This window comes from Brachyistius frenatus, unplaced genomic scaffold (assembly GCF_029030835.1).
Source record: "Brachyistius frenatus isolate BFR_SWC_R1_liver_20210118 unplaced genomic scaffold, ASM2903083v1 Contig_101, whole genome shotgun sequence".
NCBI lineage: Eukaryota > Metazoa > Chordata > Actinopteri > Embiotocidae > Brachyistius > Brachyistius frenatus.
The window spans coordinates 57,168-345,525 of record NW_027210700.1 but is presented as its reverse complement, the minus strand read 5'-3'; the positions used below and the strand labels follow the sequence as shown (position 1 = coordinate 345,525).

Genomic DNA, 288,358 nt, shown 5'->3' with positions numbered 1-288,358 from the left:
TGCAGGGGTGCTGGTGTTGTCCTGGTACCCTCCCGGGGTGGCGGACGACCACGGGGAGCCCACCGAGGACCTGGTTCCTGCTGTCATGGACGCTGCCCACAGGCACAGCATCAAGGTAACTGGTGAGACAACCGGTATGTTTTTCCCTTTCTGATGATTTCCTGAATGAATGAATGGTTTGTCCGTGTTAGCTGAGTGTTGACGCTGAGAAACGTAAAAGGATCTTTTGTGATAAATCAAATTGTTAGTTTCTCGATTCATCGACTGATTGTTTGGTTTGTAATAAATCAGAAAATAGTGAGTCCAAATCGACCAGCCAACAGTCCAAACTTCAAAACTATGAACAAAAATTTGAATTCTTAAAATGATAAAAAGGTAAAGCACTAAATATTCATATTGGAGACACTGGAACCATGAAATATTTGGCATTTTATATGAAAAATAATTATGACTTCTTTTTGTCCCCCATGAATATCTTAACTTATAAAGTAACTGAGGCTGTCCAACAAATGTAGTTGAGTCAAATGTACAATATTTCCCTCTAAACTGAAAGCTTCAAAAAGCTGAAGTGCTCAAGTACCTTAAATTTGTAGTGAAGTGAAGTGCTTGAGTATTTAGATCAGCGACCTCCAACCTTTTTTCTGTATGCATTTCTTTGTGTTTCTGTATCGACAATTACACAGATGTTCCCTGAAGGGCACGCAAGTCATTAGTGGCCAAACTGGTTCAAAAAGTGTCAAATAAAGCTTTATAATATTAGATTTAACAGGAAAATCCAGTGTTTCTCCCTAGACTGGGACGCCCTGTCCCTCCTGAAAGAAACAAATGTTTCACTCAAAACCTAGCATGCAGCTGGACCCTGTGTGAAACTGGAGGGCTTTTAATTTGAAAAGTCAGAGCATTCAGCCGAGAGTGGCGGTACTTTGATCGCTCCCATATCGCTCTGGCCCCGCCGGAGCCAAAACTATGATATTTTTTAGTTTTTATGAACACCTGTGTCTTTCCAGCTCAGTGTGAGAGTCTCTGCTGCCGAAGTTAGTCTATGTATGGGAAACACTTCATATTGTTCAAACCTTCCACGATCTACCAGGTCACGCTTCTCCTGGTAGTTCGTGAGCTTCGGGTCGGAGACTCCTGAATCAGATGGATAGCTGAATATGAGAGTTCAGTCTGATCAAACAGTGTCGAAAAGGCGTTTATCAAAGGTGTCCCTTCATATGGAGTGAGTTTAAGTTTCAAATTTCACCAAAGCTGAACCCAAAAGACGAGGGAGTCCACTGAAATGAAGTGATTTTACCATTTTAAATGCTGCTTTAAAACCACATTTTCTCCAGTTGAGAAAAAGTGCTCTGTATCCTTTGTACAAAATGCATCATGTCTTGCGGCTTCATTTAATTTTGGTCCACTGAGCTCACCGACAATCAAGAAATTGGTACCGTCACATCGGGTCCCGGTGGCAGCATCGACTTTAAACCTGACATTTACAGTAACATGAACAGAGACATAAAAATGTCCTGCAATCAGAGGCCTTTCCAGCAGAGCCAACAGCTGTTTTTAAAACCCTGAAGTGCTTCAGAGCAGACTTTCCTTTTCATTGCACAGCTCCATCTAACAAAGTCATGTCGACTTTAACGCTGAAGGGTTTCAGATACCATAAAGGCATAAGATGCTGAAGGTGCTTGAGACGGCAGCAGCAGAACAAGACTGTAGATTCAGCATTAACAGGACAGAAGAGCTCTTCCTCGCTCTGCTTTCATGCTCCTTATATGGAAGTCTTACTGAGAACTGGGTCTCTCTCTGCACGTCCCAGTCAGACTTACACAACAGTTTGTATCTCACAGCTGACCTGAGCACTGATGCTCCAGTGTTTCAGTGCACCAAAGCTGCCACAAAATACAGGCTGAAGTGTGTGTGTGTGTGTGTTTGAGCAGTTGTGTGTGTGTCTGTGTGTGCGTCTCCTCTGCAAATGTCATCTATGCGTACCTTTGGACGTGGCATGCCTTGTGTTGTACTGATCCCGACACGGGAGGAATCTGTCACGTCCTCTGTCACCGTATGAAAGGAAGATCACTGGGGTCACAGAAATCCGTTGAGACCGTCACATATTGCCGACATGAGGACACACACTGATCTATAATCCCCTCCAGTGCTCCAGCCTCGCTAATTAAGCATAGATTGACCCTGTTTGCCCAAATGAAACGCTGGTGTTGATGCTGACTGCAAATCACAAGAGTCAAATTAAAGCTGCACTAACAAATATTTGATATGAACAAATGGTCAGATGATATGTGTCATATTAAACTTGTGGCTTTGGGTCATAAAACCACAAAGAATTATTGCCCAACTCTGCAGCTTCTCCCAGCTTCACAAACTTTTCTCGTGTCTTTTAGCTCATTGTTTTGGTTTCTGGTTTTAGTTCACTCTCACCGCTTTCATCAACCTCGTTTCCAGAGACAACAAACAGCTGTTTTTAAACCAATCTGCCCAGAACCAGACAGACAAAGTTATCACCGTGCTTCAGCCAGCGTTTACCTGCTTCAGAGTCCAATATTTTACTCTGGAGGTGATGGAAACCAAAAACAGAGCTAAAAAGAGGCTGACTATTGGATTACATTCTGTAGGTGGCCATAGAAACCACCTAAAAATAAATGCTTAGGTTGCTCTATGTCAGCTACAAGTGTTTGCTAATATGTTAGCCTTGTTAATTTTGGCAAATAGTCACAAAAATGTTCAAAACAACTTTTGCATTTCCTTATTTTGTGATACGCAACCTGAAAATGCGCACAAAAAGCAGGTGAATACCCATACCCCTGCCCCACATCCCCATACCCCTGCCCCACATCCCCATACCCCTGCCCCACATCCCCATACCCCTGCCCCACCACCCCATACCCCTACCCCACCCCAACCACGGCTGCTCTTTAAAAGTGTGCGGGAGGCTGAAGGTCAGCGGATGTTAACTAAAGCTGAAGTTCCAGTTAGATACCGACGCATTAAAACTACAAATTACAACAACATAGATACAAACGTGGAAAACATTCCTACGGTGAGAAATTGAGAGACTCTTTTGCTTCTTTGTTCTTTGTTTTTTGCTCTGCATGTCTGTTTCCTCAGGGTAAAACTATCTGCAGCACTGCACATATATGCAAACATCCATAGAAAAACAGATTTGACCAACATTAGTTTGTCTTTCCTGCCTTGGGTTCCTCTCGTATGAAGCACTGGCCCAAATAGAGGATAAATATGGAAGTGCAATGTGCAGATAACTCAGATTTCTAATTAAATAAGATTTCTAATTATCTCTGGTTATTCACTTCCAGAGCCCCCAAGAAGCAGAGTAACCATGCACAGACTGTAAGATGAATTCTTTTCTTTCATAATTGCATCTGTACTTTTGAATTTGTCACCTCAGTTTATATAATTAGCTGAAAAAATGTAGCATACAACACCACGATGACATAACATCGCTTCAGGTTAGTGTTTGTCATCCTCTGAAGAGAAGCCAAACATTTGTGAGAACTGTTGGGGAGGATTGTTTGTTGCAGCAGCGTCTACACACCTGAGGCTGTGATGTAAATATTAGAGTCAGTCGGCATCACGCTACATGAGGGGATCTGAGCAAACAAAGCACTTCTCATCCCGGTTTATTCAACCAAACAGGAACAGATTGAACAGCGTCTTACCTCGCTGACCTTTCATGATTTCCAACCAGTCGAGACTGCTGACAAGCCCGTGCTCCAGCGGCAAACACCGCCGCGTTGCCATGGAAACTGTTTATGAAGACCTTGCAGCCTCTTTTGGAAGAAGGAGTGGGCGTTGAGCATTCGCTGTTTGTGGCTCGACAGCTCTGTCAATGCTTTACTGTTTGCCAGTGAGCCGCAGGAGACCCTTTTTCCCCTTGTGACTGCAGCAAACGAGTTATTTCTGGGTGACAGAAGGCATCCATCACTCAGCTTTTAGCTAAAAAACAAGCTCCTGCTAAAAAATGCAACTGTTCTCTGTAAAAAAAAAAAAAAATTATACCCCCTTTCTTGCTGATTTGCATGTTTTTTTTAGTACCTCAAATCTAGAAAAAGAGTCCAGATATTCTTTAAATCTTTACTCAGAAGCTGTAAACAAGATTTCAGAGACACTCTGGTCAGATGTCATCCTGAGTCGGCTGAATGTGTTGCAGATGAAATGACAGGACAGGAGATGCTGGTACAATACAGAGGATGTTTTCTCCTCCTCTCTGCTCCATTCTTCACAAACCTTCAGCATTTTGTTGGCTAAAGTTTGGTTCTGTCTGCTTGTGTGTCTCCCTCTATCTTTATAAAAACACATGCTGTGTTCCAAATGGTGTACTTGTGTACTATTTGAGTGCATCAGTGCGTTCACACTGTCAGTACAGAAACATGCAGTGAACTACAAGTACCAGGATGATGCACTCAAAACGGTCCAAAAAAGAAGTGTGAAACATTGGACACTTAGATAGATAGATAGATAGATAGATAGATAGATAGATAGATAGATAGATAGATAGATAGATAGATAGATAGATAGATAGATAGATAGATAGATAGATAGATAGATAGATCGATAGATCGATAGATCGATAGATAGACAGACAGACAGACAGACAGACAGACACTTTATTAATCCCGCAAAGGGACATTTTTTTCGCTACAGCAGCATTTATAGATACAGGTAATGCAATAAAAATAACAGAGTGAAAAATATCAAATATAAAAATTTCTAAATGCACAATATATACAATATAAGTAAAATAATATCAAATTAAACTAACTAAACAATAGTGCAAAGTTTTAAACAAACAAACAACAGTGCAACGGTGTTATTGTTGTGAGATTGATTTGGCCAGAGGTGATTTATTGTAGTCTTGTTGCAGTGGGCAGGAATGATCTCCTACTTTTCCTCCATTCCGAATCGCATACTATTTATTTTTACTTTTAGTACGTTCTGCAGCTACCCTTAAAAAATATGTACTGTTGCATGTTGTATGTTTACAATTGGGACATACTACTTCATCATAAAAACACGCCTTGTACTTTCTGGAGCGATCTGGAGCACAACATTTCTAATAAATAGAAAAAAGGCTGAAAAGGCTTCATAGAGGAAGGGGCGGGGCCACCGACATAAAGAACTTTCAAATTAAGGCGTGTGAGGAAGCTGCAGCTGTTCCTGAACACAAAGTGTTTCTTTTTCACTGCTGGACAGAAGAATCTGTGTGTTTATTGAGTGTGTTAAAAAGAGGACACAAGAACATGTTGATTTCTGGTTCAAATAAAATAAGGCTGTAGATATTTTGGCGAGTGATGTGTTCACGTGCTGAAGTTGTTTCTGGTCAGTGCAGAACGACAGTGTGCGATTTGAAACAACACGGCCCAAAATTCAGGTATTACACAAGTAAGACTCCAAACATGTGAGAGCACTAATTATTAGGGTACTAAGGGAAGTATGTCATTTGGGACACAGCAGCAGTTTATGTACCTCTTCTTCTCTCTACTGGAAGATTATATTTCTATCATTTGTCAAGCAAACATGCAAGTGTCATGCAAAAATCTAAACTCATTCAATCTGCATCACGGAGATGGCAATTGATTGTAAAAACAAAAACAGTTTAAAAACATGGAAAACAAATGTTAAATGGGATGAAAATGGATTCAATATGTTTGTTAGATGTAAACTCCACAGAGCCTCTTTGAGTCATACAGGGTCGATATAGTTCGTTCAGCCTCCAGGAAGCAGCCATATGTTCGCACTCTGAATCCGACACTGACAAAGGCTTCAGTCTCCTCCCACCCACTCGGCTTTTATTTATTACCCATCTAACCACCAGCAATTACAACCTTTAACTGAGGTCAAAATTTGCTCCAGTACTGTGTAATAAATGTAAACTGGCTTTCAGTGGTTTAGTTCAAGTATTAACGACTACTGGAGAACATTTGGGCCTCAACAGATTTGGTCCTGTTCCAGTCAAACAGCGGACTCAATGTTGACAATAAAGTCAACTGCAATGCTGCTATAAGGCCCAAGGCTCCAACACATGCATAGTACAGATCTCAAGAAGCAGCAGCTTCTGGGTGAGTCATAAGAGCCGTCCCTGAAGTACTCAGGGCTCTTTTGCGAAACATATTTTCTCTGCTGTTCAGCGGCATGCTGAAGAAAAAATATGTTTCACAAAAGAGCATAGTAAATTACAGGTTTATTTCATCTATAAATTCAAAAGAATTCCACTGCGAACATTCAAACATATCCTACATCAGTCATTAACACACACACACACACACACACACACACACACACACACACACACACACACACACACACACACACACACACACACACACACACACACACACACACACACACACACACCTAATTTCTTTGCAGGTGCTGGCCAACAATTATCAGCATAAAAGAATATATCTGCTATATGTGTTCCCAGTTTTCCTTTTATTCTGCATGAACATAATGACACATAATTTGTAGTTGTCAGTCATCTGTCTGCCTCAGGGCCATTTGCAGTTACATTGTTCCATACAACGGCTACTAATCATGCTTACACTGTCATGATTTGCATAATAAAAGGTGTCCATCTGGAACATGGGCATTTGAGTTGTTCCAAAATAGAAACATTTAAAAAGTTACAGTAGAAAGATTACTTCCAGAGACTGTCAGCCAGAGATAAAGGCTATGGAGCCAAAGTCCTGTCTCTGCCACCTTTTATGTCTTTATGACATGACCTTTTTGGGGGGGCATATTCAATACTTTCCACCCTCTGGTTTCACCTTACAACTATGCTGCGACATTCTGTGTCCTAAATTGAGATTTTGTCACAAAGCATTCATGATGCAGACTTCAAAGTCAAAGCATAGGTTTGTTACCTAAAACAGATTCCATCCTCAAAGGTCACAAACGGGGTAATTTTACTTTCCCTAAGCAGACAATCATCAGGATTTAATCTTGAACGGACTGATACATGTGAATTGGCTACATACAGTATTATGGGGTATTGCTCCAACAGAAAGATTTACACCAGTGTGCCAACACCCTGTGAGATAAAGAGAATAACGTTGTCTGGTAACAAAGATGCATGTCAACCTCTGGAAGACAGTGAACCGTTGGCTTTTATAGTCAACATGTGGGAGGAATGTGCCGGTGCAAAGACCCGAGCAACTCTGACAAGGAACAAATCAGTATTTCCAGTCAACTGATTCAAAGCATGTCCAAAACGGCAAGGCTTGTCTGGTGCAGCAGCAGTGAGTACGGACTGACAGTCGTCCCTGGAGGGAACTCACAACTTCCAGGACTCAAAGGATCTGCTGCTAAAGTGTTGTTGCCAGATACCTCCAGGGGTCCGTGCTTTGTCAGGTCGGAGCTGTTAGGCAGCATACAAAGGGCCAAGAGCACATTAGACAGCGTCGTCGTAATATTTAGGTTCTTCAGTATACGTTGCTGTTCTTCATTCAGAACATCCGAACTGGGATAAAACTACTGACATGAGTCCAAACTCTACTCAGACTCATCGGGTCTGTTTTACTGCTGCAGGTCTCAGGTCTGTACGTGTCAATCACTGCGTTCTGAGTCGCGTACTATTTCTTTTTACTTTTAGTACATGCTGCAGTTACCCTTAAAAAGTTTGTACTGTTGCATATAGTATGTTTACAATTGGGACATACTACTTCATCATAAAAATGCACCTTAAACTTTGACCCTCTTTGTCATATCTGTTGTGATCCGCAGCGCGACGTTTGAACTAAAAAAAAGAAAAAAGGGTGCGATTTGGAACGAGTAGGCTTCCTTTTAATGCCTCTTCTTCTTCTTCTTCTTCTTCTTCTTCTTCTTCTTCTTCTTCTTCTTCTTCTTCTTCTTCTCCTTCTACTTTTTGCCTACTACATTTACCATTCTATGTATTAGAACATACTAAACCTTTTTCTGGCATACTTGAATAATATGGTCGTTTGGATATTGGAGCGTACAGAATACGCCCACTGCGGCTGCTTGTTAATTGATTGATTGATTGATTGATTGCTTCTGGTGTTGGATCGGGTTAAATTCATGCACATCATTATCGGGTTGGTTTTCCACTGGTCTTTTTTTTGGAATGGCTCCAACATTTTAGACTTCTAATCTTTTAATATAACTTTTAAATGACTTGTCTGTCTCTGTCTTCTGTCAGTCCTTCAGACCTGCTCTTCACTGTTTTAAACACACACCAGTTATGGCTTGTTGTGATTCAGAGACGCAACAGCCAAATAATTAGCGAGGTCCACGGGCTACTAATTCTATGTTGCTTTCATACTGGCTGTCCATCCAAACAAATAACACAGGAATAATGAGCAGAATTCATTGCATAGCCCCTTATTTTCCAGGTGTTTGTGTATTCAGTCGGTGTTGTTCATTAACGTGCTTGCACACTTGTGTTTCTGCACAGGTGGCCTTTCACATACAGCCATACAAGGGACGGACGGACCAGAGCATGCATGACAGCATCAAATACATTATTGACAAGTAAGCTCTCTTGCTACGTGTCCACTTACCACTGTGCGTGATTTGTTTCCTTTCACTGAGCTCTGCATGTCTGTTTCTGCGGCCGCTGACGTTAGAAGTCTGCAGATCTGGTGAAACACGAAGCCCGACATGGGAAGATGAGGAACAGGCTGTTAAATATAGATGTTTCCCCTGTGATCCCGCTGTAATGGATCAGAAGGTAGATTTTGCTCTGGCTCTAGCCGGTTTGAAAGTGTGTCTAAGGAAATTGATTCTGTATCATTTCATCATACTCAGTTTTTCCCGTGACTCACGGACTGTACAAGATATGTTGGATATATATGTTTGTGCAGCGAATCGGAAATTGTTTCACATGATAAAATATTCAATGGTAGAAAAAAAAAGTAGCCCGTGATGTCACACTTTGACTGGGAACAAGAATAAAGAGTCTCAACGATGCTATGCTTATAATGATACACGACTGGAGGAAATTCAAAGCCCATGCTTTGTTTTGTGCCTTCAGCTGAATCCGATGTCTGGACTTTAAATTGCTGCCAGTATTTTCAGGAACCCACTGGGCTGACCATCTGTATGAAGTAAAACCAAAACTTGACAGTCAGAAAGAGGAGATGAGGCTTTGGATGAAACATGAATATCTTCTGAATGTCTGACAAATATGTGAATTCTGAGCTACATTTGGTATTTTAACATCATTACATTTGAAACGCTGGTATAATTATAAGTAAACAGACAAGACCACCAAGACAGTTGCTAACACAGACATCTCACCTGACTAACACACTGATCCTGGGTTATACTGATGTACACAGCAGTTCAAATACATAGAAAGGTTTTCCTTCACTAGCGTGTAGCTCATCATTGTTCTCACCGAGAATGGTAACGTTTGCAGAATCTACAACCTTCAACTGTCGTCTGTTTAACCAGACTGGCTCAGACCCTCAAGCTGCTTTGATTAATATTTATATGAACAATTATTCAAATTACCGTGTTTAATATGAAAATTGATTCACATAGTAATGAACCAAAAGTGAATTGTCTCTGCAGGTATGTGACGCTGCAGTTTCCCTCTGCGCAGTGAAGCATTTTTAACCTCACTGCCAAATGGTAGCAACAAAACAAAAATATCAACAACATTACAGGCACAACACGCTCAAGCTCTCTTAATCTATCTGTACTGTTCAGACTAACTGGACAGAAAAAGTCAACTTGAACATCAAGCAACTAAAATGTCTGATATTTTGCTCTGGGGCTGGTGAAGACCAAAACAAAGCGAGAAAGAGTGAATCTATTTATCACGTCAGCAGAAACACAATTTCAAATTAATTCTGATGTTTCTCCATGTCTGCTACATGTTTAAAATGTCAGCCAAATCAACTTGAGAGGGCTACGATATGTCATGTTTAGCTTGTTGGGGGTCCAAAGAAGCTAACAACAATAACAGAAACAGATCAGTGCAGCTATAATACAGTGTCTGATTAGATATTTCCATTTTCACGTATTATATTCAACCTTAAAGTGCTTCTATTACTTTGTGTTTAGACGAGATCAGCAAGTCTGAAGCCAAGAGAGATTTCAGTTTTCTGACTAATAAGTTACATGTTGTTTGTATGATTTTAATATTTCTAAATGTCCGACTTTAGTAACTCCTCGTAGTAAAGAACAAACAAAAAAACAACAACCCTGTAGCGGCACACAGCAAAGAAATATAGCAATCATTCATCATCAGCTAATCTTTTTTTAGAGTAATTATGCCAATTCAATAAACAGTTCCTGTGAGATTTCAAAATGTCTGTCTCTGGTTGTAGACAGTGTTGCACACCCTTTAAATTTGCATTAAAATGCTCAAAAAAATTAACGTCTGAAAAAACCCAATCATGACTTCCAATGTTTTCAACTTTAAGTGTATTTGTGTTCTCTCATGTTTCTCAGGTATGGAAAACACGGCGCCTTCTACAGATTCAGGTCGAGCACAGGGCGAGTCCTGCCCCTGTTTTATGTCTATGACTCGTACCTGACACCACCTGAGGCCTGGGCGGAGCTCCTGACAGCTAAAGGCTCCCACAGCCTCAGAGGCACACCTTACGACGGGGTGTTTGTCGCCCTCATTGTGGAGGAGCGCCACAAACATGACATCCTCGCCAGCGGCTTTGATGGCATTTACACTTACTTCGCCTCCAACGGCTTTTCCTTTGGTTCGTCCCACCAGAACTGGAAAGCCATCAAGGCTTTCTGTGATGCAAACAATCTGCTGTTTATCCCTAGCGTCGGTCCAGGTTACGTAGACACCGCCGTCCGACCATGGAACAACCACAACACTAGGAATCGGGTTAACGGACGATACTACGAGACGTCCCTGCAGGCTGCTCTGTCCGTCCGACCAGAAATCGTCACCATCACGTCCTTCAACCAATGGCACGAAGGCACGCAGATAGAAAGGGCCGTACCCAAGAAAACTGTGACCCGTTTGTATCTGGACTATCTGCCCAACCAGGCAGACCACTACTTGGAGATAACGCGTCAGTGGGCCGAGAACTTCAACAAGGAGAAGGACAAGTGGTTGATGTGAGCATCAGCATCACGACTGGACATTCGGTCGGCTGCCACTGTTGAAAGAAAGAATCTTAATGTTCATCCACTTACCTGTTTTTCTCCAGCTCCGAGACCTGATGAGATTTTCCCTAAATGTTCACTCTGCCCTCGCTGTTTTAAGTCACTAACATTTTTTTGTACAGGTTAATAATATCTCTGATATGTTGAAACTACAAGGTTGCGTTGGACAGCTGATCGTTGTTTCCTGATTGAGAATATATACAGTAACTCTGCTCTGTAGGGCCGTTTATTTCTTATTTTCTTATGATACAGACTGTCCCTTCCTGTATTTCCTTGATGACCAATTAAAATGTGTGTCTGTTTACTGTTGGAGAATCAGTGTTTAATGTCCAGCGTGAGAGGAACGCACGTAGCCTGAGACAGGTAACGGACGGATGTCATGTAACAGAAGTCATGAGATGAAGTACGATGGCTGTGAAGGTTCAGTACGCTGGAGAGGTGGCTGATGGCGTAAGTTGCTGGACGCAAGAGTCCGAGACTGAAAAGGCGAAGTGAATTTCTTGAAAGCAGTGTAATTTTGGTGTGTAAACCCAACAGTAGAGTTTTCCCATAGACTGTACATAAAAGTGGACGTATCTTCCAGGTCTGAAAAATGAGGCCAATGTGGAAGTGCCTTAAGCTGGATTACCACCGTGTGCTGCCAGACGTTGGCTCCAAAAAGCCCCCGGCTCTGTAGACTCCCATTCAACTAGTCTCAGTCTAAAATTATCAGGCAATAAAGTAGCTTCTTATTACATTTCTGGCCGTCCATCGGAAAATTATCCCTCATTAATTGTAAAATAAGCTTCAAAAAGCCATGTTTTGGGTGCGTGTCTGTTTGATTGACAGGCCTGTGGTGCCAGCAGGTCACAGCTATCGGTGGGCGGGACGTAATGTCAATGGCTTTCCAATTAAATTGAGTCAGATTCCCCCCCCCCAGCTCACCAAAATATGGTCACTTCCGGCTCCAAACCGCTCTGAACTAGCAAAATCCAAACTCGAGGCTTCATGACGGCCGTTCACAAACCAACGGGTGACGTCACTGTTGGTTGCCGCTCGGGTTTTCCACGTTTTTGTTATCTTAAACCACATGGTTTCTGAGGCATTGCCAGGCAAAGCCGTGACACTGGTGTGGTGTCCTCTAGTGGACTGGCAGGTGTATTACATGCTTTGGCGTGACATAATATGTCAATGTTGTGTCCGTACCTTGTTTCTGCTGCCATAAAGGAGCAAAGAAATCAGTTATTAGTTTAGAAGATAGGACTAAAATGAAAACTCCTGAATGCTGAAAATTGTCAGGTTGTTTTTTTTTTTTTTTATTAAGTTACACAGCCCAGTTATAGACTAATCAGTCTACGGACTCTCATGTAGTCTTTTTATTGAACACATTTTAGGTGGCAGGCTGAATCTTCTGCAAAATCACTATAACAGCCTCCTCTGCTCGGTCGGACTTTTTCTTAGGAATGATCCCATGAATTCTCAGATCCCAGCAACTCTACATGTTGATCACTGTGTTATTATTAGTTTTACAAAACGATGAGCACATTTATACCTTATTCACAAAAGAATGATGCCATTTATGTACATCTAGAAACTGTAAGGTTGGGGAGTTAAATGGTGGTCCTGACGAAGGGATGAGAGGAGAGATAAAATGTACGTTCAGCATGAGGAGACAAATAATGATACAAACAGGGATTAATGAGGATCCAAGTGGTGTCGTGGTAGAAACCCAGAGGCTGATACATAATGAGGGTTATCATTCCTCATGTGGTCGCTGTAATTAGAGAAAAGGGAGATCAGCAGCAGAGCTGGGTTTGGAGGGGAGGGTTTTGATAACTGAGACAAGTAGAAGAGAAAGAGTTCAGACACGTCGAGAAGGTCGGCTCAGAAAACTGCTGTTTTGTGCAGCACTTTGGTCACGAATGGAACCTTTTGTTTTGGGGTTGATTCCAACAGTGGATCCTTCACAAGCCAGGCACTTGTGTATTTTAGGACCTTTAATGCACATCTGAAAAGTCTGAAAAGAGAAGGAAATGTTGAGTTTGAATAAAGTGCTCAGAGCATGCTTGCTGTTAACACCCTGCTAACACCTTGGCATTTCAAGCTGTTCAAATCAGAATGTGCTTTAATGAATTCATAAACCCTTCCAGCAGCTTTCACAGTGCAGATTAGGCTGGCATACTCCTGTGTAATTTACCAGTGAAGCCTAAGTAAGTGCTTCCATGCCGGTCAGTTGGAAGTGGAGCACATCAAGCGTAGTGAACCAGCCAGTGTCCAAGTAGCCCAGCTTCAGCCCTCGTGTGAATGAGAAATCAGTGGAGCAAAGCTGATCCCTCAGGACACTGCAATGTCATGCTTTAATGGCTCGGTCTCTGTAAAGCCTCCTGCGCCCACGAAAATGACATGTTAACACCAGGCTGCTGGCGGCCTGCTGACAAATTTCAAGACTTTGAGCAGCAATTCTTACGAATTTACAGTTTTGGATTCATGAAATTTCTCCTTTGGGAGGCCTCAGAAACAGAATTAAGATCATCGAGAGGAGCAGTGCTACACAAATAGCCAGGATAATAATAATACTCCCATTAATACAAGACAACCTGCTATCACGGCACAGCGTGTCTCTGTTCACGTTGTACTAGAACGTTGTTTGTTTTTCCAACAAATATTGCTGTTAACTGCTGTAACAGACAGATTTTTAGCATCACGTTTGGGCACAAAGGCACGAGTGGGGAAAGCAACACCAGTTGGTCACTGCAATATCTTAACAAATATTGAGGAGGGCCACATGCCAAATTTAATACTTCTGTGATGCTCTGACTTTTCATCTCCCACAACCAACAAGTGTTTAGTTATTCAATTAACCCTACAAAAAAAAAAGTTTTTCCATGTTTTCCGCATAGGACACATGTGATTACATGTTTACCACATGTTGCAACACATGGTGACATGGGTAAAATATGTGAAAACATTTTCATATTGAAATCTACACGGGCTTCACACACTACAGCATGAAAAACCACGTTTCCATGTTGGTGTCTATATATGGTCACAAGTGATCACAGGTTTTTGCATGTGAAACTATGCTTTTTCTGTAAGGGAGGAAACATCCTCTGGATAAATTTACAACACATTTTGTACAATAATTCTGGATTATTTATATCCTACAAACTTTAATAAATCCCTTAATTTTTTTTTAATTTAGGCAAATCCAATCCAGGTTGTCATTACTTGCCAGTACGCTGTGTTCAGAAAACTTGACAGTTTGTTGCTGACTTGTGGCAAGAACCTGCAATAAAAATAAAACGGGCACTTTGTTTTTAGAACTGATATGCAAACATTAGTATGCTGACACGCTACACAAATGTGGGGCCATGTAAAACGTAACGTGGCAAACATGAGCATGAAAACATCATGTTGACATGAGCATTTTATTCAATGGCCTTCCTGTAGACTCTTAAAGTGTACGGCAACAGATATTTAGATGACTTCATCGTTTACCAAAGGGGAACAGCTGTTCACGTGGACCACAAAACATACATTACTTACACAAAACAGAAAGTAGTGTAGACAGAGTAGTTTGTCTCCTGAGCTGCCGTCCCCAGCGGAGAGCCTGAATTCTTCATCAGCTGGTTCAGTTTCTTCGTGTCGCTGGTTTTCACGCTGCTGCCTCAAAAGATGGCTGCCAAAAAAATGACATCAGACTGGTAGTTATGCAACATCTTGCTGCACACATTACAGGACCTCGGCTTCCTCAAGAAGACCAGTCTGCTCGGTCCCTTCCCGTTGACAGCCTCAGAGTTACATCTCCAGGTGAACACCGTGGTACCGGCAGCCCGGCACCACCTCCACCTCTTCTGCCAGGACAGAAGTGTTGTTCAACATAGTCCTGCTCCTCCTGAAGGCCACAACCATCTCCTTCGTCTGTGCTACTTTCAAGAGGAGGTGGCTGCTCACTAAACCGCACTGCACCACCACACCACACCACAATACACCAAACCGCACCACGGTCTCCATCCACCAATGACACACTACACAACTGCAGAGTCAGCAGAGAGTTCCTGCAGATGACAGGACGCTGGGAGAGACCAGACAAAACCAATAAAAGCATAAATATGCCAAAATTAACATTGTAGCTAAGATGGCGCCGTTTCGAAGTTTCAGGAAGTTTTCACTACCAGCGTAAAACGCGACATACAAGCTCTTGTTTTCCAACTTTAATGTGTAAAAACATCGGCACATGTCAAGATTACCTCGTCCTCAGAAGTGACTTTGACTTAGAAATCTTCTGAAGCACATGTGTTCACATTAAACAGGTGGAACATACACATGTATGAATAATCATGACTATGTTTTGACAATTAGGGAGGCACAGTGGTGCATTGGTTAGCATTGTCGCCTCACAGCAAATAGGTTCCGGGTTCAAATCCGGGTCTGGGCCTTTCTGTGCAGAGTTTGCATGTTCTCCCTGTGCCTTCCTGTGTTCTCTCTGGGTACTCCAGCTTCCTCCCACCATCCAAAAAACATGCACCTCAGGTGATTCCACAAATTGCCCTTAGGTGTGAATGGTCTTTGTTTCTGTCTAAGTGTTAGCCCTGTGATGGACTGGCGACCCGTCCAGGGTATAGCCCTGGCTTTCCACAATGTAAGCTGGGATAGGCTCCAGTCCCCCCGTGACCCTGCTCAGGATAAAGGGGGCATAGATAATGGATGGATGTTTTGACAACTGAACCTACTCTATTTTCCGACAGAGACTGTGGGATGTGATGGAACGCTCCAGAAAAAGTTGATGATGATTTTGTCAAACTAGGATACATGAGGTGTTTACAATCAATGCCATGTTCACAGTCTAAACATGCTGACAGTGTTTTGAGCAAATTAGGCAATTCTGGGAAAAAAAAAACCCAAACATGATGTAAGCTATTTTATACAGTACTATATGTTACAATCAGAAAACACATCAGGTTTCCAACACCAATAAAACATCTGCTGCAAGACAAGTCATTAATCAGAATAATTTAGAATATCCTCATCGCAGCGTGGCAATTCCAGACTGTCTGTGTGTGTGTGTGTGTGTGTGTGTGTGTGTGTGTGTGTGTGTGTGTGTGTGTGTGTGTGTGTGTGTGTGTGTGTGTGTGTGCGTGCGCGCGTGCAAGTGTGTGTGTGCGTACATACACGCATGGGCTTGTAATGGCATCTTTGTGAGGACCAGTTTCCATTTTAAATCATCACAATGATAACATGTATGCATTTAAAAAATGTGGCTCGTCCTAATTCTTTAAAACTCTCTTCAGAGGTTTTTCTGGTTTTCTATGGGAGTGTATCACCGCCATAAGTCAACTCCCAGAGTATTCAGGGTTTAGTTAGAATTAGGTTGGGGTAGGACTGGGGGGCAGGTTAGGATGCAAGTATCGATTACCAATTGGGCAAAGCAGGCAATTGGCCAACACAATTATTTTTTTACTGTCAATAATTCTGGCATCATCTAATAATTAGTGTATTTCTAAATGTATAGAATGTCAGAAAATAGTGAAAAGTACCTGAGAGAAGTCAATTTGGTTGTATTTGTCAAAAATCCACACATGTTGAATTTAATTTCCTAAAGAAAATGGAAAAACAAGCTAATATTCACAATTTAAGACCCTGGTAACAGATACTAGGCCTATTTATAATGTTTGCTCTTAAGACTTAATTAACTGATCATTTTAATTTGTTGGTGGGTTTCTGGGTCTCTGGGGAAAGAATGATAGTGCCACATAATATGCAGGTTAATGTTTACTTTACAAGGTCAGGAGGAATTATTGTAAGTCTCTTTGGATAAAAGCGTCAGCTAAATGAAATGTAATGTAATTAAATGCCAGTGCGGGTTCTCACAAGTGTGAATGCTTTTGCGCTTAATATGTTGAACAATTTGGGTTTCTTTTGCATTTCATCAATTTCATCAGGTTTTGTCCCGAAACCAAAGCGAAAATAATGTTTCCGCCCGGTTTCGAACCGGGGACCTTTCGCGTGTGAGGCGAACGTGATAACCACTACACTACGGAAACAGATGTTGCGTCATAACCACATGACCAGGAATCTGGCCGATGGGGCGGAAGTATGCTTCACTTTTCGTAGAGTTGGTTATAGTTTGGTCTGATGGCAAATTCGGTGACGCGTATCGAGTTCCATAAGCTTTTCTTTCTTTTACAGTTTCTTTAATAGTTAACTACATTTTGCTGCTAATACTTCCTTTCTTCAGCTTAAGTAGGATTTTTTTTTTTTTTGCATGCAAAGTCTCTGCTTGCTCACAGCTGAGAAGTGAGCAAACCTTCATCAAATTAGCTACTTAGCGTCGTTTCAATGACTGTTTCTCCAACATCTAAATAATGTTTGCATCATTACAGCAGCTCAACTTAATCATCATGCAGAAAAAAGGTCGTACTAAACAAATGAAGGGTTAGCCTAGCTTAGGCTGGTTGATGCTGTCAGTAACTTTAAATAAAACAACCAATACAACAGTATGATTAATAAAAATATCACAACTCAGACAAAAGTCTAGTGTGAGCAAATCTGCATGTGTTTACACAATCAAAGGGAAATGTAACATGTCAGATGAATTATTAGTGGAAGCAGAGTTTCACTGTTGTAGCTGGTTTAAATTGATATAGTTTAACCATCAGAGAAAACCACTCAGAGCACAATGAAGATGTTTTGTAGTTCTGTATTGAGTGGGAGGTTCTCAAAGGACCAATCTGCACTTTATAAGGCATTGTAGTTGTCAGTATATTCAATAAATAGCCTCTCATACATTCTGTAAAACCTTCCCTCATTTTCTTTTGTCTGCAGAGAAAACCACTCAGATGTAAGAGCCCCATCTGGTGGAGTTTACAGGCATCATGGAAACACTTTCATTTACCACCACCCATCAAACCTGTTTGTGATGATCATTTCCATAAAAATAAAGACTAGGGCTTTGTTCATTTTGTCCACGATATAGTTCACTACGTAGTGTAGAAGTGGCCGATCCTAATAATGGATCATGTTCACTACACAGTTCAGTATAGAGACAATCCGAACACTGCATAGGAAACAGCACATTGTCGTTTCAATGTTAACTTGAACATTGATGAGTTTTTGTCTTACAGATTTATATATCTAATGTCTCTACCCACCTTATAAATAATGTCCTTACATAGGGAGCTCAAACATGCTTAGAAGTCAATCAGACACTCCCAAAGCTTCTGTCTCAGCGCAGCAGATATGAAGTCCGTGTATCGCCAACAGAAATCCTTGTGGACAGCATATATTTACATTTACTCAGGTACTGTGCTGAAGTGTTGTTTCCACAGATCTTGCAGCAGTAGTTGATATTCAGTCTGTGGAGTTTAGAAAGTCGGTTTGAACCGGGCTTTTGCTCTTATGTACACTTTGACAATAATACTTTAATACCTTTACTTAAGAAGGACTTTAAATGGAGAACTTTAACTACGAAGTGATTATTCTCAAGGTGCAATGTTGGTGATTTTACTGTGAAGACCAGTGTAGGATTTAGTGACATCTACTGGTGAGGCTGCAGATTGCAACCAATTAAAAACTCTACTTCAACCTCCCTTTACAAGTGTGGAAGAGAATCTAAGGTTTACGCAAAACTCATTAAAGGTCCTCTGTGGAGCCGGTGATTGGTTTGTCCTTTCTGGGCTACTGTAGAAACACAGTGGTGTACCATGGTGGGAGAGGAGTGTTCAGGGCTCATTCTAACACAAACACAACCATTGTAAGTTCCAGGTGAGTACACAGAAACCACATTCACCAACAGACAAGATAAAGACAAACAGCACAGTGACAAAAGTACTCAGTTTATTATGATGATCAATGGTTGCCACGGTACAAAGTCATGAAAAGGGGTATGTAAAACATTACGACTTACAAATAAAAAGAAACGTGAGCGAATGTGTGATAAAAAATATAGGAAATTTAAAAAGAAGCTCCTTGGAAGTTATGTCTACTCATTTCTTCTGTTCCTTCCGTCTACAACAGGCCTTGTCTCTTCAGATCCTCGTAGGTCTTCTTGTTGACCACGTTTCCACTCGAGTCCTCGTACTCTTCCTGAGAAGCACACAAGTCAAGTGATGAGCAGAAGCATTACATTCAGAGAGCATCATGTCCTGGACCAGTTGTTGTGACTGTGTACTTGCCTCTGTGTCTGGCTGCCACCGCTCTAAAGCCTTCTGGGACTTCAGCTTTGCCCACACTGGAGTTAAAAAAAAAAGACAAATCACTTCTTAAAACCAACTTACACAATACATTAATTACAACAAAGTTACGTTGACAAGCAGCTAAACACTTACAAGAGACGGCATCCTCGATCTGTGTGACGTTGGCGAAGTGGGCAGTGTTGGGGATTCCCAGGCAACGCATACCGTGAGCATGCCTCCACTCCTGTCACAGAAACAGCAAAATACACTTCAGTTCAAGACTCCTAACATTTAACAGTGGAACCGTGAGGAAACAACAACATACTGCGAAATGTCTCTGGAAGGCTTTGGGTCCTCTGTAAGTGTAGTTTCCACAGATCTCACAGTTGTAGTTGATGTTGAGCCCGTGGAGCTTGTAGAGCCAGTACGGGATCGGCTGCAGGGAATAAAACAGGAGTCAGCAATCAAGACAGTCACAGTTCGGTGTTCAGTAAATACTGCATGTGCAGCACAAACAGGCAGAGCTGCAGGCTGAGGCTCAAAGAAACGTGAAGGGTGGGAATCAAGTTCAAGCATTGTGGATTCACTCAAAAGAAAAGAGGGGAAGTGTGCGGCACCTGAACACCGAGACATGAAACACCGACAGTGAAGCTGCGTGACTGTTTACAGAAGTTAAAGTTGTAGTTTTGTGTTAATTTGCTTTGTCTTGCAAAGCTGCTTATTTACTCATTAAATTATTAAGACTACAAAATATCTTGAGCAAGTGGGTGGTGCACTGTGTTGTTCCACCAACATAATGTTATTATTAAAGCTGATTTTGGACATTTGTGGAAGATAAGAATCACTATTTTTACATGAACAGATTTTTTTTTTTTTGCATTCATACATTATTCCGTTTTCTATTTTGAGTGCATAAGTGTGTTCAAACTGACAGGTATGGCAATATGCAGTAGACCAGCTGGATGATGGTGTACTCAATGTTAACAAAACTGAGTATGAAGTGCTGCACACTTCTCACCCTTAACGATCGCCGTCATGGCGACGAGGCGAAAGGAAGCTGCCGTTCATTTTTCACTCAGTGCCATCGACGCATTTATTGTGTGAAACAGAGCACATGAAAACACGTCCATGTTTAAGTAGAAGGAGCAAAGAGATCGAACGGACATGCTGGTGAGTGATGCGTTCAAGTGTACAACGGCAGGGTTGGACTTCAGACAAGACTACACTGTCACATCACACGACACAAGTAAGTATACTACGAGTTAGTAAGTAGGTGAATTTAGACACAGCAAAATAAACCTGTGTAGGTCAAGTATGTGATGTGTTCCTTTTAAACGATTGGTCCTGGTCAGATCACATTTTTGCCCTCACTGACAGTTTTACCATGAAAGCTAACAGAAGAGGAAGAACTATAAGAGACAGGTCCCGTCCTGACGGGACGCCGTCAGCTCAGAGGACCTCATGCACCGTGAAGTCATGTTAAATGTTGTGTTTGAGTTGTTTTGTACAGGAGGGATGATCAAGCCGTGGCCTCACCTTGCCGTCCCAGCCCAGCGGCAGGTTCTTGGGGTTGTAGATGATCTCGTTGTCTTCGTCTTCGCTCTCACTCTCACTGAGCTGCTCCTCCTCCTCCTCCTCGCGCTCTTCTCCGGTCCTGGCCTGCTTCCTCTGCACGTTCTCATGAGTCAGCTGCCTCTGCTCCTGTAAACACCCACGACATCCACAGCGGTCATTAAACTGCTCCTACAAGCTGGGAAACACTTAACAGCCTTCCCGTGTGACTCTAACAGCGGCGTTAACCTGATGATTTACAGACTCACCCCGAGGACCTCCACGTATTCATACACCTGAGCTTCCAGGAAGCCAATTTCCTTGTTCCGCTCTGTGTCTCTGCAGGAGTGACGGATGGACATCGTTATGAATGCTATAATGAACAGTATCATCTCACACGGTCGGCATTAGACGGCAAGTTTTACACCCACTTACTTTTTAGGGCCTTTAGCTTTGGGATTCTTGGCAAACAGTGACGGGTCCAGTGATTCCAGGGATTTGCCTTTAGTGCTGAAGAGTCTCTGAGCTCTCTCCTCCAGAGTCCTGTCCACACAGACACACCTTAGACCAGGAGTCTGAATCAATCACGTTACACACTGCGATACTGACTGGAGTTTCAACACTAGCCTCTAAACCTGCAGCTCCCAAACCGGGTGCCATGACACCCTGGGGTGCTTGAAAGACAGGCACACGTTGACATCATTTTGACTTTCTCTCGCTGCATATTACGAAGCACCATTTGTCTTCCATACATTTTTTAATTATGTTTTCAAACATGTCTGACTGGAGATAATGGGCACACGCGCTCAACATTGTTAAACGTGTCACTGACGGCTCACGGTCCCCCATTGTCTAAATGTGATTTCCAGGTATTATTTTAGTCGTATTTTCCAGGAGCCCGGCAGTCAGAAATAATACCTGTCTGAATGAGCAATGGAAAGATGTGTCGCTGTAAACACAGTTATAAAAAAAACTACGTGGCCGGGGTTTCTACTCCAAGTCAAATGTCAAATTCCCCAACTTTCACTGTTCATTCTATGACCTCAGATGGACAGTGATGATGCTGCCGTTGTGCTGAGCAGACAAGAAACGGTGACATTTCTGTTACAAACGGCTGCCACATGCCCCTCCGGTTGCGACAGTATTGTAAGAAATTATGTCTAAATACTGGTTGCAGAGGAAAAGAATATTATCGAATAATAAGCTACATTTTCAATTTCTTTCAGTGAGCACTAATGCTGCCAAACATACACACGGACAATAATTAACTAACTAACGTTACAGCTACCTACATACGTGGAAAATATTACATTTTGATAAATGGCAACAAAAATTTAAACATGCAAGCAAAACACTGATATTGAATGACTTGGCCCAAAAATGATAAAATTCCCTGACTTTCCCCGTCTGGAAAAGAGTTTGTTAGAATTCTCTGAAATTCGCTGACCTGGGAACCCTGTGTGGCTTCATCTGAGCTCTAAACACAGAAATCTGAGCGTACGGTAAAACCTCAAGTGAGTTAGAACAGCTGGAAGCGAGTTAAAGAGACATCCTGTGACATCAAAAGACAGAACATCCTTCTCTTTAGGAAGCAAAAATACTGAATACTTTAGGTGACATATTGGCATGAAAACAGGTGGATGGAAACACATCTGGTATGAATGGGTGCTTATAGACCAGAGGAACTTTGTCACAGTTGAACAATGAACTGTTGGAGGAAATTCCCCCTTTTGGTGTCCACGATGCAGAAGCTGAACCATCGTAGGTGTAAGGATCCGTTTTGGGCATTTTTAGCTCCCAGGGTAGAAACTACATTGACACAAGTGTGCGGTGTTTGTTTTACCACGACCACACACTGCTTTCCAACAGGGTAACTACGTCATTATATTATTCTCTTCAAAGCTACCAGTATTCGCTGACAAAAACATTTTACCGCGAAGAACAGAGGCGCTGCTGGTCGACCGCTGCCTCAATCGGTTTGTTTGTTATGTGACTTTGAAAAGGCTTCAACAAGTCAGTTCGGAGGCAAACTAACTGCAAACACTGGAAACAAAAGCCTGGAGGTGCTGTGGAAAAGCTAAGCTAAAGGTTATGGTTATTTTTTCTGCATGCTCACCCTCCACACTTCAATCCCAGAGCCATGAGAGCAGACTTCAATCTATCAAGACCCAGAGAGGCCAACTCCTGTGACAAAATAAGAGAGAAACAAATGAGTAGAAGCTTGAATGAGCAACTCTAATTTTAATATGAACTGTTAAACATTCAAGTATTTTTTTTTTTACCTCCCAAGAAGAGAAAGCAGAGAGGTCCAGATGAGCTCCGGCATGTGTCAAAGCACTACTCGTCTCTTTCTGCATTCAGATCAAAGAAAAAAAAAAGGTCAACGAAGATCAGTTCCCAGAACTCGAACCCTCCTCACACCAGTCGGTCCCATCAGAACTCACCGGCCAGCCCGGAAACGTCCCGTTCTCCCATTTCTTCTCAAAATCTAACAGCACTTTGCCGTAGAGCTCGTTCTGGTCCAGCAGAGGTTTGACCCGTTCTGTGTAGTCCTGCAGGTACTCCAGCAGCATCTCCAAATACCTGCGTAACAAGTGGCACAAACAATTGGATGCATCATTCATGTGCGAGTGAGGAGGAACATCATTTTGTTTCTGATAAATAATAAGCAGGAGGACCTACTTTTTGTATTCAGCATTCTTTCTGTCTTTGGGGATGTCGAAGAGCTGGTCAAACGAAGACAGGTACGTGATGTACTCCAGTTTCTGTAAACATGCAGAGGCACAGAGAGGCGTTAGAAACAGAAAGGTCCAGTTTGGAGTTTCATTCTACGTTCATGAGAATGAATTCAGTAGACGTTTAACCTCAGCTCCCTTTAAGTTGATGTACTTCAGATAGCAGTCGTGGAGGTCGAGGTAGCGGCCGTATCCCTCCTCATCGGTGAACTCCACCATGTCTGAGGAAAATAAACAGAGCTGTGAGTTTCTTTAGCAGTCGTCTATTAAAAACAGTCACTATTTCTGCAGGATCCAGATTAATACTAGTCACAAGTGCACAACATTTGTATTGATTGGTTTTCGTTCTGGTGGCAGGGTGAACAGACATGGGATTATTTCATGAGCTATTGTTATACGTAATTAAAAATAAATAAATGTGAATATTACTGAGTGTAATTAATACACTATGAGCATATAGAGGTGCTTGAAAGTTTGTGAACCCGTTCAGAATGTTCTATATTTCTGCATAAACATGACCCCAAAACATCATCCGATTTACACACAAGGCCTAAAAATACTTAAAAAAAAAAAAGAACATGATTAAACAAAAAAATATTGTACTTATTTACTTGTGTGCTGAGGAAAACAATGTGATATTATATATTACTTCACTGTGCTCTTCACTGAGGTTTCTCTGAATTTCTTCAAAGCTATCTGGGCTGTAGTTTCCAGTGGAAGCTGTGTTTTAATTCAATCACTGCACATCTGCTCTAACTTTGTGCAGAAAAGAAAATCTAATAATTCTGATCTGCAGGTTTCCTCTGGGGATCGTGGTTTTTTTCCTCAGTGTTTATACGGTGATTTTATGTCATACAGCTTTGTGATTACATTCAGCTGGATCGAATCATTCTTGCTGCAACAAGCTCCTTTGAACATTAATTCCAATATCTTGTAATCTGGATCAATCTAAAATGCATTTATTTTATTGACTACATTGTTGCAGCTCATCCTCTTCTCATATGAACACTCTCACTGGGAGACGGGATCTCGGTTTGGAGAAGCCGACCCTGACAGAGACAGACTCGCTCTGTTAAACTGCTGTTGTGAGACAGAAATGGAACCAAAGGTTTGAAGCAGATTTAGACTTACTCTGAGCCTCCTCACTGGGGTTGTCTCTGGCCTTCATCAGCTCCTCAAACTCTACAGACATGGGAATAGAAATCTACAGGAAACACATGACAGCGTTATTGTCAGATACTGTTTCAAAAGGTATATATGGCGTCTGATTTGACCGTTTACAACGAGGTGAAACACCTCATTTGGGTGCTTTCTGTGAAACTCTTTAATCTGCTTCAAGCGGTTGTAGAACTCTGCAAACTCGTTTGGTCCCGAGATGGCAGCAAGTTCATCCCTCCTCATTCTGTCAGAGAGATGGGCCGAGAAAATAAAGAAGTCATAAGAATACAGCTCATTCATCTAAGTTGATGGAAAAATACGGACAGAAGAAATCATTCAGAAAGCAAATATTTGTGCAAAAGCACAGAAAACAGACAGTTTTCAGGAATTCACGAGAGGTATCTTTGGCAACATCTGTAAGATCCATCCAGCACATCTGGATATAAGTGAAAGCAAGTACACAGTCAGTTCGACAGGTAGAAAAAGCGTACCCATCTTTGTCTTCATAGGAGTCTCTGAGATTTGCGCTCACTTCCATATACCTCTGTGAAAAGACAAACAGACTCTGTCCTTATTTCCTCTGTTGAACATGAACAATGGCAGAATAACAAAGCATTACGAGGCATATTTACCTCGTTACTATAATACAAACATTGAACAGCTCAGTTTTGCGGTGATATTTGATGGTGACACTCGTTACGTTATTGATCTCTAGTCTTCCACTTAGTTACTGCAACAATAGGACGGCTGCCTTGTACTCACAAGTTAACTGTAGGTTTTGTAAATTGTGAGTTAGTTAGTTAGTTAAGTCTTCATCTAACTGGTCAACACCAACATGAGCCAGCGACGGCGTTTGCAGCATATCTATATATATCTATATATATATCTATATATCTCTATATACCTATCTATATATCTATCTCTATATCTCTATCTATCTATATGTAGTATGTAAAATGTTACTTACATCCAACATGGCTCTTGTTCGATGATCTGAATTAATTTGTTCCCGCAGCTGAAACAACATTTTAAAACAAAGAAGTTAAAATCACAGATGTCCTTGTTTACAGTAAACGTTAGCTGATGCTAATGCTCGCCCACCGTGGACTTCTTGTGTAACATTTCTTTAGTTTTAGCATCCATCAGCCTCTCTTTCTCCTCGTGGTAGCGACGCTGTTGCTCCAAAATAGTCTCCATTGTTTTAGAAATGTGTTGTAAGTTTACTGCAGACAAAAGTACGGCTTTTAACAAGCTAGCATCAAACGAGTAGAAAGTGGTAGCCACCGCCGTTTCTGCGACGTTTATTTTCAATGGCGCATGTTGGTGCTAAGTAGCGTCCGTCACTGAACTCGACGTAAGAGAAACACCAACGAGTGACAAAGGTTCCGCAGTGGTCGACACAAAAATGGACAATGAACGACAACAATATTTCTAAAATGTGTTTTTAATTTGCTTACGAGACACATGCGTTACAGATAACGTCAAAATAACACAATTCGTTGGAAATAGTGGTTTTAATTTGTTATGAACTTATAGTCTCGTGACATTTTCAGGTCATTTTAACTGTATTCACTAGTCACAATGTTTAAGAGGAGTTGAACAGCAGCAGTCCGCTCAGCCAGACTTCATTAAGTCTTCATTTTCTCAGTGCAGCTGAACACTGACTTTCAATCATGAAGACTCAGGAAACTGATTCTGAAACCCTCGTGCCCAGTCTTCAAACAAGATGCATTTGCAGCATACTCGATTTGCTCTTTTTTTGTGTGCACTTCCTTTGTAGTCTGCACTCCCATCAAAGCCTGCCATAACGCTTCAGAAAGCACACAGCGCGCACTCGCGTGGGAGCGCGCACGGAGGGGCTTTGGTTTGTCAAGTTTGGGCTAAAAAGAAAGAGACCGGAAGTATCGACTCTCTTCCTAAAAACAAAAGACTTATTACACATTAATTGAAGAAAAAAACCGTGAGAAATAGCATGTATGACAATTCGTAACTCTGAGGCATACATATTTGATCGTTTTAGATATTTACTGTTGTGTTTTTATTTTCATGAGCGCCAAAGAATCAAACAGCAAAGACCGAGAAGTTAAAACTGATCAAATATATCAAAACAATATCAAACTTGATCGGTCAAAAGAGGTGAAATTCACGTTACAACAGCAGCATAACAAAACAATACAGCCAGATAAGTCATTAAATCAAAAGCTACGCTATATAGCCTCCATACATGGGTATACAAGTAGATTGGCCTCGTGGACAAATGGACGTTACAATACTTGGGTCATTTACCTGAGCTTTGCATTGTGCAAATATAAATATGCATAAGTAACCACGTGCCTGAGCCTTGCATTGTGCAGATAGCTGTGGAAATATAATTACGCATAAATAACCATGTAAAACTGAGAGATAAGTCATTAGAATTTATTTGTATTTGTATTTTTACTGAGTATTTATTCCCTGAATTTCCCTTTTTGAGTGGAGCGTTTGACTTATTTGCTGGTGTTAAAATGACTTAGCCTACTTTTATCTTGAAAAGCAAGCCGAGCACGTCAGAGCCGATCCAGTCAGGCTTTTATTTTGTGAGACAAAACAGGAAGCTGAGCTCGTAACTGTTGCCACCGTGACAGTCGCGGTTTGGCACATTCTCCGGCAGCCAGTCAAAGCAGCGGACGGAGAGCAGCGGGCCAGCAGTGTTGCGGATTTACGGACTAAACAGTGGACGTTACCACACGGTTCTCTCACCGCCTTGTTCAGTCTGCTCAGAAAGGTGAGTCGCTCGTGTTCATCTGGGAAAAACAACAACAACAACAACAACCACTCTACAAACAGAATGGAGGTTTATTACGTTATCTTCTGGAGGAGGGGGCGGCGGCGGTTGGGGGGGGGGGAGGAGGAGGGGGGAGAGGGGGGGGTGATGGAGGGGGGGGGGGGAGAGAGAGAGAGAGAGAGAGAGAGAGGGGGGGGGGGGGGGGGGGGGGGGTCCAGTCTGTCTTTTGTGCTGGAGCGGGTTTGGTTGTGGTCAGCGCGAGCTCCGGTACTGGAAAGGCCAAATGTTGTACAAGTGGTTCCGTTCAGCTTTGTCTCGATTCTTCCGATATGAAGGTATCTCATGACGAGGCTGTCTTGCCGTTAACTCTTCATACACAGCCGACCAGCCGGGGGACCGGGGGGACGGGGGTCCTCACGGGGGACCGGGGGACGGGGGACCGGGGGCTCGTGGGCTCCTCAACGTTAGCCCGACACGAGCTTTTTGGTGTTTGGTACCAAATAGAGAACCTCTCCCCGATGTTCATCGCAAATCTAATCATTTCTGACCCGACTGATATGTACATTCATAGACGGACTTCTTAGGGTTGCCGTGAAGGACCTTTAGCATCACGAGTAGCCTCGTATTAATTCGGTATGCACCCATTGCACCTAACTGCACTTAAAAAAACATGAAAACTTAAGTAATGGCCAGCCATAACCCTTTTCACTGAAATATGTTTGCCAAGCTAACAGTGCGAACCAGATGGAAAAGTGGAAATGACCTTAATTTAAAAAGCTGGATTGTTTACCACTACATACCTTCCAGTCAGTGAGAGGTTATAAGTAAAAAAATAAAAAATAACTCGTCAGCAGGAAAGCATGGCACAATTTAGCTTGCTGCCTTGTGTTTAAAGGGAATGTGTCATGTTGGTGTCCTCACACCAGAGAACGGAAAGTATGGGACTGTGGCTTCTCTCTTGGGTGTGATTTATCTGCAGGCGCGCTCAATAACAGTATTTGGAAAGCTTCACCAGGCTTGGTAGTTAATGGTTGAGGTGTTGTGACAGTTTCACACTTGAGGGGAAGAAAAACATCTGCCCAATCACTTGTGGCAAAGAGCCCAAGGTAATCTTCTCTTCTGTTTTTAACTTTTACTTTCAGTGTGTTTGTCTTCACCTGAAAACAGGAAACGCGTCATTTTGACATGATATTGGCTCACCAGAGGATTCAGTACATGTTACAACCTTTGAAATGATGCCCCTCTGTATCATCCTAACCCATATAATCCTCCCATTAGCTCTCATATCAGCTCACCACTAAATGCAGTTAATTGCATCAGATAGTCTGTGTGCTGTTGCTGTTTGTCAAATGTCAAAAGCTGGGTCAGTTTGCCAAAGCCGCTGTCTTGTTTATTGAACAGTCTGTCCTTACTTCTGTCCAATTTGATATTCATTTCAGCTAACAGCAAAAATGCCCTCACAGCTATTCGTCTGTATCATACATTTTTCATACCAGGCTGAGGAATGTAAATAGAGTCGTTCACCTTGAGCCTTACGCACACACACTCACACACACACACACACACACACACACACACACACACACACACACACACACACACACACACACACACACACACACACACACGCACACACTCACACACACACACACACACACACACACACACACACACACACACACACACACACACACACACACACAGAGTGATGGGGGATTTGGATTTAGCCAACACGACCTTGTAGGTGTCTTTTATTATTGAGACTCAAGGGTTGTGACCATCAGACGTTAGACTTGGCTGATTCTGAGAATGAGAGCTAAAATACGAGGTCTGTATTTAACACACTAAACTCTGCAGCTGCAAAAGTCCTTTGTGGGAGGATACAGCATAACCCTGCCGGAGGAACACGTGGGTCTGAACTCGGTTATTTATCATTGATCAATGTACTCATTATCTCAGTTTACTACTTTAAAAGAGAAAGAAAGCCAGACAAACATCCACATTCGAGCGGCTTAAACTACTGATTTAGCCGTTTTTGGCAAATACATTAAATGATTATCACCAATGTTGCCAATTATTTTTCCGTGGATCAAAACTCCTGCTTCCTTTTAAACAAGAGTAGAATGATAATATGGGTAATATTGGTCTTTTGCCTAAATCAGTGCTACTTGAGGAAGCATCATCACATTCATCCATATAAATACAGTGGTGTGAAAAAGTGTTTGCCTCCTTCCTGATTTCTTATTTTTTTGCATGTTTGTCACACTTAAATGTTTCAGATCATCAAACAAATTTAAATATTAGTCAAAGATAACAAGTAAACACAAAATGCAGTTTTTAAATGAAGGTTTTTATTATTAAGGGAGAAATTCTTTTTTTGATTGTAAAGTTTTGTTGTAAGGACTTTAATGTGTTAAGTGCCATGAAATAACCTATGTTGTGACTTGGCGCTATATAAATAAATAAAGTTGAATTGAAAAACAATCCAAACCCACATGGCCCTGTGTGAAAAAGTGTTTGTCCCCTAAACCTAATAACTGGTTGGGCCACCCTCAGCAGGAACAACTGTAATCAAGCGTTTGTGATAACTTACAATGAGTCTTTTCCAGCTGTGGAGGAATGTTGGCCCACTCATCTTTACAGAGTTGTTGTAATTCAGCCACATTGGAGGGTTTTCCAGCACCAACCTCCTTTTTAAAGTCATGCCACAGCATCTCAATAGGATTCAGGTCAGGACTTTGACGAGGCCACTCCAAAGTCTTCATTTTGTTTTTCTTCATCCAGTCAGAGGTGGACTTGCTGGTGTGTTTTGGATCATTGTCCTGCTGCAGAACCCAAGTTGGCTTCAGTTCGAGGTCACGAACAGATGGCCAGACGTTCTCCTTCAGGATGTTTTGGTAGACGGTAGAATTCATGGTTCCATTTATCACAGCAAGTCTTCCAGGTCCTGAAGCAGCAAAACAGCCCCAGACCATCACACTACCACCACCATGTTTTACTGTTGGTATGAGGTTCTTGTTCTGAAATGCGGTGTTACTTTTACGCCAGATGTAACGGGATACACACCTTCCAAAGATGTTTTCTGGCAAAAATGAGACGAGCCTTAATGTTCTTTTTGCTCAGCGGTGGTTTTGGTCTTGAAACTCTGCCATGCAGCCATTTCTGCCCAGTCTCTTTCTTATGGTGGAGTCATGAACACTGACCTGAACTGAGGCAAGTGAGGCCTGCAGTTCTTTGGATGTTGTCATGGGGTCTTTTGTGACCTCTCGGATGAGTCGTCGCTGCTCTCTTGGGGTAATTTTGGTCGGCTGGACACTCCTGGGAAGGTTCACCGCTGTTCCATGTTTTCTCCATTTGTGGATAATGGTTCTCACTGTGGTTCACTGGAGTCCCAAAGCTTTAGAAATGGCTTTATAACCTTTTCCAGACTGATAGATCTCAATTACTTTCTTTCTCATTTGTTCCTGAATGTCTTTGGATCTCAACATGATGTCTATCTTCTGAGGATCTTTTGGTCTACTTCACTTTGTCAGGCAGGTCCTATTGAAGTGATTTCTTGATAGAGAACAGGTGTGGCAGTAATCAGGCCTGGATGTGGCTCGAGAAATTGAACTCAGGTGTGATAAACCACAGTTAAGTTATGTTTTAACAGGAGGGGGCAAACACTTTTTCACACAGGGCCATGTGGGTTTGGATTTTTTTCTCCCTTAATAATAAAAACCTTCATTTTAAAAACTGCATTTTGTGTTTACTTGTGTTATCTTTGACTAATATTTAAATTTGTTTGACGATCTGAAACATTTAAGTGTGACAGACATGCAACAAAATTGGAACTCAGGAAGGGGCAAACACTTTTTCACACCGCTGTATATAGTGATTTATATTCAATTCAACTTTATTTATATAGCACCAAGTCACAACACAGGTTATTTCATGGCACATTAAAGTCCTCACAACAAGACTTTACAATATCATACAGAGAAACCCAACAATTCAACAATTCCCACATAAGCAAGGAGGGAAAAAAAACCCTCCTCTTTAAGTGAGAAAAACCTCCAACAGAGGGAAGAAAAACTCCCTCTGAACAGGAAGAAACCTCCGACAGAACCAGATCAGAGGTGGAGAACATCTGCCTCGACCGGTTGGAGTGAGAGGAGAGCAGAGAGAGAAAAGGACAGCATACATTATATAAAGATGCTGAGTAAATTATCCAATTGACATATATTGGAGAATGAAACATCTTGAGCTTATACACAGATTTCCATCCTGGTAATACAGTAAAGAACCATTTATCATGTACACAGATAATGTTTTTATTTAAGCTTTAACTGGTTAAATGTATATAAACGCAGTTGGCATAGCATAATTTGCAAATCATTTAATAGAATAGCTTTTACATTTTTTTTTATCTGAGGGCTCCATAGACTAGTACATTTCTTCTTCTTGATCACTCTTTGTACACCTCCAGTACCCAGTACACAATCTCTGTGTAAAATAACCCTCAGCCATAAAATAAAATAATAATTTGTTCAGTCGACTGAGGGGTCTCCAACAGATGATGCGACTCGTCGACTCTCAGGGGGCAGCCCTAACCTGGTGTCTATATTCAACAATCTTCTTCAGAAGCATTGAATGTATATTTCCATAAACAATGCATTAGTATTAGGGGTGTAACGGGGCACAAAATTATTAATTCGGTTTGTAGCACGTTTTGTGTACAGCCAAGGAAACAAAAGAATTGCACAAATTAAAATGTTTGTCATACACTTTCAAAAAAGTAACAATATTTTTTCCTGGAATAATTGTGTCAGTAAAGAAGACTCTGACCTGTTTATCCTCAAGTACAGCATAAAATAAATCAAGTGCCGATGTAACTTGAGTTAAACTTTATTAAAGGCAGCACTACCGTTTCAGTTTTAGTACTTCACAAAATAAAATGACAATTTATTTTCTGGAAGTGTAAGTGAGTAGAGATAAATATGTTTGGATCACAGATCTGACTGAACCAAGGAAGCATCATCCCAAAGCGAGTGTACCACACAAACTTAAACCCCTGATGAATCTACTTTCATGCATTTAACACATTTGACCGTCCCATCTTCTCATGTGAGGATTTGCTACTTTGTCATGTATATATTACAATACAATAAGATTTGTTACAACTGTATTGTCTGTTTAAACTGTCATTCATGTTGCATCCATGGGCATTTCTGTTCAAGAGATTCACACAGATTAAACATGCAGTTATTAATGTGACACTTTGCATAAATGTACAAAACACATAAAGCAGTCATAACAATCAAATCACCTTATATCCTCAGGAGTCTGATCTCAGTCATCAGCACACTGATTTAGTTTGGTTACAGGATCCACTAATGTATAAAGCTTTTCTTCAGGCTGTTGGATTCAAACCGAGCGACTCTATATTTCCTACTTAAGGGCAGAAATGGTCACTCTCCATTTAAAACATGCAGGGAGTCAGAATAAACCCTGGTGTTCACAAGTCTGAGCAAGCTGCTACGAGTTATTTAAAAGGGGTGTGCCACAGGTTGGCTAATAATCTCTGCACAGGTTTGAATTTGATTATATAGTTTAGTTCTCAGGTCATGATGCAGTGCAACATGAAACTCTGAATAACTGATTTAAAAAAGAGATAAACATATGGCTGTGAGTCGAAGAAATGTGCTGAGTTCTGTGCTGTGCTGAATAAATTCTGTATCAGAGGTTCATGAAGTGCGACATATATCCTGACACCCGGTTATTGACTATATTACATTGTGAATTGTCACTACAGGCAACAGCAACCGAACCTTTCGTTTTCCTGGACTGTGCAAGTGAAATTAGAGGGATTTGAACTGAAAATGAAAACAGGAAGCTGTGGCGCTGGGCCGACCACCGGTGTGACTTTGATCACTCAGTGACAGCTACTGTATGTGTGTGTAGGACTGGCCCTGCTGGAGCAGTCCACACAAAATATTGTATTTATGTTTTCCTACTTTATCTGCACCCGTTTCCTTTCAGTTCCGTGTGAGAGTGTCGACTGTGTTTTTGCCGTCATTGATGGTTGTGTTAGTTTCTCTCCTCTCCTCTGCTCACTGCAGGAATCACACACACACACACACACACACACACACACACACACACACACACACACACACACACACACACACACACACACACACACACACACACACACACACACACACACACACACACACACACACACACACACACACACACAGGCAGGTGAAGTGAAGATAACATGACTTGAATTGATGACAACCACAGTCATTATGTTGAGTGCAATAAAAGCCAAAACAATGAATATATTAATGGCGGGATGTCGACCAAATGAAGATGGTAATAATTTCAAACGAATTCAATTGAAAACCAGACAACTACATGAATACAGGAATTAAGCCTATTAGACTAGACGTTAGTGTTGAAATGATGTAAATAGAAACTTTGATGGGCAGGACAATCTTCAACAACATTTTGGCAAAGGATGTGCAGTTAAGGGAATTCATTGTTGGGGTTTTTTAGAGCGTGAAAAGTCAAGAGATGACAGGAAGTGAGAAGTGGTTAAACGGGAAGAGACAAAAATGTCCTCGGCTGGAGTCAAACCAGGGACGTCATTGTTCATGGTCGGCATCGTAACCCCTCAGCCTCCGGACTGCTGCTTCATCTATTGTTGAGGTCCTTTAGTAAGCCAAAATACTAAATCTCTCATTATAGCTAACACTACTTTGCTACTTTTCTCTGTAAAGGGAATATCTTTGGATATTATAATTCCTTACATAAAAGTTTTAGGACATCCTATCTGTGCTTTTAAACCTTAATCTGGAAAATAATCAACATATTATTCAATTATTAACATGCTAACATGTCCAGCTAGTTAATTTTAGAACATTTCAAAAAGAGTAGCATTAGGATTTACCCTCAATACACCAACCTGACTAGACCCATCCAGATGAAGAACCCTGCAGCAGAGTGTGTGTGTTTGTTTACACACCGTGTCCCTAACATGTGTGCAACTCCCCCGCAGTGTCAGCATGTCCAGTGAGGTGCAGCCGAGGCCGGACGACAGCCCCAACACCAGCGGGGGAAGCTCGGATGCCGAGCAGAGGGAGGCAGCTCCTCAGGAGCAGCCGGGCCCCGAGCAGCGGGACCAAACCCAGCCCAAGAAGAAGGAGGCCAAAATCTCCAGCAAGACCGCTGCCAAGCTCTCCACCAGCGCCAAGAGGTAGATCTGCTGCACTCAGTCTCTTTTACTGTCGGTCCTCTGCTGGGTGTGTTTGTCTCCAACATCCTGGATGGCTGTTTAGCTTCTCAAGTCGTCACCTAAACCTGTTCTGTGTCTTCCTCTTTGGTGCTACTACTGCTAATGCTGCTGTGCTGTTTTCTGACAAATTGATTGGAGGTGATTCCCAAACTCCTGACTTGAACTTGTCATGCAAAAATAACAGCAAACAATAGAAAGGGTAAAACAGCTGTTGCTTTTAGAAAAATCAGCTGACTGATTTGCCCAATCCTTACAGGGAAATGCAGAACACAAAGGGCTAAAGGAACATTTAATTCCTTGGAAAATTTCTGGACAGACAGACCATGAATGGAATCAAGTTATGTTACAGCAGCACAATCAACAATATGCTAAGAATTACAATAAAATTAAAAGTAGTATTGCAGATCAGCCGAACAGTATCAAATGAAGATATGGTCAATATACATAAAATGAATAAAAAGTGCAAAAATGGCTTTCAATAACATACAATAAACTGCACGTATTATAGAAACAGTATATATATAGATGGTAAGGTGTTAACCTGTTGCACAGAGGTGAACTGGTGAAAGGTGAGACTGATTTCCTGAAACAGAGTGGGCCTGAATGAGTGTTGGAAGATGAGCTCTTCTGTCTTTGTAGTGTGTCATGGAGGTGGTGGGATGAATTGTCCATGACAGGAGTTTGTTCAGTGACCTCCTCCTCCTCAGGGACTCTGAACGTCTCCAGGAAGTGACCAATGATTAGCGGCCTCGCAAATGAGTTTATTGATCCTGCTGGCATCTTTGGCACCGATGCTGCTCCTCCAGCAGAACTCATGACTGGTAGATGATACCCAGCATCTTTTTGCAAACATTGAAATATCAATCATCATAATATGCTATTCTCCTTGTACACAGCGTCTGTGTTTATCCTTCAGTCCAGTCTGTTGGTAAAGTGGACACCCAAGTACTTGTAGTGCATAACACTTTCAACCTCTTCATCCATGATGTTTATGGGCTCTTTTCCACCTAAACCCGGCCACCGTCTCCTGGTCTTGTTCATGTTTCGGAGCAGATAATTCCTGCTTCGCCACTCCCGCTCATCTCTAATTCACCCCACCACCACAGAGGCATCAGAGAACTTCTGCAGCTGGCATGATTGAGAGTTAGACTGGAAATCTCAGGTGTGCACAGTGAACAGAAATGGAGATGGGACAGTCCCCTGTGGAGCTGTATGTGTTGCTAACCACCACATCAGACACACAAACATGGGCCTGTGGGACACATAATCAGTGATCCAGGAGACAGTAGATGCACCGTGACACCCTGGGCAGCGGGTCACACAGTAGAAGTAGTTGGATCGGATAAAAAGCACTGGAAAAATCTTAAAACATGATTCTCGCAGTGCCATCACCTTCATTCAGTGGAGAACGATGCTGTTTCAGGGACATGTTCGTATAGTTCACACCCACATAAGGCTGATAAGACGCTAGTTCAACTGGTCTAAAGTCATTGGGGCCACATGGGGGTCCTTCTTAGGTTCCAGTACCAAGTAAGAGGTTTTCCATACCACCGTTCTCCCTTCCTGTATCAGACTCGGTTCCAGTTTGGTGGAAACTCGGCTTTGGACAACTTGCTACAGTTTGTGGATTTAGGCTGTCTCAATGCCTTCTGCCTCCCCATGTAATCCCCTTGATGTTGAGATGAGGAATCTGTGGGGGCCCAAACCATCTGCTGCTGGACTCCAGCTGTGGCTGACGATAGTTCGTTCTAACGCTGGCTCTATGTTTGGGCTTGTTGTCCTGCTGCAGAATGAATTTGGACCAATCAGACGCCTCCCTGATGGTGCTGTGTGATGGATAAGAATCTAAACATCTTTGCACAGTGCTCTGCGTTACTGCTCTGTTGTGTCTTTACCAACTGACTGCACCCATACACCCAATCAGATCGTAAAGGCTGCTGCAAGATGATGTGCACATTTGGGAGTAAACACATCATTCATCCAGAGAGAGGAGGGGGCTGCAAACTAAAGGGTTTCACTTTAATCTCACTCCGGGTGTTATTTCACAGCACCGATTCAGTTTATAAGCAGTTGTTGGCAGATTGGAGCTGGATATCTCAGTGTGATGACACGGAGCAACGGAACGTGTTATCTGATTGGACAATAAGATGGCCAAGCAGCATAGCCAGACCTGCTCATGTGTTGATGCTGATACCACAGCTGCTGAGAGAGCTTTTGTTATTCTCTACACTCTGTCACTTATTGGCAGGTATTGTGCTGATAGGACGTAGATGAACAAGCCTGCTGGAAGTGCTGGAAGCAACATCACCAAAAGAAAGGCAGATTATTCAACTGCTCTTGATTATACCATGATGGAGGCGCCTGATTGGTCCCCAATTTATTTTGTAGCATGACAATAACTCTACGCATACAGCCAGTCATCTGCAAAGAAAAGAGTGAGTCATCAAGGCAGTCAGCCGTGAGCTATGGTTCAGTGTTGCACTAAAATCTGTGAGCCATCAGATTGTGTGATCTATGCTGTTGGTTATGTGAGTGTCAGACTATCAGAGCAGGCCGCAGATTTCAGTGGAACAACGGCTCCCAGAGTTTCAGCAGTTTGATAGAATCTACATATTCTCGCTCTGTCAATGGTTAGTAATTGTTTATTTCAGTCAGATTGTGCTCACCCAGTAGTGCAAAGATAAAAGATGGCAATTGTTTATGCCTTTAGTTTACATAAACAGAAAGTTAAGTTTACAGAAACAAGAAAACAGCCACAGCAAAGCCATATATATCGATTACATTCAGATTGCTTTAAGGTAGTTTGTGTTGCTATTAGTTGCACTATAGATTCACATTGAAGTGTTCAAATAAGGTCAGTGTGCCTGGTTTGTTTGCTACACAAATCTGCCTTCGTTTGGTAGATGGTGATTAAACGAGTTGCATACAGCTATTCTACCAGGTCTGAACAACTGTTTCGACAAACAGCAAACTGAACATATTGACACTGTCAGTAAAGGTATACAGAACTGGACTATGTCAGAAATTCAGCCCTGAGCTTAACAGCTGGGACGGACTAACCCAGCATACTCTCGTCCACACACGGACTGCGTCAGTAAAAACCTTTGGATTTTGTCATAGTTCAAAGGCTTACTGGGATTTGGCCCCAATGGTCAGAACATCCCTGATATTTTACTACTGGCTAACTTTATACTTTTTTAGTAGATCATAAAAAATACTGACTCATCAGTCCATAAGAAATGTGAAGCTAATGTTCGTCTACTCGCCAAGTCTTCTCACCAGCGGAAACCGAGGTCACTGTTGACTCTAGTTCTGTTTCTGGTTTGCCAACAGTTTCCGCCATCACTGTGTTTACCTTTCTTCATAACAAGAAGTTAGAATACACGACTTACTTCTCATCTTGAACTGAGAGAAGACCAGATGCTACAGCGACTCATTATCCCATCTTGTGGTACAAAGTTTTATCAGAAGACAGGACGGGCCCGGGCTACTGCATGCTAACGTCAGTGGCTGTCTCCTACATGAACATTGCTTTTTGTTGACATTCTGTAGATAATTTTATTATTAATTTTATACTTAATGTCTCATGTTTTGGCCCTTTAGTGAAAGCCTTTGCATTAGCTGTTGTAAACATTCAGCACCAGGTATTTCCATGGAAGAAATTCTGGACACAAAGGAAGTAATAGATGTGTAACATGGCCCCCAGTAGAGAGTTTAAAATCAATATAGTGATGACTTTGTGTCGTAAAATATAAGGAGCTGGAGGGTGACCATATTCTCTGAATGTTGAAAGGCAGGTGTTATTTAGTTGCTTTTCAGAGCTAGCTCTTGTAATAAATCATCAGCTGTCACACACACAAACCAAAGCTAGTGTTTTCCATCATAAAAACTCTGCTCAGATGATATTGACTTATTTGCATTTGTCGAGGCATGCAGAATGTAATAGTTTAGTGCTTGTTCTCTCTCTCTCTCTCTCTCTCTCTCTCTCTCTCTCTCTCTCTCTCTCTCTCTCTCTCTCTCTCTCTCTCTCTCTCTCTCTCTCTCTCTCTCTCTCTCTCTCTCTCTCTCTCTCTCTCTCTCTCTCCTCTCTCTCTCTCTCTCTCTCTCTCTCTCTCTCTCTCTCTCTCTCTCTCTCTCTCTCTCTCTCTCTCTCTCTCTCTCTCTCTCTCTCTCTCTCTCTCTCTCTCTCTCTCTCTCTCTCTCTCTCTCTCTCTCTCTCTCTCTCTCTCTCTCTCTCTCTCTCTCTCTCTCTCTCTCTCTCTCTCTCTCTCTCTCTCTCGGGATTATCAAATGCAATGAGCTGCGCAACATTAGAGAAAGCATATGTTTGGTTAAAGAGGTCGTACACAAGAGTGAGGAAGCCGCAGTGAAATCAGAAGCACTTTTCCCTTCAGATTCCTCCGGTCTTGTTCATTGCACCACTCTCTCTAACAGGTCCCCAGCTTCAGTCCTCAAAATGTGCCACCTCAGGAAATACTGCAGATAAAATTACACAGCACGCACTCGAGCTGAGAAAGACTCTACAACCGTGGAGATTGTATTACAGGCTCCTTTGCAAATATGTCTTTTTTTCCCTCCTTCCCCAACTGAGTCGTGTGCAGTCATTTCCCCACTGAGGAGAGTTTAAAGAAAATCCTTGGATACTCTTGCCTTGCTATGTATCATCAGCCTGTGATGTACACACATGAAGTCTAGTAATTGACTTCTTTGTGCCGACATTTCTTCAGCTGGTCTTGAACTCTTCGGTTTCAGATCCTCACAACCTCACAAAGGGAGTCTGTATTCAGTTTGTTTTTATGTTCACAGGACCATTAGACCGAGTGAACCATTATACCACTACCATCCTCCCACCCACCCAAGGATGGCTTTTAACAGCCATGTTTTTCCATTTTGCTTGTATTTGATAGAAAGTAGAGACACAGACAAGAAATGAAGGGAGAAGCAGTTGCAACAAAGCTGCCAGGTTAGCTTTGTACAAGATGAAGCTGTGATCTTGTTATTTATCGGGTGTTTAGCTGCTGTCAAATCAGCCGAAGTTTGTACTCCTTATGTGATCTTTGTAACAGTTTTTACCTTTGAGACTTCTGCCTCAGTAATAACACACAGAAATTAGATATAATTTCTCTCAACAATAAATGTTAATGGAGCATGTCGGTAAGCCTGTTATTATCCATAACCCCAATGACTCCTCCATGCAGGTACAGTGGAGTCCAGAAGTCTAAGACCACTGCTCTGTTTTGCATTTGCTTTAAGTGTTTCATTATAAATGATCATAGCAGTTTAGCAATTTGAGGGACAGCCAAATCTCAGGAAAATGCCAACGAACTTCAGAATATTTGAGTATTTCTTTTTCTTTTTCTTTTCTTTCGCTCTCCTGACAGCAGCACTCGAGCTGCGTGGACTCAGACCAGACGTCCTATGTTCTCCCAGCAGGACGTGACAATGTTCCAACGAGCCGCTTGTCACGTCAGGAACATTTGACTTTCTCAGTCTTCAAGTTTCAAATAAATGTTCAGTGGGGTTGAGGTCAGGTGACTGTGAAGGAAAGTCCATGACAGTCAGCACTCGTCAGTCCTCTTTGGTCTTCAAGTAATTCTTTAAAGCGTTGAGGTGTGATTGGACTCACTATCCTGCTGCAGTAGAATCCTTCTGGACAAAGCTGTAGAGCCGAGGGTGAAGTGTGTCTCTGAAGGGTGGAGCGCTGCTTCTGCTAAATCAGGGGGAAGTTAGTGGGTGAGTTGGTGCAGGTGCAGCCAAACCCCCGTCAGACTTCAATGGTCCCACCATGTTTCACTGTTGGTTTGATCCACTGTTGCATCTCTCTCCTGTTTATTCTCTTACATATATACTCTTCTGTTACTGGCACAAATCTTTGACTGGGATTCATCAGGAAACAAGACGTCTTTCCATCGTTGACTGTGAAACGCCGGCATGTCGTAGCCCGTCTGTGTGTTTGTTCTTGGTCTTCTGATGGTTTGGTCACTTCTGTTCTGCCCGACTGTCTTTTTAATTCAACTGATCCAGTTCCCACAAAATGTTTTGGAGTGAAACCTTTAGTCTAGACATGATGTTACGCTGAGAAAGTTAATTTTTTTTCTTGAAATAAGAATTTGACATCTGACACTAAGGATATATGGCCGGCTAATAAAGGATAGTACATACCATAATTTAGCAAAACCTTTCTGCACGAATCAGAGGGAACGCAAAATTACAGAAATAATCTCTCCTTGATCTGCCAGTGGCTTTGAACAGCAGCAATTCACAAAGGGAAAAAGGTATTTTAGTAATGGAAGAACTTTGGATGACAATATTTTGGAAAGTCATGGAAACAGTAGTAAAATATGGAGGCTTCGTGACACACTCCAAATGTTGTTTAACATGAAATGAAGCAGAGGTGGTCGTCTCTGCACAGGAGAGAATAACAGCAGCCTTTGTTTCTGTGTGATTGTAAAGCAGCTCCTGTCCTCTGCATCCATGTACGCAAATCTGTCTAATGAACACTTAACCAGGAAGAAATCGGACCCTCCTACAGTCTGTCCACTAAACTCATTTCTTTTTATAATCCCTGTATGAAAATGTTCCCAACCGCTTCCTAAAAGTGTGAGGGTTGAAACAGGACCATGACCAGCAGTTAATGAATTCACCCTGATGTAACGGATATGATTCCTTTATCCAACATGGTCTTTTGACATTAATATCAATTCATACATGCATGCTTAAAGAAACTGCAAATATTCAGCCGTGCACCCCGTGTTGATCTTGCGTGACACGACTTATTCCCGTGCTCAATCACAGCGCTCAGGAGCTCATTAGAAAATCAATGAGGTTTTCAGTGTGTACACGTACAGATTGATTTTACAGGCAGGATTTATACAACTGTCTGAGAGAGTGTGATTATAACACAGATCCTCATCTCGTTTCAGGATCCAGAAGGAGCTAGCAGAGATAACCTTGGACCCGCCGCCAAATTGCAGGTAGGAGCCTGTTGATTGTGGGTTTTTAAAAAGGGCTGTTTGCTCTGACACCTTAGTCACTCTTTTGTGTGTGTGTGTGTGTGTGTGTGTGTGTGTGTGTGTGTGTGTGTGTGTGTGTGTGTGTGTGTGTGTGTGTGTGTGTGTGTGTGTGTGTGTGTGTGTGTGTGTGTGTGTGTGTGTGTGTGTGTGTGTGTGTGTGTGTGTGTGGACCGTGCCACCTCAGCGAGTCACACAAATAGGATAGGTAGATTATTGTGTGCATTTGCACGGCTGTCTGCTCTGACCGAGCCGTAATGAATGGACCGGACCTTGTAAGCAGTGTGAGTTATGAACCAGACTCGGGGTAAAAAGTAAAATAAATATCAGTGTGATTGACCTGATTGTCAGTGTTTACCATCAGGATCACTGCAGCAACAGTGTTGTGTTTGCTCATGCTCCCTATGGGTGGGTAAAGCACTGTGCTGCGGCTCGACTAGTTTGCGTGGTTCTTATTCTTACCAAGTTAGAGTGTGGTGAAAGGCTGGCGTGCCGTACCTACCTGCCAATCAAGATCTGAGTAAGAGCTTTCATTGTCAGCATTTGTTATTCTTCTCAAATTGATGATGTTTGGGAAAGCGGACATGTGACCTTAATGCTTCACACTGTGAGCCGAGCAGGCAGCATGGAAAGTCCAGGCATTTCCTGCAGGGCTGAGAAAGCAGGAAAATCCAGTGATGCATGAACGCTCGCAGGCTTGTAGACAGAGCAGCTGGGTTTAGTCACTGCAAATGTTTGTGCCCAACCCAAGAAGTAGAGAGGAGATGCAGCACCTGTATGAGAACCTGTCGGACGTGGGTGGTGGATTCTGCATTGCTTTTCTATAAACTGAGAAGTGTTGGACTTTTTCATGAATGAAAAGCTGCCGTGAGTCAGATGTCGTCATTTTTGAACACGTCCAAAAAGTTCAAAAAGTCCTCAATACATAGAAAAGAAAAAGAAATGGTAGCTTCAGCTCTACTGTTGCCTTTCCTGTACTGTCTCTCTGCAGGTATACTTGGGACTTGATGTAGTACCATCCCCTGATGGCAGTTGAAGTTCAACTGAAGTAACTTGACAGTAAAAACATGTTTGTGTGGTGAAGAAGGCCGAACCTCAACCACTTCAAAAAATACTGGGCTGCCCCGAATGGTTGACTACAAATTGGTTAACGGGAAAAGTCAAAATATTCACTGGTGGTTTACTTAAACTGCAGCTTGTCAGAGAACTTAAAGAAACATGTTACAGTTTCAGTGTTTCTCTTCGGGAAGGAGGCTTTGTGGGGAACCTGACATCGCTGCTTCTTGTGGGAACTGAATGACTCTCGTGTGAGAAGTAAAGTTAGCCTCTGTGAAGCGCATGCCAACAGGAGTGATTCAGTTTCTGTAATGAGCCACAGAGTGTGCAGCAAGGCCACGTTTCAGTAGAACAACTTTACAAATATCCAGCACCATGTTTATGGCCCACAGAAGGAAAAAAAGGCCCGGTTCATGCAATGTTATGATGGCGTCTCTGCATCTTTGTCACTGCAGAGTTGGTAAAAGCTCGTTACCAAACACACACACACACACACACACACACACACACACACACACACACACACACACACACACACACACACACACACACACACACACACACACACACACACACACACACACACACACACACACACACACACACACACACACACACACACAGTGTGACAGTGCAGGTCCTCTTCCACCCTACTGTAAATAATCTGTTGGGAGCCTCGACACAGACACCATCAGGCCAATATATGATATACTGGGTGGTAATAAATCAACTAAATATTCAGTCTACCAACTGGTTGTTCCAAGACATTCACAATCATTACGGCGTTTACCGTTAGCGGTGTCGTTAACAGGCAGCTCAGTTTGTGTGCTTGAAAAAGTTCAAATTTAAAAGCTCATTGCTAGTTTTGTGTTTGTCTGAACTGTAGCAGAGTTAACCGTGTTACTTATTACATTGTTTGTAACCCCTGGAACTTAAACGATTTTCTGATGCCCGAAACAGAAATTCAATAATTAAATGAATATCATAAACGTAAATTAAGGACTTTTAGTTGACTAAGAGAGTCTTCAGTCGGGAGCAGCCCTAACAAGCACAGACCCAACAGCAGCTGGACCGGAACCTAAACACATCATCTATACCACCAGCATTTATGACTTTCCCTTTTACTACAGACATAGAGAGCCATAGTCAGCAGGGAAATCAAATCACATGGAGCCTCTGTGGAAACAATTTTCCACTGAGTTTCTGACAATCTGTCGGGTTGGTGTCCTTCCAGCTCCACAGCCAGTTCTGGTTTCATGTTACCTTACACAAATATGATCCCACTGAGTCCGTGCAGCGTAGTGAGCACTGGTATTAGTATCACTGGATAACCTGAGCTACAATAACAGAATCAGTATCAGGGGAAAAACAAAAGATTCCCAACTTTAAACTGACGTTTACCAGCATTTAGACCAGAAACACATTTTAATTTGGATCTTGAGGTTTCAAGAACCAGTCAGGGTTCTGCTGTTCCTCACCTTTCCACCATTGCGATTTCCTACTGGACAGTATAAAATAGACCAGATAACAATTGCAGCCCGAAATGATCTTGAATTTATTTAAGAGTAAAGAACTGCATCCACTGTTTGTGTGGATTATAAATTCTGAAAATGTTTCAGTCTTGTAACGTAATTCATGACAAATGATTCATGTGCAGCACGTGCTGCACATTTTCAGTGCCATTTTGACTTTCACGAAAATGAAAACATCTCTATTGAAAAGGTTGTATTTGCAGACAGGCACATAAATAGAGCAAAAACTTCTCACCTGTCAGAATAGACCAATTCATCTACGGCGCTGCTCTCTGTGTAAATGAGCCGCCGCAGTGTGTTTCAGCAGGTGAGGGATGACAGAAATTGTGAAGGTACGATCTGTCACCGTCACAGTCTGTTTGTTGACTCTCCAATCTCAATGACAAGGCTAATCTGGCTGAAGCAAGCCATTATGTTTCTTGACAAAGGGCCAAACAGCAGAGGGGGAAAAGAGATTTCATGGGCAGACGTTGTATAAAAATGACATATTTTGGAGTAAAAGGAGGCTTCCTTGAAGAACGTCCGTGCTGAAAGGATCCCTCATGACGAATGGATTGAGCTCGACTGCAGTCGGGGCTCCTCAGTCATAAGTGAAAAATTTGGATCAGGTTGCTGGAGCGTATTTCAGCGGCAGTCGGAGATACAAGCCAGCGGAGGCGCGGCACTACTTGAAATGTAGATTTCTGTATTGACGGGTCCCTCGGGGTATTCGCCTCACTCCAACAGCTCTCAATTCCCCCACAAGGCTGTCACATCCCCGGTGTTTGATTTAGCCAACATGTTTCAGCACAACAATCCCGATCAGCCTGTTCTTTTGTGCCATAAACGAAGCACAACTGCACATTGTGAGCATTAAAAAACCTTAAAGCGTACTGTACCTCTTCACGCTCAGTGTCTGCTTGAACAAAAGCCTCCGTGTCTCCCCGGCCCTTTCTTTACCTACTAATTGATCTGACAGTGTTAAATAGGGCTGCGCTCGCTGAAAGACATCAGATGTGAGGGGTTATGAACGGACGCTGTGATGCAGCTCATTACCCAACAGGCCTCAGCTCTTTTTTTTCTCCCCCCGCCAGAATAAAGCGCGGCTCATGATCACAGCCGCTCCTGCAAACATCCTCTCTGGCTCATTTTCTACGTTCCCCTCCTTAGTTAACGGAAAGATACAGTAATCCCTCTGGAGAATAATGATTTAAAAAAACACCTTTAACTTTCACTAAGGCAGCAGGCCCTGTTTTAGAGATCATTTGGCTTCATTTGAAAAGGACTTAGCGGCTTTTTTTGGAGCCATATCAGGAAATATTTTTTTATCATTCTTTTTAATCATCTTTGTCATCCTTCCAGAGAGTAATTAATTGAATGTGACAAGCGCTCTGGAAGGGTATGTAAATAGCCCCCACACCAGACACATTGTATTAGCGTGGTGCTCGGTCGGCCTTCCTTGCTCTGTGTGTGTGTGTGTGTGTGTGTGTGTGTGTGTGTGTGTGTGTGTGTGTGTGTGTGTGTGTGTGTGTGTGTGTGTGTGTGTGTGTGTGTGTGTTTTCTGTAATTACCATATCCTTTCATGATAGTCCTGGCAGCATTTTGATAAGAATCCCCCCTTGGCTGAGGGGAAACAATGTGTGGATCCGGGGGGGGATTGGCCACGCTCTCTCTCACTATCATTCATGCTCTTTCTCTGTGTGTTTTAATCCCACTAAGAAGACTTTGTGTGTTCCAGAGGAATAACTTCTCAGTGAATATCTGTGAGGATCTTAACAAATGAAAGCAATAAGGCAGACAAGAGAATCAGCACCGAATGGGTTGAAGGAGAGTAATGTAAATTCATCCATGACTATCAGGCTGCAGATATGATTGACCCGAACGCAGCTCGGCTTTCTTTATCGTCTGCCGTAAAGCTGTTGTTCAGTGTTTCAAAAGAGGATGATCAATGCTGAGCTCAGCTTTACTGTGGCGATTGCACGTTTTCATCCAGCTGTAAAACTGTGGCAAAAACCATTTAAATTCAGGCCATTGAGATGAAGACAAATTAGCATACTCTGTTAGTATTGTACAATGTGTAATGATATTATCCGAAGTTGAAGAAGTACCCTTATCAGTATTACGTTACCATGGGGACAAATTGTGTGTTCAGCTGATATCAGGGCAGGCTTGTCCTCAATCAATACATTTTTTTTAAAGTTACAGAACATGGTCCCAAAACACTTTCCCACTACAGTAAACCGAATAAGACAACTACATTAAAATATCAATGTCCAGGAAGTGGTAAAACTACATAAACTACACACCAAATATACAGTAAAAAAAAAAAATCCTAAAGTAGATTTGTCCTTCATGCATCACCGCTGAAAAGAAATCCTAAACAGCAGTCCTACATCGGTATCATCCAGGGTTTCTCCTCAGATGTCGAATGCAGCCACAAGAGAAGATTTAAAGGTGTCAGTGAGACGAACAGTATGAATTACATCACCCTCACTTTGTCCACGGTAGTTTCACAGTGATTAACAGAGTAAAAATTAGTGGAGGTTGTTATTGACTCCTGAGCTTTGCTGCCAGTCCACTCGTCCAGCTGTTGTAAACCGATATAAAGGGAGCTTTCACTGGAGAGATGATGAATGCAAGAGCCAACAAAGTGTAGTGTTTACACCACGTCAGAGCCAACGGACAACAACCTTTGATCGAAGGGCACCCGAAGACATGATGTACCAAACAGCATCTCAGGGGAACATTGTAAATGTGAACTTTGTGGATTAATTGGCATTGTGAGTCATTCAACTGTTCAGCATCAACACTAACTCTACTTGTTTAAAGGAACTTTTCACCCACTATTCTCCTCATTAAGTGGAGATCTGATTGCATTTTTTTAAGGAGGCAGTGAGAACACATTCGTTTGTAGTGGTCAAATGAAAAACACTTTACAGCCAGCACTATTACTACCAGTCAAAAACACACAAGGACATGCAGTCCATGAAAAGATCCTTTCTAAATGTCATACCAGGGTTGCCACAGTCCATTTTCTCTCCCATGATACTGACTCAAATGCCCAAACTCAGGTTGCTGCATCCGTCCCTCCAGAGTGTCGGTATGACACCACAACAGGACATCAGATTGTGGAAGGTTATTTGAGGCCATAGCTATCCATGAATTATTAACTGTTAGTGGAGACGCTCTGCTCAAGGCTTTTACACATTTAAAAATACTTTGTTTAGAAAATGTATGAAAATGCATCAACTTCAGAACCGTATGCACCCAGTTTTCTGTAGGATTACTGGTGTTGTGTATGAAAGCAAACCTCACAAACAGCTGTGAGCAGCTGTGAGCAGAGTGAATGGTGGACTCGCTGTCCTTTGTGTGCCCACTGAACAGCTGAGGCAAAGGCAGCGCTCAGCTTCGGTACATGTGCTGCACAGCTTCATTGTTTTTCTTCTCTTTTCTGATCTACCAGATGTTGTAGCTGTTCAACAGGCTAATAGCTAAATGATGGCAGTAAAGAAACCTAAAATCACAAGTCATTAGACTTTAGATTAGCCATTCTCTTTTATTGAGATCTTTATAACATGTATTAAAATGGCTTCTAATTAATCTTGGTTTCTGGGTGTCTGAAAAAATTATGAAACAGTGGAGGTCAATAGGAGCCCAACAACAAATCTCTGCCCCAGGACCCCATGAAGATTAATCCGGCAATGGGCAGTAATTATCCCATTATTTTGTGGTTCACCACAGTGACTGTGAACTTGAAAACTTATTCGGATAAGAGACACAAAGATTAGTTTCATTCGTTATTTGAAGCTGTATTTTTTAAGAGAAAAGATGAATACTGATGCTATCACCGTCTAGTCTAGTGTTCTAGAAGGAATGGAGTATTTTGCCCTTTAGCTGCACGTATTATTTACTCACTCCTGCAAATACACGGTGGAGCTCCCCAGTTGAGCTGCTGACTGCCTCCTCTGGTGAATCTGACATAAGACCTCACAGCTAAAGTCAGTCTCTCATATGATTCTGGGGTTTCTTGGAATATCAAACATGGTGCAAAGCTCTCACCAAGGCAAACAGTGACTTTTGTTTGCTGCATCATTGCAGATGTGTTATTTCATAGGTTGGATGTCTTCAGTTTTGTAGACAAACCTTTGAATGAGTAAATGTGTCCAAACCTTCGACTGGTGTCATCTGTAGATTTGATCTTTTCCCGTTCTTGTCCAACAGCAGAAGGAGGCTGGTCAACATCTTTAAAAGATGCCTGGTCAGGTATTTGACAGAGCTGCAGATCCTTTGGCGTGTTGTGTTGCGGTCGAAGTGGTCTGGCCTGTAGCTCAGGTCTGCTGTCCGGCGCTGCAGCCTCACAGTAAGCTGCTGTAGCTGCAGTCGCGGTGCGGTCAGATTAATGGGAGGAGGTCCAGTTTGTTATTAGGAAACATCCTGCAGTGAAACAGCCGGCTAGTAGGCGCACCAGCTGTTCAGCCAGCAACTCACTTTTCAGGCTAAAAGCTGCCTCTGCTCACACGAGAGCCGACACCTGGAGGAGGAACGATACAGTCTGAACACATGCAGCAACAAACCATAGGTAGATCAAATCCTTATTTCAGGCCAGAAGGTGTCGGGGTCCTGCAGGCAACAGCGCTGAGGCTGCTGAGAAATAGCACGAGTGCAGTTACCGTGTGAGTTGACTGGTGATGGTGGATGATGGTAACAATAGAAGTATCCGACAGGAGCGGTCTGACATGATGACACACTGGAGCTGTATTACTCTGCTTTGTTGCCACAGATGGTTGTCAGTTTATAAGGTCAGACTTAAAGTAGTGGAAATCTTCCTGTCTTGCAGCTGAGTGTACAGAGGTGTCTTCCTCATCTAGGTCACGGATCCACATACATCTCTCTTGTTACTGTCGAGGACACTCTGCCTGCTCGTCATCCCCCTCGGCTGTGTAATATCAGAGAGCAGTCATGCTGTGGAGAGTTGGTGTTTCGTCCTGAAAACACAGTTGAGTTATGATGTGCTGCTGTCACAGCCTCTCACAAAATGTGCTATCTTTACACTTTAGATTTCATTTAGTCATGTTATTGCTTGTCTTTAACTGAAAGGTTTTAATCTACAAACACGATATGGCCAAAAGTATGTGGACACGTCTGTCTCTTGTGGCCACACCTTCAGAAATGGTGATCAAATGCAGACTTGCGATGTGTGCGACATGTAGAATCTCGGTGGATCTGGGCAGGAAAGATCGTTCGAGGAGGAAAAATGAGGTATAAAGTAAGAAGTGAAGCTGAGAGTGGCAGAAAGAGATGCACCCATCTGCTTCACGGAAGAATCAGAGGAGGAACTTGAAGATTTCCACGGCCCTCCTGCAGTGAACATACGCTGTGGAAATACTAATTATTCCCCATCTCTTTAGCCAACCCTCGCTTACTGCGGAGCACTTCTTATGTTCACACCTTTTCCACGTCTGCATCAGCTCGCTCCGCACCAGGAAAGAAGGAGATTTAGGCCTTTTCCTGGCCGCTCCTCTATTGTATTTGATCTATTTGGCCAAGTTGATTTAAATGTTTCTGTACAGTCTTTTTGAGCCTCGGACAGCGGTACACCTGCATGTGAGACATTTTATCTCTGCGTTTAGCCCCTCCCCCTCCAATGTTTTACATTTAATGTCAACATTAAAAAGGCAATAGTTGTGAGAAGGAGTCAATACAACCCCGTAGCAAACATGCATTAAAAAAGAGCCTTTTCCCAAATGTTGCTTCTATTTCCTCGAATGAAAAATTGAAAATACACACAAACTGGGAGGTGCCACGGCTTCCAAATGCTTTTTGTTGACAGCTGAGAATCTTTCTGTCCTTGACTGATAAACTTCAGTCAGTCTTGCAGATATGTTCAGCCTCTACTGCACAGATGATCTCTGATGATCAGGTCAGGGCTTCAGCTGACCAGCCCGCATGAGTTCAATGGTAAATTAGGAATCAAACGTAAATAAGTGTACATCATGCATCTGTAACCCAGGTAATGTTCAGTAGCCCAAATTACAGACGTTCCCTAAGCGTTTCACCGAGCGAGCTAGTGGTCTGAACGTCCTGGCGGTTGCACGTAGCAGAGCCCTTAGCCGCCACCACCCCACCCCCACCCCCAACCCCACTCTCTGAACCACGCACTCACCTACTGGAGACGCCGCAGCTAAGACAGGTGCAGGAAGCAGATCTGGAGCAAAGTACGGCATTTTGAGATTCCCAAGAGATATCGAGTGAATTTATCATTGGTTGTGTGCTTTGTGGGCTGGAGGTGTCATTGCTCTTATATATATACCGAACCCTTCTCTCACTGAACAAAAACAAATAACTGAAAAACACAAATGAGGTAATTACACTTCAAACAAAATATCAATAGCACTTACTACATTTTTGTAGAAAGTTAATTTAATGCTGGTCTTTGAAATACTGCAAAAATATGCTCATTTTCAAAATCTTTTTTGTGAATGTTGATTGAATAGTGATATAATGTTGACGTTTTTAAAATGCTTGCACCACATTTTAATAGCCTAATTGTAACATCTGCTACTACTAGTAGCAGCTAATAAAAAACATACAATTTACTGCTTTTTATAAAGACATCAAATTAATATTGAGCAGAATGGAGTTCAGCCTATTAGTCCGGCCCTCCACAACAGTCCCAGTTTCTCATGAGGCCCTTTGGGAAAATTAATTGCGCACCCATCTTCTAAAGGCTTCAGCTTGTGTTCCTTAAATTTCAGGTCGGCTTTGAATCATCGTCGTGTTTCTTAAAGACATCCTCTTTTCACTTTCACTTTTAATCACTGACTTCATGATACGGTCGTTCAGTATTTAGTGGAATCAACTCATCCCGTTACCCTCCGATGTCTCCTGTGTCACTGCCTCCCACACAACCCCAAAGCTAGATATCTGTAGTTTTACTATTCATTCAGTCACTGGGCCTGTTGAGAGTGCGTCCAACAGCTTCACTGGTGTTTTGATGATGTGGACTTTGCTCTACTTTATCAAGCGTGTTTTATTCAGCAGTTTTTGCTGAGGCATAGTCAGTCCTCTTGGCATGAGACGCAGCAGTAGAAGGTTGTGTGTGACATGTGACCCAACCAGCTGGTCTACAGTATAACTGCAATGTGTTTTGGAGTCTGTAATCAAACACAAAGGAGGGTGCCCTTGTGGTTTATGTGTGTGCGGCCTCAAGGGGAATATAGTGTGAGGTTGTCAGAGGTGCTGCAAACAGACGCTCTTTTTGTAACCTGTCTTTAAAACTCAATGTGCTTGAAACTCATCTGAGAAGACATTTCATGTCCAAACAATCATTAGAAACATGTTTACAAGCTGCGATAACTGATTCTACATCTTCTCCTCCTCGTCTGTTTCTGCTCCTCCATCCTTTCATTTCCTCCCTTCTCTTGTCTGCAGTTTTCTTCAGCTGACTAAGCCTGTCTCTGCAGTGCTGCGTGTGCGTGTATGTGTGTGCGTGTGTGAATGAGGTCATTCGTGTGCGTATATCAGCTATGCACATCGTGTCTCTGTGTTGGATGAATGATTAGCCTCTCATTAGATATGCTGTCCTGTTCTGTAGAGGAGACGACTGCAGTATCCTCCTACAGCGCTGTAGGAGCTCTGGCTCAGAGAAACACGTACAGTTACATATTCTGTCTGACACACACACACACACACACACACACACACACACACACACACACACACACACACACACACACACACACACACACACACACACACACACACACACACACACACACACAGTCATCTCATGGGAATGTATTTTTTGAGAGGAAGTTCAATCCCCACAATCACGTGTAAGATGATTTGTCCTAATAACATTAGTAATACAAGTACACGCATACACGCGCTATTCAAACATAACCACACTTGCACACAAATATTACATGTACCACTTCCTCCTCGGCGCCTAAAGAGGAAACTCCATTCATGTCAGATACACAGAAACACACTTTGACTTCCTGAGTGATACCCATTAGGACTAGACTGATTCACGGAGACATAGTTGGTCTTTTAAATGTGTCTTGCAGACGTGTCGTCCACCTCTGATCAGATGGTATCTCCCTGACTGCAGCTGCATATTCACAGTCTGCAGGATATGAAATGAGAGATGGAATAACAATTTAACAGTATAAGAATCATTTGGTTTCACTGTTATCAGTGGACAGATTCGGGAAGGTGTAAATCCTGTTTCTAATAAAACACAAACTGACTTTTTGTTTGAGTTTGAATAAAGATGATGATTTGTGGCACAAAAACACCCCAGATGTAATGCATCAGCATCAGTCTACTCTGGTTTAATCACGGCTCTATCGTGGGCAACCAAGCATATTAACAACCATCATGTTGCGTATTATTGCTTGAATAAAGTGCATCTTTACCTTTTTTATTTTCCTCTCTGATGCTCAATTTAAATATGTATTTACTGAGGGAAGTTGAGGGATCAGGTGTTGTTCTGAATTTTTCTAATTGTCCTCAAATCCCTCTTTACCCTCTCTGGAGCTCTCAGCCCATTTAATCCTTTTAAAGATATAAAGCCTTAAGAAGTGCAAATAGAAGTAGAGTTTCAGTTTTTTTTAAAAAAGGCTCAGGAATCCCCTAAAACAGGAGAGCACTGTGGTTTTTAGTCACTCCCACCAGAGGAAACAGAATTTGCTGGGAACTATTTTTAGTGGCCATTAATTCATATCTGAAAAGAAAAATCAGAATTTCCCCGTAGCTTTTTTTTTTGTGCCATTTATACTTATACCTGACTTTCTGCTTCATACATGACAAAGACCTCATAGTACTCAAAATAATTCTGTCAAAAGTCTGATTAAAGGTAAAACTGACACTGTGTCGCCGAACTAAATCCCCATTCTGACGAGATTAACATTACAGCTTTAATAAGATTTAAGTCTAAAGACGTCAGTTACAGTTAAACAGCTGACTGTTTGTGAGATTCTGTCAAATGTGTGAAAAGTCTGTGAGCTTCCACACACTCCAAACAAAGATGTAAAAATAACTCAGCAGGCTGCGATGAGAGCTCGTATCACTGCAGTACACTGGAAGTAAGTGAACTGTGGTTCCACACTGGCGTTGGGGAGGAAGAGGAATGTGATGCTTTAGAAGTGGATTTCAAGGTCAACCAAGTCGGTACAGTGATTGTAAGAAATGCTCATTTTGTGCAGGTGCATGCAAACTCAAAGATTTTCTTCCTCAAACTATCCCCCAGCAAACTTTACTGCACATCACATAACAACGTGTAGTTACCCAGTAAAAACTGAAGTGTTGTCTAAAAGCAGCTTCAAAGTAACAGTTTCATCATCACTTCAAACGATGCGACCTGTGCAGCAGAACGTGCTGGTTGTTGGTGTGGAAAGGCAACTTCTCTGCTTCAGCATGTGTGTGCTCACTGTTAGAGGTCAAGTACAGACTAATGCGTTAGTCATACCATCTTAAAAAAATGTAGTTCTTTTTTTTTTTTTTTTTTTTTTGCAGTGAAAAATGTGTTGACTTTTTATTTCATGAGAAAAGTTGGTGCTTTTTGAATGGGAGTCTATAGGAGCCAGAGGCTTTCTGGAGACAGGCTCTCTGCTGCTGCTCTTTAAGGCACATTGGCTTCACTTTTCAGACCCGAAGGTTACATCCATTTTCATCTGAAGTCTGTGGTTGCAAATAGACGCTGCTAGTGGGGAGTGCAGCAGGACTTTGCTGTTGTTCCGGTAAAATGTCAAGAAATAGTTCTCAGAGTTAGAAAGGTCAACTGAATCGCCTACAGGGGCAAAGTCTTTTTTTTTTTAACTTCAGCCAAATTTGACCTGTGAAGTCACACTTTTGAATAACGCTGGAACAGTATGGAGGTTTTCTTACTGCACTTAAAAAGCAACATTTTAACACAATCTACTGCAAATTGAACCATCAATTGATTCTCCTGTTAATTGATCTTATAGAACAGCAACCAAAATAATGAGTTGAAAAGTGAAGATGTGTTTGATAAATTAACAAATACAAGTAGTCAAGACTGGGAATAATTACCAGTCATCAGACCAACACAAACAACTGTTCTTCCCTCTAATGCAGCTGAAATGATGAGCTAACTGAATTTGTTTTTTCTCCAGAAGCCCTCGAACATATGCACAGAAGACAAACAATGACTCATCAATGACTAAAAATGCTCACGCTGACCTTTGAGGTCATGTTTTTCATGGAATAACTTTTTAGTGATCCAAGTGCTGACAGAAAAAGAACTGGCTTTGTTAACTACATACTTCTCTCAAAACAATATAGATAAAAACATTTTGATGGTCTTTTTCTTAACGATTTTCTGACATTTCACTGTTAAACTGTTAAATAACAAAAAGGAAGCTGTCAGAATAAATGTTAATGAAAAAAATGTTTGGCAGCCTTAAAACACGACACAACAGCAAAGTCCTGTTTACTTTCTCCCTTTCTTCAGGGTCCAAGTAGAGGAAAGCTTTGAGAGCGTTTGTGACTGACAAACACTAATAGAGCTGTCAGCCGTGTTAGTAGCAGGCAAAACTCAAGAGCCAAATATTTCTTAAAGACTCTCAGAATAGTTTCGCTGTACTAATTTCTGGTGTGACCGGGCCTTCGGGCTGGAAGAGGAAACTTTTGAGGACAGTGAGCAGTGAGTCAGTTAATGAAATAGAAGCAGTGCAGTGATTTGTGATGTCACATGTGGCTTTGCCTCCAGCTGCCACTAGAAGAGGTGTGAATGGGTGCAGCTATATAAACAGGAAGCAGGATGCTGCTGCAGAGCTCAGACAGTCTTCTCTCTACGTAAACATTTCGATTTCTAACAACCTCTGGAGCCTCGGCACTCGTCCTGCTGCCTCCGACAACAAACCCAGAATGGGAGTTAATGGGAGTAATTGAAGAGCCGCTGCTCTGATCTGCAGAGCAGCAGCTGAGTCATGTGTGGTTGTGGCTGGTTAGTAGCTGGAGTCTCCTGTCATCACAGAGATAACGTAGACAGCTGACAGCAACAATCCTGCACATGCTTTTATCTGCCTGTGTTGTTACAGCTTAACTCCTCCAACCAGTTGGGAGGGAGGGGAGATAAGGTGAAGCTGTGCTGCACTGACAACACTCATACCTGAGGCTGATACCGCCACACTGACAACTGTGTGGCCTCAGGAAAGACGGGGGGATAAACTGCCCAGTCTATGTTTTCTTTTCTTTTAGGTTAAAGGTCAGTTATTGATGCCTGAAACACAAATACATCCTCTGAAAACCTTGTTTTCTAATCTATCTCTGTAATTACTATTGTTTTTGTGAGATACTGTATATGTTTACTTGTGTGTCTGAGATGTGGCGTGGACAAGGTGGCTACAAGGTCACTTTACTTCCATAGATTGTTTCCTTATTCCTGTTTGATACTCTATTTTAACAGACAGAAGCTTTAAGTGCAGTTGAACTTTTCTCGACAGATTAATAACCGTATATCAAGGCAAGTAGAGTAAAGTAGAGAATTTCATCAATTGCTGATGTTGCTTCCATCTGAAAGACTATTGATTTGGTTAAAGTCAGATTCAGAATTACAAAAGCTTTTAAAATCCCCACAGGGAAATGATTTGGTCAAAGTTCCTCTCATAGAACGGAAGTTGTAAATATTCAGCAGAAAAAGATGACATGAGATAGTTTGTGAAAAATAAGGTGAGCTAAATGTCTAAAGCTATTTTCCTGTTTGTCAGACACGTATTCAACAATAAGGTGAACAGAAGTATCAGACTGGACTCGGATCAGGATTAAGACCAAAAAACTCAATTGTGAAGTTTCCTCCATAAAAACAACCTCATAGGTCGGTTTTACAGGCATGTAATTATGACACACAGTTACAGTTTGTTGTTAGTGACCTCTACTCGTTGTGTGGGGCAGCAGCTGTTGCTTCAGCAAACAGCTGAGACATATTATATTATTTGATTTGATTTGATTGGCTGTTGTAATTATGAGTAAACAAAGGTTGAGTCAGGTGACATAGTAAGAAGTGAGTGTAGGGAGGAGGTCGGGGTGGATGGATGGGTTGATGAACTCTGGACTCCACACGGGAGATCAATGTTTGTTTCAAACCAATCGTCAAGACGATTGGTTTTAACCATGACCTTTCCACTTTAACTGCATGTTTATTATTGTAACCATGACGACCAAAGTCCTCTTAAGTTGACGAAATGGCCAATTTTAACCCAAGCCATAAATTTCCCCAAAACTTAACCAAATATTTACAACAGCAATGTCACACAATAAAATATGTATTCATTCTTCAGCACTGATTTTTGAGCAGCTCGTCCTCTACACATACTTTACTACAGGTCCACTCGTATGGACAGTGGGACAAACCACCCATATGACAGTTCAGGGTGGAGGACTTGCTGTGTTTGCGACGTCCATAGTCTTCTCTGCTCTTGCTGCTTCCATGTCAACTTGTATATAAATGTCTGCTACCTTAATCAGGATGATTAGAAACTGTAGCTGACTGTCCAAGCTGCTGCCATGTTGTTGTCTTTCTGTTGAAAATTTGTTTACAATCCCAAACCGAAATTACTCGATTGACATCACACATTTATAATTATCTCAGACTTGATAAAACTTCCCCAGACTCAGGCAGCGATGCTTTCTCAAGCAAAGAATTACACATGACTAATAAATCGAATGTGTCAGCGGAGTTCTCTTTTACCAAACCAAAACACACAACTCTTTTTGACTTGTTTTCTATTCTGCGTCAGATCAGTTGGGATGCCCTGTCTCATGTTGTTTTCTACTTGCTTTTTCAACTCCGTTGAGCTGCGTGAATGAGCCTGAGAAGTCTGTCAAAAGAGATTTAAACGGTGAAACGGTTACCATTATATAGACAAAGACCTTGAAAATGAGAGCTTACAATGTAGCCTTTGAATTTAGATTAAATGTCTCTATTCAGTCGGAGGCAGTGGATGGTTTTGGGAGTAAAACCATGAATCTGTATTCTATAACTGGTTCTGTTGCTGTGCTCCCATGAAGCTGCCTCAGCTCCCGCTTGGTTCTCTGTTTATTTTCCATTTCTCATATTCAGCCGATCCTTCTCTAAACTGCAGTGCTGCTGAATCAATAGTGCAGTGAGAGCCAGGCTGCACCCACAGACTCCACTGTAACATGCACTTCACAGCCACCTTGAAATCAGTCCATAATGTGTTTCATTCAGCCGACAATGCCGTAGCAGGCGTGGGAATGATGTAGTTTTTTTTTTTTTTTTTTTATCATTCAGGGATTGTGCTCCAAATGATCTGTCCTCTGCATCTCAGGCAGCTCTGATCCTTCTCCGCTGCCTATCTGAAAGGTGTCTGGAGCTCTTATCCTCAACCAGCCAAGAGTATTTTCATTCACTGTCGCCTCAGCTGTCCTCGCTGCACACACGTCTGCCCTTGATAAGATTAATTAACCGCTCAGTGTAAAGATAGTTGGAGTTTCAAGGTAGTTTCACCTGATGTGATCTGATTGTAGGTCATCTGCACGCCAGATGCAGCACGATGGAGCCTGTGGGAGCCGTTCACGTTACCGGCCCTTCCGTTCGGATACCAGTCGCTGCGCTGGCAAGGCCCGAAACTACCATTAATCAAAGAGTGTGTTTCATGGGAAACTACAAGGGGAAGTGGCAGATCTCCTGTACCTTACAGGATCATCCTCCTCACACTAAATCTCTGCTTAATTGTCTCAATGCATGCCTCAGTTGATTTCCCAGCTGATGTGACTGCGCTAGCTGTTGAATTCTTAATGTGCCCTTTTGTCGTCCGCTTTCAACAGCTATCACCTTCAAGCTTCGCTCTTTAATGGGGAGTGTCTCCGCTTTTATTTTCAAGGGAGCTCAGCAGGGGAAAAAAGCACTAATGCTGTTTTAAGAAGAGCTAATGGATCTGCGTAAATCATCGCCGACTGGATCCTTCATTTCCCTCCTGAGTCGCTGCAGCGCCGTAAGGACAGACATGCGACCCTCCCCCTGCAGGGCCGAGGGCTCAGCTCGCTGCCGACGGCTCATGTGGGTAAACTGTGAAATCTTGGCACCGAGACAAATAGTTCTAATGCAGAGCGAGACTACGAGGAGATTCCAGGACTGTTTGCTCACAGACAGCCAGGCCGAGACCCGGCAGCCACCACACACACTGAGGATTAGCTTCCTGCCAGGGCTTTGATTTCATTCAGGTGACGAATCCCGAGTAGCTGGCGCTGAAGGGGGCGGAGGGGCAGGACATCTGGGGCCATCTGTCTGAGATGCTCAGAAAAACAGTGTTTTTATAAAATACAAAATGAGATACCCCGAACCGTGTACTCTACAAGACCTCTGAAGGGGCCCTGTGGTATCTGGCACCAAGACTTTAGCAGCAGATCCTTTAAGTCCTGTAAGTCACAAGTTGAAGGCCCGTGGATCAGACTTGTTGCAGCACATCACCCAACACACTGTCATCAGTTCACGGTCCCTCCTCAGATTTCTGACAGCTGGTACTCTCCACCGCTGACCGGGTGCACCTCACCGGTCTCGCTGTTACAGAGATGCTCCGACTCACCTGGCAGCGACGTTTTAGCTCTTTTTAAAGTCGCTCAGGTCTTTACACTCAAATCACAGATAATCAACAATATTCACTTCCTCTGTTAGTGCTCATAAAATTTGACGATACAATGCATAGCTGGTAACATAATTTGGATATTGCTTTGGCACAACATCCTCTTTTTCATTCTGGACTTCACAATCTTCAATATGTAACTGTATTTATACAAGTTAAAAGAATGCACCTCTATCAAATCTAAATTTAAACACCTTTCAGACATGCAGTGAATCGGTAAATGTAGTTAATTTAGTTAATAAAGCAATTTCTGTAACACTAAAAAAGCAGCACATGTCTGTGGTCACATTAACAGAAGAGCCACAGTGCCTTAAATTCACAGACATATTGTTTCTCCACCCACCAAAAACCATGACGTCTGTATCGCTTAATTAACATTTACTATCCTCAAATGAAATGAAATCACAATCTTGCGTGAATGAGCTAATTTCAGCGTAAAATTGTGGTCAGCATATTTTTTACCATCGATATCAGACTGAAAACATCTGTATCAATCTCCCTCTACAGCATGAATGTCCAGTAAAAAGCTTTGCATGCAGCTCATGAGCAAACAAAAACCATCTCGTCACTCTTAACTGCTCTTAAGCTCATCGATAATGAACTGATTCAAAGTGATGTTGGGATTCCCCCCAGTGAGACACCGGGGCTGTTGTCTCTCACCCTCGCAATGATCATTGATTAGGAATTTATGGGAAATACGTTTTAAAGTCCATCACTGATGCAGAGATTCAGCCGTCAGGGATCATTTCATATCAGAAAGCGGTTACTATGACACCCATACACAGATGAGGTGTGACACACTGTGAATGGAGTGTTCTGCTCTGATTTCTCTGTCTGTGTTGCTCCTCTAACAGGATGCATGTGTGCAGGTTGTGAGAGATCAGGAGGACAAAGGCAGTGAAACACACATAGACTGGATGTTTCTGGCTGTGAGTGATTGCAGTCTATGGGAGCCCTTCTCAATAGAGGAGTGACATAAAATCAATGTTGAGAGTGCAACCTAATCAATATTGCCATGATGACGATGGGGAGGGCACTGAGAGATAGTTTTATTTGGTTAGCCTGGAAGGTCACCCTGTGTTTCCTCTGATCTGCCCACAGCCTCTCTTCACAACACGCTCGGCGCCGTGCGTTTTCATAGCACTAATGTAACCGCGCTGCAGTTTTGACAGCATTGTTTGCTCACTGAAACTGCTCAACATGTTTCTCTTTCACAGTAACTTGGCAATTTCCCTCACTCATTCAATTTAGCCCCACAGGGAATGTGTTCATTTCTGTGAGAGTGGCCTGCCATTAACTCTGCATACGATAATGAGAGCAGCTAACCAGTAGTTCAGGACACACACTCACAATAGCAAGCTGAGTCGGCAGGTCTCTGTGACCTTGGTGTGTGTGTGTGTGTGTGTGTGTGTGTGTGTGTGTGTGTGTGTGCGTGCGTGCGTGTGTGTTTGTGCTTATAGAGGACCATGTAATGGCAGAACCAGGTTTTATAGATAGATCAGGGGGAGACTTGTATTTTATTGAAACTTTATTTTAAAGTGATGCGTACATGGCATCAGAGGTTTATTACACGGTCGTAACCGACATCTGAGTACAGTATAAAGCACAGTGACAAATATGGAGGTGAGTTGGGAGAGTTGACGAGTTTATAAATGATATCGTGACATGAAACCAGATATTATCTTAGATTTTGGAAATCATAATATAGTGATATACTGTAGTTGTAATTGTAAAGGCTCATCACAGTAAAGTGATGTGCTGAACAGACTCTTCTAGCTCTTCTGTTATTTGCATTTACCCACTAAGTCATTGTGGCCACATTACTGAAGATGAATCATCACAAATTTCTTTGTGTAAATATTTTGTGAAAGCACCAATAGTCATCCCGACAATATTGTTGTCAGGATGACAAATAGAAGAAAACTGATAGATTGTTTGTGTTGTGTGTGAACAGATCGCAGCACTGTGATGTGAAAGAGCTGCGAGACGCTGCAGCTTCATTAGAAAGTCTTCCGAGTTACATTGAAGGGCGACATCGACACCTGAGTTCCACACGTTTCAGTGAGCGCTGCTTCGTTGGTATATCGGCTGTCGCCACAGAGCAGAAAGACACGCTTCGTCAGATCTTTGAGGAAGTCGCAGGGAAACCAATCTGGCGAGTGGAGGAGTAACGACGGTGTAGTTGTGGGTGACATTTTTTTCATGCACCGAGTTCAAAAGCTACATTGTAAGCTCTCGTTTTCAAGGTTTGTATCTATTTAATTGGAACCGTTTCACTGTTTAAATCCATTTTGACGGACTTTCAGGCTCATTCACGCAGCTCAACTACGGGTCACTGCACCACGGTTCACTTTGTTTGCACTGAATGTTTTCACAGTAGAACTCAGTAGACAGTCTGACCAAATCACACTGAACAACACCTCAAATGTTACAGGAAACTCACCTGGTCAACAATGACCTTTCATCAGCTTACATGAACTGACTCCCACTTTAACTCTAATCCAATTTTTGGGGATAATAACAGGAAGAAAAGCAGATCAACGATATGAAGTGCAGTGTTTCCTCTTGGCAGACAGCCTCGGTGGGGCAGCATGGCTCGTCATCACCAGCAACATGCTAACATTATCATCCTCACTCTGTCCAGTAGATACAGGTGGGTGTGTTTTATAAATGCTGATATTCTGGTCTGGAGGTCGAGGTTTGTACTCTGTCAGCTTAACTTGAGGCTTTTACTGCATGTTTGTACGGCCACGTAACGAGCGTTCATCAACTTGAGTACCGTTTGTCTGCGTCCACCTTCTGCTCTGCTGGCTGGAGAGAGAAGCTCCGCCCCTCATGAAACACAGACAGCAGAGAAACAGACAAATTAGTGCGACTTTCAGTGACAGAGAAACGCATTGCGCAACTCTCAGACCAAGTTGAAATGAAACGGTCGCACAGGATCTAAATAGAGAAACCGTAGTTACAGGACGTCACTGCAGTTCTGAGTATATTTGAATTTCGGTTCTTTCGTCAGGGCGGGAGGTCCCGTTGGCATGGCGACAATGACAGGGGAAACACAGCTGACATTTTGCTTGTGGTTTAACACCATCAGTCCAGTTTGGAGCCCATCCTTTAAATCTTGTCTCTGTGCATATTTTTTGTTCGCACCACAGTTTGATTGACAGCTTTCACATCATCTTAAGTGAATTGAACTAAACTAGCAAACGCACCACATTTGATGTGAGCCACACCAAACAAGTTAGCACCCTCCACCAGACCTTTAAACCAAGATAACCAAAGTGTTGATCTCCCATCCTTGAAGTAGTGCTGCAGCAGTGTCGACATTGTGACTGGCTGTCTGTCTGTCTGTCCCGGCTGCACCAGCTGTCAGTCACTCTGATATGCTGTGACGGGTAGATGATGTCACCACACGTCAGATGTTTCAACAGCATTGCCTGCGTCTGGTGAGAGATGCATCAATGGAATTCAATGTCAATGTTCTCATGATTGCAGACACAGTTTGGGCCAAACGGTGCACATGTATATCAGGCTGATCTACAGGGAAGAAAATCACAATCATGTTTTTGAATTTGACAAAGCTAGTCGAGGTCCACTTGCTTGTTCTGGAGCTTTTGGCTATATTACATGGTCTTCATCAGCCTGATCCACGGCACTGTGTGCAAACCTTTTATGGACCTCAGCACGTTGAGGACTTGTGAGTGGAGATTGTTCTATTAGTTGATGTTTCCAAGATTGAAGTGCAGCAGACTTTTAACCTGAAGGGGACATTTTCAGCGTCATGTTTAGACCAACCTAATGAGATTACAAAGCTCAACCCGGTCCACACCGGTTCTCTGGCCTCTGTCCACTACATGTGGACATTTTTAAGGGGAAAAGCCACCAAACCTTCACTTGAATTTGTCACGAGGTGGAATACACGCAAGAAAACAGTTGCATCATTTCTTCTGTTGCTCTGGGAAGAGTAAAAAAATGACCCTAATGACGTCATGTTACATAGTGATGTCCTCAGGGTTATCTTTGGTTTGGCATGAGTGTACAAACTTAGCCTGAGTTGTGTACTAACAGATGGGGGCATTTTCTGGGCAAGCAGGGACAAAGAAAAGATGCCTTGAGTTATGAGAGGATGTCTGGAGCTCAACTAAAGCTTCTGCTGCTTCGTATCTCACTGAATTCTGTCTCAGTTTTATGAAAGTACAATAATATGTCACTGGATCCCTTTAACATCAGAGATACTGGTCGATGTTGTACTTTATGGACCACATGTATGGCATCATATTCAACAAAATACATCTCTATCATTTATGGTGAAAGAATAATCTTTTTGTTGGCCACATCTTGATGAAGCTGACAGCCATTGATTGGATAAGTTCATCCTCTGGACAAAAACTAACGTATCAGGTCGTCCTGCATTAAATGCACTTGAGCATCAGATATCATTTTGTCAGGATGTGATGCGTTTGTGTTCGATGGATTTCCTGTCATTCCTCGACTTCTCCAGCTTTATTTAAAGTGTACGGGCTCTGATCTGAGGCGCTGTCTCAGCATTTTCAGTTAAGGTGTTGATTGCTTGTAGCACAAAGCTTGAAAGGTGGAGGATTGAACTGGAGGCAGCGCAGACTTAATTCTAAACAGAAGCTGCAGCTCTCCACAGAGCTCGCTGGTGTGATGCTACTGCTGGATTTTGTTACCTTTCAACTAGATGAGAAGCTGCCGACTGCACACACACACACACACACACACACACACACACACACACACACACACACACACACACACACACACACACACACACACACACACACACACACACACACACACACACACACACCAGCAAATCTCCGTCCTCTCTCCAGTGTGGAATTTTGTGCCCTCAGATTTTTTTTTTTGAAGAGGATGAAAGAACTTTGACTTAAGACATTTTATAAAAGATGAAAGAGGCCTTTTAGATAAAAGAGTGTTTTTCTGGGAAAGAAATCTCACACTGGCACCGGTCTGATTTTCTGAACACCACAGCTGAGGCCACGAGGAATGACCAGAAACTCTCTTCAGGACCAACTTTCTTTCATAACCTTTTACTCTGGAAGATTTCATTAGAATCAGATTAAAGAAAAGTTTTCGCTGGTCAAAGCATTCTGTGGTACATCATTAGAATAAATCAAATCAAAGCTCCAATTGTGCTGATCCTTTCCACAGCGCTGATTCCCCTGATTTGTCACGATGGAAATCAGATTTTTCAGATTTAGCAGTTTCCCATCTTAGTCTTAATCACTTATCAGTCTTGTAGTTGAATCCCCCTGCATACAGACAGAAGTAGTGGTCAAGGTACAAGAAGCAGAATCTGGTGATCTGATCAGTGAATGTGATTTAAATTATTCTTTTTCATCTGCTGTCCAGTTTATCCTACAACTACATTCCCTACTATCTCTTTTGTAAGTTATGTTCGATGTTGAATGTAATGGTCAGGATGTTAATCCTTAAACTACAGGGGAGCCTTAACCTATGTGCACTCTGAACCGCTTAAAGAGTTAATAAAGTTGAATTTACTATTGGCAAACAGTATGATGTAACAGCCCTAAATCATCCCTGCTTCTGTTGCCAGAGAGTTTATCCAGTGAGGACTGTGGTTTCTGTCCCGGCAGCTTCCAACAGGTTACACTAACCCTGGAGCTCCCAAATATTGTCAGAAAGAAGAGGAAATTATAAAGTTAGCAACACTAATTAGCTGCTTACAATGGTGCCGGCAGGCCTGATCCTCGACATATTGCGCATGCATATTTTTTTGTTATGATTCTGTAGTTTTTCCACATCCTGTCTTGAAGATAAACTTGTGACAGCAGTCCTATTTTTCGGCTGCATCCACTCACAAACTAAAGTTAGCAACACGACACTGTAAAACAGGAATCAATCTGTATCTCCATTACTGAGTCGACGTATGTGGACGTATGTGGACCTTGATGTTAAAGGTAGCCTCCCGGTGATCGAGTGCTTCTAGTGCCTGCTATGAAATATAATCCTGCCTGCGCCACTGACAGCTTTTTCTCTAAGGCATTAAAGAAGCACCAAATATGCGTCTCTGAACATGTTTCTGCTCTGAGATGCCCGGCTGTCTGCAAAGTGCGAGTGTCCGTTCGCTCCAAAGCTGTGAAAGCCCATTTTGCATCAGCAGCATTTATCTGACGCTCCGCTCAAGAACAAGGCCAAACACACACGGATGAAAACCTCTGAGGACTTTTCACACTTCCAGCCTGCTTTCATCTCACACCGCGGTGACTCAATGAAATTGTTGAACGCCATCAGTGAGACGACGGGCTGCTCGGAGAAAAAGATTCCAATTGATCTTTGTTTCACACTAAACTGATGTCATTATGGACAAAGATGGTGAAACAGGATCCACTCTCAGGTAAAGCTTTAAGTCAAGAGGAAAATAAATCGTTTTTCAATTCAATCTTAACATGAGAAATATTTACTCGTGACGGGGTTCAGGAGTTTAGATCTTGTCTTGCTTTACGTGGCTTTACTTTGTGTTCTTCATGAAGTGTTCATTACTTCTCTGTCTTTATTTTCAAATCACCAAACCTGCTCTGTTCTCCTCTTTTGTGTTTCCTCCCTCTTTTATCTTACTTCTCCTCTCTGGTGTTTTATTAGTTGTAGTTCCTCGCTGCTGGAGGAGGAGGGTTAATGAATTACCATTTCTGCTCTGTAATGGAGGCATTAGTGGCTGTAGCATCAGTAAAGGTTATCATAAACACATTCTTCTCCCTTTAGTGGCTGAATGTGTGAGAAGATGAGTCACATCCAACCTTATCATTTGCTTGAATTATCACTGTGGATGCAGCATAATAGGCTGCAAGAGAGACATGCAGTACAGTAGTTATTAGAGGCCTCCGGAGTTATTCAAACAGTCTTTACAGCGACGTCATTTCTTTTAAGCAAGACTGTAAAATTAGTTGAGGAATTTGACCAGCCAAAGTTCATGTTCTCTACAACAAGATTTCTTACTTTTTTTTGGTACAACCTGTGTAACTTTGCTCACTTATTGATTTAATAGTTACAAAGTGAAATCAACATATTAACAATTTTAGCCCATTTTATTTTAGCAAATGTTGTCGGACTGCTTGTCACACAACATGTTATATTTCAATCAGGAGAGAGTGGATTTGAGTGAACGGATACAGCATTTGATTGACATGCTCAAGAACAACGAGACGTCTGATGGGTGTGAGTGTGTTTGGGGAGTCGACCCTTTGTGATGTCATGATATTTAAAGGGGTGAAGCGGTGCGTCGTACAACCCTGAGGCTGGCTTAAAATCATCATCTGTTTTTTAAGCAGGTTTGTGCTCAGTTGACTTGTGATAAGTTCATCAAATTAACTGGTAATACAGTAAGTTGTTACTATATTTACTCACATTATATCTTGCGCTGTGCACTGATGTCCCAACATATAATTTTGGAAGATCAACTTCAAGGAAGCATCTTTTGTGACCGTGTAACAAGACAATGAGCTTCTTCTCTCAGTGTTTCCATCCATTCTTTAGCTTTCCTCCAGTCAAGTGTTTCTCTGTTCCACGTTAGCTCCAACCCAGCAGTCTCCTCTGTGACAGACCACCAGGCTGCCGGGGTGTTTCATGAAGATAAGCTGGAGGTGTGCTGAGGATGATTGCTGTTTTTCTCATGACTGCACTGTCAGTGCTTGCCATCAAAACAAATCATGCACAAAGCCTGAATAGCCTAATTCATTTAAAAGTGCTCTACATTGATGCCGGCCTCTTATTTGAAGCTTCATTAGGACAAGTAAGCGAGGAGTGTATTAGATTTGATGCCTGCCTACAAGCTGTCATTAACATTTAGGAAGTAATATGGGTCTTGATTTCCTTCATATGATCTTGTTGGCTAATTTGACAGCCTAATGTCTGTTGATTTGTCCCTGAAGGACCGGTTTGGAGATTATGAGCCATAAGCAAAGATGAATGTGGGAGACAATTCATTCTTCTATCAGCCTTTATGTTTTTTCTGTTGGCCCAACAGTTTTCAGGTGAGTCGAGGCGCACTGTTGTGTCTGCTCGTACCGCTGTTGTTTCCATGGAAATTCCTCTCGCTGCACAAAGTGCATGCGCACACACACACACGCACACACACACACACACACACACACACACACACACACACACACACACACACACACACACACACACACACACACACACACACACACGCACAAACTCACTGCAGGGATGTAATGTTGCTAGGCAACATGTTCAAGACAATGGGGAAGTGCAATTGGTTTAGTGCTGATTCAAAGGTTAGAGGGTGTTGGAGTTACACCAAGCTTGACCTTCCTCCAATCAGGTTCTGTTCCTGCTCGTGTCGCCTCTGCTGCCAGTAAACTTATGCATTGTGAACAAAGCTGAATCAAGTGAAGAGGGACAAAGGCCGGCGCAGGCCAACATTTTGTCATTTCAGCGCTGGCAACAAAGGAATCTAAAGAGCTTTTATCTCCAGGGGATTCACACGTCACCTCTTTCTGAAGCCTTTTCACAGTGGATTATTCACAGAGACCTTGAGACTCCCTCCATTCAAAGAACTGGCTTGACGGTGCAGGTTAGTCTTTGGTAATTAGGCTTTAAAATTCTGCAAACAGCCTCCAAAGATATCTGTCTGAATGATGCCTGCTATAACTATTTGATACTTGTCAGTCAATACTTGTGACCTACCGAGTTTTCCCCACAGAGATTTATTCTTAGATGCTTGAGTGACGAAGTAAGTGCAGCTGCCCGGTGGTTCGTCGGGGCTAAAAGCATCAGCATCATCGGCTCTAACGGTTCTGCTGTGTTGTCAAACCATATCTTAGGGAAAGCTTTCTAAATGGCCACGTTCAGTGGTGGGGTGAAAAGCCTGCCTTCATAGCCCCACCATGGCTGCCCTCCTCAATCTGAGATTTACAACTCTGTCCTTTGTGTGTTGTAGCTGTGACACAATGAATCCTCTCAATTGGCATAATGGTGCACACTTTTGGAGTATTTATGGTGTTGCTCTTGGTTTTAAGCCTTTAAACGTGGCTATTTCCTGGTGCAGTGATTCCCTTCCCATTCTATTGGCCCCCTGAAAGAAACCAAAAAATTACGAACATACTCATAGAACTGTAGTTTTGTCCAGTAACTACTATTTATTTACTTATTTCCTGTGCAACCGCTTCATTTCAACAGTTGCACATTCATTTTTCTGTCACTGAAAGTCGCACTAATTTGTCTGTTTCTCTGCTGTCTGTGTTTCATGAGGGGCGGAGCTTCTCTCTCCAGCCAGCAGAGCAGAAGGTGGACGCAGACAAACGGTACTCAAGTTGATGAACGCTCGTTACGTGGCCGTACAAACATGCAGTAAAAGCCTCAAGTTAAGCTGACAGAGTACAAACCTCGACCTCCAGACCAGAATATCAGCATTTATAAAACACACCCACCTGTATCTACTGGACAGAGTGAGGATGATAATGTTAGCAGCCCACAGCTGCACCCCCGCCCCCTCCCCCAGTCCTGAGGATTGTCAAGGCTGTCAGCCGAGGAGAACAATGTGGTGGATGTCCTTGTCAGCTTGTTGTTGACACAGAGTTACACAAATTGTCCGTTTTTTCAATTGCAGGTTTGGAAATGAGTGAAGGAGGGAGTTCACGATGCTATCGGATGATCCAACGAAAGAAAAAAAAGAAATGTGCAGCATAGGTTAATGTCACCAACAAATCAATCTTTTTTGAGACGTATATTTCAGACACTGGGAATGATTTTAAATGATTGAAACAGAATACGAAGAACCTGCTGAGTAAGAAGGGTTTCAGAAGCATTGATCACAGGGTTCAACAAAGAGACTGTCCTCTCCAGAATAATGATGACATGCAGCAATTACACCAAAAAAAACATTCTGCACGTTTCTATGTTAGTGACAAAGTCCTCTAGTGGTCACCGTCATCATTGTGGAGCGCAGGAGGACGTCAGGTTGTGTTAACAGCAGAGTGTAGCAGAGAGGCGGCTGGTGTCGACGGACGGGTCAACAAATGATCAGATCCGTTTCCACCACACGGTGCCGGGGTTTGGTGGAGGAGGCGAGCCCTGGAAGAGAAGACCAACAATCACCCAGCAGACCTGCCGGACTGATGATCCAAAGCTTCATCACAACTTACCATTCACAGCGTGGAGGATGTTGCACAGAGGTTGTTGTTGTTGTTGTTGTTGTTGTTGTTTCCTGTTGTGACGGGGATTATGAAAATAGGAACCTGCCATTTTTTTAGACCAACATTTTGCATCTGGGTAGTCCGACTTGTTTCCTTTAACCTTTAGTAAGTAGTATTTGTCTTTATCCAAACGGTGATTTTTTTTTTTTTCTAACTAACCAAGTTGCTGCTTTAACTTAAAAAAATCACATCATTAAAACCGTTTTTTTCTCAAATTTTCGAACAATGACTTGTAGCAGGTGTATACAAGGTGAAAAATAAATCTTTGACACATATTTTTATATACTTTCAGTATTGATCCTTAAAACTTTACACAAATTCAGAAAGGTACATTTCCATGTCAACCAGACAAACTTCCTCTATTGACTACGACGGAGTGATGCAGTGGAGATGGACCTTGTGCTGAAATGGTCCTGTCTGGTGTGTTGGTGAAGCCATCGAAAGCCTTTGTAGTATTTTAGTAGGAGCTGTGCTGTATCATCCATTTAATGGTTAGCTAATGGTGCTAATCCAGTTAGCTGTAATCTGTAATTGGAGGCGGGATTAGCCATCCAGGTAGGAATGTTTGAAGATGATGCTGGTTGGGTTTCGTCTTGTGCCGTCGTCTCTTCTTTGTTTCTCTTTTAATGCAGCAAACAGGAAGTGAGGCTGACGGCGTCCTGCTGGCTTGTCTGTTTGAATCTCCTCCTGCGTGGATATCTGTCCATGTTTATGAATCACGTCTGTCCTGCTATGTGATCACAATCTAATCCGTCCACTGGTGGAGGGGTGAAACTGAGTCAGGTCGGGGACGCTGGGACCTCAAATCATCTCACAGAGACAGATAATTGCTGCTTTTTAGGCTAACAACCGACGCTCCCGCCTAGTTTTCACATTTTTAGCTATTTTCATATTGGGTTGATTTCATTTGACACGTCCTAATTAAAGGTAATCCTGTCTTGAATTATACTAACAAACACTTTGAAGAGGGTCAAATTTAGCTGGGTGACTGAGAGTTCAAATGACTCACATGGTCAAACACACCCACTGTGGAAACATACAAAGTAGCTCAAACAAATGGCTCCTGTCACACGTACAATGTCTGAGTGTCTCCCCCCCCACCCACCACCCACCCCCTCCGCCCTCCACGGGGTCACACTTTCTCCCAGCTGCCTCAGTGAGTGAGCCACGTTTCTTTATTTACCTGTTTGTAAGAGATTTGTGTGGTGGAGCCTCAACTTCACTCCCCAGTGAGTCACTGACATTTGCGCAGTGCCCTTGAGCGCAGCAACATAGCCGAGGAGCTTCTACAGTAATAACAGTGTGCTGGTGGGCTGGATGCTGAGCTGTCAAAGGCATCAAAGACTCTGTTAGCAAACATACTGAGAGTCCTGTTATATCTGTTACACACCCACAACATCAAAGGCTCTTTCAGGTGTTTGGTTTGGTAGATTACAATGGAAGTCTTGAAAGAAACTATAGTTCTTAGATTTCTTTTAAAAAAGTATTTTTTAGATGATTGCTTTTTTTGTGATAAATCCATGAGATTTTTAAAGTACCACAACGTTTCTATTTGAGGCCATTGGCTGGAAATAGTAACTTGTGTCTGTGTAAAGAGGGAGTAACATTTTCTACAGACTGTAAAGCCTTTTGAGGGTTTTCTCATTTTGGAGATTTGGATCAAATTGACTAAAAGAAAAAGTAGAACGTGAAACAGAAAAGACCTTCAGGCACTGCTGGGATTTTTACTCAATTATCAGACATTTCAGGTCTTTCACATTTAATACCTTTAATATTGGAATTATGATTATGATTTTTTTTTTGTTACCACCACTTGGAGGCAGTACGACTAACTAGAAAAACAATACTTGCTCATTATCACCTTATTAAGTCGATATGAAGCAAATTTGACACTTTCATTAGTTTGGAGTTGTGTTTTTAATCACCTGATGAGTCCAATATTGACTTTCCTTGTCGCTCTGCTTTGTTCTTTCTAATCTGTCTCTTCAGCTGCTGCTGACTGCTTCTCTGTCACTGCTTTCCCACCAGAACAAACCTGCTTCTGGAACTGTGGCACTAAAATGCAACACTGACAGCCAGCACATATTGATTCACCAGAAGCCTGGTTAAATCTGGGAAAACCAAGCAAGATGGCGGACCTCAACTTATCTTCATAAGTTATAGAAGTCCAAATGTAGATAACAAGTCCGTTCAAGGTGAATGACGTGTAAAATGATTTTATTCACAGTCATTTTCCAAAGTTTTTCCCTTTAAAACGGAAGCAGTACGCTGATGAAGTTGTCCTGGTTCATGCATTAGGTCCCAGTTTTCAGATCCAACACTTTTCTTTTTCGGTGTGTGAAAACGTGTTGCGGTTTGTGAACCAGAACAGAAGCACTTCTGTGTTGGTGGAAGTGCTACGTCTGTTCTCCAGCTATTTGTTCACTTTGTCAGGTTTTGTCTTTGTAAATGACATTTTCCCATTGTATGTACATTTGATCCATTTTTAATATAAAAAAAAAGTTGATTAATTGATCATTTAATGATCACAAGCTATCTGACAAACACCGACCTGTAGCAGGGTTGTATTCCAGTACAGAGACACGGTACAACTCTTCAGCAGGTTCATTCAGCTCTGCTGTTTGCACTATAAAGCAACACGTGTTTAGTTAGTAAGCATAACAGACGGCAAATCTCACTGCACCTTTTTCATTTTTCAGCCATCATATATTTCTGGTATCTTGACCCAAATAAAACCAACAAAAAGCCGGCGGTTCTTTTATGGGAGACAAATAAACAAATGTCTAGAGACTTTGTTCCAGGCGTAGAAAAGAAAACTGTCTGGAAAAAGCACAACCTCATGTAAACCCTTCTGACGGTAAACCACCAACTTAACAATAACGAAATCCTCATGGATGAAAGCGTCAGCAGATTGGTCTTCGTGTCGGCATCCTTCAACCTCTCAGTCTGTCTACACTAGAAACGGGTGCCGTGTGTGACTTGATAGAGACGGACAGTCGGGGCTCCTCGCTGTCACTCAGCCTCATTAGTTGAATTGATTAGCTAACGCAATCATTGATACACCCGCAGGGCGAAATGATAAATGATGCCAGGTCACAGAGCCTGCTGCTGTGAGCTCAAACCGAGTGGAAGTGTGGAAAGCACAGCTGCAGTTCTATCAGGCGTTGGGCTCATTATCTCAGGCGTGTGGACAGGTTTGAATTCTGAGGAGCAGATGGAGATCTTTACAGATTCAATGGGCTCCCGAGCATGCGATTCGCTGGGATTTCTTATGATGAATGCGAATACAACCAATGTCACGATCATGTAGTGATCATACATTACTGACTTTATCTGCACGAACGGAAAATATGTAGATGAGAACAACTCATTAAAACCCACATTAAAAGTATTCAGTAAAAGATGACTTGCTTTACTTTATTCATTTGTCACTACAAAATACAAAATAAATGTTTGACCTTGAACTAAGATTGCAACTGACTGATATTCCCATGAATCAGAAGTTTCAGTATCACCTACAAAGCCAGGATGATTCCTGAAATAAAGACCTGCAGCAATAAGCATATTATTGTTAAACCAACCGCTCACTTGATTGTTGTTGTTTTAAGTAACAACCTGCAGTGATGAGTCACAGAGTAGAGCTGAGGATGAGGAGGAGGAGGAAGCACAGTGTCCTCAGAGATCTCTGAGGATGTTTGGTGATCGATTTCTATTATCATTCTGTTCCATTTGCTCCAGTCAGCCTCCCGTCTGTTTGTCAGCCGGAGCGGAGAGACGATGATATGATGATGAGGAGGAATGATGAAGCTGAGTACACTTGCACATCAGTTTGTCGTTTGGCTCTGTGTGTTTGAGCACTCTGTTTAAACTGCAAACTGTCATGTTTGTGCGCCCCCCCCTCCTCACTGTGTGTGTGTGTGTGTGTGTGTGTGTGTGTGTGTGTGTGTGTGTGTGTGTGTGTGTGTGTGTGTGTGTGTGTGTGTGTGTGTGTGTGTGTGTGTGTGTGTGTGTGTGTGTGTGTGTGTGTGTGTGTGTGTGTCTCAGCATGGAGCAGAGATTTTAAAAGAGTGTTTATTATTGTGGCTCACAGAGCTGGAGTCGGGCCCAGATCAGGACCGAGCTGCCTTCAGACTTTCTGCTCGTATTGTCTCCCTCTTTGTGGAGCAGTAACTGTATTCAGATGTCGATCTGTCCGTGTAATGGTTGAAATATTGAAAAAAGCTCAAGTGGGATTCAGCCTGTTTCCAAACTCATCTAATTAAAGGAAAAACAGAGTAGGGATGAGCATTTCAAGCAAAACCACTTCAAAATTTGCTCAAAACCATTTGAATTAAAATGAATTATTGGGTGCTCAGCTGGTAGATGTATGTACCTGCAGGGTTTGACCTGCACTTCATCTGCATTCATATTTTGAAAGACTTCTGCACAGAACTTTTTGACAGCTGCAGTCGTCTTTCAGCTGTTTGCACTGCCGCAACTGAACTCAGTGACGTCACTCATTGGTTTGTGAACGGCCGTTATGACGCCATCTTGCTATACGGGAGCAGTTTATGGCCATACGACCATATTTGGGCGAGCTGGGGGGAGCGAGCGGTGGATTGGACTTGATCTGATTGGAAAACAGATGATGCTACTTTTTTTTTTTTGCTCCAATTGACAAGTTGAAGCATGCTAGCGAGGTGTCGGTCTGTGGCAGTAGAGCATGTTTACAAGCTCAACCCGGAGAGTAGAAGTACAGCTGAAAGGCTCTTTGCTTTAAGATGTGGCCACAGCAGTTTTGACCTTTTTGGGTTTTCATATCGACACTCTGAAACTGTCAGCATGATAAGTTCATAAAAATAGAGAATGTTTACGGGTCATTTAATTGTAATATAATTATTGGAACACGTTTCTGTTTTTTTCTCTTATTGGAAACATTCAAATTTCTTTTTGCCAGTTACAGTAAGTACCAGAAATTGCCAGACATGAAGTCAAACTCCTGATATGACTGTTGTGTCATGAACATGTTGAGCTATGAGTCTCCCAGCGGTGGTTCAAATGGAGGTGATCATATTAGGGTGTATAAGATGTTAAGGATGTAATCCTCATCCCTTAAACATACATAAACATAAACGCTTTTGTATCATCCCGTCGGTAATCATGAATCAGCAGTAGCCACGAGGTTAGAGAAGTGGAAGGTCGGCATTTCAGATACTCAAACAGGCTGAAAAACGTGTGAGGAAAAGTCAATGAGTTGTGCTCACTGCGCCTGAAACCTCCTGAGTGGAGGTGCCCTTGAGTGGGACAGGGAGCCTCCAGCTGCTGCTGCAGCACTACAAGGCCGTGGTTGTGCTGCACTGCTGCTGCTCTGAATGCGTCTGTGTGTCGTTGCCTGAGTGTGCAGCAGCGAGCTGCTGGAAAAGAGCACAGAGCCCACCGGACTTCTGCTTTCTGCATACAGGTTTGAAACGGTCGTGTGACATCCTCCCAACACCAGGTGACTTAGTCTTCTGCTGTTCCTGTGTGATGTCCTAACAAGCTGTCACAAGTCATTACGACTCCTATCTCACAAGCCACAACTGAGAAACCCACTCAGTCCAAACATTAGTCACATTCAGCGTTTCTGTGCTGAAGAGGCGCTCTGAGTTTTTGTCTTCGCTGAGTTCTTCTCTGTGGCCCCGAGTAAAGAAACACAGCCGGCTCCATCCTCCTTCAGCACCACGGAAACTTCCTGGATTTGAATGTTGCACTCTGTCTGTGTGTGTGTGTGTGTGTGTGTGTGTGTGTGTGTGTGTGTGTGTGTGTGTGTGTGTGTGTGTGTGTGTGTGTGTGTGTGTGTGTGTGTGTGTGTGTGTGTGTGTGTGTGTTCTTTGTGTGCGCTGCCAGAGTAAAAATAGTTTCCAGGAAGAGCTACAAAAGAGGTAAAAGGCAGGAATGGGTGAAGACGGCGATAGTGATGGCAGAGCAGTCAACAGTGAGAGAAAGATAACATTGAATTTCAAAACACTGGAACAGAAAAAGCTCTGCTGAGTTCCTGGAAGAGCTTTCAGATAAAAAGTGAAGAGCCATAAGCAGTTAATGTACAGATCCCACTACCATTAAGTAATAGAAATCTAAAGGCCAAAACAGGCCTGCAGGAGAGAGAGAGAGAGAGAGAGAGAGAGAGAGAGAGAGAGAGAGAGAGAGAGAGAGAGAGAGAGAGAGAGAGAGAGAGAGAGAGAGAGAGAGAGAGAGAGAGAGAGAGAGAGAGAGAGAGAGAGAGAGAGAGAGAGAGAGAGAGAGAGAGAGAGAGAGAGAGAGAGAGAGAGAGAGAGAGAGAGAGAGAGAGAGAGAGAGAGAGAGAGAGAGAGAGAGAGAGAGAGAGAGAGAGAGAGAGAGAGAGAGAGAGAGAGAGAGAGAGAGAGAGAGAGAGAGAGAGAGAGAGAGAGAGAGAGAGAGAGAGAGAGAGAGAGAGAGAGAGAGAGAGAGAGAGAGAGAGAGAGAGAGAGAGAGAGAGAGAGAGAGAGAGAGAGAGAGAGAGAGAGAGAGAGAGAGACTGAATATATAAAACTGTACAGTATAATCCATGTGCTTTGAATATGCTTGTTATTTGTGACCGATGATTACAGTATATCTTAGTTTTAGTACCTGAAACAAAGCCTGATTAATTCATTAAACTCCATCCAGTCCTGATTCGGCTCATTAAATCCTTAACTCGACAGACACTTTGTTAAATAATGCTGCTCAGCAAAGAGGAAATATCATTTTGAGGATGGCACCAAGCGTTCCCTCCACAGCATTGTGTTGCTTTTTTTTCTCACAAGGTTTTACAGTTTCAAGTTAGCTCGCAAAATATTACAATACAGGGTCCAGCTGGAAAAGATCAATTATAGTCATATGAGCAGTGTGTGTATTTGAAAGATAAAAGGTGTGTTCCTTTGTTATTCATGTCAAACATTTTGATTCCCTACAGAGATCTTTGTTTCTATTTAATCAAAACCCGACACATGAAAATGATCCAGATTCATGAGCGACTGAGCGCACGTACATGTCGGTCTACAAAAAGATGTCACGGCTCCCGTTTGATGGCTCCTGCTCCGGCCTCTAAACATTCAGGTTTGAGGGAGGTGGAAATGAAACCAAATTGCCTGCCTGATCAGCGTTAGGACAGTCACAGTTATTACATCATCCCCTGATAGCAGAGTCCGTCATCATGTTGCACAACTTTTCTTTGCATTTGTATGAAAACATTCAGGTGAAACTATCAAAACTATTCAGATGGATATTTCCCAGTTGTTTTTCCCAGTCTGAGATCGGACTGGCGCTCCTTTAGTGATGTCATCTTGTTGCTCTTTCCTCTGCTGTTCTTTAATGGCACACGAGTGGAGAATTAGCACCAACTGTTTAGTCTTAATATTGGACCGACCACATTTGGATGAGCGTCTATTGGCATTAACCTCATGGATTTAGTTGGAAGCCAAACACCACAGCACCCCCGTGGCCACATCTCCAAATATTAAAGGAGCCCAGTAAGTTGGAGGTGTGCAGTAAAAAGGTGACATTCAAAAGCCATATTTATATATGTTACAATGTTCAATACCAATTAATGTCCCTTCTTCTTCATAGTGCATAATAGTAAACTCTGATTAGGCTTTTATCTTATCAGTGGAATAAAATGAACAGAAAAAGATAGTTCATGTGCACATCCTCCCTCAGGCTCAGTCTGCTTTAAGATAGTGAGCCTGTTAGTTTACATTCAAGGATGTGATGCACCAGACTCATCAGGTCTCATGTTGTTGTTAAATTGGTAATCTGATCAAAAGAAAATCAGATCAATCCGAGCTGAGTGAACAAACAACCTTTTATCGTCAATGTGGTGGTTTTATTTTCCAGTGGTGAGTTGAGCTGTAGACTTCACAGTTGCATGGCAGCTAAAGGATGCAGGAAGAGGATCATCTTAATTATAGTGCCCCTCTAGTGGGGCCCTCTTAGTGCTCCAGACTCATTATAAATGGCTCACAGTGTGGAAATTGACACCGTGGGAAATAGCCGGGTTCATCATTGTCATTTAGGCTTCACTTCAACAGCACTCTGTTTTTCCTGTGGCTTGAGTTTCGGTAAGTTTTAAAGCAGACCTGAGATTTTAATGAATAGCTTCCCACCAATTAAACATAACAGTCAAGCTGCGTTGGATAGAAAGAGAGCTGGAGGTGAATGTTGCCGGTTTGTGTCCTCCATCATCCTGACACGTCCAGTCAGGTGATACAAATATAAATCCTTCTCTACTGGATCCTAAATCTGTCCTCCTGTCAGAGAGACTTGTACCGGGCTGCAGGAAGAGAAAGAAAAGAGGCAGCGCTGCCAGAGCCCTAAACATTTCCACATGCAGCCGACTGTGGGAATTCAGTGGAGAGAAAAATCAGCGGTTAGCCAACCTTAAGAGGCCTTGAGGACAATTTGAAATGTTTACCTTGCAAAAGGATTTGACTAATGATAGGTTTTCAAGGCCAACACTGGTAGTTTGTGGACCGAGTCTCCCAACAGTTGCTTCTTTGTGCTGATATTCATTCAGATTAACCAGGTGATGTAACAACATGGATTTAGTGGGATGTCACGCAGAGCAAATATGAAGGAAGATGAAATTATTCAAGCAGTAACCACTTATTTAAAAGCTGTGTTGCACACAGAGTTTTATAGTTTTATGTTGAGAAGCTTTTTTAAGACACTTAAACTCTCCACTCAAACTGTTTCTTATACAGTAATAATGGTAATCATCTTTATTAATATACAGTATCACTGTTTAAATACAGACGTTTACAAAGAGTGAAACTAACAAGGTACCAGGAAGGCTGATAGGAGACATATATTAGAGATATAACTGATCAAACAGTAATAAAATAAATATAACACAAAATATATTCAAATAGACATATCAGACAAAAAGATGAGGAGAAAGTAAAAGTAGTTTAAAACAAAAGGCCAAACAAGGTTTTAAAGAATAACAGAATCTCGCTGTTAAACATATTACGAAGTGTTTAGTACAATTTAGGATTCAACTTTTTGTCTCTTTCAGACTTGAGTTTTGTTTAATGACAAGTAGGAAGTTGATGAAGCACTTTGATGGATTTCTAAAAGAAACTGCGAGCCGGTTTCAACACGTTAAATCAGAGCCGTAACTAAGCAGAATCAAGTGATTGATCCTTGAAAGAAGATGTTGATGAAGAGTTGATGATCTGGTCGGTACAACTGGACATCGTCTGCGTGAAGAAGCCTCTGTAGGTAGGTAGGTAGGTAGGTATATACTTTATTAATCCCCGAGGGGAAATTTTTTTAAAAGGGATGTCTGGTGAACCTCCACCGTTCAGTTCACTCAGCTGAGGAGGAAACACATCGGTCCTCAAACTGGAGGCAAATTTCCAGTGAGTGATGTGAGTTAGAGACTGGAGACAAAGACACCATTAGCATATTATTCATTAAAATATATAAAATCGATTGGTATACACTATTTTGTCTTTAAATACCAATCCCTATACATTTTGAGGAGGATCAACATTTAACAACAGTCCAGCGGTCAACCTGGGACCACATCTGGCCGTGTGTTGTCCAACCACTGGCCCTGACGTTCTGGGACACAAACATAGATTTGAGGGACAGTCGCACCATCGGCCCTCCCGTCCCCCCTGTCCCTCCTGTGCCGTGTCGGCCCACTACCGCCTACCACGCTATTTATATCCGACCAGGAGAACATGTCGGCATCCTTTCTCCCATAATTCCTCTGTGTCCGAACACACGCTGACAAGAAATACGACTTCAGAGGACCGATGCTTCACAACAGGCTGCTGCTCACATGAGCAACTCACTCTCTCTCATCCTAGTTATGGACCTCTCTCTCTCCCTCTCTCTCTCTCTCTCTCTCTCTCTCTCTCTCTCTCTCTCTCTCTCTCTCTCTCTCTCTCCCCCTCTTTCTCTCTCTCTCTCTGGTTTTCTCTCTGTGAGTAAATGATGAAAGTAAAAGTAATACAAGAACCCGACAGGGGCATCTGGCCTAATTCCAATAGAAAATGGAATTGGATTAGTGCCTCTCTTCTCGCAGCTGTGTGTGTGTGTGTGTGTGTGTGTGTGTGTGTGTGTGTGTGTGTGTGTGTGTGTGTGTGTGTGTGTGTGTGTGTGTGTGTGTGTGTGTGTGTGTGTGTGTGTGTGTGTGTGTGTGTGTGAGTGTGTGTGTGTGTGTGTGTGTGTGTGTGTGAGTGTGTGTGTGTGTGTGTGTGTGTGCGTGTGTGTGTGTGTGTGTGTGTGTGTGTGGCGACAATCAAGGCAACAATGGAGCTCAGCAGCAGCCAGCTGCCCAGCAGTGAAACGCTGATGAACAGTGAGGAAACAGAGCCACTGCTGCTGCTGCTCAACACCTTCCTGTTTATATGTGCATGTGAGTGTGAGTGTGTGTATGTGTGGGTGTGAGGGGGAGGGGGTGTTTCATGCTTGAATGCACATGCCAGACACATCAGTCACCCACATGACATTGATCACACTCCCCATTTCTCCTGGCGTACAGATGCACTCTTTGTTAAGCTCACTGTGGAAATGTTTCCTAATCCTCTGATAGATGAGGACTTAAAAAACAGCAGCTTTGTGTGGCTGATTTACCATCTGATAATCACACACTTTATTTCTTTGGCTTGCTGCTGTAGAGAGAATTGAGTTATACGATTAGAGCGTCTTTTCCTGTCTAAACGTCTGCTGGTAGATTCAATTTCTCCCCTTTTCTTCCTTGTGTTCTTTTTATCCTTGTAAATACAGCGCCGGTCCTAAAGGAGACAACATCTATGAGTGGAGGTCGACCATCCTGGGCCCGCCGGGCTCCGTGTACGAGGGGGGGGTGTTCTTCCTGGACATCGCCTTCACACCAGACTACCCCTTCAAACCACCCAAGGTTAGTGATGTCCAGCAGCTCTGCAGCAAAGCCCCCCCTCCTGAACCAAGCGCTTTAAACGATGTCACCACTGTCTTAGATGGACGTCAGCTGTTCACCCCGTTGTCCAACAACAATGACTCTTTGAAGGCCTGTTCACCTGCAGCATGTTGACAAAATAACCAGTGACAGCATTACGGAGAAATGACACATATGTGATATTTCTAGTAAACCGTCCCTTTTGTAGCTGGCGAGAACAAAACCAACGCTCGTAAATTCAAGCAGTCACCGCAATATTTGCGGGAGCTTATGTTTCTTTTAAATTGCTGCGATTAGAAGCTCTGCTGAAAGCGGTACTGCTTTATTACTTTACTTTATTAACACAAATAACTCCTCGTTTATGATCTCCTCTCCTTTCATCACCAAAACAAACTCGGAGCATCGGAGGAAACCGCAACGAGCAGAAAACCCAGAAGTGACCGGCTTTGAGGGAAATGTGGTCTTCACATTAAATTAATCTAATTAAATGCTTATTATCAAAGGAAGTGATGATATATTACTGTGTTAAAATAGTTTTATACACACGTCAAGTTGTCAGAGACTGCACTTTGTTTTTAGTGCATCCAGTAGGTCTAAGTGTTGAATTAACTTGAATTAAACAGCATCTAAAGCTCTTATTTTGACAGCTGATGTAGCCTTTATATTCTAAACTACAGCCAAAGACAAATTGCATCACTTTTATGAGGTTTTTTTTGTAACCTTGATCCCCATGATTCTCTAAATAAAAATTACAACTAAAATATTTCTGTGATTATTATCACAGGAACTGATTACATATCATTCTCCATCAGCTATCAGGTAGCTCTTGAAAAAAAAAATCTAATTTTTCTTCTCCTTTTGCAATTTCCCCACCAAAAACTCACTTAAAAGTCGCAATCTGCCACAAACTCAAAGCATTTTTGATCTCTACAATCACAAAAAAACCTGTGGAAGGGCCGAATGTAGTCAGCTGTCATTTCTGATTAGACACAGAAGAACTTCACATGCAGAGCAAAAACAAGACTACAAATCACTCTCGATAACTTGATTAATGTCTTTAGCTTTTATTGACCGAAACTATCAATTTTCAAATGAATAAAGTTGTTTAGTAAATAAAATAAAAAATGTACATTTTTTTTTAACAATTCAATTACATTTTATTTATATAGTGCCAAATCACAACACAGGTTATTTCATGGCACTTAACACATTAAAGTCCTTACAGCAAGACTTCACAATATTATACAGAGAAACCCAACAATTCAACAATTCAACAATTCCCACATAAGCGAGGAGGGAAAAAACTCCTCTTTAAGGGAGAAAAACCTCCAACAGAGGGAAGGAAAAACTCCCTCTGAACAGGAAGAAACCTCCGACAGAACCAGACTCAGAGGTGGAGAACATCTGCCTCGACCGGTTGGGTGAGAGGAGAGCAGAGAGAGAAAAGGACAGCATAGAGATACAAGAGAAGAACTGTTGGTGGAGACGACAAGCACAGAGCAGAGACATGCAGCTCCATGACGGGACATCTGCAAAAGAAAGAACAGAAACTATGCAAGCGAAGGAACTGAATGGAGACAACAGACAATAATAAGAAACTATGGGAGAGAAAAAGATGGTGAGGTATGAGTCAGTTAAAGAGTAGGAGGAAAGAAAAGAAGCTCAGCATGTAACGAGGTCCTCCAGCAGCCTCGGCCTATAACAGCATAACTAAGGGTTGGTTCAGGTCTACCTGAGCCAGCCCTAACTATAGGCTTTATCAAAAAGGAACGTTTTGAGTCTAATCTTAAAGCTAGAGAGGGTTTCTGCCCCTCAAACACAAACTGGGAGCTGGTTCCACAGGGGAGGAGCCTGAAAACTGAAGCTCCGCCTCCCATTCTACTTCTGGAAACTCTAGGAACCACAAGTAGACCAGCGTACTGAGAGAGAAGTGCTCTGCTAGGATTATATGGTTCTATAAGATCTCTAAGATATGATGGAGCCTGGTCATGTAGAGCTTTGTAAGTCATCAAGAGAATTTTGATTTGATTTCACAGGAAGCCAGTGAAGAGAAGCTAAAACTGGAGAAATATGATCTCTCTTGTTAAATCCCATCAGTACTCTTGCTGCAGCATTTTGGATCAACTGGAGGTTTTTAATGAGTAATTTGGACATCCTAACAACAAGGAATTACAATAATCTAGCCTAGAAGTAACAAACACATGAATTAGTTTTTCTGCGTCACGCTGAGGAAGGATTTTCCTGATTTTATTAATATTACGTAGATGAAAGAAGGCAGTTCTGGAGACTTGCTTTATATGGTGTCTAAAGGACAAATCCTCATCAATGACGACTCCAAGGCTCCTCACAGTTTTGCTGGAGACCAAGACAACGTCATCTAGAGTAACTAAGTGATTACAGAAAGACTTTCTGAGGTGTTTAGGACCAAGAACAATAACTTCCATTTTGTCTGAATTTAGAAGCAGGAAGTTTTTGGTCATCCAGACCTTTATGTCTTTTAGACAGGCTTCAAGTTTTACTAACTGATTAGTTTCATCTGGTTTTATAGAAAGATATAGTTGAGTGTCATCTGCATAACAATGGAAGTTTATGCAGTGCTTCCTGATGACATCTAATGGAAGCATGTACAAAGTAAAAAGTATTGGGCCTAACACTGAGCCTTGTGGAACTCCATAACTAACTCTTGTTTGTCTGGAAGATTCATTGTTGACATGGACAAACTGGAATCTATCTGATAAGTAGGATTTGAACCAGTCTAATGCAGTTCCTTTAATCCTCGTAACATCTTCTAATCTCTGTAATAAGATCGTATGATTAGTCGTATCAAAAGCAGCGCTGAGGTCCAGAAGAACAAGCACAGAGACGAGTCCATTATCTGAGGTTAATAAAAGGTCGTAACTTCCACCAGAGCTGTTTCTGTGCTATGATGAACTCTAAAGACGGACTGAAAATCTTCAAACAGATCATTCCTTTGTAAATGATTGCAAACTTGATTTGCAACCACTTTTTCAAGGATTTTAGAAATAAATGTCAAGTTGGAAATTGGTCTGTAGTTTCCTAAAACAGCTGATCAAGAGTCGGCTTTTTAAGTAAAGGTTTAATTACAGCCACTTTAAAAGCCTGTTGTACATAGCCTGCAAAACTACTTTAACACAGCATCGAAGAGGATAAGCATGTAACTGCTTCCTTAAACTTGGCCACATTTGGCTTCAAATGTTAATAACAAGTGGTCCGACAAAACAAGGGTTTTGTGGAAATACAATTAAATTTTCAGTTTCCATACTTATTCCAGACAGACCCAGATGGAGGGTGTGGTTACCACGGTGACGGGGTTTATTTACATTCTGATAAAAGCCTATAGAATCTAATAATGAGCTGAAAGTAGAACTGAGGCTGTCGTTGTCCACGTCAACATGAATGTTAAAGTCTCCCACTATCATCACTTTATCTGAACTCAGAGAATTCAGTTAGGAACTCTGAATAAGGACCAGGTGGGCGATAAACAACAACAAATAGAATTGTTTTTGTGTTTTCCAGTTTGGGTGAGAGACAAAGAGTCAGACTCTCAAATGACTTATAACTAAGTTTAGGTCTCGATTAATTGATAAACTTGAGTGGAAGATTGCTGCCACTCCTCCTCCTCCTCCTCCTCTTCCTCGGCCTGAATCTCTAGGAACATGATAATTAATATAGATAATTAATAGGAGTTGCTTCATTAATACTAAGATATTTTTCCTGTTGCAGCCAGGCCTCTGTGAGACAGAGTAAATCAATCTGATGATCAGTTATCAAGTCATTTACAAACAGAGATTTAGACCAGAGAGATCTCATATTTAATAGTCTGCTTTTAATTATATAATAATTTTTGATCCATTAATTTGGTAGGATCAGTTTTTATTAATTTTTTATTGATACATCTTTTCTTGAGTTTTTTAAATATAGGTGGTCTGGGTACAGACACAACCTCCACAGGATGTTGAAGGTTTTGGGTGAGTGACAGCTCTAAAGAAGCTGCAGAGGAGCTGTAAGACTGCAGCTCTGTGTCCTGGCCTCAACCCTGGATGTCAGGTTTTAGGGCTGTTAAGAGACATGGCCATATTTCTAGAAAGAAGAGCTGCACCATCCAAAGTAGGATGGATGCCGTCTCTCCGGATCAGACCGGGTTTTCCCCAGAAAGTATTCCAATTGTCAATGAAGCCACATTGTTCGCGGGACACCACCTCGACAACCAGCGGTGAAGTGAAGACGTACGGCTAAACATATCATCACTGGTCTGGTTAGGAATAGGATTAGAAACAAAATAACATTCCTACAGAGGATCGTCTTTAAAAACTGTTCCGAAATGTGGTTTCAATTTTGAATAAGTCTCAGTCATTTCCTAAAACAGCTGGAAACTAATTTTAACAAACATTTCTAAAAACAGGAGGAAATGATGATTTTGTTGGGGACTATTTTCATCAGTGGATTAATCCACGTGGTGCTCAGGTGAGTGTTGGCGGCAGCAGGACTGAGACGGAATAAACTCCAGTGTGTTTATGGTAATGAATGAAGATGTCACCCGGGGCAACAGTGGTGGGTTTCTGGGCTACAAAGGAGGGAAAAGACAGATATGGCAGCACGTGTTTGTAGGATCAGTTCATTGTTGGTTTGAGTCTCTTCATTGGATTTGCAGACATTAAGAAAAAGAAAGAAAATGCCCTGACCTTTTCGGTGAGGTGTTTCTTGTTTTGGTGTCTCCTCCTGATATGCATGCTGCCAGCATGCTGCAGCTTTTGGCTTCCCTCCAGTGAGGCTGTGGGTTTGTGTATATGTGTGTGTGTGTGTGTGTGTGTGTGTGTGTGTGTGTGTGTGTGTGTGTGTGTGTGTGTGTGTGTGTGTGTGTGTGTGTGTGTGTGTGTGTGTGTGTGTGTGTGTGTGTGTGTGTGTGTGTGTGTGTGTTCTGCTGATGTAAGTGTGTCAGTATTTACACAGTAGACCGGCTGGCAGCGGTTGCCTCCTCTGTCGGTTTGGGTCGTGCTTCTGTTTTTTTCTCCGGGTTTTTGGTTTCATGTCTTGAAATACTTGCTGGGTAAACTTTACCAGCTATTTGGAGACATGTGTTTTAAAAATAAAGAAAAAAGTAAACGGGGAAATATTTTAGATGTCTTGTTTTAATATGGGCCATTAGTTTGGGTACACTGTGCTGGCGTTGGATGAATATTTGGAAGTGACAGCAGAAGGACAGGATGTGTCTGTTAGTTGCTAAAAACACCAACTACAGAAAAGCTTCTTAAAAGCAACCAAAGAGACCGAACCCATATTTTCTTTTAGTAAAGTTTATATTTGGGTAATTTTAAGACAGTTTGGTTTATTTTTAAATGGTAAAAAAGGTAGTCTTTCCACAATATGATGAAGATTTTATACAAAACTGCTGTCATTTTATTTCTCGTTCTGTAACGCTAGGAATTGATATTTGTTTAAAGGTTTCCAATGCCAGAGTCATGTCTTGCTGTTTTCTTCTGCTGTGGTTTAATGGTACGAGTGGAGATTAGTACCATTGTACATTGTTTATTTGTGGCCCCTTTCTTTGACAATAATTTCTTTATATACTTCAGTAATAGGCTTTATATCATAACCATGTTATTTATTTCATATCCACCCAAATCCCAAATGGCAAAACGTTTACAGAAATTTATATTATTTGTTTGCTCCTTTAATAGCAGTGGCATAGAATTAGCAGAAAAATACATTTAAAGCATTGATCATAATTATTTGAGTAAAAATTGTCAACTCAAATTTTATGTTTGTTACAGACCTGATTACAAGTCAAAATTCACCAGCAGACATGACATATTATGAGATGCTATTCAAAGCTTTATAAAAACCAAGTATTTGGACTTTGATGGTTTTGTTTTTTTAAATATCTTACTTTAAAGATTGTTTTTAAACCAAAGTTCTTAAATGTTTAATGCTGTCTAAGCACAAGCTGGCATACAAGAACTCTGTCTGAATAAATGAGAGTCTCTGACCACAGAGTATGTAAAACAGGGTTATTAATCACACTGGATATTTCAGTATCTGTTGCTATGGGACACATTCGGTTGATAACTGATCCTCAGCTCTGAAACAGTCATAGAAAATATAACCTTGGTCTGTGTGAAACCTCAAAGATGTCTGACATTTCACAGTTTTCATTCAAGTTTTCATGTTAACTAGTTGGCAAATATGTCATATTTATTATATTATGCTGCATTTACAGTGATAGTTGAGGCAGATTAGACTTGCTGAGTAATTTCTCCCTCACACATTCACCCACTACATGGAGGCACACGTCACAAGCATGTTGGTAGAAGAACATCCTCAGTGTGAGGTATGATAGTTTTTAAATTAGTACCAGAATGGAGGAATTGTATTGGAACCAGCAAAGAAAATCTTCAAATCATACCCAGCCATCACTAACAAACTAGAGACTCAAATGGAAACTACAATTGCACAGTTTGTATGAAGACGCTGTCTTAAATCCCTGCACCTGTCGAGTAAATATAACTTCCAGTGTTGTGGTTTGATTGGCCATTTCATGGTGAAAATGGAAGTTAGAGGGAGTCATGTTCCAGCCTTCGGTATTAGATCCACAGTCTGGTGTAGAAGCCGTTTTTTTTCAGGACGAGCTGTGAGCCCCGTCTCCTCCCGACCAGCTCAAACTGGCTCCTTCCTGGCAGTCCGCAACGAGGGGGAAACAGAGCTCGTCTTTACTCTTGGCTTCCTGCCGCCTTGTTTTCCCAGCCTGGCTGCGAGCGGTGCCATCCAGCAGCTCACCGACTCCCAGCCACCAATCTGACAGCTGCAGCTGCTCACTACACTGGCTCGCTCACTAATGTTAGCATGATAAGGCCAGTTAAGGCTGTGACTGATACTCTTAGATGGAGGTTGAGGTCAGCCCGGACGTTGCTTCAGTGTTTGGTTTGGTTGGATGTTGGTCCGTTTCAAGGTTGGTTCAGCAGATCCACCAGTGACAGGCTGAGAGATTAGACTCCTCTCACCAACATTATCCCCCCATCGACTCCAACGTCCTCACGGCTTTGAACTAAATTCCACTGCACACTTTATCTTTCTTTGCATGACATCAGTCTCATTTTCAAACTTGTGAAATGGGCTGTTTGACATGCCATGAAGCACTCTAAAGTCAAGCTCAGACCATCCACTATATTCTGTCCTTTAAACCCATCCGTTTTATTCCTGCTCATTTAAAATATGTCACGATGGCTGCCTGAAACTATGATTCAGTTCCGTTTCTTTTCATCCCATTTGCCCAAAACGACTATTAAGTGTGTACGCTGGGTATGAACAGAGCTGAGATAATGACAGAGGAGAATGCTCCATCACAGTCGAGCCAAATGTGGCTTTTAAAATGTGGATGGAACCTTTTCAGATCAGTGAAAGTGGTAATATGGGATTTGTTTCATGAAATACTGGAGGAGCTGCAAAGTACTTCTCCATTCAGTTTCTCGTTACATCAAATGTATATATGAATATTGACAACACAAAAAAACATTACATATACCATGAATGCAGATTTTATCCATATCTTCCCAAAATAACTCTGAACCCATAATTCGACAGTCATGCAGACAATACTAACACACATCTACAGGATGTGAAGCATGTGGGATTTTTCTCTTGTGGTGAAGCAATAGACTGTAAATAAAAGTAGACGTAGCTTCCAGGTCTGAAAAATGAGGCCATAAAGTGCAATACCACTAAGGACCTCTAGAGGTTGGCTTCCAGCTCTATAGACTCCCGCTCAGCTTCTGTTTGACAGGCCTGTGGTGCAGTCAGGTTTCTGCATTAGGTGGGTAGGGCGCAATGTCCTGAGGTTTCCAATCAGATCGAGTCGGATCCGCCACTCGCTCCCCCAGATCCTCCAAATACAGTCACTTCTGGCTCCAAAAATGCAAGATGGGATGTTAATAATCTGAACTGCAGGCTTCATGATGTCCGTTCACAGACCGACGAGTGACGTCACAGTTGGTTGCTGGTTGGGTGGAAATTACGTATGCGGCTTTGGGAAATGCTGATTAAAATGTTACAACAACAACCGCTGGCTGGATTACAATATACCATGAATATGATTTGCTGCTGGACGTTTTCTCCCGTCATCACTGAGAACACTCCTGCTCCCCAGAGGATGAACCCTTTCACACTCTGTCCTTATTGTCTCCTTTAAACGTAATGTGAATGCCCTCGATGTTCACTGAAGAGGTTCATTTTGAGGTGTGAGCGTGTTTTCCGTGGAAGCTGTTTTTACTGTGGAAACACGCGTTTACATTTGTTGTTTGGAAAGAGAGCCGCTGGGCTCCAGAACGAGGATCCAGAGGTTGTGTTTAGAAGCTGAGGGATTGAGGGATGACACCATAATAGGGAGGGGATGTGGGATTAGACTCGCTGCTTTTGTTACGCGGGGGCAGCATCATAATCTATTAGCATCAGCCATGATGGGATTACAGCCTGTTAATGAGACCACACAAGCTGGCCAGCGATTTGTTTCATGGCTGCCAGCATTAGCATGCTACCGCTAACCCGTCTCAGCGGAGGTGTAAGAACAGAAAGAGGAGCGACTCCGACACGAGACCGGGCCTCAGCCCATCTCCATCAATCAGCTCGTCTCCCGCCTGCCTGCCTCTCCTCGTCACATCCACGGAAATCCTTTCATGTAACGGAAAGCGCCCTGTTTATTGCTCCGTCTGTCTATCACGAGGCAGCAGCCGCCGTCCCTCCCTGATGGCAGCGAGGAACATGAGGACGGGAGGGCTCGTCTCGCATGGCAGGGTTGTTTGTTTCTCAGAAGAAGGAGATGTGACGGGAGGAATGGAGAGTTAATGAGAGGATAAAGGAGGGAGGAAATAAAGGAGGGCAGGCCGGAGAAACAAAGCAAGCAGAGAAGGAGCTGGACTGCCTGTCCTGGTCCACATCCCCGCTTCTAAGGAAGCACAGAGGTCAGAGGTCGCCCCTTAATGATGCTGTGCTCGTTGTGCTGATGTTGGGCTCCGCTGAGCACTGGAGGCTCTGTTCACTTCAGCAGATCCACAGGGGATCAGCAGCTTCACCTTCATGCAGTATGAAGTCAGCGTCATCAGCTGTAGTTCATCTCAGTCAGCAACCTTTTACAATCCTCTCCTTCCAGTGAACTGACCTTTGCATTTACAAGAGAAGCCTCAGATGTTTATTAATGCATTAGTCAGTAAACAGGCGTCTGTTCCAGGCCTGTGTGGACACGGAGGGTTTGACTTTATTTTCACTACTGGTTGTTTTTATGCATGCAGCCTTGAGGGGATGCTTGTGTGCGTGGCAGTATGTCCCTTATAAAAGTTGCTTCTATCCTTCAACGACAGCATAAACCAACAAATAACTTCAAGGAAATTGGCCTCCAGTAATGGAGCACGAAGGCTTCTCAAAAAAGATCCTTTTTTTTTCTTTTGTTGTAGCAAACAAGATATTTGAAGATGTCAACAATCAACTGTACATACAGTACATACAGTGTTTATGTATGTATTTATATTATAAGCAGAATGTGTACTAGAAAACAAAACAAAAACATGAGATGGAAAAAGCAAATACAAAAAGCAAAGTATGTTGTAAAAGAATCAGCACTTGAAATCCGTGTTGTTGACGCGTCTGCAGGAGTCGTAAGAGACCAAAAACAGACAAGAAAAGGGTGCGAGGGTCAGGTGTATTTTTGTGGTTGCCACAAATACAATTGATAATAAATGTTACCGTTGCCCCTCATTTGGCCACATCAATTTATATGACCAATAACATGTTTATGCTTTGTTTATAAAATGCTGTGATGTCACTAATTAGCCACAAAAAGGGAAACATGTGAAATCCTGCTTCGATTGAAAGGTGTTATTATGCATTAGGGTCCCAAAATGTACATTAAACATGTACATTGAAGTACACTTCAACTTTTCTATTCAGTTTGATCTATATGGCGCCAAATCACATCTCGGGGTTCTTACCATCCAGTAGGAAGGTAAAGAAATTTACAATGTTATAAAGAGAAACCCAACAGTTCACCAATTAACACGAGTGACATTTGGAAGAAATGCTTTACATTGAACAGGAAGAAACCTCAGACAGAACCTGCCGGCCATCTGCCTCAACCAGTTGGGATGAGGGAAAAGTGGAGAGAGAAAAGAAGAGCAGAGAGACAAACAGAAAACACTGGGCAGGTTGGTGGGCCAGTAGCCAAAGATCAGAAACATGCAGCTAGAGAAACCTGCAGAAAGGTTGAGAGAACAGAGAGGGACAGCACACAGGAGACAGACAGACAGACAGACAGACAGACAGACAGACAGACAGACAGACAGATATGGAGCTAATATCATCCAGTCGTGGAATATAAATATAAATACATGAAGAGCGAAAGAGAGGAACGGTGAGATGCAAATGACACATTTAGAAATTTAATGAAACACTGAAAATAACCCTTCTTCAAATATTGAAGCACTGACTCAGAAGTCAGAACTAAATGTTGGTGTTATGCAGCATGACTTTCCATCGTGTGTTTGAGAGCTCAGTATTGATCTCAGTATTGATCCGTGTCTCTGTGGCGTCCAGGTGACGTTCCGTACGAGGATCTACCACTGCAACATCAACAGTCAGGGGGTGATCTGTCTGGACATCCTGAAGGACAACTGGAGTCCTGCTCTCACCATCTCCAAGGTCCTACTGTCCATCTGCTCCCTGCTCACTGACTGCAACCCTGGTAAGAGCTGCAACACACACACACACACACACACACACACACACACACACACACACACACACACACACACACACACACACACACACACACAAACTTGTTGTCCTTGTCATGTCTCTCCAGTTTTAGCCGTGACAGGTTGACTGACGTGTGCATTCTGTGTGGATGATGTACGTTGAAGTGTGTCACTTTGAGGCTCCTCGCAGCTCAGTAGCATCGTGTTGCTGGTTGGAGTCTGAAGTGTGTAGCGTTGGACGCTTCATGGCCGCTGGGCGCTCCCAAAACATCTTATGTAAACGTTCCGTTACGGCTGCAACACAACACGATAGTTACAGAGAGTCAAACAAATCCTCCAACAACATACAAACAATCGATGTTTTACACTATATTTCATTTTATTAAAGTGACGTCTGTTCGTGAGAGGTGATATTAAGGGTGTATATTAAAGGTTTATTTTAAAGGTGTATATTAACAGTTTATATTCAGGGTGTATATTAATGGTTTATATAAAGGGTGTATATTAACGGTGTATATTAACACTATTAACACTGTATACTAACAGCATATACAAACGGCGTATATTAACGGCATATATTAATGGCGTATACTAACGGCATATATTAACACTGTATATTAACACCGTATATTAAGTGTGTATTAACGCCATATATTAAGTGTATTAACGCTGTATATTAGCGCCATATATTAACCCTGTATATTAACAGTGTATATTAACACTGTATATTAACAGTGTATATTAACGCTGTATATTAATGCTGTATATTAACAGTGTATATTAACGCTGTATATTAACAGTGTATATTAACATTGTATATTAACGCCGTATATTAACGCTGTACATTAACGCCATATATTGACAGTGTATATTAACACCGTATATTAACGGTGTATATTAACAGTGTATATTAACGCTGTATATTAACAGTGTATATTAATGCTGTATATTAAGTGTATATTAAAGCTGTATATTAAGTGTATATTAACGCTGTATATTAACGCTGTATATTAATAGTGATTATTAACAGTGTATATTAACGCTGTATATTAACAGTGTATATTAACGCTGTATATTAACAGTGTATATTAACACTGCATATTAACAGTGTGTATTAACGCTGTATATTAACAGTATATATTAACGCTGTATATTAACGCTGTACATTAACAGTGTATATTAACAGTGTATATTAACACTGTATATTAACAGTGTATATTAACAGTGTATATTAACGCTGTATATTAACGCTGTATATTAACTAGTAGTAATTTTACTACATGAAGTATCACAGCACTGCATTCCCTCATGTAATGCTCCTCTGTTCAAAATAACAGACTATTATTTCTCTTTTCACACTATTACTACCTCTATTTCTACTGCTAATGTTGTTAATGATTCATCATCAATCATTTGTGATGTCACAGTGGACATGACATCAAATCTGGTCAAACTCGGGACATTTGGTGACAGAGACACTTGAAATGTGTCAGAAAGTCCGTGAAAGGAGGCAGTGAGCCAGTTCAGGTGTTCTGAGTATCATTCATGTTTCAATAAGTGCAAGATCAGGACCGAAGAAGGTACGTTACACAAGCAGGTGGGTTTTTGTTGACATTCATGGTGTTGTCCAACATGACAACACCCCCTCACAGCATGTTAAAACACAAGTTTTAATCCCCCCCCTACTCACAGGATGTGGCTCCCTGTGACTTCTTCCTGGTCCTCAAACATGGGTTCAACTCAGTTGCTGATGTTGATCAAACCACGAAGGTCCAAGCTTCAGTCAGTGGCATGAAAACAGCGTCAAAACTGTAAAATCTAAAGTGTTTTATTCAACTTGACAAAAAGTCAAGGGGCATGAAAGATCGTGTATGATATGAGACACCAAACATTTGTGGCTCTTAATATTAATTAATTAATATTATACAGACATGAGACCTACAAATGTCACAGGTCCAAAATTTTGGACCAAAACTGAAGCACACCATGAAAAGCGTCCAAACCCGACCTGCTTCATTAATCTGTACATGAGGGGAAGCCGAACCTGACGCTAATATACCGAAGGATAATTAGACCTGATCCAAAAGCGGTCGATCCAAACAGACCCGTCAGAGAAAGAACCAAACACAGGCAGCAGCATTATGTGCCATTAATTAACTCAAAGGAAAGAAATAATGATAATAATAATTCTGAGTGAATCTAAACTCATTTGTTTTCACGCAATAATTGATAGTTTTATTTCCACCTCCTGCACCAACTCTAAAAGATTTATGAATGGAACCGGGAACCGTTTGGTGCATTCGGATCCACTGAGGTTTTACTTAGAGACACAGGGACCTGACCCGAGTATACTGAGTGGAGTTTGAGTACTGATTTAGGTCTTGGTTCGTCAGGATTAAGTGGACCCTGAAGACCAAGCACTGATGTGGTTCCAGGGTCTCGCATCCTCTGCGCTGCCTTGCTCAGAAGCACCTCAATAACAGAAAGCACTCTCATCTCCATTAACCTCTAATTCTCTCAGTGCGACTGAGAAGCAGAGAAGACGACTGCAGCTCATCCTGTTTCAACATTGTGTGGTAAACTGTGAGCCGGGCTCTCCGGCTCCCTTCATTGCAGCTCAATCAATATTTAAGCAGGACTGGCTGGCTAAACACAATCCTGTAAACAGCTGACAGCGTTCGCTGAGAGGACGTCAACATTTTTTAAAGCTAATTAGAGCCATTATGGCCCAGTTGAGCAGCAGCGCCGGGACTACCGCTGGAGGAACATGCTGCCTTTTATGGACCTGTTAAACCCTGTTCAGCTGGTCCTCTGCTACCAATGCAGTTAATGCTGGTTGGTTTAAAGTATTAAAGTGAAGATCAGAGGTGATAATGCAGCTGCTGTAAAAGACAATGTGTCCAATATCACCAGAGTGAGGGAACGGGCCAGGAGAGTGACAGGTGATTTCAGATGTGAATAGTGGGGGTGGGAGGTGTGTGTGGGGGGGGGGGGGGGGAGGTGACGGAGCTGATTGTTGAGACCTCTGATGATAGCTTGTGTCCTCTCGGGGGGGCGGGGGGGGAGGTTGCTCTTTGATAAATGTGGCAGCAGAGATTCTTCCTCCCGGGCTGAAATGAGAGTGGCTCTTCCTCTCCTCCTCCACTCGTTCACATGCTGCTGAGATTAAATGAGCCAATTCCTTTAAAGTAAGATACAAAAGAGATTTGACAGACACCTAGCCCCCACCAATAAAAAAAGAAAAGAAGAAGTCCCCCCTCATTTTTGTTACCCACGCACTTTGCTTCTCTCCCTCTTTCTGCTTCTTGCCTCATCAGAACCGGTCCGCTCTCTGAACCTCTCACCACCAGCTCTGTGTTTTTAAACCCAGCCTGGAGCTGAACGTGGGCTCTGGATCTCAACTACCCTAAAAATATCTCTCCTCCTCCTTCCGTCTGAAGATTTCCTCTCCCGTGCAGGCGGAGATCATTGGCATGTAGCTCATTAAAGCGGGGGAAGAGGATGGAGTGACAGTTAATCAAGCGTCCCCGGGCTGCCGTCCCTGCTGTCACACCACAATGAGCCCTGTATCACGCTCCCACAAGCACATTCTTCCACCTAAAGTGACCTGGTGGCTGGTTGAAGCTCGGCCACATGCCAAGTCAGAGCTGGTATCTGAGCTCAAATCCAGCCAAGGGCGGCTGTCGCATGTCAACTCTTTTTTTTTTTCTCCACCTCTGCCTCCGTGGAAGGTCCAAAATGTAACCGTACATATTTCAACAAAGCCGGATGGACTCCAGCTCAGGGACTTCTGCTGCTGGTGCTGAGGTTGGATCGTACATCTGGCTGATTTTAAGCTGATAATCAGACCATCTTTCAAAATAAACATATCTGCTTTTTTACCTCAGTAGCTTCAGAGGTGTCAGTTTGTCACACTTGTGATAACACCTGCCTCTCGCTGCCTTCAAGGAAGGATTTCCTGTCTGAAGTGTGGGAGATGAAAGCAGTTGTTTTCTCCTCAGCTGGTGCAGCTCCTGCTTACATCCAGTATTAAGTGGCTCAAAACAAACTGAAATGGTTAAAAAAAAGGACTGAAATCACTCCTCATGCGGACGTTGTTGTCATAAAACAGAATTCCTTATTTTTTCCCATTTGACCCTCCAACTCAAAACAACACGACCATTCGTCCCACGCAGTCTCTGAAATATCACACCTGCAGCCTCCGAACAATTACATGACAAGAAGAAAACAGAATAAAGTTTAAATCAGTTTAAAATCAGAAGAAATCTTACAAACAAAATGAATCTGTTTTTACAAGTCATGAATGTCTTAAAATATTTAATTCACTATCTGTTTACCCCGAAGAGCTTTTTAGATGACAAGCTTTCCTGCTTCTGTAGAATCACTGAACACTCCTACTTGTGATGGAGGAAGTTCTTCTGACCAGTTCCAGAGGTGAAAAGGAGCTTTATCTGTAAACGTTGTGGGACAGAAAGGGTTGGGATTCTACAACATTTGATCAAATCTGAATCTAGCGATGAGTCCTTCATCAAATACGTTCAAATATCTTTATTATTATTGTTTTTAAATTCATTTTCATTCATTCATTTTATTTTCACTCTGCTTTGGGTCCCAAGATGTCTTTCTGGTCCTTCTGTTGTTTTCAGGAGGCTGATGGGAGCTGACAGATTGTTTTCTATTCACACAAAACCTCACCAGGGTTCAGACAAAACTTTGTTTATTTAAGATCAACAGCCCACCTGCTTCAGATAGTTTGAGTCATCTGGGTTTCAGTGAAGTTGGAGTATTATGATGGTGTATCACCACTTTGGTCTCTGGTCTCCCACAAGTCTGAAGCTCGCAGTCATGTTTAGCCCTCAAGTGATTTACATTCTCTCTCCAGCCTGGTATCATGTCGCCATGTTGCCACTGTACAACATGAAGTAGATTATTTTCCAAGCAACGTGTTTCTGTGCTTCATTATTGAAGTCTCAGGAGCTCCTTACTGTTACTGTAGAGAACGGTATGTGATACTCGTCATTTTCTGCATTTTGTTTAAACTTCCATCACATAGTAAAAGAAAAAAAACAACTTCATTGCCTCTTAGTTGCCAGATATGTGCTGAAAGTTGCGTTTTGTCGAGTTTTGTTTGAAACAAAGTGAAACTGAGACACAGATTCATGTTTCTCCTGATGGCTGGTGAGCTGCTGTGTGTATGAGTTAGTGAACGGGAGGTAAAAACTGGAAAGCGCTTTTTATTTACAACATCCAGCCAGTATTACATCAAAGCCTGTAACACATCGGTCCACTACATCACACTGTGTTAGTGTCACCTAAAACATCAGTTAGCTTTTAAAAACAGAACTTTGTGGTTGAGTTAGGAGATATCTTTAAAGAAATACACTTAGTTTTGTGTTTGATTCGTCCAAACACACCAACCTACATCCCAGCTCCATCAATCAAAGTCTGTTGGTGGAGCACTTTTCATACAAATACTGTCACATAAATGCTTTACAATAAAAACAACCCTCTCGCTCTCTCTCTCTCTCTCTCTCTCTCTCTCTCTCTCTCTCTCTCTCTCTCTCACACACACACACACACTCTCTCTCTCTCTCTCTCTCTCTCTCTCTCTCTCTCTCTCTCTCTCACACACACATACTCTCTCTCTCACACACACACTCTCTCTCTCTCTCTCTCTCTCTCTCTCTCACACACACACACACTCTCTCTCTCTCTCTCTCTCTCTCTCTCTCTCCATTCACCCGCAAACCAATAAGTGACAAGTTAAAGATAAAAGAATCAATAAAACAGGAAGAAGAACAGAGGGACGCTGTAGATCACACAGATGTGAAATGAGGAAAAAACAGAGGCACAATTAAAAGTAAAATAAAGTAATAAAATTGAGAGGGTGATGATATGTCAACTCGTAAAAACAACCAAAATGTATAGATTAATGAATACAATATATAAATCTCTATTAAAAGTTAAATAAAAAACTAAAATATTGTAAAAGAATGTACGGAGAACTAAAAACAACAAAACAAAAATGTAAAATTAGACAATTACATTACAATTACAACAAGTGAAGATAAGATAAATGAAATGTGATTTTCTTTTTCCACATGACCTTTGGACCTTGGTCATGTGAACGTGTATTTTCCACACCGATGGGAGGAAAACGTTTTGTTTTTTTATACAGTAAACTCTAACAGACTCATGGCTGCATGACACTCCTTGACATCACTGATTTCTTTTGACATTTCTCAGAATAATTCAGAAAAAACCAATAACCAATAACCCAGAATCAGATCCAGCTGTGTTTGGCTCCATCTGCCTCTTGTGTTTGTGGACACAAACCAGACTTCTTGAGGATCTCGTAATATGAAGTCCGATCCTTCCAGCTTGAAGCCGGAGCACCGTTACATATAAGGACTCATTCATCCAGAACTATGGGAGTAAGCCTGTAAAAGCCCCAATCATTGAAAGCCCGGCAGGGATTAGTGCGGAGGGGAGTGTGCTGCTTGTTCAGCCGAGCTCATCACGCTGCTGTCAGCAGGCCGAGACCCGCAGGAGACGCTCCGAGACCCGCAGGAGACGCTCCGAGACCCGCAGGAGACGCTCCGAGACTCCGCACCGTGTGTGTGAGGCTCCAGGAAGTTGTTTCTCTCTGTCACCTCCCTGAGAAATGGACCAGCGGCTCAATCAACAGCAGAACCGTAGACGTGTGTTGACCGAGCGGACGTGTGCTGTGTGTGAACCGACGGGCCGAGTCGGCGTGCCGCCGGAGCCCTCCATGATCACCTGTGATTTACAGCCGTGTGGACGTCCCGCCGTGATGTCCATAAAGTGTCGCCGCGCTGCGCGTCCAGCTCGACGTCAGACTGCGGCGATGGCGGAGCTCCGTTTGTTTGACTTACGGCTTCTTTGTGCTTTTCACTGGTTGTAATAAAATGTCTATGCATTGTGATGAGCCGAGGTGGTCGGCCGGAGGTTTCTCCGCCGCTTCTCGCTGTGATACGCCGGGCCAGGTAATTGGATGTCAGACAGCGCCGTGTGACTGTTTGTGTAAACATGCTGCATGTCCTCATAAATAAAACATCCCTCACAGGTGTGCAGTTTTGAAGGCTGATGCTGATCTCGCACTTCCTTCAGGAAATCTGAGTTTGTGTTGCAATGTGGCCTTGAAGAGGTCCAGTACAGATCGTTTATGACATTAGTTTTGGAGTTCTTGCTCCTCAGTGGATACACCCTCGTGGTTTTGGTAAACTCTTCACATATTGATCGTCCATCAGACTAAAAGCTCTTCTAGTCCAGGAAAACTGTGCAAGTGTAACACGCAGATCACCAAGTTCAGTTAAAGTTACGAACCATTTGGATCTCATTGACCCTCAAAACTTTCCACTAGTGGCTCCTTCAGGTCTGATTTCAACGTAGTTGGAAAAAGATTTGTTGACATCAAACCTGCTCAAACATTTGCAAAGCAGATTTCCATTGTTCATTCTCCTGTTTTCTTCCTCCATGTCTTCGTCAGCTCGTAGTTCACTGGTGTAATTAACTCCGTCGCAGCTTCGCCGGTGGTGATTGTTTGCTCCGGTTGAACTGAGGTCTTCACACCGTTTCAACCATTGTACACATCCAGGGTTCAGTGTCTCAACAGGAGGAACCTAATGACTAGTGGGCAACCCATTGTACCATCAGAGCCACAGCTGCACACAGCTGGAACCACCCATCTTCTTCTGAGAACTGCAAAGCTCCTTTGTTTTCTTGTACCACAAAACCACGTCTAACTCGGCCGCTGACGTTGATCAAGCGACAGGAGTCGCAGCTTTCACCTGCTCTGAGCGCATCGCTGAGCTGCACCTCCTGTATGTCTTCGACACCGGTCCATATCTGATATTCAACACTTGATGTGACTCCACAGTGAATGCTCTCCACACAGATGTGACTGTTTGCTGCACTGCGTCTCACTCTGCTCTCTGTCCTGTGTTGCAGCGGACCCTCTGGTCGGAAGCATCGCCACACAGTACCTGACCAACAGAGCCGAGCACGACAGGATAGCCAAACAGTGGACCAAACGCTACGCTACATAGACCAGCTCCAGATCTCCAGGACCCCCACCCAACACACACACACACACACACACACACACACACACACACACACACACACACACACACACACACACACACACACACACACACACACACCTCCAACACCCCCCCTCCTCTGGAATCTATGGAAGCACACCCGCCCGTCATCCACCCCCCGCCCCCACCACTCCCACCTCTCCCTGAGATACGAACTGTTGTTTGTTCCATGCTGACTTGAAAAGCTTCTTTTTTATACAAAGAGTCTATTGGGATTGTATTTTCCAATACACTGAATGTTGATATGGTCATGAAAAGCTTTAATACTGTTATTGTTCTTGTCGATGTTGTTGTTCTTATTGTTATTGCATTGTTTATAACATTGTCGCCACCCTGGTCTTCTTCTTTATCTAAAAGCGTGCGTGTATTATTCCCGTCTCATGTGATGTAAAAATGTTCATACTGAGTGAGCGCGTTTCCTTTGCTTTGCGTTATTTTTCCAGCTCATGGTCAATATTAGTGCATGGCATCAGGATGTGTTCATGCAGTGGACATGTAGTCACGGTATTATTTCTGTTGTGGCATGGAGTGAGCCCATCATCATGTATGACGGTAGTGCTTAGTTTGCTGTACATTTAATGCCTTGTGAGAAAACATACTCATTGAATACTCAATTAAACACTGGCTGTAATGTGACCGAGCGTCTCCAGATGTGGTTTTAATGTGACTGCGTGTGATTCCAGCGTGTGCACACGGAGGATCATCTCTGTGACCACTTCCTGTTATAATGAGCTGTCAGCTGTCAGGTCTTCACCACAGAAAGGTGACTCACCTCCTCTAAACGCCTCAAAATCATCTTATTCGGACATTTGATTGGATTTTTCTTTTATATTCATTTTAGGTTGTCGTGAAGTACAAACGTGTCGTATCTCAGTAGTTGTAGTGTATCGTGTTCTGGAGGGAAACGTTGCTGCTCATCAAAGACGACTCGGACAGGAAGCTCCTCTCATCTGGACTTCAGGGGGGGAACCGTCAGGAGACTCCTCCCTCCTCCTTCCTCCCTCCTCTCTCCTCCCTCCTCTCTCCTTCCTCCTCCTTCCTCTCTCCTCCCTCCTTTCTCCTCTTTTTTTGGTGTAACATGAAATTATAACTGCAGACACGTAAAGTAGAAGTAAAGAGCTCGTCTCTGCAGAGAGCATCTGATCATCTTTCACATTGTAGTCTTTCATTTGGAATCTTTTGCATGTTTGTGCACTGCTGCATGGCCCTGTGACTGTAACAAGCCGACCTGCCAATCAAGGTGCAAATTACTGTCTTCATTTTGTGGCTGTAAAATAAGAGTAAAATCCTGCAGCAGTGATTGTCGGTCAGTCACGTTCTGCTGCCACAACATAGCAACGAACCAACCCAACGATGTACCTAACCTCGCTTCATTTTCAGACCAACGTGATATATTTACTATTTTAACAGCTTGGCACTGAACGTGAAAATGACAACTGCCTCTTAAACCAGCTGAGACACTTGTGTTGCCCTCGGCACCGCCTTGCGTCGGGTGTAATCCAGATCCATGTGCGTTCAGTGTTGAATCTGAATGTAACTCATCCAGATGTTCCAGGAGTTTGTTTCTATCCACAGGTGATCACCCATCAGGTACTTTCTTTACCCTCCGATGATTCTCAATGAAGCATTACGTTACATGCGGGAGATGCTCAACCTGCCACACCTCCTGCCAACAAACACTGACTGATGATGCAACAACTGGACTTTCTTATTTAGCTGTCATAATTCTTTATTTCTTTATTGAATTAGATCAACTGCGGAGCCACTGATTTCACATTTTCCTCATGCGCTCTCAAAGTGTGTGCGCTGAATTTAAAACACCCTCAGAGAACAACTATCCTGATAGCAGCATGTAACTTCAAAAGTTCTTGATTCCACATCCTCAGTGTGCAGCCATGAAAGGCGTCACATTTCAAACCACTTAACGTCCCCCCCTGCAGAGCAGCGCAGACATCCTGTCAACCTGCGCAGCTTTAATGTGTTGCAGGTTGTCATGAAAGCTCTCCGGAGGTGAAAGCAGCACCTGGACTGTTAACGGAGGACATGAGAACATGAGTGGAGCTCCGACGGCCAGAGAAGAGGGTGAACTCCTCCTGGCCGTCTGTGACACAGTGTGGAGGAGTCATCACTCTTCAACTGGGATCAGTCTTTTACACTCGTGATCATTGGTGTCGACAATGACTGGACATCAGCTCATTCCTTGTTCACGTCAGATGTGAATCTCAAGAGCGCATACTTATCATTATCTTCAATATGCAAAGCAAGTAGAGGTAAGTCATCTTTTGTGAATAACAATATCTCACAAGTTATCTTGAGCAAACAGCACTTGGCTGATGGGATTGGATGGGAAGTTATTATGGTGCAAAAAGTTCATACATTTGTACACACGTTTCTGTTATCTTACGCAAACAATATCTTTAACCATATTTTCTGCACAATTAAACGAGTTTGTACAAATAACTATCGCACAAACACATCAGATAATATATTTTGTGTACAAGATAATAACTTGTGTGAATATCTTATAATACTTAAAATAACTGATTTATTTCTGTCTCGTATTACCTTAATTTGGGATCCCTACACTTCCCAGAATGCCCTTTTTGCAGCTCCAACGGAAGAAGAATGAAAGTGGTTGGATAAACTGAATGACTGGTCGGTGAACCGTGGGGTGTGTCGTGATCGCAGCTTCTCCGTGTGTGTTGAAAACAGTAAACCGCTGAACAAACCAACACTTGTTGATGACCTTCATCCCAGCAGCTGCTTCCACGTTGTTCTGAACAGGAGACGCTGCTTTGCTAGGCTTTTAATCCCTGACTGCGCTGCAAAATCAGCAAAGTGGAGCCACAGTGGCAGAGTTAATTATGGTTGACACACCAGGAGGGGGAGGGGAGTCCTCCTCCTCCTCCTCCTCCTCCGCCTCCTCCTCCTCCTCTGCCTCCTTCACATGCGGCAGAAGGAACAATGTGGCAGAAACGGAGAAGTCGCTCCTGCATGGATAAAAATGTAACATTTGCAGTGATAGGTTGGTGATCAATAGGAGTGAAAAGGCCAAAGTTGGTGTGTGAATAAACAAGCGCCAGCTCTGCATAATAAAGGACATTATCCAGGTGGACTGAGTTGGAGTGATGGCAGTCACTGATTGGACAGACATGCTGTTATGACTGCTGGCGACATGCCAAACAGCTTATTACTCTCACAACACACCCTGTCCAGCCTTATGGTGCATTATTACACCATCCAGGGACTTCGTTTTAAAATCCTGTTTTATCTTGGTTTCTCTTGTTGCCTTTTTCTGAATATTTGAAGTAAGGTTTGAATGTAGTATAAATGACCTATCGTGTAATTAATTGAAGATGAACTCTTTCCCTGAAAAAATTTGATCTCATACGTGAAGAAAGAAAATTGAACCAAAGCTTGCTCTTACGTCTCCAGAAAATCCCCTGTGCAGCCACATTGACCCTGAGAGGGCCAGCTATGAAAATTCAATAAAAGTGCCAATTTATAACTGTCCACCTTTCACGGCATCCACTTTGTTTAATGTTTATTTAACCTGCAATACATTTCACATGGAGGGCCTCTTCATCAAGCGCTGTAATGGCCTTTTAAAACCGTCACTCAGCTCTGGGTTGCTCTGTTTTAGTGCTGGGTTGTAACTCAGGCAAACACAAGCCTGGTTTTATTACGTCGCAGCAGGCCTGGTTACGGCTTGTGTTGGTTTTGATGTCACATCACATCCATTAAGTAACTTATAGAAATGATTTCCCATGTTAATGTGTTTTAAATGCATTTATCCCGACATAGCCCCATGATATCTGCTACGTGGTGTTGTAAATGTTCTGGTTAAAAGCTGTGGTGTAGCAGCTCTTGCTGAAGATACTGAGGGCCGGGGCAGAAGCTCACGGTTACTTTCCACCTGCTCACATTAACCTGCTCACATCAACCTGCTCACATCAACCTGCTCACATCAACCTGCTCACATTAACCTGCTCACATCAAGGAGTACAGTGGCTCACACCTGCTGCAGCTGGATGTCACAGGCAGACTCACACACAAGGAAATAAAGTGTTACCACACTTCAAAAGAAAAGGTGGGAGTGAGTTCATGGCGCTCTTTTCAATAATGCTCCTTTTGCTTCTGGTTTATGTTTCTATTGGCCAGAGATATTTTTTTTTAGCTCAATTCTTTCATGTTGGTACGTCACCGTCTCTCTTTAAAACCACCCTTTCACACATTTCACCTTTATTTTGTATTGAAAATTAAAAGGACTCCATCTGCATGACAATGTCAGGACGTCTGCAGCGTCAAGTTCATGTCGTTATTGTTCACTATGGTACCGGAAATAGACTGCCGAACCCTACAAAATAAAAGCAACGAATTACAATTCACGAGTCCAGCTGTGGACCCCTAACAAATACTGATATTTATCTTTCAACTCATTCACTCAAGACCAGTGGCAGTCATTTTAGCCCGAACAAATAGGAGAACATTACATAATGTCATTTTACACATATTTTCTAAATGTAAAAACATCCTGCTTGTCATTTGATCAGACAGTAATACTATTGATTATATTAACATGCCTTACTGCTGCTGTGAAAAATAATTTGAACAAAATGTTTTACAGCGTAACACTGGAATGGATCGATATGCTTTACCACGGTAGTACTGCACGGGTCTGTATAATAATAGATATATCTTTCACGTGACCAATGAAGTAATAATTAATAACAATAACAGTAAATAATCCTGTGAAGTTGAGTGATTTTCGACACACACACCCCCTTAATTAAATGTCTCGAGTTTTGTACCTTAATCGTCTTCACTTTATTTAATTTTCGATATGGTGTGTGCAGAATGAATTACCTTATACTTTAGTGTTTAATACATTTTTTTGGAGGTATTCATGTTTTGTTTTTGTTTTCTTTATACTTACATAAACATACTCTGCTTTTGAACCGACGCTTCGGTGTTTCTGCATGTGATCAATAAAGTTGCTCTTCTCTGCTCTTATTATCAAGGCCTCCGTTTTCTGTGCGCTTTTATTTCTAAGATGTTGACCGGATGTTTCCGTTGTCCTCATTACGGGACTTTGACACTGGTGCGTCCAGGCGGCGGAGGCACACACGCAAAGGCTGTGCACACACACACAAAGAAAGGTATCTAATACGACATATTTGTGTTACCGAGTGTCCTATTGTGAGACGTGGTGTCGTGTGCGCGTGTTCAGGAGGGTTTGGGGACAACAAAGGTGTCCGTGTTACCGGCAGGAGAGGATTTAGGAGTCGGTCCATCCTGTGACTGGCTGCACTGAGATCAGCTGCATGTCGACGGATATAGCTTCAAAACTGCGAGGAAACCCTTGAAGCGAGCGGCGTGTTGTGTTTGTTTCTAATGTGGCCGTGCGGGCTGAAGGCGGCGGGAGCAGCGGGACCGCGTCCGGAGGACCTCGCTGACTTCTTCAGGCGAAAGTTTCATTCGGCTGGAGGTTGTTGCGGTGTCGTCTCGGGGCTCCCCGCCGACTGCGACATCGCCCCGTCGAGGGATTTCGGCTTTTCCGCTTCGACCTGTCCGGCTCCATCGACAGCAGAGCTCTGCTGTGTGTCCGTGTACCGCTCCGTGCCGTCGGCCAGAACTAGGCCTTCAGCCGAACTATTTCACCGGATCATTTCCTTTGTCGCAGCCCGGCGAGGCTAAAAATAGCCGGCTGAGGTCACAATTCACGTTGTGAAAGAGGGAAACGCTTCGCCGATAAGTTCCTTAATATCATCCGATCAAGCGAGCATTTCAACTGGTGGAACCAGTTGACTCGGGTCACCGTCGAGTCCAGGCCTGCTAGTTAAAACCACGGAAGCGTTTATGGAGTCCGTGACGGCTGGGATCCTCCGCTGCAGCCGATAGCTCCGACACGCACCGTGGACGCGTGGAGGAACACAACGCGAGGCTCCATTAGGAAAACGTCCGATTTAAAGTTAACGCGAGTATCTGCTGCAGTTTCAATTCAAGAAGCATTCAGTGGGATTGGAGACGAATTGAATTGAATTCGGTGCACCGGCGGACACAACTCCGTTTCAATCAAATTTGAACTTAAATTGGTTCACACAGCTCACTGCCGCCCACGGGCATCGACGTGGAAAAAGTCCGTTGTGGTAACTGCAGTTTTATTGCAGTATTATTGTGTTTGGTGCATGAATTTAAGAATGCAATCTGAGGATTTTCCAAAGATCCCAAGTCTGGCAGCAGCTGTAATGTTCTTCCTTCAAGCAAAGTTCAAAGGTTAAATGTCAGATTGGTTTAAATGATGTTTTGGACCATAGAGGCTTTTCTCAATCTGTTGTTGTTTGTTGCCCAGGCTCGGTATGTCGGATGAAGATTCCCGTGCCAGCACAAGCTCTTCCTCCTCTTCATCCTCAACCCAGCAGCAGCAACAGCAGCAGCAGCAGCAGCAGCAGGAGGCGAACCCAGTGAAGAAACGAGAAAGCAAAGCCAGCATGAGCAAGACCTCCAAGCTCCTGTCTACCAGTGCTAAAAGGTGAACGAGTCCGTTTCTGATGATTACGGACTCCAGGCTGTAGCTTTCAGGTTTTATTTCACACTTTGCTCGAGGGCTCACAGCTACATGTTTGCATGTAAATGCTGCTCTTCTCCTAAAACAAGTCCAGAGTTTGTCTTCACCTCAAGCAGTTTCTGGCCGTTCTTTACTCACATTTTTACTCACTGTTGGCAAACAATCCTGTTCCTCTATGGAAACATCGCAATCATGAGTAGACGTAGGGAGGACTCAAACGCATCTTATGTGCAGTATAACAGAGTTATAATGTCATAAATCATCAAATTAGAAAAATTGTAAGTTGAACATTGATCATTTATTTTATTTTAAAGATGGAATCTTCCTCTCTGTGTCCTCCATCTTATCTCTGAGCTCCCGCCTGCAGCTCAGTCCAAAATTTGCTGAACTTTTGTCATGTGACTGCTGGTCTCAGTTGAGTCCTTCGCGGTTCCCCAGTTATAATGATGAGCTCTGAATTTGGGTTCTTTCACAGAATCATACAAACTGTTTATTTCTGGTGAAAAGTGAAGATATCACTATTTAAAGATTTGGTTATTTTCCCAGAGGTACACATGATTATCATAAACTCCCCAAATTTCCAAACCTAATGCTAATTTCTACTTTTCCAGCTTCTGTCTTTGATGAATGTAATGTAGGTGATCTTTTAAAGAAAACCTGTAGGGTTCAGAGGGTTAAAGCTGATTTCTATTCACGTAGTGCGTGATTTAGAAAACATGGGCACCGAAACCTTTGAAGGGTGTCAATCTAAAATTGAACAAGTCTTGTTTCCACATTAAAAGGGAGCTGTTGACTCCTGACCAACATCTCTGTCATTGAAAGTCTTTTCATGTCTGGAGGCTCGATTTTGACCCAAAATAAAGTTATTTTAAAATCATTTGTTGCTACCAGGCGTTACTGTTTTCTATCAGGACTTTGTTTTTACACAACTGGATTTTGTTGCCTCTCATTTCAGAATTCAGAAGGAACTGGCTGACATTACGTTGGATCCTCCTCCGAACTGCAGGTAAGTGACTGTGACCGTTTCTCAGTTGGAGAAGAGTTATTTGTGACATCGGGGTCATTGAAGTGTGTTTCAGTGGCAGTGTGAGACACAGTTCATCTGTTAATGTGAATAATCCTTCTGTCCTGTTCCTGTCTGAACAGTCTCTCAATAGAAAAAGGTTTTTTGCTTCACTTGGCTTTCATGTCATGTTTATCAAAAGACATAAAATGTCAAAGCACTGACACACTGAATCGTGAAGCTAAATGTGCTTTCACTTTGCTGATTTTGGGACTTTTCCTGTAAATTATAGGTGCGCTACGAGGTTTTCTGGTGACTTACAGGAAGCTGAGCTCTGCTCGCTCTCCTCATTTCACTGGACTCCTATTGTTACAGCTGAGTGTTGGAGATGTGCTCAGATATTTGTTGTCTGCTTCACTGTTTCTTTCAACACATAATTCATATTTCCAAACACAATTTTGCCAGTTGTAGACTTTTTCTACAGCTGCTTGTTTTATAAAATATTAAATGTATATTAAATTAAAAACAGGGTTTTAAACAAGCGTGCTCCTCAAATTAGTGAAATAATGAGCAGACTATCTTTATACTGAGGTGAGAACATGAGCAGGGTGAATGCTTCATCATCTTTATATCAAACTACAAATTGAAAAAGTGGATTTCAAAATGCAGGAGCTGTAATTGTGATGAGAAGCCTGTGAATGAACCCTGAGGTGTTGGTCCGGTCAGCCGGTTCTGATTCTGCTGGTTGAGATGATCATGTCTGGTTCATGGTCACTCAAGGAGACCGATAAATGTTATTCAGAAACAATATGCATTAATAATGAAAATGAATATTTGGAATAATAACTATTGAATCCTTTATTGAATATTTGATACACGAGTCTATAATGTGCTTTTCTGTGAAAACGTAAACCTGTTCTGAGATCTGTGTTTTCTTTGGGCCTCCAGCCGCCGTTAGCTTCAGTCTGCGCTCTTAAATCAAGTTGTGTGATGCTTCTTTTTTCTGCGATGACCTCGGTTGACTGCGTCTCGTTAATCTAACATGACTTGAGAACTCCTCGAACGGGTCGTGACCGTGTGAGACAGACTTTTACAAACGATTACAGATAATTGGAAGAAATGCTAAATGTTGGCCCGTATGATCGGTCGAGCAAAAAGTCAACAAACATGGACGTCTGACTCCAACCAGCTGCAGGATTTAATCTGCTTCTATTCAGTCGGTTAAGTGAAGCCCGGAGGGAGCAGGTCAGAGTTCCCCGTGAGGGTTCAGGTCCAGAAGAGAAAGCAGATCGCCTCCCTTTAAAACAGCCTTCACAATGTCCCACATCGGGTCTGTGGGACTGTCTTTCAGAGACGTTTCAGGCTATAAGGGGGCTCGTGAAAGTGAGTGATGATCCTGCGCTACATGTGAAGCCTCCTGTTATTACTGCTGTACGCTACACGGGTGTTTTACACAACTCACCTGAGACACGGAGCCGGTTCTGGAGAGCTGTCGCATGTCTCTGTTCGCAGTGAAGCTGCTGTGGTGTTGTATTGACGCACCTTCATTAGAATAAGAGCACAGAGCAAAGCCAGCAGTAGGACAGGTGTCCGGGTCCAGCAGGGTTGAGGAGCCTTCAGAAGCTTTTTCTTTGGTCACTTTGAAATAATGACGGGTTGGTTGTTGATTATTGGCAGTAAAGTGACCGAGGTGCATGTCTGAACTCCAGGTCACGAGGTCCAGAGCTTCCTGGCGAGCTGATGGCATGGCAGTGAGCTCAGAAACCACGAGTTATGCAGCTAAGACCCAAAACAAGCATTTGGATGAGGCCCCCCGGGCCACAGGGGAGCTTGAGGCTTCACCAGGAGCAGCCTCGCTCAGCACGGCTCCGTCTGGGAGCCGAGCGCGAGTCGTAATCTCTGCGTCAGTGAACGTGCTCTGTAGCTGTACCCCCAAACCCTTCATGGCATCGTCCCAGATTAACTCCTCACACGGAGGCCTGACATCTTACCGAGGGAATGTTTCTGATGAATGCAGCATCTCTGACGTGAGAAGTTTTTGTTTTATTCAGTGAAACGCTTTGATTTGATTATTCAGATTGATATTGCAGCGGTCGTCATGTCTAGGCAGTTTACGTAGTAAAGCCTGGTGCTGTCATATCATATCATATTAACAATATCACAATCATCGTTTGAAAATGATATATTGTGGTAAAGGCGGTATTCTGCCCTGTTGCCGTGGTGACGTCGTGCCTCCGCAGTGGAACAGTGTGAATACCTTCACAGGTTATCCAGCAACAAGCGTGAGTGACAGCTGCTCCGTTCGACAGGTCGTCAGCTCGGTGGGAGTTTAATTGAAGGTCTCGTTCTCTGACCTCTGTTTCTTGTCTCTGAGCGCCTCATGAAGGGAGGCTCCGCCCCCACCACACACACACACACACACACACACACACACACACACACACAACAAGCTGAGGCTCAGGTGAACCTCCAAATCCTCCTCAGAGCTGCATAAACAATGTGGATCTCAATTTTAGTGAGTTGTTTACAAACTGAAGAAGTGAGACATCATTTTTGTTTAGTTTTTACTGGATATTTGAGGGAATGTTACATTTTTGCTGACATGTAAATCTATAACTCTTATTTTGGAGAATTTGCAGGGAATTAAAATGAATAATCAACTATTTTTCAGTATATTGTCACATCATCAATAATATCGTTGTTGCAAAAATACCCAGATCTAATTTTTGGGCCCTATTGCCCAACTATAGTAAGGTCATTTCAATAGAACATTACAGTATTATGGGATGTTGGTTATGAGATACTGAGTCAGTCACAACCAGCACAGATTTGGCCAAAAAAAAACATTAATTTGATTCTTTAATGGAATTAAAAGGTTTCTTTCATATCTGGTCCCTCATTTTCATTCATTGACTTGATTACTGGTTGCTATACACGTCAGTCGAGTCTCGTCAATGTCAGAGTTCAAATACTGAGAAGAGTCAAACCAAGACTCAAGTCCAAGTTAGATTTAGTCGAGACGAGGTGAAGTTTATTCATTCATGTCGGTGGAGACAAACTGAAGCCAAGTAGAGACAACAAATCTCATGGAAACCAACACCGAATGTGTCTCTCTAAAAGGTGTCGTGTATCTTATGTACCGTGTTCCTCTGAACCAGAGACCTCCACTGACATGTTCCTTCATCACCACTAACACACACTGCAGTTTATTTTGGCTCAGTCCCACACACACACACACACACACACACACACACACACACACACACACACACACACACACACACACACACACACACACACACACACACACACACACACACACACACCATCCTGCTGTCCCAAATACTCACCAGAGCACCAAATGTGTTTTAATCCACCACTGAAAATAGTCCCAAGCAAATGTTCTCTTTCCTCCTGTTGGTGGAACATTTAACAAAAACAAGAGAGCTCAGCTGCTTTATAAACATTCCTGAATCTTCTTTTTACAAACAACACTGTTTCTGAGCCATTTCAAAGATGTATGTTGTTATGAAAGGCCAGGCCACAGCTCAACATCCATGAAGTCACTGCAGTTTCAAGCCTCGGCCTTTCTTTTTGTGATGGAGGTCTGCAGAGAAGCTGGTGTGTCTAAACATGTGAGGAACACATGCGAGCGGGTCTCACAACTGGAACAGCTGTACTGTGCATTTTGGAGTCAGGTCAAGTCAAATCTATTTGTGTAGCTCATTTAAAACATGGCAAAGGTTGACCAAAGTGCTGCACATCAACAATCAGAGTCAAAACAGTTGAGTAGACTTGATCGACAAAAACAACTGACATCAAACGATCACAAAGAACACAGAAGAGGAGAGCAGGAGATACCGAATCTATGTCGTGCTTAAAGTGGGAAATCCACACAGAATAAATTGGTTTTTAAACATCTTTTGAAAATTGTTCAATTTGAATACTTGTAAACAAACTTTAACATTTAAAATTTCACACCAACTGAAGTTGAGATAAAAGATTCTGCCCTCATCCAACAAACAGAATTTGAATAGTCCAACCTAGAGGAGATAAATGCATGAATTACTTTCTCCAGTTTCTAATTTGTCTTCCTCGTTCTCACTGATCTGGGATCAGTTCTCTTCACTCTTCTGGTTGTTTTTTTTATTATTTCAAATTCATGAGACGAAGCGTTGACCTGGTAAAGTGAGCTGAAGGAGGAAATGCTTCAGAGCTTCAAACTGCACTCTGACAGATTTATCTGTGTTTCCCCAGCAGGGCAGAAAAAGGCCTCATCTCTTCATTTAGTGGAGCTCCATATGCGAGCGGGTTTTAGTGGATATAGATCCAGGATCTGCTCATTAGGGGTCGAATGCAGACAATCAGCTTCGCCTTGCAGATGCTGTTTTATAGATTACACTTCGATGAGTCGGTTTGCTTGTCGTCTCTTTTCTTTCTCGGGGTACTTTAGAGTGTCCTTGCTCTGAGAATGGACACTGACTGATGAAGGAAAGACTTCTTCTGGCTGGTTTCCTTCATCATCAGCACTCTTCTGTGAACAAACTTTTTTTTAGGAGCACTAAAAGGCCGCCTTTCATCTGTCGTTTATCAAAATGTAATTATTCTCCTCCGTGGGAGGGTCGTGCCGTGCAGCCCCCCTTTTCTCTCTACAGCCTCGTTGCCACTGAAGTGTGAACTGCAGACATCACAGTTCCCCCCCCTCCCCACCCGCCCGCCCTCTGTTGCTTTCATTCACCATGTTTTATTCCTTCTTCCTCTCCACCAGCTATTTTATTTATTGCTCGCGTCCTGATGCTCGTACTTTCTTCCCTCCATCTTCCTCCCTGCCCTCTGTCTTCTTTCCTCTCTTCACTGTATCTCCTGTGGAGATGCTGCCCGCGGGCGTCAGACAGATTCCTGACATTCCTGTTCGGAGGCCCATGACAGCTGAGGAAAGTTAGAAGCTGTGTACAGTAGGTTGATTAGTGCCAGGACACTTTGGACTGATATGCTGTCATATCACCTGTTATTCATATTCTTATCTGGAACCACTTGGAGATCCCTCAGGACTTCTGTCCCTCTGCTGTCCTGAACTCTGTCCATCACGGAGTGAGCCATCGAGCTGCACATGATCCCTGTGTTCAGGAGCTGATGTCAGCAGCAGCTTCTCTCCACACACACACACACACACACACACACACACACACACACACACACACACACACACACACACACACACACACACACACCTCTGTAGTGTGTTACCGGCTTGCGTGTTTGAGACTACTGAGGTTTTCTCCACATATATACACACACACACACACATATATATATACACACACACACACACACACACACACACACACACACACACACATATACACACACACACACACACACACATATATATACACACACACACACACACACACACACATGCACACCTCTGCAGTGTGTTACCGGCTTGCGTGTTTGAGACTACTGAGGTTTTCTCAACAGCTTCTTCTCAGCTATAAAAAGCCTCGTCCCTGGAGAGGAAGTGGCCGGCCTGTACTCTGTTGTTACTTCGGAAAGTCCTGAAAGCAGCTCTGAGCTGCTGCTGTTGCTGCACACATGGAAGTTTGAGGAAGTTGCGTGCCAGACTTTAGTCGGTCAGCCAGGGGAGGCAGATGTTTCATCTGATAACCTGTTAGCAACGGGGCGAGCTGAGTATTGGAGTGAAATGTGTGTCCATGTCTGATCAGATCTGTAATCTGGTTTAGTTCTTCTCTGATCTGATTGCTCATCTAATTTTTCAGATTTGATCCTTTTAGATTTGGAGAAGTGGGCTGCTTCTGTAAACAGAGCTTTCATCCTACAGCTTGTAGACTGCTGCTTCTTTTGTTAATTGAAAATACATGCTCCAGGCAACCCTTAATTTTACAGCTTTATAAATTCATAATAATTTCCCACCAAATTTCTTTCAAAGAGTCGTGTAGTCTGGCAACAGTTATGGGAAAAATAGAGTCCAGGTTCAGCTGGTGCACTTCCAATTAATTGATACCAATTCATTACAGACCCTAAATTATTTGAGCCAATAATTTAACATGCAAAGATTACAAAAATAAATCAGAAGTGACCAGATGTTTACTTATCAGCAGAGTACGCAACAATTTCAGTAGTCGGCCTCTGACCATTTTTGAGTCTTCGGTTTCCGTGCCAACATCAGCTCAAAATCAGTGCGAGAAGTGCCGAACCCTCTTGATTGTTGTGAAACGTGCCGTGCGCATTCATTGTCACACTTAATACATCCGAGTTTGATAAGCAGGACTTTTCCCTCAGGTTCCCCCTCAGGACAGTTGTGTCATTGCTGTCATGGCTCATCGCTGTTCCACCTCCAAGAAAAGAAAGTCCTCGGTTTGGTTTGGTGAAACAAGAATTCTGAACCTGCTTCATCCAATGTTCAGATTTCTGTAAATTAGCACATATTTCTTTATGTGCTTGAAAATGTGGAGAACTTGGTAAGTGATCAGCTGGAGAAGCTGCTGATATCTATGATTTAAAACAGTTACTGCTATGTCTTGCCCGAATATCAGAATCAGTTCATGGTGAGAACCATCTTTGTCGAAGCAACAATCTCCTTTTCAGTGGAGGAATATCGAGGCTACCGTGTGATATTAATCCAACTCCGTCCTCATGAAGTGGGCTGATTGCCGTTGTATTAAATGGGGAGGGGGGGGGGGCGTGTGCTGCTGTTGCATAGAGTCTCCTCGGCACTCAAGTGAAGTGAAGCCATTATATTGTCTCAGTCAGGCAGCTTATTACAGGGTTTCTGCTTGTCATCACAACACAGTGGTGATTGGAAAAGAAGCCCGGTGTGTTTATTAAGATCTGCGCTGAACAGATGATCTGAGAAAACAAGATGGAGGAGAATCGGGTTCATCTGACCGGGAGGAGTGAAAGCAAACAGGAACGGGGCCGGATGAGGAGAAGGGACAGATGCATTTTAATTCAAGGTGAAAACACATCAATACTCCGTTTACCTAAAACAAAACAAACAACAAAAGAAACAAGTCATCTTCATTTTTCTGCAGCTGACTCCGTTAGTGCTTCATTCTGATTGGTGCACTGTTGAAGGTATTAAAATAGTTGGTTACATCCAAGTGATGTCACCCGTTGGTGTGTGAACAGCCGGCGCCATCTTACTAGTTCGATCCATATTTGGATGAGCTAGGGGAGGAGCCAGCGGTGGATCTGATTGGAAATCTGACAATACTAAATCCCGCCCACCGATAGCTGTAACCTGACTGCACCACAGGCCTGTCAATCAAACAGACACGCCCTCCAAAACAGTCTTGATGCTTATTTTATCATTATTTTCAGATGGACTGCCAAAGATCTAATAAGAAGGAGTGAATTTTTATTGACTCAGAATATGATGAGAGAAGTTGAATGGGAGTCTATGGAGCCGGAGGCTTTTTGGAGCTGACCTCTAGTGGCACTCGCTGGTATTGCAGCTTAAGGCACTTTTACATCGGCCTCATTTTTCCGACCTGCATTTATCTACAGTCTGTGGTTATATGGCTTCGGCTTTAGCAGCCTGGAAGCTACAGTATGAAAGAATAGACTTGATGTATTATGCTAATATGACCACAGCAAATATCCTCAATCAGCTTCTCATGTTGTCTCATCTGGTTTTAGTGGTTTCAATTAATTCACAAAAGCTCAAAATCCTCCATTTGTTGTAATGTTGTTAATTAATATCATGTTGATGGAAGAGAAAAGGCAGAGTTACAGGTCATCTTCAGCAGGCAGCGGCTGCATCTACATTCAGTCAAGAATGAACTCTTCAGGAGAAGAAGAGTAGAATCCAAATCTCACTTCAAAAGCTTTTTTTTTTTTTTGCTTCTGTATTTTCCTCTATTGAACTGTGGACAGAGACATGCAGCAAAGGTCTCTGACGGAGGAGTTATGTGGCACCCTGCGGAAGAATCCAGCTCTCCTTTGTGCATTTGACTTCACGTCAAAAAGAAACTTCTCTTCTACCATTGGAAGAGTTTGCCAGTGAGGCTGCAGCAGCTCCATGTTGGAGGAGGTCCAGGCTGCTGCAGGACTCCGTTCAGGGTCGACCGCCTTGTGCCTGTTTGAAAGGTTAAAGACTTAGAAAAAACAGACAGCTGAAATGTCAGCACTCTTCTCCCAGTGTTTGTGTTGTGGAAGAAGCCCCGACCCCCACCCCCACCCCCATATAGAAGTGAATGACAACAGTGATAGCAGGGCATATTACTCACGCCCACAAAGCACTGGGTGGCCTTTGTGTGGGAGGGGGCGGGGGGGCTCGTCTGTGAATGTGAGAAGTCTCTGTTGTCGACCAAACAAACCTCCGTCTGGTTGATTCAGTGGGAAATGATAGAATATCTATTCCTGGCACAGCTGCAGGTCCTGACTCAAGTCTTGTGGTGTGACCAGTGACACTAGATTAGAGGCTCCATCCCAGGTCAGCTGCTAACAGGGAGCTGTGGGGGTGTTTCTTAAGGGGGGGGGGGCTTTCTCCTCAATTATTTCAGTATGTAGAAAAATATTTTGTCTTTTCTGTTTTAATTTGGGTTTGTTGTGGAGTCTGTTTCATATGTTGCAGCAGCAACACCAGCTCCTGCTCAGTTTACTCAGACCATCTGCTTCTTCTCAGTAGATGAAACTCCACCAACCAATCACGTCATAATACAGATGTTTGAGTTTAGCTGCACTTCCTGTCTCCCATTGTCTGTGTCTGGAACCCCTTTACATGAACTCAAGCAAAGAAAGAACATTTCATCACTGCCCACCTGGCTGGGCTCCAGCTGTGGCCTTCACTACCAGCTCACCACTGCACCAAGTTAGGTTAGGTTAGGTTAGGTTAGGTAGGTTAGGTAGGTTAGGTAGTTACTTTATTAATCCCCGGAGGGGACTTTTTTTTTTTTCCGCTGTCTGGAGCACAACATCTGCAATATATGTAGTGTAGTTCAGTTGTTCTGCTTCTGTATTGTATGACATGAAGATTTATTAATTCATTAACATGAATCTGTTTCCAAAAACGTGTGTGTGTGTGTGTGTGTGTGTGTGTGTGTGTGTGTGTGTGTGTGTGTGTGTGTGTGTGTGTGTGTGTGTGTGTGTGTGTGTGTGTGTGTGTGTGTGTGTGTGTGTCCAAAGTTTGAATCATTTCCTTTACAACGTTGAATTAAAAAAGCGTCCTGTATGCTGTGATGGATGGTAACCGTGGGCAGCGCCGTGTGTTAGGTTTCTCAGAGGAAGTGTCTCAGGTGAGCGACCACACATCTGTGATCTCCAGCAGCACTCAGTCTGTCTGCAAATTCACTTCCTGTAACAACAAACTGACTTCAGAGTTTCTCATTGATTTGCTCACTCGGCTCAGTGTTGGTCTGCAGCGGAGGGTGTGACACTGTTGAAACTGGATCATATGGAGGAAATGCAAAGTGTTTTGTTCTTCTTCAGTAAAGAAGATAAAACTAAAACAGATGTGAGCTGTCTGACATGAAGTAATAACTCCAGATAGCACAAATATTGTTTTACATATCTAATAGGTATGTTTTAGTTTCCTGTTCTAACTTCCCATCAAGCACAACGTAGCATGCTGAGTCAGCTGGACTCTGATCAGAGCCTCCCTGCAGCCTGCCAGCTGATGACAGAGCGGGCAGCGGCCTCAAGGCTCCTCTCACTCTGGCACTTTGTGGTTATTTGAATAATTAGTAATGAGTTTGTTAGCTCCTCTCAAACCCCAACACGACCCTTCGGGTGACGTTCTCCCTCTCGGGGCCCCGTGCAGAGCAGAGCCCTGAGGTCCCATCTCAGTTTAAGGGCTCTTGTGCTGACATGTTGCATCTCACTAAATGATTCTGTGATTAATCAAGTTATCACAGTCTACTTCCTACCTGACGCACACACATTTTGTTTTTGATTCATGCAGCCTGACGGATAATTAATGTTGGTAAAACTGAAACAATTTGTCAATTGACAGAAACTTAGTTGGAAATTAATCATCGATTTGATCATTTTTGTCATCTTTTAAGCAAAATGCCAAATCTATTCCCTTTTTATCATATTTGACAGTAAACTGAAAATCTTTAGGTTTTGGTCAAATAAAACATTCTTTATGAAGACATCACCTTGAGCTGTGAGACATAACAACAGGCAACTTTCTCAATTTTCTAATATTGAATTGACCAAATTATTATTTATTCATCACGATAATTAAGCTGCATATTGTGCAATAATGAGACTAATCATTAGTTGCTGCTGTAGATGTCTCAGGCCAATACTGCCAGTTATTTGTGGGAGTAATAGACTGACAATTAATATTTTAAACAAGTGAACATATAAAACTAAAAACGTGGAGACACTTTTCAGATTTCTGTTCTGTAACTTTTTTCTCCTCGTCAGAAATATACACCAGTACCCATCTGCAGTAAGCTAATATCATACATGGAGAAGCTCTATTGATTGATCCTCTCACTACTTTATTGATAAAACATCAGAAGCAGGTTTTCATTGTAAACTCCCGTCTTTTAAAAGCTTCTTTTGTCTCTGAATCCAAACATACTCCGTGCTGTTCTCTCCAACTTAACAGCTCTAACAAGGCAGCGAACAGTCTGGACTTCTGCCTCCTGTTTACTTCTGATCTTCATGTAACAGTAATCTGAAAAATGGGTTTCACTGAGCAGCTGGCTGCCGGAGACACAAATCACCTGTTCAGACTGTAACCGTGTGAGTCGGAGAGGATCCGATTCCTGTGATATTTCCTGCACGTCGGCCTCCTCGTGGTGATGCGTGTTTCTGTGAAGAGCAGACCGAGCGGAGCGTCTGGTTATTACCTGACATGTTCCCCTCCTGTACGACACAAACAGACTGCAGTTACTGCTCTGAATTCTTGTTGCAATAGCTGCGTCTGAATAATGGATCACTCTGTGTTTGTTTGTCTAAAATATTCAAATGAGTTGTCTGAATGTATCGCAGCACGCTGTGTTGGACAACATCCCCCTGAAACAAGTGTTTCATTTGTATCCCACAAACCTGCTTTAAGAGACCGACTTATCATTTCAGAATAAAACGCTAAACAGTAAAGTGTATCATGTGGCGCTTCGTCAGGCAGTTAATCAGGTGAAAACATCTCCAGCATTAAAGCACTGACAGACCTGATGGTGAACGACTGTCTGATGGTGAATAATCATAATCATAATAAACTTAACAACACAATGATCGTATGAAACAATCATAAAAACACATTAAAACAGGGTATAAAAGAAATGAGTTGATCACTAAAATCAGCAAAGGCTCCGATAAAAGTCTGTTTTAAGAAGAGATTTAAAAGACGTCACTGACTCTGCAGATCTTATTTCCTCAGGGAGCTCCTTCCAGAACGTGGAGGCTCTGACTGAAAACGCTTCGTCACCCTTTGTTTTAAAACTCTGGAACTGATAAAGGTTTTTTGTCTGAGGATGTCAGACTACAGGCAGGCTGGTATGGAGCAATCAGGTCAGCTGAGGAGGGAGAGGGGCTGTGAAGTGTCTTAAAAGTCAACAGTAAAATCTTTAAATCAATTGTAAACCTACTGGGAGCCGTTGCAACGAGGCTGAAACGGGGCGATGTGGTTCCCTTTTCCTGGTTTTAGTTGAAAGTCTGGCAGCTGAGTTCAGAACAGTTTGAAGTCGACTGATGGATTTTTGATGGAGGCAGGTGAAGAGGCTGTTGTAGTAGTCTGGGTGTGAGGAGATGAAGGCGTGTATGATGGTCTCAGCATCATGAAATGTTCAAATAGGACGGGTTTTTGAGATATTTTGAAGGTGATAAAAACAAGACGGCACAAGCTTTATGAGATGGTGTTCAAAACTCAAATTGTTATGAAACCAAACCAAGATTTTTTGCGACAGGTGTAATGAATTTTACAAGCGGGCCAGCAGGTGGGTGGATTTGTTTGGCTAAGTTGTTGGACTTAACCTGTCTGTCTGACGGTGAACGGCTGTCTGTCTGACGGTGAACGGCTGTCTGTCTGACGGTGAACGGCTGTCTGTCTGACGGTGAACGGCTGTCTGTCTGTCTAGACATCAGTCCTGTCACATTTCTGTTTGGACAGGTGCTCTTACAAGATAAATATGATATAACTATAAAATAAAATAAAAGGGCAGCTGGAGATTACAAAGCATGTTTTCAGTTCAATTCAACAATGTTGCTAAAATATCAAAATGTAATTTGTTCAAGGATTTGGAGAGAACACCATGACAGTAACAGAAATATTGATTTTAACACAACAATAAAGTTGAATTATATTATGTAGTTTACAGAAGCCCTAAATGTTTACATCAGATAACAGTTAAATTATTTGTTATTAGTTATTTGATATATAATTCTGGGAAAAACAGATAATGAAGTCAGGTAATACTTGTGTGCCATAAAATCACAGCAGCAGAATGACAAGACGTCATGAAAAGAGCGCTAGTCAAAGCAATCAATCAAATCCTAATGACATCAGTCAATGTAGTTAAAATGGCAACACAGGAAGTGTATGATGTGGATCAGTGAGGGTGGACATGTGAAGGTCAGAGGGCAGCTGGACCAGAACATTTTAGTCTCGTGAGGAGGCCAAAGACAAGACTGAAATGTTTGGGAGGCGGAGAGGATGTTAGAGAAAAGACTCGTCTGGTCTGATTTGTGCATTAATAAATAAGTAAATCTGTAACTTTCTGTATCATCCACGTTTGACTGAGTGTTTGTTCTCTGTGTGCCGACAGCGCCGGTCCTAAAGGAGACAACATCTATGAGTGGAGGTCGACCATCCTGGGCCCGCCGGGCTCCGTGTACGAGGGGGGGGTGTTCTTCCTGGACATCGCCTTCACACCAGACTACCCCTTCAAACCACCCAAGGTGAAACGGATTCTGGATGCTCAGCCAAGCCTGTGCTGTCAAAACTGTTTCAGATCAGAGGTGCCATCTTCTTATTCTCCACTAGAGGGCACACTAGGCCCGGTGGAGAGCAGCTAAATGAGCTCAGCAGCTCATCAGACCTGATGCTTGAAATTCTTTCCGTTTATGGGGTTTATTGGACCTGTGAAACCAAGCTGCAGTCCAAAAATGTAGAAATTTACTGTGAGCTCATGCTTCCTAAAATACCTCCTAAAAATGATATGAGGGCTTTTTAAAATCATTAACCAGCATGCATGTAATCCTCTGAGCAGCTCTTGAGCGTGATTGGCTCTCAGCTCCACATCCTGCAGAGTTTGTGATGAGATCAGGTTAACTGAAAGTGCTGCTCAGTCAGTTGGATGTCGTGAGTTAATATTGACACTTCAGAGAAGTTGTGAAGTGATAGCAGCGTTGGCCTGATGAGAGCCATGAGAAAAGAGTTTGATTTTTCTATGGAGTTTGGTATGTAATAGAGAAGAGGATGTATTAAAGTCATTTAAAATGTCCGGTTGGCGTCCAGGTGACGTTCCGTACGAGGATCTACCACTGCAACATCAACAGTCAGGGGGTGATCTGTCTGGACATCCTGAAGGACAACTGGAGTCCTGCTCTCACCATCTCCAAGGTCCTACTGTCCATCTGCTCCCTGCTCACTGACTGCAACCCTGGTAAGAGCTGCAACACACACACACACACACACACACACACACACACACACACACACACACACACACACACACACACACACACACACACACACACACACACACTCTCTCTCTCTCTCTCTCATATTCTGGTCTTGTTCTGACTTTGTGAAGAAGTCTGATTGATTAACGATCTCCACCTTGTTCTGCTCCACCTGTTGGCTTCGCACCGCTGACTGTCACACGGAAATCAGATCAGATCAAACTCTCACACTGAGCTGAAAAGAAACAAGTGCTCATAAATGATACAAATACGATGTTTTTAGCTGGACGGCCACAACCGGGCCAGAACTATAACGTGAGTGAGATCACAGTTACGCCACAGTTGAACTTTTCAAATTAAAAGCCCTCCACTTTCACACAGAGTCCAGCCATATACTAGCTTTTAACTTGGACGTGTTTTATTCAGGAGGTCCAGATCGAAGGGAGACACTAGATTTTCCTGTTAAATCTTCTATTGCAATGATTTATTTGACACTTTTCAAACCAGTTTGGACAAAGACAAAGAAATGCAAATGCATGTTGTTGAATTTAAGCTGTTGTGATACAAAACGTGTTGAGTATAGATTTGTTATTGTTCACATACATGTTGGTTTGGGTGGAGCTCAGCTATGTGAATAAATGTTACTAAACATGAGTAGCGTGGACCTTTTCATCGAAGGTTGATGCGTCCCACCGACTCAGCTGACGTCCTCTGAATAAACAGAAATATTGAACGCACCTCTCGGTTACTTCAACTCCTCCTCTGCATGTGTGTGTGTGTGTGCTGTTCATGTGCTTATTTACTTGTTTATTTACGTGATGTACATGTTAATCTGCATATAGAGCGGAGAAGTGAGTATGCTGACACACACACGGAGAGGCATAATAACACCAGTTGTGAACAGACGTGCTTGTTGGAGCTGTCAGCTCGTGATTGGATCATCCAGGACTCATAATGTGTGAACAGCCAATCAGACGGTCTCACGTGATTCACAGGACTTTAAGACTTGTAGGGTTTAATTCATTACTCTTAAATCTACTCCGACGGCAGCTGTGATTACTCAGACTTGAAGCTTTTACAGTTTCATATTTCAAGCTGTGTTGCCAACGTACTGCTTTCCTTCAACCCTTGTACTAGCTAATGCTGCTCAGTGAAGGAGCTCTAATGTGTCTGTGGACGGCATCAGCACCAGTCAACCAATCAGCAGCCGCACGGCACGAATGACATGTAGACGTGCTCAAACAACCAGAGATCCCCGTCGTTGCTTTTTCTTCTGATTTTGTTCTAACTGAACAAAAATTAAACTCCAGTCGGTCCAATATTTAAAAGTTTGTTCAAGTTAGAGCTACATGTGGATCCCTGCTGATGTGATGCATCCTAAATATATATAAATACAGTGAACCCTCGTTTATCGCGGGGGTTACGTTCCAAATAGAAACCGTGATAGGCGAAATCCGTGAAGTAGTAACCTTTATATTTTTTACAATTATTATACAATGAAATACTCCATAATACATTGAAACCAAAGAACAAAACCTTTTTACAGGCCAAAGCATTTGTTTAACAAATAAAAGTACTGTATAAATGTTTTTTTTTACAAATAACTACTGTACTGTAAAAGAATAATTTTAATCATCAATACGAACTGAAGGCTTCAAATTGCTGAGATCGGCACCGCCCCACTGCGACCCGAGTCATTGGATTAGAACGGGAGGAAATGAAAAATGATTATGAAAACAAATACAAAGTACAAAGTACAGTAGGACAAATAGTGACTCGTGTATTTCACTGCTCTTCTGACTGAGCCGCTGCATCCTGACTCCGCTCTGCAGCGGTTCTTTCTTCTAAAGCCGGCGGTGCAGGTGTGGTTTTTCGAGAGAAGAACATAGTTATCGGTAGTTGTTGTCGCTCTTTTTTCTTCTGGGCAAAAAGATTCTTATAAACCGACATGCCACCATCGATTATTTTTAATTTGGCAAGCTGTTTTACGTACGTGTACATATTAAACCGCAACGTTATTGACAAACAGGTAGAGAAGAAGCGGAGAGACTGTTTAGCCAATCAGAATGCAGAACACAATGCACGATGCAAATCCGTGAAGTAGCGAGACCGTGAAAGGTGAACCGCGTTATAGCGAGGGTTCACTGTATATATAAAACGGCACGAGTGAGTCAGTTACATTTAGTTTGACTTAAATTTATTTTATTTTTTTCTTTTAATGATGTAAATAAAGTCATTTCATTATGTCTTAAAAATGCAAATTCGAGTGATGTAATCTGAAGACTTTTTGAGTCACTTTGGCTACTTCCTGTTTCAAGCAGCTTCGATCTCCAGACTCCGTGTTCAGACCGCCTGAAGAGAAGCATGACGTGAACATGGTTCTTCTTATATAACTCACATCTACTGCAGCGTGTTGGCTCTGTACGAGTCAGCAGTTTTCTCAGGTCTGAGAGGAATCTGTGGTAACAACACAAGTCATCCTTTAATGATCTGATGCTTCTGGTCATCAGAATCACTTTATTGGCCATGTATGTTGACACATAAAAAAACCCAGACAGACACAAATAGACATATAAAACCTAAATAGACATATTTACAGGATAGAAATGAATGAATATATACACCTAAAACAATGGTGCAATTTCAGCTGGTGTAAATGGTGCTGATGCGGTTGGGTGAAGTGCAAAAAGGTCCAGTGATGGAAAACATTTGAACTGTTTAGCAGAGTGATGGCCTGCAGATAAAAACTGTTCCTGTTCCTGGTGGTTTTGATGCTCGGTGCTCTGCAGCGCCTCCCAGAGGGGAGGAGGTGTAACAGAGGGTGTCCAGGGTGGGATGATCTGCAGAGATGCTACCGGCCCGTTCCCTGACTCTAGATGAGTATAAGTCCTGAACGGAGGGCGGGTCGGCACCGGTGATGTTCTCTGCAGTCCTGACTGTCCGTTGTAGTCGGTTCCTGTTTGGTGGCCGATCCAAACCAGACGGTGATGGAGGTCCAGAGAACACTCTGGATTATGGCCGAGTAGAACCGGATCAGCAGCTCCTGAGGTGACGAAGCAGGTTGAGCTTCCTGAGCTGCAGCAGGAAGTACATCCGTTGCTGCACGTTCTTGATGATGGAGGTGATGTTGGACTCTTCAGGTTCTGGGAGCTTGAGGATCCCAGAAACATGAAGGTTTCCACCTCAGACAGTGTTATTGAGGATGGTGATGGAGGAGCAGTGTTGGGGGGGGCTCCTCCTTAAGTCCACTGTCATCTCTACAGTGTTGAGCGGGTTCAGGTCCAGGTGGTTCTGACTGCACCAGAGAACCAGCTGTTCAACCTCCCGTCTGCATGCAGACTCGTCACCGTCCCTGATGAGGCCGATGACCGTTGTGTCGTCTGCAAATTTCAGGAGTTTGACAGATGAGTCATCAAATATGAAGTCCCTTGGTGGATTAGTCTGATTCCAGTTCTTCAGTCAGTTCCATTGTATCAGAGGAAGCCGCAGTGATCTGTGTGGTGGCCGACGGCGGCGCTGATACACAACACGGCATGTAAAACCCTGCTGTTCTGGGTCATGTGAGCAACTCCCTGCGTAAAATGTGAAACAGTGAACAGACACTTTGTCTTTAAAAAGGTGACAGAAGACTGAGGATGTATTTAATTTGTATATTTACAGTAACAGTACATCCTGCTGACTACAGCAGAAAAAACAAAAGGAAAAGGGAAACGTGGCTTTTGTAGCGACGGTCGCTGACAGAAGGGGGAGACAACAGTAGTGCAGATCAAATGTCTAAAAGTTCCCCGGTGTTGAGTGAAGTGGGCTCTTTTTGATGGGTGGGGCCAGCAGAGGAAACACTACTGAGCATGTGCAGAGGGATGCACAATGCAGAAGTCAAGCCGGTGAGTTCAGGGACCAGTTTTCAGTGGGAGTACAAAGGAGCATAAAAATCAAATATTCAAGAATATACGTGTCAAATTTGTACATAAATCTACTGTCATTCCACCTCTGGTCATATTACAATGTTTAAACTTTTCTGTCAACAAGGACAACTGCATTGAAATGTCCCGAGCTAGAAATACCAGGAAGTGAATGGTAAGTGCAGCAGATGTTCTGACGTGTTGTTGTGTTGTTGTTGTTGTTGTTGTGTTGCAGCGGACCCTCTGGTCGGAAGCATCGCCACACAGTACACAACAAACAGACCCGAACACGACAGGATAGCCAAACAGTGGACCAAACGCTACGCTACATAATCAGCAGGGCAGCCGCCGGGTGGACCACCTGGGGAATGTGGGAGGGCGGGGCTAGGGAAAGGGGCGGGGCTCCCTGCAGAGGAGGGGCGGGGCCAGCAGAGGGGGCGGGGTGGATTTTTATCTTGGAATTGAAGTCTTAACTCCTGATATTTTGTTGTTTATTGTATTTTTTTTTTAAGTTATCTCCAGCCGACTCTGATCAGATCTGGCAGTAACGCATTTAGTGTGTTTCTCTTTGGATTTTTAGTCTGTGCTTGAAGATGGACATTAATACTAAAGCGCTAGATGAAATATGTCACAGCATGATTCCCAGTCGATGATGTCAGTGTAAATTCTCACATGTATTAAAAGTTGCAGTTGGTGTTTGCTTCCCCTCCGACCTGCTGGTCTTTGAACAAGCTGTTTTCTACATGTAGACATGTTTAGATATGGATGGATATTGGTTGTGATTTGTGTTCTGTACTGATAAAAAGCTGTTCTGTTTTTCGCTTACAAGAATTAAAACATGACCAACTGAGGCGTCTCCGTCTGTTCGATCATTTCAGAGCTTTAATATGAAGAGGCTATATTTTTATTCAGTGCATCTTAAGACGTTTACAGAGCAGGGAAGGATGCAGCGGCTTGATCTCGCCGCCTCTGTTCTACTAGCAGCACATGAAATGTTAATTCTCTCACGACACAGAAAACAGCGCAGATCATCCTTCACCATTTTCACACGTCGAGGAATGTGGCTCATTAAAGTGACAAAAATAAATTAGTTCAAAAATAAATATTTCCTCTCAACACGGACGTTTCTACGGTTAGAAAAAGCAAAGGACTGGCAGCCCTACTGGACCTACAGGCTGGAGACACACGGGACAGCAGCTACACCACACCTCACAAGTAAAGGCGGTACCATGAAGATTATTGCTGCCGGGCCGGACTTCAGACGGGACGCGGAGGAGGAACGCTGCGTTCACATCCGATGGGAAATAAGAGCACAGCCGCGAGTTTCCTGAAACCTGACCGTCACCAAAAACTGCTGAAATGCATTCTGGGCAGCGGATTCTCAGATTAATGTGAGATTGACTTGAAACTGTGAACAAAAAGTGAATCAATAAGCGGTGTGTTTTGATTATCTCAAATCTTTGGTACTACATCGTGTGTCCAGGCTACACTTTCAGAGGTGGTTGTTTCCGTGCAAAATGAACACGCGCTCGGATTTGTGGTTCGTGGAGGACGACGTCTACAACAAACATCCTCACCGACTTCTGTTCAGTGTTGCTGGAAGCTGTTGGATTTCTGTCTCAGAGGGAGATGAGAGGATCACAGCTGATCTCACGTCTGTGTGTTCAGGACGGGTCAAACTTAACATAACGGATGAAGCTGAGGGCGAACAGCTCAGTGGTCCAACGCACCTCTACAGCTCGCCGACGTCATGTCTGTTCAGTTAGACAGACCGCAGCCGCTTTATTAGGGACACCTGAACAGTCGCATCTGCTTTCGGTGTCACTGTTACCGAGGTGTTCGTTCGTTCATCATGTTTAAAGTTCACGGTGATGTCGAACAACCCGAACTCGACAGATAAATAGAGAATGAAATGTACACATTGCTGTCAATGTTGGTTTGATCAAGAGTCCAGTGAGGAACGAGTTCTTTAAAAAAACACTCCAGCTGTAGTCTGGGTTTCCACATCCAGTCAGTGAGCACAGGTCTGTGTTTGTTCAGGCGGGACGCCCAAACCTGGCAACCTCACAAGAGTCTGGAAGCTGCACGGTCAGCTGCTAGTAAAGAAATAATCTTCTGACTCCCTGTAAAACAAACGCTTTCTCAGTGAGGTTGCCAGGTTTGTGTCCACTGACTGATCAGATCTCCTGTGCTGCAGCCGCAGAAGTGGATGGATGACCTGCTGTCAAGAAATATTTACAGCATTTAATGACTGCAAAGAATTTCTGCTGTGTATGCATTAAAAACATGAATGACTGAGCTTGAGGTGTGCTGCTGCTTCCTGTCTTTATGCTAAGCTAGGCTAACCACATCCTGACCCAGATGTCCCGAACACACACACACGAGATCTATTATGTACTCTGACAAAGAACTCAAAGTGCCGTATTTCCCAAAAGATTAAACACAGTAACCGCTGTGCAGAGGTGAGTGCTAGTGTGAAGAGGTCGTGTTGCTACACTGAACGTCCACGACGTCCCGGCGGATGATTGAAGGGAGTTTCACATGTCGTTGGAGGGCGTTCCTTTGCTCTTGCGTCCGGGCAGAGGGAAGGCCGACTTGCTCTGCGGCTGCGTGAGGCGGCTGGTCAGCTGCGTGAAGGGCTCGATGAGAGAGTTGCGTTCGGAGACGCTCACCTCCCACAGCTTCACCTTCTCGCCCCGCGCCCACTGCTGCGCCGCATCCTGCTCCACCTGCCGGCGCTCCCGCAGGTCCGACTTGTTCCCCAGCACGATGACCGCCACCTGTTCGCGCGCACACACACACACACACACACACACACACACGGTACATTTATTGTCCACAGTCCTGCGTGGACGTTACAGAACACCATCATACACAAAATGATCGTTACTGTTGACTGAAGCTCCAATTTTGGTGAAATTCATATTTTCTTGATTGTATTTCACGGCATGCTTCTCAAACAAAAAAGTCTAAAAGTCTGAAATGCTTTTGTTTTTCCATCTCACCAAAACACCCTGAAGGCTCAGACAGTAAAACTCAACGCAGCGGGAGCCTCAAACTGTCTGAAACTCTTTGGTGGATTTCATTTAAACACTGTTGGGACAGTAAAAACGTCTGTTTGTGCTTCTTGTACTGACTGAAGATGTAAATAGTACCGAGACACATTACAAGTCGAAATTTGGACACATTGATTCATTCAAGGGGTTTTGTATTTACTTACCGTCCTTTCATTGGGACCAGTCCAACACACAGCTGTGCAGTAATCCTGCTGTTTAACCTTTTACAAACACCTATTTTTTTAGGCTCAAGGTGACTAAAACCAATATGGCAGCTGAAACATACTGTGAAGCAGCCTCACCTCCTTTTTATCTCTGGACTTGTCTATCTCCTTCTTCAGGACGTCCACCCTCTTGAAGGACTCCAAGCTGTCGACGCTGTAAACGAGCACGAAGCCGTCTGCCACCGAGTAGTAGTGCTTGGGGAGGTCTTGTCCGTCGTGAAGCCCCTTGGTGTCGTAGAGCCTCAGCTGCTCCTTCACGCCTCGGTCCGTCTCCACCGAGGCCACGTACACGTCCTCCTGAGTCTCGCTGGACTCCGAGCCTGGACGGCACACAGCAGAGTCAGGAAACGGACCTCCGGCCAATCAGGAACGTGCTGAGAAAACTGTGTTGCAGCAGCAGTGTTATCTGGCAGAGCGGTGCGACCGTCCTGGGACCGTGAACACACCTCACACCAGTGATGGAGAGGGACAGAGGACATTTATACGAGCACTGTGCTTGTACTTCTGTGGAGTATTTCCATTTGATGCTTCTCTATACTTCCACACCTCTAAATTTCAGTGGGAAAATATTGTGCCATTTATCTGACAGCTTCAGTTACTTTTCAGATGAAGATTTGACACAGTGGACAATGAAACAAGCTTTTAAATTGCATGAACCCGTTGGTCTTTTCACAAAATGCAGCGTGTATTTGGAGTCGGAGTCGTTAACACCAAACCGTGACTCACATCTGAATAAATGTTCAGATGATCCAATGTTCCAGCAAAAATCTAAGACTCGGGGAAAAGTCCAAAAGCCAAATGCAGAACTTTGTTATTTTCTCTCAGTAATCGTCTGACGAACTTTTATCTGCTGTCCCGGGATAGAAAACACTTCAGAGCTGTAATCAGTGTTTGGTTAAAATCCCGTGCTGCTGATGCACTGATTTATCAGTACTAATCATCTAATGACGTCATAGATCATCATATATCAGTCAGAGGGACCTTTGATCTATTTTAGCAGGACTTTTGCTTGTTATGCAGTATTTATACTCTGATTGTGAGTACTTGTACTTCAGTAAAGAATCCGAATACTTCTTCCACCACGAACTGGAGGAATGTGAGCTGGCTTCTACTTTGAAAGTCCAACAACCAGATGAGTTGGAATAAAAATCTCAAAGGAAAAGGCCGTGAAGTGTTTGGACTCACCGACAGCGTGACTTCCGTACAACAGCTGCTCCAGGATGGCCGTTTTACCGACCGCTGCTTGGCCGCACACCACAACTTTACAGCCTTTTCCCATGTCGAGCCTGCAAAGCACGAAGACAAACCGTCACGGTCTCATCGGCCACATGTTGTACGTGCCGCACAAACATCTGGACGGACAGCAGCTGCTCGGACTCAGAGGACCCGGGACAGCTTTCTGTCTTCAGCCTTCAGGTCGCCAGCTCACGCAGGTTAGCCGCGGAAACGGGTTCCGCGTCGCGTAAACATGACGACAGACGTCGGGCTGAGAAACACTCAGTTTTTAATGGCTGCTACATTAAAGGAAAGTGACTCACTTAGATGAGGCCGTCTGTCAAGTCTGTAAGTACACAAACACAACTGGAGCGTCCATTCTGCTGCGCTGCGGTTCTTCTTCTCCTCTCAGTTTACTGGCAGCCCGCAAACACGTCTGAGACGCACAGCGCCCCCTGCTGGACGAGACAGTATAACATCCAGAGACTCTACAACAAGGTAACCACGTCGTTTTAACCTTTTTCTGGAAATCTTACCACCAACATTTTCTCAATAGTAAGTTTAACAGAAAAATATATCTATATATATATATATATATATATATATATATATATATATATATATATGTGTGTGTATAATAAAATGTGTGCTACAAGAATTCTCTGTAACTTTCCAGCAGACCTGAAGCACATTTTATTTGTGAGAAGCTTGCTTAGCTGTGTCTAAAGAAGAAGGAAACCAAACTTTCTCACGGTAGAAGACTCCCTGTTCTATGTTTTGACGACATGTTTTTCTGTGACTATCTGTATGTGGGGTCAGACTCACTCTGCACACACTGTTAGGTTAGGTTAGGTTAGGTTAGGTTAGGTTAGGTTAGGTTAGGTTAGGTTAGGTTAGGTTAGGTAGTTACTTTATTAATCCCCGAGGGGACATTTTTTTCGCTACAGCAGCATACAGAAGCAATAAGATAATAATAGAACAATAGAAAAGAAATAAAATAGCAGTAAATAGCAGTATAAAATATAAAATGCACAGTATATACAGTACAGTATATATCTATATATATTATATACAAACAACCAAGAAACACAGTCAACAGTGTTATTGTTATGTGATGGATTTTGCCAGAGGTGAGTTATTGTACAGTCTTATTGAGGTCGGCAGGAATGATCTCCTGTATCAGGAATGATCTCCTGTATCAGGAATGATCTCCTGTATCTAGAATGATCTCCTGTATCAGGAATGATCTCCTGTATTAAAGAATGATCTCCTGTATCTGGAATGATCTCCTGTATCAGGAATGATCTCCTGTATCTGGAATGATCTCCTGTATCAGGAATGATCTCCTGTATCTGGAATGATCTCCTGTATCAGGAATGATCTCCTGTATCAGGAATGATCTCCAGTATCAGGAATGATCTCCTGTATCTGGAATGATCTCCTGTATCAGGAATGATCTCCTGTATTAAAGAATGATCTCCTGTATCAGGAATGATCTCCAGTATCAGGAATGATCTCCTGTATCTGGAATGATCTCCTGTATCAGGAATGATCTCCTGTATCAGGAATGATCTCATGTATCAGGAATGATCTCCTGTATCAGGAATGATCTCCTGTATCAGGAATGATCTCCTGTATCTGGAATGATCTTCTGTATCGGGAATGATCTCCTGTATCAGGAATGATCTCCTGTATCTGGAATGATCTCCTGTATCTGGAATGATCTCCTGTATCTGGAATGATCTCCTGTATCTGGAATGATCTCCTGTATTAAAGAATGATCTCCTGTATCTGGAATGATCTCCTGTATTAAAGAATGATCTCCTGTATCAGGAATGATCTCCTGTATCTGGAATGATCTCCTGTATCAGGAATGATCTCCTGTATCTGGAATGATCTCCTGTATCTGGAATGATCTCCTGTATCAGGAATGATCTCCTGTATCAGGAATGATCTCCTGTATCAGGAATGATCTCCTGTATCTGGAATGATCTCCTGTATTAAAGAATGATCTCCTGTATCAGGAATGATCTCCTGTATCTGGAATGATCTCCTGTATTAAAGAATGATCTCCTGTATCTGGAATGATCTCCTGTATTAAAGAATGATCTCCTGTATCAGGAATGATCTCCTGTATCTGGAATGATCTCCTGTATCAGGAATGATCTCCTGTATCTGGAATGATCTCCTGTATCGGGAATGATCTCCTGTATCAGGAATGATCTCCTGTATCTGGAATGATCTCCTGTATCAGGAATGATCTCCTGTATCTGGAATGATCTCCTGTATCTGGAATGATCTCCTGTATCAGGAATGATCTCCTGTATCTGGAATGATCTCCTGTATCAGGAATGAATGATCTCCTGTATTAAAGAATGATCTCCTGTATTAAAGAATGATCTCCTGTATCAGGAATGATCTCCTGTATCTGGAATGATCTCCTGTATCAGGAATGATCTCCTGTATTAAAGAATGATCTCCTGTATCATCAGGAATGATCTCCTGTATCTGGAATGATCTCCTGTATCAGGAATGATCTCCTGTATCAGGAATGATCTCCTGTATCTGGAATGATCTCCTGTATCAGGAATGATCTCCTGTATCTGGAATGATCTCCTGGGAATGATCTCCTGTATCAGGAATGATCTCCTGTATCAGGAATGATCTCCTGTATCAATGATCTCCTGTATCATGATCTCCTGTATCTGGAATGATCTCCTGTATGAATGATCTCCTGTATCAGGAATGATCTCCTGTATTAAAGAATGATCTCCTGTATCAGGAATGATCTCCTGTATCTGGAATGATCTCCTGTATCAGGAATGATCTCCTGTATCTGGAATGATCTCCTGTATCAGGAATGATCTCCTGTATCTGGAATGATCTCCTGTATCTGGAATGATCTCCTGTATCGGGAATGATCTCCTGTATCAGGAATGATCTCCTGTATCGGGAATGATCTCCTGTATCTGGAATGATCTCCTGTATTAAAGAATGATCTCCTGTATCAGGAATGATCTCCTGTATCTGGAATGATCTCCTGTATCAGGAATGATCTCCTGTATCTGGAATGATCTCCTGTATTAAAGAATGATCTCCTGTATCAGGAATGATCTCCTGTATCTGGAATGATCTCCTGTATCAGGAATGATCTCCTGTATCTGGAATGATCTCCTGTATCAGGAATGATCTCCTGTATCAGGAATGATCTCCTGTATCTGGAATGATCTCCTGTATCAGGAATGATCTCCTGTATCTGGAATGATCTCCTGTATCAGGAATGATCTCCTGTATCAGGAATGATCTCCTGTATCTGGAATGATCTCCTGTATTAAAGAATGATCTCCTGTATTAAAGAATGATCTCCTGTATCTGGAATGATCTCCTGTATCTGGAATGATCTCCTGTATCAGGAATGATCTCCTGTATCTGGAATGATCTCCTGTATCAGGAATGATCTCCTGTATCTGGAATGATCTCCTGTATCAGGAATGATCTCCTGTATCAGTAATGATCTCCTGTATCAAAGAATGATCTCCTGTATCAGGAATGATCTCCTGTATCTGGAATGATCTCCTGTATCTGGAATGATCTCCTGTATCAGGAATGATCTCCTGTATCTGGAATGATCTCCTGTATCAGGAATGATCTCCTGTATCAGGAATGATCTCCTGTATCTGTCCTTGTGACAGCAGAGCTGGAGGAGTCTTTTGGAGAACGTCCTCCTCTGTCCCTGCAGCAGGTGGAGAGGGTGGACAGGATTATCCAATATGGATAATAGTTTCTTCAGTGTCCTCCTCTCCACCACCTTTTCCAGGCTGTCCAGTTTGCAGCCAATGATGGAGCCGGCCTTCTTCACCAGTTTGTTAAGTCTGTTGGTGTCTCCAGCTCCAATGCTGCTCCCCCAGCAGACTACTAGAAGTACAGTTCACTGGCCACAACAGACTGATAGAACATCTCCAACATCTCGCTGCACACATTGAAGGATTGAAGTTTCCTCAAGAAAAAGAGTCGACTCATCACCTTCTTGTAGACAGCGTTGATGTTGGTCTTCCAGTTCAGTCTGTTGTCATGGAGACACCAGGTACTTGTCCTCCTCCACTATGTCCACCTCCTCTCCCTGAACTCTCAGCGGTCTGTGTGCATGAGCCTGTCCTTTCAGCTGAAATATAGTGACTCTGTAATTCTTTGATTTGTGATTCTTGATTCTTTAGTATTCTTATTGTAATTCTTGATCATTCTTATTGATATTCTTATCACATCTTGTTTTATTAAATTTACAAGAGACAGTTCATTGTATCATTGTTTATCTGTTCATTTCTCACTGGAAACACATCATTTCCACAACAGTAAGTATCCTCCCTGGTGATTCTCCTCCGGTCCGTAGACCTGTCCTTCCTTTCGGACTTTACCACCTAACCTTTTTTTTCCGCTTCATGGCACAATGAAATATGACGTGTTTAACGTGTCCTTAAACGTCACAGTTCCCACTCGTGTCACTGTTCCTTTGACACAAGTATAAACAAGGTGCTATTTAACCCTGTGGGATCTGATCTGCTATAATTACTCTCCCCTCGGTTCCTTTGTTACAACAGACTTGTGATATGTTCCTCCTCTCTGATCTTCCTCCCATCTTCTCTGCCATATCTCTATTCCTTTATTTATAATTTTAATCCCTTTTTTAAAAGCCATTTCTGTTGAATACATACAAATAAACTAACTGAAACGTACAATAACCTTTTATACTTTTTGTTCATTATATTATAATGGCTATATAACAGTTGTGACATCATATTTACGTGTGCTACAGACATGATCAATTCTGCTGATTAATACTATTATTATTATTGATCCTATACCATTAATTGGGACAACAGAGGATCAGTAATTAAAATAAAACGCTTCAGTATGGAAGTAATTTGCCACATTTTGAATCAATATGCACAACTACAGAGGACTTTCTTAAGTCTGTGTGAATATATGATGTCACTATATATAATACATTAATAGCTTTTCAATGAATTATTTTACTTGAAATTTGATGCTGAGCGCGTGTTGGATTCGCGAAAATGACCATAGAAGTTTCAAATGTGCCGAAAAGTGAAAGAAGCTCTCTGAAAACTACATTTCCCATCAGCCCCCGCACAGGAAATACGTAACGGCCGTTTTCATAAGGCATGCTGGGAACTTGTCCTCCCTCTTTCCGGCTGGTACGCCATCATGTAAGCGACACTTTCTGTACTTATGACCAAAACTCAATCCACAAAAATCCCATTTTGTCTGCTTTCATCTGTCAGTTATACTCAAGGCTCATTTTAGCGACTTATTAAGGATCCACAAAACTTCACTATTTGTTACAAACATGGTTCAAATCACGGGTTTCGGACGTTTTCTCGCGGCGCCGGTAGCTGCTAGCTGAGCTGTTAGCTGCAGGACGTTTCTGTTGTCGTGACGTTTAGTTTGAACTCACAAACTTTTGCGTTTTAATTGTTTTAAACCAACTCGAGCAATTATGTTATTTATTTATTTTTTTAATTTTGTGAGAATGACGTCGATACTCCAGTGAAGTCTGAAGCTCCCATGAGCGTGCCAGCTTCACGTCGGACGGTTCCGGTCCACTTCGTGAATCTTCGTCCACTCGGTTCAACACACGATGTGCGACACGTGCACGTGTCGGTCCAGAGGTGTGTGCGCGTGTAATAAATGGGCCTGAACGCACGTGAGCGGCGCGCGTGCTCTTGAGAGTAGGTGTTCACCACGATTCAGGTGTTGACGAGCCGACAGATCAACGCGGTCCAGTTCACTGTACTGGTCGGTGAGCTGAGTGTTTGTTTCAGATGGAGCAGCAGGACGTCCTGTTGTGTTAGTGACGTCACGGGTTCAGACACACTGAATGGCTGACCTCTCTCCCCCTCTGTCCTCCTCAGATAAGTCAACATGGGAGCATACAGGTATATGCAGGAGTTATGGCGCAAGAAGCAGTCCGACGTGATGCGTTTTCTGCTCCGCGTCCGCTGCTGGCAGTACCGCCAGCTGTCCAACCTGCACCGGGCTCCTCGGCCCACCAGACCCGACAAGGCTCGCAGGCTGGGCTACAAGGCCAAGCAGGGTGGGTGTCCGGCTCAGTTTGTTCCCCCGCGGCGTGCGATCCTCCGCCGCCGTCCTTTCTAATTGTTCCGGTTCCTCTCAAACAGGCTACGTCATCTACCGCATCCGTGTGCGTCGCGGAGGCCGTAAACGTCCCGTGCCCAAGGGCGCCACCTACGGCAAGCCGGTGCACCACGGAGTCAACCAGATCAAGTTTGCCCGCAGCTTGCAGTCCACCGCTGAGGTACGTTCATCTTCTGTGTTCAGACTGGCTGCAGCGGTTTGATGTGGAGTTACACGTGTTCCCAATTCTTACTGCATTGGAAGATGTTTCCTTTCTTTCAAAGCTGCACGCGGCAGCTCGTGTCCCAGATTTGATGAAATGAGTTCGAGCGGTCGGCGATGAGCTTCGATGATGGTTTTGATCGACTGAAGTTGTCGGTGTTTGACCGAGTCTGAAAAGTCTTTTGTCCTAAAAACTTCCTAAACTATTTAATAGTAAACACAGTTTCTATCAAACACTTCAGTATTGTATTATTATTCCATTTTTAAATGCAACCTGCACCACCAGCCTCCTGCTCCTGTTGGAGATGGTGTATGAAGACGGGTCACGTGACCGCTCCATTATGTTGTGGTACCGGGTGCTGCAGCAGTGACAGCCTCTACACCGCGAGTCCATCCAGTAGCGGCCGGCGGTTGAAACGTGGAGTCGGGCTCCGTCCGTCCTCTCGGTCGGCGTCCGTCCGTCCTCTTTGTCGGGCTCCGTCCGTCCTCTCGGTCGGCGTCCGTCCGTCCTCTCGGTCGGCCCTCAACACCAGGCTGAGAGTACAACCGGCCAATGTAGTCCGTGTGTGAACAACGAGCAGCTCCTGCTTCTTTCTGTTCAGAGCAGTGAACGTCCACAACAGGAGGGCTGAAGCTTCACCAGCCGGCCCGCATGAAGAGAACCAAAGTCACTTCTGGTCCGTTTGATGTACAGAAGGTCAAAGAATACAAAAAAACATTTCCAAAGTAATTTCTCAGAGCCGAAGGCGACGTCTAAAACTATTTTTCTATTTTACCAACAGTCCGAGATTTCAATATTATTAAATGGAGAAAAGTAGCAAATCATCCGAGTGAACGTTTGGTTTTCAGGCTTGAAGGGACTGAGTTGATTTTTAAACATCATTCAATCAGCTGGTAATAAATTTCAGTCAAATAAAGTTTCTACTCTTAATTGCTCTGCGATGGCCGACGGCTTTAAGACGTTCGTATGGAGCTTCAGTCACGTTGGACGACGTTAAAGATACGTTTTGTCAAACAATCAAACTGTCAGGTTAATTAAAAGAAAACAAATGCTTTTGTTGCTCCGAGGTTCAGTCTGCAGTGAAAAGACCTTCAGCACAGCGTGGATGTTGTTCATAGGGGGCGCTGTGTTTACTTTGTTGTCCTTCAACACTGTATAAGAGCAGGAATTACCTTTCTCCAACTTCAGTGTCCTCCATAAAATATATCTCCAACCTGTAGCCTGTCATCAGCTCCCTATTTACTTGTGATACAGTGTTCACCAGCAGATGAGCAGCTTCTACAAATACACTGAATTCAGGTGAATTTGACCTTTGAATTGATCGAAGAAGAAGCCTGAGACTGAACCAAAACAACATCCTGCAGCGCAACAATCCAGGAAGTTGTGTACACGTTCAGTTTTTAACAAGCTTCATGATAAATGACATGTAGAAAAGTCCCAAACACAGATTTAATAGAAGCGGTGTCTCTGGTGTGAAGTCAGCTCAGGAAGGTGTTTGTGTTCATGAGACGTGATGTTTTGGCGTGATGCATCCGTCACTGAAGGTTTCTCGTGCTCGGTGAAGAAGCAGCTGGGTGAACATGAGTATGTGGTGGGCCGGTGTCTGGGAGCTGCACAGTTTACTCAGTTATATACACGGGGATGGGTTTAAATACGGATCTTGGAAGAACTCAATCTCTGCATTTTGTTTTAATTTCCTAGGAGCGTGCTGGGCGTCACTGTGGAGCCCTGCGAGTGCTGAACTCCTACTGGGTGGGCGAGGACTCCACCTACAAGTTCTTTGAGGTGATTCTGGTCGACACCTTCCACAAGGCCGTCAGACGCAACCCCGACACCCAATGGATCACAAAGGCTGTGCACAAGCACAGAGAGATGCGTGGCCTGACATCTGCAGGAAAGAAGAGCCGCGGGCTGGGCAAGGGCCACAAGTACCACCTGACCATCGGAGGCTCCCGCCGCGCAGCCTGGAAGAGACGCAACACCCTGCAGCTGCACCGCTACCGCTAGAGTGCACCTCATGTCTGTACATTCAAACAAATAAACCTTTTTATGGTGACTGTCCTGTCTGCTGCGTTTCATTCAGCTGGTGTGATGTTAGCAGACTGAGCTTCAGGCCTCACTACTAGTTTTATCGGCCCAGGTCTCTGCACATGGACATCATTTATCAATATTAGTGTTGTCAGTTTAATGAGCTTCTATTTCTTTGTCTCTGAGAAGCTGGTCTAAAGTCATGTGGAGTTTTCACAGCAATAAATCCAAAGCTTCTAAAGTGCAGGCTGACGGCTGGATCAGAAAGCAAAGTTACAGAGCAGCTGTTCTGATCTGTTGGTGACATGAGACGGTGCAAAGTGCATCGTTAGTGATGCTTTTATTGCCTATTTTTTAGTTCTCAGCAGCATTATCTGCTGTTAGTGGGGGAGGGGGGGGTTCATGGTAGAGGTGTGCTGTATGTTTGTGTGATCAGTTGCCATGAAAACATGCAAAACAACAGCATGTGATCCTGATTCTCTTCAATTCTGCACCTCCTCTTCTTCTGGCTTTTTTATTATGACTCGTCCAACACACACCTGAGAGATAATCCTGCTGTTTTCAGAAGTATCTTGTGTCTCACATGCCATCTTAACAAAGGCAAGGTGCTCACTAACATGGATTTTAATTTGTGAGAAAAACTTGAGAGAAATAACTCTTTTGTGAGCATAAAACAAGTCTTAGATCTTTTACCTAAACCAGTAAAAACAAAGGTGCTGTGTGTGTATATATATATATATATATATTTGTTGATTGTACTTTATGTACAAGCAGGAGTTTAAAAGAATAAAAGATGAATTGAAATGAGGTGACATTTGATGGTTTTTAACCAACAGTAGCTCTAAAACAGTGAATGCTCTGTTACACATGAAGGTCCTGATACATCAAAGTGAATTTAAATATTTTGTCTTCTGCTAAAAAAAGAAGCACAAAGACAGCAGCTGAAAAGCTGCGTGTTAACAGGATGTTGTGCACCAGACGGAGAGGAAAGCAGGAAGTGGAGAATCATGTGATCCGTACACGGACACCTGATCCACGGCTCTTTGTGTTTACACCTGCTATTAAACTGTGTTATCTCCACTGAGCTGCAATATGATCCGATATCAGTAGACAGATAAGATAGATATAAATATACAGGCTGCATTATGTACATGGAGTGTACAAACTACAAATACAAGCTCAGACTATTTCTGGACATGTGCACACTTTTGCTTTGCACTGACGTCAGCTGTTGATATTAGAATAATATTAATGAAACAAATTGCTGAATGATTAAAATACTCAGACATAATGTTCTCCCTCTCCTTTAAGAATTATTTTGAGCGAGTCATATCTAATGATATGGTATAATAATTATTGTGGACGGTTAAGGGCACACTGGAGAGGATTGGCTGCCTCATGGGGCCAGATGCATAAAACTCTGGCATCATGAACGTGAATGAAACAAATCACATTTATTGATATTGTACATACGCAATGGCTGAGTTGTATAAATCATAATCATTGTGAAACTGAGTACACATTAGTCACAATTAGCCATAAACAGGCTAATATTACGTTGTAGACTTCACACATCATTTTTTATCACCACCTCACATCACCCTCCCTCAGGATAACGTGCATTCATGCTGTGTGATGAATGCGTGGGCATATTTTCACTGCTCGTTCTGGTTATTTAAAATTCGGTTGAATGAATTTTACATGTTGAATCTGGCGCCTGGTGTCCACTCTGCATTTTACATTTTGTGTCTGCATTCAACTCTATTTACTCCATTTTAATTTTTATTGCAGGTCAGGTTTGGAAGAAAATCTTCTGCCTTCTGGAATAAAAAATAGGGTTCTGTCAAAATCAGGTACAAGAAGGAGCAACTCATTTATAAAAATTGGAACGAGCAAAAGGTTGAGTTCTTCAAAATGAAGAAAACCCCTTGAAGCAGCAGGTGTCCTACATGTTTTGAATATACGCTGTCGTGCAGAAGACGGGTCTCGTTGTCCTCATTGAACTGTCGGAGTATGTTACCTACTAATCAATGAATGTTCCAGGTCATGATGACAACACCTTCCCGTGTTTCTCTGACCTGCAGGAGGGTGACGACAATGGTCATCTCACGTTACTCCCCCCTCCATTGTCTGTCTGTACGTTAGTCTGCAGGGCAGCTGAGACCCCTGACCCGCTCTGTAAGAATCCCAAGAAAAGGAACAGGAGAGTGGGACGGTGTAGCGTGGGACTTCTTCTCATCAAAGGTTTCATTGTGGTGAGCGAGGAAACATTAGAGCGTCTGGAAACGCCTGGAGCTGCATCTTTGTGTGGAGCTGCAGCCGAGTCATCCTGCCTGAGATGGAGAGACACGGAGCACTTCCATGTCATGTTAACCTACAGTGTGTGTGTGTGTGTGTGTGTGTGTGTGTGTGTGTGTGTGTGTGTGTGTGTGTGTGTGTGTGTGTGTGTGTGTGTGTGTGTGTGTGTGTGTGTGTGTGAGGTGGGGGAGGGGGAGTGTTTAAAGGGAGAAGGGAGGCAGGAGGGGATTCTCCTGTGTCCTATTTAAACAGTACCTATTTCCAAATAGTGGTGTATTTTCAAAGATGTTGACATGATAGAAAAAAAAAATGTGCTTCCAGTTTCTCCAATCTGAGGATTTGCCGCTTTTCCTTTTAATTACTACAATTATTTTTTATTTACGGAGGAAATAATCCTCATTAATAGAGAAGATAATCATCAGATTGATGTAAAGAATCATTAGTTACAGTTTAACCAACTACAACAACAGACTCCTGCTATTAGAAATATCTTCTAATGATCCCGTCAGTCCAGTCTTGAATACTTTTACTTTTGCTGTTCATGCCTCACTCATATTGACATTTCCAATGCAGGGTTTTTATTTCATACTTATGATGTACTCAGTACATTATGTACGTCTGAAATGAGTTGCTGAAAGCATGTGCAAAGTTTGAAAACGTTGTCGCACTGAAATGTGGCGTTAGACCGTTGAACAGTTTCTCATCCGTCTTCAGCTCAGGTTTTTTAAGGCGGGGCTAAAAGTTAGCTTCAGTATGTCACCGAGCTAACACACAGACGGTTTATATGACCTTCTGCATGGCTCCTCCTCTCACGGTGAAACGCTATACAAGCCTGGAGCTCATTTGCATAAGAGGTCGTCCCACTGGACTTCAGTTCTACTCCTGCTGTAGTCAGATAGTTATTGTACATCAGCTGCTACAGGACGTCTCCCTCCACCTGGAAGTTCATCTTTCCTGGAAGCAAGAACCTCCAAAGCAGCGCTGCATCACTATTTAAATGTCCAACTGATGAAGAAAGGAAAAAGAGGTGGATTGATTTCATGAAGAGCCTCGCTGATGGAGAGTTTAGGATTAACACCAACAGCCGCCTCTGCAGGGACCATTTCATGGTGGATAGTTTCAACTTCCACCGGAGACGGACGGAGTTCACGGACGCACCGCTCCTCCTGCAGCGGAGCCGAACCGAGCTTCACCCTCCGGACGCACCGGCACGGCACAGTGGTGCAGTGGTTAGCATTGTCGCCTCACAGCAAAAAGGTTCCGGGTTCGAATCCGGTCCTGGGCCTTTCTGTGTGGAGTTTGCATGTTCTCCCTGTGCTTGCGTGGGTTCTCTCCGGGTTCTCCGGCTTCCTCCCATCACCCAAAAACATGCACCTCAGGTTAGTTGGCGCTGCGGTCGCGGCAGCCTGCTGCGGCATCTCCCCCTCGGGATGCTGCTGTAGCAAAAGAATTTCCCCTCGGGGATTAATAGAGTACAATAAAATTTAAAAATGAATGCAGCGTTGTTCATGTTTCAGTCGTTACAGAACTAAATCAACTCCTCCTCTCTTATTATCTCCATGATTGTAATTCAGGTCGTTAGAAGTAGTTGGAGACTCACTGTCTTCTGTCTCTGGTGTCCAGTTTGACTCCTGTGTTACAGCTCAGGGGGACAAGCTTCATTTATATGCATCTGTGTGTTTCACTCATTGGACAAATAAATTATAATTCTATTGTGTTTTCATAAAGCAGGCTGCTCCGTCCACCAGAGAGACAGAGGACCAGCGGGACATCACGCATGAAGTCACCGAGAGGTTGGATGTCAGACGGACCGCTTAGTGGGGAAAAGAACTGCAGCCACAGGACTGTCCTACAGGACACTGAACACCCTCCAGGGAGGGGGCGGAGCTTCAGCTCCTTCAGGACACGCCCCCCCAGTCTCAGAGCAGAGAAGACTGATGATTTTCTCACCATTTCAAAGCCTAATTTAACAAACTTGTCTGTGTTTTTATTCATTAAAATGTGGATGGGTAGTTAACAACCCATACTTCTGTGGTGTGATGAACTTAAAACTCTTTTTTATTTCTACTCTACAGCATCTTTAAACAGAGTATTTCTAGGGTGTTCTATACTTTTATTGAACTAAAGGATCTGAACACTTCTGATTGACACCACAGTGAACAGAATTACAGTGAACAAATTAAAGGAATCAATGATCTTTACAAGATTTTCAGTAGGTGAGCTTCAGGGGAGTGTAACACCTGTCATTCACAAAGCCTGTCTCCTACAAAGGACATTTATAGACAACCCATCAGCAACACTAACATGTTTAGAAGTCTAAATACAGACAGATTACATTTTCAAGCAACATAATGAAGATATTCTTATGTTAATTTATCTATTCGGAAAGTCGCCAATATGTTGATTTCCTGCCAGTACTGTATATCCAGTCATGCAGTGCAAAAGTTGTCCTGACTGCTCAGTGATTCAACTTTTTATGGGTCTGTTTAGACCCTGGCAGCACTTTAAGGTCAGGAAAAGATCTGCATGTTGATTTCCTGTTTTATTTCCTGACATTTCCTCCCTCTCAACTGTCAATTAAAGACAAAAATGCCCCAAAAATACTCACCATCTTTCTCTGTCCTTTATAAAAGTGCTTATGTTGCCAAAACCACAAACAGGAGTCCTCGTGTGGATCCTGGTCTCCGGTGTGAGAGTGACAGGGAGCTTTGTACGACCACCATTATGTTACTACTTAAATGGAATTTGTAAAAGAAGTAACATATGAAAAGTATTTAAAGGATACAGGCACACCTGTTTCTCCTTTATTTTAAGCTTGTTTCCCTGCATCCTTCTGTGTTGTGGTTTTTCCCTCAAAACTCAAACTTCGTCATGAATAATCTTCATGCACAGATCCATAAGTTTTGTGTGTTTGTCATTACCTAAACAAGCTTGCATATCAAACTGTAATTACACACACAATCTACACACTACATACTGTTTCAACCCATCTGTCACAGCAATCTGGCAACCCACCACCCGATTGAAGGGGCGTGTTTGCAGCTGCTCTGCTCAGGCAGCAGACCTGCTGAATGAACGAGCTGTTGTCAGGATGCCAGGCAGGACGGCGTACCGCCTAATAAATACATACACCCGCAACTGTGAGCAGAGTGACACTGAACACTTTTTTTTAGAGGCCCTGTCTTTTCCAAAGTCTACAAGGTTGGTTTTAATATACAACAACACAGACACAAATATACTGTTCACTGAATGATAAATGTTAATATATGTGTTTTGTATCACAGCGTTAAACTGCAGTCTTTCTGTGATAAATTGATGGTGATGTTGTATTATACAATAAATATAAATAAAATATTAAAAAAAGCTATTTCTTTACCCAGATCCCCTGCACAAAATTAATATTCGTATTGTCATTGTGTCGGCATTAAAATATTTTCTCATTAAAAGATTTGTACAATTAAAGACTGAATTTAATATTCCACAGTCAAAAACTAAAAACATCCAGTAGCTGTAACGGCTGCCTCCTCAGCACAGAGTCCAAATATCTGACAAAACACACATGAGTATATATATTGCACACATAACCCCTCTGTTATATTAGCTAGCAGGTGAACTGACCAAAGGCAGCCTGCCTACATATTTTACACGACCACTGTCATTATAAAGGGCAAAATTATTAAAACTAGGACTGGCTGGATGCACCACTCGGGACTTGGATCATAATGTGCCCATGAGAGAGCATCAGTAATGACACACAACACTTAACAATGTATGAGAAAACTAGCATGGACAAGGCAACACTACACCAGCCTGTCATACTATGACCCCTCAGCAGCTGATATGGTTTTCAGTTAATAGTTGAGCCTTTTCAAAGATTAACTTGTGGAATTTTTCATCTTATCATGTTTGGGAGAAGTAAGACATGAGGGTAAGTTAGTCTTTCAAATTTCAAGAAATACTTACAATGAGTCGCAGCCTGGTTCTGCACGACTGTTGGTCTACGGCTTTGAGCTTCACTGAGATTATAGTCTGCAAACACTGTTCCCTTTAAGGTTTGCTCAGACTCTCTAGCAGGGGTCTCCAAGCCAGCTACTTTGACAAAATGAAAGTGTCACTGTAACATTTGTTCACATAGATGTGCTCCACCAAACCATCTGAATAGGCTTCTTTTAGATGAACAATAATAAATTGATACGTGACCAGGTAGCTCGCGAGCTTTTGGTTAGAGACCTCTGCAGGGCAGAAAATCCAGTGACCAGTGGGGGCTGCTGACTGCGATGATGTTAAAGAAGTTCCAACAACAGAGGTGGAGTTTCGGTGCACAACATACGTCATATGGTGGTCAATGATGATTAGTTCGAGGCTACTCCAACAGCTTCAGAATCCACCGAGGTCTACGTCCAGCAGAGTGCTGCCAGAACTGTTGATTCATGCAGTGAATCAGGGTCTGGTAACACCAGGTTAACTGAGTTATACCGAGGGAGCCCAAGAAGAAGAACAGATCTGATTGGACCAAGAAACAAGGAATGGACATCAGACCTGAAATTAGAATTTGCTAATGTGAGCTTTTTGGTTCCAGCTGCTCTGTATGAGAAACAGGAGAGGTGAATGTGTATCTGCATGTGTGATTCCCACACAGTGTCAAGCATGTGTCAAGCAAGCATACACATCATCTCATCAGGTTTGAGCTCCACGGGACCATTGTTTGTTTTTATAACAGGACATTGAGCCAAAGACACCTCCAGGCTGTGTAAGGGCTGTTTTACCTGAGCAGAGTGATGGAGTGCTGCTTCAGGGACGAGTTGGACCAAAGAGTGAAGAAAAAGCAGCCAACCAGGTTCTCATTATTTCTAGGAACTTCTTCAAGACTGTAGAAAAAGATCCAGGTGACAACCTCATGAAGCTGGTTGACAGAATGAAGAGTGAGCAAAGAAAAAGGTGGCTACTTTAACTAGTCTAAAGTTCAAATCATGAACATGAATTCAGAAAGGTAGAGGAACTATGGACCCAGTTATTGGTTTAGAAAAAGAAATGAAAAAAGCTCAAGTGAATAAGGAGTCAGTGATGGCTGTTTTTTAAACAGTGGGTGATATAGTTTAGAAGGAGGGTTTGTTGATTAAATTAAATATGACTATGTGGCAGAGCATATAATTGGATGAAAGACTTTATTTAACAGATTTATTCAAGTCAGAAGTGGAACAGCACTATCGAGAAGACACCAGGGGGAGAATGGGACACCTCAGGGAGAATGGGACACCTCAGGGAGAATGGGACACCTCAGGGTGGTGTCATCAGTCCGATACTGTTCTCCATCATGATAAACGATGTTCTCTCTCAAGTTCAGGGTGATATTGGACGATCCCTTTTTACTGATGACGGAGCGCCGTGGAAGAACATGAACCATATTAAAGGGAAAGTACAAGAGGCTGTGCATGTTGTAGAAAGATGGTCTTATTCATGGGGTTTTCTGTGGAAAAATCTAAAACAGTCATGTTTACTAGAAAGAGAGGAGCTGATGCTCAGATAAAGATTTACGGACAAAAGATGAACAAGTGAAAGGTTTTAGATTTTGAGGTGTGTGGTTCGATGATAAATTCATCATCATATTCAGAGGATAGTTATCAAATGTAAACAGATTTTAAACGTAATGACGTGTCTAACAGGGTCAGAATGGGGAGTCAGCAGATCTGCAATTAAAAATATTTACATAGCTTTGATGAGATCAGTTCTTGATTATGGTTCTTTTGCATTCAGATCAGCTGGGAAATCATCATTAAAGAAGCTGGAGGTGGTGAATCCGAAGCTCTGAGACTCTGTTGTGGTGCTTTTAGAACAAGTCCTGTGTCTGCTCTTCAGGTGGAGGAGGGTGAGACGCAAGCTCTTAACTATGAACTACCGAGACAATCTTCAAGGATGTTGTGGAGATAATCATCCAACCACAGAGGTGCTTCTCCCACGTTGGGAGAGAGAAAGGACCAAACAGGATTATCCAGACATGTCATTAAATCAGATAACATTCACCTCTGCTGTACCGTTATCAGCAACAACACCTCGTCTGGTTCCCTCAGTGTCAGTCAATGATTATTTTGGGGGAAAAAACCCAAGTACTTAAAGATCTTGGTAATATTGCAGGAGTGGTGGAGGACCGACAACAGATGACATATCAATCATTTACCTCAGTAAACACAGACGGATCTAAAGGTCCTCATACAGGTAGAACTGGTTTTATATGCATTTAAAAGGAAAACATCAGACCATCTGTCTGTTTCTACAGTTGGCCATTTTAACAGCACTGTTGAGGAGCTTCAGATCAGAAAGGTCATCATCTGTTCAGATTCCTGTTCAGCATTATTGTCATTACAATCATTCACATCTCATAGCAGGCAGGATTTAATCAATGAAATATACGAAACACTGGTCCGACTTCAAAATATCGGTATTTTTGTATCGTTTATGTGGGTGTCAGCACAGTACAATCATTTTATTCAGCGAATGGCAGCACAGTTTAGGACTCAGGAGACGCAGGAAGACACATGTAAGCTGTTCAGAGACAAGTTGGCAGAGGGAGGACATCCAGGAAAAGCACCAGGGAAGAAAAGATATTAACCAGACTGAAGGTTGGACACACAAGGCTGAACAAAACAAAACACCCACCGGGACTATGTGAGTACTGCAGAATACCAGAATCTGTAGATCATATCTGTCAGTGCCAGAAATTCAGCGAGAGCCAGAAAGACTGACGAGGAAGCTGAGTTGAGGAATTTGATCTAAAAGACGCATTAACCTTCAGGGAGTGTTCAGTACTTGAAAGAAACAGGATTGAGTAAAATAATTGAGTTTGCTGAATTGGTACAACCTTTATCTTTCATTTGAATGTATGGATTCTGTTTGTTTGTAAGGGGATAGGTAGCTCTGGTCCACACTCCCAAACAGTATGTGGCGTCTCTTTGAGGCCCAGGATGTGCTCGCCAGCTGTCTTTGTTCACTGTGAGTGGGGAAAGTATGTCAGTGGGTTAGGTTGACAGCAGCGAGGGCTGTCGGAGGGAGGAGCCGACGGCCCGGGTCACATGGCTGCACCACACAGCGCCACAGTCGGAGCCGAAGCAGTCCTCCTCCCCGCCCGTCCGACCAGCTCCGCTTGTCTTTGCTCTGAATGGACGTCGCTGTGTTTCTGTTCGCAGGTCGACCACAGTGAAAGCGTCCGTGTCTCTGCACGCCGGCAGGAAGCAGCGAGACGCTTTCCCGGACGAAACAACAGCCCTTTTGGCGTCGTTGAAACGCGTCTCTGAAAAACGTACATTCAAGGTTTGACGTGTGCGATTTTTAATTTTTTTTTTTTTTCCATCGTGAGATTACATCTCCGCTGCCTCGAAACGACAGACCGTCGCTTTTCACGGTCTTCACCTCGGTTTAAGAGTCGGTCATTTTAAATGCTGCTGAACTGCTAAATTTCTGAGCCGAGAACAATCAGCGACGTCTCAGTTGCTGAACACAAAAACAACAACGGCTTCAGCACTGAGGTAGCGGAGGAGGAGGAAAACCCCCAAACTCATCGGACATGGAGTCGACCAAAGCTGGTGAGTGGGATTCAAATCTGATGTTAAAGGACGAGTCGCTGCAGCTCGTTGCAGTGGACTTGATCTTGTGGTCACGTCCTGCTTTTGGCGTCACTGAAATATGGTTTTGTTAAAGTAGCACAACGAGCAGAATGAGGTCGCCATCTTATTTTATATCTAGTTTGATGTTTACGTTCAGACGACGCACTTGAAACATGTTCAAGTCGGTCGTGTTTGCGGCTGTGTTCGTGTTGAACTGGGTTAGGAGAGCCAGCGGGCTGTTGATAGTACTCAAGCTCTTTGCTCCAGCAGCACTGCAGTGTCTCCTCACATGGACCCGTTAGCCTAGCCATGTGCGCACCTGTGTTTACGCTCCTCGTGCGTCTACGCTCATTGGCCGAGCGGCGCCGTGACGTAGGTATTGCATAATTTCTCCCAGCGAAATGGCGTGGGGTCCAGCCGCGGATACACGTGAGGCGTCGAGCAGCAGCGCGCGGTGACCCAGTTTTCCCGGGGAAGAAACATGCCAGCGCCACGTGGGGGCGTGTTGAACAAATCTCGACAGTTATGTTGCGTTCAATGTTCATGGGAGAGACAAAAGCTTTTTGTTCATCATGCGGTGTTGCTCTGGGACCTGGGCTGAAAAAACTTCTAGACGCGATTCTAATTCACTTTGTTTGTGTTCCTTGTTTGGGTGAACGCTATTGTTGATGTCAACATCATTCATTTAAGAATTTTAGAATAAAAATAACACTTATAAATAGTGTTGAAAGATAAATTATTTTTTTAAAAACTGCAATGAAAACCCTTAATACGTGTCATTTCATAAACACAGCTCCTAAAAAAAAAAAATCAAATGAGTGGATAAAAATAGGCTTCGTTGCACTGAAGTATTGAGGGCAACACTGTCCTTTTAACTTGTTTTGAACATGCATTTAAATATTTCCCATGGGACTTGAATGCAGCACCCCTTTTCAGGTTCCAGTTGTCAATCTGGAAATAATCCATGTTACTCAATACAATGTTATAATTTCTCACTTTAATTTTGTGATGCATCATATTTATACACACAACAGGAATAATTACTGTTAAATTTGGAGGCGATGGCTCTGTTGATATGATTAAAGTGATATTACACAAAATAAAAGTTTTAATAAAAATATATATTTGGTAGTTATTCTTTACTGTTTCTCTCAGCTGGACACAAGGGTTTTTCTGATGCGTCATGTTATTTAACACGGAGCATTACATCTTTTTAAAGTGACCTAATCATTTCTGTATGACTCTTTTGTTGAAGTGTTGTGAAGAGTTTTTATTGCAGACATGCCTCTTCTCTTGCATGTAGTCAGTAAGATGTCGAAGATGACCTTTAATTAAGTCACACCAGACGACTCAAGTCCATTTTTGACATATGTGACATTTGTGATGAGAAGTACTCGTATTTTCTCAGCTCATTGTTGTCCATGCTGATGTGAATCGATGACTAATATCTTAAAAATCATAAAAACGTGATGCAGGGAACACAGCGCCTCAACTTGAAGTCTGAACCCTTTTAGTTTGTGATGAGGCAGCAAATCTTTTAGTGTGAAGCCTTTAAATGTGAATGCCTGAAGGGACGGGTCAGACCACCTACTACACACACCTGGTGAAGCTGGCATTATGTAATGGCTGTTACCTAATCATTGAGAATGGCAGGGAAAAAAAATCAGGTCAGCCCATGTTGAGGAGGAGGAGGAGGAGGAGGAGGAGGAGGGCCTCGCCAACTTGTCTGCTTGTCTCCGACTAGCTGAGGAAGCTGTTGTCGTACTCTGATCTGTACTCTGATCTGCCCTCTTTATGTTAAGCTGGTTGGTTCCTCGTCTGCAGCCGGTGACTGAGTTGCATTTCGCTGAAGGAAAAGGAAGCAGCAGGGAGGCGGTCAGAGCAGCGAGAGCCATCGGGGCTCAGCAGGCGAGGGGAAGAGCGCCACCGTCAGGAACCTGATGGAGAGATCACAGGGATTTAAATTAAGGATAGTTGGATATTTGCCAGGATGATACAGGAGGTAGTTACCAAGTTAATGCACAAAAAAGAAGACAAATCTGAATCTGTAGCTTTTTTGTTCTGCAGTAAAGAGTAAAAATATAGTGAGGTGAAATTAGTAGGTTAACATTTGTCCTTTTGACTCTGACCCAAATCCCTTAAAGTTGTAAAAAGCAGCCCGGGGCGTCTTCCTGAAAGGGCTCATGCTGGCTCATTGATTGAACTACAGTGGATCTGTATGGCACACAGGATTAAGATATGAGGCTTTGATCACACACATGATAGTTGCTGTGAGGATCTGTGTTTTGACAATACCAGAATATCAGTTCTATATACGAGTAAAATGAGCTCCACACAGCGCCGGTTGCGGTCCCTGTCATCCCGGCTCATTTCCCGTCCTCTCTGTCGTTTGCACACCAGGAGGCGTTATAGCCTACATCAGCTCGTCCAGCTCCGTCTCCAGCCCGGAGTCGTGCCACAGCGACTCGTCCAACGGCAGCTACCAGTCGTCCTCTCCGCCCCACGGCTCCTCGCCCGGCCAGCCGGCCGACCCCTCGCCCAGCGGCGGCGGCCGGACCCTTCCGGGGACCCAGAAAAGTGGACGCGCCTCTTCTACCGCAAAATGTGGCATCACAAGTAAGACTGTGTTTCATTCACTGTGTTCATTACAAACTAAGCTTTGTATTGCAGTCAGTTAACAAACGTAAAGATGCTGGTTTTTAATCAAAGCAAATAATGATTATGTTGGTGTACTGGCTTTCAGATCATTTCAGTTCACAGTGAAGATCATTCATGACACGGCCCTGGAGGCTCTAAATGATTTGATCTGCTTCTAATGCCACATGTAAAGCCTCTTCTGTTGATGCGTAGAACATGGAAACTCACTAATGTGGTGTTTTTTCAGATGAGCAGTAATAATGTGTTTCTGTCTCCTCAGAAATCAACGGCCTGGTGCTGCTGTGTAAGGTGTGCGGCGACGTGGCCTCCGGTTTCCACTATGGAGTCCACGCCTGTGAGGGCTGCAAGGTGAGGTCTCTCTGACAGGACACACACACACACACACACACACACACACACACACACACACACACACACACACACACACACACACACACACACACACACACACACACACACACAGAGGCCCCTGAAGTGGAGTGAGTCTTGGTGTGACTGCTGTAGTTGAAGTGGGTCACCGCGCCGCAGCCATCTGCACGACTCCATGAAACTAGTTCATTCTCCCCACATTTCTAGAAGCTTCCCTCAGACTTCATGCTGCTGCGTGGCCTAGTTAACTGTGGGGAGCAGCACACGCTGTCAGACACACCACAGTGCTGCTGAGTTAGGGAACACACACACACACACACACACACACACACACACACACACACACACACACACACACACACACACACACACACACACACACACACACACACACACACACACACACACACACTAATTATTTCCGCTGTGAATCCACTGCAGTGCTCGGTCTTTTTGTCTATATTAAACCCGCTGTAACCGTGTATCAATCAATGTGATGGATTGAGATTGTCTTGAGACATAAAAATGACACGCCCGCCTCGTGTCTTCACACTGTGCTGGTTGTTTTTGGACACACAGGGCTTCTTCAGGAGGAGCATCCAGCAGAACATCCAGTACAAGAAGTGCCTTAAGAACGAGAGCTGCCCCATCATGAGGATCAACAGGAACCGCTGCCAGCAGTGCCGCTTCAAGAAATGCCTGATGGTGGGGATGTCCCGAGACTGTGAGTACACTCAGCGAACACATCAAACCTTCTGACAGAAATGATGAATGAATACAGGACAAGTCTGTCGTAAAATATTCCTGGGAACTTTTAAACTGCGCATCACTTAAAACAAACGCATCCTGCTTGGTGAGAGAGGATTTATTTTGAAGGCTGTAGTCAGAGTGTGATCCTCACTGTGTTACTGCAGAATAACCTGAACTATTAAAGATCAAATGATTCTCTCATCTTTGTTCAGCTGTGCGCTTCGGCCGGATCCCCAAGAGGGAGAAACAGCGCATGCTGCTGGAGATGCAGAGTGCCATGAACAACATGATGAACAACAGCCAGCTGCACAACCAGCTGCACAGCAGCCAGACGCTGCCCATCGCCAAACCGCAGCCGGCCAGCGCTGCTAAAGCTACCTCAGAGGACGCCGGCCCCGCCCCCTCCTGCTCTCCTTCCTCCTCAGCACACTTCAGACAATCAGAGTCCAGCTCTGACCGTGAGCCCGCCGTGTCCATGGACACCAGCTCGGCCTCGGCCGGCACGTCGGACGGCGGCGAGGAGGAGGTGATCGGCTCGGTGACCCGGGCTCACCAGGAGACCTTCATGTACAACCAGGAGCAGAGCAGCCTGACCGCCGAGGCCCCGCCCCCCTCGGGGCCGCTGAACAGCGGCTCTGCCACGAACACCTCCAACCGCCGGACGGAGGACCGCCAGAACGCCCGGAACCACCACAACAACCTGGTTACCGTGGCAACCCACGACCCCCCCTCCAACCTGGGCCCTCAGGCTCAGGAGGGGACCCCCCCCAACCACTGCCCCTTTAGACAGTCGAGGAGCGCCGCCACCAGCCACTGTCCAGCCTACACACACGGAGCGTTCAGGGCTCCGCCCCCAGAGGGCGGAGCCTACAGCCTGTGGAGAGGAGGCAACCGGATGCACCTGGTGAGAGAACAAGTCCCACTGAGCACAAACAGTTTCTTCTGAAGTCTATGTCATCCTGAACTCTGTCTTGATGTCCATCCTCAGGTCTGTCCCATGAACACGTCTCCTCACGTGGACCCCCAGAAGTCGGGCCACGAGGTGTGGGAGGAGTTCTCCCACAGTTTCACCCCCGCCGTCAGGGAGGTGGTGGAGTTTGCCAAGAAGATCCCCGGCTTCAGAGACCTGTCGCAGCACGACCAGGTCAGCCTGCTGAAGGCCGGCACCTTCGAGGTACACTTCTGTTCACACAGCGTCGCTTGATGTTCGCCGGTTTATTTGGTGATCACAGTGTTGAAGGAACGCATGTTCTGGTGTCCTGCAGGTGTTGGTGGTCCGCTTTGCGTCCCTGTTCGACGTGACGGACCGCACCGTCACATTTCTGGGAGGGAGCAAGTACAGCGTGGACACTCTTCGGGCCATGGGGGCCGGGGACCTCCTCAACTCCATGTTCGACTTCAGTGAGAAGCTCATCAACCTGGGCCTCAGCGAGGAGGAGATGAGCCTCTTCACTGCTGTGGTTCTGGTCTCTGCAGGTCAGTTCTCCAGCTGTCAGGATCATTTTATTGATTTATTGATCTTCCATCAAGTTTCATCCATAGACGCATATAAAGATGAAAAACACGCGACCACTTCCTGTGGTGACGTTGGGGGATGGAGACGCTGATCATTTCTTTACTGTCGTGTACTCAGATTTTTTTTAGTTATTTGTAGCTTGTCCATCTACTAACATAGAGGGGGCGGGGCTTATTGATACTGCACTCAGCCACCAGAGGGCGATCCATGATATTTCGGCCTCACTTCTTGGGAGCTGTCATCACGTCCATCTTTATATAGTCTGTGGTTTAAACACTTCACCAAAAGGTGCATTTCCATTTATCTTTTTTATTCCCAGATACAATTTGTGCGTAAAAAACGCTGCGTGAAAACATAAAGGAAATATAAAGATGACAAAAATGTATACTTAGTTGAGGTGCAAAACTTGGTCTATTGATAAAAGCTAAATTTGCATGTTGTTCCAGGGCTCATCAACATGGCTGTTGAATAATACTTACAATCTCCTCTGTGCTTTCATACAGAGGTATTTTTAGTGTTTTAAAATCTTTTCTGGTTTTGTCTTTTTTATTTGTATTTTTCTTCAGAAAAACTGATTCAAAAAGTGTTCCAAGTTACAATCTTGTTTCTAAAAATAATGAAGCGTAGTTCAGAATGTAAATAAAAACATAATGCGGTGATTAGCAAATCATGTCAATCCATATTTCATTTGAAAATAGACCAAACACAACATATCAAATGTTTAAACCGAAAAATGTCATTGAAAAATGCGCCGTTCACACGCCAAAGGAGCAAACGTGCATCTTTTTGATTTCACCTCGTAGCTTAAACAGTGTACAGGTTGGTGGCAGTTTAACCAGAGTCATGTTGTTTCTGTAATACCTTTAAGAGGACAGAAGTTTCCAAGAAAGATTTTGAGACAATTCTGTGAAAATGTTGCGTAAAAACTAAACTGAACCCGTCGCGTTCGGAAACGTACCGAGTGGATTTAAATAGCACCGGAACCAGATATCGGACATATTTCTTGTGATTTTTTTTTTTTGCTCCAAACTGCATTCAGTCCGTTAGCTGACCGTTAACCCCTGCTGTCCACCTCCTTTCCTTCCCTCCCAGACCGCTCCGGCATCGAGAACGTGAACTCGGTGGAGGCCCTGCAGGAGACGCTGATCCGCGCCCTGCGCAGCCTCATCACCAAGAGCCACCCCAACGAGTCGGCCATCTTCACCAAGCTGCTGCTCAAACTGCCCGACCTGCGCTCGCTCAACAACATGCACTCCGAGCAGCTGCTGGCCTTCAAGGTCCATTCCTGAAGTTTCCTCTAGTGCTTGACCTCCCGCCCTCCCCCGCTGAACCCCGACAGAAAAAACAACAACAACCCCGGAGGACCACGAGCTCCGCCTCACCTCCCGCCCAACACCACCTGCAGCTCCACCCGTGAGGCCCCGGGTCCGGCTCCTTCTGTCCATAAACTGAACTTCTCAATGGGGGAAGACGACCATAAAATGTCCTTGTACTGTACTGTAGGGCGTGAAGCCTGTGTGATGGTAATGATACATACAGACACACTGATCGATGTACATGTTTCTCGTGTTTGTGTGTAGCAGCTGTACAAATGTTAGAAGCACTTTTCTGTATAGTGTAGACAGCTATTTTTGCATTCGTAGTGCAATATGTGACTGCTTTTTGATTTGGACTGTACAACAAACAAAGAGTCGAAACATTTTACTTTTGTCGTGGCACACATGGATTTGAATTAGTGCTGCGCTCCAGTGATGAGGGGGACGCTTAAAAAAAGACCACAACCCTGGACACTTGAATGAGCGACATGGTAAAGTCCTCTTTAAAAACCAACAACCTAAAAAAATAAAAAGCAGAAGACAATGAGGGGAATGTGGAAAGTAAATATGTTGTAAAAGGTTGAAGTTGAATGAATTTGGGAAGCAGATGTCCGATTTCAGGCTTTTCTTGCATTATTTGGGCATTTTTGTGACAAATCAAATGTCGGTGTCAGATTTCTGCTCTTGGATCAGTGGAAGAGGCTGAACCAGAGAAATTCTTTTAACATGTTGGAGATTGAGATTTCCAAGATCCCAGCTTGGTTACTGGTTCGTGTCACGCTGAGTTTCGGACGGCGCAGAAACTGCCGTCTCGCCGTCACCAGCAGCTCCCACCCGGAAGAACGAACTTCAGTTCTGTTTTACAAAACTTTACAGACTTTAGCTGAGTGTAGTTAAGGTGAATAGGTAGGACTATTCCACATAAAGTATGATTGTAATGTCACTGAAGTGATTGTAATTTAAAGAAATAAGCTGAGTCGAAGTGACAGCCAGTTTGCTGGTGTTCAGATATTTTTTGCGATGCCATCTTTATGTTCTGTGTCGATGAATCCAGAATGTCTGGCCTTTAATATCCAGAGCTTCTGTCATTGTATTAACATTGCTGACATGTGATTCTCTTCTCTGTGCAAGGATTGCAGTATGCATAGATTTCTATATAAATATATACATACTATCATACATACATAACTGTATAGATGAGTATATCTATCTAAATAAATTTTATAAATGCAGTGAAGTCCTTGTGAAGTATATTTCATGTGTCTGGTTGTCAGTTGGTTGATTTTGGTCTAAATACTCTTTTTAGAATTTTACAAGTTTAAAGATACCAAACGTCTGTCAATGAATGAAATAACTATAAAAATGAAAACAAGATTAAGTTTAAATTTGGGGCAGTTTTATATTATAGACTCAAATGTTTGTGAAAGCGCTCCGTGTTGATATCTGATGTTCCCTGACTACTATAGTAAGACATTATTGGTGAAAGTACACTACTGCCTTTTCTCCCCCTCTTTGAGATGGCTGACATCATCGCAGTGACAGCAGCGCCCCCTCAGGACAAGAAGTGAACATACAGTCACGTCCTCATATTCCCATTTTGTAGGTTTCAAGTGTAAACTAATTTAGTTTCAATTGCAATGTTGTTTCTTCAATAGTTCAATTTGATTTGGACATAAATCAGCAAGTCAGAAAAGCATATTGTTTATTAGCTTATGTCAGAGAGGAGATGTACACTGTGGCTTCAGGAAGTATTCAGACGCCTTCACTTAGTGCATGCTTCATTGGATTGTAGATTTGATTTTAAACGGATACATTTTCCATTTTTCTAATTAATCTACATTCATGACAACCACTAATAATAAAGTGTTAACATGTTTTAGAATTTTTTTTAAATTTATAAAAAAATATAAATCTTTCATTTACAAGTATTCAGACCCTTAATTCAGTACTTTGTAGATGCGGTTACAGCTTCCAGTTTTCACACACGGACTTCGTCAGTTCATCCCGTCCTTCCACACAGACCCTGCCAGTCCGATAACAGACAAGGTAACACTGGAGTGGCTTCAGGACAAGTCGAATGTCCTCGACCAGCTGATTGGGAAACAGTGTGAAGCACTTTGAGACCACCGAAGTGATAAAGCGCCAAATAAGTGAAGACCATTCACCATTCAGTGAGTTAAGGCTCTGAATACTTTTGTAAATTTGTGATTTCAGTTTTTGATTTCTAATAAATTTGTCTATAAACACGTTTCCCTTTGTCAGTGCATATAACTGTGTATGCATGCAGTATGTAGTATGAAAGTGGACACAGCTTATAGCTCTTAAATTAGCTGTATGGATGCAAAGTTCTTATTTCCTGGACTTAATTCAAGGCGAATGCATCAGTGAAAGAACGTCGATCTCCACTGTAACAGATTCTCTGTTTTCTCACCACACTCTTCACTGACTTCAACACAAAGCATATTTATGTTCACAGTTTTCTTGCAATTTCTTTAAGTCTTTTATGAATGACCCATTTCACACAAACAATGAAGCACAAAAAAGCCCCTCATAACGCTGTGGTCATGAGTTGTGGGTCTCCATGAAAAAATAAAGAGCACGTTGTGAGGACTTTGTAGCAGTGGTTGAAGTATACAGAGTGTAGTTAAGAAATATGTTTTACTGCAAGCTTTTAAATGGCTTTTATTTTAATCAATCAACTGACACGTGTTGTAATTTTTCAGGTAGAACTGGAAATGATTTAGACGGAGACAGTGAAAAAGAACATGTAGGACTGATGAAGAGCTGTGATGGAAGCGACAGGCTCAGAGGCCATGAAGGTTCATGAAGAGGAGGATGTACATTTCTGCAGCGATGAGGAGTGAAGGCTCATCAGCAGCGTGACTATCCATCAGCAGATGGCATCAGCGCAGCTTCTGCTCGTCGGTTCATTTATCATTCGCCTGCAGCCGGCGACTCAAACACCATCTGCACGCTCATGTTCACTCTGGATACCAAATCAGAAAGGATTTCAGCTGAAAGGCTCAAGGTATCAGAGAGGACTTTGTAATATTTCTGTTTAAAATGATGGCCTTTAAACCTGACCGCCGTCTGTATTAGCTGGTATCAAACACAGGATGCAAATACTGCTAAAGAGCTGCATTGTTACATGTGAGCTGCTATCCCAAGGAACTTCACTTCATCATTGTCCTCTCATACGTTCAGGATCTGCCGGCGATGTCAATCATCAAATGTGCACGGAGAACAGATTCATAGAAGCTATTGTTAAAAAACTCCTACATAAGAGGAATTTAATCAATATTTCAATACATTTGATTTTGCATTAATGACTTTGGCCACTTGGAATGCTATAGAGCAATATTTGATTATTTTGTTTTGTTTGTTTGTTTGTTTTTATCACAACAGTCCTTTCTTTTCTGCTCTTTCTCTGAGAGTGCAGGAGTAACATGCCAAGAAATGTGGCAGTGCACCAAAAGTCAAGGTAAAAAGAAAAGTGCTGGTGACCAAACAGTGCAGCTGAAGTTTGTGTTGCCAGACTCTATTAGTGTCTTAAAGCCTGAGAGCACTACTATGCTACCTTTACTTTGCATTCCTTTTGAAATGAACAGTTTTTTTAAACTTACAAATGATATCAGCAAAACAAGTGTGAAAAGTTCTGTTACTGCCACAAAATGTCAAACATAGATGTATCAGTGAGACAGACTTTTGTCCATCATCTGCTGTGAAATGCTGGTATGGTTCAGCCTAAGTGTTTCTCCTGCTGAGGACTGGTTTAGAGACACCACGTTGTTCTCTGAGACACAACTAGACTGCCTCCGTTCTACCTGTCCAGTGAACAAAGCTAGTTAATTCATTCATTCATTCGGATAAACCCCTTGAGATCCTCATCCATCCATTATCTATACCTGCTTTATCCTGAACAGGGTCATGGGGAGGCTGCAGTCTATCCCAGCTCACTTTGGGAGAAGGCAGGTTCCAGCCTGGACAGGTTGGCAGTTCATCACAGGGCCAACGCAGAGACCAAAACAAAGACCATTCACACTCTCACTCACACCGAAGGGAAATTTGTAGAATCACCAATAAACCTGAGTTGCATGTTTTTGGATGGTGGGAGGAGACCGGAGAGAGAACAGTAGAACTGGCTATGGTTTTTCCTTATGAAGCCCTGAGTGCTCCACAGAGGTGCACCAGGCAAATCCTGGTGGGTCATCGTAACTGTGGGACAGTGGATCGCCAAAATCTCCATAAAGTTTGCACCTGTCCTCTCTGTGCGCCGGTCATTCAGGGTAAACATGAGCGCGTTGTGCAGGCAGGTCCCGTCCCAGCAGAGAAGTCCAGGGCTGAATTTCTTTCCCACCTCCTTTTGCTGTATTAATTTTGTTTCTGATGTTTTGTCACTGCAGAACGTGACTACCATCTACTGGATATGAAGTTGTATTGCAGTAAGTAGGCCAAATGCTCCAATTCACAATGTTAATGAGAGTAAAAACTAATTTGCGGATCCAACCTGTGATTCGGATGCACCAACATTTTATGGGTTCCTCTTTCACGCAAGTTACCCCATTCTACCCAACTTCAAAAAATCGGGCCTGTAGTTCTTCTGTAATGCTTCTGATAAAACAAACAAACAAACAAACAAACAAACAAACAAACAAACAAACAAACACAAATATATCCTATTTAGCAGAGAATGAAATGAACTCCTAGCAAACCTGGGACCATCTGATAATTCAGGAATAACAGGCACAATGCAGTCAGTAGGAGGAATTGGGTCAAAGTCAATGAGATGAATAACACTGGGCGTACAGAAGACAGTTAAAGGAAAACAAAACATACAATATGATAAAAAAAATAAACAAGTAATTCAAATGTTGCAAAATAAGTACAAGGACAAAACCAAATTCTCTCAAAACCATCTTTATTCTTAAGAGCCAATTCACATTAGCTGCAATCATCGTCCATCATGAGCATTAAAACCGTCTCCTGTGGAGGTCCTGCATGCTCACGTCTAAACACCGTCCAGAGCTGGACAGTCGATCACTGGACAGTAAAACACACAACAGCAAGTATTCCAACAGAATATTCTCATCCTGTCTCCTGCTGCCACAGATTCACTCTTACATCTACATCCACTTCGTCTCACTCCCGTTTTTTCACTGACAGTTTTCCAGTTTATGTTGAACAGATGAGTTGAACAAGACACTCAAACACATGAGGAGAGAAATCTGTGTTGATGGTGGGTGTTTCTCGCGGATGCTGGTTACACTTTGACCAAGTTTTCGTGTTCATGTGTACCTGTGCCCGTTTTGTGCTGACAGTGAAGTCCAGCTACAGTAGTTGATTTTTTTTAACTAATGCGTCACTAATTCAGGTACTTCTATGATTCTTTACATCTTGTTTAGTTTTTTGCTGATGTGGAAATGGATTTGAGCAAGATACTGTATTTTTTTTTAACACTATGCAAAAACAATATCATGTTCCTATTATGCTAACAACATCCGTAAAAAAAATCTGCAGTCTGAAAATATACATCCTTTTTCCTTTGTACTGTAAAATAGCATTTCTATGGTGCAACTCTTGTTATTGGTTTTCAACTGAGTAACCTTAAGAGTAACAACTCATGGGAGAGCTAAGAGCGTACTGGCACCTCTTCAGGAACAGTAAACATTTTCTGAACCAGCAGTCAGCATTGACGATGTTTACATGCACCAACAGCCCTGTATTCAAGTAATTATAATTATAGGTGTGACAGTTTATAATGTATCTTGTGGAAAACACAACATTTATATCACAGACTATAAAAAGTAAAATGTATATTTTGAGTCCGTTTTAATTCATAATTTTGGGTTAAAGCTGCACTAATTATTCCTTTAATGTGACCAACGAGTTCAATGACTGCCTGTAATGTGAAGTGGGTCCCTTGCAATGATGAGCTCACAAAAAATGATCATGAATTCAGCTCTATGGCACATTTTAGCGTCTTTCAGCTCATTGTTTTGGTTTTACTGGTTGGTTTTTATTTTATTTTGGAATTGCAAACTGATAAATCATAAGAAAATGATGAATACATATGCATATTTTACTTCCTGACCCCACTGAATGAAAACTATGAGTAGGGTGTCATCTGTCAACAGGGACACCTTGAAAATAAAGGCCAGGTAGTTTCCACGTGTGTCAGGGTCTGCTCTGTGGACACACACATGCTGCCTAAAATGTGATGCTGCACAACAGGCCTGCCGACTGTGCGTGCGCCAGAGAAATAACATGACGCTTGTTTTGTGCTTTGTATGTCTGTCTGTCATGTTACTGACTCTTGTTAGGCATCTGCACAAAGTTTTCTCTTCTTGACTTTATCATGTTGTCCACATAAACACAGTAAACAAAAGAGCTCTTCTTCTGCTGTGTCCTCGTACACACACCCCTGATTGTAGTAGTTACAGACTGCCTAAAAGTCCACTGTTTTAAGTTCATGTCTGCTGCTGTTTGCGCACACAGACATGGAATCTATGAATCGACCTTAAACAGCCAACGTAGAGTCACTTTTAAAGTTGACTGATGACGCCCTCCCAGCAGGGTTAAGGTCAGGAAGTTGCCGTTCACACAGACTTTAGGTATTTGTTTGTAACTCATGACTCCTGGAGGGTGACATATGTATGTTGTTTAGAGTGTATTAAGTTGAAATAGGCAGGCTCTGTACATGCAGCATGTTTATGGAGATGAGTGAGCACGTGTTTTTTTCAGATGCCTGGAGAACTTTTAAACTCCAAACACCTCTTTCAAGGGTGACTGTGACGATAACAAACTCAGGGCTGGCTGCACAGACAGGCTTCAGGTATAACTGAGATCAAATTAAAAGACACTTTAGACTGATGATTCTTCAAAACCACCTAATTCTGGTGCTCTTTAAACACAGCTTCTAGTTATACTCACTGCCCATTAGTGGGAAGGGAGAGCTCTTGGTCTCAGTGACCATCTTATTCATAACGGGTCCTGCAGCATTAGTTCCTTTCTGCAATTCCACTGAAAGGCAGTGGATGAAAATCTGATATAAACCTTGAAAAAAAAAAAAAAGAAGAAGTTTTTACAGAAACATAGAAACACTGGGAAGATGTTCATCAAATTAAATGAGGGAGGTTTAACAGGTCAGTGGGGATTTCACTGTGATTGTGGCCATGACAACAGATCTCAGAGACAGTGGCTAACGTTAGTTTTAAAACCCTACTAATCAGTATCTTCAATAGCTTTGATAGAATTTAAAGCAAGAAGACACCACCGAGAATTATCACCTAATCCTGCAAATCCAGAGATTTTTCATACGGATGGGCTTTTCAGACAATTTCATATTTGCTGGGAACTCTTCTTGAACACAAACAGCATGTATTTAACTCGGGCACAAAAAAGTAACCAAAACTGATGAAAAGCGTGACTTCAGCTTCCTCTTTGAGATGAGGGTTGTTGTTTGTGCTGCACGTCGAACGACAAACTTACTTTGGCGACACTGGAGGGACTGATTGTCGACGTGTGGAGGGACACGTCTGCTCGCTGCTTTGCTCTCAATTGACTGGTGCAAAGCAGCGCTAGACTTATGACACGCTGCCTCTATGAAGGCCTTTCACACAGAACCTTTAGACGGTTCTTGCAGTCTCTGCATGTTTCTGCTGTTTGTGGTGTGAAATATAATCTCACAGAATCACACATTTTACCGACTCCTGGCAGTGATGCGCTTATCTTCTCCTTTTGTTCTTTAATGGCAGTTGGCAAACAGCTTTTATGTGCATTACCACCATCTTCTGTTGGAAGTAATGCATACCACCAGGCACCGGTAAAAACACCACCATAGTTGAATAAACTACTTGATTTTTTTTTACATTTTATTAATAACTAGTAGAGAACTCTGTTTCCAGTCGAAAAGCTCTGATAAACCACTGTCCGCTGTCTCCAGCGTCAAACAGGCAAAGTTTGAAACTGGCTGGTGAAGAAAGCTGAACATCAGTTCTATATTTGTTTTCAGGGGTTGGGGTGCTCATTCTGCTCTGTTCTGAATACGTAAATATGTACTATGATACTGTCAGCAAACACATTAGCCATCGTAGCAATATAACAGAAAAATGTTAAAGTTGGTCTGCAGCTTGTTGTGGAGTTCTGACGTAGTGGTAAAAAAATAGTGCAGCTTTAATAGGATTAAATCGATATTTTTTTTTGTACCTGTTTAAACTCTCGTTGTGGCCATTTTGAAGGAACCCCAAAACATAACAGAAACATTGCTTGCTTTTGGGCCGCAGGAACATGGTTTGCATCCTTCAAGAAGTCCCTGCTCCGGAGGTAGTGTGTAATTCAGGGTGGAGTGAACAGTGCTGTATGTGACTGACACCAGCCTCCAACCTGCTACAGCAGCTTTCACTCAGACTGCAGACCAGGAATGGTTGCTGCTAGCATACTGGTGCTTAGCGCGGGAATTTACTTTGATGGTGGTGTTTAAAAGGTATGCAGCCGAATTCCTGAGACAAGACCGACAGTCTTTCAAGTTTAAAGAAGAGGTATGAGTGATACTGAGGAGAGATTTTAGTTTCAGTGTGGTTGTGTTGAACATCAGATCGTCCTGCAACACCAACATTTAACAGTTTTGTCACGTCACTGCATTCAAAAAGGCTCTTATGCCTTTTTGATGTTTAATTAACTTGTGTAATCTTCACAGTTCTTCAGATGCAAAGCGAACACACATATGCACCAAAGGGACTGTTAGGTCCTCATCTGATTCCTGAGTTTAGTTCCTGGGACTGTTTGGTTGAAAAGGGCCATTAGACTGTGAGCGAACCGGTCCGAACTGGTCAGTCTGACTTCTGTTACTGTGCAACCAGCCTCTGGTTATCATCTCAGATCAATTCATTTATCAAGCAGAAACAAGACTCCACACTAACTGACGGGACCGTGTTGATCTTCTCTACCAGAACTCCTCCGTTGACTTGTTTATTAGCGGCACTAGGCACATCCTAACACGACGATGGCCTCAACAGGACTGCGGACGACTGCGGGTGCATGTAAACGTGGCCAATCTCAGTGGCTCTGGTCCCGGCCCGGCCCGGCCCGGCCCGGCCCGGCGTGTGGCCCGGTGCCGCCTGTGCCCGGGTGCCTCCCCGTCCCTCCTCTGTCATCTCTCTCCCTCTGATTGTCTGTGCATTCAGTCTGTTAAGTTTGCGAGGTGTGTGTGTGAGGTCCGGGTCATTCAAACACTGCAGCAAGTCTATTGCTTTGATAAAAAGGCATCACTTCACAGAAAACAGAAAAAAAAACAAAACAAAAAAAAAGGGAGTAGTGTGAAGCTTGAAAAAAGCGAGATACACAAAGCAAATGTTTTGTCACATTGCGAACGACAATACCATAGACAGGCGTTTCAGAACAACAAACAGAACATATCAGCTGAAATAAAAGAAGGAAAGAGCGCTACGGTTTCACAATCACCAGCTTTCTCAGTGTACCTCGCTGATGAGGAATCATACTGTTTTCCCACCGGTTGGTCACAGTGGTGGGTCTGACCCATGTGTTAACTATAGGCACATGCATCTGTGTGCATGTGTACAGTATGTGTACAGAGAAGCTGTATGTACTGTATATGTGCATGTTTGTGTGTTAGTGTATATGCATGCCATCATAAGAGGTGGAGGGCTGTTATTCAAACATGTAAATAACAATACAGTTCAATCAGCCGTTGCCCCGACCACCCATAGCACCATGACGTCACTGTTTACACACGCTCTCCCCGCCTCACGGAGGTATTAAAAATAGAGTTGAAGTTTTTATATGTGGGACTGAAAGGACACATATCGGTTGAAGCTGCTAACAGGGACTAAAAACACAGCCAAAGGGACTCGGTGTGAGCGGCATGCACGAACTAACAAAGTTAGCCAAGTCTGGATATCACTAAGAAAGCCCAGCAGGGGTTTAATAAGGAGGGCATCATTCAGTTGGTTTTGGCACAACATGTGTCATTGTTACACAAAGACGAGTATTATATGATTGTCTCTTCCTGACATCAGTGCCATTATGTGCTTTTGGTAGTCCTGACCAGTCTCTGGCAGCGATGAGCCGCCGTGTTTTAGTGCTACTGCTGCGTTCCTTTCACTGCCGCGAGTCTGAATCAGCAGCAGGCAGCTTGTCAGATTTGAATGGTCCAGCTTGTGAAAACAAAGACAACAAACGTGGACGCGAGCAGCTACGGCAGAGTAGAAGGGCCGCAGAAGAAGAGCGTTATTGTCAATGTCACATCATGTCAGGCAATCTGTTATTTTGGGAGTTTTAAAATGTCAGAAAGAAGCTAAAAAGCCCCAAACAAGTCATCAGCTGACTTATTTCATCGGACCAATCCTCCAAAATTCAATTTATCGCCACATAATCCACAGATATCTGAACAAAAGACCAGCTGGAACCTGAATAATCTGCCGATTATTCTCTTATACCGTAATACCGTAATTAATCTGTCGACTCTAAAACGTCCTTCATGACATCTTGACATGTCTTAACTGACCAACAGTTCAAAACCAAACTGTTTACACGTAAATGATCTCCAGCAGAGAGAGGCAGGAAGCTCAAAACACCTGCGGTACGTTTCCTCCAAAAAATGATTTCAATGATTTATTATGAAAATAGTTGCAAACAATTTTGCAGTGGAAGATAAATTCTGAATTAAATGTTCAAATAAATCAATCAATGACTCTAATGTTGGTTGGTCTTTCTGTAAAACAATAATAATAATCAAACACATATGCGACTCAAACAGACAGTCGAAACAGCTCAACATGATTTATGGCGTCCATCCAACAACACACTTCATATGCTGCCTCATTGCCGTTCTTTGAATTTGAAGTTGTGGTTAATGAACCAGATTTCTTCGTTCTCTACATCTCAGAACAAACAGCATCTCAGAGGCGAAGCGATGTCGCTCACGTCAAGAGATTTGCAGATTTTTCTGGCAGATTTTTACCGCAAGTGAACACACAAACGTCGGTTACATTTACGTGTCAACCCCCTCAATTTGGTTTTCTTTCGGTTTTCTTATTCTGCACTGGCCCGAAAATAATGTCGTAGTGCAACAGCTAATGTGATCTGCGATATTCAACAATGCTTGCTAGCACAACAGCAATCGTGTCAAAAAGCCACGTTTTAGTACGAAACACACAAAGGTCAGTACTGGACAGAATGATGCTTCAACTTTGTTTGCAGTACTTTAAACAAGGTGAACAGTATTGTTGTGTAGTGTTAGCAGTGGGAGCTGCGTTGAAGATGTGACGGGGAATAACAGCTGCCGTTGTGCTGCAAAATTCAGATTTTTTTCTGACAGCTCTGGAACGCAGCATTAGGACCTTGTAATGTGGAGCTTGCGAAGAGACTTCCACAGGCCTGTGAGCTGCTGTCCATCAGCGTGAGGGTGTTGTGCTGTTAGTGGGTCAGGTCACAGTATGACGGTGAGGCACTGAACAGGTCAGACACTCACCGGATGGATGACAGTTAACTAATTACCAACAAATGGGTCCAATAAAGTGGAGCAGGTGGGGGAAGGCTAACGGATCGCTAACAATGTCTTAATCTGTGTATCAGGTGAGCAGCCATGTCGAAGTTTTTTTTTTTTTTAACATAAAGGAAGGAAAATACAACATTTGTATGGTTTCTAATGAATGAACAAGTGTTGACAAGATCACCACTATGCCAACTGTACAATCATTAACACAAAAAAAACTATTTTAAAATCTGAGGTGAGAGGTTATATCCACAACAATAACAACAAAACAAACCAGAGAAACAAAACCAAAAGGCTATTCACATGTACCCGCACTGTGAGGAATGCTTCCATCCAACACTAGACCAGAGAGCTACTCTGTGGAATGAAGTGACACTCAGTAGTGCTAATAGAAAGTTCATTGTGACGGGCCTTTTGCTGGTTCCACCCCTGAGACCACCAGGGTGCCCAGGCGCTGACGCACACATGACACACGCACACATACATACATGCAGGCACACACACACACACATACACTGAAATCCATTGGTCAGTCCTCGAAGACCTCCAGGAAGAGAGGAGGGAATAGCTCGGTGGGACACTCCACTTTCAGGTGGAGGAATCGGCTGGCGTGGCAAGCGCCAATCATCCGCAGGTCCGTCACCTTCATTAGCAGCTTGGGCCAGAAATGTGCCACTTTGTGTTTGCGGTAGTTGATGTAATGTTCAAAGGCCAGCAGGAACTCCTCTTGGCAGCGCTCGATTCGCTCCACGCTACTCAGGCCCGGACGATCTGACGACCGAAAGACATAGAAAATGTTTTGAGTTAGCTGATAAGACACACCTGTTTCATTTCTAATGAAAGCAATATCTGCTGAGTTAAAGGGAACCTACAAGTTCATCGTAACGTCATAGCTCAGTTAGGAAATGTTATTATTATGTTCGGACAACCCGATGAAGATCTTGAGCAATGCTGGTGCTTCCTTCAGAGAGTGCTGTGTTATTGGAACAGACAGATTTCATAGTCGAGCAAAACACACACACCACTTGTAGTTTTCCTTTGAGTCATTGAAAGTATTGACAGTTTTGTATCATATCATACTCGATCTGCTCCCCGACGGCTAAAGGTAGTTCTGGTTTTTCATGACTTTTGTAGTTTGATGTGTGTCTGATTGCCCATCTCCTTGGTAACAAGAGACCGACGTTTTAAACAGAATATTATCTATTGGCGTATGCTTGTACTTTATACTTTTGTCCTGACGTTTGATGAAATGTTTCATTTCTGAAACTTTATTGGTAAAAATGTGAAAAATACTTTTTCACAACAAAATCATAAAATTTTCACCCAAAAGTTTTCTGCCTTTTATCCTTGTGAAGAGTATTGATTGAACCCCGGTGGCTGCTGTCGGCGCTTCAGAGGACGGGACAGATGGGCGGGTCACCCCGTGTCATGACTGCATGTACGACACAGCAGAGCGGTATTGATCTTCAATGAGATGCAGAGATGTCACACAGAGAAACAGCGGCGGAGCCAAAACCGAGCCGAACAAAGCTCCTCACAATGATTACGGTGATTAATTGATTGAACTGTAGTTTCGTATGGATTTCATGTCAAAACCAAATATTCACACAATCTGTGCAGAGAGAACGCTCCTCTGAGACAGCAGGGTCTTTGAGCTTCTTGGGTGGACCCGGTTTGTTTGGTACAATATTCTTCACTGGTCAGAAGACATTTGTAAAGGTCTACGGCCCTCTGTATGATCACCTCAAATGTCCACTCGTCACTCTCTACTTTAAAATCTGCTGGCTTTAAGCCAATATGTTTAAACGGCTCGCATTAACAATGTAAATGAGCTAAAAGGAGATAAAATAGCAGCTAAAGTAAAAGAAAACTCGTAATAAGCTTATATGTGATCAGATCCTTCAGACCGGGTGCTTACCGGATGAAAGCAGGATGACAGCTTGTAGAAGAGCCACCTCGGAGTCATCCAAGTTAAAGGAGGACAGCGACACGCCGAGGTCAAAGATGGCATCCGAGACGACGCCCAGGCCTCCATTCTTGAGCTGACCCCGCGTGACCGCCATCTCGCCGTTGAGGGTGAGGGTCTCGCTCTCCGGGTCGTAACGAACGGCAGCTCGCAGCGACATGATCTCCATGCAACAGCCTTTCAACAGGATGATCTGGTCTTCGCAAGGCAGCTGTGTGAAAGACGGACGACAGCGTCGCTGGAAGTTAGCTTGCGATGGAAGTTATTTGGCCCGAGCTGTTTGAGTTGTCTGTTTAAAACTCGGGAAAATTCAGACTGAAATAGGTTTCAAATGAGAGAATCACAAAAATAAAAACTTTTGAACATCAACCAGTCAAATGGCTAACTAAACGATGCCATTATAATCAGCAGACCAGAATACATGTTTTCAATTTAGCTGACCTGAAATGAAAAGTTTATCAGCAGTAAACAATTTCAGCCAAAAACTGCTATCGTAGTGAAAAAGGCGATTCATTTCCAGTCACTCCTGTAGAAAGCAAGCAAGTAGTAAATCATAACAGCACCTTTATCTAGTCTGCTCATTTTTATTCCTTAATGTAAAATTGAGCCCATAAATGAGCAGCAGCAGACATTGCTAACTTTTACATGTTAGATTGTATTGCTTTGAAAATAAACCAAAGAAATGGTTTTAAGGGATCCATAAATTCTTTAGAATGAATGAAATTTAACAGCAAACATATAATTCAACGTAGATGAAGAATATAATTCCAAACAATAAACAAATGTTGGGGTTTCACTTGGGTTTGAATGGAGCAGCTTATTAAAGGAGATTCTTTTGGAAATCAACACATCTCGCTAAAATAACTCAAAACGTTGTATCCCTTTTAGGAATTACATTCTTCTTCAAAGGAAGCTTTAAAGAATTTGTCTTGTTAATGTTAATGGCTTGTTGCCATATTTATGATAATGATTTGTACTTGTATTTATTGTAAAGTAAAGCCTGACTGATACAAATCTTTAGCAAAACTAGCATCTTTTAAAACAAATCTTGACACTCTTAAACTATTCAACCTGGTTCAATGAATTATTTTATAGACGACTGATTGTTTTATTATAATATTATGGTCTCTACTTTTAAATTCTTCTTGTTTTCCAATTATCGAGCTTTCCTTTTATGTTATACATCTACTGAAGCTTTCCTTTAAAAAAATAAAATAAAAATAAATAAAAACATTTAAAATGTAATGCCTATATTGATAGGGAATCATATATCTGAATATCATGACTATGCTGTAAAACACCTGATATTATTTTTAAAATAACACATTTTTGACATAATCCCTAAAATTGGTTCTGAAAGAAACGTGATCATTTTATTTAAGTAGAAAAAAGTATTTATATTGCAATTTCATGTTACTGTTCGATATTCACACGTTGCACATTGATCTGAAAGTTAATATTGGTGGATTTACTGTAAATCTACAATAATGTGACTGCAGCATTCGAAACTCAAGCAGGTCGTGGATCTCTGCTGTGGCCAGCAGGGGGTGTATAATGAGCACTTTATTTTCTATCCATTGCTCGTAATAAGCTATGAAATTAGCAGCTGCACTTACCTCACAAAACATTGGCAGTTTTTTGGCAAAGTCCACCACTCGGGTTATGGCAGGGGTGATAATTTTTGTAAACTGACTGAAGGCTTCTATATCCACTTTGTTTCCCTCAGGTGTATTAACCATGGACGCTTGACCAATATCCTCTGGCTGAAAGGACAAGGAGGGAAGGTCAGTGTCTGAACAGTCTCTTTGTTTAAATAAAACAACATGTTTTTTAAGTAGAAAGGACAGTATTTAAGCTATCATTACATATGAGACAAGTTCAAGGTGAGTAGCTGAAAGTACTCATGGTCAAATAAGACAATGGAGGAACGCTGAGTAAACTGAATTTGTTTCTGAGCCGGCAACATGATGCTAACATGTAAATGGTGACACATCACCATAGACATGAAGGGATCATGTATCTCTTGCTCTTAAGTTTTAAGATTTTGCATGTAAAAGATGACAAATTCATGTCTTCAAGTGTATTACTGTATCCTCAACACTGATATTGTGAAGTTCGAAGACAACTGATCATTTTCAATAACCACGTCTGTGTCTTACCTTAGTTTCCTTCACCCCCGCTGCACTCTGGTCAGAAGTATAGAATAAATTACATGTTATTTCATTAAGAAGCATTGCTTCCTCGACCTGTTGGATAATCAACAGGAATCGTGAAGTTTCAATGAAGAACCCGTGTCAAGCCAACTAAAAAGAAAACAAGTTAAAACTGAGGACAGATGAAAGAGTGCAGAGAGAAAACAGGTGAGGACAAAGATCCAAAGATGAGTTTCTATGGTGAGATTCAGGTTTAGGACCTCGGCTTCAAGCGGGTCTGCAGAGACACTCAAAATGACAAACGACAAAACTGAAATGTATTTTTAATTTTTTTTCCGCCAAAGGAATAATACGGATAAATAACACCAGGAGAGGCAATGAAAACAGAAAAAAGTTGTCAAATAGATCAGATTTTTAAATGCCGTGGATGTGCCTTCTCCGAGTCTCTAAACAATTTCTAAATATTTTGCAAATCCCTCAAGAAACTTAAATCTTTTAACACAAATCTGGTACTCTACCGGACCGATTTAATAACTTTACGCCTTTAACGAGTGCTCTTCCTAATCGTACCATAGAAAGCCAAAATAAAGTCAACAGCTGACAGCTGACTTTCAAACTGGACAAGGCGATTGGACTGAACAGAAAAGAAAGCAAAATTAGTCCAAAACAGGGTGAGGTGTGAAATCAAAAGCTACAAACAGAAAGAGAGAGAAATGAAACAGCACAATTAAAGCAAGTTATTAGTATTAGCAGTTAGGATAATTTGCTTAGCGAGACATAAAATAGACAAGAGTAAGATGTTCCATCATAAATTAGAGCTGCTGTGCTGAGGAACACACTTTTCTCCATCGTCCAGCTAATTCTCCCCACTCTACAAGGAGATACAAAAAAAACACATGGACATATTAACACAGGGAACAGTGAAGCAGTGGTTGTGGCGGAGGAGACAGGGGCATGACGCGGTGGGGGGCCTGGGGTGGTGGGGAGAGGAGGAGGAGGGAGGAGGGGGGGTTTGGAGAAGGAAGGGTGATCAATACAAAGAAGGACGGAGGGAGGAGGAGGAGGAGGATGTCTCACCAGGAATTTCCGCTTCTGCTTCCAGTGGTTGCCCTGGGCGTTCGTGGTCATATGGGCGTCCGTCACCATACGGATGAGGTCCCACTCCTCCTGGGTCGGCTCCAGTCGGTCCCACACCGTCTTCTGTAGTTCCTCCTTCCGACGGCGCTCCCGGTTCTCCTCGATTAGCTTCCGCTTGGCCAGCCTCTTGCTGTCGTCCAGCACCACTGGGGAGGAGGAAGAGGGAGGACGGCAGGGACGGAGGAAAAAAGAAAGGGAGGCCATAACAGTATGGGGGGGGGGGCAGAGGAGGGGAGGGCAGGAAATAAGGAGTCGGTGATATAGTTGAAAATAAGCAGACAGAGATGATCTGTTCAAATGGAACAAAATAGCATTCACTTTAAGTGACACTTTACTTGAAGCATAACACTGTGAGCGCACCGTAAATGCAATAGACTACTTCAAGTTGTTGCCCCTCAAACCTACATATGGAGTCTCAAACAATCACCGCTGTATTGAGATGTATCGATCTTAAGCTGCGACTTTCCGTCTTACGCGCACTCTCCTCAAATTCATTTCACTTCCAACGGAGACGAGTGTTCACGGTGAAACAGGATTCAAATGTCCGTAGAAAGCACTCCTGCACGGCTGCTCATCCATATTCAAATACGATTTATTTTCATTATCGATGAATCATTTTATCCAAAATTAATCTTTTTGTAAACCAAAATGGCGTCTTCTCTAAGCCCGAGGTGATGTAGTGCTGGCGGTTGCTTGGTAACAAAGAGAAGCATCATCTTTGCGTATTAAAAGCGTATTAGAAGCGATGAATGTTTGGAATGAATTGCTTGGAAAGTTTGGTCAAGTTTAGTTAAAAGGCTGATTATCATCTGCAGTCCCTGAGCAGACTGATCTGAACAAACTACCGAATTAGACAAAAAGCCGACAGAACAACAAGAAGCAGACCAAAAAAAGACTATTTTGTGCGAAGTTACTGAGGCTTTCTTGACTTGTAAAACTTACAGTCGGTTGCCATTCCCACCGCAATGCACTTCTTGAAGCGACATTCCTGGCACTGGTTTCTGGTCACTTTGTCGATGACGCATTTCCCCTCATACTTACAGGCGTAGGTTGGGTTCAGGTTCTTCTGGATCGTCCGCCTGAAGAATCCCTAAAAGGAAGATGACCAAATAATCAGAGCTGCTTGTAAATGATTGAATAATTATTGAAGCTGCTGCTACGAATCCTTTGCGTTACCTTGCAACCTTCACAGGTAATGCAGCGATAGTGATAGCCTGTGGCCTTGTCCCCGCACACTACACATAGCTCATCCTTGTCCAGGTAACTCGGTATGTACCCTGGAGAGAAGAGCAAGTGGTTCACATTAGATTTTATTACAAAAATGACATTAAATAAAACAATCACCGGATTATTACTCAAAATAATGGTTCTTATCTGCTGCGGTTCACAGTGGTTTTCACACTTTTAACTTGATGAAGGTTATCTTGAACTAAAATGAACTTTTACATTAGGTGTTAGATTTGAATAATATTGGCATCACATTTTCTTTAAGGTTTTCTATTAAACGTGTTAGTGTTTTTTTTGGTTCATTTCCTTTTCATGATAGAAATAAGTGAAGCTGAAATTGAAATCGAGTGAGGATCAAAAAGAAGAAATTCCTTTGTGTCCACTTGAGACGGATCAGTCCGGACTCTTACGTAAATTCCGCTTCTGTGAACCTTTTCAAAGTAGGTTGTCTCTCACATGTTCACCACTAGGACACCTAATATTTGATTAGCCCTGGCTTCCAGAGATAGCGCTGTTGCTTCACTTTAACTCACTGAGTAAATACCCGGCCCAGTTTTGGGATTTGGCTTAATGGGTTCAAAGCTGTGACCTCTGGCAGGCTCCACAACCGGAGGTTAACTCAATGATCAATATCTTTTTTGGGGGTTTGTTAAGAAAGCAATAACTCATCTTGCATCAGCCTTCTGTTGCCTCGCCATCAATCAATAAGGAACCCCCGCTCGCCTCACTCAAACACTCGCAGCATCAGATGCAGCAAGTGCTGCTCACAGACCTGCCACCGCATGACGCCTTAAGTCTTGGATTTACACTTATCAGACTTAATTCGAAAATCCTAGTCATCATTGATTCATTGATTAAGGAGGACGCAACATTAATTACCGAAGATATATATCTAAAAAAAAAGAAACCCGGATAATATTCTTCACACGCGATCCAGAGACAATCACACAAGAATGGAAACTATTTCAGTCAATTCACAGTTGAACGTTCACGTTCACACAACCACAAAGAGCCTCTCTACCCAGAAGATGTAAACAATCACAATCTGCATGTCGTACCTTTCTTGTGCACCCCCTGCATCCACTGCAGGTGTGTAAAGTCAGCTTTGATCTCAGGGAAATACTCAGGCTGATGGTGGAAGTGACTAAGAGGGATCTCCATGCTGCAGAACTCGCTCTTAAAAACAGAAGGACCGGCAGCATAGGAGCAGGAGTAGTGCTGGCTGGGTGGCCAAGCCTGCTCCATGCAGGGCGGATGGTGCAGCGGCTGGGGTTCACAGTGTCCGTATCCGGGCCCCTCACCTGGGTACATGCAATGGTCCCCGTTGCTCTGCACCGCGTAGCCTCCAATCCCAGCATGAGGCATGTCGTACATGTCTGGTATGCAGTAGTTCATCATGAAGAGCAGGGCAGCATAAAGAAATGCCGGGTCAAGTTTGAGAGCTGACGGTTATCAAACACGAAAAATCAAGCTCTTAGTATCAAGCGTCAAGCCAATTAGTGCAGGTCTGAAAAAACTTCCTGAAGCTGACGCTACACGGATACACAAATGCTTTAGCCACCAAATCCACAGACCTTAGACTACACCTAACGACTGCCCCACCCGCCACCACCCGGCCGAATTGGGAAGCAGAGATTTATGTCGACGTAGAGCTCTAATCTTACACTCAACAAATCCTTCATTTGCCACAAACAGTGGCGATGTCACAGATTAAGACCTGATGCGGATCACCTACAGTTAACACCGTCTCATTACATCCACAGAGGCAAAAAGAATTCCACACAGAAGTTCCAAGACAACTGGTCTGGGTGAAAAATGTCTTTGACGAGGGTTTTCACGTCATGTGCGAATTAGTACTTCTGAGAATACTGATACCTTTTCAATCCCTCCTACCTTTAACCTGTTAGTTTTAACCCCCTTACTTATAATGTGAGTGACAAGCTTGTTTGGATCATCGCATGTCATTACTCCTTCCAACTTGTTGGTGGATGTTATGACACTAAGAAGATTTTTATTGGGGTTTGTTTTATGTGACTCTTCACCGATACTGACTGCAAGATGTATTTAACCTTTGCTGTAAATCTAAAGGAAAGATGAAGCACTTCAACACAGAAATTTGGAAATAACTGTGAACAAATAAACACTTAAACTATAATTTAAAAAAAACCATTTAGATTAACAGGTATTAAATTAATCATTTTTACGTTTTGTTTGCATGCTTTTAATGTATAGATAATTATAATGCACACAATTACACTAAAATCAATTATTTGAATTTGTGCTTAAAAAAATATTACAAACTAACAACACTAAAAGGTATTTTCTATTCTTAAAATACATTTTAATTTCAACATCAAATCATTTCTGAACCATTTATACTCAAATGTAAACTAAAACAATATTTTCTGTAAAAGTAGTTTTCACCCTGAGAATGAGTCACTTGTAAAGTCTGTATTGTTTCCACACAGTGGACGACACATTGCACGATCTGTTTCAGATAATACACTTATTATCCTTTACACTGGCCACCCTCGGCCATATTGATCAAGTTTCCTGTTCAATAATGACGGGATAAGCCTTATGGCGGGAACGTGTTCCTGTCGGGACACATAATGCCTTTTTCAATCACACAGCAAGATTTCTTCAAACCGCGCTGTAACATGTTGTTTGGTAAAGCGGCTCTCACAAAAGATAAGAGTTAACAGTGCAAACAAACAAACATAAAGATTAAAAAACTCTAAGAAAAAAAGGGAGAAGCTTTTAATTGTTGTGTTGTTTGTGATAACTTTGAGTTATGGATGATACCGATGAAAGCAGGAAGGACTAAACTACACATTTATCTACCATGTTTATTGGATCTATTATATTATGTGGTGGAGTAACTTTCACTTTTCCATTGTAAAAATTACTTTTTGAATATATAGTTTTCTTTTTAATTTACTATAACTGCAACAATAATGTTTTTTATTATTGTTAAAACAGTACAGAAATTACAGAAGAGATTTAATTACAAGCCTTTTTTTAACCCATTTATAAAAAGATAACTACTTTGAAAATCAACTATGATTGGACAGTCGTGTCTAGAATTTTAAGCTTTATGAAATTTTTGGTTGAAAAAAACCCCGTACTGAATCATGTATAAGGAAAACATGATGGTTGAAAATCCAAATTGGAGACAGTTAACATACAAGTCAGCTTGTAAAAATCATTTCTTGCCTGAGTTTATTTTAGGTCGCACATTTTCACGAGTTCAGCAGTTACAGGTTAATAAGTTGTCATGTGAGTCTGATTATGGCAAAAATGGTCATTTTCAGGAGCATGAAGAAAGCTGCGAACTGATTATGGAGAGACAAAGAAATACTGAAGACTCAAAAAACCATATTATATTCTGCACTTGCACTAAAGTTATTACGCCTATTAATTTGAGCAGTTTCATGGGATCCTCTCTGTTTATCAAGAAAGAAGAAAGTTGGAATCAGATAACTTGTAGAAAAAGTTCAAAGTATCAATGTTTTTTGGTTAACTTGTTTCTTCAACCTGCAGTTTGGTACGTTTAGATTCCATCTTCAGATTAAATACCACAACATCTCGTGGTTCTTTGGATCATAGAGACGGACCAAAAACATGTTGACGTGTGAACGCGTGAACACATGGTGAAGGCTGGCCAACATGCGTGCTGTTTTGTCCTTGAAATCCCTGCTGCTTGTACTTAACTCAACCCTCGGAGACGCAGCCCGTCTGCACACTCACATCGTGTCTTTCGAGACAAAAAGACACAATCAAACTGCCGGTGCAGAGGACTACACTCAGGAATCGAAATGTTCCAAACGACATCGTTTTCCCCAAAACACGTATAAAATGCCAAAGCGACCCAAAAGCGGCATGTCGCGACGCTGCACACAGTTTCAGAGCTGCAGCGATGAGGTGATTAATCCACGGACATAAAACTGTTGTGATAATCACATAATCGTTTGTAACCCACACATTTTCTGGTTCCAACTTCTCAAAAGAGATGATTTGATGCTTTTGTTTGTCATCCATCGCAGTAAACTGAATGTCTTTATTATAATTTTTTCATGAAAATCTGAAGACATCTCCTTAAACCGTGGGAAATTACAACAGGGATTTTCACTATTTTAATTTGAAAGATAAACCCAATATAGATTAATTAAAAGATGATTGGTAGATAATGGAAATCAGTGTTAATTTCAGTCCTGCAGAACACCACACGGCGGTCATCCTCAGCTACTGACTTAAGACAAAACACTGAATATCATTAAACTATTTCCTCTTTTCAGGATCATACAGATTCCAGTACAGTCCGTTTTAATTGATTGTTAAGATGGTGTGTTTAAAATTCTCACAGCAGCAGAATTTCTTTTTGTTTAATTATATAACGTGCATAAGATGTAATAAATACTAAGCCATTTAATAATAGCTACTTCAAAGAATCTGGATTCATGTAAGACTAAAATAAAACCAAAAAAAAGGAGCTTAGTTAGTCGATGCACATCACATATAGATGCAACACTATGGAAGACAGCCCTGATTAAAAGAGCATCACTTCTGACCGTGCAGCATCGGCTTTTCAATCTCATTGGTTGCGGAGCCTGAGATGAGCCTGTCAGCACAGTTAGATGACGATCGTTTACAACATCCACGACATGTGTTAGTTACTACATTTACACCGCTTGTCAGATTCACTCAGACAAACTTCTACTGCAGACTCATCTCAAATATTTTCAATTGTGGTTATATGAATATGAACATCACGTTGGTGACTAAAATGTTTGACACTGTTTATGCTTCATGAAATAGACAGAAATACAAAGACAACATTGTATAAAGTCATCTGATTCCTACTGAGAAAGAAATCTGGGAAGAATGAGTGAAAGTATGATCCAGCGCCTCTCTCACTCGCAGGGTTGACATTTAATTACAGAGGCTACGGACATTTAATCAGAGGAGGATAATAAAGCAGTAAATATACATTTCTGGCTAACTGGACTCACAATTACTGGCAAGCCATTTTCATGTGTAATGATTACAGTTAAATTGATCCAAATTTCAGTTTATGATATTACTTATTTTGTCACTGGTTGAATTAAACAAAGATTATTATCATTTCATTTTCACAAAATGAAAAGTAATGTAAAGCTTCTCTGTTTAGGATGCAAATGACTGCATATCACAGACGATCGGGAATGACGAGTAATTTAATCCAAGATATCTGACATTGAATTCCAAGTCAGGATGCATGCAGTGTGGGCAGCCACACATATCTATAATAACCAGAACATATTAACCTTATAATTGTACATTTAATTATAAGAAGAGAAGTTCAAAAGAGAGATTAATGAGCAAAGGTTGCAAAGAAATCAAGGTTTACACAACATCACAACGTATAAATTTGTGACAGATTTACTCAGATCTACAGCATGGACGTTACCATTTTAACCACAGAGCTTAGAAAACGTATATACTATCAATCTACTAAAAATGTAAAATAGAATTGAGGCACGAGTATAAATAAATTGGGAAATAATTGCAGTTTTTCATCTTATTGAAAATGTCCTTGTTCGAACTGAAACGGATTTACTGTTGTACTACATGACACTAGCACAATTTCAAAACGCACAATTTCAGCGTGTCTCTTTTTCCTAAACTGGCATTTCCTCCTGGTGAAAACTGACATGTTCCACAAAAGACCACATTGCTGTTTATTTGGACCTATTGGGAAGCTCTCAGGCTTAATTAGATCTTCTTTAAAAACAAGTGCAATGAAAGGTCAGTGAGTTAAGCCTTTATTTGTTAAACACAGACAACACGGCCACTTAAAGTAGAGCGACACGAACAGGTTCTGCAACATGTGGCTCCTGATAAAGTTTTAATTTTACAACATGCTTATATGCAACATGTGCAGTAAAATGCAGGGGGCATGCTATGCTGGCATCCTGTGTTAATTCACAAGGAGGAATAGAGTAAAAATTTGCATTACGATAGGAACAAAAGTAATAATTAAGATGGTTTATACCAAAACAAAGTAAATCAAAATGTTAAATTTACTTTGGTCTGTTGTGAAAGTGGGCTGTGCAGTTTTTCAGTTTGTCAAAATTCAAAAACAAAATGTTAAAATGTCTTACAGATACAATATTTAATTAATGATTTATCGAGGTCCACTCTAAATTCTATCACTTCAAAAAAAAAAAAAGTCTTTATAACTCCCAATAATGACTATTACGGCTGTATTATTGACATTTTCACAATACATTATTTTTTAAATTTAATCTTGAAGTGAAGAAACCAACTGAAGAATTACAAAGAAGTCAAAATGAATGCTCAATGTTTAATTCATATAATCTGTCTGGATGCATTTAAAAAGGCTTACTGTGGGATTAGTGGCTCTATTCATGTAATAAAGTGTGAGTGTGTGACAAGTAGATGTGATGGACAAGCAACAGCTGGTAAGAGGCAGGTCCTATGAGGCAAATCTGCTTGCAAAGAGGGGTTGATACCAGTTTAACTTTTTGATGAGGTGATGTCCTTGTCTTGGACTTAATCTTGTTTGCAGTTTCTTAAATGACTGCAATGAACTGTTAAGCGTTTATCAGACAGAGTTTAACACCTGTCAATACTGAAACAATCTGTTGTCTGTGCAGACAGTGTTCACGCTCAGTCTATCCATGAGAGCTTTTATGTTTTTCATCATCTCCCCGTATATTTGTTTTCATCAGATATTTTGAATTAAAGTGAAGAAATTCCAGCTAATTGATTTGTGACGCAGATGAAAATCTGTTTTTTTTTTTTTCAGAGAAGTATGTTCAGTACGAAAACATTTTGTTTTTTAATACTTTAAGATGCAGAAAGGCTGCAGCCAAATAGACTTGATAAATCTATGTATTAAAAAAAAAAGGCTTTTATAGTGCATATATATAGAAATTGAATTACATTAGACATTTTTTAATTACCTGCTAAACACATATTGTTTAGAAATTCAGGTATCAAAAAAATACGAGGTATTTAAATTTTAATTGAATTTGATGCTGAACTTTTGACCCTTTCTGAAAATGCTTTTTTACAACTAACATTGAACGTGTAATGATTGAAAGCGCCGATAAAAAAAAAAAAAAGGTTGAGCTTGATTTAAAAATATATTTTATGTTTTTATTTTACTACATTTTATGTTATAAAATAAAATATGAAAATTAATAAAGAATCATAGTGAATACGTTCATCCACACGTTGTACATCTGGGACTTTTAGTAAGCAAAACACGTGTACAATCTACAACAACTAGTTAGAAATGTCTACTCACCCTGTCGTCTGGCCGATTGCCATCTTGTTCAGACTAACCGTGCTCCAGTAATAACGGGTTTGACGGTAAGTCCATGTGAATATTTCACCTTTTCCTTTGCCGAGTAAACATCTGTCCAAATACTCCATGAAATACAGTTATTCCTGCCCAACAAGGCCTTTCTGTTTCAGCTAATATTAGCGTTGTCTCCTCAGCTCCACTTTCCAATCATTGTTCCCTGCTTTGCTCACGGGAACAAAGCTTCTCTGTCGTTCACACCTCGCCACAGTGGCCCCGCAGCGGGCTTTTGCACAGATATATTCCCTTCCTAATTGATCACTCTGGGTTCAAAGCCGGTCATGAACAATTTTTGGATGAGAGGAATCTCTTTTACCCAGTGGCCCTCAATTAACAAGAAGCCCCGTGCCAGATGTCCCCGGATACTCTGTGTTACCTGAGGAGGCCACATTAGTTGGTGGAGCTTTCCCCTTAAAGTTCAGGGTAAGCTGAGGGAACAACAGAAGGATGCCGCTCGAAAAGGTCAAAGTTTGAGAGGATTATCCTGCACTTCACACTGGAGGGTGTGAAGCTATTTTAAATACTGCTCTTTGTTGGTTTTCGATTGTCTAAGATACTGTCAGCGCCTCCTCTACAAAGCTTCAGATGCATGTGTTTCCTTCCATATTGGCAGAAGTGAACAAATTCACTGTGGACCATGTGTCAGCCAGGACATGCATTCTTTAATGACATGAATTTGTGTTTAATTGTGTTGATATGCATTCACAAGCTCTTTACCGTCTGCATAGTTCTGTCGTGGGGGTTTATCTGGTGAAGGTCAAGTAATGCAGGATCAAGTGCAGCTCAAGATCAGAGTCGTTAAATAAAAGCTTCTTACCAATATAACACTTCTTTCATTAACATCAAGGAGTTTCTGACAAACTATAACAAAAATTGATTACATTTTATGGTTTAAAGCTTGATTTAAGATGAGGGTTCATCCTCAGAGGAAATAGAAACATATAGTTTGCAATGGAAATGTAAAAAAAAATCTGTATACATGCTGTATTTCAAGTTTGCACTGTGGTCTTTGTTGTAAACAATTCATCCGATCTGCTTTGGTTCATTAAGAGGCCAGTGGGAGAACTGACCCCCCAATGAGGTCAGTTCTGTGAATGGTAGCAGCCAAGCACCTCAGGACCCCGTTATGCCTCCTTGTGTACCTACCAGCTACTGGAGGTTTGAGGAGATAGAAGCGCGTCCTACGTTGCTTCCAGCAGAAACTCTGTACGACTCGCCTCCACGCACCACAGGTCCTTCGCAAAAAGTCTTCTCTTCTCTACACTCTCCCAGACTACACTCTATTTTAAAAAGAAATATGAATATTTTTTGTGATTTACAAGCATATAGGTGCACTTTCAATGAAAAAGCCCTGCCCAGAGAGAGATGTGGGAGTGAATCATCATGACAAGAGATTTCTAAAGGCCAAATTGGAAAAAAGTGTCCAGATACCATAGGTCTGAACCTCAATCCAACTTAGAAACCAAAACAAAGCACAGATAAGAAAGCCGTGAAGCTCTACGTTCAGACTTCAGGACAACACAAAATAACATGTTGCAACCTGCAGTGTGGCTCCTTCTGAAGTGTCTCCCTGAGCTGAGCAGCTGAGAGACAGACTGTGCTGGCGATGTCATCCACAGACAAACGGCAGACAAAGCACAGAGCAGCAGGCAAAAAGAAAATTGGATTTACACAACACAGTCAGTTCCCATGAAGATACAACATGCTTCTGAAATGCTGAGACTTTATGGTCGCACAACAGACCGTCTCAAAACGTTATCTGCAACTTCATTAGTCTAGTTTAATAAATTCAAAGCTTCCAGATTCCCAGTACACACGCTGCATAATTTCTGACAAAGTTATACAGTACACACGAAGTACCAAATTAATGGGGAATAACACCGCAAAGGTCGACTGACACAATATTAATATATGCCCAACGTCTCAATAATACACAATGCTATGCTCATACACCAAAGTAAGAGGCTACTTGCACAAAGCCTTAGTGGCCATGTGAGAGTGTGCAGTATCTCACTGGGGTTATTAAGTGGGCACCTCACTTCACCGGTGTTTCGGGAAGACTCAACAGGAGTCCTGGCGTCCCAGAACGTCTCCCCTCAATAGTCCCACCCACCACCCTGCTCTACCTGTTTACCATCGAACCTAGTATGACCTGTGCCTACATATTTTGGAAATGTTATCTTTGCTCAAAGCCACAAGTTCATACCTGCAACCCATGACCACCAACTCCATTACTTTCACACCAAATCCAAAGACCGGCCTGTTCAGCTGCTTCATCTCCCTCACTGTCTGCTGCAGGTTCGTCCACAGATTCAAAGCTCCCTCAATATCGCTGTTGTTGACCAAGCAATGAACCCTGGACAACCTACCGCTATTGGACGCACCCCTACCCTTTTCCTCTTCTGCTTTTCTCTCCCTCTCTAACAAAACTACTAGCTGCCTTACTGTTTCCACTCTTCCCTGCTCTTGCCTCCACTCTCCTCTTCACGATGGCAGCAGCCGAGTACCTCAGAACCTGGTTCAGCCTCCACGTGTACCGACCGTGTGTCCAACTAATCTTACAGCCTGACAGAATGTGCTTTACAGTTCCTACCGCTGAACATAGAGGACAGTTTGCGTCCTCACCTCCCCACCGCTGGAGGTTCTGTGTGGAAGGAAGCGTGTCCTACGTTGCTGCCAGCAGAAAGCCTGTACGACTCGCCTCCACGCACCACAGGTCCTTTAACCAAGTCTTCTTTCTCTACACTCTCCCAGTTCACCCACTGTCCCTGCTTACCTTCAGCCACTGCCCTAACATCTCAAAATATCTGTAAAATCTATTTTAAAAATATATATTAATATTTTTAGTGATTTACAAGCACATATGCACAGTTTAAATGAAAGGGACAAGAAATGTATTGAAATGAAGTCAGTTTTTATTTTTATTTTTATAGCAGTCTATGTTCTTATATTTTTGCATCTTTATATTTTGTTACATTCAGCCCCCCTTTTTTAACAAAAAAAAGTTTGGAAGCATTTTGTTAACTGGACTGTTAAGGTGAAAGTAGTGATCAGCAGATTGTGATTCAACAGTATGTGCCCCTATAAGACAGCAATTTGCTCCTTATTAATAATAGTAATAGGAGCCTATTACTATTATTAAAGGAGCTATTGCTGCTGTGGTAAAGGTGCATTAAAAAGGTTCACACTGTTTGAATTATGAGGTTTTGCGCTTTCAAACAAAATATAAGAACTTCTGGATATGTATCATGCTCATTCAGCTCGTATTTTCTGTGGTGAGTGTTAACGGGTTTAAATTGACAAATCGATAGGTCAGACTCAGGATAGCTTGCATGTGCAGTGAAGACAGATTAGGAGGTGTTAAAGAAAACTAAAAATGAATTCAAAAATTAATCAAAGGTCAGAATTTTGTTGTGTTGTTACAAACTAGCAGTGTAATTACTGCACTATTCAACAAAAATTCTGCAAAACCTTCTCACGAGTGTACTGGGACAGAGAAAAAAGATCTCTATATTATTTAAATCTCAACTCTACATAAAATCACCCTTGTAGAGAGGAGAGATGATGAGTCCTCCACAGTCCTGCACAGGTCTAAAACTAGACCCCCTAGATGTCGGGTCAAAACTTGTTCTAACTTCATAAACATTTTCCCATAAAGGGATTTCACTTCATTACTAGTTTACAGTAAATCAAAAAAAGACAATTTTCTTAAATCACTTGGTCAAGATTTACTAAAGAGATTTCCATGAGCCACGACAGAGGTGGAGATAACAAAGCTGAATTATGAGTAAACACAACAAGAGTAAAGGAACAGGGCTAAGTGCTGTGTTTGTGTTGAGCTTGAATTTAAACTTGATGATCAGTGAACTATGAAATCACTGGAAGCTACTGTCAACATCTTCACCTCCACTTCCACTGCTGCACTGACCCAGTTTCTTAACAAATTTGGCCCTCTTTATTTGGTAGCTCTCTAAATGATGTGCACTGTGTTGCTGTTCATTTTGTGTGTTGGGAAATTGTCAGGAACAGCAATAAACAAACTGGATGAAGAGACAAAAAGAACTGACTGGCGTTCACTGACAGTAATACAGAGGACCAGTGGCTCCATGTGCCGTCAGCACTGACTAACAATGCTGTCGCCACTGGGGAACTATGCAGCGACATCCACATTTAAATCTGTTGAGTATACCAATCTACCGCAATGACCTCGAGGAGAGGCTGTGATGGAAACAAGGGGGAAAGACATGGAGTGTGGTGTCAGGAACATGAATTTATTTCATTTTTTTCTGACTGTCCAAGCAAACATGTCTTTTTATAATTCTATCGACAGAATCACTGTTTTAAGTTGACAGTGATCACAGTAGAGCTGAAACTTAGAGTGTACTCCATTCACAGCAGCCCGGGCCTCTATGAAAAGGTCAAATAAAGCTCTAACAGCACTGACTGAAGTGTCCTTGAATGCACCAGTGATCAGTGGAAAGTATAAAACAGCTGGCAGACATGATGTTGGAGACATTACCATGTTTTTCTGCTAGGGCTTTAAGTGAAGGGTACGAGCAGAAGGTCTCCACCTGCTTACAGAACTGTGTGTGATTAGTTAGTTGATTATTTGAGAAGTCAAACATATGAAAAAGAAAATTAGTAAGTTACTTCACAATGCAAAACGCCCTTACCCCTTCCACAGCTCATTACATCCTCTAACTACATCTCTGCTAAACTATTTTAACTGTCAGATTTATCTGCATTTTATTTGTTGATTTATTTCATGTTGAAGCTGTGCTGTGAGGCTGTATGCACCCTTTTCTGTTAACATGGCTCCGACATGTAGAAGAAACACAGACATGGTTCATCTTTGTTGTCAGTGTAGCCAAATGGATCTCTGATGTCCTTCATGTTGAGGATCTCATTCTGTTAATTAGCAGATGAAAGAGATTTCATCTGCTTTTATTCCCAAAGGCCAAGGGGTTGTTTTTACATATTGTCAAAACACTAGGTTGTTTACAACTATGATATTAACAGAAATGTTGGTAATACTTTATTCAATAGATCCTTTATTTTGTAAGAATTTCATAAAAGTATCCTAGAACAAACAATTTGGTAAGACTTTGTATTAATTATGGAGAAATCAGCAACAAAGTTTGGACACTATGTTTAAAAAGCAACAGAGAAATTTGTTAAAGCCTTATTTTACAGGTCCCATATTTTCTGTCTAATTATCGGAAAATTCTGAAAATCATAAAAACATTTTTTTTTTTGTATTTAGCCATAAATCCCAAGTGGTTTGGTACTATTTACAGTTATATCAGGGAAATGGAGAAAGTGTTGCAACAATTATCAAATACTTGGTTCTTTATATTCAAATTGTTAAAAACAATTAGCAAATTATCTGTTAGATGAGTTACTTTATAAACTGACAATTACCACCAGTATAAAAAAGTAAGAAAAACTCTTAATTGTTGATTGGAAAGAAAATGAGCTACTCAAGGGGCACTTCCACTGAAACAGAATCGGATCCCTTCTGGGTCATTAATCTATTTTTAAAAATAATAAAAAAAAAAAAAGGGAATGACATATAGCAAAGATTCTCTCACCGCCGACAACACACACACACCTAAATTTATCGGCGTTTCCATAAAGTCAGTCTGTTTCCATAGAAGAAATCTATGCATGTCTATTTAAAAGAAAAAAAGGTTGGAACCTGAAAAGTTGAAAAACTACAACATAATAGGACCTGAAGCACAAACTGTGATGATACCACCGTATGACAAAATCAGTGGGTGTGTCTTCATCAAAAGTCAGAAAATTTGATGTTTACATCTCTGCAACACCTACTACTGGCTCATGTCATTCTCAGTAAATATTTGCCATAGGCTTTGTAATAGATTAATGATTACAATGTGGAAGAAATGCTGGCTGTTTCATAGGTTGGCACCATGTTTCCACACTTCTACAATGGAAGTGGTTTTACAACCAGAACAAAGCTTAATCCTTTCCCATCGGAAAAGTTGAACTTCCTTTATTTTCCAGGTCTGGTCTGCGGAAATTAGGTATTTACAAGCAGTACCTTGTATATCTGCTGAGTGGGAGAAATTTTTATAGCACTGCAGGTGTTTGATTTGTTCACCATTAGATCATTTTGAAGCACAAAACTAAGGGATTTCCACTGGTGCTGCGACAGGTAGGACCAATGCAACCAATGCAACTTAATCAATATGCAGCAGAAACATTTGTTAAATTGTTATTTATAATTTACCAGACAAATCTATTTTGTACGGCAGCTTAAAGTCATCAAGAACTGTTTGTCTTCCTGGGAAACTGTCATGGGAAGTTATGTCAGTTTACAAACTATTTTTCACTTACCTAATTACTTCTGAGTTTTAAAGATTCCAATAAAACAAGCGAATAGCTAATTACTATTAACTAACACTTTGTCCAATTTCTCTTTAATTAGTACCAGAACATGTAACGCTTTCTTAATCATGTCGTAGTAACTAACAACTGAATAGCAGATCAATTTGAAAAACTTATAAAGAAAGTTTCCAGGAAATCTGATGGAAAAGACAGCATCCATAAAATGAAGTGTTACCATATGAAATGCTAAAGAAATTTCTTGGCGATTATCTGCATACGAGGGCATCCCTCAGTATAATTTTATTGCTAATATGACCACAAAGTACATTTTTTATAGCTCAGAGAGATAAGGTTCACATCTCACTGAACCTGTTGGGACCTATCTTTGCACCGGGTGCTGCGGAGGCGCAGCGCAGGTCCTGGCACGTCGGCAATTCTGTGCAGCGCAATGGGCTTTTTTCTGTGCTTGTGCCGAGTTGCAATTTTCCGTGGATCAACATAAATCCAAGTGTGCCAAAATGAGCGGTACGGCACAACAGGGGTGTGTCAGTAAAGATGCGTCCTGCAGTGCAATTGTGGTGTAAATTTTGAGGTTTAACTTGCACCTTCGCCTCCGCCAGCTCAGACCAGGTTGAAGTGCAGCGCAGCAGCTGCAGGGCCATGTTCGTGGCTTCAGTGAGCAATAATGCACATTAACAGGTGTGGTGGAGGTTCTACTTAATATCATTTACATAAATAATTGAGAAAGTTGTTTTTTTTATTGCAACATTCTGATTCAGTTAATCATATAAAAAATAAAGCTGACTCATGTCATTTAAATGGATGTGAATCAGGCAGCTGGTGTGTGTTATGACACATTAGCCAATCTCAGCCATAAAATCTAAAAGGCACTCAAGTTACTACAAATCAATTGCAATAAAATTCCACATAAAAGGATAACAATTCAAAAGCCTTTTCATCTTCTCACCTGGTTTAGTAACCTAACCAGCTGTGCAAGACCATGGAGTGTGAAATCATTTAATTCATGACTGAAAAGTAAATTATTCACACTCAATGCATTCTATTTATCAACACCACAACATCAGTAAAGTTTAGAGCACGTTGATCCTCATCAATGTTGGTATCAAATTAACCGCATTGGGAGCTTTAATTATGAGTAATTTACTTATGCTCACTCAGGATTGTTCCAGCACTTGATTTGACTAAATTGGATGAGTGGGTTAGAAACTGACAACCTGCAGTGCAACAGCGGTTTAAAGAGGATGAGAGGAGCCGATTTGATGGGTGAGACTGCAGCTGGCTTTGACACATCTTACTAATGATCTATTCTTCCTACTTTACTACTGTGCCACCGTGTGCCAGAGTAGTGCTTGTCTTCACTAAACTACCAAACAAGTTGGCCACACCTGCTTGTGCTCCAAGCGTGCCTGCGCTGCACCTACTAGTGCCCAATGGTATGATCACTAAATGAGTGGAACTTTTAAAAAATGCATTAAATTGGTGTAATTTTTTATGTCTTTTGCAGATATTTGCTGTTTTGTTTGTATTACTATGCAAGTTCTTAGCCTAGTGCTTTAAATGCATAAAAATTTATATATTTAAAACAATACACATGACTTGTCTTCGTCTGCATCTATTCTGCCGCACAGAAAAAAAGCATTTAAATGTAATTTCAAACATTCCTCAGGAGTTTGGTTAATGGTTTGCTGCAAAGGAGTAGGGTTTTCATCAGAGAGAAAGCTATCACATCTAAACAGAATCATTCATGTCTTTTAAGGCCTTTCACAAGATGTGAAAGAAGTTCAAATGTAAAGCAGCTCTTCAGTTTTTAGTGAAAAGCCAGACATTTTTCACTTGAGCTCACCCAGACTGACAGAAAGGAAGAAAAATAGTGCTGAGAGGGAGGATAAATATTACCATTTTGAATGGCCTCATCTTTCCAGCGGGGGGAGCATTTTTCTGCTGGCTCTAAAATAGATGGGAGAGGCACTTTAAAAAAAAGCTATTTGCTCAGTAAAACAGGTGAAAGAGGCAGACTGAGGCTGCTCTGCTTTTTACATAAAACCCAAAGCATTCAGAAGTTTGGCTAATTAAACAGCAGGTTAATGTGTATCCTAGAAAAACAAGCATTTACAAACATGGCTGTGTCACAGTGTGCTGTTGCTGTGGGGAGCGGGTTCATTGCCTCATGCGATTCATGTGAGTTCTTGTCTGTTCACTATTCAGAGATCGATAGCATATGTGCCGGATCAGTGAGATCAGCGAGAGCGGCTAAATCCACACGTGACGGCCAAATCATCCTGTACACCATCTGTGTTAGAGCAGGGCGGCACATACTGTACTGCCGGTTCAATGTACACCCAGGTTGCCCCTTGTCTATATTCAGCAACACGTACTGTACATCTCGTGTGGTGAGATTGAACATGTCAAAGTGAATGATCATTAAATGGTTCAAGGTGAATAAAGGAGGTAATTTGTTACTTAGTGGATTTGTTACATAAAGTTTAATTATTGTTGAGACAAGAATCTTTTGAACTGAACTCATTCGGAAACTTAGGAAGAACATTTTTATTTCTTTATAGTCAGAAGTGTATGTTTCCAATATGAGAATAGGTTTTGATAAAAGCGTTTGAATTTCATGATTTTCGGCTGAAAAGTAGAAGATTCATTTAAACTGACTTTAACCTGGATTTTAATCTTCCTTCTCATGAAGAAGTTGATGTTTTCTGTTGCCAGAGGACACTGATCACCAGATTAGAGTAAACAGGGTCCTCTGGTGGTGAGGACAGCACATCAACAATCTATCACTGTAAAATTCAAATAGTCCCTCGACACATGATCAGTGGTGAGAGCTCTGTGTCATGCAAAGCTGGAAACTTTGCGCCTGGAGAGATACACATAAATATTTCTGTCAACCCCCCACAGTGGGGAACTGTAGATGTATTGTGCAGACTTGGGCAACAGGCTGATTGGATGATCCCGCGACTGCTGGGAGGGACGTCTATAACAGAATAAAAACAGACACTTTGTCCAAGTTTATTTGTGTGGCCCAGAGAAGCCGATTTCAGCCCTAGCAAGGGCCCACAACGCAGTGCAGAGTCAACTTGTGGCCCAGGTTCACATGACGAAGGTAGCGCAGGCTGCAGGGAAGCACCACGCTGTACTTTAGCCCATGAATAAAACTTGTGTGGCTGTGTGACTGATTAACTTCTGGACATTGATTTTAAACGAGATCAAAGTCGAGACTTAAAAGTTCACTCGACATTGGAAAAAAAACATTTGACTGGGTCCACTTAGGGCCTGGTTATGGTCTCTCAGAGCCAGTTCTTGAGAAATGCTCTCCAACTGCATTGGAAATTGGATGTGTTTGTTCAAACTAGCCACACTGAAAAGAGAAATTAAAGCTTCCCATCAGAGAGCTGGGGACGAAGGAGGGAGCTGCAATATCATTTAAAAACCGGGGCTAAAGGTGCATACTGTCAGACCATCTCTCCAGGGAGACACTGATTTGGGTTGCATTACAAAAAAATAGAGCCACAGAGAGAAGCACAACGCCCTGAGAGGGGTGAGCATGTTGGTGTCGGACAGTCAACACGACAAGAATACGATCGACACAAACAGCCCCTATTAACAGACCTCATTGTGTAGTTATGGCGTAGGATACTTTCCAAAACACCGTTACATAATTATGAGATCTTGACCTCCAGTTTTTTTCTTCTGCGACTGCAATGCGCTTCTGTAGTTTCTGACGCTCTCTGACTATCCAACACGGCTCAGAGAGGACATGAATCAACCTTTACTTGTTCTGGAGCTGTCAATCATACCACATGGTCATCATTGGCAGATTGATTTTTACTGTATATTCATTACATTGTAGATGACACAACTTCTGTTGGCTTGACTCGACCAGTTTAGCACTGCACCACCATAAACAGGTTTTGGAGGCCTGGTCAGAACAGAGATTGAGACATCCTCACTTTAACTCCTCAGGGTGGGTCAAGAAGAAAAAAACACCACCAACCTTCAACGTATATAATTCTCCAAAACCAAAGTTTGCAAAGAGGGCTTTGTCAAAAATGTAGAGGTCTCGACCAAACCCTTGGGACAACCCGATGACATCATCAGGGTCATTTTCTCAGACTTCAAACAGCTCCTTCCGAAGCAAAGAAAAACCTTCTAGGCCTTTCACAGGGTGAGGAGCTGCGTAACTAACCTCTGTGTGTAAATCAGTGGAGTGACGCTTTCAAAGTCAAACTCTGCAGTTCATTCTTGTGGTCACGGTTGATAAAACAACTTTCGACAAGGTATCACTTCGTCTTCACGTTCTCTACAGAAAGACAACGAGTCACAGCAGAACAGCTTTCAGCCACTGGTCATGTGTAGAGGGCCTAACCAACTTTTCACCTGTCTTTTAGTATTCAAATTTCATAAGTGAGAATAAGAACAAAATAAAAAATAGGATGATAAGTTCTAGCTTTTAGTGTTATAGTTTTTCAAAGTGTTTTACCTCACTTGGTTTTCATGTGATAAAAGTTGGATTATCTGCGTGAAGGAAGCGCTAACTCTAAATGGTTGTACTTCAGCAGAGGGTGATGATGGACTTAAGGCTGTTTCTCAGTCTTTTTTCCCCTGACAGGATTATTATTATGAGGAAACATGGACTGCTTGTTGTTTTTTACTTTTGGAGACTGTGAGTACTGGCTTTCTAATCTACGATAAAGTGCAGTATCAGCATTAGGATATCGGCTACACTCTAACAATCATATGTGGTTTAAACCTGTGGGGCTTGAGACTGTGAGTGTATGTTCACATGGGTCTTACCTGACATACTGGTGGGGTTCAAGGCCAAGACGTCATCCTCAGAGCCTCCTCAGACATCTGGGTACCTACCAACTGAATACAGAGACAAGAAACCCTCAGTCATTAGGCATATTCTTTCCCTGTATACACTGTAACAGCTCACAATAGAGACACTTCTACACATATCTTGTGAGTATTTTGTGCTCACAGCGTGTCCGTTCCTGCTGTTCCATTTCCAAAAACAACTAAAATCATGCGTCAAGAGGAAAACGTGCTGCTGTGTAATCAGCCTCTTCAGCTTGATAAAGCAGTATGAAAGACGTGTTTGTTGCTTCTGTTCTCATCACTTCTGTGTCATCAGTGTATCAAAGGGAATCTTATCGGGTGTTATGGCTCTTTGCCTCAGAGTGGGGGGACATCTAGTGGTCAAACAATGAACATCAGTTCACGCAAGTGTTCGGTGGCGATGAACAGCATTTCATTTTTTGACGCCTGGTTTCTGTCTCCTATTGCATTATAATTTATTCACTTTGGTTTTGCTGCCACTTTTAACAGTGATCTGCAAACACAAGAAACTTTATGCTGCAGGCTATCTCTGAACTGAAGTTTTTGGATTTTATTTTTTTGTTAGAACTTCCTTGTCTCACTTTCTTTCTCAATATACTTTTCAAAACGTACAAATACTTTTATCGTTGCTTATTCTCATATTATCCAAGTGTTTGATCGTCTCCGTTCATGAAGGAATATTGATTATTTTTTAATTCAAAATTATTAAACAATAGACAAACACACAGGTATCTTTGATTCATGATGAAGGCAGTCTGTCTCAACACTATCCCAACGCTACTGCACCTCAGTGGTTGAGGACGAAAACAGCGGTTGTTTACTCTGTATTCTAAACATTAATGGATGATGAAGTAATATCAAAACATACAGTATATTTCCCATTATTGGCTTCAGACATTTCACTTTTGTTTCATATGATGAGACTGTTGAGTTCTTAAAGTGCTAAAAAAGAGGATTCTTAAACATACATTACCACGGCGACTGGATAGAAGTTTAAGTTTACATGCCACAGAGCACTTTGTCAAGGCAACACTTTCTCCCAATGCGTCAAATAATGACATTCCCAGGGTGTTGAATACTGATCTTTCAGTCAGACGCACAAGATGTGTGTTTCATATCAATGCACAAGGTGCTGTGTGCCTTACATATAGGCACCAAAAAAAATGATGTGGTTATGGTTGTGAAAAGAGTTGTAGTTTGGGTTAAATGTGACATGGTCGCCATTCGGTTAGGGTTAGGCACAAAAACTACTTGTTTAGGTTTTTGAAAAGATCATGTCTTTTCTTTATCAGTGACCTTTAGTCCCAGCTAAAAGTCCTGGGTTTGTTCAATGCAACCATCCTTACACAGACTTTCCCCTCTTAGTACTTTGTCACATGACCTTTGAAGCCTGCCTCATCACAGTGCAGAAGACATAAAAGTACTTTGTGTTTTATCTCTGACGCCAACGGCTGTGACAAAACAGCATTATGTGATGCCCTGAGATTGAGAACAGTCTGACCTGATAGATTCTGGTATGATGGTTGCATTCTCATACATGTACCACTATGTAAATAAACTTATAGACAGCAATTTTTCTACCACGGGCAGATATACTCAAGCCCACGGATTTTTTTTTTAATCTCTATTAAGGCAATGGAGGAAGAATGGCTAAGATGTGTGGCATATGTCAGTAATGGATTTTCCCGTTGTTGATGATGACTTTTTTCCTCTCTCTTTTATGTTCTCATGTATATCTTATGGCTGCTATGCATATTAAAATAAAAGTAATGACAACATTAAAAAAAAAGATTACTTGCAATGTGTGAAAGTTACAAATGTTTTTTGTCTTGATTAAAAAAAAAAAAAAAATTAGTTAAAAAAAAAGTTCTACATGTTATTCATGAAATATGTGCAGACCACAGATTTGTCGTCATATCTTTGAAAATGCCGCAGGGGTTACATCATCAAACAACTTTTGACACAGTTGACCACTTAATTTGAACAGAAGGCCTTACACACTGGGTAGGAATAACGTTTAAGATCACAAGGTCACATTCCTACCGCTCTGAAAGGAGCTTCTGTGTGGCCACAGTTAACTTTAAATCCTCCACTAATCAATTCACTAATGGTGTGCCTCAGGCGTCAATCTTTGGTCTGGTATTCTTCTTCATTTAGGTATGCCATTTAGAAAAATCTCTCAAAAACACTGCATCAGACTTCCTTTCTATGGGCATGACTCTCACGTCTATTTATTTTTTCTTCAGTTAACCTCAGAAGCTATTATCAGAGGGCCACACTTATCCAGTGATCACAATTCATAGAAATCAAGGTCGTATCTTTGAACAAGCTCAATATTCACTTTAACATATACTCCGTCCATTCTTATTTCCTGCACCCTCACTACATTTTGTAATTTTGATCTTTTGTCAGCAAAGAACGATGAAACTGTCAGTCATGCTTTTCTTACAGAAAATGCTGATGCGGCTGTACTCACTGGACACCAATATAGCAAGTAGTAATATTACTACAACTCGCTAAATGATATATATGCAAATATTATGCAAAATAAGAACACACTGATAAATCCAATAAAAGTATTTTGCTTGAATGCACACATAAATATTAAAAATGTGCAAAAACAAAAATGCTGCCTTTTATTATACAACGCAGCATCTGGGTGCACTGCCTTGTACACACGCTTTCCCCGAATCATTGGTGCTGACAGAGCAGCAGTCAGGAGAATAACTGAAAATTAATAATTAATCAACAGCGGTAGGGCATCCAAGGCTACAGCGGCAGATACACAGTTCATTTAGCAGTTTCTATCACAGAACCCCACTGCAGCATCTCCTCCTTCGCCTGTCAGACTGTTACTGTATATGACACACAGCAGCGTCTCCATAGAGACACAATGTACATCTGTCTGGATCTATAACTGGCCCCGGTAAGCTGAGAAAACCAGGAAACTAAATGTCCTTGGCTGGCTGTCCTTGCGAGTCCACCTCCACACACACACACACACACACACACACACACACACACACACACACACACACACACACACACACACACACACACACACACACACACACACACACACACACACACACACACACACACACACACACACACACACACACACACACACACACACACACACACACACACACACACACACACACACACAAATGGTGTAGCTGAAGCCACAACATGAGGACTCCATCTGATCGTGATGCTAAGTGAGTGGGGGTGAGCCATGTGTTCACAGAGGCATGTATCCTCACTGTGTTAATCAAGCCTCTGATCCAAATCACATATTTGTGTTGTACTGGTTTTTACTTGCAGCACTTGGACAGAAGACATTTTTGGATCATTTATGAGATTAAGCATGAAACGTCATGAATTTCATGACGTTTTTAGAGTATGCAGTAAAAAGGTTTCACTAAATCATAGTTAATACTTTGTGAAGTACCCTTAAAAATGGAAACTCAACTTGAAATGAGGAATGTGAAATGAAAACTGTCAAACTATATAAAATGTGAGCTCACATGATCTGGTTTAAACTATGTCATATTTTGGGAAATATGTTTGTTTGATGTTGATCAATGATCAATTTAGTCTCTGGCATATTGGGACGACACTAGAAGTGGTATCAAGTCAGCGCCAAAATCCGACATAGTGTACTCTGGAGGTACTGGGTGGTAACAACAACACACCAAAACAAACACCAGGAGTCAGGCATGCAGATATTTAGTGTTTGAGTCAGATGATGGGGGACAAGTTAGAATGACCAAAAGCTTGTGTGCAAACTGTGTCACAGAGAATTTGAAACAACAGAAGTTAACACCTCAAACGTATGTAAGCAGCTCAAAAACAGACATCCTGACCTGCACACACAGTTCAAAGTGAGAGTGAAGTGAGAGAGACATTATTTAAGAAAGTGAAAGTTTTCTTACAGCTCCAAGGCTGTCCCTTGAATGCTGCAGTGGCCATTACAATCCAAACTGTCTATTCTCATCATGCTCTGTTACATTAGGCAGAAGAAGAACGTCAAAACTGAAAAAAAGGAGAGAAAATGGTCAGGTTTTAATTCTGTTGGACAAAGATGACACAGTCTTTCACAGCAACATCTTGGAGTTTTCTTCATGAGACTGAGTCACTGAATCTATGTTTTTCAGCTAGAAATGCAGATCACAGCTGCTCAGAGGAACAAAGGCTCTGTACCTCTGTAAATCCAAGATATCTAATTAACCTGCATCTACCCTTAGGCTTTTTAAAAAAAAAAAAAAAAAAAAAAATTAAATGCTGCTTTAATGACACAATTTAGGAGTAATAATGAGAGAAATCTTTAATAACTCTAATCTGATGGATCAACTATTAAAACAACCACTCACTAAGATTTCCACAATTTAACTCTGCCTACATGCTGTTTCAAAAACTATGCTATCAACAAGTTAGGGAAATGCAAAAAGCATAACTGTTTTCATACTTCCGTTGCACTGGAAAAACAGCTGGCTTGAAAAGCATTATGGGAAACTCTGCTTGGGTTTTTACCCTTGAGAGCATTTAATATCCAGGCAACAGCTGGAGAAGGCCTGAAAGTGGATTCATCCATACAACAGGTTTGTGCAGCTCTAATGAGGACACAGACAGGCAGAAGGAAGCCCAAAGATTTTCTGGCTAGAGCAAATATGAAGAAAGTTGGAAGAAAACAAAGTACACATCGACTGAAACAATAAATGAGTTCAGGTCACAGTCGAACACTTGATATAACAAGATGCAACACATACCGAGCAAAGTGAAACTCATCATGGGGGATATTTTTTATAAATAACCTCCTATCAGATAACTATATCATAGACAGTCTCTATTGAAGCATACTGGAGAAGACCAGTTGGCTCAAAATTAAACCGGCTGTTCAGGACCAGTGTGTATCACTAATTATTGAGTTCCCAAAACCAGATTCTGGATCTGGTTACAAGTTGGTAAAATACCCACATTTGTTCAGCCCGGACGTTGACACTTTCGTCATTTGATTCTCAGATTCATTTTTTCACACTGTAAATTTCTATTTCTCTTTACCTGATGATATCAATGTTCCTCAACATTACAACACAAGAAACTGGCAATACAAAAGTTTTACATACGTTTGAAATGTCAAAAGAAATAACATTCAGTCATCTGTAGTTGCAGACCAGAATAATGTGATTTTGTGCTGCCATTGCTGGTGTTACACCGCAGGACACGGGAAAGCAGCAACGCGGCTGAAAAATGAAGCCAACACAAAAGTACCAAAAACTGTATTTACTCGAGTGGCCACTTGAGGCTGGCTCTAAAAACTAGTCAATGCCCATAGATCCCCAATTTTAAAATGTCCAACTTTACAGTAGAAATAAACATGTTTACAAACTGGTGTTGGTCTTTATTGCTTATTTTCACACTTATGACAACTGAATGGAAAAAGCAATTATCATAACTCACCCATTTAAACTATATTCAGGCTTAAAGTGATGCATAACTAAGGTCAGGGCTGCTTTCAGAGACAGCTGACCAGCTGCCCACAGGATTCAACCTGAAACTGTCAGCTGGAGCCACGCAGACAGACTCATGGCGCTCAGGCTTCACTCTGGACGCCTTAACTCCACCCGTGCACCTCCTTGTGAACATCCTTTTTCATTTTCTGCAACTCAGCAGTGTATCGGCTAACCAGCCTGCAAACTTACGTTAGCGCTGCTTTTTTACCAAGTGAACCTTTGTTTGGCAGTTTAACAAGGTAAGACTGCAGCATATTGAACTGCCAAAACAAGTACTTCTCCACCTACTGGTCATCACTGCTGCTGGCTCTGCAAGTGTTTGTCCCTTTTCTACATTCCCGTTTTAGTTTTTTTTCTTTAAACACAGAACTCTCCAGGAAAGTGTAGAAACCCTAAAGGTTTATGTTTGTTGTTGCCACAAGTTTTAATTAATTCAACTTTATTTCTGACAAATTTAGTTTTGTCCACCATTTTAACTAACTGATGGGTCCAAATACGACAATATCTATGATGCTCTAATTGTTATGGACAAGCAACCAGTAAGAGGTGCAAATTGAAACTGTGGGATACTCAAACCATCTATTGCTGTGGTTGTTGATCAAACGTGGCACCACAGCTGCTCTATCAAACCCAACAGTGTAAACTTTCACGCTCGCCTGCTGTTAGCAGCTCATAGCAGATATTTTACCTCAGTGACTTGATGTGTCTGGTTGAAATACACCCCGGGAGTTTTAGCTAATTTCTACACCAAAATGTTGGTGTTTCATTTCATAGCACCTGACACTTTTTCCATTCATCCTAAACTGTATATATTTATTTTTATTTTTGTGTATATAGTCTGTGTGTGTGTGTGTGTGTGTGTATTTATTCATTGCTCTTATTTTTTTCTAAAATAATTATTTTTATCTATCTTATTTTTATGTATAAGTATTTGTAAATGTTTTCGTATTTTGTGCACCTTTTTTGTGTTTCTATGCTGCTGTGACGACTAAATTTCCCACTGTGGGATTAATAAAGTCTAAATCTAAATCTAATCTAATCTAATCTAATCTAATCTAATCTAATCTAATCTAATCTAATCCAATCTAATCTAAAACTTGGCAGAATGACTTTCTCTTTCTTTTGCCCTGGCCAGGAAATAACCTTCAGAATAGACGAGAATTTAATGGTTTGGTCTCCCAGGGAGAGTTCAAAGCGGAGATAAAAAAACGGTGTATTTGAGCAGTGAAATTGCTAGTCCTGAGCTATATTTTGTTTTACGGATCTGTTGTCCCTTGTTTCATGCTCAGTTTTTTAATGGTCTCATGTCGGTTTTTGTCATGCTCAGTTTTCTACATTGGACCGGTCTACCTCAAAAACAAGTTAAATAAAACAAAGATAACGATGATTCAAGAAAATGAAATCATGTGAATTGATGGTTGAACTGAGACTTTTTTGCTGAACCAAATTGCAGAAGTGCTCCAGCTGTGTTTAACCTCACATTTACTGCGAGAAAAAAATTATCCGGGGCCGCCCAAAAGAGCCCATCCCACTTCTCAAATGTCTGTGCTAACGCATGAGGGACAGAGGCTGGGGCTGAAGTTAGATAAGAAAGAGACTTGAGCAGGAAAGCTTATGTGGTGTTTGTTTGAGTCTGTGGCAGCTGCTGTCTGGCTCAGTGAGAGCGTCTCTTTTGCCCACCACAGACTTCCTAGATAAGAAATAAACAACACTGACCGCATTGCATTTTTGAGACCAATACTGATGTCAGTATTTAGGAGTTTAAATAAATCCAATCACAATATATCGGCAGATATAAACACATTCAGTATCATCTGTTCTTCATTGTTAAATCCCAGTAATAAATGCAACCTCTCCTTTTTACTGCAATGCACAGTTGGCGAGCAATTAGCAAACAAGCATGACACAGACATGAATAGAAACTGTGGTTGGATTTTCTGGAAAAAGTGTTTACATTCCCGACCGGCTCAAATTAATGCAGCCAGTCAACTCACAAAACATAACTTGAAGGCAAACACGTTGTTTTAGTGCAACATAATCTGATGCATTTCAGATTACGGAGTAACACTGGTACCCTGCCGATGACAGAACGAATACCTTACTGCTTTATGCTAGATTTGATTGAATGTATCGAATAAGGTCTCCATCTATTTAGACTTATATGTTCTTAAAAGGTAATTTGTTTAATCAATGCATAATATAATATAATAATTATTATATTGAGACCTGATATCTTAATTTTTTTTCAAAGGAGAACACAGGACATGATGTGATCGACAAAAATACAACTGTTGCAGAAGTATGAACAAAATTTAAGGGGTAAGATTGTGGTTATACTCTATAAAAGGTCGACACAAGCTGCAGCCCCCTGTATCAAAGTCATAATGCTAAAAGTCAAACTCATTCAGAATTGAGTGGAGATGTTGCATCTGTGATCAGGTTTCTATAAAGTCTAATCCATAGCTGCTGTTAGTGGCATACACAAAGGATATTTAAGATAGGTCTTTGGACATTTTCATGGAAATGCTGCTTGGTAATCATATTTAAAATCTTTCCTTGCATTTTAACTTTTAAGCTGTAGACTAAGTTTCCCCTTAAATAGCATCCAGAAATTGAGTCAGTACCAGCTCCACATCTGAACAACCAGGATCAAAAACAATTTATAAAAAACAGCCCCCTTGTTTCCATCACAAGCCAACGAGAGATCTGAGAGGCGAAAACTAACATTTTAACTTTTGCTTCATCAAAACTGTAATTTAGAGAGTAAATAACGTCCTTATAACAATTAGTCAGTGACTCTGATGTTATTGAACCTGTTCTAAAAAAGTTCAACTGTAACTCTCCCAAATTTGAAGCAACAGAAATGAAGCATAACAATGCTAAATCAATTTAAATCATCATAGTATAGGCGGCCATTATACTGAATGTGCAACCTTCATAAAATGGCCTTCATAAAAAGGTTATGTTTTGTTCACAGGTACGGCCTGGTCTCGGTGCAGAGACCTCCGGGGTGGAAAGAGTTCATGTACAAAGGTTTGTATTACTGATCAAAGAACTGGACACTGTTGCTTCATGTCCATCCAAGCAGCTGAAATGTGTTTATTTCATGACATGTAGACTGATGCTAATGTGGTGAAACTGATTTGAAAAATGTTCATTCAGCCACACCGACTGTAGGTGCGCCAACGGAGGCATTTCAGGACAACCTGATTCCGTCAGACACAAAATCCACAGATGGCAATTTATTTTGGATGAGGGTGGGGGTAGGAAGATCATACAGCTGAGTGCTTTTTGTGGCTCTCTAATTGCCATTTCTGCACATTAGTGTCCCAAATAAACAAAAGTGACAATAATGTACTTCCACCGCAGGCGTGAATTAGCTGCAGTGGCAGAGAGCAGGGTTGCTCCTGTCCAGCTTTTCCCTTCTCATCCAGCTTTGGACGTTTTCTGCTCGCCTGCTCACTCAATCTGACTTTCATACTTAAAAAAACAGAGAAAGTGGCTGAAGCCTAAAATTTGTGGCTCTTGGCTGGACAGCAAGTGCAGTTTGAATCCTGTCAAGGATACAAAAAAAGAGCTTGATGTCAACTTCTATAGTGTCAGCTTCATGGATTGATCTGACCTTGGAAAATTGATGGCTTTAAGGCAAATGAACACAAATACCTTCACAAGGCTGGTGAATTCAAGGCATTGGGACAACAATATTCAACATCTTGAGATTATAATGGGGACAGAAGAGGTTTAACCAAGGTTACCGAAGAGAAAACATCACATTTATTCTCTCCTCAAGTACACAGGAACACAACCTGGAAGACACAGGTGCACCGCCCGGGCATAGCGCTGCACTGTGTCTCACATTTTCTTGACTCATACTGTATGTGCACATATTGATTTCCAGTCATGACTTTCCTGGAACAGCTAGAGGACCAAATCCAGAAAGAATCCACCCTTTCTGCCTGATGAACGACGATACTTCATCTACACACATCAACACAAGATAAACATTAAACATGGAACTCCAAAGTATCTGCTGAGAAATTTTCCAGATAAGTATTATCAAATACTGATCCACTTGGGTTGATCGATGTGTAGAAGAAAATATATAAATCTGATAACAATATTTTGAAAGATAGAATATTTTGACATTTGGGTGTGGTGGAATGATTGAGGAACAACGAATGAAGGTGGGGCTCAATAAAACCAGATCTACAATGAGTCGATATTGGCTGATATGTGAGGAAAATTCATTGCTTTCTTCTTCCTGGTTCATTCGTGCTGTCTTACGAAGATATACTTCCCCAAGTACACTAACAAATAGTGCTTTCACATGTTTGGACTCTTACTTGTGTACTACTTGAATTTTGGGTCCTGTTGTTTCAATTCGCACACTGCTGTTCTGCACTGACAGGAAATAACCTCATCACGTGAACACATCACCTGCCAAAATATCTGTAGCTTTAATTATTTTACCCAGAAATCAACATGTTCTTGTGTCCTCTTTTTAACACACTCAATAAACACACAGATTCTTCTGTCCAGCAGTGAAAAAGAAACACTTTGTGTTCAGGAACAGCTGCAGCTTCCTGAGATGCCTTAATTTAGAAATCGTTTACATATGTGGCCCCGCCCCTTCCTCTATGTAGCCAAGATGGCGACCATTTAGGGTGGAAAGTGCCCAGAGTTTCACACTTCTTTGAGTGCATCATCCTGGTACTTGTAGTTCACTGCATGTTTCTGTAGTTGACAGTGTGAATGCACTGATGCACTCATAGTAGTGAGTGTTAGTACACAAGTACAACATCTGGAACACAGCATCAATGTTGACTTCTCTTTTCAGCCTTAAATTCAAGTCTGGAAATTAGTTGTATCAAAAAGGGAAAAATATGTTCGAAATTTGGTGTGAAATAATATAACTTTTTTCCAAAGTAGTTTGTGCCAGCATCTTAAAACAAGACAAAATAAGAGATTACATAATTCAAAAGTCCTGAAAGAGATTTACTGTATATTGAAAACAGAAGAAACACTGGCAGGTTATGCTGCTTGCAATAGAAAAAATACTACTGAAAAAAATTGTCTAATGGATTGGTTCAGACAGGCCAATTTATTTATATTTTAGTGCAGGGGTCTTCAACGTTTTTCAGGCAATGGACCCCCAAACTGATAATGGAGCAGGGACCCCCTGCTATATATATTGTATAAAACTGGGTTTTATATTAAGCTGGAGGAGTGCAGGAGGCTTGGAAGGACATGTCCAGGCTAGTCTTGCTGTGAGTGAACCGGTGCCCAGCTTGAGAGCTCCTGTGTGTCGTTGAATGTGTACATTTCTGAGATGGTAACATCTTCTGCCTCCATTCATCCATTCGCTACAATATGTTGGATTCATGTTAATGTGTTTTTAAAGACATTTAAATTTGGGGGAAAAAAAAAATTGGGAACAAAAATGAAAAATTGTCTAATCAACCAAATATTTCACGGACCCCCCGCAGTACCTCCGCGTCCCCCTCCCCTGTTGAAGACCTATGTTTTAGTGGATAATTCAAAGAGGAGTTGACAGTTACTTTGTTTGCCTTTGATTTAATTGGGATGATGGACAGATTGAATGTAAAGAAGCCAGCAGGGACCAAGAAAATGCAGAAAGACAGAATGTAAGTGAGTCATCCAGGAGCACAAACACTCTCATTCAGGACCCCGGAGGGTCCCCACAGTCATCATGCTTCAGACGCTGCAGACAGCAGCTTCCTTCTGTAAAACGTTCACCTCAACTGAGGTCAAGTCATCTTCTGCAGTCACGAAGTTAAAACCTCGACAATGAAGTCACCATCTCTATCCCTCCACATCTTTCACATTCTACAACTGCAACCAGCCTAAACACTCTGTGCCAGGAAGTTAGGTTCACTCATGGGTTTGCACCGTGTTGTGGGTGTTCTTTACACCTCTGGTTAAAACGTAACAGCACACTGAAGGCTGTGGTTGAGCACTTCCTCCTTTACAGTCTCAAACATGATTTCTCCCTCACAACAGCAACCACATCCTGCATGTGGAGCGAGAACAGTGTGTACCACTGCAGCAGACAAAACAAACATGGCAGTATGGTGAAGATATGCAGGCTCACCGTTTCGCCCTGATCACATTAAGACCTTCCTGTCTTGAAACCACTTGAAAAGCGTTATGCAACTTCAGTTAATGCTACATTCTGTGAGGTAAAAAAATAAGATGGTAACACTTAGCTAATTTGCGCTGTATGTAAAATGCTCTTGCACAAATGTGTTGTAGCATTTTATGCACCAATTCTAGATTTTAAAAAGCTGTGACGTTACCAGACTCCATTTACAACTGAACTACTTTGTGCTTTTTAAACTTTAAAACAGTTGTATAACGTCTCCCTGGTGGAACTTTTTAAAGCTGCATATTTTTATACCATCATTTTGTCTAATTACTACTTGCAATGTGAAAGGGGTTGCTCAGAAATACCTGCCCATACATTACTACCATCGCAACTCAAAAGCAATACTTTGATGTCTTTCCGACAGTTTTCTTTTAGTTTTCCAAACCACAGTCAAACTCTCAGCAACCAGCATCCACTTCAGTATGAAAGATGAACAAAGATGAACAAAGCTAGCAAAGCTAATGCAACCTTTTACCTGGTTTCTGGAGGGCTGGAGGATGCTGTGTAAGGGAGGGGGTGGGGGTGGGGGGCTCTGATGATGTAACAGCATTTGGTACTTTCTAAAATTTCTGCTTGGTTGGTCATCTGTTGGGTGCAGTCACCAGCCAGCTGACTGGGTCACTGCAGCGAGTAGATTCCTCTCTCCAAATCATTGAGAGAATTTGCTATGTTGTGTTTTGGAGCTCAACATCAGTGACAGCTGTAATTATTGACGATTTGATTTGATTTATTTGGATTTTTCCTCTGCTTTTGGCTCTGCACTTAAGACAGTGGGAGACTCTATGTTTCTGTTTACAGGAGCCTTCAGAAACTCCAGCATTTTAAACTGATCGAATGAAACACTTTTAACTTGTTAATTCTAAAACAGTCGCTAGAAACAGACCAAAAACACTTGCTAACCTTTCAACATGAAGGCTACAAACAACCGATAAAGCAACACTTGTAATCTTTCCATTTAAAATCAACATCAGAACACAATTTTGTGGTGAATCGAATTATTCCCACGGAGCGATTGCAAACAAAGTCAAAGCAAAAACACAAATGTCAACAAATTCGTGCCGGGCAAAGTGAAAGGATGCGAATTTGCGTCTGCGTGGGTTGAAAATATTGAACTTTAGTTGCCATCATTGCGCAAGTAAGGCCCTATTCACACCTACCATGTATCATGGGTGATCCAATCACTATGGCATAGCTGAAAGTACAGGTGTGAGCAAAGCCAGAGGTTTGATCCGCTCAGACCTCATACCACTACAACTTCCACTTAAGATAAGCACAAATATATCACAGCAAAGATCAAATGCACAACCTCGAAAAAAAACTGTATTATCTGCTGGACAGGCCAAATGTCTCTGGTTCCTGATATCCAAAGCAATAGATTTTTTCTTAAAAGCAGGTTTTATAAAAACTAAAACTAATGAAATTACAACATAAGCAAAAATAAATATGATTGAATGAGACTGACGTGACTTGTCGAGCAAGACAGGGTTTGAGTTGAGAATTGCAAACTGTATTGTTCAGACATTTATATTTTATCACAAGACAAGTTTAAAAGTAAGTTTCAGATTTTGCTTTGTATTTTAATGGAAAAATTAATTCCATTTTCACATCCACTTCTGCATGTTATTTTCTAATCATGTTGTAATGTGTGCTTTACTTCCACCTGACCTTTCTACTTCAGTTAGAGACTCTTCTACTTTCAGTTGGGCTGTAACACATGTAGAAGGAGATGAAACATGAAAGCTGTATGATTACTGATCGATTTGATCTTTTCCTGGGAAAGTCCCAAACCTTCTGCTTTGCTGTCATCTCAAAATGATCATTAAACCACAATTCCTATAAACCTAATATGGAAACACCTTTGATGCAACAACACAGACAGACAGTTTCTGATTAAAAAAAAAAGAAAAAAAGTAGAGTCAGAGGCAGGAAACAGGAAATAATCCTCTAATGGGGTACATGCTGTACTCTGTCTCAGTGCTAGTTAATTAGGTGATAATATAGGCTCAATCAAAGGCACAATGGAAACTGGCATGCTTTACAGATTATAAGAAAATATTTAGCTTGAAATAACCAATGATAGCTATTAAATGTGCTGGTTTTGGTGTATGTCTTTCATTTTCTTCTGAAATTCAGTATGTACAAGGGCTGCACTTTAAGACCAAAGGTGTTTCAGCATTTCTTTGAACTTAGCTGACTGTGTTAAATGTTTCAACAGCGTTTTAGGTTTTGAGAAAAGTGCGAAGAGTGCATGGATAGAGACAACCTGCCACAACTGAGTAGTTGGGAGACATTTTTAAAGATATTTGCTTTACATGCTCATTTCCAGTTATTTGAAATATATTTGCATTTGCCTAAAAAACTAGTTTCAACAGCTGGTACGGTGTAAAACAACCTTACATAAAAAAAACATAAAAGTCATCAAAAGATGTAAGAGCTGAGTACCTAAACTAGACAAACAAAAGTCCATCGACAACACAAATCAAGTGAAATGCATGTCCTAATATCTCATTTCAACACATCTGGTAGGTGATCTGTTTGGATCTGAAAACAGCAAATTTCACCAAAAACAAGACGTTTGCATGTAATGAGAATGTCATACATCTGTAATAATGTCATATTGAGTAGTGTGTCAGTCATAGGGGACATTTTACTGCAGAAAAAAATATATTTTGCTGATAATACTTGGTAGCAGGATGCAGGATTATTACTTAATGTGTTTAATAAGTTTTACATTACGGAAAGTAAGTATTACTTTTACTGATATTTTATTACAAGAACTCACCCCTCGCCAAATCCATCACACAACAATAACACCATTGGACTGCTGTTTGTTTGTTTTGTTTTAATTCATTGCACTGTTGTTTAGTTTAGTCTATTTAATATTATTCTATTTCTATGGTATATAATGTGCATTTAAAAAAAATTATATTTAATATTTTTACTACCTTTATTTTTTTATTGTCATTTTTATTGCTTTGCCTGTATATGCTGCTGTAACGTAACAATGTCACTCTGAGGGATTAATAACCTACCTACCTACCTACCTACCTACTATCTATCTATCTATCTATCTATCTATCTATCTATCTATCTATCTATCTATCTATCTATCTATCTATCTATCTATCTATCTATCTATCTATCTATCTATCTATCTATCTATCTATCTATCTATCTATCTATCTATCTATCTATCTATCTATCTATCTATCTATCTATCTATCTATCTATCTATCTATCTATCTATCTATCTATCTATCTATCTATCTATCTATCTATCTATCTATCTATCTATCTATCTATCTATCTATCTATCTATCTATCTATCTATCTATCTATCTATCTATCTATCTATCTATCTATCTATCTATCTATCTATCTATCTATCTATCTATCTATCTATCCATCCATCCATCTAAATACAAGACATTTATTAACTATGGACAAAACACACAACTCAAAGCACACTTGAAAAAACAGAAGTAATGTAAAATGGAAACATTAAGTGCTGACTAAATTCACCTGTAATTAGAGTGAAGGCTCTAGTTGTTTTGGACATCAGGTCCTGATCAAAGTCTAAATGTCAGTCCTCCCGACTGTCCTCAGACTGCCTGCATCATGAATCAGCACTGATGAGCAACAGTAAACAGTAGTCAGAGCGATGACATGGTGGGCATCTTGTTTAAGGTGGCATTCAGGTAAGAGTCCATCTTGATCCATCGACTGTTACGCCTGCAGCTCTCTATTACTTAATTTATGAAGTTGCATCACAGTATGCAATGTGATACAGGCTCATCATCATGGCAACAGTTATCAGAAAAAGGACAGCAGATGGTGTTTTCATGAAAGAATTCAAGCTGATAGAAGAATCAAGCGAATGACTGAGTCTCCAGTGCACTTATCATATTACATGAAGTTCTCCTGCTGCCAGGAAAAAAAACAAGTCAAAAAGAGCTGCTGATACAGAGGGACTATCCAGTGTGTTTTGGTGTTGCTGTTACACCGTACACAATCATGAGCACGATCCCTCGCCTCAGACTGGGAGCTGAAATGGCTCCAAATAACGTATCGGGATTGTTGCGACCGATAATCCATGAGCTGCTGTAACAAGCAGCAGTGAGAACAGAGTCATGGTGTGTGACAAACGGCTGACAGCTGGAGCTAACAATCACCTGTACGCCCATGAACCGTGTTTGGCATCTAAAGTTGTCCTCATTAAATTTGAGCTCTAACACATTTTCCCATTTTATGTGTGCAGATGGCTTTTTGTTTTCACTTGGCGATCTCTTTGGAGCAACACGGCCAGTCTGCAAGTCATCATTTTTAATAAGCTGTCACATTTCCCTCCTGTATACAAAGTTGGTCTGGTCACAGCTTTTCATTTATAGGGTCACACAAGCCTTTGCAGTGGTGTAAACATAGCTGCTTTATTTAATGCCCAAAACAATTTCAGTCAGATTTTTTTTTGCAGTGTGAGGTTTTGATGTATCAGCTGGTGCTTTCAGAGGTGACAGTTAGTGCTGAGAGCAGCAATATGTTCAATGCCCTCAATGAGAAGCTAAATATGCCTATAGGGGTTGTAACAGCATTTTGTGCTTTTTTTTTTTTTATAGCTGACATTCTGCTCTAATGTGACAGTCAAAGTGGAGTTTGGAGAATAAAGCAACCATTGTTCAATTAGATTTTAAAACATGTCTGCGGTTTAATAAAAATGTTCTGGTCATTTTGCTGCTGATTAATGCAAGCAAACATAAATTGTGATAAAAATTATAATGTAGTATTTAATGTCACTCTGTGGTTTGCCGTAATATGATTGTAAATTAAATCTGGCATCATACGGCAGCTGCAAGACTTGCAATGAAACTGTTAGAGCCGATTTTTTATTTGCATATATTTGTTGCGTCCAAAAATAATTTCTTATGGAAAATAAGTGATTACAAAAAACAGATTTTCCTGCCTCCAAGATATCTGATTTATTTTTTCACATGTAGAGAAGACAAACACAGGAAAAGTAATGCTCCCTCCGTAGAGGTGGTTTGAAAGGAAATACAATCACATGTTGCAAAACCAGGCAACACCTGGGTTGAGGCCGAAGCCAGTGGCCACTGGGTGGGAGCTCCAGACATCCCTGACTCCAACTAACTCCCAGTCAAAATGTGTCAACTACTCTCCAGAAATATCTCATGTTCTGGTGTCCAGAAATATCTCATGTTCTGGTGTCAAATACTAAATTGGGCCCATTAACAAGTGTTCATTAATACAATTTGAAGGCTTTACAGAATGCTTTGTCTGCAGAGTGGTTGCTGATTGACTGCTGTGATTGTTTATTTGAACTAATATTAGCAACTTTAGCTACAACGGTGAGCCCAAGTTTGAGCTGGTGTTTTCAATAAGTTAGTCCTGTCTTGAAACAGAAAAGATGTCACCAACCATAAACTGCAACTCTGCACTTCAAACTGGTTCAATGCCAACCAATGGGTGACATCCCATAGCTACATTTACCTATGCCAGAAGTCTCCAACCTCTCTACCTCTAAGAGCTACTTTGACAAAATGAGAGTGTCTGAGTGCTACTAATGTTGAGTAACATTTATTTACATAGCTGAGCTCCACTCAAACAGCCTGAATAGGCTTCTTTTATATGGACAATAACAAATTGATACTTTGCTGTTGCGATCCAGCCAAAAATAATGTATTAATGTTATTTACCTAATTTATGAACACCTGTTTCTTTTCAGCTCAGTGTCAAAGTCTCTGCTGCGACATTGACGGTAGCAGTTTGTGTCCTCTGACCTCTGTGTGTCTCATTGAGGACGGAGCTCAACCTCTACTACACTGACACGGTGCAGAGCAGACACAGGTGAAGGGAGCGAGGGGAGACTGTCCACTCGTTAATCGATCACGTTAAAAGCGTTGTTCTCTTGGAAAGGTTAAATAATAAATAAATGCTGAAATGAATCGGGAAATATACTTGGGCGACCGCCCAAGTAAGTCTGTGTGTGGGAAACAACTGCATTTTGTTTGAGCCTTTCATCAGCTACTCAGAAATGTAATGAGCTACAGTGTCGAGCCATGGGTTGGGAAACCCTTGATCTATGTCTTTTAGCCTAACATCCATGTAATGAAAATAGCTCAAATTCAAATACTGAAACTGACATACTCAGCCTCCAGAAGTCTAATAAGTTGGTTTCCATGAGGATGTTTTCCACTATGAGAAAAACCTGCCTCACATCTAATGTATGGAGTGTGAATTTGATTAACTAATTTTAGAACCGCTTATAATTAGATTCAATTATATCATAAAACGCTTCACATTGATTATTGCAGGAACTGCAGCAATTCCATGAACTGAATTATTCAGAATTAATGCCCTGAAACAATGAATGACCTGTCACCCACTTGGACGCGCTTTACATTACAATAACAAAGTATCTCATGACTGTGTGTGATGTCAGACGTGTTGCTGGAAGTGATGAACCTTCAGAGAAAGATCAGCTGAATCTGCAGCTCCTCTCGGCTTTACAGTGAGTTTCAGCTAATTGGTCAGTTATCAGGCAAAACAAAAGTATATATAGAGATATTTCTCGTGCTTTCATTCTAGTGCTGTTTTCAGAGAAAAAGCCTTGAAAACTTACTGTAAACTGCAGTTCAGCAACAAATTGTGACGACGCAGTTACAGATCAGTTGGTAAACACAGTGGAACATTTAGCAGCTAACGAGCCAGATATTACCTTTGAGAGCTGGTAGAGACCAAAATCAGAGGTTAACCCTCGTGTTGTCCTTGGGTCAAAATGACCCGCAGCTGTGTTCAACCAAGTTCTATTTTATTTTCATGTTTTTTGGGATCATTGGTGACAAGGAGGCTGTGAGGGTTTCTTTAAAGAATGATGACCAATGATCCCAAAAAAATATAAAAATATAGAAATAAACTAGAACTTGGTTGAACACAGCTGCGGGTCATTTTGACCCGAGGACAACACGAGGGTTAAAGTAGAGAAAGGACTATTCAATTGGATTCAAATTCTTGATGTCAACACGCAATTTCGGAGTGGATTCCTGACCAAGATGAATTTTTGATTCAATTGGAAAAAAGAGGGGCGGTATATTTTGGCTCTTGCCAAAGCATAGACTCCAAAAGCTTTTGACATGAAACAGTCCGATTTATTTTCTTTGCCACACCAGTTGCTTGAAGTATTGTTAAGTGCTGCAGTGTATGTTGGTCAGCTGGTCTCGGTTGTTAGTTGTAACCTCTGAATATGAATATTTACAGAAAACTTCATCCTCATCTTGTAAATATAATTATTCAGTCATACATTTCAAAACGTTTATTAAAAGCTTCCTTTTTTGAATGCGAACTAAAGGTTGAATGCAGAATGCGTGTAGTGTGCACTGTACATCCTGGTGCTACACTGAGCTTACGTCAACCTATATTATCAACCAATGTTACCAGAAAATACATTCTGGCATTTGTGAATCAACTTAAAAATAGAAAAGATAAGAATCATGTTTTATCCATCCCTTGCTAAAGAACAGTAAATATTGATCATGGTTTAATGAGGTATACACAAACACTCCTAATAAAAGGATCATGTTGATCCATATCTGATGAAAAAGAAAAGGTTTTTTTTAACCAGCCTGGTATAACACTCTACGGAGCATTGTCTCCAGTCGCTGCATCCTAATGGTCATAGTGCTCAGGGTAATTATTTAACTATCGGAGCAGCCTCTAACCATTCAGCATTGTTCACCACGTACTATTTGTTGCACACCAAAACTCTACTATCACTGGAACTACTTCTACGTCATCGCACTTAGCCTCTCCCACTGGCCACTCAACATTACTGAAATAAACCCTTCAATAAACCCTCAATGACGCAGGAGTAGAAAACAGTTCATTGCACCCAACACAATATTCATGGTTTTGTATCTAAGTTTACATACATTCTCTGTATGTGTTCTTATAATACCAGTTGTATCTATGTTGGCCAGCCCTATGGCTTCCACCGTGCACATACACAAAAACTAAGAAAAACACGCATGCACACACATAGAAACACGTCAACGTCTGTAGCTATCAAACCCAAAGACGACAAACAGAATAAACAGGAAGATCCCCAGTCTGGTAATGATAATGATTCAGCCTGGGACATTAAACAAAGATTGAACTTCATTAGACTTACATCAGGACTTGAAACTGCTAAAAACACTGTGAAACATGTATATGTATATGAGAGTGTGTGTGTATCCATGTATTGGTTATCTCATTGAGACCTTTTCCCATTAAGACCGACCCTGTTGGGACCGGAAGTCCTCACTGGGATCAAAGCCTCAATGAGGCAAAACATGATGGTGCAATTTGAGGTTAGCGGTAGGGTGTGAATAAAGGTTAGGGATAAGGTTAAGGTTAGACTGTCCACAATAAATGGAGATCAATGCAATATCCCTAAAAGGATAGCTGTGCAAACCTATGTGTGCGCGCCTTTGTCACGGCAGGGAGATCGAGTGGATATGGCCGATGTTTTTTAGCATTCTGCAGGCTGCAGGGTGCTGGCTTTGTAGAACTGAGCAACATGCAAGTCTTACCAGAGGAAGTGGTGAAGTCTGACTCCAGGCAGCGCTGAGGAGCCGCCGAGCTCCCCGAGAGAAACACCTACGAAAACACACACACGCACACGTCAGACTAATGAGCATCCGAGATGAAAATCACAGTGCGGCTATGAAACACAGTCGGTCCTCAGGAACGCTAGAAACGATCGCAAACATCTCGCCATGGCATTAAAAATTTACAAAAGGCTCTGGGTGGGTTTTAAAGTTTAAAAGAGTCTCACTGGTGCCGGTGAACACATTACAAACATCCACGGTCCAGGTGTGTGCACATGTTTGCAACTCTTCTTTGAAATCAGAAGCTAGTAGAGGAAATTTGAAGGAAGTACATGACATCGCAGCGAAGCCTGACATGAGGTTTAGCACCTTTTTGTGCTGAGTCTGTGTAGTCAGACACAACATCTTGCTAAGGTGACCTATATGGAGCTCTGCCCTCAACAAAGCAACTCCCATGGCGACTTTAAAATGCACTTAACCTTTGATGCTTGCCACATGTAGTTACATCCACAAATACTTCCCCCACACTGCAGTAAAGGTGGAGAAATCCCAGTATAAATGTCTTTTCCCTTTTGGACAGGCTGCCCTGAAATGAGTCAAAATATATTTATTTGTGTGTGTGTGTGTGTGTGTGTGTGTGTGTGTGTGTGTGTGTGTGTGTGTGTGTGTGTGTGTGTGTGTGTGTGTGTGTGTGTGTGTGTGTGTGTGCGTGCGTGTGCATGTGTGTATGTGTGAGGCCCTACAGCCAAGAACGGCATTTTGAGTGGAAAATAAATAAAACAACAGTGACAAAATAATGTGTGCGGCAAAGCAGTAATGAATGCTGGGGGTTGTTAAGTTCATGGTGAGATCTGAAGGGAAGACAACCCCCCCCCAAAAAAACAGGAGGTGTTTTGATTATAATGAGAGAGAAAGGAACACATTTGTCAATAATTCGGTGGCAGGACAGCACTGGTCATCTCTCTCCGACAGGCGGTAATCACTTGTAATCAGACTTAATGGGCGCTCTAATGGGAATGCTTTTCCTCCCTGCATGCTCTGTCGGTGGAGGGAAGTGTGCATGTGTGCACACACATTTGCTACTCGTCTGGGGCAAATGTAACACCACTCTTCTATCTGAAAAGGAATAATTGCTTTAATAACACTGTCTATCCAAAACAGTACAACACAATCAAGTCCCATTTGTATGTAATGCAAATTTGCATGTTTGCTCGGTTCATATTGTCTTCGGGTCTCATTTGCATTCACTTGCAGAGGCTGGTTCCTCTCCTGAGTCTCAGCTGGTTGAAGCTCTATTCTGTCACCTCGTACTGAGTTATATTATCAGACACACTTTATGCTGCTTGTAAAGTCCATTTGTTTACAATTGAAAGTAATTAACATTTTTGTCTCAGACTAAATCTAGAAGGTGATAACACAAGGGTCCAACGCAACATTTGTTTTTCCTCTTGGTCAGAAGCTCAGTTTAATTGGCCTGTCAGCCAAAAAAATGTATAAAGCTATTTTTCATAATCTCAGTGATTCATAATAAATTATATGTACAACATTGAAGTTCCCTTTAGATTTGGCTGTTTATGATAAGTAGCATTTTATATTATACTTCTGCTGATTATACACTGTCATTGCACAATAGATAATAACTTCATTCTCACTATTCTCACTGTACAATGCAGAATTGTACAAGGTAAACAATTTTTGCACAAGGCTGACAGACAAATGGAACCTTTCTGTTTGATTTGATCTTATTGCTCATCTTGTCTTGCACAGTCCCTCCGAGCACCTCATATGCACCCTATCAGTGAGAGGCTAAGGTGGGCTCAAGGCACATTGATTTCAGTGAATCAGTGCATTTCATAGGTCACTTATCTAAAATGTGTTCACAGCACACACCCTTTACTGACCTTATAGGTACAGTACAGTTAGACCTTAGGTCTACGTTGGAGAACTGGTACTGTTTTAGGCAAAGATTGCTCAAATATTGATTTGATCGAGTTTAAGCTGTTATCCAGTCAGGAATGTGTGTCTATATTTTGGGGAGGAGAGACACAAGGAGAGGGATGAAAAGAAAGTGTGAGTGTGTCTGGGAGGTAGACGGAGTTGTGAAAAAAACAAAAAACACCCAATGATACACTCAGTTTCCATGGTGATTTGAGTTATATTTGAAAATGTGACGCACATTTTCAGCATCCACTTTTGATCTTAGTCATCTTCATCTTTTCCAGTGCAGTGAGCTAAACGTAGGAACAGTTTATACAGAAGAACAGTGAGAGTCTGGACCTGGAAATCGTCTCGAACAGACATCCAAATGGGTGTCGATGGAATGAACTGTTATGGTTGTAAATAGTTAAGTAGAGGCTGAGTAGGGCAGAGCTCCTCCTCACTAATTTCCTCTAGAGATATGTCAAGTGGTCTGTGAGAAACTTAATTGGCTCTACTGAATGTTACACCCGACGCAGTGTGGCTCAAAGCGCAATGAAAGTGTCGTTGCTAGTTGTCATTTAACCGTCCAACACCACGTTGTTTAAATAGCAAATGTACTTGGGCGTCACATTAGCGTGTTTTATCTTAAAATGAGGTGTGGTCAGGCGCATCGTTGACACACTGAGGCTGACCCTCAGTTTTTGCTGTGAGGCGACAATGCTAACCACTGCACCACTGTGCCACCCACTATAGATGTTTGGATTAAACTCTATCTTAAAATATCATCATCCAAAATTCAGTATATAGTATATAGATAAGAACAAGGAGTCCTGCAACAGATGGTGTGGCCCACACAGTCCTCTCATCATGTCTGGGTTACAGAAAGAGACAGAAGACTAAATTTACAGAAGAACTGTGACACGCTTCACAACATGCTTCCCAACAAATATGAGACTAACATGTCCCTGAAAAAAACTAGACTGAAATGTCTTTAGTTAAATCAAATGACAAAAACTATTACACATCAAAATCAGATGCCCGAACTCATGCTGGTGCACGTGTATAAAGGGTGCTTCACACCAAATATTAAATTTTTCTATTTACTGTCTGTGTATACATTCAATTTATAAATATAAATTATTCATGTATTTATTTTAGATAAGGATCATCACTTTACTTTTAATGCCTAAACTTCTGCACTGCCCCGAACATCTGGTACGAGCTGCCCGAATCGATTTTTTAACCACACTGCTAAATGTTCCACTATGTTCACCAGCTCAACAGTTGATCAGAGCTTAATCAGATGAACAGTTAGTGCAGCTAGAAAGGGAGTTGATAACAGGGAAATTTGCAGGCAGTAAAAACAAAACAATGAGCTAAAAGAGGCTAAAACCCTTCATGGAGCTGAGGGAAAGTGCAGTTTGGTGACAATTGTGGGGGGGCGGGGGTCCACAAACACTGGTCAGTGTGTCATTCCTGTGTGTGTTATGTGGTGGTGTTTCTGCTGAATGTGATCACATTAACCACAGTAACTTCGGGGCTGATCACCTCGTCACCTTTTCTACAGCGCATGGCGCCTCTATCCAGTTGTTTACGGCAGTATTTTTGCACTCTGCTGTTGTTGCCGTTGCTTTAGGCATCTGATTTGTCTTTGTGGTTTTATTTTTGGAAAAATGGCCCCAAAAGTGCTGCAGGTTACAAAATGTTCATCGCTGCTGGCTTTTGCTCTTCTGCCCGACCAGGTAAAAATACACACAGGATGTTCTTCTGTTTCGTCTGTGATAAACAAGGAGAGTGGGGGGAAATTAATAGTGAAACACAAGTAAATATCATTAAAGATATAGAGAACGTTGGGCTTGAGTTGTGATTAAAATGGATGCTAAGGAATAAGGGAATTAATTAGCTAATTGATTGGCAGCAGCTGACTTGCGGGGGAGGCGCTTGCCATCATTCAGTAAAGAAAATATCATGAAGCTCTGCCGTTTGCCACAATCTGAAACTCAATCCAATCCACTGGTTTATTTTTTAAAACATAATTTCTTCTTTTCTTCTGAAGGTCCCTGCACTGGCACCAGGCCGCATCTGTTATAAAAACGTGGCACATTCATTGAAGTTGGCCGCCTGGCACTACTGTAATTAAAATGGATGTAGAATTTGTTGAGCATCATTTCACTTTGGTAGAGAATTGGTTTAAAAACATCTCGGTAACTGACTCGTTGCTGTTTACTCTGTAATTTACAGTTTTGATTGCACAGAAGTAAAAATGTCTGGATTTCTTAGATCTAACTCTGGCTTGGTGATGAGGACACAAGAGCCTTATTGTTTTTCAAAACTCTCTCAAGTGTCTCTCATTCAGAGCCCAAGGTTGTTCATTTTGGCATTACAGTTATAGAGCCGTTTTATACTGAAATAAAAAACAAAAACAAATAGCCTTAAAGGTTATTGTCCTTTACTTCAGTCATCTCCATGGAAAACAGATCAAGGAGGTAGTTGTAATGAGACAAAGATTGAACTTTCTATCCTCTTTCCATTTCTAAGGTCAGCGCCACGGTTGAGGACAGTGTCCAAGTGTTTTGATGTGGGAGGAAAGTGGATCACCTCGGGAAACAGTGTGACCATGGAGAGAATTATCATCCCACTTAGGTACCAGTCATGTTTGAACCACATTATCTAAACCACTTGTCTGGTATTTTCCGGGCTTCAGTTAAAGGGTTTGCAGTGGTGGCATCACCACGGCTGTAAACAAATATTCGTCTCATTTCAGCCATATACTCACAGCACCTTTATCTTCACTCGCGTAAGCAACAGCAGCAACAACGCAAACAGTAATACTTAAAAAAAAAAATCTGTAGTTGTTGCACATTTTAATGCACTTTTTTGAAACAGAAATTCTGTTAATAAAAACAATAACAACGTTTTTTCTATGTTCAATGCAGCACAAAAGTTTGAAGCACTTTGGAAGTTTCAATTCTGATCCATGATGTAATTCAATGAGGAAGCATTAGTACAGAACTCCTGTTGAAAAAGAGACTTGTAAGATGTTCTTGCCAACAAATACCATGTGACTACGAGTTGTTATATTTTGCACTTGTTTAAAGGATTTGTAGATTAATCCCAATTTTCTGGAGATTTTTTCAGGCTAAAAGTTCCAAAAAGATGCTAGAAAGACGACCTTTGGTTGCAAATGTTTTCCCAACATTTGCACTAGTTTTTAAATGATTTGTGTATAAGCACAATCTCTGCAATCCAATTACTAGCTTTTGACCGCGGGCTTTCAACCTTATTGAGAGTCTTAATAATTTTTGGCCCCTTAAAGTTGGGATCACATATTGAATGACGACATCACAGTTGACATTACGCTGAACAACATGCAGATTAGAGGTCAGATGTGAGGCAATCTCCCAGATCCACAGAGTGCACTAATCCTTATGTGCGAATTTAGCAAAACATTCGTCACTATAGAACCTGTTGCTCCTAAACTCAAGATGTCACCATCATGACATTTTAGTTTGCGATTTAATTGACATACAAATTATTACCAGTAATGATTTGCCTTTTTCTGTTCATTTTATGCCACTCCTATATTATGAGCCTAATCATAGTTTAATCATAAACCTTATTAAGAAGAAGAACCATTCATTGGCATTAAGCATTATATGAATAACAATTCAATTTCTGTGTTTCAGGCTTGTAAACACAAATTTCACCTGGCAGATATGACATATATAACAACTTAAATAAGCGTATTGCTGAATTATACAAGACAATTACCTACAGCAAGAGGTACCAATAAAATAAATAAACATTGCACGATGGTGGCACCAATTCTTCACTCATGAACCCCGGATACTTTCAGGGTGATTTCACTGTCTTCACTCTTAAGCTTATAACTTGGTCTTAGTTTTAACATACAACCCATCAGGTTGGATGGGGAGCATCGGTGCACAGCCACTCCTTTGTTATCTTGGCTGTGTGCTTCGGGTCGTTGTCCTGTTGGAAGATGAACCTTCTCCCCAGTCTGAGGTCCAGAGCGCTCTGGAGAAGGTTTTCATCAAGGATGTCTCTGTACATTGCTGCATTCATCTTTCCCTCCATCCTGACTAGTCTCCCAGTATCTGCCGCTGAAAAACATCCCCACAGCATGATGCTGCCACCACCATGCTTCACTGTAGAGATGGTATTGGCCAGGTGATGAGCGGTGCCTGGTTTCCTCCAAACATGACGCTTGGCATTCAGGCCAAAGAGTTCAATATGTGTTTCATCAGACCAGAGAATTTAGTTTCTCATGGTCTGACAGTCGCAATTTGGGAATTTGGTCGCAATTTGGGTTCGAAGGGTAAAACCACAGAAGAACAATGGGGCACAACAAGATGACAAAATTAAGAGTCAAACCTCAAACAGTGGAAAACCACACGGAAATATTGATGCAGAACAACACACATAGGTTATGTGTCCTTAATAATGTATTAGCTGTTGCAGGTTAGCTGTAGTTGAAGTTAATTTCTTGGACACAGGGTTAGGTTGAGGGCAGCACAGTGGTGCAGTAAGTTAGCACTTTGCCTCACTGCTTGTCTCTGTGTTGGCCCTGTGATGGACCTGGACCTGTCCAGGGTGGATCCGGCCTTCGCCCTCAGACCGCTGGGATAGGCTCCAGCACTATAACCCTGCATGGAATTTAAAAAAGTAGGCAGCATGCATAGGAGATGCTGCCCAAATGGGGTGTCTTCAGAGGGTTTTTTTTAAAGAAATTAAATGACCATAAAGATGTTTTTATGATCCTTGAAAAGAAATAATCCTCGTTCAAGGCTGTGCTGAATTCAAGTCAAGTTGAAGAAGATTTTTTTTTAAATTTTATGTAAAAATACTGATCATAGCTAAACAAACTGTACTGGCACTGACTGAGCAAATGTACTACTATTAAAATTAACATACAAATAAAGTAGAACACGATAGGATTTTTTCAATATATAAAACTAAAACTAACAGGACTTTGTTTGGGTCTGAAGAAACCAGGATTTGGAAATTGTGTGTTAAAAACAAGCGGCAACGAGCAGTGATGTCACCCATTGGTGTGTAAATGACCGTTATGAAACCTCGATTTTGGAATTTGGCCGGCGCCATCGTGCTCGTCCCGAGCGGTTTGGAGTCGGTAGGGACCATATTTGGCCGAGCTGGGGGGACCTAGCAGGGGATCTGATTCAATCTTATTGGAAACCCGACAAAACCCCACCGGCCAGTCAATCAAACGGACACGCTCAAGCCAAAACACGGCTTTTTGAAGCTTATTTTCTAATTAATGACAAGATTATTTTCAGATGGACCATCAGAAAACTAATAAGAAGGAGTGACTTTAGATTGAAAACTGAGATAAATTGCGAAGAAATTATATTGACTGAAGACGGGAACTATTTCTGTAGCTGAAGAGGAAGAATTATTAGAAACAAGAAACTAAACAAAACTAAACTAACAAAAGATATTTAGATCATTTCAAAAACAGAAAACAGAGATAGCAAAGATCACCCTTCAAGGAGATGTTACCTTCAAGTGAGCAAAGCTAATATAAGCCAGCAAACAGATAGCTGACATAATTAGCTTGAGTCAAGGACCACTTGGAGCTGCCGTTGCCTGAGGGGAAACCACAATGACTCAAAGCTGTAAACACTGCAAAAGGTAATTCTACAAAGTGCTGAATGAAGCGCCTTGATGCAGTGAGTGAACCTGTTACAGGATCACACTGAAGTTATCAAACTGCTGCAGTGAAATCTGAAACAGTCAAACAACACTCCACAAAGTGGTTAATCAAATGACATCCGTACTGAAGCATCAAAGTTCATTCCTGGTCAAATTAATGTCAACTCAAGATCCCCTGCAAGGTTTCTCTGGCGCTTTTAATCATACGTCATTGTCTTTATCAGCAGATGGTGTTTACTGGAAACAGTGTGTCTGTGTGTGTATGTATGTATGTATGTATAGATAGATAGATAGATAGATAGATAGATAGATAGATAGATAGATAGATAGATAGATAGATAGATAGATAGATAGATAGATAGATAGATAGATAGATAGATAGATAGATAGATAGATAGATAGATAGATAGATAGATAGATAGATACTTTATTAATCCCCAAGGGGAAATTCTTTATATATTTTGTACACACACACACACACACACACACACACACACACACACACACACACACACACACACACACACACACACACACACACACACACACACACACACACACACACACACACACACACACACACACGCCTCCCTTTCAGCCTAGCAGTTGCTGCTTTAGCCTCTGTGACCATGTGTTTTTTAATAAATCCCAATTTCCATTGGTCACTTATACTATTGACATCATCTAAAACGCCCTCACGTCGCAGACTGTGATTGGCTGTCACTGGACCATTCAACTGGCCTGCATAAACCTTTGGCCCTGGACCATTAGGCCATTGATTGTGTTGGACTCTGAATTGTGAACTAAATATCTTTGGATTTTTAGACAGCTTGTTGGAGAAAAAAAAATATTTTGAAGACAAAATTTTACTGGAAAAAAGTATTGAACTACAGTGAACCCTCGTTTATCGCGGGGGTTACGTTCCAAATAGAGACCGTGATAGGTGAAATCCGTGAAGTAGTAACCTTTTTTTTTTTTACAATTATTATACAATGAAATACTCCATAATACATTGAAACCAAAGAACAAAACCTTTTTACAGGCCCAAGCATTTGTTTAACAAATAAAAGTACTGTATAAATGTTTTTTTTTTTACAAATAACTACTGTACTGTAAAATAATAATTTTAATCATCAATACGAACTGAAGGCTTCAAATTGCTGAGATCAGCACCGCCCCACTGCGACCCGAGTCATTGGATTAGAACGGGAGGAAATGAAAAATGATTATGAAAAGAAATACAAAGTACAGTAGGACAAATAATGACTCGTGTATTTCACTGCTCTTCTGACTGAGCCGCTGCATCCTGACTCCGCTCTGCAGCGGTTCTTTCTTCTAAAGCCGGCGGTGCAGGTGTGGTTTTTCGAGAGAAGAACATAGTTATCGGTAGTTGTTGTCGCTCTTTTTTCTTCTGGGCAAAAAGATTCTTATAAACCGACATGCCACCATCGATTATTTTTAATTTGGCAAGCTGTTTTACGTACGTGTACATATTAAACCGCAACGTTATTGACAAACAGGTAGAGAAGAAGCGGAGAGACTGTTTAGCCAATCAGAATGCAGAACACAATGCACGATGCAAATCCGTGAAGCAGCGAGACCGTGAAAGGTGAACCGCGTTATAGCGAGGGTTCACTGTATATGGAATAAACCCAGTGGATTTTAAAAATTGGACTTGGATGATTTATAATGTTCGGGTAGAAAATGGAGGTCCAAAATGCACCATAATTGAAATTAATTTAAAAATTGTTTTATTAATGTTATACATGTATGATGTTAAAAAAGCAGATACAAAATTATAAATGAACATGGGTTGAATTTATGTTACTTATCAAAACATAAAATGTAATAAATCTGTATGCAAGTCCATTGTGGCCATTGGATACATAATACTCACTGTACACCTGTGCAATCTAAACAATCCAATACAACAGCTCTGCTATATTCCACTTTTACAAAACTTGCTTGCCTCAAATTGTATATGTTATTGGGACAAACAAAATATTACAAACATTTCCTTATATAATGCAGTCCAGTACACCATCAACATGAAGGGAAATTATCACCTTTCTGACCATGTCAAAAAAACTGAAAATGATCTTCGTAAAGGTATTATGGTGGAGCTATTAACTTTCTGTAAGTGTCATTTTTTCAAGGCGTGTCTCTCATTGGTTTTGGGGCCGATCAAGACCTTTTTTTAACTGATTGATTCAGGTCATACTGACCTGTTGTTGATGTTCAGCCCTGATCCTTTGTTTTACGTCAACTGTTGCGCAGATGTCATAAACAGTTAAAACAATGTGTCAGGATGCAGAAGTGTACTCTGATATGTAGCATATGTGTGGCTTATAAAGTATAATTTTCCTTAAAACATTTTTTTTTTTACTTTGTTATTTTGTCATGTAACAGATAAAAATGAAATAAACATTGAATGCAGGTATATTATTCTTAATGCATTACAGACCTACTCAAGTGTCAAGCATTTACATTGGATTCGTTTGAATCATTTTAACACATTTAAAGTGTGCACTGTGCAGCACTATTATCTAGTAAAATAAACGTATCCGATGGGGACTCAGCATTGGCAGACACTCAATATTAAATGACTGATCAAGATCAGAGGAAAAAAAAAGACTTAATCAGAACATCCCTAATTTTTTTTCTATTTAAACAGGTTTTTAGAAAATAATAAATCTATTATCTACAACCACAGAAGAAATGATGCAAGTTATTAATGTAAACATACCGAGTGTATTATATATTTGTGAACATAACGTGCATTTATGGAAGGTAGTATCTACAAAAACATCCAAATTTCCTGCATCTATTTTGCCAACAAACATCACCACCTTATGTTTGTGCAGATATTCTTGTCAGGACATTGCAAACCCAAACCCAAACCCAAACCCAAACCAGTTAATGCCTAACCTCAACCTAACCTCAGCTAACACTTTCACACAAACCTTAACAAGGAACTCAGAAACTATCTTGTTGTTGGTCCCAACAAGATCGGAGTTTAAATTGGAAAAGATCTCAGAGAGGAAGGAAAAAAAAAAAAAGAAGCCCCCCCCCCCCCACACACACACACACACACACACACTCCTCCCTTTCAGCCTAGCAGTTGCTGCTTTAGCGTCTGTGACTGTGAGTGGGTCACATCAGGACAGTGCTGCGGCTCTCAGACTCTTTCGCTCGTTTGCAGTAATATCAAGTTTTTTTCCCCTCTTTTGCTTTTCTCAGGCTCATGGACACGATTTCAGGGCCAGAACGGGAAACAAGCGAAAAAGGAGGGTGAAAAAAAAACATCCGTTTTCAAAATGATGACAGCAGCAGGTGCTGAGGGAAGCCATTGAAAGGAGTATATAAAGCAGCATCATAGTCTGTCTGCCCCCCCCTCCCTTCCCTCAAACCCCCTCTCCCGACATCAAAAGTGTGCGCCTATCCTGAGCCGACAGAGCTCCAGATCACTGCAGTGCATGCTGGGTAAGAGAGGACAACTCAGGACACATGCAGGGACTTTAAGGATACTGCAGTAAGCTGTTCACAATGAAAAAAATAAAAAGATGAAAAAAATGAAAACGAAGGAAAACATGCAGAGGGAGGAAAATAAGACGAGGGGAGGGGAAGGAGACAAAAATACCGAGAGGATCAGTGAAGGATGGAGGAATTCGTCTAACATTTCACTCTGGCATATGAAAATGTTTGGCGCAGCGGTTGTCTGTTTTAACTGTTTATGTCATTAGATGTGCATCAGTACGCCGAGAGGAAAAGGCAGCAACGTACCACTGAGCCTGAAGGATTTGAGAGGCATTATGGTATTGGCTTCTCTCATATTAGTATTGTTTTTCATCTTTTAAAAAGGCTATCATGAATCGTCTTACTCATTGCAAGCATTGACTGTATTTGATCAGACATGATCAAATAAATCTGATACACGGACACAAAATGAGAGGTGAGGCAGCGAATGGTGCGTCATGACTTTCACAGTAAAATGCTGCACATAATACAATTGAATACCTTTATGAAATTAAATTAATCAAAAATAATATAACTGTAAAAAAAACTACAGCTTGTCTTAACAATAATTTCTATTATTAATGATCCACCTGTATTTATTATTATTTGACTAATCAGTTAAATCATTTTGTCTATGATATAGTGAAAATTGGAATCAAACTCAGACATGCAATTTATAATCATATGAAACTGAGTAAAACAGCAGATCTTCATGTTTAACAAGTTGGAAACAGAAAACATTATAAATTGAAATAATAAACAAATTAGCTACACTAAGCCTAGTCAGTTAATTTAATTTTTAGTTGTAGTACCACATGAACTCATATTTCTATAAATATGATCTTGTGAGCTGTTACAGCCTACAGTTATAGCCCAAATAATAAAGGGAAGCAGTCATTGAAATATGACTTAAGCAAGCAGAGTAACAATAAATCAGGATTAATAATATCATGTTTTTTATATTTTGGGGAGGATAGCATATTCTAAAAACATTTTAAGAATGTGCCACATTTGCCATTGAATTTTTTTTTAGGAATTAATACATCCAGTTCAGACAAAACAAAACAAAACAAATACAAAACATGTGAAGAATATTTTAAAAATCTATGTAGGTGTTTAGGTACACCGGGCGAGGAGGAGGGACAGTGGGTGGTATGTTGTTGGATACAGGTTAATAAATCATAAATGTAGTCATGCATGCAAAACAGGTGGAAACACTGAGAGACAAACACACTCAAACACTAGTGAACGTGGTGGAGAAGATCCCTTGTGCCTCACCCCCCTCCCATTTGGACATTTACAAAACCCGCCGAAGCAATCATCTTGTGAGCAACCCCACCCATCCCTCACATAACCTCCTCCATCTCCCTTCATCTGGGAGAAAATACCTCAGAGCTGCTCCATCTGCTAATTGTCATATTACTTGCACTTTTTTTTTTAACCATTTAAACTATAATAATTATAAACTGTTGACCAGATATAGTAAATAATAATAATGTCTTATATAATAGTATAATAATAGATCATAATAATGATAACGATTGTGCAAGTAATATTATTTACATAAACTAAAGAAAAAACAAACAAACTACAAAGTCTTCCATAGGTGATGAATTAGAAACATTAATTTCAGAAATAATCCACGAGATTAAATGATTGGATTTATTATTTAAAAAAAACAAAAAACAAAATCACTAATTTGATGATGAATGATCAACATATGTTATTAACAGACTGTCCCTCCTCAGACTTTACAGCTGCCTCTTCCTTTGGTTTATAATTCGGTCACTGGTTTATGAATCTGTTCATACTGATTTGTACACACATTTTTATATCTACTGCATGTAGTTCCTCCCACACAGCCTGTGTGAATGTAGCATGTGTCACACAGTTTCATCCTGGTAATGTTGTTAACACTGACCTTGCATGTTGTACTAACCGGTCCTCCCCGGCTTCCCTGCTGGCCTCTAACCGTCCAGCACCACAGCGACTGCCGCAGCGCCCACAAAGAAGCATGTGCTCGACCGTACTACATGATATTCTGACCACCGCGTGACCTCTGCGTGTTTGCGGTAGCATTTGAAGTGTGTTAGTGTGTGAATTAGTTTCCCTACCGGTGCTGGGAGTGTATGCCTGCAGCAGGCAATGCACGCACGCAAAGCCTGCGTCAGCAGCGATCAGCTGCCGCTGCGTCCTGCCAGATGTGACAGCGAGGCTGCCAGTGTCCAGACAGACGTGAAGCAGGGTGGGGGAGGACCCCCTGCAGCAGGCCCACGGGTTCAAACACCATCATATCTGTGACACATTACCTCTGCGCTCATTACTGGGATGAATTACTGGTGGCCTCCACCCCATACCATTGTATTTAACAACAACAGAATGTCCTCCCTGTTAGCTGTGGCTGTAACTCACAGTGTTGAAGCTGAACTTTCATATTTACGATCTGATGATTAGTTGGAAGGAGGGGGTTGGGACACAAAACACTCGACTCATCTCGCCAGAGATTCTCATCAACACAAGCACTTTGGTTAAGATTAGAGGAATGTGTTTTTTTCTTCAATGTGCCATCATCTTCCCTTAATGAAGTGCACAAGTGCCTGAACAGGATCAGAAAATAGTGGGATGAGTCACCACAAGTGGATGTTGTACAATGAAATCAGCTGGCAGCGTTTCTCTAGGCAGACAGCCTTGGGGGAACGGGCGCTACGGTTTTATATTTGATTACCTATCCTTACTAATATCAGTTTTGTAAAGTCAAGAGTATTTCTTCTCTGACAGCCATGTTGGATCGAAGCCAGTCTGACTGCTCGTCGGTGGTGCAGCTCTGGGTTGGGCTGCTGGCTTGATCAGCAGAAGAGCTGATAACATTAGCATCCTCGCTATTTTCGGTAGATACAGGTAGAGTGCGTTTAAAAGATGCTGACATTTTGGTCTGATTTCAAGCAGATTGGTTTGTCGAAGTTTGTCAATTGATAGCTTAATTTTGAGCTTTTATTGCCTTTTTTTTTTACAGTCACATACAGACTAGTTGCCTTGTTTCCTGTATCTGCTCTGCGTATCTGAGTGAGCAAGGCATAGCTCTGCCCGTCATGAAACAGCTCAGGAAAGCAGAGAAACAGGACAGAAATCAGCGCAACCTTCAGTGATAGAAAAATGCATTAGTGACTCTCACATTGAGCTGAAATGAAAGGAGTGGACAGGAACTCAGTCAATAACGGAGTGTTTTCTTTCTCTCACCCAGACGAGACAACAGTCAGGGAAACACGGGATTGATCATTTTAGTCTTTAGTAATTTTTATTCACTAAAGACAATCATGTTGCTGTCTTGCCGTGCTAACAATGTGAACACCTCTGGCTCTCAGTCAGCAGTCTGCGAATAAACACAACCAAAGGCCAGAAGCTAAAGTGGCTTTTCTTTGCTAAATGGTAAAAATTCTGCTGTAAGCCTGTTTACAATCACATTAAACTTAGAGTTGTGTACAGACAACTGCTGCCTCAGTGATTTAAAGAGCAATTCATAAGATATGGTGTCACAGAGAGATGGACTGCACACTCAGCAGTCTGTGTACAGGATTACTTTATTCATGAATTGCAGATGTTTTTCAATGACTTACCCCACACAAGACTTTAAGTGAAGCATTGTATATTATTCAGATCAGTATGTAAACACAATGACTGGAAGCACAATGTGCATCGCAGACAATTGGAGCAATAATAGTGTTTTCTGGCAATAACATGGCAGTCTTCTGAAAACAAAACTGGAAAGCCATCGTGTAATTCAGCACCATTATGTAGCTGTTTGTGTGACTTCAAAGGAACAAACTACTCAGCTGCCTGGGGAGGCCAGATTTTCAGGCTGCACACAACAACAACAACAACAACAACAACAACAACAACAACAACACTCATTTTAAGAACAACCTTTGGAACCAAACTGCTGACCTTCATTTACACCAACCCAGATATCTGCTGATCTACATTTCAAGGACAGTAAATACTTGAACATTATCTTCAAGAACCAAGTTTATCCATTCATCTGAGACAAAATTATTCTTTTACAAGACACTAACAAATGCAATAAAACTGCACATAGACACATTAAAACTGCTGTGAAGGGACTGTGAACGCCTCACTATATACTGTACCACAAAGTAGAGCCTTTACATAGAACATAGTAAAAACTTGCCTTTGTTAGAAAATCTTCTACATACTTTCAGGAAATGTTTTGCCAATTAGTCTTTATAGTTAAAGTCTCCGGGTCCCTCCATTGAGGTTCTGTATAATAAGTGATCTACAGACTCAGGATCTACATTCAGACAGTTATGAACCAGTACAGGCTGGGTCGAAGAGCCTTTTCCTCCCACTGGTTTTGCAGCGCTGCCCAGTTTCTGCTAAAAACCCTGTTCCCAGACAGACTGGCAGGCAGCGCTGGGAAGGGAGGGAAGAGAAGGATGGAAGCGAGATGGGTGGCAAGCTTCCAGTGCCATGGCAAAGCACTGCATGAATTTGATGTTTCTTGGCAGACATGCAGGAAGCTGTTTGCTGCAGCATTCCAGGCATTAAAATCAGAGAGACGCTCATGAAAACAAAGAAAAAGAGGGAAAAAAGAAGTCAAATTTTAATGAGAAACTCATGAACAGAAGATTCTGCTGAAATGATAAACAAAAACCTCTAAATGTAATTCAATAATCAAACGTCAAGTGCTGGTCAGACTCGTTCCAAATCCACGTGTCTTCCTAATAAGGCTGCTCTGATAGTCACAGAGCTTGCAAAGAGTGTCAAAGGCTGCATAACTGCAAATAGGTCAGTAATGGGCACCATAGGATTTTCTTCAAAACCCCTCCTTTGATTGGTCGGCTTCCATTTCTCTGGGGCAGAAACCTGGATACCACACTGGCGCAACCCTCGTTTGCTAGGAACTTTGCCAGATTTTAGGAAACACACACACACACACACACACACACACACACACACACACACACACACACACACACACACACACACACACACACACACACACGCAGATTCAGCTAAAACCCATTACACAACACTATGCATGTGGGACACAGGGAATGGCCAGAATGCCCCACATACATCCAGACAGTCAGACCTCCAGCATCCAGACATTCACTTTACATATGAGTCAGTAAGCTGGGTTACACCGGATTGTGACTTCCTTGAAATCCATAAAGATTTGGCTCCTGATCAGCTTTTTCCTGTGTACACTCATCTCCATACCACAGCTGGGGCCACAAAGCTCTAGAAGATTGACTTCCCTGACCCTGATCTGCACACCAAACTTTCCCCACGGCTGCATTGGGAACAGGCTCAGTTCCTGCTGCTACAACACACCCCTGCTCTCTTGTGAACACATATTGCTGGATAATTCCAGTATATTACAACTTGGTTCTCATTTTCACAGTTTTTGTGGCAACCAACAGTGATGTCACCCAGCCGTAATAAAGCCTCGAGCTCGAAATTTGGCCGGCGCCATCTTACTAGTCCCGAGCACTTTGGAGCCGGTAGGGACCACATTTGGTCGAGCGGGGGATGCAAGTGGTGGATCTGACTCGATCTGATTGGAAATTTGACGATACTACATTCTGCCCACCGATAGCTGTAACCTGACTGCTCCACTTTCATACACAGTCTATGTTTTCAACATCACTTTCATCAGTAAAGTTAAGACTATGCATAACGAGGTACATTCTGAGATCAGAGAACATGGCTGTGTCATGAAAAGTTTTTACTCTGCAGTAAAATAACGGTCATTGAAGTTGGGCTGCCCCCAAGTAGTCGACAAAACGTTAGTTGATGAGATAAGTCTTTGTTTTCATTTTTGTCACAGTTACTGGCCAAGCCTTCCTCTTTATGAAGATAGAATTACGGGTAACCTGGGGGTGACGCAGGTCCTTGGAAATATGAGAAGTAATGTCAGCTGCACTTGCTGCAGCCACGGTGAAGTGCATGCCAACGGTGGTGATTAAATCATCGCTATCAGCCATTAAGTGTCCAAATAAGCTCAAGTTACAGTATCACAGCTTTCCAAATGTTATGCACTGTGTTCGGTGCTCCAGAGAAGCTTTAGTTTGGTGTCTGTGTCCATGTCCTGTCCGCCTGAACTTTGCACTACACAGGCTACGGACTCGCACTACACAGTTGACATAAACCCTTGAGAACATGATGGTGAAGTCCTGGCAACACGAAGAGGAGCGGCTGTGTTTGTTGTGTTTGGCTGGAACAAGTCAAAAAGAAGAACCAGTGTGTGCAGCTGCTTCACAGAACAGGACGGAGGATGTGGAGTACAGCAAAAACACAGAGAAATACATATGCTGCACGAATGTTTTCCTTTCTGGCACGCACAGACGTCCACAGACGTCCACAGAGGGGCTCACAGGTACAGCGGCTAATAGAGGACACAGATTGGCCTTTAAGGTTGCTTAAAGCTAATTTGCTAGCTCACAGTTAGCAAGCCCGCTACAGCAGCTTGGAGAGCTGCTGTAACAATACAAACTAAACTAATCACAGCTTAGATTCTCTGGGCTGCTTGATGTGTTAGTGGTCAGTGTGCCAGCTACAAAACCTCACTGCTTTGCACTGCAAGTAGCCCCTTGATCACCAAGCCTCCAGCAGTACCTGTTAGACACAATCTGGAATGACCTGGCTTTTATCTCCACATGGAGCGCTTCAGTTAATCTGGTCGTTTACAAGCTGCTTGTTCTTCTCACTGCTTTTTTGTGGTACATTTTACAGAGAGGGACATTTTGTTACTGGTGAGTAAAACAACAGACACCGATAGAACTGATGACGTGAAAATAAAAGCCGCAGGTAGTTTGAAGAGGAATCATTCGAGTGTAGTATGAATACATTTCCAGTGTGCAGGAAGCTTCCCAAGACTTGACATTGCAGGCAATTTATGCATGAAAGCTTAGGCCATTTATTTAATGATTAGAAAGTAAATCTAACACACTCAAAGGTCCCGATGCAGTTCATTTTTTAACTCAACATTGACCATGATTGAAGTCGGCTGTGGCACACCATCTGACGATCTATTCCTCTGACTTCACCACTGCGTCGTGCTGTTCCAGATTGGGCCTTTACTTGTGTTCACCAAAATACCAAACAAGTTAGCCACACCTACTTGTGATCCCAGCACACCTGGGCCGGTGCTGCACCTAGGCTGATGAAAATGGGGCCCTCAGACGTCTTTTGGTCTGCCAACTAGGGATGTCGAGAGAACTGATACTTCAGTTCCAAGTCGGTACCAAGATTCTGAAAATGTGACAGCAATCGTGATATTTTAGATTTAAACCAGATGATGAGGGTGAAATTCTCAACTACCACAAGCCCAAATGTGTCAGAGAGCATTTCGGAAAAAAGGAAACTAAGACAGACAGTTGGAAAAGAATGCCATTAGTCACAACGTTCACATCCAGTAATGTTACCGTTATTGTTTGTGAACCGCAAGAGCTGCTTTTATTGGCGCAATGCTCGATGGACAACATTGACAAAGGCCAATGATAGCCTGTTTAGGTCAACGTAGCGATAGCTCATAACATTAGGAGCAGTTACTATCCACATGTTACCGTTCAGTCGTTTATATTAGGGCTGGGTGGCTATGCTTATCTCCTGATTTGATACTATCACAAACTGGTTTATAATTCAATGTAATGAATGCACTATTGAGAATTCTAAAAGTATTGCAATGTGATAGTTAGATTTATGAAACTTTTTGTACAATCGACCTTGGGAAAAAGTTCAGTCTTGACTGACATGCATTTCACATGTCAGTCAGTGTTTGTGAGTCAGCGGCATCATTGCTGTAAGCCCTTTCGCTCTCTCTGAAATCCAAGCTAGTAAACAATCTGTCATTAGGAATACCTTTGGCCAATGAAGAAGAAGTATGAACAGTATGAAGTCTTGTCAAAGTAGTGTTGTAATAAAGTTAAATAAAGTAGTAATAAATTAGAATAATGTACTGTTTAATGAAGTTAAATACACTTCTGTTATAATGGCTGTTTTAAAAAAGTTAAAAAGTTTTGTATCATGACAACCCTACTTCCAACCACTAAATCAGACTTATAATTAATTTTACATGCAGAAAATGAATCGTCAAACGCACGTTTTCTCTTCACTATCGTTAACATATCGAAGAGAAGTGGAGGAGGTGGAGATTGTTGGCATCTTCATCAGTCATAAGCTGCAGTAAATTTGGCTTTGTATTGGACAGTGAGGGATTCAAGACAAAGAGTTCTGCTTTTTGGTTGATCATTAAATTTGAATTCCAGCAACATTTGATCTTTTCTTACAATGTTTAACAATAATAATTCACTTTGGACGTAAACAGCTTTAAACAGGAAAAAAACAGACATGAGTTTCCTCGGCAGCCTAGTTGGCTTCACACTTTGGTTCGCAGTGAACTATCCAAGTCAGGTCTACTGGAGGTTTCACTGAGCAGTGCTGCCTCCTGAGGCTCTTAACGCTCCAACCATCAACAGACTTTCCTTCTGAAAAGTTGTATTACAATTTTGCGGAGAAACGTAGAATGTGATCCTTTTATTTTTTTTGGTTCGGTACACCACTTTAGAAGATCTGAACTAAAACATAAATCCTATTAATTTACTTAAAAATAACTTGAAACAAGATAGTTGTCATTTCATGGTCTTCGGTCCAAACAACAGCAAGTGGTCTGGTGTTATTTTATATTTCAACAGAAACCAACAATGAATGTATCCTACAAACAAGTTTTGTAAGTGTATTCAAACCTTAATATATTTAATTCCTCTGTGCCGTAGATCTGCCTTGTTAAAATACCATCATTGAGCCACACTGTTACACTGACTGACATGTTCCTTCATTTCAATAAACACACACCTTCTAGTTTCTGACTTATACATCACAGTGCCTTTCCAAATGCTCACAACAGCACTAAATGTAGATTAATCCGCTGCTGAAAACAGTCCACGCACCATTTCTTCATTCAGCTTCATTCAGAAATACAATTTCAAGCAAGCAGCCAGTGGTTTCATCTTTGTCCACAAATGGACTTTACTGTATATACAGTGATGATAAACCAAAAGAACCAGAAAGTCATTGATTTCACATCATTTTGTTCTTCTGAGTGCTATTTACAGCTAAAGCAGCCAGTCATGATGGAAACAGAGTGCACATGACATAAATTGCCTCTGATTATCACCTCAAAATATAAAGTTTGCATCATAAAGTCAATAGTTTTCTTAAAGAGAAATAGGTTATATATTGGGAGCATATTTTTTGGCTCATGAACAGCAGATACAAAGGTTTGCTTAATTTGTTTTGATTTGAATTCATTGACCAGAAGTGGGTTACAGTTATTAGTTACAAAATAAATCAAAACAAAATTGCAGCAGGCAGCTGAAGACTGACGAGACCAAACCTCCCACATCACTGTGGAGCTCTGCTGACTGGAAGCATTTTATTTCATGGAAATAACACAAATATTTAATCTACAGTTAATTTAATGAAAAATACCAGAAATTAAGTGCCACAAATGTAAAACAAAGAGAACACAGCCAGGGAGACGGCACCTCTGTCAATATACAGGATTACCTCCCTCAGGTGCAGAATGTGAAGACCATGCAGATGGATCATTGTATCGTCTTTGAAAAGCTACACAGATCCTCTTTAGAAGAAAGTTGCACAAGTGCATATATGTATAACACGGGAAGAAGAAATGGAAGAAAAACGTCTAAATTGTCTTTGTTCTCAGCAGGCGGTGGACTTGGTTAGATACGGTATTTGTTTCTTGAGATGGATACGAACAGCCTCAAACCAAAGCGTCATTCCAGAAAAAAGGGATTTTATTCATTTCATAACGGTAAAAAATTTATTGGGTACCCTATAGAGGTTTCTTGGCACACAAAAGGATTTTTTTTCAATTCAACATTTCACACCAAGACACATTGTGTGAATTCAGCGTGTTTGTTAGGCTTTTAGGATAAGGCCTAACAAACACGCTGAATTCATGTCCTACCTCACAAAACACACAAATTAGCAAAATCCTGTTTGCTAAGCGAGCGCATGAGCCAGAAAAGTTTTCACTTGTTTCCACGATTACTTTTTTTCCCTTCTATTTATTAGAGGAGATACCAAATCCTCTAAAGAACAGAACTGCTCTGATAAAAATGGGAAAATTTGACAAAACAGGGGAGATCTCCTGTCCCAAGTTCACGGCATAAATTCAAGCCCCCTTGGATGATCTGTTGAATCATCCATGAGTCACTGAAAAGGCCCGAAACACCAGCAGCTAAAAAAGAAGTGCAGAGAGTTGTTGCTGTGGAGACATGGAGACACTGTCTCGTCTAGTTGCTTTGGTGTGAACTGTCAACTTTCAAAATGTTACACACTTTCAAATTGCGAGTAGCCTTCAAGTTTCAAATCATCATGTAATAAACTGTTTCCGTTTCTTCCTCAGCTTTTAAAAGTCACTACATTTCCAAGGTAAAATCTGATTGTTGAGAAGATAAAAACATTTCTGAGTGGCAGAATAACTGAATGGTCACAACCTGCAGCTACAACCTGGAAAATAATAATAATTTACTGATAACAATAAATAATAGATTTAATATCAGTTCAGGAGTTAAACAACTCCATTCTTGACAAAAAAAATATGTATGTGTGTGTGTGTGTGTGTGTCATGTATTATGCAAGCAACTTTAAAAAGTGAAGCACTCGGCTAAGGTCACAGTTTAATCCACATCTGGTAACAACAGCTGCGCAACTCCTGAGCGTTCGACATCAGGCAAACTACAGTAAACAGTATGCATCTATCTGTCAATGTTACAAACTTCATTATTATTACTTCATTCTTCTTCATTATCAACTCCATTATTACCATTTTAGAGCCTTTAAGCATCATTAAAAATAACACAGAAATAAAGACTTGGTGCGTTTAGTGAAAGACAAGAAATATTTCTTTGTATCTCCAGTCTACAAAATTTAGAGACAGACAGACAGACATGCACTGTTGGCACTTAAAGCAGAGTTAAACTGAAACATGCACCATACAGCAGCATACATGTCAAATAAAAAGCCTCACTCCCATTGCAATTAAAGGTTAAAGAGAAGGCTACTGTGAAAAATCCCATAATCCAGTCGAGGCAGCAACAGGCTCCGCCACGCTGCAACAGACAGCTACAATAACTGGATGACTGATGTGCAAAGCATTTCCTGCTGCGGCACTTTTGAAACATGTCTACAGAAAAAGAAAGAAGCCAAAGCTTTCATCACATCACCTTCATCGCTGTATCATCTTCACATATGACAGTACAATGGGATATTGTCACACAATAACTTAAATAGGAAAAAAAAAAATAATCGGATTTTAATCTGAATCTGTCTGATCAAAATGTAAATATAGAATGATTACAGAATTTTTTTGGTACATTGGTACTCTGCTTCCTAATATTTTTGGTACTTTGGGCAGTACTTTGGGCAAAGTCCTCGGGATCAATACTGAGTACTGCTAATCATTGAACAGTGGATCATATCTATTCTGAGCCAAAAATACTTAAAATCAAATGGTAATATAAAATTTTATGCTGATGTGATTTGCATGTCAATCTTAAAACAAGACAGAATATTGCATTTTGATTTCCTAATAATGTTCTGGTCTTTCTTCAAAGTTGTTTCCTGGAAAGAAAAATTGTGTTGTGAGTGAAATTGGACATTCAGACGACTAATCCCAAACAATTGTTGAAAGGTTACATTGACTGATTATAATATTGACTTTATCCAAATAAAGCAATGGAAATACAAATTATTGACTATTGAGGATCACCAGTCTCTAGAATTCCTCCTCAGGGGACCATGAAAGCTGGTTTGTACAAGTTGACAACAGTCCATTCAAAGAGGTATTTCTTACGATATTAAAGATATTATAAAGGTGGATTCACAGGTTTCCTATAATTAGAACCAAATTTCACTGTTCTTTGAGATAATTTCTGGTAGACATCCTGGGAACATACTTGTGATTTGTTATAAAATTAATTATATTAAATACATGTGTGGGTGATAATAGGGATGTACCAAACTGTATTTATTTATTTCACTTTATTAATCCCCGAGGGGAAATGTCTTCACTACAGCAGGGGGGCTCTCAGGGGGGAGATGCTGCAGCAGGCTGCCACTAGCGCGGCGCCAGGTAACCTGACCTGAGGTGCATGTTTTTGGATGATGGGAGGAAGCTGGAGAACCCGGAGAGAACCCACGCAAGCACAGGGAGAACATGCAAACTCCGCACAGAAAGGCCCAGGACCGGATTCAAACCAGGAACCTTTTTTGCTGTGAGGTGACAATGCTAACCACTGCACCCCCCCCCCCCCACACACACACACGAATGAACCCCGAACGAACGAACGACACACACACACACACACACGAACGAACGAACGAACGAACGAACGAACGAACGAACTGGCATTCATGGATTGGCATTGATGATATAGTTGTGTGATGACGTGTTCTCGTGTGCTTACGAACAGAACAACCATGGAGGAAGGCAGCGATGGCACGCTGGAGGAGTCTACAGGGAGGAGCTATTTTTTGACAATCCAAATCACGAATCAAACATGGTGCCACTGTTTTATTTTGGTATATACTCATGAAACATTATATAACTGATCAACTTTACAAATAACTGTGTGACTTATGTGACTTGTGGCCAAAAAGATATTGTTGAATAGTAGTTTTGTATCGTTATTTATAACATAACTGCAAAAATACCTTCAAATACTGTATTATATTTCTATAAGTCTATATTCCCCACGCAGGCCCATCATCTATCATTCACTATTAAATTGAAGTCCATTTTGAACACATATGTCAGTAAAGTAAAGCAACAGCCAACCCTGTTTGGGGATCTTTCCTTCCTTTTCTCTGGCTCCCACCTGTGGCTGTCCTGCATCCTTCCAGCCCGACTCCACTTGCAGGGTTTTAAGTGAACATTTTTTGCAAAGGAGTGCATGTCCTCTGAATGATCAATATTTAGGAGCACACAAAGATATTTTGGAGCAAAATGAAAAATGTTCAAGTAAAGGAGTTTATTGGCCAATGAAAATATTTTATGGTCAGTGGATCTACAAGCAGCGCTAAGCGGCTGTTGGATTGAAGCAACGTTACCACTTCACATTCTGCTCATGTTTAATGACCACAGGTGTCTTGTATTCAGCTGTTGCGTTATGTTTGTAATCACAGATTAGAGTAGGTTGTAATTTTCACTAACTATGCTTGTAATTTATGTTTGAGGTTCACATGTATCTAATTTTTGGAGCCTTGCCTTGTGACCAAGGATGCAAGATAACTCGATTGTTGGTTCTGTGGCAAAAAAAAGAAAAAAAATAGAGCCTGAGCAAAAATCACCTCACATTCACAACAAGTTCATTGAGCAACCACAGAGAAAACAGAAAAAGAGAACGAGACTGTGAAGATGGTGCCAGAACACACAGCCCCACATTAAAACCATGAAACCAAACTAGAAATGACACATGTTGAAATCAACGAGCTCTAACGTGTCATTGGAAAGCTTCCTCTCCCTCTCTGTCCACTGCTTCATTTAAATAGAATGACAACAAACACTTTCTTTCCCCCCTCTCGCCTGCAGGCTGACAGCATACTTGGTTTGATTGTGACGTCGGTCGTAGCCTCTGGGATTCCAGCATTTGGAAAATACTTTCACAATATGTCTCTCTGTCTCATTCATCCTGTATTTCCTTCATTCCTTCGGCCTCTCTATCTCTTCCTCATACCCCCTCTTTCTCTGCTTGAAAGCAATCCAGTTTTCAAGCAACACACATATTTTGGCAGGCGGCATGCGTCTCCCTCCCTTCCCCCTAACTTCCCACCCCCCTCAACTTCCCACCCTCAAGTACTGTAGCCTCATTCTGCTTTTTGTTTTTACGCTGCTTTTGTTTTTGAGGCAACTCTTGGCATCAACAGACAGGTTGAGGGAGTTCGGGGTGACTGAGGCTTTTCAACTGCTATTTTACTTAAATGTAAATCTGCAACTTCTCTTCAAAAACAAACTAAAGCAGGAAAACAGTGAAGAGTTGAAGTTTCCCAAATCAGTTTTCCTCACGTGATGCAGATCTTCAATTATAATTTCAGAGCAACAAAAAAAGCAAAGTACATCTGGTCCACATACTACAGGTATGTGATATAAAATAAGATCAAGATACATGCAGACTATAAGTGACTTTTATTTGCTCTCAAAGTGCTGTCATCTATAATCTATAATAATGACACCAGCAGTCGCACCGCATTGGGACACATTTTAAGTCAAATTGGTGCTGCTACTCATTAGACACCCAAAATTCAAAGTGAATGTGAACGCACAGCGTAACCACAAGAGCGAGGACTCACACTTTACACTCTTCTGTCAGTTAAAAGGTACTTTTCTCTGATTGTTCTTAATGGCTTCAAAGTGCTTTACGCTCTGCTTGTGCAACCTTTTATCCATCCCGTGAACCAAGTGTGTTCAAAGAAACATTCTAGGCAGCCTGAGAAGCACTAAAGTGCTGTGCATCATCACAGATTTTTCTTTACAGGCCAGTCAGAGGAAAAAAGAAGGCGTCCTGTCTCGCATTAGCTCTTCTGTAAACACAAAACGTGAAAGGGGTTGCATCCGGTTTCACTGTCACACTTTATCAATAAACAGCATCAGTCCGGCAGTGACTATTCATACTGATCATTTTTTTTCTTTGGTTAGTTAATGGCATTAGCTTTAGGCAGTGTTAGCTAGGATGGTTAAGTGAGAGACAGCAGCTAACTACTTGTCCAACAAGAGCCAAACAATTCTGCCAACAGTTCGATCTGTGCAGACTCCTGAGAATAAACCAGTTAACAGCCTGTTTACTGGGCTTGATCAAATATGTTTACTTCTTAGTTTGGGCAAGAATCTGGAATTAGTCTTGGAACAAGTCTGGAAAGAAGCCAATGGAATTAGCAAACCTTTGGACTTTTTTTTGTTTATGACAACAACGAGCAGTTTGAGTTAAAACTGGGTGCTGCAATTGGTTTGTCTTCCCAAATACATGCATGCCTAGATGAAGGTCAGAAAGTCTTACATCAGGTGAAATATTGCATGGAATTGTGCACAAGAGGCACATGTGCAGATATTGTTGTATCATTGGTGTTGGAAAGTTACAGTAATTGTAGAATACAGTCACTTCAATTGATGGTTGGGTGATGCAACAATCTCGTACAGGTTAGAGAGTGGCCACCCATTTCTCACTGGCTGATCAATGTGTAAAGAATCTTGCGTAATCACCTTGACAGTATTAAGGGTTATGAGGTGTGATGTCTGACTAGATCCCTGTTTTCTGGTGAAAAATACACATTATAATGACATGATGATGATTAAATTACAAAACAGTGCAAATACTTTCACAACAACATCAAGACATGCCTTCTAGGGCTATTCTTGGCAGAGGGTCTGCATGAATTTCCTTTGGATTCTGGAACAAGTTAGCAGCAGTCAAACCAAAGTGATTTTATTACTTTAGGATAATCCTATTTTGTTCTGATACCCACATCCCTCTGGAAGTGATTGCAGATGGCTGAACTCGGTGCGATCACTCTGGCAAGATGGCACTGAACAAATAAATCTTTGAGTGCTGTCAGAATCCCACATACTGTACAAAATGCTACTTTTAACCACAGCGCCCAGTTTGGAGAATCTAGGGCACAAAACAACAACTAATACAAAGTAAGATGAAATAGGATGGTCAGGGGTCTCTTTGGACGGTGTGAAAACTCAGTGGTAGAATACCACACACACCATACCATGTCCCGTCACCCTGAGTGCTCTGTCTCATTCTTTGAGTGCCCTTTGCTGACTGTGGTCGAGTGTGTGTGTGTGTGTGTGTGTGTGTGTGTGTGTGTGTGTGTGTGTGTGTGTGTGTGTGTGTGTGTGTGTGTGTGTGTGTGTGTGTGTGTGTGTGTGTGTGTGTGTCAATAGTCAGCCAAACTAGGGCATTGAGTCCAGCTGAAGCCTGATGCACAGCTGTGAGTCTAGAAGAGGCCCTTTGTGTTGGGATACAATCGTGCACCCTGAAGGAACATAAAATTGTAAGTCCCTGCGTAAGAACTGGGCTTGTATAGTCAGGAGTAATGGGTGTGTTTAGAAAGTCTAAAGCTAAAGCATAAAGCTCCTCACTGCTGCTCTGACAAATATTCCTGTTGTCAGCCTCTTGATTATCTCATTCTACATCCATTAGTGCCAGGTCACATTTCTGCATCCAGTAATTCACCATTTTCCCCTAACTCCCACCGAAGGGAATCACTCACACTCACACCATCAACATCAGCTTATTGGGTCCATTCAGTTCCACTAAAGTGCAACTAAGTGGCTGAGGAAAGTAAAGCAAGTTTGTTGGTGGAGGCAAGTTGACCAGGACTGATCTTTTCTTGCGAATCAGCTGTCAGCAGTGATTCACATTCAACCTTGTCGATTGGTGTTTCCATCTGTTTTCCTGGAAATTGATTTTGCATTTCACAGGAAAGAATGAAAACACAAACGATTTATCAGTTTAAAAGAAGACTGAGATGAAAAAACTGTAGTGATTAAATTGAGGCCTAATTAAGGTCCTGGAAACAGAGGAACTTATTCCACAACTTTCTAATACATCATGCTACCTCCTCCTCTCTTCCTCAAGTCATGGAAACCAATCTCAAAACATGAGTGACTTTCAGTTTTTATTGTCTCATTTATTAATTCATTGTTTGATTCAACTAATAAATTTGAGGATTTCCATTGAAATAAATGCCTGTTAAGTCACTATCGCAAAATAAGGTAACACAATGGTGACTCAGTCTGTGACCCACTGATGCAAACCATTGCAATTTCAGTATTATGAACTGAGTGAGCTGGATTTTGGAGGCATGGAAACTCTAACACCAAACTAAAATTGTTTCAACCATATTTTAAAAGACATAAGCAGCAGCTCTGATAAAAACAGAAAACCATGTCAGGACAAATCGTGACAGAAACAAGCTTTCACTTCTGGTTTTCTTCATGTCTTTGTGAAAGAAATTATTTGGTATCTGTAGATGACCACTCCTCCAAACAATATGAAGTTACCTGTGAGGCACCACAGGGATCAGTTTTAGGACCGTTACTCTGTAATTAGTACATGCTACCCTTGGGCCAGTGTTATGAGGAGGCACAGCTTCTCGTTCTACAGTTTTCCTGATAACACTCAGCTCTATGTTCCTGTGTCTCCTGATGACACTGAGCGAATTGACACACTTGTTAACGGTATTTTAGATATAAAGGCTTGGATATTGTAAATCTTTTAACCAATCGGGATAAAACCGATGTGCTGTCATTGATTTTAAGGTTCAACGAGAGACTAACTTCCAAACTAAATACACAAGGACTCAACCCAACCTAGGGAGCGAGAAATCTGAGACTGATTTTTTACTAATTTCAATTTTAAAGCTCACATGTAAGGTATCGCAAAACAGCATTTCAGCATTTCAAGAACATCTACAAAATGAATGCATTTCTTTCTTTGAGAGACATAAACTAATGCCCACTTTTAAAATTTGCAGGCAAGACTTTATGGTAACACTGACTTTCCTCGCCTATTGAAGAAAACAACATAGAACTTAATCAAAATTCTTCTGCATGAGTTCCGACGAAGACCAAAGGCCAGTATAAAGTCTTTATATGCATATATTTAGAAATTGTATGGTTTTAGTAGCTTTACTACTCATTATCTTGTTTAATAATGTATTATGGTTAAATGTTACATATTCTCTTTTATTTCACTTTATTATTTTTAGGATTTTATACACTTTATTAATCCCCGAGGGGAAATTTCTTTACTACAGCAGGGGGGCTCTCAGGGTGGAGATGCTGCAGCAGGCTGCCACTAGCGCGGCGCCAGGTAACCTGACCTGAGGTGCATGTTTTTGGATGATGGGAGGAAGCCGGAGAACCCGGAGAGAACCCACGCAAGCACAGGGAGAACATGCAAACTCCGCACAGAAAGGCCCAGGACCGGATTCGAACCCGGAACCTTTTTTGCTGTGAGGTGACGGTGCTAACCACTGCACCACCATGCCGCTATGTTACTGTTAATGGCACGAGTTAGTCTCTTTTTGTGAGTGTGAAGGTGGAATTAATAGTCGAGTAATAGTTGAATCATTCCAAGGGAATATTATATTGTATTTTACCTTGAAATGCCCATTACTACTTATTCAATTACTTTTTTGGTGTGTTCTGGTTGTTCTGGAGTGCTTTTTTGTAAATCATTTCCAAAGCAATTTGAATGACATACATTTTTTTTTTTTTAAAGGTGCTATAGAAATGAAATTAATTGATTGATTGACAGCAGCAATCAAATGCAATAACGTATCAAGTTTGCAATTCTTTTGATTCAAAAATTCTGTAGCAATATTCATGGGATACGTATAATAACTACAGCATCGATTATTATGTTGTGTAGTTATGCAGGCATTTGTTAGTTCTTCTGTTTATTTTCCAATAGTGCCGGTCTATCGGTTGACTCATCCAAATGATTTAATGTTCTGATAAAGCAGCACTTTGTCAGACTTGTCACTGAGTTTTAGCTGCAGGAAACCGCAATATACAGTGGGTACGGAAAGTATTCAGACCCCTTTAAATTTTTCACTCTTTGTTTCATTGCAGCCATTTGCTAAAATCAAAAAAGTTCATTTTATTTCTCATTAATGTACACTCAGCACCCCATCTTGACAGAAAAAAACAGAAATGTAGAAATTTGTGCAAATTTATTAAAAAAGAAAAACTGAAATATCACATGGTCATAAGTATTCAGACCCTTTGCTCAGTATTGAGTAGAAGCACCCTTTTGAGCTAGTACAGCCATGAGTCTTCTTGGGAATGATGCAACAAGCTTTTCACACCTGGATTTGGGGATCCTCTGCCATTCTTCCTTGCAGATCCTCTCCAGTTCCGTCAGGTTGGATGGTGAACGTTGGTGGACAGCCATTTTCAGGTCTCTCCAGAGATGCTCAATTGGGTTTAGGTCAGGGCTCTGGCTGGGCCAGTCAAGAATGGTCACAGAGTTGTTCTGAAGCCACTCCTTTGTTATTTTAGCTGTGTGCTTCGGGTCATTGTCTTGTTGGAAGGTGAACCTTCGGCCCAGTCTGAGGTCCAGAGCACTCTGGAAGAGGTTTTCTTCCAGGATATCTCTGTACTTGGCCGCATTCATCTTTCCTTCAATTGCAACCGGTCGTCCTGTCCCTGCAGCTGAAAAACACCCCCATAGCATGATGCTGCCACCACCATGTTTCACTGTTGGGATTGTATTGGGCAGGTGATGAGCAGTGCCTGGTTTTCTCCACAAATACCGCGTAGAATTAACGCCAAAAAGTTCAATCTTGGTCTCATCAGACCAGAGAATCTTATTTCTCATAGTCTGGGAGTCCTTCATGTGTTTTTTGTCAAACTCTATGCGGGCTTTCATATGTCTTGCACTGAGGAGAGGCTTCCGTCGGGCCACTCTGCCATAAAGCCCCGACTGGTGGAGGGCTGCAGTGATAGTTGACTTTGTGGAACTTTCTCCCATCTCCCTACTGCATCTCTGGAGCTCAGCCACAGTGATCTTTGGGTTCTTCTTTACCTCTCTCACCAAGGCTCTTCTCCCACGATTGCTCAGTTTGGCTGGACGGCCAGGTCTAGGAAGAGTTCTGGTCATCCCAAACTTCTTCCATTTAAGGATTATGGAGGCCACTGTGCTCTTAGGAACCTTGAGTGCTGCAGAAATTATTTTGTAACCTTGGCCAGATCTGTGCCTTGCCACAATTCTGTCTCTGAGCTCCTTGGACAGTTCCTTCGACCTCATGATTCTCATTTGCTCTGACATGCACTGTGAGCTGTAAGATCTTATATAGACAGGTGTGTGCCTTTCCTAATCAAGTCCAATCAGTTTATTTAAACACAGCTGGACTCCAATGAAGGAGTAGAACCATCTCAAGGAGGATCAGAAGAAATGGACAGCATGTGAGTTAAATATGAGTGTCACAGCAAAGGGTCTGAATACTTATGACCATGTGATATTTCAGTTTTTCTTTTTTAATAAATTTGCACAAATTTCTACATTTCTGTTTTTTTCTGTCAAGATGGGGTGCTGAGTGTACATTAATGAGAAATAAAATGAACTTTTTTGATTTTAGCAAATGGCTGCAATGAAACAAAGAGTGAAAAATTTAAAGGGGTCTGAATACTTTCCGTACCCACTGTAGATGCAATAAAGACACCCGAGGCATGCTTTGTTTCACCATCTGCAGTTTCATGGCCTCCTCACAAACAGGATCAACTATTATGAAAACACACACAGAGACACACACTGAGCAGATTCCCTCTCTAACTGCAGGCTGACAAAATTAAACAGGAACCTTGACCGGTGAAACCTTGACCTGAAGCCAAAGCTTCAAACCACCATGTGAAATCACTTTAAAGAGGCCTGAATGCTTTTTCACCCTCAGCCCACACACACTATACTGTACACACAAAGCATGATGTTTTTGTTCATCCACCTACTTAGTATTACTCAACAGGTTTCTAAAGACAAAATGACTTCAGGCTTGATCACACAAGCAGTTTTGCCAGTGAAAGCTGCTGTTTTCTAATTATGTTCAATATGTTTTTAAGAATTTTGGTGAAGCGCTTCTGCTGCTTGTGGGCATCCAATTTTTTAAAGGAATACCTTCGAGGCCTTAGAGTACATGATGATGTTGTTGGTTGTTTCTTTAAGCTGTAATTTAGTAAAAATGAAGCCATCTACAGCATTAGGCTTGGATCGATGAGACTGCCTGTTGTCAGTTGGTTATCAGCATGATCTCCTGTTCAGCTGCCAATCCTGATCAGGATGTTTCTGGTGCTCCTGCTTGTGCAGACATCTAAAGCAAAAAGCTGATCTGTACACCACATGTTTACAAGCAGACAAAGTGTGTCATGCGTGATCTCACCACTAAAATGTCTCTTAACAGTGCAGCCTAAGGATGTCAGTGCTATCCACAATAGACACAGTTTACACAATTACATAAAAAGGACATACAAAGGAAGAAAATTCCTTGACATATCTATCTATCTATTATCTATAGCCGCTTTATCCTGAACAGGGTCATGGAGGGTTCACCCTGGACAGGTCGGCAGTCCATCACAGGTCCAACACAGAGACAGACAGAAACAAAGACCATTCACACTCTCATTCACACCTAAGGGCAATTTGTAGAACCACCAATTAACCTGAGGTGGATGTTTTTGGATGGTGGGAGGAAGCCGGAGAGAGAGAACCCATGCAGGCACATGGAGAACATGTAAACTCCACACAGAAAGGCCCAGGCCGGGACTCGAACTAGAAACCTTTTCACTGTGAGGCGACAACGCTAACCATCTGGACCACTGTGAAAAAATACGTCATTTTTCAAAACGAGCGCCCCTGATTAGTAAAACTGTTTCCTGCAGTGCACATTATGATAGTGTTAATGACAATCACCTTGCAGTAACATTATGTGACTGTCAGTAATATTAGTAAAAACGTTTATATGAAATAAACTAACCTACAAATGACACTGCATATTAGATAAGAAGCAGCTGCGAAGACCCAAGAGCATGCAGGCAGCAGTCGACATTTACAAAAACGCAAGCCAACGTAATATTATCAGGTGATGTGGACGTCATGTTAACATTACTTTAAGTTGAATATTTCCAAACTCAAACAATGTGAGTGCGGAAATGATGAAAGTTAACTGGATTCACTGAGGAGAGTCCATCTGTTGCATTACTGTCACTGATACACAAACATTTCTGTCACATTTCACAAACAGCTGCAGCTTCAACATAATGAGAAGATATACAAATTCAAAAAACATAAAGAAGACTACAATGTCACTGACGAAATGTTTTTTTTTACTTTTTGATCACAAACAAAATCTAATTTCTAAAATGTGTTGACTAAAACACATTTTCATTAAAACACTACCATTAAAACAACATTAGGTGTCAAAATGAACACTGGTTATTATAATAGATAACATAACACTGTTATGTTGAAAGGTAGAATTCAACTGTGATGGCGTAATTATGACATAAATCTGTCCCCCAAGCAAATTGTGATCTTGTGATCATAATAATCAATGCTAATTCAACCAATCTCAGTAATATCTGGTATTTCTTTGTACTTTAAGCAGCGGAAGGCATTACGGCTCAAAGTAAGCCTTTCCAAACAAAACCTGCTTTATTAACAACTATAACTCCCTATTTAAAGTCAGCAAGGCTCCATGGGAATGCAGCCTGATGTGATAATCGTGGCACTTTCCTAAATTAGAAGCGTTTTACACACACCGCCATTATGTACTTAGTTTTTGCGCATACAGTTTGTGTGGAATTAATATTGTTTAACAATCTTTTAAAGGACATATTGTTACACAAGACGAGCCTTCAGGTTCTATATTAGAGTCACAAACAGCTTTAACACTTTTATTAAATCAGGAAGTCTTTCTTTGAGCTCTTGGTTCTCTGACTCCTTGAACCTCAAGCAGTTTCTGTCAGAATTTTCCTCACTGTAGGCTCAGTTGTTTCTGCTCCAGAACGTCCTGCTCATCTCTGGAAACAGCACAATCATGGGTAGAAGTAGGCAGAACTAAAAAATGTATTTGTGCTTGGTGACAGCTTCTTGCTTGTCTGTACACTTTATTGCCGACTACAGACACCTAATCACCAGTGTTGTTGCACTTCACAGTGGCTGCAGCTATACTCGCTTTATTTTACTTCTCACATGAGAGTCTCACTTCCCACGACAAGGATCTACGTCACCAGCAGGTTACCCACAAGGCCACCTTCCAAAAGGGGAAGGCTCAAACTGTTGCAAAGGCTCCTGTAAGTTATGTATAAAGTCTCTAACAAGGTGCAATATGAGTTTTTTGTTCTTCCTGCGACTAAACGACTTCTTCGAAGACTTTACTTGTCAATGAATGCTTAGTCAACTATGTGGGGGACGCCCTACAAATACCATCATACTATACACACTTTGGCATGTAAAAATACAAATTATGTTCAAATAAAAGACAATGGGAATAAGTCATCCTCACCTTATATATTATCCTTATTCACAGCTTCATGTTAAACAGTCTCAGTGGAATGGGAATCACGGTGGAGAAGCAGATGTGAAAACAAAATGGTGCATTAAGACCATGAGAGAGAGAGAGAGAGGGAGAGGGAGAGAGCGAGGGAGAGAGAGAGTCAGCTATTTCAGTGCATTATAATTTCAGAGGGCAGTGAGTCAGCAAAAGAAGAGAGCATGGATGAGGGGAAAAGACAGAGGGTTTAAAGGAGGGAGGCAATCAGGGAAGGTGACAGATGGTTGGTGTAAAGGAGAGAGGAAAGGAGAAAACGAATTAGGCAAACTACAGAGCAGCACGAAACAATATCCAGAGTCCAGAAGGCCCTGTGAAACAGCGGAGTGATGAAACCTCCTGCGCTTGTTGGCAGTGGGACAGCGTAGAGGCCTTGCTGCTCTGAGCACCACAGCCAAAGCCTTACATAACAGGCCACAGTGCTGAGCGCTCCCATTCCAGCCCGCCTTAAAGGTGAAGGCACCAAAAACACCAGGACATCGCGCTCCAGACAAAAAGCTGAAACCTCACTGACTGCATATTTAAGATTCATGTTAATAGCCTCCATACGCTGAAAATATTCTCATCCATAAACTCTGAAAAATGTTCAAGATGTCAACCATAAAGTGAGTTTTACCACCAAACAGAGAAAATCAAGGGATTTCACAAACTCCAAATACTTTCACTGATCCCATATGGAGCAAAAACCTACTCGGCTTCAATTAAAGTCAAGGGAGTTGTTAAATCTTTTATTCCAGCCTTTACAAGACGGGTGGTAGTTGAGATGGACAGGAAACAAGAGGAAAGACTCATGGGTAATAATATGCAATCAAACCAGGGGTGTTCCTGTCATATATGTGACCACGGACACTCCTATCAAACCCCATCAAAGAGCTGCAGCATTTCAACCTACTGGAGAGTTTAGCTTTGTTTAACAGTCGGTACATGCACTGTTTTTAGAAAGCAAAATTGAAAGACACACGTTACTAAATCTGCCTCGCAGCGGCAGGCAAAGTCATCATACAGCTAAACATCCTGATTTGTATTCATCAGGTGAACAATAACACAATTTAAATTGTCTGTTTTATATCTGAATGGGTGGAACGTTTCCAACAATACCAGTCACTTAGCAATAGAAAAAATACATGTGTACATTAATGACATTTAAAAAATAAATAAAAACTCAACCATAAGGTAGAGTATTTTATTAAAACGTCATCACTAATAGTCAACAACTAAGAAAACGTTCAGCCGACTCTGGTCAGGGTAGGAAAAATAACTATCAGTTCCATTTCAAAAGCGTGTTTGAATGGAGTTGTGAATAATGACGGGCATCAGAGATATTATGGTATTGCAGCGCAGACAGTAATCTCCACTGCTGAGTACAAAACATTATTAACAGTACAGTGAATGACCAGTGGCTGTGGTCAGTAAATACACTTTAATTTTATTCTTCTCAAAAGAGGAAGGCAGTCATTTGGAAGATGACTGCAGCCCTTTTTTGGAAAAGGCTCCAAGCTGTGCAAACTGTATGGTTTCTGTGATTCTTCAAACAATGACCTCCATCAGGACTGTTAAGTGAAACTGCCATTTATGTTAATATTGCAATTTGTTAGAACCTAAAAATAATCAATAAAAATAATGGTTTGAACTGACAATCAATATTGAAACGAAATGTAACTTCAAGAATTGGAGCTGAATTAAATCATGATTCCGACTCCTACTGAAATCCAAAAGGTTAATTCATTTCTGCCACATATTTTGCCAATGGATCGCTTAAGCGTTGAGATATCGTCTGCACAGCTTTGGCCTAGAAGGTCACAGGGAAAAAAAAGATTAAAAATCATTTTGTGGGGGTCATGAATATCCACAGCTATTTTCATGGATATTGATACATTTCCATCCACATAACGAAGTCCTGCAGCTCGCAGTCAGAACTGCTACACTTTGTCTCATTGCCTGTTTGCATTTACAAGCTGCTGACAGCCGTGACAGCTTCAGTATATACTATGGGACAATGCTGACATGACAACCAGCATGATGGGTGAAACAAAACAGATGCTTAGATATGGATCAACTACATCCCAGAAATGTGTGGTCTGGATGGGAATCAAAAAGGCAACCGGTCTACCTCATTAGCACAGCTGCTCTGCCCGCTCTAACCCTGCCAGTCCATGCGGTATTGATCCTCTACAAGGTTAATCACGTGCCTTCTTACCCCAACTCACCCCATCACTCCACAGAGCAGCGCAGCCAGGGGCAGAAAAGTGAAGATGAAGGCTTTTACAGCTCCTCTCACTCTATCTCCATGAATAATTCAACCCCATCCAAGCTTGAGAGCGTTTTTCAACTTTCCCTGAAGCATGAAAACACAGCACAGACTCCACACTGGCTGCCAGGGGGTTTATAAGCTCTTCATACCTAACATAAATCAACTCCGGATTATAACAGGATCACTTTGGGCCACACAACTAGAGGTTTTGCTGTAGGTGCAGGCACAGGTAGTGTTTAAACCCACACAATGCTGTTATCCGTTTTGTAAAAATCTTACAGTGAATCAGGGAATCTGGATTTAGAAACAGAACCGGAAACCCGGGGATAACATGAGGTTTTTGCAAATCCACGGACAAAATAGTTTCCGTGGTTCTGATAAAAAAAACAAACACCTTATTTAATAATAACAACATGTAACGGGACCAGTGCAGTATTTGAGGTTTCTTGGTGGAAGGTAAGAGAAATGATTTCACATCTGTAAACAGCCTCTGCATGGTTTCCAGTACGAAGCGCTGCCACACACAGATCTGCACCATTTCTAAGCAGGGCTAAACCTCAATCTGTTTCCAGTGAACGCCTCATCTCTCTAAGAAAAGGCTTAAGTTGTATTGTTGTAGAACCAGAGTAGCTCTGTAAAGGTACTAAAGCTACAGGGAGTTGTTGTTTTTTTGGATTGTTGTGGTGATTTGATACCTTGGTTTCAGATTCTTTTTCAAAGGCATTGTTTTGAAAGTTCAAAGGGAAGGAAGGTATGACCAAAGTCAAGTCCCATTGTCAGTAACCCAGAGAAGTACAAGCTGTTTTATAGGTCAGTGATACAACCTGAACACAATTTATTACAGTCAACAAGTTGGTACCAGTGACATAGTAGCCCATGGATTAAGTCAGCCCATAGATTACTGTTTACAAGTCCATCAAACATTCAACATTTAATGGTGCAACTAATGAATTTAAAATCTCCTCTCCTTTCAGGTACATTTTTCTTGCTGCTAATCCTTGAGCTGCTTTCACTAAATTGTTTGTGTAGGTTTTACTGGTTGTTAACTTTGTCTCTCTGCTATTTGGTGCTACACTGTACCAAGAAAGTTTTCTTTGAAAATAGCTCCCTGCAATTTTCAGGATTAAAGTCAGTGAACACTGATGTTATCGAACCCGTTCTAAAAAAAAAATCGCAACTGCAGCTCTACCAAATCTGATGCAACAGAAATGAAACAGAAAAAACACTTCCATCTATTTTAATAATAGTAGTACCAGGCAGCCTTTTCAATGAATGTGCCACGGGTCGGGAAACTGTGAAATATGACGATGGGCTCTGCATTTTAATAAGAGATGAAGTCTGGTCACAGTACAGAGACTTCCAGGGTGGGAAGGGCAAAGTTAAGGCTTCAACTTACTGTTCCAATGTCAAGTTGTCGTAGTAGTTGTGCCTCAATTTCTGATTTTAAAGCCACTTGTTCTTCCAGTCAATGTTTTGTTATCAACAGATTGTTTATTGTGTGAATATGATAATAGCAGAAATCAGACATTTTGCCTGTCTGGCATCATTTTCTTCCTGCTCACACAATGCGATAGGCTTCTGACGCACTTATTAAAATGATATAAAGTTTAAGAATAAAAAAGTGATGAATTCAACTTAAGTCAATTTAAATGTTATTAAAACCTCTCAGATTCAGAGTTTTACCCAGGTTATTTTGTGAAAGATAAAAAAAAAAATGTCTGTACTAGTGCTTTTGTATGCAGCCATACAAAACTGTGCCTAAAAGAAATACAATGTAAGGTTTTGAAAAAAACAAAAATGAATATGAAAAGATAATCAATGCCAGCTTGAATATATCTTAACAGTTTTTAACATTTGGAAACATTCCAGTTGGAAGTGAAAAAAAGACCCAAAGTTCAATATGGAAATAATGGCTAGAAATAATAAAATCAATAGAATTAAAACAAATATAGAATGAAATGAAAACAAAGTGCAACTGTGTGCAGCACAGAAGAGAAAACAACATATAAAAAAGATTTTTGAAAAACCTGATGTCTGAGTCTTTCAGGCCACATTCAGCAGGGATACAAAAGATCAAAACTTACCTGCGGTTGGTGTCAGTGGTTGAAGACGACGATCCAGTAACATAAAAGAGAAAAAAACAGACAGGAGATGAGTTCATTGCACTGTGGATCACTGCACAGTAAATTCAGTCCGTCTGTGTCAGATGCATGCATACCCCATTCACTGCAGGTCGAATGACGACTCAAAGTTATTTATTTCTGAGGATGGTCATGTCTGGTAAATGAGGCCAGGCTGGACGGTCTGAAGTACATTTCAGTCTACAGAAGTTGTACTTAAACTTCTCTGTTTGACTGTTCTACTTAGAACCCAACTGATAAATCAACCCATATAGCGTATGTCATATACGTGACCATTCTTTCATTTCATTTTATTATTTATTTTTCATCTGCAAAATGTCCTGGCCAATTTTTTTCATGTCTGTTAAAAACCTTTATTTACATCATGGCTTGTGAAAAGAAATCATTATCAGATTTGTTTTTAACTCACACACATTAATATCAGTATCAGGTCAAAGAATCTTTTATCAGTTGGCCTGTACTTTTTATACAGCTAATTTGAAACATGTTAAATGACAACATTTGCATTGAAATGAACACAGTCAATAACCTGCTCAATGAAGGATAGCGTAGACAGTGTGTGTCAGCATAAACATGGCACACAAGATTATCTGCTGTACACATCAAACTACAGATCAAAGTCACCGCTCTGTCTGATGGGAAACTACAAACACTGTCAACACTCATCTCTGCATCCGAAAACATTTCATAATGACATGAAAGATAAGAGAAAGACAATGACAAAAGCAACAAGCCAGTTCATTAGGACCATTACACCACTATCATAAGGTGAGTCTCCTGCGGATGACATGAGGCTCATCAGGTACATATTCAAAGCAGGACAGATGATTTTTAAACAAATGAGGCTCCAAGCTAAAGGTCAGGAACTGCCAAGAGCAACAACAATGTTGGAAGAGTGACTTGAGTTCTGTTTGTTCTGGTGATGCCCAGAGATTATCTGCAGAGACTGTAAGTGATTTTAGTCACAAGGAAAATCCGTGCTTGCACACGACTGTACTCAGGAGGGGTTCTCGGTGATTTGTGGTAGTTGCAAAAGCCATTTTTAATTCGGTTTCACTCGGGCAGGTATTGCAGTTTGGGGAAAAACTTTTTTACTTTTCAGATATTCAGATATTTTGCTAAACACAGAAGTTATGACTGAATTCATGTTTTTAAGTGATTTTTTATAGCAAGAATTCAGAGATGTTTTTCCTGCATTTCAGAATCTCAGAACTCATGTGGGCAACCAGAACCATCAGATGTTGGAGAATATTGTAGTATTAAAGGGAACTGAAAGAAATAGCTAAATATTTTTTGCAAACATGTTCATTTGCTTTCTTTTTGCGAGTAAAATGGACAGACTGATATAAGTGTCAGGTATGTACGTGCAGTATCATGATGTGGCTAGCATAGGTTAGCTTTAAGACTGGAAGCAGGAGAAAAGCTAGACTAGTTCTCCAAAAATACACCTATAAACACCTCCAAAGCTCATTGAAATAGAATATTCGTAGTATAATCTGCACACAAAATGAAAATGTTAAAACTGCACTTTGTGATTTCAGTGCTACATCTTTTTGCTGAGCTAAGCTAAAATTTCTGGAAGAACTTTCCCTACATCCAAGATAGAAAATAGTCTGAATAAGTCAAATGTTCTAATCATAACTCACGCTGTACCGGACATTTAAATATACCAATCCTATTTCAACGTCCTTTATAATGTGTTTTATGATAACCTTGATCAAGGCCAAAGGCTAAAACGCATTGAGCGGACATGACACTGATTTTGGTCTTCTCATATCACTTTTAGAATACGAGAAAACAGGCATACTTGGGAAAATGCTGAACTATTCCTTTGAGAAATGTTTAATCTTTCAACAGGCTCCATAATAAAACTGCTACTACAATGCTGTAGCTTTGAGAAAACAGATGTGGGGATCAAATTCCAAAATCCCAAGTCGCCTGGGAATTCTTATCCAGTGTGAATAAAGCCTATCATTTGAGAAAGCTAAATTCTTGTGCAATCATTCTCCCATACGAGAGTGGTCCCCAGTTAATTGTAACATGACTGAGTACATGACAATAAAAAAGTCTGTCTACAGAGCCGCAAACTTGTCGTGCACTTGTGGTGACCCGCTGCGTTAGAATAATCATCATGACAGTAATCTATTTCTGCTTTATTGCCATGTATCAGCAGGCATTCATTAACTCAAACAGCTCTTTCATAGAAAGGGAAAACTGTGGTTGGTTCTGCTCTATTCATACTGTAGTTACGTTTTTTTGTTTTGTTTTAGAATTCTTTGGCCACTTTTTGTGAGTGCATCAAGAAAAAATAAATGTCAGTGAAAGCTTGACAAATGACAGAAAAACAGATAGCATGGTACCATTGGAAAGTTTTTAAGATGCTCTTTGATCTCAAATTCCAGTCAAGTTTGAAAGTCCAAAGTTTGTGCGCATTTGTGGCAAATGCACTATCCTCTTTTAATTTTGAACTGTCAGTTGGACCTTTTGGGGTTCAGAAGGATCCCTAATGTAGCTAAAAGCAACCCCAATATAAGCTTTCTCTTTAATTAAAAGAATCCTAACCTTTTACACCCTTCTCTTGATAGGTACATAGCTTTGTGTAACATCAGGATAGGAAGGATTAGGGCTGTCCCAAGATTGACATCAGGGCTGATCAGACAGACTGAGTGGAGTTTAGAAAGCCCATTTTGTTTCTGAGCCTTGAGTTTTTGTAGCCCAATGGGTACAGCAGCTGTCAAAGACACCTCATTGCCCTCCAACAAAACACTAAAGCACAACATTTAACACGTCTGTGCTGTTGAACACCAACAAATTACAGCATGCCTTAGTGACCGAAAAGCGGCTTTGGGGGAGAGCTGCAGCTACAGACAATAATCGGACTACACTCTCCCCCTCTGAACTCCATGAGTCTCTGCATGCACATCAGTTACACGTGAAACACCCACCACCACAAGTAAATTCTCAACCTGTAAGAAAACACTAATATATACGAGTATCATCATGTTCCTAAAACCATTCCTTAACAATTTCTGTAGTGTGGCAGGGCGCTTTATCCTGCTGAAAGAGGCCACAGCCAACAAGGAATGCTGTTACCATGAAGGGGTGTATGTGGTCTACAGCACTGTTTTGGTAGGTGGTACATATTAAATCTATTCGCTTATTAAAGTAAATGTCCATATGAATGCCAAAGCTATACTAATATTGTCCAAAACGTCATACTGCCTTCTTCCTATAATTCTGCCTATACAGTTGTCTAGTCATTACAATTTGGCTTTTGTCAAAGTTGCTCAGTTCCTCATACTTTTCCATTTTTCCAGCTTTCAGCACATCAACTTCAAGAACTGATTGCTAACTTGCTGCCTAATATATTTCCTTAACAGGGGCCATTATAATGGAATAATCAGTGTTATTCACTTCACCTCCAGTGGTTTTAATGTTGTGGCTGATCAGTGCATGTACATTACTATTTAAAAAGTTCCAGAGGGTTTATGTTGTTTTAAAGTCTGTGGGTGGTCACAACAAATATTTGTTAGTTTCAGGTTCTGGCATTTTGTATGAAGTCATAATAATATCTGGTCATGGAAATATTTTTGTGTAATTATGGTACACATCACTTCATGTATGAGCAAAATATAAACATATTCCATGTAGGGGAGGTAGCCTAAGGGTCTTTTTTTATGCTGGTGCACTGGAACAGGGTTATTGGCATTAGAGTTTCAAAAACAGTGTTTATAGTTTTTCCTCCTATTTAGCCAAAAAGTATTGAGCCAAAAATGTCTGATGACTCCATTTCCTCCAAGTATTACTTAAAACAGAGCACTATACAGATATTTAAGTGCTTGAAAATCCAATAATTTACAAAGTGTATGTCCTGCAAGAGCAAATGGAACAAGTGACTGTTACACTGAGCTAAAATCCAACAGGTAAGTAAAAAAGATAGCAGTTACCATTGTTCTTCCATTGTCTGACAAAGGTAAGGGAAACACTGGAACTAAAAGTTCTTAATTTATTGATCTAATATTAATCATATGAGATGCAATCAGCTGATGGTTCTCTTCAGAACAAGATAACCAGTCAGTCCACTCTGACTGTACAGCGGTGTTGGAGAGAGATGAATCTTTTACGTAAACAATCTTTGGCTGAGTACAGACAGCGCAGTTGTTCCCAGCCAGCTCAAACAGAGACAAAATCCTGACAACAGCAAAGTTTCCCTTTGTTCCGTCATCAGTTTAAGTTGTGGAGTGATTAACGTTAGTCACAGGTTATGACCTGCCGTTTGTTGTTTTAGCGATGGCTGGAACTGGGAAGCTCATACCTGGACATTTTGCATCCTGAGTTTTGCTAACAGCCTCAAATCAAGTCACTCAAACTGGTGCAGACAAATCATGTGCCAAAATGCACACCATTGGTTCATCTCACACTGTAGAGCCCTTGTTGCTTGCCAAAATTATGCCACCAATTATGTGAATTAGGGCACCCATAGTCAGACAGCAAAGGGTTTAGTCAGAGCAGTTAAAGTGGGGAGGATTGATACTGCTGACACAAACCTGCTCAGACTATGAAATTAGATTAAATCTGATCGATTACTCACATTTGCGTTTCTTCTATTGAGAACCAACCGCTATAATGAGTAGGGATCGTAAAGGGTAAGACAATGAAAAGTAACATTTTGTTACTGCAATCACAGTTGGAGGTGGATTAGGCCACTAAAGGAAGATTAAGGATCGTGTAGGCTACTTAATACGTAGCAAAACAAGCTTATCACTGCTTAGTCATCTGGGCAACGTGGAAATATTTCCCACTGATACAATACTATTTTGTCACATTGTTCCCTCTGCCTGTACAAGGCATGATGTCCATTTTGTTATTTTTGAAGGGTGCAGTTATGGAAAACTATATGAGTGCAATGGACTAAACTGAACTAATAAATTCAGGGTTTCTGATTTGTTCTCCTGCTTTGCAATTTTAGTTTTGAAAGTCCTTATTTAAGCTCTAGGTACACCTTTAGGTTTAAAGTTCATATTCAGGATTAAAGTTACTCTTTAGGCATGGATGAAACCCCTTAAAACTCTGTTCTTCCAAAGATTTTTTTTTCTCAAAACATAATAACCCACTAATGCCTGAAAGTGGTTTAGATGTAATTGTAAACTTTTCCTTCATTCAGTGAATGTGCTATTTATCCTGCCTCTGTGTACACCGCCCTTATGATTTGGAAAGCCCGCCCCACAAATTGACAGGATTATGTGATGTATGAAACCCTGATTGTCTGAATCTGTGTTTTTGAGACTTTCAGACTGTCACTGCAGTTCAAAGGTGCTCAGACAAGGTGTTAACTTCTTATTGTGCCCATGATATGCCATTCAGCATTTTTTTTTTTTTTTAAAACACCACATGGTCAGGTGAACAAGGTTGGAGGGGGTGAGGGGGTCTTTAAATGAGGTGTCCGGTGTTTGACTTTACATAGTCTGCTTTGATTTTGCATCACTAGGCCCTAGACAATAGCTTCTGGAGAGAGCTCAGGTCAAGGTGTCACGAAGTGGAAAAATAACATGTTCCAGAAAGCCGCGTACAAGAGAAGGACAAATAACAGATTAAGAGGAGTAAAAGGTCATCTGGGTGTAGCACAAGGCTACAGCTTTTACTTAATAATCTGTGCGTCGGCACCCTTCCTGACTTTTATATTGGAAAAACACTAATTCCGACTGCCACACTTTTGTTTGTTTGCGAGTGTTTGTATTTGTACATGTGTGTCTGTGTGTCAGTGTGTTTGTGTCTGTGTGTTTGTGTCTGTGTGTGTTTGTGTTTTTCTGGGAACTGCTGCACAGTTTGCTCTCCTCGCTGAACTTTAAATTTGTATGCTGCACAGTAACCTCTGTGATCAACAGCAGTGTTTTCCAATCCGCAGGGGTTCCCTTAGAGAAATGTCAAAGAACTTCTTTTCAACCAAAATACAGCACGCATTAGTTCCAGGCTGTTTTGCCGAAATGCCAAAGAAAATCAGTCCACCTCGCAGGCTCAGTAAGTCCAGAGTGTGCCACTGAACTTTCATGACCGCAGCCTCCTCTATACTTTGAATGTTTCTTAGCAGTTCATCCATAAGCATTACTGCTGCATCGCTTTTTTACAGTAACATTTTTTTTATTAATTCAATACAAAATATTTTTTACAGCTTTTTAACATTAATATTCATGTATTTTTAGTTTATTGTAGTACTATTCTCAGTCTTTATTTCACATTTTTTCCATGTCTGTAGATGTGTTTAGTAGAAGCTAATCAGTGAAGCTTGCTTGTGGAGGAACTGAGGGGATGCAGTGAATTAACACAGTAACTAATCGTGCACTCAGATAGCCGAGAAATGGGAGTTCTAATTTAAAAACATCCCACTTCTCAGTTGAAATCAAACAGGCAACGTGGCAACCCTCAGAAATCTGCTTAGAGCTGGTGTCAAAATACAGAAAATGACCAACAATCTCATTATTATCCATGTCAACCAATACAGGGACAAAATGGAGGTCTGGAGGTCAAAATGATATCCTACAGCTAAGCTTTGATGTACTGCCGGCTAACACAGCGAGCAAACGAGCTGGGTTAGGCTAGGCTAACCAAGTCTGGCTATTTCACCCTATTTTCCCCAAACGCTGCCATGCCGGGTTACGTAAAACCTACTTCTCTGAACTCTCAAAAACCTTCTGAACCATAAATCTCTAATTTGATTTTGTTTAACAAAGCTGCATATGTTGCCAAGCTGCCAGTTAACTTGCTAAGGATAATTTGTGATTTTTAATTATTGTGTTTATTATATAAACTCAATCCAGGAATAAATGTCCTCCATTAAATATCAACGATATTCGGTCACATCACCTTAAGCTCTTGAAAAGTGTGTGATTAACAATTTCCGGACAATTTATCAAACTAAAGACTGATCCCGTCAAGAAAAATGAAATCATAACAATATTCATATTCACCCAAAGTATGTGACCTTTAATAACAAGCATTTTGAAATAAAAAAATTAAATTAAAATAAATAAAAATTAAATTAAATTAAAATTATTGTTCTGTTATTTGTTCATTCTATATTATTATATCAGTTTAAAAAAAAAAGTATATTGAAACTTGGTTTTCTATATTTCATTCATTCCATATTGTTTTATTTACTAAACACCAGCTCTCTCCATCTGCTCTGAAGACATTTGAGCACCTCCAGTAAACCCACAAAACAAAGACATCAATGAGCTTTGATATATCCAATATCATACTATTTTAAAACTACTTGGATCTGAGCTAATCACACCACCTGCAAACAAACCCAGGCTCCAAGCTTTTAAAGCACATTACCACAAAAACTAGTGAAGTTCCAAATGTTTTCAAAGAGAAACACATTTTTTTTCAGCTCAGATTTTCATTTTCTGAACCAAAGTGGATTTCAAGGCGGCAGGGTTTTGTTGACACCAATCTTACCCCTGAGGACTAATTGCAATAAAAAGGTTAAAGCATGAGAGAAAATCTGCTTTACTCTAAATCCCACATAAAGATCAGTTGGACGGCAGTGGCAGAAACACCAAAGCCTTTTGTTTACTTCTCAGCCATTTCCTCTAAATCAGCCTAAATCATCTGATTTCTTAGAGGTTTGTAAATCTAATTAGCCATATGTCCTCTCTAGAAATCCTACAGGGGAGACACAGGACTGAGATACAGTGGGTACGGAAAGTATTCAGACCCCTTTGAATTTTTCACTCTTTGTTTCATTGCAGCCATTTGCTAAAATCAAAAAAGTTCATTTTATTTCTCATTAATGTACACTCAGCACCCCATGCTGACAGAAAAAAACAGAAATGTAGAAATTTGTGCAAATTTATTAAAAAAGAAAAACTGAAATATCACATGGTCATAAGTATTCAGACCCTTTGCTCAGTATTGAGTAGAAGCACCCTTTTGAGCTAGTACAGCCATGAGTCTTCTTGGGAATGATGCAACAAGCTTTTCACACCTGGATTTGGGGATCCTCTGCCATTCTTCCTTGCAGATCCTCTCCAGTTCCGTCAGGTTGGATGGTGAACGTTGGTGGACAGCCATTTTCAGGTCTCTCCAGAGATGCTCCATTGGGTTTAGGTCAGGGCTCTGGCTGGGCCAGTCAAGAATGGTCACAGAGTTGTTCTGAAGCCACTCCTTTGTTATTTTAGCTGTGTGCTTCGGGTCATTGTCTTGTTGGAAGGTGAACCTTCAGCCCAGTCTGAGGTCCAGAGCACTCTGGAAGAGGTTTTCTTCCAAGATATCTCTGTACTTGGCCGCATTCATCTTTCCTTCAATTGCAACCAGTCGTCCTGTCCCTGCAGCTGAAAAACACCCCCATAGCATGATGCTGCCACCACCATGTTTCACTGTTGGGATTGTATTGGGCAGGTGATGAGCAGTGCCTGGTTTTCTCCACACATACCGCTTAGAATTAACGCCAAAAAGTTCAATCTTGGTCTCATCAGACCAGAGAATCTTATTTATCATAGTCTGGGAGTCCTTCATGTGTTTTTTGTCAAACTCTATGCGGGCTTTCATATGTCTTGCACTGAGGAGAGGCTTCCGTCGGGCCACTCGGCCATAAAGCCCCGACTGGTGGAGGGCTGCAGTGATAGTTGACTATGTGGAACTTTCTCCCATCTCCCTGCTGCATCTCTGGAGCTCAGCCACAGTGATCTTTGGGTTCTTCTTTACCTCTCTCACCAAGGCTCTTCTCCCACGATTGCTCAGTTTGGCTGGACGGCCAGGTCGAGGAAGAGTTCTGGTCGTCCCAAACTTCTTCCATTTAAGGATTATGGAGGCCACTGTGCTCTTAGGAACCTTGAGTGCTGCAGAAATTATTTTGTAACCTTGGCCAGATCTGTGCCTTGCCACAACTCTGTCTCTGAGCTCCTTGGACAGTTCCTTCGACCTCATGATTCTCATTTGCTCTGACATGCACTGTGAGCTGTAAGGTCTTATATAGACAGGTGTGTGCCTTTCCTAATCAAGTCCAATCAGTTTAATTAAACACAGCTGGACTCCAATGAAGGAGTAGAACCATCTCAAGGAGGATCAGAAGAAATGGACAGCATGTGAGTTAAATATGAGTGTCACAGCAAAGGGTCTGAATACTTATGACCATGTGATATTTCAGTTTTTCTTTTTTAATAAATGTGCACAAATTTCTACATTTCTGTTTTTTTCTGTCAAGATGGGGTGCTGAGTGTACATTAATGAGAAATAAAATGAACTTTTTTGATTTTAGCAAATGGCTGCAATGAAACAAAGAGTGAAAAATTTAAAGGGGTCTGAATACTTTCCGTACCCACTATGTCTTTTTCAGAAATGTGAGCAAACCCCATTTCTTATCTTCTCACAACAAACGTATTTGCGAGATTCTGAGGAAAGTGCCTGTGGAGTTTTGAAAGCATTCTTCCTCTGCAGCCCTGTTCAAATACTGAGGCTCTTGTTATGCTCCCTTTATCATTTTTATCATTACGCTCATATTCAAAGTAACGCTGTTAAAAAATGTTGCCACATCATCAATAAAAAAATTAAAAAATGTGTGCAAAAAAAACAACAACACTGAAAAGTGAGTGTTGTTTTTCTGTCTTTGCTCTTGAAATGATTTCAACATGAGCAGACTTCCACAAAAACACACTTCAGAGTCACATATAGGGAACGGGTAAAAAAAGAAGTGGCACAGGAAGAGAAAGTAGAGTGACGAGGATGAGTCATGTATTCCTCATGGCAAAAAAACACCCAAACACTGAGAAGATTGGTCAATCTGTGTTCCTCTGTACACTCATACATAGATGCATACAGAGAGTTTCTAAAATGGCAAACCAACAAGAAACCAGACAGTAAGTCAGTTAGAGTTCAGCAGCCAGGCACTGTCTGACAGCTTCCTTTCTGCCTAGCTGTGGTGTTTTACTTCCATCTGTCTAAGAGTCTGGCTATGTGATATGCTGAGAGGAGGGTGAGCGGGTGTGATGGAAAACAACATGATTCCACCAAAATTTCTGTTAATCTGTTTGATTTTTTTTCCAGTCTATTTTTTAGCCTTTTATCATCAGATTGCAGCATAAATCTCATCTGCAGAATCTTTTACTTCAGGATGAGTTTTCACAACTGTGCGACTGCCTTTTAGCCTTTATGAAGCTGTGGATATTTCTGTGTAGTTGTCACTCCTTACAGGCTTATGGCAAAATAACTGCATGTCATATTTTCATTTTGAGAATATATTCGGTTTCTAGGAAATGCCATTGTAGACTGGTTAAGGAGTACAGTTCATGGTGTGGGTTCTATCTGGGTTTTTCCATTTGTTAACATTTGTGGCAGACAAATCCTTTTCACTCATGTTTGTTGTTTTGTCTCTTCTGCTTCTATCAGCGAAGGGAAAAAAAATGATGAGGCATATCAACAACTTATATCTGTCTAAAACTGTCATAGGTGTGAAGTGGTTTCATAGAGATCTAAGAATGCAGACACAAAGGAAAACTGCAATGGAGGTTAATTCAAATGCAGTGTGAAATGCCTCTGGGAGTTAACCTACTCTAAGTATAAGCTTTGAAATAGAGCTTGGGGATATTTCTTTACACAAACAAGTAATTTAAGATAGAGCCATTCAGTTTTTTTTTGTTTTTTTTTCAAAGAGAAGGTTTTGGTGGATTCATATTGGAAGGATTTCAGTGAACTTTGGTAAATCTCCCTCAGAAGTGAACCAATGTTCTTTAAGATTCCCCTTTCCTCTTACATCATGTTGTTTCTCAACCATAACTGCCAGAAGTTCAAGGCATCTATCGACACCATCTGTTGCAGAATAGAAGGAAATCCACCACCCAACGTGATGCTCTTTAATTTCTGTCTGAAGAGTATCCAATAATTATATAACTTTTTTCTTTAAATTGTGTTTTCCTTTGTCTTACTGATGGACTCATCAGTCCTAAATTCATTCTGCAGCAGGACAACAACCCCAACTGCACAACCAGTCATACAGAGCTGCCACAAGAAGAACAAGGAGCCTTGCAACAGATGGTGAAGTCCCCACAGAGATCGAATCTCAACACAGTGGTGGCACAGTGGTACATTGGTTAGCATTGTCGCCTCACAGCAAAAAGGTTCTGGGTTCGAATCTGGTCCTGGGCCTTTCTGTGCAGAGTTTGCATGTTCTCCCTGTGCTTGCGTGGGTTCTCTCCGTCTGCTCCGGCTTCCTCCCACCATCCAAAAACATGCTCCTCCTGTCCACATGCCTAAGTGTCCTTGAGCAAGACAATGAACCCTAAATTGCTCCCGATGGCGTACCATCGGTATGTTGTAAGTCACTTTGAATAAAAGCGTCAGCTCAATGAAATTAAATGTAATGCAACATCACGGAATCAGTCTGGGTTTACATGAAGCGACATAAGAAACTGAGACAGTTGATTTTTAATTAAATAGTTCCAAGCAAATTCCAAATGCTCATCCCTACTGTAAAGACCTGGGACACTTTGCAGGACATCAAAATTGTTACGGTCCAAAGAGGGTCAGATCTAAATAGAAGTGTGCCATATCATCGTTTTCAATAATACCGGTATATTTTTTTTAATACGATAGAAAAACATTGATATTGTGATAAAGGCATACCATTGCGTACTATAACTGTAGGACATACGTTTGCAGGTTATTCCACAAAAGGCATTGCTGAAAGCCACTGTTTTCTACAGTGTTTCAGCTCAGTGTGATTTAATTGAAGGTTGCGTTCTTTGACCTCCCAGAAAAGAAGTGTCAGGCAAACAACTTGACTCGTTAAGAAATAAAATTGCAACAAAATCCCAAAACTAATTTAAAAATGGACAAACATTGATCCGCAACTTCAGAAAATCAGGCCTAAATATTATTAACTCTGCCCCAAGTGAAGGAGTTTAAGTATATCAGGGTCTTGTTCACTAGTGATGGTAGGATGGAGCGGGAGATTGACAGGCGGATTGGGGGGAGCCAAGTCGAAAGGCAAAGCTTTCAATTTACTGGTCGATCTACATTCCAACCCTCATCTTTGGTCACGAGCCTTGAGTAGTGACCGAAAGAATGAGATTGAAGTTACAACCAGCTGAAATGAGTTCCCTCCGCAATGTGGCCGGGCTCAGCATTAGAGATAGGGTAAGGAGATCTGACATCCAGAGGGAGCTCGGAGTAGAGCCGCTATAAAAGGAGTCAGCTGAGGTGACTCAGGCATCTAACCAGGATGCCTCCTTGGTGCCTCCAGCTGGAGGTTTTCTGGACACACCCAACTGGCAGGAGACCTCAGGGCAGACCCAGAACATGCTGGAGGGATATATACAGTGGGTATGGAAAGTATTCAGACCCCTTTAAATGTTTCACTCTTTGTTTCATTGCAGCCATTTGCTAAAATCAAAAAAGTTCATTTTATTTCTCATTAATGTACACTCAGCACCCCATGTTGACAGAAAAAAACAGAAATGTAGAAATTTGTGCAAATTTATTAAAAAAAGAAAAACTGAAATATCACATGGTCATAAGTATTCAGACCCTTTGCTCAGTATTGAGTAGAAGCACCCTTTTGAGCTCGTACAGCCATGAGTCTTCTTGGGAATGATGCAACAAGCTTTTCACACCTGGATTTGGGGATCCTCTGCCATTCTTCCTTGCAGATCCTCTCCAGTTCCGTCAGGTTGGATGGTGAACGTTGGTGGACAGCCATTTTCAGGTCTCTCCAGAGATGCTCAATTGGGTTTAGGTCAGGGCTCTGGCTGGGCCAGTCAAGAATGGTCACAGAGTTGTTCTGAAGCCACTCCTTTGTTATTTTAGCTGTGTGCTTCGGGTCATTGTCTTGTTGGAAGGTGAACCTTCAGCCCAGTCTGAGGTCCAGAGCACTCTGGAAGAGGTTTTCTTCCAGGATATCTCTGTACTTGGCCGCATTCATCTTTCCTTCAATTGCAACCAGTCGTCCTGTCCCTGCAGCTGAAAAACACCTCCATAGCATGATGCTGCCACCACCATGTTTCACTGTTGGGATTGTATTGGGCAGGTGATGAGCAGTGCCTGGTTTTCTCCACACATACCGCTTAGAATTAACGCCAAAAAGTTCAATCTTGGTCTCATCAGACCAGAGAATCTTACTTCTCATAGTCTGGGAGTCCTTCATGTGTTTTTTTGGCAAACTCTATGCGGGCTTTCATATGTCTTGCACTGAGGAGAGGCTTCCGTCGGGCCACTCTGCCATAAAGCCCCGACTGGTGGAGGGCTGCAGTGATAGTTGACTTTGTGGAACTTTCTCCCATCTCCCTACTGCATCTCTGGAGCTCAGCCACAGTGATCTTTGGGTTCTTCTTTACCTCTCTCACCAAGGCTCTTCTCCCACGATGGCTCAGTTTGGCTGGACGGCCAGGTCTAGGAAGAGTTCTGGTCGTCCCAAACTTCTTCCATTTAAGGATTATGGAGGCCACTGTGCTCTTAGGAACCTTGAGTGCTGCAGAAGTTATTTTGTAACCTTGGCCAGATCTGTGCCTTGCCACAATTCTGTCTCTGAGCTCCTTGGACAGTTCCTTTGACCTCATGATTCTCATTTGCTCTGACATGCACTGTGAGCTGTAAGGTCTTATATAGACAGGTGTGTGCCTTTCCTAATCAAGTCCAATCAGTTTATTTAAACACAGCTGGACTCCAATGAAGGAGTAGAACCATCTCAAGGAGGATCAGAAGAAATGGACAGCATGTGAGTTAAATATGAGTGTCACAGCAAAGGCTCTGAATACTTATGACCATGTGATATTTCAGTTTTTCTTTTTTAATAAATTTGCACAAATTTCTACATTTCTGTTTTTTTCTGTCAATATGGGGTGCTGAGTGTACATTAATGAGAAATAAAATGAACTTTTTTGATTTTAGCAAATGGCTGCAATGAAACAAAGAGTGAAAAATTTAAAGAGGTCTGAATACTTTCCGTACCCACTGTACATAGGGATATATCCCATCAGGCCTGGGAACTGCTGGAAAATGTTGCCAGGTGAGGAAAGTCTGGGCTAACTTGCTATACCTGCTGCCACACGCAACCCACCTCCGGATAAACAGAAGAAAATGGATGGAGGGAATATCTGAAGGCATAATGTCACGTTTATGCTGACATATAAATTTAAAACACATATTTAGTTGAAATTATGTTAGAAAAATGTATTGTTATTGCAAAAATATCTATATATATTTTAAAATTACTGTAGGGCCAAAATCGGCAAGCCCTAGACCCAACGTAATGTTTCAGATGTTTGTTACACAGAAGCATCTCGGAGTTCGTCTTTGGAAACTGTTAAGAAAAAGGCAATTTAAGAAAGCAGCCGATTGGATGGACCAACTGTCTATCAACATCAGTCACATGCTAATGTCAACCAATCATATCATTGTTGATTCTGAACATCTAGTTGTTGCATCTAAACTACGTCTGCAGCTGCCAATAGGTCCTCAGAAGATCATCACTTGCTCGGACACAATCGCATAATTTGAAGCCTGACAAGATGGATTTTCATGTAACAAGTCCAACTGTCTCACATGGTAAGGTCAGACCATCAACCAGTGACAGGGTCATGAGAGTCGTACCGACACATGTCTAATCAGGCACTTGAAAGGTCTGGTGGGCATTTTCAGAGCTCTCGTAAAGCCGATGCATCAGCAGGTCAGCACTGTTTTAAATGGAATGAAAAGGATCAACCGGGGATGACAGGGCTGATCCTACTGTTTAGACTCATCAGGTGGGGAGAGTAGAACATGTTGTGAGCTGTGCAACCAAAACAATGAGCTAAATAAGGATAAAAGGCTCCAACGACAGACAGGTGGATTGGTTAAAGCCAAACCCAACGGCCCTCAGCAGCCACTTCCAGTTCGACTCCTGGCTGACAGGATCATTGCTGCATGTCATTGCCCTGCTCTCTTTTCCACATTTCCTGTCCTTCTCTCATGCAAAACTATCCAATAAAGGCAAAGAGGCCAAAACGAAGCTCCATAGAGATTATGATTACATTTTCATATTACCATTTGATATTTGATATATTAAATAATGAATAGAGCGAAAAATGAAAATATGCCATCTACATATTACAGCATCAAATCTACTATTTATTTGAAATGTAACTTAAATGGTGAAATCAAAACAGCAATTTTAATTATTTGGTGAGTGTTTGATTAGAGTTACTCTGTTTTAATAGGAAATATTTTCAAACAGTTTTAATCTGATATTCTTGGGTTTCTTCCACTTTCTATTGAGATCAGCTACATCATTCTTAACAATTCCATGTCAATAGCATTATTGATGTTTTTTTTAATAATTCTATCATTAATATTGTATTTATTTTATATTATCATTTTATTAAATCAATGCTGCGAAATCACATACAAACACTAACTTTAGTTATTACCAAACACGCAAAACTGCTTTTGAACAGCATCTACTGGTCTTTGTCTCCATCTCAAGCGAGCAGACCTCGAGTTAAGATTACATAATCAAACTAGTGTTGTGGTTCTTTAAACAACTCCGCCTGTGCAAACAGATTATAGGTTGAATTGCACAATACTCTTTGGCCTGAATACCAATCATTGCACCTTGGAAACACCAGGCACAAGTCAACATCTGGATAACACCTTTCTTGCTGCGGACCATGGCGGTTTAGGAATTCGTCTCACTCACAGGGACTGTGAGGCTGGTCGAGACTGAAGGAACTATACATGCAGCCAAACACAGAGAGATCCTCGAAGTAAACCCTGCTGTGGGCGTACAGCCTCAGAGGGAAAGAGCAAGAGTGGCTAAGGCACCGAGCCAGGCCAAAGCTGGAGTGGCTTCAAGTCTGAGTGTCCTTACATGACCCAGCCAAAGTTTGAACTTGAACTCCACCAAAAGAAACTTTACACAGTTGCAGTGAACCAACAATCCCCTTCGTGCCTGACACAACTCTGCCAGGAAAAATATGCTTGAGTCTAAGTATACAACATTTGTACGAGCTAAGTTAAGAAGACTTTGAGCTTCAAGCTTAAGAGATCTTCCATGTTGTATTTCAGCTAAACTTTCTAAACCTTTTTTCAGATTTTAGAGTATTGCATATTGATTAATGGCACAACAATGTTCCCATAATCAATTTTAACTTCACTGAAAGACTAAGTGGAAAAATGTAAGGGTTAGAAAAAGCTACAGGAAGCACACTCAGTTTTTGCATTCAGTAATTGGCTCAAGGACACAGCAGCAGGATTCACACTGTCTGTTGAAGGGGAAAAGCTTTTTGGACTTTTTGTTGAAGGAAACAAGGCTGCATGATTCCACAATGGATAAGGCCTCTGACAGACTCCTGACTACCCAAAACTAAAGGTTCTCTTCTGGTATTCTATTTGGTAGGAATTCCTATATTATTGTATATATTGTATTATTATATTGTGGGTTTGTAGGTTATAGGGATGCAACTTTTTGGTTTTTCTAATTATTGATAAATCTGACAATTATCTCCTTGATTTGAGCCTTTGGTCTACACAATGTTAAAAAATAAAACTTATTCTAAACTGCCAGATGATGTCTTCAGATGCTGATTAATGTTAATTCAATTCACTAATAGATTAACTCAATGAACCCTAGGCCATTTTCAGGGTAATTTCACAACCTTCACTACCTCATATCTTGGTCATTATAAAGGCGAGCCATTCAAACTGTTTATTTTATTTGTTTTTATTTTTTTTTCAGAACAGTCAAGGCTATTTAAATCTTGCATCATGTAATATAATAATACTTTGAGATCTTTTATATTAGGGTTTCATTTTATGTTTTTAAAAAAAGTGGGATATAATATCAGCCTTATGACAGCTGTGGTTTGAAAACCGGACTAGTTGAAAATGCTTTGTCGTAAAGAGAAATAACGAGTGTCATCAGAAAGGGTAGGGCTGTTTTTTTATTTTGATATGCAGTATGTTGGGAAGTGATTGGCACTTCAGGCGTAACTCCAATCAAGAGTAGTGGGTGTGAAGATGGACAAACAGATTCATGCAAAGTGCAAGATAATTAACTTTGATGCAACTTTAAAGTCAATTTTCTCTGCAATGCTTTGTCACACAGATGAGGCACCAACATTTCTGGAAAGCTCATGTCGTGCAGTTTCATGGGATACTTTATACCTTGTACATTTATTCCTCTTTGATGAAAACTCACTGCGCAACTCAACCAAGAATGGTGAACTTGGATTAAATGTCCTTGGTTAAAATCTGGTTCGAAGGGTTTCACATTCAAGATTATTTGCGAATATGCTTTCTATCAAAATAGCAGCTTGCAGAATAATCTAAATGATTTTGAAACATTTAAAAAAGTTGGATGACTCCTTATCCCGGTTTTAGAAACTGCAAAAGATCTCGCAGAAAGCAGGAAACTGTGGCATTTAAACCGCTTGTATGGGGTTTCAGATGACTGTCCTCAACTATAACAGACAAGTAAAAAAAAACTTAATTAGGGCTCTCACGATATTAGATTTTTACTACACAATTATTGTAGCCAAAAGAATTTACAATAATGTTATCGTCATACACAAAGAAGAAGAAGACACTTTTTTTTTTTCATTATGCCAGTTAAGTTGCTAACAAGGTAGATAATTGGTTGACTTGTGAACCAATTTGGACGGCCAGGAATGATTTATTCAGTTATATTCCCTGCGAATGTGATTGTTTTATGTATATGTACAATATGTCACCTTACCGCCTTTTGCACTAGTGGTTTTGAGTCGTAACCTATATTATTTATCATTATCTTTATTAAAATGTTCCCAAACTGGATGAGTTATTAAAAATATATAATTTCTACCCATCAATTGGACCCATTTTATCTGGTTGCTTTATTCTCAAAAGTTGTAAAGGATGAAAGCGTGTTGGGAAATACTCATTTGTTTGTCCAATGGCCTTGGTCTCTGTCATAAGTGATATGTCACGTGTGGGGCGTTTGGGGTGAGGTTAAAACTATTTGTAACGGGACTTCCAGCATTTGCTGTGGCAACAATACTCCTGGGTGGAAAACAGCAACTGTGGACTTCAGTGTCATGAAACATTTATGGGTAAATAGAGCTAAGCGATGGTTAAAAATGGATGGTCTTGGAACATTTACATAAAGACAAAAAAAGATCAATAAAATTGACTAGGACTCAAAACCATGAGTGCAAATGTTGGAAAGTGGTATATACCTTCATTAAAAGATAACATTCAGTTTCTTGTTTCAAAGAATACCTCTATAATTGACCCACTTGGGCAAAGGAGTGATTAAAAATCCTGACCTTTATGGAGCACAACTTTTCTGATGATAAAGGGTTTTTCTTAATATCAAACCCCAAGTTGTTGTGCCTTTATTTGATTTAATAAATGGCAGTTGGCAACAATTGTTAAGGACAAAACAATGCCATCTTTTCGGTTAGAGTGTGGATTGTATAATTAAAAGGCACTGGAATGTTTACAATATAATTGTATGTACTATATTAACATGATGTCAATATTGATTTTTTTTGGGGGGGAATATCACAGTTATCGTCAATCACAGTTATCGTCAATAGTGGTATACTGTGATACCTCCAAATTGAATTTACATGTTCCTGAAAAAAGCTGAACCATTACGACATAAATATGCAGTTAACTGCAATTCATGATTTGTTGTATTGAATTGTCTTGGTAATTTGTTTAGTTGTACCTAATAAAATGGCTACTGAAGTGTATATCCCATTTCACAGGCAATTCTGCTGAATATTCAAGCACAATCACGCACCTTGTACTTTACTACTACATACTTTACTTTCTGATCATAGCGTTTATTTAGTTTTATCTTATTCTATGTTTATAAGGTCTTATTTAGCTAATTGGCTCTATATGTTCATTTGTATCTTACCCATCATGTTTGTTTTAGATGTTGTTGTTTTGGATGTCATGATCACCCTCTTTGGCCCTGATCATGATCTGAGTCCTATAATATTTGATATCAGCTGCTGCGGAGTCTGGACTGTTGCAGAAATCACTTCTGGTCATACAGTGAGCTTACTAACACGGGTAGTGCGTCTGAAAAAGTTAGCTAACCAAGACAGCTGGCAGGGTAGAACTTTTACCAAAAGGTAGGAGGGAGACCATGCTGATTGTGGTAAGTGTGTTGGGTCTTGTCAGACAGTTTACAAAGAGAAAGAAGGGATTAGCTCAAGGGGTTAAAACGTTACATGAATATCTTTTATTCCCCTTGTCACATGGATTTTAATCCTACATAAACAGCAATGAGATATCTTCTTTGTCATATATTGGCAAGTTTGTATTGCTATTATACTTAAATGTCATGTACATATGTATGTGACATTGAAAAAACAGGTGTAGCCTTCTGAATTCAGCAACCTTTTTAAGTTACAAAAGTTACGCTGAAGAAGGCTGAGGAAATACTCAGATTTCCCTATGAAATCAGGGATGAGCATTTAAAGCAAAAATATTATTCATTATTATTTGCTAGGAAAGTATTACAGAACCAGTGGGGGTGCAATGGAATGAGTTTTTCACGGTATGAAAACTGCCTCAGAAAATATCACAGTATGACAGTCTCACTGTATACGGCATTTCATTGTTAGTAGTATTAGTAATATTAAAATTTTATTTAAAATGTTTTTAGTGCCGTCACAAGTGCTCTAAACGATTATCAAAAAAGTTGACAATTTACCATACCATGATACATACAGCTGCAACCCTAAGTACCACAAACATGGAACCTGAATATGATGGAAACCAAGATAAAGTAGTGGTCACCACCACAAAGTGGCATTTATTTTCCACCACAAATAGTTTGGGGGGGAAAAGGCTCGGTGACAAAGTGACTACATGCAGGACTAGTCGCTAAACTGCTGTAGCTGGCATGCTCACAATTAACTCATTAGGCAGCCAAAATGGACAAGCAGTAGTCAGTCACAATGGCTTCTTTATACTTTGACCAAGTAGTTAAAAACACAAAAACAGGTGAGTCTCAGAGCAAACAAGCTTGCTAATATCCAGTTAGCAAAACCTTAGGCTCGTCAGGTTGGACACAAACAGGGCAGTTCATTCAAAAGATACATTTGTCCCATCGACTTCTCATAAATGTCTTCAAACCATTGCTCTTTAGTGGAGCAGCTTTGACTGTGACAAGAAAAGTTGAATAAAAGGAGATGTCTCAATACAGCTAATAAACTCAATATCTCTCTCTATTACGGACTCTATTAATGTATTCATGTTTACTATTTACAACCACAATCACAAACCTTGTGAAATTTCTCACGTTTTAAACCAGCTAGGAAAATAAAGTTTCTACTGAGAATTTGTATGAAAATTTTAAAGGCACTGCCAATTTTAACACAATTTCTTTTCACATGTTTAAGCCAAATGCCAAGGAGCTTACTTTTCTGACCACAATCCAACAGGTACAGGCAGTACTAGATTTTTATGACGGGAGTTTTTGTTTGGTTAATGAGCTTACTCAGCCAAAAACCCATTCTTTGAGTGCATTTGGGCTAAACTGATACTGACGAACAATATGAGAAATTTAATAACGGAGAATGAAATACAAAATACATGATATGAAACCTGGTGCAGTGTTACAAATTTTGTTGCTCTGACAAAGCAAGTTACTGCACAGTATGTATCAAACGTTACAAAAAAAAGTAACATACAATGGAGATAGTCATGTGGTGTAACTTGAAAAGCAACAATGAAGCACAGACTATCACTCCAACTACAAGCAGAGCACAAATTTCACCTCTAAAAGCGTATTGTTTTACAGTGATTGCTGCAAAGACAATGAACACAAGGGCACTTGTTTTTATGATTTAATAAGGCCTATTGCCTCACTCATGCCTGTATGCCATGTGAGCAGTTGTTTCTGACAGCTGCAGAATACACTATATACAGCCAGCCAAACATCACACCACCCGCCTCAGTTTGTCAAGACTTCTGCCTCCTCGTCACTATCACAGTTTCTCAGATTGTAGTAGCAGAGCATGTCGTTGAAATACTTTCTTGTTGATATACAGTAGCAGTCAAAAGTTTGAACCCTCAATCACATTTAAGGGTTCTTCTTTTTTTGGTGCATTTTTTTTTCTATTGTACAAAAAGACTGAAGACATCGAAACACACTGAATTACGTTGCCAACAAAAAAGTAAAACGTTTCAGATTTTTGATATCCCAAGGTGACCACTGTTTGCCTTAATGGCAGCTTTGCAAGCTATCGGCAATAAATTAACCAGTTTTTATAGAAAGTCAACTAGAGGAATTTCTTGCCTTCTTTTTAGTCGTATACATTAAATAACCCTACTAATCAATATTATAGCAAAAAGAACCACTGAACAACGTAAAGAGAAACAACAATCCATTATTACTGCACAGGTCCCATATTTTAACCTTATTCCGTCTTTTTATTTGCAGTCTTAATATCCATAAAAATAAATTTTTGTGGTGGTACCACAAACCATTTAGTTTTACATCCCCTCTCTTCAGCGTCTCTCTGGAATTCTACCAAGAACAGGCTGTTTTGTCTTTAAGGGTTCAACCTAACATTTTTCCCCGTGGCCCACTTAGCCACTAGGTCAGAGTTTTCCTGGGCCCTTGTAAGTTTTCACTGGCCCAGCAGCCAAAAAAGAAAACCACTTTCCCCATAATTTTTATGATTTATTATACACAATGTGTACAACAGTGTTGTTCCTTTGGTTTTAGTTGTTTAGGATATAACAACAGAATTTATGATCATCAAACCTCTGTGAGTATTGATGACCTTAATAATAACCACTTGTGTCAAGAGTTGAGAAGCTGGCTGACCAACATTCTTTGCGTAAACTTTTACTGGCCCTGGGCCTTGGGGCCATTGGTTATGTTGAACCTTGTGGGGCATTGATATCAATCACCCTCTCCTCTGATTGGCTAACTCTTTTCTGAGTGACACACGCCTAGGCCAACCACAGGTTTCCTTAGGCCTTGGCGCATGATAGCTCCATGACAGAATGATGCTTCTGGGTTTTCTTCCATACAAATGGTTTGAAAGTGGGCGGACAGCGGACATTTGCTGTGCCCAAAATTGCTTCCTATTTACTATATTGTGCACTAGATTTACTGTCCACCATTCTTCTGAGTGTCCGAATTCTGACGGGTAAATTTATCCACTTAGTTTCCTGGAAAATTCAGCAATTGAACAATCGAACGAAAAAAATATAGTACATGCCGTTCTACTAATATCCCACAATAAAATACAGGTATATTGCATCACCACAGTGAAAACTGAAGTTACAACCATATAACCATGATCTAGTCAACATCTGCCGGTGAAAAGCTGCCACAGACATTTCACCCATAAAAGAGCAGGTAATTGCAGCTTTTGGGACACAAAGGGTTGAATTGGTCAAACTTGGAGTACCTGCAAAGGATGTTACAGTAGAGGGAAAAAGTTAGCAGCTAACAGTCCAAAGAATCACTTATCAGTACAAATGCAAACGCCACAGTACTGCCATATCAGATCCATGACAAGTTATCAGTTGAACGAGGGTTCACAGGGACGAGGTTTCAGTTGTGTTTTGAAGATAAGATGTGTAAATCATACATCCTCAGGGCATGAAGCTGAGCTCAAAGTTTAGCCTTTAATGTAGATAAAAGCAGTACAGATTTGTATTTGAAATGAAGTGCCTAAATTCCAAGGCCCCCAACATTTCAAATAAAATTGGATACATCTCAGTGTGAATACCCGAATCTTTGGCAGACAGACACATGTGCCCCATATGCGTCAAGACTATATCAAGTATCAGGTAACAAAGAGAGCATGAGGTTTCTATTTGAATAAAGGTTGTTACTGAGCTACTTAAATCTTTTCACATCCACACAGATTATGTGTTAATTAAGGTCCCATGGCACTGCAAGGCTACACAACCAGCAAGCACCACATCAGCATGTGAAATACAGTTGCTTAGTGGCCCATCATGACATGTCTGTCAGCTCGATAATCACAGATGCAATTTCTCGGCAGATTAGAACCCAACTGATGTTCAAATCTAGTGTTGTTTTGGGAGAATATTAATTGTAACTAAAATATAGATTAGATTACATTTCATTTAGCTGGCGCTTTTATCCAAAGCGACTTACAATAAGTGCATTTCAACCATGATGGTACAAACCCAGAACAACAGGAATTAAGAAAATACAATTTCTTCAAGAAAGCTAGATGTTTTTAGACCATAAAAAAACCTGCAGAAGTGCTTTTTGCAGCTCAGAGCATTTCCGCAGTAAGGTGGGGCAAACTCATTGCTCAGATCGTTTGCTAATGACATAGGGTGAATGAGTTTTTCAAGATTTCTTTAAGCTCCTCTCCTCTATCATCTGGAATATGGCGGTGGGAAGTCAGAGACACTTCAAAACTGCCGCAGTTGTCCAAATTAATATTTTAAAGCACACACTCATTCATTTGGGTGTTAAGTAAAGGCCTGCAGCTATGAGGGAATATAATAAGGGGTAAAATTACTGGAGATTCAAAAGAAGGACACAAATGTTAGCAACATTTCTTGAAAGTAACACTACTGAGATGTAGGGATGGGTCATGATTTTCAAATCAGGTCAAAATATAAAAAATCAAATAGTTTATTTAGTAGTTCGATAGTTTTGTTTATTTCCCTTATTTTTAACTGTGCCTGGTAGTAATGCATTACCTACTGCCATTAAACAACATAAGTGAATAAGAACATGAGAACATGTCATTAACAGGAAAAAAAAACATGCAAAGGCAGCCATCAAAGAGATCCGAGTTGAACTCCCTCCAAAAAATATACACCAGTCAAGTACAGGGCAAGCCATGCCAGGCAAAACTAGCATATCACAAGTTTATCACAGTTATGCAAATTATTTTTATAATTGTCCACGAGTGCCCAGAAAATAGCTAATTGTTTTTTTCCTTGAAATTCCCATCCCTAATGAGAGCTAGGGTTGCAGTAGTACATTTCAAAGTATTTCACGATATCAAAATTGCATACCATGCATAATTGCTTATTACCAGTACTGATACAAGAAAATGTGACCAAATGAAGAATTCCTCCTCAATTGGTTGTCAAATTCAGTAAATGACACCAAATTCTAACACACAAACACAAACGGGGCAGAGAACATGACAGAAAGAAACAAGACTGATCATATCAATTAAGTCCATTCCTGAAAAAGTAATTGAAGTAAGAATATAACATTTAAATGAATTTGGATATCCCCAAAATTAATGTGGGGTTGTTCTCGAGGACAGATATAGTTCGTAATAAATGTGGACGCAAAGTGGCTGCCAAAGGAGGAAACTCATCAAATACATTTTCAAATCCCCAGGTGAGGTGCACTTTGTCGCTTTTACAAAATAAAAAATGGAAAGAAAAGAGGTATTAGCTTGCATTTTCCTGCACTTTCACACTTTTTAGTATAAGGTCAGATGTACAGTATCAGAGATTTCAGATAGATTTGACAATTTAAGAAGGAAAATGGTAATGAGAGGTAACTGTACCTAAACATTGAGCCTGAAAGCAGAGGGAAACCGCTGGACTGGTTCTATAAGTACAGAGTTGCAGGTTAACTCCCCCCAAAAGCAGTGGTTCTCAACGGGTGGGTCGGGACCCACTTTGTGTTCTTAAGTCTGCATTTTTATTTCATCGAGTTTGATTTAAAATCTTGAAACTTGAGGAGCTTAACATACCTGCACACTTCTTTTAAGCCCCTTAGGCACTTTTTCTGCACTATTTTTGTGTATTTCATGTTGTTCACAGTACATGAAGGCATTGTGTATTACAGTCCTTTTTTTGTGGAATAAATTTGAGTAGCTCAAAAGTTTCAAAATTCTGCATTGTGATATAATGACTGAGAAAAATGTGGATCCTGAGGGTAAACCAGGCAAGAACCACTACCATAAACCATTAGTTTGTAATATATTATCATTCTAACATGACATTTGACTTCTTAATTTTACTGTAATAGTTACAACTATTTCCATGTGGTGGGGAAGCGGTTATGGTTCCCTGATAAGACACAGTAAGGTGAAATTTATACAAAGGGAAAAACATCTGCATAAAATTGGCCAAGCCTGTAAACACAATAATTAATTATTCAAACTACTTAAATACTCAAAATGGAAATAAAAAGCTTTATATGCTTACTTTCACTTCCAATTATTTGGAAAAACTTAAATCTCTTAACCCATATTCATCTTTTACTAGCTGATTTTACTATTGTGTTTTTTGGGGTCTGGCACTATTAATAGTTTATATTTATCTATTTTCATTTTCCTTCTGGATTTAGATATGTATGGAGTCCCTAAATGCTCATTATTGAATAACTAAGATATCATAATATAAATAGTAATTTAATAGATAGAGGGAGGAAACGTTTTCACAGCAATTTTTTATGGCCAGTTAAATGTTGTCAAAGTCTATATTGTATTAATCAAATATAGAAAATGTATAAAAAATGATGTGTGTTTACTGGCGTGCCGAGGGTATGTTCAATCTGACATAGTGCTGACGCAGAGTGGTCCATCTGTGTTTTGGTTTAAGGAGTGACAATGTTAAGTGGTGACTCTCAGCCAAATGTGTTGTGGTTGCTCGTAACTTTAAAGACCCACTCCAATGAAAATCAAGCTTCTAACCTGGTTCACATCTCCATGTGGTCTTTTTTATGACATACAGTACGATGAGTGAAATAGGTAGTCAACACCATGGCTGAGAATTTCTGTTTCAGGACTGCAGGGACAGTCCGGCAGTCACAACAACACATATTCAGACAGCCAGGGTTTCATACGTTACATACCTAAGGAATCAATTTCATCAACTTGCGAGGCGGGGCTTTCCATGTCATAGAGCTGCCAGTTGAATACAGGCCAACAGTGGTGAGGTGGGTGGAGAAAGAGGTGGGGTATATTTGCAAAGTCATAAATCTGCAAGCACTAAATGAATACAAAGGTGTCGAGTAACATCTAAGCCACTTTAAGGCACTGGAGGATTTTTCTTCTTGAAAAAAACTTTAAAATGTGTAATTTTGATGAGTGTGATGACTTTTTAGGGGTTTAATCAATGCCAAGGGAGGGACTTAAAGAAAGATTTGACAGAGAGCATCAGTACAATATTGAACACCACATTTAGTGAAGACCCCACTCTACCTCTGACTGGCTGACTCATTGCCGTCGTTGGTTTAGAGTTAGGTAATTGGGATATGACCATAAGGGGCAGAGAAGGGGAAGTTCTTCACAGAATGCTGGTGGTTAAATATGCAGTCGATAGGGAAGGTAAACAAGTGTTTGTGAACTTTTGCTGTTGATATGGTCACAGCCTTCACACATCTAACCCAATCAACTCAACATACCCCCTCGAAAAAAAAAAAAATTCTCACTGTTTTGATGTCAATTTGGCCAAAAGGTGAAGGAGTTTGCATCCCTGTAGGACGGATAAAGTGCTCACCAAACACATGGCATTACTGCTAGTCAGTTAGAGAGCTCATCAAAAGTACTGACAAGATCTGGACCAAGAGGCACATGGGAGCGCAAGATTAAACTAAAAGGGAAATTAAATTTCTTGAAGCAAAGTTATTAAAATCTTCATAAATTATCCTGCATACTAGGACTATTGAAATAAGACTGGTTAAATATTTTACAATGAACTTAAAAACATTTCCATGTGGAATCAATAGGAAAATTAACACCCAACACAAAATGGCAATACAAAGTTGTGCATATTGTGTTTTTACCTCTGATACCAGTCTGAGTTCTTCAATAGAGTCTCAAATACACTGCGTGTCTAGGAAACTTCTTCAATCATGTCCATAAGGCATCAAGAAATGACCGATGCGTGTGGTGAACTGACAAAAAATATAATGCTTAAAATGTATTGCAATGCAAAAAGGTCCAGTGAAAAACTTTGGGGGCACCAAAATGATGTGGCTCCTAAATGGTGGAATGAGCTCCCCAACGACATCAGGACAGCTGATTATATTATATTATTATTATTATATTATACAATATACATAGTAGGGGGTCCCTGCTCCATCTCTCTATTAGTTTGGAGGTCCTTGGCCTGAAAAACGTTGAAGACCCCTGTTCTAGAGAATATTATCCTACTTGATCAAATCCTGTCTTTGCATAACATTTTGATCACTCTCTTTTCTAATAAAAAATAAAAATAAAAATACTTGTGACATCTCACATGTGGCTTCAACATACAATTGAACATTTAGCCCAATGTTTAAAAAAATACCAAGATATATAATGTGTATCATCAGTCAGTCTAAAAACATTTTTTTTGGTGCATATTGACAAGCCCTACTTTCAAAAATACCAAAAGCTTAACAATCGTGCCCATTAATTTAAGGAAAATACATTTTAGTCCAATTGTTACTGAATGAAACTACAACAGCTAAATTCAACCGTTAAATTCAATCACCAACTGGTACCTCTGAATTAAATCAATTTCATGTAATAGTGCCAAAAATTAAATAATCTCGGTGTGCATTCAGTGCATCAAGCTGTCTTGATCAACTCACTGAATTAATAAGAATGCCTTTGTTTTTCACTGCTGGGAGTCAAGACTTGCAATGTAAAATTGACTACTGTCATTACAGGGGTGGGGCATCAGTCTTGAAAGCAGAGGAACAAGTTGGAACACAGATGTCAAAAGGGGTTACAAAATTCAAAACTAGTGTTTTCCAATTATTTGTCCTGGTGCCTCAAACTGCTTCTACTGCATGCTACAACTGCAGTTATACATACATGAGGCTTGCTGTGTTGGACAATGCTGGCCACGCAAGCTCCTGAAGACAGCAGCGAATAGGCAGATGAAACGACCTTAAATACTCTCAGTTGACAACTGTACTGCCTTCAGTATAGCTCTCTTTTAGCATTACGGAAATACCATGCATGCAAATCACTACCAAAAATGTATTGTTACTATATTTGTGGTATTCTTGAATGAACAGTGGTGGGTAAAATGTATTTATTTTACTTGGAAAAAAAATGATGTTATATGTTGCTGTGTGACACTAATGAGTACAATGTGCTCTTATGCATGTTTGATATATTTATTTGTAACACTAGCTGCAGTCATATTTTCATCTCCCTCCGCCCTCTAAACCTCACATCTGATCACCCAGACGAAAAAAAAGAACAAAAACAAAACTGTCACAATCCCCTTGCTTGATCCGTTGTATTTGACAGCCCTTAAAGGCATCACTTCATGCCCACCTGGTAACGTGTCACGCTGCCAGCTGCGGAAAGGCATGAAGAACAGGTGACAATTACATGTAGGCTATATATACTAAGAATTAATCTTTCCCCAGAGCTATTGACACATATTTTGTCAACTGAAGATTAGAAAACAATTGAGACTTCCGTTAGTACAAACCTAGTAATACACTGAACTGTACACTTCACCCTTTAAGGTCATTAAGGCGCTGCGAAGAAGGCTTGCTTATTTTGCTCGCCAGATGTTAATGGGGCGCTCCAGTGAAGTTCATGCTGCCACCGCGAAAGCCAAGGTTAAAACGGAAAAGCAGCCGATATGTGACATATCTTCGTATCGACATAAATAAAAGTGAATTGGTATTCGTATTATAAGCTGCTAGAATGTTTTGGACTGTGAGGGAAACGACCACTTGGACCCTAAAATCAACTCCCTTAAAATCTTCATAAAAGCTAACCCGGGTACGTGTTGTTCTGTTGTACTGGCGGAACCTCGAGCCAAATAACTGTCACTTTAATGTGCTCTCGCTTTTTGTTAAATTTAACAACCTGTAAAAACAACTTTGGAAAACATTTCGGGATTTTCACAAGCTACTGTACAATTCGGCATCATCAAAACACACCACAAATGGGCTTAAAGGCAAACTTTTTTGCTAAATCCTCCCTTTCTTCGTGCTACGATACTCCCGACAAAATATCACAATCGTGGGCGTAAGGAAGTAGCGTTGACCCGCCGTAATGTTTTAATTTTTCAGTTATGAAGCCCTACTTATTCTTTAATTGTACCCCGAACTGTCACAAAGATTCTCATAATTATGGTAATGTCTGAGTCACGTTTAACCAGGGGGTTTATCGTCTCCCGTTTAGCAAGGCAGCGTTGAATTGCAGACAATTTGAATGTAGTTCGGCGAACACCGTTCCCTTCACAGGACATAAAAACACAGTGGTTGCCGTGTTAAACATTAATATGAACATTTAGCTGAAGAAGAGCAATGCACAGCCACCATTCTTTTAAACTGTCAAGCGGCTAGTTTTTGGAGAAGCTGTCATTGGCTAGACTGTTGTCAAAAACACCCCCCACCCCCACGATACAAAAAAAAACATCTAACATACCGCATATGCAAGACGAAGCTCTTATCCAGATATCTCTTGGAGTCCCAGTGCTTCTGCAATTCCTCCTAAACTGCAACCAGTGTTGATCTCCGTCGGCAAAACTGAATGGGACAGTGCCAGGGTTTAACCTGAAATGACCCGCGCTAGTGCAAATCAGGCGAGGGCTGTACGCGTGTGTGCGCCGTGGATGTGTGGAGCGGAGCGGAGCGGAGCGGAGCGGGCGCAGTGTGGGCTATGCGGCTTCGGCAGTCTGTGCTCTGGACGCCCAAAAAAACTTCAACATGGAGCCGAAAACAAACGCTGGAAGGAAATAAACACGCCGGACAAACTAACCCGACTGACCGCTGTAGCACTCCGACTGAACGCTACGGGGAATCAGAGAGCGGAATCACGGAGGAACCGAACAAAATAAGCCTCGCCCTTATTACAAACTCCCAAGTTTTTTTTCTTTTCTTTTCTTTTCTTTTTTTGATGGCGGTTGACTGCTGTTACAGTAGGCCTGGTACATGCCGCCAGGGCAGGACGCACACTGCTCCAGCCAACATGGACGTGTGTGTGTGTGTGTTGCAGTTTTAATCTATTTGAATAATTATGCTGTTTTTTTTACATAAATAACGGTTTAATCTAATTAGCATTCTTCCAGATGTTTTTTTTATTTTTTTATTTGTATACACTTTTTTACAGTGAATCATGCATGCCTGTACACGTGTGTGTGTGTGTGTGTGTGTGTGTGTGTGTGTGTGTGTGTGTGTGTGTGTGTGTGTGTGTTTCTGCAGTTTGCAGTAACTGTTTCCAGACTCATGGCAACTTGTTTTGTCTGGCATAATAACCATCCCATGTTGTTGGGCCTTGGAAAAAAAAAAGATCCACATTTACAAATCTGAAGTAAAATTGTAATCGCATCTCATTCCAGTGGAAGCAAGCGAGTCCTGATCACTTCAAATCTTAATCTGGGATTCATTAAGAGATTGTGTTCTTTATTTGGGCAATGCAGGAAAAACAGTTTTTACTCACTGTTTATCTTTTGTAAAATCTCACAGTTAATTATATTAAATTAAACTTTTAGCATTAATTCCAATTAATTTTCCAAATGATTTACAATTTATTAACTTTCACAAGTTAAAATCTTGTGTTCAAATGACCAGATGTTTAACTTAACTCTTTAAACTAAGTTGTCTGTCTATTTGCACATATTTCTCAGCATGCATTTCAAACACACTCACTGTCGTACGTACAGCAAAAGCTATAAAAACGGATCAAGTAAGACACAACAAAGTTTGAGTTGTGAAAAAAATAATTGCTTTAACTTAAAATTATAGTGAACGCGTTTTAGATATAAATGAGCCGTTGGTAAATGAGTTCACACAAGGTCGATCACCACCACATACAGTAAGTCACTCTGTATCTCAGTATATGGAGCTTTTAAATCTGCTATCTAGTAGCATTCCTCCACTGGCATGATGAATGTAAACGTCATGCTCCATAGGCAGAGCATGTACACCAGACATTCGGCCGGCTTTGTGTATATCCCTATACCAACCTGAACAAGGATGAAATAATTCAACCTTTTTAATCTTTTGGACCATTTAATTGTTATCAGACTGAATTAAACACATTTTAAACAGTGGAAAAAAAGAGAGGTTGTGATGTTTTTAATTTTATTTATCCACCATTTAGTCATAAATGTTTCCAGCACTTTACAGCTGCAACAACAGCAACATACACTACTGCAGAGGCAATGACAAAAGCACATGTCCAAAGTGCATTCATTCAAAATTAATATTTTGAGTTGTGACAATGTAAAATAGCATGCTAGTCTAACATGGAGTCAGTGAGCAGAAGTAAAACCAGACTTTAGAGAAACTCAAAGCCTAAACTTTCTAATTATTATACTGCATAAGTCTTACTGAACTTGATACTTTGAATGTTACAGTGCAGCTTGAAGGTAAATTATTAGTAGGAGATTTCAAAGTCTCCTGGCACCAAGATTACTTGCGTTTCCTTTGATGCTCACATTATGTTGGGTGTGCTGATCACTTGGTGCAGAGCTGTTCACATAAAACCTTTGCATTTGTACTGTATGATCTCCAGGTGTGTTAGAGGGCAGCAGTTTTCACATGGTGTTTGTATCCAGCTTAGAGCTTTCCGTTCTTGATTAATGAATTTTCAGCCACTCTTCCTGCAGATCACTTCAGTTTCTGAGATAATTTGAAGATGTTTTAAAGCTTTATTGCAATCCATTCTCCCTTCTAACCTCGACAACTTCTTTGCACGTTTCTATGCACAAAACAACATACACTCAACATAGTCATCCCCATCCTGCTTTAATGAATTCTGCCCTGTTGCACTAACCTCCACCATCATGAAGTGCTTTGAAAGACGAGTCATGCAGCAAATAAAACCCCCCCTCCCTCCATCTCTGGACCATATCCATGTGCATATGGAGCCGACCGGTCCACCGAGGATGCCGTCTCCTCCCTCCTCCACTCAGCCCTCGCCCACCTGGACACCAGTGACTCCTACGTGAGAATGTTGTTCGTAGACTTTAGTTCAGCATTCAACTCCATCATCCCTCAGCAGTTAATATGGAAACTGGACCGACTGGGCCTGAGCTTTTCTCTCTGTAATTGGTTGCTGGACTTTCTCACTGAGACCACAAGCAGTACGGGTCAGCAACAAAACATCAGGAACCAACACACTGAGCACGGGGGCTCCCCGAGGATGTGTGCTCAGCCCCCTGCTCTTCACCCTGCTAGCAACAACGATGAGACAAACTACAGGAATGAGGGGAAGCGATTGGCCACGTGGTGGAGGGACAACAATCTCTCCGTCCACGTGACAAAAACAAAGGAGATTGTTATCGACTTCAGGAAAACCCACCCAACACCCCCCTCTGACCAGCAGCGGTTCTGCCGTGGAGCGGGCGAGCAGCACCACATTTCTGGGTGTTACATCACTGAGGATCTCTCCTGGACAAACAACACTGCATCACTGGCTAAGAAAGCCCAGCAGCGCCTCTACATCCTCCAAATGAAAGAGAGCAGGAGCCCCAGCAGCCATCATGTGCTCCTTCTACCGAGGCTCCATGGAGCATCCTGACCAGCTGATCACTGTGTGCTACGGGAGATGCGCCGCCTCCAACCGCAAGACCCTGCAGCGCATAGTGAAGCTGGTGGGATCATTGGTTCCACACTCCCCTCCCTCCTGGACATCTACAACACCCACCTTAACTTCAAAACAGTCAGCATGGTGTGAGACTCAACCATCCCTCACACAGCCTCTTCAGCCTCCTGCCTTCTGGAGGACGTACCGCAGCCTCCGTCACCTCCTCCAGCTTGAGGAACAGCTTCACCATGAGGTTGTCAGGATGCTCAACTCTTCCCCTTTCTCCTGACAATAAAGCTGACTTTGACTTTGACTTCTTTTCTGTGCAGTGGTGACTTCAAATGCAGCTCCTTTTTTCTCCAAACAAACTTTTGGTGATTGTCGTCAGATCTCTGTTTGAACTTTATCTGTCCACAGCACTTGTTCCCAGAGCCACTCCGACCGATCCAGATATTTCCCTGTAGACTTCAGATGTTGATTTTTATGGACAATGACCGGCAATATTGTTATTATAGGAGAAAATGTGAGAATGCAGAGCAGTTCCAAAGGGTTCCGTGTGTTATTCTTGAATTGACATCATGAATAGTTGAGGCTACACTAGCAGATGGCTGTTCTCTCTACCTTGCCTTTCCTCCCTGAATTTGCAAAACTGACTCTCAGATGAAGCCTCTGATCTTTGATTCTGAGGTCTGACACCAAAGTTTGAGTTTGTTGTTGATTTTTTTTTTAGGAGCTGGCACATTTTCTGCTGTCAAACTGTTTCACAACTAAACTGGGAAATAGCTCAACATAATAATGCGGCACTGCCAATTACAGACTAGATAGGGAATAAGAGCAACACACAAGACAAAATCAGGGTGCCAGAAATACAACAGCAGATTTTCCAATCTAAGCCCTCTGAAAATGTGTTAATCTTGGGGTGGACTATTTGACCATCTCCTCACAAATGTCAAGGTAAACCACACACACACACACACACACACACACACACACACACACACACACACACACACACACACACACACACACACACACACACACACACACACACACACACACACACACAGTGAAAAAACACCAGGGAGATATTGCTTGTGGCATTTCCAACCACAGCTGCTAATGTAACCCACATGACCTGTTGTTATATGCACACTGATGAATAATGTAGGACCTGTTTGCATCAAGTCTGTCTGGTCGTGCAAAGAACATTTTGTTACTGATCTAGTGATCATAGTACATTCAAGGTCACAGTGAGCAATCCGGGTTCAAATCCGGTCCTGGGCCTTTCTGTGCGGAGTTTGCATGTTCTCCCTGTGCTTGCGTGGGTTCTCCGGCTTCCTCCCAACACCCAAAACATGCACCTCAGGTTAGTTGGCGCCGCGGTCGTGGCAGCCTGTTGCAGCAGCTCCCCCTCAGGATGCTGCTGTAGCGAAAGAATTTCCCCTAGGGGATTAATAGAGTACAATAAAAAAAATACTTTTCAAACTCCATTTAAGATGCATGATTTTGATGTTTTGTTTCAAACCCGTTGGGTTTTTCTGCAAAAGAATTTGACCTTAAAATGGTCACAGATTTGTATCACATGAACTACAAATGAAAAATATGATTTACATATGTGATTAGTGCATCATTTTGGGTCTTCACAAACGCCTGCTTAATCCACACACAAATACCAAGCAAACTGAACCCATCTAAAACAATTTTGGAAATGCACACATCACAATTTAAAATTATATTTTACATACAGATTATTAAATTCAACTTCACAGAGCTGATCATTTTCACTTCTTTTTTCCATTCTTTCGTATTTATTTGTAGGTTTTTAAATGTGTGTATACAAGTTGTCTGATACGCACGGATCAGGGTACATTTGCGTGTGGAGCTTTGACATTTTTTCACACTCCAGCTCCACTCAGATTAGCAAATCCATTCTATATATACTGTATGTGCTGGTGGAAAACTGGGACATCTGGGCTCTCAGTAAATTTTGTAGCTTGTCGGCCATCGATTACAACAAATATATTTACCAGCATTAGACTCCTTATAGTATCCATAAATATGCGTGTAGGTTTGAATAAACGAGGTGGTACTTGTTATTTTATTAGGAAAATAGCCAGTCCAGGAAAAAGCAGATACCAGTTTATTGTAATCCGAACCCTAGAGTGAGGGTTAGAGTTATGGGAAACACAAATGGATTTTGGAATGGGGAACATTAGCAGCAGCTCGGGACGGCATCTTGCCATGAGTGTCATGGGGTGCCTGCACAAAAAGATATTAAATGGCGACATTTGTGTAATTGGTTCTCTATTGTTCATTTGCACATCATGTCATTGATATCATGTCACCATGCGGATCAATAAACCTGTTTGGAGTGGAAACCCTGATTCTCTGTGAGCGAGACAGTGAGTGAATCACTGATACAGTTCCATCGTTGGTCGGCCGAATACTGCAACTTCCTGTAACCGTTTCAGAATACAATATTATATATAAATAATATATATTGCGATTATACAACAAGTTTCCATCTAAATAAAATATGTAATCAAAATGTATTCATATTGTGGGGCAATTCACTCTCAAAATATAAAACGTTTTGTTAGCGTGACCTCCGTTTTCCATGGCAATACATGGGGTATGACTAACAACTGGAAAACAATCAGTTGCGTCAGTGGAAGCGAATGTAATGTATGTATCTATGCAATGTTTACCACTCAAGGAAGTAGGCCGACACTTGGTAACGACCCTAACAACAGAGACGAGATTTAGTACGTTTTATTGCTTTCTAGAGATCATTTCTCAAAATTAATAAATACAGCACATAGAACAACTAAACTGCTTAGCTTGCTCAATCTCCTTGTAAGTAAGATATCCGCTGAAAGAAGATGTCAATGGAGTCATGTATTTTTATGATTTTAGCACCATGTCATGTGTTAAAACATAACTGGTCAAGCTATCCGTCGCTAGATTTTTAACTGCGTGACTAACTGTGGTGTTATGGTACGGGTGCTCGGAGCGACAAAAAAGAACCAAAAGAGACCCAATTTCACCAAATGGTGTCACATTTATTGGGCCTGTAACAAGTAAAAACATTATATTTCATATTATGTGAAATTCAATTCCAATTATATATTGCCATTGAGAAGGTGGAGTGATATTTCTCGTGATGAGCAGGGTGTGCTGTTATGCTGATTTGAGCACGCTCTAAATGTTCTGTTGACCAATCAGATCGCTGGGTCAGAACTACTTGTGGTATAATTCTAATTAAAACCCCTTTAGCACTTCATACACAGTCCAGCCATGTAGGTAAGTTTTGATCAAGTCTTGTGTTAATTCTTTTGTTAGAATCAAGGATAATATAAAACCAGGAAAGGTCAGGGTTTAGATGGCAGTGTGTGTTTGTGTGTTTAAACTGGCGTGGGTGCGGCTTCCCCCTTTCCCTGCTCCTACACCCACACCTGCTGCTGATCACCTCTCGCAACTCCCTGTTGGCAGTAGAAGCACCACTGGTCCCTACTGATCAGTTTTGTGTATGTCTTTTATTCAATTGCATTATCAAACTTTAAATTTTGACTGTCCGTTTGGTTTGGCTGCTAACTCTTATACGTCAGTGTATGGTATAATGTCAGCACAGCATTCCAAACTATTTCAATTATAACACTGTTATGTTCTTTATTAGTGTTCAGGTGAAGCAAATGTCAGACAAATTGTCCTGTAACATGTTTATGTAACAGAGAGTACAATGTTTTATTATGTTTAGGGAGACACTATCTCTAACACACACGAATACAAACCTAGGACACATGGTGGCAGCTGGGTTGCCTCTGACCACTGTGTATAGTTTACATTTTTTCAGGTTGTGAGTTATATTTGTAATGCTATTTTTTCTTTTAGCTTAGTCTTCTCAGTTTAGCTAGTTGGTTAACTGTGTGTGGTTTCAAGTGAAAAATTGTTGCCGGCTAAAGTACGGACATGCGGTGTAGAGACAAAGACCCATTCAAGCCTTACTCAGGGTTGTTTGACAGACATTCGACCTGCAGGAAAAAACAAGTGGATCTGCCTGCTCAATTGCTAGTGTAACGCTGGTAACCTCTGTAGTGTAAACTGTTTCTTGAGATAGCTTACTTTTGTGCTATAGGTTAAGAAAAAGCACGGCTTCTTCTGTATAACACTGCTCTTTTAATCTTTCTTCTTCACCCCAAAAAAACAAAACAACAGAACTACCTACCAAAACATGGCCTCATCACCTTACCACATATCACTCTGCCCAATGCAAATCAAGATCAACATCACGAACAAGGTGCCCTCATTATATAGTTCCCAAAACAATGACACAGAACAATCACAAAATCAATCCCAACAAAAATATATCTCACTTTACACTAGTACCAGCAGCCAGAGCATCTTTGGCTGGGTGAGCATGGAGCTGCATGCCGCTGGCGTAAACCGGCTGATCGTGGAGGTGTTCCTGGATTATGGGACTGTGACACAGAGAACGGAGAAGTTTAGGCGCTTAATCTCTGGTTTAGATTCTGCCTTAAAAGCCAAATACCTGGAGCAAGATGTCACCAAACCAGGAAGAGGCTTTGGTTTTTGCAGAGTGGTGCAAAAACGCCAAGGAAGCTCTGCAGAGAAACTGTAAGTACCTATATAGGCACCCAGAGAGCTGGGGACGTTTCTTTTTTGCAGTCTGTGTCAGCTGACGATGGCCTGCAGAGAGCTGTAGATAAACTGACTGAGGAGTTTTGCTTCATGAGGATGAAGATAAAAGAAACATAATGAGAACCAGAGACTGAGGGCCTGTAATACCAGCAAAGGGGAGCAGGGGTTCTGTTTGCCCTCCGGAGCATGTTGTAGATGCACCCGTAGTGTCATGGGTTGCCTGTTGAATGGGGCCAGGGGGCACTTTCCTAACCGTGTGCCATTCTCACTCAAAGTGAGTTATCAGTCACATGGTCTGAGTCAGGATGGTTGACCCAGGGGCTTCTGTTTCATTGATAAATACTGACGCTGCCCTGCAAAACCAACTCTTAAAGTAGAGCTATTGTAGCTGGCGCTGCTTAGAGCAGCATGTACACATTGCTATGACAACACCGGAAGTTAACCTACACATGTTTCCTCGCTTTTATTTTGTATTGTCAAGTATTTTTCTCTTTGACGTCGTTAAAAAACATTTTGCTTGGTGTCATTTCGGGTTAGCGAAGTAAACTCATTGTTATGGTGCCTTGCTATGTTCAGGAACTTTAAAAGTTGTATTGTAATTCACGTAATGGTATGACCCCGAAGTCTTCTACAAGGCGCCAGAAAGTGCGAGACGGCGGGCAAGACATCAGACTTTTATGATCCCGTCTGATATTCTACTGCTGGTCTAACAGGCGAACATGTTTTCACAGTGTTTCATATTACCTCAGCAACATAACTTGAATATTGACATCAGTACGAAGCTTGGACTCTTTCATGACCACAGTAGTTACAGCTATACTGATTCACATGCAGTAAATGTACAAATGTTGAATGCATTGGGCAAGATTGCAGTGACTTTCTGCTTGGGCTCCAGGTGTTGACATCACACATTTCATGTACTGCTGGAGTCCCCCCAGATTGTTCTACTTGGCAGAGACTTTCTAGTCAAGAACCATGCTCTGCTTCATTGTGGGTGGGGAGTGATGCAGTTATGGGACATTAAAGTGCTCCAGTTGCAGGGTGGAGAAATAGTTCCAGAAGGCTGTAATGTGTCTGTGTCTGGAGTTATGAGTATTCCCCCAGAGTGAAGCCCTAACGCCGGTAAATGTACTGTCAACTACTGGTGCTGGCTTCCCTGCTAAGGACTTTGAGGGCTATCTAGAGCCGACCATCCCAGACACGACTGAGCTGGTAGTGACAACTGTTAGTCCTCAATCCAGCAGTGAAAACTGTTAAGTTAAGCAGGTGTTGCACATGGGAATTTTACCCAGTTGAAGAGTCTGATGATATACCATTTCTCTATTCCCCTGATGTTGAAGCAGTCTTGCCACTGAGCCCAACATCACTATGGATGCGTCACAGATCACCAACCAGCAGAGGATGAAGCTGTCTGAAATTCCACAGAGATTTGGTGGTGTTTTCAGCCAGTCTGACAATAATACTGGTTGGATATTAGATATCACATTAGGATTGTAAACCACCCACCCATTAAACAGATTGCCTATAGAGCATCTCCAGAGAAATGGGCTGAGATTGAATGTCAAGTGGCTGGTCTGCTAGCTGATGGGTTGGTGGAGAAGAGCTGTAGCCCCTAGGCATCCCTAGTGGTACTGGTCAAAAAGAAAGGTGAACAATGTAGATTCTGTATTTAAAATGGTCATATTATCTATATGACAATGAAGCATTCACACCCGTTCCTGCGAGTGAATGACAGCCTTGATGCCCTGGCCGGCTTGTCCTGGTTCATCACACTTTTTGGGAGTTGCCCAATTAGGCAAACAAAGGATGCTCAGTTACAATTATATCTATATATTTCTCTAAAAAACGTGGGAATAAAGCTAAAGTCTGTGTCTAGTCCTGTGCTCTTTTCTGATCCTTTTAATATTGTTTGAGAATCTGTTGGGTTTTCACTGCGTTTCTGGGGAAGCATTACCAGAAAGGTGTATAAGCTTTAATTAGCTGGCAATATGTTCAATCAAAGTTGTGCTGGAACAGAATTTATCAAAGTTTCGTGCTTGCCACACCAACAGATTTTTCAAACACAGCTTGCTCCAATCATGCTAATGTTTTATAGTCCTAATCAGTTCCACTGTCTGATATGAAGCCCTTTTATAGTTGACTACCACTGAAGGAAGGACGTAAACATCCAGGTGAATTCCTAAAAGCCTAGTAAGAACGAGTCGGTTGACTCGTTTAGTATGTTTAAACCGAGCATACATGCTGGAGGACAAGC

At 41.4% G+C, this 288,358-nt stretch overlaps 8 protein-coding genes, 1 long non-coding RNA gene and 1 other non-coding gene across 15 annotated transcripts in view; 5 read left to right on the top strand and 5 right to left on the bottom strand.

The window, feature by feature from the left end:
* LOC138628451 (uncharacterized) overlaps nt 1-3,736 on the bottom strand; it is a 13,384-nt gene extending 9,648 nt beyond the window's left edge. Inside the window, exon 1 of the long non-coding RNA XR_011311461.1 lies at nt 3,684-3,736. This is a non-coding gene — a long non-coding RNA (uncharacterized lncRNA). The remainder of the gene's footprint in view (nt 1-3,683) is intronic.
* The window catches only part of maneal (mannosidase endo-alpha like), a 14,791-nt gene extending 3,358 nt beyond the window's left edge, over nt 1-11,433 (top strand). Inside the window, exons 2-4 of the mRNA XM_069711490.1 lie at nt 6-115; nt 8,438-8,514; nt 10,444-11,433. Coding sequence (XP_069567591.1) covers nt 6-115; nt 8,438-8,514; nt 10,444-11,080 — 824 coding nt within the window. The 3' untranslated portion in view covers nt 11,081-11,433. The remainder of the gene's footprint in view (nt 1-5; nt 116-8,437; nt 8,515-10,443) is intronic.
* Nucleotides 11,434-17,074: 5,641 nt separating this feature from the next.
* On the bottom strand, nt 17,075-17,147 carry trnav-cac (transfer RNA valine (anticodon CAC)). Its single transcript has one exon. It is a non-coding gene; the product is annotated as a tRNA-Val (tRNA).
* Nucleotides 17,148-18,919: 1,772 nt separating this feature from the next.
* Nucleotides 18,920-26,045, bottom strand: sf3a3 (splicing factor 3a, subunit 3). Its single transcript, XM_069711526.1, has 17 exons — nt 25,823-26,045; nt 25,689-25,736; nt 25,213-25,265; nt 24,860-24,965; nt 24,695-24,767; nt 23,693-23,784; nt 23,511-23,593; nt 23,273-23,411; nt 23,111-23,179; nt 22,945-23,012; nt 21,264-21,371; nt 21,098-21,167; nt 20,814-20,978; nt 19,603-19,713; nt 19,431-19,521; nt 19,274-19,333; nt 18,920-19,184 (listed from the first exon to the last, which is right to left on the bottom strand). The coding sequence occupies exons 1-17, from the start codon at nt 25,916-25,918 to the stop codon at nt 19,111-19,113; spliced, it is 1,506 nt and encodes a 501-aa protein (XP_069567627.1). The 5' UTR covers nt 25,919-26,045; the 3' UTR covers nt 18,920-19,110.
* A 1,304-nt stretch (nt 26,046-27,349) lies between these two features.
* LOC138628449 (ubiquitin-conjugating enzyme E2 E2-like) lies at nt 27,350-99,622 on the top strand. Its single transcript, XM_069711499.1, has 6 exons — nt 27,350-27,485; nt 34,531-34,728; nt 41,691-41,741; nt 79,953-80,085; nt 90,700-90,847; nt 98,832-99,622. The coding sequence occupies exons 2-6, from the start codon at nt 34,538-34,540 to the stop codon at nt 98,927-98,929; spliced, it is 621 nt and encodes a 206-aa protein (XP_069567600.1). The 5' UTR covers nt 27,350-27,485; nt 34,531-34,537; the 3' UTR covers nt 98,930-99,622.
* Nucleotides 99,623-104,039: 4,417 nt separating this feature from the next.
* Nucleotides 104,040-124,911, top strand: ube2e1 (ubiquitin-conjugating enzyme E2E 1). The gene is given in 7 exon segments (XM_069711498.1): nt 104,040-104,067; nt 104,070-104,145; nt 105,339-105,518; nt 106,510-106,560; nt 119,301-119,433; nt 119,993-120,140; nt 124,297-124,911. Coding segments are annotated over 7 exon segments (714 nt in total). The 3' UTR covers nt 124,395-124,911.
* Nucleotides 124,912-124,921: 10 nt separating this feature from the next.
* On the bottom strand, nt 124,922-128,959 carry nkiras1 (NFKB inhibitor interacting Ras-like 1). Its single transcript, XM_069711500.1, has 4 exons — nt 128,880-128,959; nt 128,527-128,627; nt 127,420-127,661; nt 124,922-126,841 (listed from the first exon to the last, which is right to left on the bottom strand). The coding sequence occupies exons 2-4, from the start codon at nt 128,618-128,620 to the stop codon at nt 126,599-126,601; spliced, it is 579 nt and encodes a 192-aa protein (XP_069567601.1). The 5' UTR covers nt 128,621-128,627; nt 128,880-128,959; the 3' UTR covers nt 124,922-126,598.
* Nucleotides 128,960-133,710: 4,751 nt separating this feature from the next.
* Nucleotides 133,711-136,985, top strand: rpl15 (ribosomal protein L15). Its single transcript, XM_069711531.1, has 4 exons — nt 133,711-133,778; nt 134,484-134,665; nt 134,751-134,887; nt 136,631-136,985. Exons 2-4 carry the CDS (start codon nt 134,494-134,496, stop codon nt 136,934-136,936), a joined length of 615 nt encoding a protein of 204 aa, XP_069567632.1. The 5' UTR covers nt 133,711-133,778; nt 134,484-134,493; the 3' UTR covers nt 136,937-136,985.
* Nucleotides 136,986-146,338: 9,353 nt separating this feature from the next.
* nr1d2b (nuclear receptor subfamily 1, group D, member 2b) lies at nt 146,339-153,995 on the top strand. Its single transcript, XM_069711489.1, has 8 exons — nt 146,339-146,832; nt 149,254-149,469; nt 149,771-149,859; nt 150,460-150,604; nt 150,843-151,534; nt 151,619-151,804; nt 151,896-152,106; nt 153,239-153,995. The coding sequence occupies exons 1-8, from the start codon at nt 146,814-146,816 to the stop codon at nt 153,433-153,435; spliced, it is 1,755 nt and encodes a 584-aa protein (XP_069567590.1). The 5' UTR covers nt 146,339-146,813; the 3' UTR covers nt 153,436-153,995.
* A 4,375-nt stretch (nt 153,996-158,370) lies between these two features.
* Nucleotides 158,371-278,833, bottom strand: thrb (thyroid hormone receptor beta). Of its 6 annotated transcripts, XM_069711492.1 has the most exons (12): nt 278,341-278,833; nt 228,597-228,727; nt 210,311-210,377; nt 190,002-190,073; nt 187,098-187,148; nt 171,407-171,507; nt 171,173-171,320; nt 170,171-170,376; nt 169,100-169,186; nt 168,557-168,703; nt 166,893-167,151; nt 158,371-165,745 (listed from the first exon to the last, which is right to left on the bottom strand). In XM_069711492.1, exons 4-12 carry the CDS (start codon nt 190,006-190,008, stop codon nt 165,504-165,506), a joined length of 1,248 nt encoding a protein of 415 aa, XP_069567593.1. In that variant the 5' UTR covers nt 190,009-190,073; nt 210,311-210,377; nt 228,597-228,727; nt 278,341-278,833; the 3' UTR covers nt 158,371-165,503. The 6 variants fall into 6 exon arrangements, with proteins under 6 accessions (XP_069567593.1, XP_069567592.1, XP_069567595.1 ...); XM_069711491.1 differs by lacking the exon at nt 228,597-228,727; XM_069711494.1 differs by lacking the exon at nt 228,597-228,727 and having other exon boundaries at nt 169,100-169,126.
* Nucleotides 278,834-288,358: the final 9,525 nt, after the last annotated feature.

Coding starts and splice junctions, on each gene's coding strand:
- sf3a3 (XM_069711526.1), bottom strand. CDS start 25,918: ATGGAGACTATTTTGGAGCAACAGCGTCGCTACCACGAGGAGAAAGAG. Junction 24,768..24,859: donor ACAGAAAGCACCCAAATGAG/GTGTTTCACCTC, acceptor TGTTTCCTGTAG/ATTTCTATTCCCATGTCTGT. Junction 19,185..19,273: donor GCAGCCAGACACAGAGGCAA/GTACACAGTCAC, acceptor CTTCTCAGGAAG/AGTACGAGGACTCGAGTGGA.
- nr1d2b (XM_069711489.1), top strand. Junction 149,860..150,459: donor ACGCCTGTGAGGGCTGCAAG/GTGAGGTCTCTC, acceptor TTGGACACACAG/GGCTTCTTCAGGAGGAGCAT. Junction 152,107..153,238: donor TGTGGTTCTGGTCTCTGCAG/GTCAGTTCTCCA, acceptor CTTCCCTCCCAG/ACCGCTCCGGCATCGAGAAC.
- thrb (XM_069711495.1), bottom strand. CDS start 172,855: ATGATGAACTACTGCATACCAGACATGTACGACATGCCTCATGCTGGG. Junction 171,508..172,515: donor GCAGGGGGTGCACAAGAAAG/GTACGACATGCA, acceptor TCTTCTCTCCAG/GGTACATACCGAGTTACCTG. Junction 169,187..170,170: donor AGCAGAAGCGGAAATTCCTG/GTGAGACATCCT, acceptor ATTATCCAACAG/GTCGAGGAAGCAATGCTTCT.
- LOC138628449 (XM_069711499.1), top strand. CDS start 34,538: ATGTCCAGTGAGGTGCAGCCGAGGCCGGACGACAGCCCCAACACCAGC. Junction 80,086..90,699: donor ACCCCTTCAAACCACCCAAG/GTTAGTGATGTC, acceptor TGTGGCGTCCAG/GTGACGTTCCGTACGAGGAT. Junction 90,848..98,831: donor GCTCACTGACTGCAACCCTG/GTAAGAGCTGCA, acceptor CCTGTGTTGCAG/CGGACCCTCTGGTCGGAAGC.
- rpl15 (XM_069711531.1), top strand. CDS start 134,494: ATGGGAGCATACAGGTATATGCAGGAGTTATGGCGCAAGAAGCAGTCC. Junction 134,666..134,750: donor GGGCTACAAGGCCAAGCAGG/GTGGGTGTCCGG, acceptor CCTCTCAAACAG/GCTACGTCATCTACCGCATC. Junction 134,888..136,630: donor GCTTGCAGTCCACCGCTGAG/GTACGTTCATCT, acceptor TTAATTTCCTAG/GAGCGTGCTGGGCGTCACTG.
- nkiras1 (XM_069711500.1), bottom strand. CDS start 128,620: ATGGGAAAAGGCTGTAAAGTTGTGGTGTGCGGCCAAGCAGCGGTCGGT. Junction 127,662..128,526: donor GTACGGAAGTCACGCTGTCG/GTGAGTCCAAAC, acceptor TGTGCCGTCCAG/GCTCGGAGTCCAGCGAGACT. Junction 126,842..127,419: donor AGTCCAGAGATAAAAAGGAG/GTGAGGCTGCTT, acceptor GCGCGCGAACAG/GTGGCGGTCATCGTGCTGGG.